Raw genomic sequence first — 288,358 nt, forward strand, 5'->3', positions numbered from 1 at the left:
TGCTGTCACTGCATCCTGCTACCACACACTGGAAATTCTGAGGAAGATCTTCAAATAGTTTCCAAGCAACACTAGCAAATCTGTCACCCAAGTCCTAGTCACCAGGAAGTTGGACTATGGGGACATCCCCGATGTAGCGATCTCTAAGCAACTCACTAGAAGACTACAAACCCTCCAGGACTCAGCAGCCAGACTCATCCTCAACCTCCCACACAGAACTCACATCAGACCACACCTCAGGGAGCACCCATGGCTCCCGATACAGAAACACTCTTGTTTCAAACTCCTCGCACACGTATTAAAGGCACTGCACAGCTTGGGGCCCACCTACCTGAATAGTCACATCCCCTTCCATCAACCACCGAGACCCTCAGCTCCACAGGACTCCTACTCGCACACATCCCATGCATTTACGGAACCCGATCATGTAGACGGGTAATCTCTCACACCGCTCCTACAGCATTAAATTAACAACCACTCGACATCAGAGCCTCCTCCTCGCTTCTTGAATTCTGGTAGAAGCTGAAGGCCTGGCTTTTCAATAAACCAACATACCATATGGAGGACTTGCCACACACACAAACCCAGCACCAGGATGCCCTCACAGGTGGTAGAGTGCTTTACTAATACACATAACATAACATTACACTACATTACATAACATAAACAGGGATGAAAATGAGGGTGAAATGCCCTTAGCCAGTAATCTCTTAAGGTAGCTATTGCACCAGTTCTAGATCTTAAGATTATGATTTTTCTTAGCAGCGGGGGAGGGGGTGACCAGAAAAGAATTAGATAAGGCATGGGCCTCATTCCAGGACTAGGTACTGAATGTGGTGCCAATATGCCAAAATGCTGTGCTTGGTAGAGCAATGAAAACTTCGAATGATGCCCTGGATTTAGATGTGAAGCATGGTTGGGCTCAGGCAGCGATTTGCTTTTCAGATAATGTTAACGCAGGGTTATCCTGTGAAAGAAGTAAGCATCTACTCTTACCCATATTCCCAAAATTGGGGGATCCAGTGAGTACTCATTTGGGATTCCGGTTGGGGGATGAGCTAGTATGGAAATTGGATGGATGTGCCGATCTTCATGTCTTAGGACATGAACTATTCTTGTGTAGAAATGATTTTTGGGAGGGTCTCTCCCAGGGCTAGCATATTCTGGAGTCACTTTGCCTGCTATGATTCTGCTTACAGTTCCTATTACCTCAGACAGCAATTCAGATACTCCAGGCTCACTGTCTTCCTACAAGAAAGTGAGAACACTTCTACACCATAAGTACTCAAACAAGGGGTAGGTTAGTGCAAGTTAAGAATGGTTTCCTCTCTCAGTATCAAGGCAGGAGGCAGAATGGTTCAATTTGCACATGCTGGGGATATGATTGCAAGTGATTGATGGATATGTCAGACTTTTTGGAGATTTCAGATAGAATTTTATGCTACTCCTGTTTAGCACACAGCCCACTGCCATGAGGTTTTCTCAGAAGGGTAAGTATTTGATTGCAGTCAAAAAGAACAAAAAATTCAGGCCAATAATAAACTTGAGGAATGTAAATGAGTATGTTCTATATCAGCGTTTCAAGATGGCGAGAGTGATCAGTCTAATGGATATTCTGCTTCCTGGAGATTGGGCGGTATGTCTGGATTTAAAAGATGATAACTTGATGGAGCGTATATTCCAGAACCACAGGAAGTACCAGCAGTTCCTTTGGCAGGCACAAACCTTGACATCGGCGTGTTTTTCTTTCAGTCTCTCCACTCTTTGGTGTTTCACCAAGTTACTAAAACCAGAGCACGAAGGTCAGCAGCAGCGTAGGACAATTGTACTCTTGCATCACCAAAGCCATAGTAAACTTGTGAGAGCCCTACAAAATAGATCTGTCATGTACAGATTGCCAACCCATTTGAGCAAATACTACAGTTGGCGGCCAGATCATGAAGTATTGGCTATGAATGCTTTTCTGCAGAATTGGTCTGTGGGAAACCATTATGCTTTTCCATCATCCTCATGAGTCGCAAGCGTGTTTTTCAGGTTTGCAAACATTTCGCTCGGCTGACAATTCGCACTCCCCTATGGAGCGCATAATCATGGTTTCAATCTGTTCCAGAGTTTTTGGAGCATTGTCTAAATATAATCCAAGTATTTCCCCTGTTCCTAACGAATCCAGGTGGACACTATCACAATCTAATGCTGGAGGACAAGTTAGTGTTGGCGGTCTGGAACATCTCAGGAAATTTGCAGCAATGTCGGCCTGTTCAGAGTCAGCTTCCCACTATGTCCGAGCATCTTGGGCACATGGAACAACTAGAGACTGAGATGTCTGCATAGCTGGTGTGTGGAAAGGGGCGCTGATCCCAATAGTATGGTTGTCACATGAGTTCTAAACTTTGTGGGATCCTTGTCAGCAGGGCAAATATCCTACAGTATGTTTAGCACCTACAGATCTGCAATTTCAGAAGAGCATCAGAAAGTAGAGTGTAAGCCGGTGGGCGAGCATCCTAGGGTGCCTGCACTGTTGAAAAGGACCAGGTAGGAGAATTCCACTAAACCTAGATATTCTAAGGTGTGTGGTGGTACTTTAGTTAAACAACTCTCCCAGGTTTGGGTAGGCAATTAGAAGATGTCACTCAAGTTCCTGAGAGCTAAGGTGGTGACACTGTTCTCATTGCCCTCTTTTAGAAGGAAAGGTTTTTGGATGTATGCGGTATGTTGTTTTACCATTTGGGGTGCACTTTACATTCACAAGATGTACAAACAATTATTCTAATTCTATTGAGTTTCTTTCCCCTACACCGTCACAACTGTAGACGCAGGTTACAGAGGGGAAAAGGTCGACAGCCCTGCATTTACTTATAGCATTGCAAACATCTGTTGCACCAGTCTCCTCTTCTACTTTGAGTTGATGAGTGAAGGTGGTACTGGCTTAGAAGGGGGTGGACACAGGTTCATTGCAAGGGCTTTGGCTTCTAAGGCCTGAAAGATATTCTGAAATCAACAGATTGGTCAAAGGTTTCTGCATTCAAAACCTTTTATTGTAAGCCTATTCAGCAAAATGCAATGAACATGGTGGGGGTGCTTTAAACTTGCCTTCTCTTTTGTACTAAAATTGCAGATTGTCCAAGCTAACCTTGAGGGAGAGTCCTGACAGTATGAAAAAAAGGATGATAATAACTGCAACAATATATGTGAATATTTCCTTCCTGCACTAGGGGGCCTGGTTTTATGAGCTTTTTCGATTGTTTACAGTTCTGTATGAACCAATCAATCATCCGCCTGAGGGGCCAGGCCTGACTGGAGTGAAGAGGGATACACATTGCAATACAGACTTTTATACTGAGGGCTGCAGTCAAGGGAAGGATGAGTGACTCTGGCTTTTGCTTTCTTTTGTTGTTGTTGTTATATTTAGGTTACTCCAGGGTATGCAATCTAGGCACATCAATGAAAAAGAGGAAGCTTGTTTGGGACCACGCCTATTTATAGGCTTTGTTATTTGTCTTTTATGTTAATGTTTCCTCATTGAGAATGCAGGATTGTGGGAAATGTAGTGGTTCTGTGAATGCACTGTGTAATAAAAGCAGAAAAAGTAATTGCATAGTTGCCTCCTTTGTAAGAAAATCAGGGCTCCCTTTCAATAATAGCTAGGAGAATCTACAACCTTTTATAACTACTTGATGTTGCTCCATTAATAAAAAAAAAAATCAATAAAATTATAATGATGCACTTTATATTATTTTTGGGAGGCAGTAGGGTAAATGTGCAGTCAAAGTATAAGTTTGCAATCAGCGTTACAAATTGAACAAGGGCCATCAGAAACACACTGACCAAGCAGGGAAGAAAACATCTGGAGCCCCACCGCTGAGCGCAGGCGCCGGGTCCCTGGTGATGCTGCTGGAGGGTATAGCCTGGTATATTATGTGGAAGGAGAAACTCAAACTCAAACGTTAGAAATGTTTGTACTTATTTGTGGCCTTAAGTGCTCATATAATGATTTTCTACATGTTTCTTTAGCACATCCCTTATTTAAATGTGTGCTTATTAATTCTGAATTTGAATATTGTAGATTAATGTAGAATTTGTTGACAGTGTGCCCCATCTGTTCCAGGTTTTCACAGTCACCCGTCTATGAACCCCACTTTTACCCCAAGGAATATTTTAAAATCAGTTTTTTCTGTATGCTTTCATTAACGAAATGCCCTTTAAAATACAATCCCGTTTCTTTTGCACATACAACTACAATAGAGTACAATAGTCTGCCTGCTCCAGTCCTGGCATACTGTGGTGCAACTACCGCTGGCCACCGTTTGGTACTTGCACAGGTCATGCAGACCAATGTGGCACGCTGGCATTGATGTTGGTACGTATTCAAGAGATGTCCCCCAGAACTGCAGGGATGGGATCTCAAATTCCCATGTTAGAAATGCCCAGTGGCCTGCAGTCCTAACCAGCAGCGACCCGTGCAGGTAGGAGCAGTGGGGCGGGGGGCAGGGAGGGGGAGGATTTTCGACAGATGACCACGAGGGCCACTCCTAGTCCTAACACAAACCCACCAAGCTATTATTTTTGCACATAGGTGCATATGTACAATGAAGTGACGGAGCGCGGTGTTAGCCTCCTTGGCTTAACGCCTTGCTCCACCACTTCTGAAACACAGGGCTGCACCATATTTCCGACAATATGGGGAAGCCCTGCGTTTTCCCCCTGCGCTGCGCTAAATTTAGCTGCCTAGCGCCAACGGAGGCACCATTGCACCATAGTAAAGAGTGTCTGCATTGAGGGAAAGATTGTTTATGTGAAGGAAGGTCACCTCTCATAAATAATCTTTAAATGGTGTTTTGTAACTTTTATGTGTGCTGCTTAATGCAGCAGACATAGAAGTTACAGAATGATTTTTTTTAAAGATTGTTTATGTGCAAGAAGGGTCACCTTCCTGTACATAAGCCACCTCTGCCCTTTTACTGTTTCTATGTGTGCTGCACAATGCAGCACACATAGAAACAGCAAAAACGAGGAGAAATAAAGCATTTCTCCTCATTTCGCCTGTTTACAACCAGGTTTTCCCTGGTCTTAATTTTGGCACTGCCTCCTATTTACGCTGCCCTTGTAAATAGGGGGCAGCGTCCAATTGCCTTCAAGTTAAGCCTGACTGCTCTGTTTCAAGCTACCAGAGAGTTAAGCACAGGTCAGTTTGGGGTTTTCTTGTGCCTCCACCTGTTAAGGATTGTTGTTGCTGCTTGAGTAGGGTTTGACCCCCCTCAACGAGTAACCCAATTTGTCACACTGGACTTCTTATACCCTACCTGTAATCTCCTTGGTAGTAACCGGGTCCACACAGAGTTGTGTATATGGCGACCATTCTTAAGTGAATCCCTTTTCATTGTTTTTATCTATTCTATGACTGTATTCTGCACAGAGCCACACCCATCTAAAAGGATTCTCAATAAACCCAGCTCTTGTAGGTACACTGAAACTCAATCATTACAGGCTTATATTTTATATGTCTTGTCATGGCATTACAGCAGCGACCTAATTGCTTTCTTGACAAATTCTAGTCTAGCTGCACACAAGGTCTCCCCACTGTAGATTTGTCACAACACCACACCTACCTCATCTACTTGGTGCTGATCCGTATACATTGAAGGAAAGGAATGGAAGGTATCTATAATTCATCACTTTCTGATTATTATATAACTTCATTCATCAGGATGCTTTGTACCATTGATTCGTTCACTGTCTCCACTCTCATTCTTGGCTTGATACCCATAATGAATGAAATTTATAATGCGCTCAGCTTACCCAGGGGCGTCCCGGCGCAACAGACCAGAAGGGGAGACTCAGCTAATCACTACTGTGGAAACAAGTGGGTCTTAAGAAGTTTCCTAAATGGTAGGATCTTGGGCTCTGAGCGAATTCTAAGGGGCAGAGAGTTCCAAAGAGACGCCACCTGCACCGAGAAACGCCTACCCCCAGAACGAGCTTTTCTTACTCTGGCTGACTGCAGAAGGTGTTTTTGGTCCGAGCGCAGCAGACGTGGGGGTTTATAGGGACGGGCCATATTAGCAAGGATAGGGGGGCCTTTGCCATGTAGAATACCCACAGTGGAACCTCATATGCTAAGGGTGTGCCTTAGTCTTTCAAGTCACGCTCCATTCTCTTTAAGCAGTTTTTATAAATTCCCTAGTATCAATAAATCAGAACCTGCCTCAGTGCTGTGACCAGTCACAGATAGCAGTCAGCCATGGATCCCATATTCACCAAGGCCTAGTTTTTGAGGGATCCTTTGGTGGACCATGTTAGCATCTATCTAGGACTTCATGGGGGGCACGTAGAGTCTCATAGGGTGTTAGGCAGAGGCCTAGAGTGTCCAGTCTAGATCCATTTGAAATTGATCTATTGGGTACTTCCAGGAAAAGGGCTCTTGTATCTTGTTGTATCACCATAACCTGAACAGGAGGTCACCCTTATGACCCTTGTAGTTCACTTGTATGTCCTGCGTACAAGAGGGAGCAGGTCCGGTCCTTCAAAGCTCTTCTCAGGTCACAGAAAGCACGTCCAATCCTCTTCTGTAGGTACAGGAACTGTGGGGCATATTATCAAGAAACAGAGTTAAAATTATCGCCGCTTTAGCGGCAGAAAACTGCCACTAAAGCGGCGATAATGGGCTTGATATTATGCCGCAGAGAATTCCAATAGAAGCCCATGTTTTGGTGACAATATGGGCTTCTATTGGAATTCTCAAGTGCATATTATCAAGCCCATTATCGCCGCTTTAGCAGCAGTTTTCTGCCGCTAAAGCGGCGATAATTTTAGCTCCATGCTTATTAATATGTCCCTGTATTCTCAAAAGGGGTGCCTGAGGTGCCACATTTATGCCTGGCACTAGCTAGTGGGTGGGTATGACTCCTTGCTACACCCTAACCAATGGGGTAAATGTTCTTGGGGCCAAACCTACCTAATTTGTGCTTTCATTAATATGTTCAAAGTCTTCAGTCACACTAACATTCAGCTCTGATGGCTAGCTATGTTAATCATTATATCCTCCCGCATCTTACACTAAAAAACCAGTTTGAGACAGCCACTGTACCCACAATAATAACTCAGAGACTGAAGTCTGGTAGGTCAAAAGCAGAGTCCTTCAGCAACCAGACAGTGGATCCAGAAGAATGTTTTAGTATCCAATTCTCTCCCCTTTCAAGTGTGCTCCAAGGATTATATGTAAGCCTAAGGACAGAGGTCTGGTAGGTCAAAAGCAGAGCTCTTTACTAACCAGATAGTGGATCCAGAGGAACTGCTTGGCATCCGGTTATCTACTTTCAAGTGTGCCCTGTGTGTTAGTTGTGATTCCACCATACTTGTCAAGCAGGATTTGACACTCAAGAAGGAGTTGACATTGACATCAGAAACGATTACCACAGCTACGACCCCATCTCTTCTGTAGTGTTTGGAGGAGCCATCTCTGCCCATTTATGTCAACCTATTGTTTGCTCCTAAAAGGCATTTTAGAACTACTCACACACACTTAAGGCTAATTACTGGCTGAGAAAAACTGGTGAGCCAATGCAAATTAGCCTCCGGGAACTTCAGGCATGGAAAAGGTAATTTTCTAAAGGTTATTTTTCCTTAATATTTAACAAAACTCTTACTTCACAATTAAATTGGATTTAAACCTATTAAAAATAGTTGTTTAATTATTTGTCTAGCTGGTCCCATGTTGCGGATGGCATAATAGATACTGCAGTCCTCTAGTGACATTTAACTGACAGGCTGTGGCTACAAGTTGTACCATATACTAGATACTTATAGATAAGTTAAATTAGGACTAGGCCAATTCAACAATGTATAAAAGGGTGAGCACGGGCACTTGACTACTGTTTAGCGGGTGTAAAGTGTACAGGGAAAAGGGCACGGAGTTATAAGCCATCAAAAATATAGGGTCCAGCCAAGGGCGAAAAATCCAGGGTGACCATGCAGATAAGGCAAATTTCCTACCTGATTATTCTGAGTCCAGTCTTCTTATCATCCCCACTCCCCTTTCGTTTGGACACAGCGTTGGCTAACCTGAGGCTTGGGGACTGAACAGAATGTCTTCTGGTTGTGTCTGGCCCTTATATAAAACTACTATGAGATGTAGGAGCTGCTAACATTTTAGAAGGAGAAGAAAGGGGAACAGAGAGCCTGTTTGGGATTGTGGACTCACATCATTAGCCAGGGGAATGGAGACAGAGTAATGGAATTACTGGCAAGTAATTAAAACAATAAGCAATTATGTAGGTCTTAGAGCTGAGAAACAGCGTTTACAATGCTGTCTCCACAACACGGTTCCTATACAACGCAGTCGTTACAACGGCCGCGTTGTTACCACACGTACCATTACATCGCAAGTCGTTTCAAAGACTTGCTATAGGGGGCGTGCTGGTGTTGTATTTAGAATCCAACACCTTCCCTGCTGTTGCACAAACTGTAGTAGGAATAGTAAATAATAATATTCCTAAGTCCAGTGCGCCCCCTAGAGCAAGTCATTGAAATGACCTGGGATGTAATAGTTTGCGTAGAAACAACACAGTCGTTATAACAACTGCGTTGTAATTGAATGCATGAACAACGCATTCGTTGAAAAGGGACATATTCCTTAGAGCCCTATGAAAATGGTTGGGTTATGCTAAAATCACATCAAAAATGTGTTTAATCTTGAAAAAACATGGGGTTGTGCTTATGCTGCCTCGCCTGTTGAGGTGTAGGAACAAATTGTGTGATGTAAAAGTTTATTGAACAGACATGTGAGTGAGAGTAACAAATGTGGAAATAATGCTTCAGTAGTTACTAGCAACTCTCGCTTGTTATCTGTAGCGAACTACAGAAAACAACTAATTATCATCTAATTAGACATAAGCCAATGGAGTTCTTGTAGTGGTCCTATGTTTGCCTTTTAATTGATGTATTTTGTATTCCGCTGGTGTGCAGCACTCTGTGTGCCTTGAGCTTTGGAATTTCCCTTGCCCTTGCTTTCAACAAGTGTTCCTAACTTGCATTTGTGCCATGTGCACTGCCAAGAACAAGGGCCTTGTGTATTTTCCTCATTCAATGGGGCTGAAGGCAATACACGGCTCGAATATCAATGTAATATCCTGAGGTAACGTACTACATGGCTTTGTAAAGACTTTAGAATTCTCTCTCTGAAGCAAACATCCCACTTTGAACCATAAAACTGTCATCACTGCTTTACCATTGACTCTATGGGAAAACACATTTTTTCACTACACTTATTCAGCTAAATGAATTATTCGCTAAGTACTACCACTCAATTACCCACACACCACTTTTTCACTTCTTTTGCTTTGAAGCATTAGCTCTAGACATGAACATCTAATCTAATAAATATAAAATACTAGGGGGCAAATTTACAAGCCCTTACGCCAGATTTGTGCCGCCGTTGCGTCACTTTTGTGATGCAGCGGCGGCGCAAAGCCAGCGCCATGCTGCTGGCTATTTACAACGTGACGCATCTAGGCAGATGCGTCACGTTGTAAAGCCCTGTGCCACATGTGGGCGTTCCTGCATAGGGAGGGCGTTCCAGCGCAGGAACGCCTCCGAAGACGGCCATGCTGCGTCAAAACCCTGCGTCTGCTTGAAGCAGGCGTAAGGATTGATGCAGCATGTTAGGGATAGGGGCACCCCGAGCCTTGCTGGAGCTGCGTCGCGCTTCCGACGCAACTCCAGCAATGCACCGCCTTTCCGCGGGGGGGATGCGACACGCATCTGCCCATCTGTGCGCCACGGTGCGCCGCGGCGCATCAGTGGTGGTGTACGGGTGGGCAGATGCGTCGCAACTCTTCTGGCACATCCCTGCTGATTAGCAGAGATCCGCCAGAAGTAGTAAATCTGCCCCTAGGAGTACAGATAGAATCTAGTTATCAACGTCAGCAGGTTCTTTCTCTCTCTGGGGCCTTGCTGCACTGCACTGTGTAACAGGGAAAGAAAAGGAATGCATACAAAAAGGGGTTTTTTCGTCACCAGGAAGAAAATGGCGCTCAGCCTATATACACGTATATTATATTAGAAAGGAAACAATTAGGTATGGTGCTAACAGGGAGGGGAAGACCCTAAAACCCCTCAATCTGTGGAGGCAAATCCCCACACATAAACAACTGACAGTAATCCTGTGCACTCATACAATATTACACTACACAATATTAGTGTGTCTTAAATTTGACATGGAAACACTCCAGCGTAGGATTCTTTGGTTTCTTTAATAGGTCATCACAAGAATAACCAAACAGCCAGCCGACACGTGTTTCATCAGAGAAAACATTAATCTCTGACTGTTCAGGGCCAAAGCAAAACGGTCATACTTCCACCCCCATGGGGTATGCAAAATCGACAACTGCGGATGGCAAAGTCAGATGTTCAACTAACAGTCTTGTCACTAAACAAACTTGAGCTGCGGTTCGATCAAACAGTCTATTCCAATTACTGGTTACAGTCTACCACGCCAGTACACATCCAAACGGAAAAAATCCTCCCAATCATCGCAATTACGTATCTAGTAATCAGTGTTCTATATTAATCTTGTCGAAACACGTGTACATGCTTCCCGAGACTCGACTCCAATGAAAGCAAGCATCCTAGTCTCACAGTCCAAACGGAAGTGGATAGGCAAAAGGAACCCGGAAGTATATAGAGAGCAATGTGTCCAGATTTAAGGCAATGCAGTGCTTAATTTGTGCCGGTGCTTTCCAGTGCTTAGCACCGGCACTTATTTCCCATAGTTGTCTATGACAATTATAGACGCATGAGTTCATATTTTTCATTTAATTGCACATATGTTAGTTAAGGAGCCTTCTGAACCCCGTTGTAACTCTACCAGGTTCTGTGGCATTGAATTTATATTCTATGTGTAGTATTGTTTTTGAAGAAGAGTCACTACGCATCAAGAGGCATGTTTCTGTTTTGTTCCTGTTATTTTTGTCTTTTGGGATTCTGTTCGCACTCACGATTAATTAGCTATTTCTCACAAATGGAATCTGTCTTTCATCTTCATCATGTTCACATTACGCAATCTGATGTTTTAAAAACCATGAATGGCTCCCGATATGCGATATCTCTTCTCTCTCTGCTCTAGTTCCTTTTCCCTGTCCCTCTCTGTGCTTTCTCTGACCCATACGAGGACAGTGGGTGGGGGGGCAGCCAAAATAGGCAAACTGTACCACAACTAACACAGTCAATGTGGGCTGCCCTGTAACAACAAGCGATGCAGAGTACATGTTATATGTTACATGTATGTGATATGTTATATGTTAAATGTCATATGCTGTGAGGAAAAACCAAAATAATAATAAAAATCTATTGAAATTAAAAAAAAAAACATGGATGGCACTTACGCCCAGTTTTTCACTTTTGCACAGCAGCATTTGTGTTACGGCCCGTATCGAAAAAGTACAAGTAACTTGATATTCTATTGGGGTCATCGCCTTGGTCAGCTATAAAACGAGATGTGTTCACGTCATAGGTCTGACCAGCTTATTATTTTTATTTGACTAGGCAGTTTACGTGGTTCCCCTTCATTCCTTCGCGCGTGCGGATGTGCATTGGAATTCCGTAGCAGTGTATTTCACACTTTGTCCACGTTGTTCTAATTCGAGCGAAGGAACCTCCTAATTAAATCCACCATTTATTGTTTGAGGCATGTCCTTAGTCTAAACACACTGTCAGGCAACTTTGTCCTAAAGGATTTCCTGACCCTTTTCTACTTTGGTGAACAATAGTTGATAGTTGTGGTCTGCTTTGCAGGTCGAAAAAATATTTGTTTATTCCAAACGTTTGAAAGAATAGGCAATTGGGTGTGTACAGTCAGAAGACTACTTATAAAACGAGAACAGTTGACATCGCACTTTTATTCTTTTTTAATTTTGTTCATCAGCGGAAGCATACAGAGAAAACAGAAACTTTAGGACTTTTCTAAATAGTCAAGCTACTGTTCTCCAAGAAGGAGTTCCATATATGGTTACTTCTGTTCTAATGTCTCACTCGTTGTACATTCCGAGCACACTTTACCTTACTTGTCAGCATCTTTCGGATGTTGTAAAATAGTTAAGTAGGTTAATTGCCTTGCAGAGTTCAGTGTTTAATCTGCTTGCCACATGTTCAGAGCTTATAAAGTGGTCCTATTGATTGGTGAGACAGGCTTTCATGTATGACTGTTAGAGCAAAGCTATTTGCATATGGAATTCATGCAAACGTCATGCAGTTCGCCCAACTTTGGAGTAGCACAAACTTTCACTACTTGGTCAAAATGCAGAGTGGGCTAAAAAACATTGTGGCTGGCACGAGCTGTGTTGAAGGTGCATCTGCCTATGTGGGGGATACGCTTATCCTAGAGGTCTCCACCAGGTGGCTAGTGACCACTAAATGTGGCCGACATCCTCTCTTGACCCGACAGGCTGCCAGGCCTCCTGTCAGGCTCTAGACGAGCACATACGTTTCCACTGTGCTTGTCAGGCAATTTGACTATTCTTAGCATGGTGCTTCTTGCTCTGTGCGCATGACTCCAAGAAAGCAGACAAACATAGTGCCCGTAATGTGAGGTGCACTATTTAAAATAAAGCTACCCATCACAATGTAAACTGTTGTTGAACCTATGTTTCATGCAGCAAATGTCAGTTCTGCATCCTGGAGGTGGCAACACACAAAAGTGAGTGACAAACCGCACTGCAGCTGGGGACAGCAGTCTGTCAACTTTCTTGCAATTTCATCTGTTGGGTTGTTAGAATGCTTCCTGTGCTGACAATTACTGGTAATTTTGCTACATCTTTCAGTGCTGAAAGAGGATCTTGTTTCCAGCGCTGAGATTTGATTTAGAAATGTATTGTTATATGTGGATTACTTAACTGAAAACAAGGAGTGATGCACCAACTTCATTATCAGTTACTGAGGAAAAACCTCTTTTAAACCTTCATTTAAAAACAACTTGCACCATTATAGTTATTCTCTTGACAGGGTTCTGGACATAGATTATCTGGGCATTAAGCTCACATCCCATACTAAATGGCATGAACAGTTTGCACAATCCAAATGCCATTTAACCCAGTAGCCTAGAGCAACTCCCCTTTACAGTGCTTAATTTGCACCGGTGGTTTCCAGTGCTTACCAACGGCACGTATTTCTCTGGTCTGGTTCTATTGACATCCCTGCCTGCCAAGTGCCAACTCACATGGTTGCAATGTGTGTCACACGCGATATCAGCCCACTTCACATGGTCTTCAGACTCCCAGTGAAGAGTTGATACCACACACATGGTAAATCCATACCTGTGTTCAGTGTTGTCACATTATGCATTTTCCCACAAAAATGGGTGACATTTTTCTCATTTGTGGGGGAAAAAGCACCACTGGGTCAGTCATTGAGTTGGTTTTGGTGCTGTGAGCCGAACAGTGTGTAAACGTTTTTAAATTTGACACCACGACTGCCCGCCTTATCATGATGAGGCACATAGAACCAGAAACTGCCTGGGGGGTCCCTGCCTCAGCGACCATAACAGGCCGATCCATCATTAATCATAGTAGCACTAGTGCATTACCAATGACTGCTTGCAAAGAGTTAGTAGCCTGTCTCTCCTTGGAGTTGAAAAGTCCAGTGTCCTGAGTTGATCAATGTGATCAGTGTCCCTTCTTTGCTTTAACGCACCCCAGCAGGCCTCAGAATAATTAAAAGTCAGTAAGTAATGATGTCATAATTTAGGAAAGGCAGAGGCACCTTGGATCAGTGCCTTAACCTCTATCTCTTCATGGGAAAATATACAATAGCCAAGAAGGGACACTTCACCTCACTTTCATGGATCTATCCTCGGCGTTTGACCGAGTGAATAGATCCAAGCTCTGGGACTTGTTGCTTGCAATGGGTATGGATAAAAACATCGTGTGTTTCTTGTCTGATCTGCATAGGGATCTTTCGGCAGCAGTAAGGTTCGATCAAAAGGGTAATTTAACGCAGAAGATAGATATTATAAGAGGAGTCAGACAGGGCTGTATTCTGGCTCCTTTGTTATTTACCCTTTATATTAATAACCTAGATTCGGTCCTGTGCGGAGCCGCCAAGGACATTCCCTGTGTGGGGAATCGATTGATCCCTGCTTTACTTTATGCTGATGACGCCGCGCTATTGGCACGCACAGCGGTGGGGCTCCAGCACCTGTTGATCTCCTTTGCCGACTTCATGGGCTCACTGGATCTAAATGTAAATTTTTCCAAATCACACACAATGAGTATAGCAGTGAAGCCCCAAAAAAAAACCGTACTGTTGTGACGGCAATGAAATAACTAGGGTCACTACATTCCCGTATTTAGGTGTTTTATTTGATGACAGGTGCTAATGGGTCCCGCAAAGGAGGGCGAAGAGAAATGCTATGGCAAGATCCACAGGTGAGGTACTCGATTGTGCCCGGAGGCTGGGTGCTAAGCCCGTGCAGGCAATGTTAAATATATATAAAGCTAAGAGCATTGCTATTGCGAACTACGGTTCTGAAATTTGGGGTTATAAAAATTACACAGAACTCCAAAAAGTGGAATTCTTTTTTTTAAGAAGTTTGCTCTCGGACCCCTAATCTATACTTTCGTACATAATCCATCAAGAAGTGGGTATTGGTTATGTGGCTGATTTGATTAGAATGTCCCCTCTTCTTAAATGGATCTCGATCTGGTCTAATCCAGAATTAATGTTAAACCAAGAGATCATACAAGACTGTATTGCACTAGATAGGAACAGCAGTATCCCATGGCTGAGACACCTGAAAAGCACAGCAAAGCTGTTAGGTCACCTAGAATTATTTGATAACCCAGAAATAATATGCAGAAAAGATCTGGTGTGGGCTAAGACCTCATTTTTATGCGTAGCGTCCGTAGAAAGAGAGGCCATGGAACTACTGAAAGCTACTGTCCGTGCCCATCAGATCTTAAAATCCTCCTCTTTTATTAGAGCCCTATTTGGATATAGTTACTAAGCCTCAACATTGCATTCTTCTGACGAGATTGAGGTTTATCTGTTTACATTTTTTATTGGCTGAACCCCTGGGCTGGAGTAAGACAGAGGATCTGGGACCCTGCTCTTGCAATAGTTTTTCGAGGCAGAATACCTTGCACTTTGCCCTGTTTTGTGACAATTATTTACTTATTCGCAGGCTTTTTTTTCCAAATCTTAAAGGACAAAGGTTTCCTGCAGGTTAGACCGGCCCTAACATATCTGCAGATGCTGAGTAGCCCTTGGGAAATTTTTAATATCCAATGGTAATTTTTAATATCGTCAGCTTTTTAGTAGCAGCAGTCAGAGCAAGGAAAAAAAGAAAATAATAATAGTGGGCCTATGTAATTGACTTTTTCAAATGTATACCTTTTCTCTCAACTGTGAAATGTTTTTCTTTCATCCTATATGCACTTTATATCACATCGCTTGAATCTTTTAGAGAGCTTTTCCATATTGGGTGTAGGTCTCCTCTTTTTTTAGACTAATTGATTTTACCCCCTTCAATATGTATTCTATATCTCACTGTTTTAATTTTTATAGAAGTATTTTGTATGTGTATTTTGATATGGAATTGTATTTTAACTATGATTGATTTTGTGTAATATTCGTTTTTTAAGTGATGGGTATTTTTAACATGCTTTTATGGTTTTCAATAACCGAATAAAGTGATTTCGACCGATATCGTAATCGTAACAATACATGAAGTAATGGAACTTCATAAGATTATATCTCATGATTTAAGCAATCATGTGCCACCGTCACGGATACAAGATGCTGAGGCAGGGAGACAGGCAAAGAGATAAATGCAGGTATTAAGCGATGCATAAATGAAATGGCGTCAACTGAACATACTGTGATCCTGGGCAAATCACTTAATCTGCCGGTGCCTACCAAAAATGAATGTCTCCTTGTGTAATGTATCTGGTTCTCATTGGGCACTCCAAAACCTTCAGCTCGAGTTTGTGTGTAAAACAAACTGCAAAACCAAGGATGGTCGCATTCCATTAAATAAATGTAGCCGGTGAAGTGAGGGATCTCAGATCTGCAAATTGAGTTCCTCATAGTTCATTTAAACTTTGCCTTCACAAGGCTGCAGCATAGTTTTATGAGCAGTTATCCAATAATGTGTTATGTGGTGTTTTATAGATATCGCCACCACATGCAACTCTCGGCCTGCCCCAGAGCGCTAGAATCTAAAAAAGACAACTATAAATGTAGACAAACAGGTACAAAAACAGAAATAACACTGAACGTAACTATTAAACCATGTTAACATATGTATTTTCCGAAATGTAATGCGGTTCCAAGTGTTATCTAACTAACCCTAGTATGTGTGACCGGGTTTGAACATGTACAGAGGGGCGGAGCAACTGGATTGTAAGGGGTTAGTTACCCTGTTCCATTGGTGATTGGGAGGCTGCTTTTAGGAAGGGTCTGCCTTTCCAGCCCTAAATGCAACTCACTCAGCCCTCCCTCTCTCACGGCACAATGCGCCTCAGTCAGAGCAGGAGTCCCTCTGTTCCCTTTTGCCTATCATAACCACTTAAGAGGAACCCTATTATTAAAGCAATGGCGCATCCGCACCACTATCCCGCCTTCAGCACGGTGAAAAACACCACCTACTACCGTACACTACCTGGTGTTGCAGGATAGATTATTTCACACTATTACATCTGGCTTTCAGCAGTGCCAGTTGAGGATGTGGGTGAAGCCGAAGGAGTAGGTAGGTGGAGCCAGTGGAAGAAGTGGGTGGAGCCGGGTAAGTGGGTGTGGCCTCTTAAAGAAATTTGAGCACCTGCACTTCATATTTTACAAATTAAGCACTGAGGCAATGCGGTGAATTCCTCCCTTTTCCTCTGCCCTGGCACACTTTTGGTAGCCTAGCGCCAATGCAGGAACCCTTGCACCATGGTGCAAGGGTGCCTGCGTTGCATGCAGGATTGCTTTTGTGCAGGAAGGGACACCTTCCTGCACAAACTCAATTCTGAGAGGCATATTCCTCTTTCTATGTGTGCTGCAGCAGCACACATAGAAAGAAACAAGGCAAAATAAAGATGTTTCTCCTCGTTAGACCTCTCCTGGGACGGTGTATCTTTTTGGCACATTCCCAGGTTTACCAGTTCTGGTAAATCGGGGAATACATTAAAAAACCATGAGAGTTATGTGGGAACACCCATTCAAGGCCCATGGAATGCCTTTCCAGGGTTATGGAGCCACTCAGGGACATGCAAAGTGGCCTTGCGCGGCTTCATAAATCTGACTTAACGTTTACGTGCAAGAGCAACACAAACCAGCTTGTAAATAGGTCCCTCTGTCTCTCTTTCTCTTCATCTCTTTTGCAGTATTCCACTGTCTCTTACATAAAAGCATGAACTTGGGATAGTAAAATAGGACCCAATTTACAAAGCCATTTTCTGCCGCAAAACCAACATTTAGTTCCATCACAGCTCTCTATACACCTGACGGCTATCCATAAGACCAACCACAGCTGTAAAAACGAGTGTGTGGGATTTAATGCAGAGGTGCAATCCCTTTAGTGCTCTCCTTATTGATCAGAGACATCAAAAAATATTAGGAGACACCTCACTCACGGTCTGATAACGGCATGCTTCATCATTGGTGCCTTCTCTCCATCCGAGTAAGACAATACCAAGCAGATGGACACAACCTTTGTTTGGAGTTCAATATAAATGATCTTTCTCTGGATAGAAACAGGGGTCCAGCTGCTTTAAAGATATCTTAGGGTAGAACCAAAAGATTTCTCCTTTATTCTACACTGGGTATGCTTAAAAGAAATGACTCTGGGTGGCTATAGAAAAATGATGTTTCATACCCCCATTGTGGTATTGTCTACGTGTTGTCTACATCTTACATGACTTTGGGGGTCGCTGGATTCCCTCAAGGCTAGGGGGAGCTCCATCTCTACCCAGCATAACACTTCATGCAGAATAAAGGTAACATTTTATTCCCTCATGTCTCCCTCCTTAGACTCATCTGAGACCTCATTTTACTGCGAGGACCTCCCTAATCTATTTCTATAGACTCTTCCCTCCTCCATCTCTGCTTTTCTCATCCAAACCGCCTCGTACTTCTATGATCTCCCAATAAACACGTTCTAGACTCTTTCCCTCTTCTGTAGCTCCATTATCCTTTCCAATCAAACTAACAGACTTGGATTAGCATGCTCTTCATCGACAAGCTCTTTTACGCCTCGTCAGGGGTAGTAAGAGATAAATATAATTACAGAACAATACAATAAGGAATTTCTACATGTACATGCATATATAATTACCCTCTGTCAAGATTTGTTCCTAATTCATCTGCATGGTCGGGTGCTGGCTATCTTGTACTCACACATTGCTCGAGGGTGCTATCGACCCCTTGCCACCACGATGTTGGGTGGACACACCATCGCGGATATGGATCTGACCGACCGACCTCCGGTCGGCGGTCCCGACTGCTTAATTATGATGCGCCCGCACATGGTGCAGTCGCATATTCACATTTCTCTATGGGAGCATGTGCTATGGCTGTAAACCGGCCCTAGCACAAGCTCCCATAGGGAAATGGGAGGTTGTGTTTATCCCTGCACCGCGTGGCAGGCACCTCAGGGTGCCTGCCACACGGTGCAGGGATCAGTGGTACCCCCTCAGCCCTCAACCGAAGGCCGAAAACAGAAGGAACCCTGATAGGGGCCTCCAAATTTGCTTTACATGTCAGAAAGCCTGGCATGGAAAGCCTGCCGGAAACTGTGTATCATAATCCGGACGGCATCAAACGCAGTTCATATGAATTACGGGCCGGTCTCCAACTGGCCGACGGACTCCTTGAGCCCGTCGGAATCCAGACGGAATGACCTACCCGTTTCACTTCCGACCCCCTAAATTGTAATTAGGTGGTCGGTAGTGAAACCGACAATCTCGGTGCGGAAAGCCTCTGACCTAAGGTTGGAGGCTTACCGATAATAATCAGCCCCACAGTAGTGACAGGGTGAGTTAGGTGTACTGGAGGCACTTCACCCCATCTGTCTGTGCCAGTGTGTGACTATGGCCCTCATTACGATGTTGGTTGGAGTTGCCTCCGACTGACACTGTTGCGAATTGGGAACCGACCAACGTCAGGTCTGTGGTTCCGGCCGCAGTCTTTGGATGCGACAGCACATGGTGCAGTCGGAAACTCCTATTTCTCAATGGGAGCTTGTGCGGTGGGTGGAAAACTGCCCACAGCACAAGCTTCTTTCGAGAGATGTGAACATCTCTACACCGTGTGGTAGGCACCTCAATGTGCCTGCCACACAGTGCAGAGATGTTCGGGATGGCACCATAGGTGCCACCCAAGCCCTGATGCAGAGGGCCAGGGCGAAACGGGCCCCTGCTGGGGGCCGCCAATGTTGCTTTCCAACAGCCTTTCCATGTCGGAAAGACTGACATGATTAGGCTGTTGGAAACCGGTATCATAATCCCGACTGCTGAAACACCGTCCTTAAGGGATTATGAGACCTTTCCAAATGACCAACAGGCTCCATGAGCCCGTCGGATTGTGTAAGTCGGTCCCTCCGACTGCTGCCTCCCACCGCACTCATCGTAATGCGTCAGTCAGACCGCAGCAGTAGATGCGACATGCCATCGATTGCAGTCCGAACCGCATCATAATCAGGCCCACAGTATGTAGTAGAACATTGGTTGCGGAATTTGCAAGTGCAGTTGTGATGCATTTTGGATTGAAGGAAGGTATAATGAGCCTTGGGGTTCACTAACAAAATATCGACTACCAAAATATCTTCATACCAAATTGCTGTGCTCCACACAGCCTCCTCATTGCTGTGCTCTACGTTGTCCCCCTCATTGCGGAGCACCACGCAGCCCCCTCCTTGCTGTGCTCCACATTGTCCTCCTCATTGCAGTGCTCCACGCTGCCACCCTATTGCGGTGCTCCACGCAGGCTGCTCATTGCGGTTTACCATGCACACCCCTCATTACGGTGCACAACGCAGCCCCTTCATCGCGGTGATCCACACCCACCCCCCTTAGTGCTTTCCTCCACGTTGTCCCCCTCATTGCTGTGCTCACGCAGCCTCCTCAATGCTGTGCTCCACGTTGTCCCCTTCATTGCTGAGCTCCACGCAGCCCACTCACTGCTGTGCTCCACGCTTCCCCCTCATTGCTGTGCTCCATGCAGCCCCCTCATTGCTGTGCACCACGCAACTGCCTCATTGCAGGCTCCATGCTGTCCCCTCGTTGTGCTCCACACAGCCCCCTCATTGCTGTGCTCCACGTGGCCCTTTCATTTCTGTGCTCCATGCTGCCCCCTCATTGCGGTGCTCCATGCAGCCCCCTCATTGCTGTGCTCCACGTGGCCCCCTCCTTTATGTGCTCCATGCAGCCTCCTCATTGCTGAGCTCCACGCTGCTCCCTCATTGCAGTACTCCATGCAGCCCCCTCTTTGCTGCACTCCACGCTCCCCCCTCATTTCTGTGCCCCATGCTCCCTCCTAATTTCTGTGCTCCATGCAGCCCCCTCATTGCTGTGCTCCACGTTGTCTCCCTCTTTGCTTTGCTCCACTCAGCCACCTGAATGCTGTGCTCCACGTTGTCCTCCTCATTGCTGTGCTCCATGATGCCTCCTCATTGCGGGGCTGCACACTGCCACCCCATTGCGGTGCACCACGCAGCCCACTCATTGCTGTGCTCCATGCAGCCCACTCATTGCTGTGCTCCATGCAACCCCCTCTTTGCTGCACTCCACGCTCCCCCCTCATTTCTGTGCTCCATGTAGCCCCCTCATTGCTGTGCTCCACGTTGTCTCCCTCATTGCTTTGCTCCACTCAGCCACCTGAATGCTGTGCTCCATGTTGTCCTCCTCATTGCTGTGCTCCATGCTGCCTCCTCATTGCGGGGTTGCACACTGCCACCCCCATTGTGGTGCTCCACGCAGCCCGCTCATTGCTGTGCTCCACTCAGCCCCCTCATTGCTGTGCTCCACGTTGTCTCCCTCATTGCTTTGCTCCACTCAGCCACCTGAATGCTGTGCTCCAGGTTGTCCTCCTCATTGCTGTGCTCCATGCTGCGTCCTCATTGCGGGGCTACATACTGCCACCCCATTGCGGTGCTCCACGCAGCCCACTCATTGCTGTGCTCCACGCAGCCCACTCATTGCGGTGCTCCATGCAGCCCCTCATTGCTGTGCTCCACTTTGCCCCCACTGCTGTGCTCCATGCTGCCTGCTCATTGCTGTGCCCCACGCCGCCCCCTCGTTGCTGTGCTCCACGCAGCCCCCTCATTGCTGTGCTTCACACATACTCCACAATGGCCACTCCTAAGGGCACCCATATGCTGCAGCATGCTATGCCAAGCACCTGGGGAAATATGAGATCACGCCTACACTAATGGACCTCCACTCATTCCCCTTGGCATTCTGGACCATCTTTAAAACCAGCTGTCAGCAAGTCATTATGACTGGTACCCCAGCCTACCTGGCTGACAACCTCATCACATCCTGTGGCTCTCAGCATATCCTCAGTCAGGACACCACTAGGCTGGTAATGAAGACATGCAAAAATGAAACAACCTCCTGAAGCTCACATCTTTCCTGGCACAGGAGTAAAGGCGGAGATGCAGGGGTGCTTGTGGTGAGCTCAGACCTCCTGCTCCTCACACATCTCCTGGCACAGGAGTGAAAGCAGTGATGCAGGAGGGCTTATAGTGAGCTCTGCCTCCTGCAGCTCATACTGCTTCTGGCATAGGAGTGAAGGCAGTGATGCAGGAGTGCTTTCTGTGGGCAGCTCTGGAACTCCTGCAGCTCACACCGCTCCTGGCATAGGAGTGAAGGCTGTGATGCAGGTGTGCTTGTGGGGAGCTCAGACCTTCCGCAGCTCATACTGCTCCTGGCATAGGAGTGAAGGCTGTGATGCAGGTGTGTTTGTGGGGAGCTCAGACCTCCCGCAGCTCACACATCTCCTGGCACAGGAGTGAGAGAAGTGATGCAGGAGTGCTTGTAGTGACCTCTTCCTCCTGCAGCTCATACTGCTCCTGGCATAGGAGTGAAGGCTGTGATGCAGGTGTGTTTGTGGGGAGCTCAGACCTCCCGCAGCTCACACATCTCCTGGCACAGGAGTGAGAGAAGTGATGCAGGGGTGCTTGTAGTGAGCTCTTCCTCCTGCAGCTCACGCCGCTCCTGGCATAGGAGTGAAAGCAGTGATGCAGGAGCGCTTGTAGTGAGCTCTTCCTCCTGCAGCTCACGCCGCTCCTGGCACAGGAGTGAAGGCTGTGATGCAGGTGTGCTTGTGGGGAGCTCAGACCTCCCGCAGCTCACACATCTCCTGGCACAGGAGTGAGAGAAGTGATGCAGGTGAGCTTGTTATAGGAAGCTCAGAACCCCTGCTGGTCACACCTCTGCGGGCACAGGAGTGAAAGCTGTGATGCAGGAGCGCTTGTAGTGAGCTCTTCCTCCTGCAGCTCACGCCGCTCCTGGCATAGGAGTGAAGGCTGTGATGCAGGTGTGCTTGTGGGGAGCTCAGACCTCCCGCAGCTCACACATCTCCTGGCACAGGAGTGAAAGCTGTGATGCAGGAGTGCTTGTAGTGAGCTCTTCCTCCTGCAGCTCACGCCGCTCCTGGCATAGGAGTGAAGGCTGTGATGCAGGTGTGCTTGTGGGGAGCTCAGACCTCCCGCAGCTCACACATCTCCTGGCACAGGAGTGAGAGAAGTGATGCAGGTGAGCTTATTATAGGAAGCTCAGAACCCCTGCTGGTCACACCTCTGCGGGCACAGGTGTGAAAGCAGTGATGCAGGAGCGCTTGTAGTGAGCTCTTCCTCCTGCAGCTCACGCCGCTCCTGGCATAGGAGTGAAGGCTGTGATGCAGGTGTGCTTGTGGGGAGCTCAGACCTCCCGCAGCTCACACATCTCCTGGCACAGGAGTGAGAGAAGTGATGCAGGTGAGCTTGTTATAGGAAGCTCAGAACCCCTGCTGGTCACACCTCTGCGGGCACAGGAGTGAAAGCTGTGATGCAGGAGCGCTTGTAGTGAGCTCTTCCTCCTGCAGCTCACGCCGCTCCTGGCATAGGAGTGAAGGCTGTGATGCAGGTGTGCTTGTGGGGAGCTCAGACCTCCCGCAGCTCACACATCTCCTGGCACAGGAGTGAGAGAAGTGATGCAGGTGAGCTTATTATAGGAAGCTCAGAACCCCTGCTGGTCACACCTCTGCGGGCACAGGTGTGAAAGCAGTGATGCAGGAGTGCTTGTAGTGAGCTCTTCCTCCTGCAGCTCATACTGCTCCTGGCATAGGAGTGAAGGCTTTGATGCAGGAGTGCTTGCTATGGGAAGCGCAGAAACTCTGCTGGTCACACCTCTCCTGGCACAGGATTTAAGGCAGTGATGCAGGAGTGCTTGCTGTGGGGAGCTAGGTACCCCTGTAGGGCACGCCTCTCCTGGCACAGGAGTAAAGGCAGTGATGCAGGAGTGCTTACGGTGACTCAGACCTCCTGCAGCTCACACTTCTCCTGGCACAGCAGTGAAGGTAGTGATGCAGGAGAGCTTGTTATAAGAAAGCTCAGAACCCCTGCTGGTCACACCTCTGCGGGCACAGGAGTGAAAGCAGTGATGATGCAGGAGTGATTATGGCAAAGGAATGAAGGCTGTGATGCAGGGGTGCTTGTTCTAGGAAGTTCAGAACCCCGGCTTGTCACACATCTCCTGGCACAGGAGTGAAAGCAGTGATGCAGGAGTGCTTGTAGTGAGCTCTTCCTCCTGCAGCTCATACTGCTCCTTGCATAGGAGTGAAGGCTGTGATGCAGGAGTGCTTGTGGGGAGCTCAGACCTCCCGCAGCTCACACATCTCCTGGCACAGGTGTGAAAGCAGTGATGCAGGAGTGCTTGTAGTGAGCTCTTCCTCCTGCAGCTCACGCCGCTCCTGGCATAGGAGTGAAGGCTGTGATGCAGGTGTGCTTGTGGGGAGCTCAGACCTCCCGCAGCTCACACATCTCCTGGCACAGGAGTGAGAGAAGTGATGCAGGTGAGCTTATTATAGGAAGCTCGGAACCCCTGCTGGTCACACCTCTCCTGGCGCAGTAGGGAAGGCAGGAGTGCTTGTGGGGAGCTCAGACCTCCTGCAGCTCACACCTCTGCTGGCACTGCAGTGAAGTCAGTGATACAGGAGTGCCTGTTGTAGGAAGTTCAGAGCTCCAGCAGCTAACACCTCCCCTGGCACAGGAGTGACGGCAGGGAATTTAGAGTGCTTGTGGAGAGCTCAGCACCCTTGCTGGTCACACCTCTGCTGGCACAACAGTAAAGGCAGTGATGCAGGAGTGCTTGTGGGGAGCTCAGCCCTCCTGCAGCTCACACCCCTGCTGGCACTGCAGTGAAGGCAGTGATACAGGAGTGCCTGTTGTAGGACGTTCAGAGCTCCAGCAGCTAACACCTCCCCTGGCACAGGAGTGACGGCAGGGAATTTAGAGTGCTTGTGGAGAGATCAGCACCCTTGCTGGTCACACCTCTTGTGGCACAGGAGTGAAGGCAGTGATGCCTGACTGCCTTCACTCCTACACCTCACACCTCTCCTGACATAGTGAAAAGAGTTATGAGGCATGCTTGTTGTAGGAAGGTTAGACCCTCTCTGGCACATGCCTCCCCTGGCACAGGAGTGAAGGCAGTGATGCAGGAGTGCTTGCTGGAGGATGCTCAGACAGTTGCTCCCGCCTCCCCTGCAAGTGAGTGAGGGCATTAATGCAGGAGTGCTTGTTGTAGGGGGCTCCTAACTAATACAGTTGACACCCCTCCTGCACAATGGTGAAGGGAGTAATATGGTGTACTTGTTATAGGAACTCAGACCTCCAGCAGGTCCAGTCTCCCCTTGATTTATGGGGCTGTGTGTGATGATGAGTGGAGTCAGAGCTCCACAACCCTGGGGTTAATAGAGGAGTGCTAGGTATGTGAGGGTAAGAGCACAAGTCTCTCTCTCTCTCTCTCTCTCTCTCTCTCTCTCTCTCTCATATTGGGCCTCCAAAACTTCAGAAATAGAAGCAGTTTGCTTCTACTTCACTTGGTACAATTGAGCTGCTGTCAAGCATATTTCCAGGACTAGTTTGAGTTACTAGTCCAGGCCATACAAATACATACTTATGCTACAGAAAGACATACACTAACTTTGGTGCCCCACCTATCTTCCCTACCATCAGAAACACAGGCTTACATAGCTACACATAGACAGATCGTATTACTCAACATTGAATCGCACTGTTTAATGGCCTGGTACGTGGATCGTATATTATAAACTAATGTGGATACCAAACCCAAACAACATATATGTGGAGTTCCACACTAAGACCATTCTTAGATGTTTCCTGTGTTGGGGTAGTAGGAATGCAATATATGTTGCTATAGGAGTAGGCAATATATGTGAAAGGCCCCTTGGCCATCCCATTAGAGTGGGACCACTGACACACGTATACGTATTAATTATGGTGCAGCCTTTACACAAAAACATGAAACTTTGTTATTTTTGCCCAGATAGTTACGGCTATTTTCTGCCACCAATGAGTAGGGAATGATAAGGGTTATTTTGCAAGAATGCGTTGTTGTATACGTTTCTTGTTCAGGTCTGAGGCATTCCTATCGCAGGGACGCAGCTGATTGGATGGATACATATCCTGTGAGATGAAGGAGAGAGACATGTTTTCACTGAGGTCTCCTGTCTTGCCTATCACAGAAGAGGCCTGCCAAGAGGCACTTTATTTGAAATCTTTTTAGATTCTTCGATGAACCAAATAAATACTTCCCAAGGACACAGTGCATTTAAAATGCCACTTCCCAGAGTGGAGCCTCGAAGGATTGTTAAACTGGCTGGCATCCATTTTGTTCTTGTTAGCGACTCCACCATCTGCGCACAGATTGGGATTCCTACAGATCTGATTGGCTACACGCCTTCACCTCATCGGACTCGTCTAACTTGTGACTTCCATCTGTTTTGTCGCGGAATCCATTTACTGACAAGTTTCAAGCATGTGATGGACTTCCAAACAGAACAAAAGTTACTTACCTGTAACTGAAGCTTTCTTATCTTTTATAGATTCATACCCTTGAATTATTCCCCATCCTCAGACGTCTCTCCCTGTAGAGAAAGAGCAATAACAAAAGCGTGTGAATCTATGAAAGATCCAATAATGAAGAATACAGAATGGCTTTGAGATGTTTAGGCATTCCTTTTTTTATCGAAGCGACTTACAAAAAGCTACATAAACTGCTTCTGCCACCCATGCAGACTTTCTTTTGGGATTGGAAACAGCAATCTTGTGTTTTGTATCAACAAAGACTCCAGTGAGGGTTGTGCTCCTCTGTTTATGTTGGTCATGTTGCAAAAATGTTTGTACCTCAGCAGTAACCATAACCCCTCTAGCAATATACCCATAATTTGCATTTTTAGAATCACGAACCCATGGTCTTCAGTTGACTATCATAGGAGGCACAGTGAATCAGCGAGCAGCAGACCTTGTTCTAAATGTCTTGGCATGTCCCTCTCTGATGTAGTTATTGAATAAGTAAAAAGAGGGGTGGCTGCTCCCCCAGATATACATAGTAAGAAGGTACAGGACAGACACCGGCTGGCAGAGGAAGAAAACGCGTTGTGAGACGATAGGAATACATCTTGCCACCATGGAGATTGCAAAAACCATGGCATTATGGGGGTATGTTTATGTATCAGTCTAATGAAAAAGCATGCCCATAGCCATAAAAGCGCCACCATTGTGTTTAAGTCATAGTAATCTATCTTTAACCGCATTTTAAGAGCTCAACGATAACTACTCAATATTCTTCAATATGTTTCGAACTGAACATATACTGCCATTTAATAATGAAGCACCATAGTCCGGATAAGGTGGGTTTGAAAAAACCATTGACTTAAGTTAACCCCTTTCTAGTCGATGGTGGCAAAGCTCCCAATCACAACACATCAGACCACATATTTTGTTCAATATTTTTTGGTTTTATTGTGAAAAATATTTGCCATTTTCTCTTAGCTGAAATTCCTCAGATTTTTGACATTATGACATAGTTCGTAATTTCCTATAAAGTAAGTTTCAATGTTACAGGGGCATTTTGTCCACTTGTCATAGCTCAGGGTATTCGGAGCGAGGGCAGCATTCGGGCAGCATCTACTTACATATCCAGACTTTGGTGATGCCAGATGTATATCTATCGATTGTCACCCACGTTGCTACCCAGGAACCGAAGAAGAAAAACAAGCGGCACACCTTAGAACTGCACAATACTTTATGGTGCTCAAAGACGACACGTTTCGGCGAAAGCCTTTTTCGAGTGAGTTCATGCGCGTAACAGCCCACAGAAATTGACATACAATTCACAGGCAGAGAAGAAATACTGTGTACATAACTCAATTGTTCCAGACTACAATGAAATTCATCTCAAGTGAGTTTTGAAACTGCAAAGGTACCATCATTTGGCTATATTTAAAGTCCAAATTTAACAATTCGAAAGTTTTTTTTACTGTGACATGGTCATTTTGTCAGGGTGCGAACATCACATTGATTGAGTATAGTACATTACCAATAATAACAATGACAATGAGGCAAGGACAGATATCACACTTATATATATATATATATATAAAAAAAATTGATATGCGCACCCTGACAAAATTGACGATGTCACAGTAAAAAACTTTCGAATTGTTAAATTTTGACTACATATATATAGCCAACCGATGGTACCTTTGCAGTTTCAAAACTCACTTGAGATAAATGTCATTGCAGTCCGGAACAATTGAAATATGTAAACAGTATTTCTTCTCTGCCTATGAATTGTATGTCTATTTCTGTGGGAGGTTGTGCGCATGAACTCACTTGAAAAAGGCTTACGCCAAAACGCGTCGTCTTTGTGCACAATAAAGTATTGCGCAGTCTTAAGGTGTGCCGCTTGTTTTTCTTCTCGGGTTCCTGGGAAGCAACGTGGGTGACAACACATGGATGGCAGCTGCCGCCGCCGCAGGCACCAGCACCGCAGGAGGGAGAAATTTTGGTAGTCGATAGTTTGTCTGTAATATTTTTGCACGACGTTATTAAATTAGCAGCGGCCGCTGCAGGTAAGAGCGGTGGGGCCAGATGAGGGGGGAGTTTAAGAGACGACCACAAGGGAAAATGAATTATTTATTTAAGTTTTCCTCATGATCATCTCTCAAAATATCACCTCATCTGGCCACACTGTCCCACCGCTCTTACCTACAGCGTCTGCGGCTGTATTAAATTCACAATATTCTGGTACTATAGCTACACTGAGCATTCTCTAGATGATCTGCAGCCTCTCTATATACAACTTTTTTGTAAATTAGCCTTACAGAGATCTATTATTCCCTGAACAAGTGACAGATGAATTGTGAACTTATCTCTCCACACACAGTTGGGTGTCACTCACTATCGGGTACATGTCCAAATAACTTTTACAGAAATATTGTCCAAACTCAATATCGCGTCTTAAATAGAGTTGACAAAAATATCATCCCTTTGGTTGTAGATTAAAAACTGCCATTGGGTGGTATTTTGTCAACAATATTTTGGACACAACATATCTGTACTGACAAAAATATTATGGTACCCCATTGTCATGGTCAGTATGCCAGCTAGCCATCACATATGCTGTTTGCTTTCTGTTAAAGACTACAACACACCTTCACACGGGCTATTATCAGAAATATTGATTGTAAGCGCTACACCACCAATACTTAGCCCTATCAAATAATGCCTAGCTAAACAAATGACTGCTGGAGTCCCAAATATATAACTTACAATATAAGAAATATGTAGTATACATTATGGAAGCTATTTACTAAGGCTTGTGTGGGGCAAAGTAACACATCAATTTACTTATCCTCATAAAAGCCTAGAGGGTAGCATAACATTTAGCATCCCTTAATAATCCCCCCAGCCCCATATATCTTCTAGTAACAGTGGACTCTGAATTAGACTACAATTGAATACCAAACCCCCGGCTTTCTTCTCTAATAACTGTGAAGCGGACTCTAAAATGCAGTTTCAGTGGTTTTGAAGAAGTTACGAAAACTTTACTATAGGGTAGGTGGGTTCTTCTGTAGCTAGTCATGGTCCCAATGATTGTAGGACCACTTTAGCACTTTTCACTGAATAAATATATACACTTCAAACCCACATGGGCTTAGGTAGACAAGAAAAAAGTCAAACTTTACCGCAACTTCCTTTTAAATGACATTTACAAATATTGTGTGCCCAATTAAAAATGATGCACTTGACTTCTTTTGATGGTGATGGTCCCAAGATGCAGGATCTGGCATATTACGCGCAGTGAATAGATTCTGACATAATAAAATATATATTTACATAGCTGGATTTGAAATTTGACTCATGTAATTACCATTAAAGTCCGGGTTTGTAGGGCTCATCACATAAAAAAGAAATTGAAAAGTGAATATCTTGTAGTCAATTCTCTAGGTAATTGAAGTGCCTTAAAACATAGCACACGCCAAAGTTATATCGGGCCACCATGATCATAAATATTTCGGGTGTAGACTTTAAGGCATAACTGAGGCCTTTTAGAATGAAAAGGAATATCAGTTGACAATGGTGAAGACATGATTCAGTGACACTGGCAGTGATGTTGAGGGGATTCAGTGACTTCAGCAATATTTGGCCAGGGACTGGGGGGAGGTGAAGGGCTTTTGAAATGCCATGGGTGATGTTCAATGACACTGGCGTGTTGGGGATTCAATGATGATGTCATTGAGTTTGGCAGTGCTCTAGGTAGCCTACAGTCAGCACCAGTAATGCTATAGCTGGGATTCAGTGATGTTATTGACGGGGCACAGTGACATTGCCAATACTAAGGGCATGGATCAGTAACATTTATAATAGAATGGGTGGTGTCCAGTGACACTGTGGGTTGAGCTCAGTTATATTACAATAGTATGGGCAGGGTTCAATGACATTGACTACTATGGAATTCAGTGATGTCAACAGGAAGTGTCTCATATAGTGTTACCCAAAAAATGGATATGAATGTATGCAAGCATCAAGAGATAGTGGAGGAAATGGGAACATCTTTTGGTGGATGTCTATGGAGTTTCTGGTTCAGTTTTTGGATCCTGAGATGGAGTGGGAAGCACTGGTGGGAATATTACGGAATGGTGGAAGAAATTACAAGCTGCTGTGGATATTGCATAAAACTGAAAAACTAGCATTGAATGTTAAAGAAAATGTAAAGGGAATGTATGTGGGATTGTGAAAGAGATGCAGATAAACAATTGCAAGACAAAGGTAACAATATGAAAAAATATAAGAAACTCCTGAGAATCTCACGGGGTAACCGAAGAGTAGGGAAAGTAAAAAACATTTGGAAAAGGAAAGTAGGGCAGAGTACAGTTGTTGTGGGAAGAGTAGATCAAGGGAATTATCAACCAGTCCAAACAATGCTTCCACAAATGGTCAAACAACATAGTCTGCTGTATTTGACACAAGGCACTACAATGCATTACCCTTGGCACTGATATGGCTACAACAGCCTCACACATTTGCAACCAATGTCTGAGCCACATGCTGACTGTCATAAGATATTATGGTAATTACAAATTTGTTCTGATATAATTACAGTTCCATCACTGTGCTGAGCTCTTCAAACAATGGACTCTTATCCTGTACAGATGTCCTGAGAAGCTCAGTCCTTGTAGACCAGTGAGCTCAGAGGCACACATTTCTACTCCTTCTCATAACAACTGGCAGGTCCATAGAGTGTCATCAGTGGTTGTAAGGCATGCAGAGACATTGGGACCAAAACCCTTAACAGTAGAGAGTTTGCTCTTTACATTCAGGAGTACTGTAAGGAAGGGGGTGGTATAGAAGTCATGAAGTCTTGCATGTTCTATACCACTGCTTGGAAAGGACACCTGAGAGCATATCAGGATGTAAGGTTACCATCTGATGTACATATCTGCGCATGCAGTAGCCTCCTTAATTGGGTAGAATCCCCAGCACTTAGGTGAAATCTTCTCCACCGGGTGAGAAGCACAATGTTTTCATTGTCAAGTTACTACAAAGCAGAATCCTTTGCCAGTGTTGATCCTTTTTCCTCTGAACCTTTGAGCAGTCCAGAATTCTGAAACTATGAATTGATTTTGAAAAGGGAAAACTCATTTTGGCTGCATCGCTGATATAATTCGTTGTTTGGTGGCAAGGATGTAGCAGTCAATATCTTGCGAAAAATATAAGTATGATATCACGGAGGCAAGATGGGCTATTTGAGTTTCTGATATGGACGGTCCATTTTTGTAATAATTTTTAGACTACTTTGAAATTTCACTAACTGTAGGCAGGAAAGCGGCCAGAAGAATACATTTTCGTACCATAGCGCAAAAGTTTTAAACTGAGGGGATGCTGCAAAAATGAATAAAGCTGTCAATAAGCGAGTATTCCCAAATGAAGGCCAAACAAGGAGCAAGACATTAAACTTCCTCCACTAAACTCCATCCATTACAGAATGCATGGGAAACTGGCGGAACAAATGAATGTGGTGGTGTGTATGTGCCGTAGTTGCTTATGTATATTAATGACAAGCAAGTCCTTTGAGGACTAATGACACCCAATGTGTCAGCTTGCATGCTTAGTGCTTGAATTCCAATTCCCTGAGTTGCTCATCCAGTCCACAATTTTCTTTGCATTCTGGGAATTTTTTGTCCATCTGGAAGGATGATATGAAAAGACTGCCAACAGAATGGAAAGAAAACTCCTGGACAGGAAGTGCCACTTGCGCATTGAATCAGAAACCTTGCAAGCTTTGTGCACAGGTTAGGATTTTATTACACCCAGATGACAACAGCAGCTGGTAGACCTAGAACACCATTGTCAACTGGAATTCAACAAGCCAATGTGTATCACCTTGTACTCCTGGCCGGCCACTTATTGCCTTTGAACGGCGAGTATTACAAAGTCATAGTCAAGTCACACACCCAACACAAGTATGGACATGTTACTAGCAAGCCTATCCCTACCACCTTCCAAAGACATCATTGTGTTGCCAAGTATCCCAGTTTCCCAATAGCTCTGTCCAGGTCCACAGCCTTTACTACAGCTATTCATTACCCACCCTAGTGTGGGATTAGTTCTTTGAGCAAAAGCTTTGCCACAATCATAGCATCACATCGGTGTGTTGGATAGGCTTCAACCCATTTTGAAACAATGCACACCACCACCAGAACTGACTCCTTTCTCAAAAAGAACGTGAATGGCCATTTAGGAGTCATCTTGATGGCTTAAGCTTGGACCAAAGTTACACACTTTCAGTTATCGTGTTAGCAAAGGTGTTCCTGCTGAAAAACAAGCTATATTTTCAAGTTTGGGTGCACGTGCATTTTCATCCTGGGTTCACATAAAAAGCAGGTGTCCCCAGCCGGTGATGACAATTGTCAGTCTTGGATTATCTGCCTTGCCTTTGCCTTGGCGAAAGCAGAGGGGTTTCTTCTGCAAGTCTGAAGATGCTTGGATGCTGGGACTCAATCATGATTGAAAGCAGACAAGGGAATGCAAGGATGGGCATCAGTAGCACATTGCATCTCTGTTAAGTTCCAGTCCCAGTTCTTGTACTGGACAGGGGAAGGAGGAAAGTGCAGGGAGCTGCAAATCCCTCACAGATGAAGTGGGTTAAGCCCCAATATTCATGTCACGTTTCTGTTGGCTTTGCATGTCCTCTGGAGGGACCAGTTGGTCCTTGGGGTCACTGGCGTCACCCTGTGGTTCCTTGGGCATTAAGTTGACCATTTCTTGGGACTTGCTAGGATCGCCGTTCATCCCGCCAGCCTGGCCTCCTTCCGCAGCACCACCACTGCCATTTATCACCAACTTCTTCTTGTGCCCACATCTGTTTCGGGAAAAAAATCACAAAAATTACTCATAATGTTCTGAATATTCACATTTTTACAGCGGGGATAAAGTTATAAGCAACACCTAATTCTGTCAGTTTTTTGTTGGTGCTATCAACAAACTACAGATAGAATTTGGAAACATTGGGCTAATGCACACTCAGTGGAGTTTCAAAGCTGGGCTTAATTGTCGATACAGAGAACCACCCCTAATGTCCCACAAATGAAAGGGAAACTTAAACCCTTCCTGTTTTAACAACCTTCGATACAGGGATGTCTGCTATGTAACTTCCTCATAACTTCTGCAGGGAAAATACATTGAAAATTGTCATAAGTTTCATTTTTCACACAGAGGAATGAAATAGGTTTAGGAAAATACACTGGACAAGGAGTGTCGGCCTGCTGCTTGGCTTGATTCCGCTGTGCCAAGATTTAGGCGGTTCTAAGTAACCTCCTGCATCCTTTTGAGATAACTCTGGCCACTTACTATCTACCAGCCTCATTCTCAGACAACAGACAGGCTGACACACCACCCACCTCCCCATGCCATTCCGACCAACTCTATCTGGAGGCACGCCCACTTCTCAGGCGCATCCTCAGAGGCCTTTGCAGATCCAAACATAATTCTATCAATGACATTTTTATTAAAATATTTCAATTGAACTGAATTCTGTGAAATGATTTGACTGGCCCCTGTAATTTGCAGTGCCCCCTATATCAGCTTTCAATGTAATCTATTAATAGAATCTGAACCCTGTTAATGAATTTGAGAATCAATTATTTATTATAGATTGGTACATCTTTGGGTACCTTAAGGTGCTTTCTAATGAAATTCTAGTGTGCATGAGTCAAGTTAACTATTGAAACCTATTTTGCCTTGAGTATGTTTATTATCAATTCTACAAGTCTAAGTGAGTACAGGCCTTCTATTCCACTGGGCAATTCCATAGCAGGCTGGAGTCACTGGAGGCCAGTTTAGAAAGTCCAGGACCACTTCTGGAGCATCTAAACAGCAGAAGGAACAGGAGTGCTTCAAGGGAGAGAGAAAGGGAGGAAGGAGGAAGTTAGAGAGAAAGTTCAGAGAAGAAGAAGAGAGATTTCAGAGAAGGAGACAGAGAGAACGAGCAGGGGAGGAGAGCTAGGCCAGTCTGGACATTTTTGCCTGGGCTGCTTTTGGTCACCAAGCCCGGCTTTGAGTAAATCAATAAACTGAAATAGAAGAACATGTGCCTCAGATGGTGATTTTATATGATCTCTAAAGGGTCCCATCATTTGAAATCATTTTTGTAAAGATAGCCTTCCACTATTTAGAAGCCAATACACTCCAAATGAGTTCAAACAGGGCAACACGTGAATGGAAGGAGACAAGCTATCAATCGTTGAGGGGGCTCAGGTTTGCCACCATTCAGGGCATGAAATGCATCTCCTTATTGAGGGCAACCAAAGATTTCCCAGTCATAGACAACAATATTTGTTTTAGTAAAGACTGTATGATAAAAATCAAATCCTGAACCTTCCTAATAGACATCAGTCATACGTACACCCGCTTGAGCACAACACTGCATCCCAGCCACTGTGTGTCAAGCAGATCCTTTTCAGGCTACACGATTTGTTGCAGCAAGTAATACTCCTGTGTATTGGAGCAGACCACATGTCAGCCTACATGCGTGTGCGTGCAGCATTTCCACTGCGTGCCTGGCCCTTGAGTGCTTTTGGCGCCGGACACTCTATTCACCGCAGGGGTTCTGGACTGAGGCATTGAGAGCAGCCCAGATTGAGACTGTTTAATATGTGAGGCTCACATCAGAGATCTAATGTCACATTGCCGAGTTCAGTTAAACCTCAGGGTTCTGCATATCCCAGATAGAATCTTTGTGGTCGCAGCACCCCACTATATTTCATACCTGTCATCTACGTTTGGCGAGTTCCTCAATTTTTAGGGAACCTACATTTCCTCTGGCCTTGTTTGTGCAATCTGTTCCAGATGTCCAACTGTTAGATCCACTGTTTAAGTTATGTTGGAGTTCAGCATTTTAACAAGAAATCACTCTAGGCTTCTGCACACCACTGAATAAAACTAAGCCTTGGACTCCGCCAGGGGTGCAGGGGCCTGTGTTACGTCCCTGACTGTGACAGCCTACACATCCAAAGATTGTGGACATTTTCTAAGGGACCTAAGAACGCTCACCCTCCAGTTTGTAGAACTCTATGAAAGTTCATCATTAATGTGTGAATATATCTCTTTACAACGCATTCCATTACAACGACTTGCTGTAGGGGGCGCGCTGGAATTAGGAATAGTATAATTTACTATTCCTACTCCAGTTTGTGCAACAGCAGGGAAGGTGTTGGATTGTAAATCCAACACCTTCTGCCCCCTACAGCAAGTCGTTGTAACGACTTGTGATGTAATGGCTCGTGTTGTAACAATGCGGTCATTGGCACAACCCTGTTGTAATGGAATGCGTTGTAGCGCATTTGTTGTAATCATTGTCTCCCAAATGGGTGTGTGTGCGGGAGGGCGCACCAGGTTTACTGTTCCTTATAATTCTAAGGTGTTACTAACATTGACACACCCTCTGGTATTTCCCTGAGAGACAGGTCTCAATTTTGAAGACTCATTTCCAATACAACTCCATAGCAGAGTCTTTTTAGAGTCTGTGTGACCACTGGGTAAAGTTTGTAACGACAGCCTTGAAGGCAGTGCTTCTGCAGGCTATGGAAGTAATGTAGTGTCTCCCGGTGACAACAATGTAATCAAAATAAAATAGCACACTTTTATCATGACAATGTAAGTTACAGCAACATGTCTAACCTTAGGGAAAGCTCTATGTCTGAGTGGCAGTCATATCAGATGTTCTAAAGTTCTCAGGCCTGGCTCTCTATAAGGGCCCACCAAGACAATCCGACGCTTGACTCTAATAGTCATCGATGAACAGACATGCTCTGGTGCCACCAGAAGAAAAACGACTCAATTATATATTTATAACTTTATTTGAATAGCACAAACCTAACAGAAGCACTAAAGCCTATGCCTCGGAGCAAACAACACCGGTGTCTCAGCTGCTGTTTAATGAACCACTTTGGAAAGAGGCCTGGGAAACCGAGAGACAACCTATTCAAGTATTACCTGCCGTCTCAATCTTCCCTTTCTGGCTTTGTGAACTCAGCTTAAGAGGCCACCTTGGTGGTGAACTATGGTGCATTACAAATGTTATGATAAATGTAATGATTATAATTCTACTGCTATTACTACTATGATTACTAATCATATTAATAATAATAACAACAGAGGAAGTAAATGTACTCCAAATTCTAGATATAGCACGAAAACCATGCTATGTGTGAGTAAATGTATCATTTTACTGTGATCAGCCTTTCAAGCACATGATTCCACCCAAGCTACACAGCGACACACCCCTTTAACAACATAGATGGTGGGTTGCTGTCACAAGAACGGACATCAAACACCTAAATCAGTCTCCACGATGGTAACCGCTCGCTGACGCGAAACCCAGAGCTCCTTTCCACAGGCCTCTCAGTCCACCCACCGCTCAGTGCTCAGTCCTTCGCTTCTTTGAGTACCGCTTTGCACTCAATCATAACAGTTATCATTGTCTGCACAGCATGTGATCATACACACTGGAGCACAGCAGGTGTTGATGGGGGTATGGAGTAGGTGAGCGCATAATATGCTCCACTGATGAGCTCAGACTATAGAAAAGGAGTCTTCAGAGAGAGTATTTACAAATTGGAAAGGATCATCAGGGACTGTGCTCCAATGAAGAGTTCCTGAGCTTCGATTTTGCGTCTTACCACAAGTGTGGACCAAAGAGATTATGATTTGAGGCTCAAAAAGAGTACCAGAATAATGGAACCAGAGAGGCTCACAAGGTACTTTAGATGATCAAGTCACCTAAAAATATAGGATCAGAGATGAGTAGAGGAACCTCTTTTATCAGTTCACCAAAAGAAAATCATTACAGCTTGAAGATGTGGGTGCCTGCCTAGGGAACAGAAGATGGTGCAGACCAAAGATAATTATCTTGTCCAGGTGGGTGAGGGAATTATGGGCACAGATGGTTATCCCAGTACTTTAACTTGCTCTTTACTAGCATACTCATTAGTGATTTGGATATGCGAAATAGAAGGTGAGAATTATGCAGTCTGTCTTCTATGTTTATGGATTGATCCGTACTTTAACTATTTCTTTCATGTTTATGGGTTCCTTTTGGTCGGATCTAGGCAGTAAAAGTACCATTATACACCAGTTAATGGGATTTTAAAATAAACAGCCACTGCGACTTGCACAAGGCGCATATGCCACACTGACCCCGCCTATTTTCCTAAGCAATGAAATGCTTTACAAGGTTTATGCTATTATGCTACTGAAATGCCACTGAGGGACTGGGCCGTATGCAGCTCGTGAGAAAGCACACGAGGTCAGTAGTGTGTGGCTGTGACACACTTGCAAAGTAGAGAGAAAGGACTGGGTTCTTCAAAATTGAGTTTTAGAGTTTGAGTCGCCTTGCCATTAGGACTGAAAGGATAATGTGGACATGAAATGAAAGAATGAAGATGTAAATATTCCTTTGCGGAGTCTATTCCTGCAGAGGAAGGCCAGCTTCTGATCACTTACCACCGGAAAGCCCCAAACCCTCTCTACAAAAGGGAGCAATTTGGGGTATGTTTCCTCAAGATTAAGATCGCTCTATTTGTATAAACTAATATACCTGCTTTTGATGGTATCACTGCTCTCAAACAAATCACCCACAACGGATTTAGTCAACACAATAATTCAATAAATATTAAAAAATTAAAATACTTCCACTGTATACTGAAATAAAGCATTTTTAGTGCATTGGATTGCTACTGGCTTTTTTTGAGAAACTAAAACAGGTCACTTTTTAATGTAATTTTCTCTTTAATAATTAAACTTCCCGAGTAACTAAATCCGTTTATATTTTCCATATGTCTTTCTTCTCTGAATGCATTCTTCAGAGGCCCCAGTAAAACAAACATCTTTAGGCACTGCAAGGTCATCCATCACTCAAGAACTCAGCTTAACAACAACTCTGGGGGTAACCCAAAAAAATAAACAGCCAATGGTAGAGGAGAGAATGTCTCCCTGCCTCCTAAAAGGGGACTTTGGAACCCCGGGTCAAATATTTTTCGTGCGAATTAAATCCTTTGGAAAAAAGGCAAATACTTTAAAGGCTTCTGAGACTGCTTGATTTAGTGACACCAGACGAGGAGAGCTGAAAATGAAAAGCTTCAAATAAAGTGCCTTTGGAAAAAAGTAAAAGTTATGCACTGTGTGTAACTTCCAGCCAAGGATATGGTTCCAATTTAGTAAACTATGTGCTCCGCAGTCAACCGCTTCCAGATGCCCCGCTTCCTGATCAGCACTGCAGTAGCCGAGTCTGGAAGGCGGCCATGTTTGCCTGTTGCCAGGGCAACCGGGAGACTAAGGCCCATCTTCCAGTACTAACCAAACTGACAGGCGGCTCAACCAACCATAACATCAGATCCCAGCTGCCCCATATGAAGTGACAACTGGCTTGTAAGCTTTTTATTTGATTAGACCATGTGGAAGACATTTGTGCGCAGAGGTTTCAATGGTGAAAGGATATAATGTTTATGAAACTAGATACAGCTCGTAGTCTGCCGCGGCTACCGACAGAGCGGTGAAAATGCATTTTCCAATTCCTCCCACACATCTGAGCGGCTACACTAGACTGCTGCCGCGCCGCGTCCATCGTGCAGAGTTAATCCTTAAGAGGGACAAAAAAAGGGGAAAAAATGTACTCGAAAGTTATCTATCTCTACTTCTTAAAATTGAGACAATGGGGACTCCAAATGTGTGAAGAGTAGGGGATTGCTGCTAAAAGATGTGATAAGTTGTGTTTCTAAAGTATTTGCTATTGTCTTATTTCTGATCTCAGTAATTACAGATACCTAAAGTCTAACTCCTTAGACGTGACATTCACTCGTTTTGAGGTCTCTTTGAGCTCCTGCTCAGACCGGGCTGAATCTCTACTGGGGAATTTACTATGCATCTGACATCCACAAGAGCACCTGACAACTCCCACGCATTTGGCGTGGGTCGCCCTCTTTTTAGGTCTATTCACCAGCCTGGCAAACAAAATGGGATTGCTGGAGCGGGTAATACAAACATTTTGTATACCCACCCCATTTTGCATGTTTACTAATTAGATTAATTAATTAATTATAATCGAATTAATGGATTGCGGTGGAAATAACTAATCAACCTTATTAATGACTGAAATACACGTGGGATTGCTTTGCATGACTTTATTAAATCGTATACTAAATTCTGTACGCATACTAATGATAGACATTTAGAATATTGCATGATATATGTCGCTTTTGTGATGTATTCGTGATTTGTGCTTTATTTTGTAAGTATAAACCCGCTTGAGTGTTGCTTATTGCTAGATAAATACACACACATATGGGTATTAGTGAGGGAATGACAATTATTTTGTCATTTCTATGTATTAATTACATTTTGTGTCTCTTTTGCTTAAGTTGACCATTTGGGCCTGCCACAAAATGGCTGCCTCTGGTACCTAATCCGACTGTCGATGCTGAACGAGGCTTGGGTGAAGTGTGCCTGCGCTGACGCCAGCTACAGTGGCCTCGTCATGACCCTAACCAGACTGTACCCTTCAAGGTTATCCCGGGAAGCAAGGCAGCTTTTCAAAAAGAACAATAATGTGCTTCTAAAAACCGGAACAAGCAAGAATAATGACCTCAGAGACATTAATTTTGTGGGAATCCTGTCAGACGATTTCGATTGACCAATCAGAACATTTGAAGACCCGTTTTTGCTACAATTTGTCAATGATTTTACTATAAATTATGGTAGAATAGAGAGGTTGGAGCGGCGTCGTTTCTGGCTTTTCTCGATTTCCTGACGTTATGCTGACTGAGAGGACGGTGACACTGCAGGACAGCTGTTTCCCTGAATCTTTGACGGACTGAATTAATGCCCAAACTCCTGATGAACTGAATTTCCTAAATTTGATGGGCATAGATTTGCGAGACTGCCAGATTTGACATAGAGGACGACAATTAGCCAGAATGGGTAAATATGAATGGCAACTTGATTAAATGAACAATTTAATTTGCATTATTTAGATAAAGATTGAAATTGAATAACTACAGAAATGAGTTGGGTTGTTTATTCATTGAAAATGTGTTAACGAAAAGGTTAATTAAGGAATTAGAAATCAATCTAAACCTGCAACTAACTGATCCATCCCGATTTATGAGAGGAATACTAAAGGTGAAGTTCAGGGCCTAATGAGTATCAGAAGGTTGTATAGATTTGTCACTCATTAGGGTAAGAAGTGGTATTTCCTTTCATGACCAGCATTTGGAGGATAATCGTCTCCCAAGAAACACAGATTGATGGTGAGTGAATGTTGGTGTTATGGGCCCCACCAGCGAACGTATGGATAGTGTGTGTATGTGAGATCTTTGGTCTGTGACGGAGGGAGGGATTTTGCACTCCACGCTGGAGCAGGATCACTTTATTTTCAAAAGTATATCACCCAATAAAAAAAGTGTTAATTATTAATTATTCACCTTAATGGGACCACTCTCAAACACCCATCCTCAAGTCCATTTTTGAGTCAAGAGGTCGACTGGTGTGCACCTGTGGTTCTATCTTAGTGCAGAGCAGCTCTTGATTGCCAAAGAAGTTACATAAAGTGTGCGAGTCGCCGAAAAAGCGCTTTGACGCCTCGTCAGGGGTAGTTAGCACTATGTAAACGCAATTGCAATACAATACAACACAATAGCTGAAATGGCTCCCTGGTCCATGCGTGATGAGCTGCTCCATTCTAGGTTTTTTCATTGAATTCTGGGACTTGTAGTCTTGTTTAGTCGATTATAAAATAGGGCTACACGTCCCAGAATTTAAAAGAAAAAATTCTGAACTGGAGCATCACAGCGTGCATGGACCTGGGAAACTTGCCAGCTATGGTTTCAGGAAGCCCGCCCACAACATGGGGATTCTCTTCAGCTGAAGGGTGGGGCCCCTCTGAACATAGAGCTCTGCTCACTTACAAGGGGGGAAATATTTGCATCATTTAACCTGGGCCACTACTCTTGTTGTTCATTCAGGTGTTCAAGGAGGCCAAATCTTTCTTTTGGTCAGGCTTTTGGTACTAATCAATTGTTATTCATTCTTCCAATATTTTGGGCTTTTTCATCACTTTACTACAAACATCTGGTGACATCCCTGCCTGGGATTTCTTCAAATATGCTAATTAGCATTTGATTCCAAGATGTTTCAAAATCTGTGAGCTGCACATTAGAGAAGGAAATCAACCAGGCGGCTCGTCGCATCCCACCACAGGCCCTCGTCCTCGCTGGCACTGCCTGGACCCACGTGAAAACAACTTCTATGTCCTGCAGAGAGGCCACAGTGTCGCGGCCATCACCATTGCGAATCGTGCCCTAAACGTATATATTTTACCACGCCATAGGTAGAAATTGAAAGTGCTAATAGCTTTAAGGGACAGTGGGTGGGACAGGGATGCTCGATCAGGCCATCACAGGGGCCATTAGAGTCAAATAGCAGGGGGGGGTCATTTTATTAGAGGGCTGGGAAAGGTTATATACACCACTATACATTGGTTAGTTATGCACAGAAAATTGGCCGAAGGTGCAACATGTTGCTGTTTATTCAGCCTCCGAAATAAGGAATCTTTTTTTTTTTTTTATCACTTTATTTTTCAAAGAAAAATTTACAACCAATAAAAACATGGCATAGACACAGTCCAACCATGCACAGCCTTCTGCAGTAAATCCTATAGAAACATACCAATAAGGAATCTTTTTATAAATTTGAACCTGAGCCAGTCGGATTCCCGCCCAGGAACCAGTCCATTTTTTTGCCACCAGTGCATAAACTACGGAAAACCTGAGGATTATTGTCGAGGATTTGAAGGATGCGGAATCGGGCATTCTAAAGATTCGGAATCCTAACCTTATCATTGGATTTTAACTTGACTGGACACTTCATCCTTAAAAAGACGGGACGTTCACTCGCTACCTATCGACATTAGACCGTTATTCTATTCAACATATTCATTATACTATTTATCCCTGAAGAAGTCCCAAGAGGACGAAACGCGTCGGCTGCTCTGGCTGTTCTTAAATGTCATTTTAACTTATGAAAAATAAAGAAGATCATTTTGGAAAAGAAAAATTGGATGTACATGGACTAATTTTGATTTAAATTTGAGATTGTGGTGCGCCTTTTGCTGTTTATGTTCCTATCTTGCCCCAGTGGTTGGGGAGGTATTGTGTTAGCGGGTACCAGTCGAGAGCGCACACATAGGGTGAATTTGAACTTATCACCTATCAAAACAAAGGGTAATTGATAATCCGGTGCTGTCCCAGAGGGTTACCGCTAGCTCCGTTCCTTCTGAGTGCATAAACTACTCCCTGTGAAAACAGTCAAGTTATCTGTGATATTTGGTGATGGATAACTGAATGCACGGAGGGGGAAAAATACTAGAGTTGACGGAAATGATCGGAGTCTCTATAAACCCATGATAGGTGTTTAATATAGGGGGTGAGAGGCCAAGCAGATTGTGGGGAGGCATAAAAGTAGCGCTTCGATACCTGTGGTTAATTTGTAAAATAAAAAATAAGTGCTGAGGCTCTCGTCATAAGGCAGCTTGCACCCGCCCATTTCTCCTGCTAGCACCTAAAACAGAACCAACTACTCGCTAAGAAAGTGGGGAGAGGATGTGGTGTAATGGTCAGAGCTGCAGACTCTGGTGCTGGGGAACCAGGTCGAATCTTGGTGTCAGCTCAACATCCTGTGATTCTGGTAAAATTACTCAATCTCCTCGTAAATGAAGGTGTCCTTATTTGGTACTCATGAAAAGCTACAGTGTTGATGATTCAGTGCTGGTACTGAGCACTGGAAACCACTGCCTCAAATTAAGCACTGTTCTGTACGTTCTTGTTTGTCATTAGGTGAAGTCAGTCTTTTGAGAATCCAAGTTTAGATTGTAATTCTGTTCTCTTTAACCCTGCTGATGAGACCGGAGGTTTCATAGGTTAGAAAGATGCCGAATCCATTCAAAACTAACATAAACATGTCCTGGCCTTATTGAAGGCCTCATCGCCGCCTTTGTTAAGATGCCGGAGAACTTCCTAATATCTACTGTCTGAGTATCACCACAGAGCCTGAGCCAAGGAGTTATAGTTCAGGAATGCCCTTATCCCTTTCTCATCACATTGTTGAGTTTTTCTTATATTAATGCGCCCTATTTCGAAATTCTATGGAGTATCTCTTGTCACCTTGCAGGTGCTTGCCAGTACGATCCTTTCTTCGGGCCTGCGTGGTTGACGGAGAGGATCTTCCATCTACAGCAAGAGGAGTGGTGGAAGTCTGATTTATTATGATTTTTAATAGGGTCTCGTGCCGGCCAGTGCACTATGATGTGGCTAAAGAAGCCTGCAATGGAGCAATCGATTCTGGAGATGCTAAAGTGATGTGCACGAGCCAGGGCTGAACACGAGGCATGAGGCCTGTTGCTTCATTCCAGAATGCAGCGGAAATTGAACAGGGATTTCAGAGCAGCTTTTCTGCTCCTATTTTTCAAGCTTAAACGGATCTTGCTTTTTATTGTAAAGTCTCAGCTACTTTCAAATGTGTCCTTTGGGGATACCCCTATATAACCCCTGTTGTTTTAAACAGTACCAAAGACCTGTTTAGTTTCCCCAGGGAGTTGGTTTGGTGGTGAGGACATAATTCTGCTGAGCATCATCACTTGTAAGTTAGCGTTTGTGGCTACTTGCTAGATCAGAGGGACAAAGCAGAAATCTGCATGGCACATCACTGTCTGGGCTGGTGTCAACACTGCCCCACGTGATAGGTCAATTTTGTCCTGTTGTAACAAGTATAGTTTTCTGTAACTCAGCATTCTATATGCTACAGACATTAAGAGATATTTCTGCTCCATGAATGCAAAAACCTGTAGCTGATCCAAAGATGCTCTTGAAATAATGGCCATTTCAAACCCGCTGTAATAGCAGAAGTGTGTAACGGGGTCATCTCAAACAGGTCCGTCTCTTCATGCAGTCCCATCCCCACAGACCCACCAGGGTCCCACAGACTTCTCTGTTCAATACTAAAGAGAACACCTCAAAGCGCTAGATGATGACTAGATGTATTGGTGATTCTCATTACTTCTGGATGTTCAGGGTGGGCTCCTGGGTGGGCATAAGAGGGGTGGTCCTGAGGTGGGTTTGCATCCTCATTCCTGATTGTAACTAATAAATCAGGATTAGCCCGATCGAGTCCTCCGCCAAGCAGATGGAGAGCACCGAGGCTTTGATCTATATCCACCCAGGAGCAATGCACACACGCGTTCCTTGTCAAAGGTTGTCTCCCGACTATTGAAATGGCCGTTATTTCAAGAGCATCTTTGGATCAGCTACAGGTTTATTCCATCAACTAGTTTACAAATCATATTTGAAAGCTGTAATTATTTGTTTTAATTATTTTGTACGAATCATCCAATAATTAAACGTTATTGGTGTGCTGCACAGGAGAACGAACAATACTTCATTCTAAAATGTATAGATATTAGGGGGTAGATTTAAAACTTCTGGCGCATCTCCGCAAATCAGCAGGGATGCGCCAGAAAAGATGCATCATGTAATCCCCCCCTTGCGCCACCACGGATGCGTCGCATTTACAATGCGGCGCACCATGGTGCAAGGAGGGAAAGATGCGTGACACATCATGTGGCGTTCGGGTGGCGCATTGCTGGAGTCGCGTCGCAAGCGCGACGCAACTCCTACAATGCACAGGGGCCGAACATACTTAACATGGTGCGTCACTCCTTACGCCTGCTTCAAGCAGGCTTAAGGATTTGACGCAGCAGCGTCGTAAAACTTACTCAGTGAAATCTTGTAGATTTCACTGCGTCAGTTTTACGGGCTTTCCTGCGAGGGAACGCCCACCCTGCAACAGAACGCCCACATGAAACCTAACGCAGGTTTCATGTGGCGCAGGACTTTACAACGTTTCGCATCTGCCTAGATGCGCCATGTTGTAAATAAGTCGCAACGTGGCGCATGGTTTACGCTGTCGCTGCGTCACAAAACTGATGCAACGGAGGTGTAAAAGTGTCGCAAGGGGCTTGTAAATCTGCCCCTAGGTTGGTATGCTATAGTTACATCAGCGGCATTACAGGAGATATTACATCTCTAGCCTTTCAACAGGAATCATTTAATTACAGGAAATTTATACTATCTTGACATCACAGTCAAGAATTTTTTAGAGGATTAAAATGTATGTAATCCTATAGATAGATAGATAGATAGATAGATAGATAGATAGATAGATAGATAGATAGATAGATAGATAGATAGATAGATAGATAGATAGACAGACAGATAATAGACAAACCTGTTACAAAACAGTAACGTTTTTAATTTGTAATGTATTAATTGTTTTGATTAAAATTGATATTCATTTTAGTATTAGTTATTTAGTCGAACGTGTATCTTTGATGTCATTATTTATACGGAGCCCCAATGCCCCCCCCCCACCCGTATCCAGATGAAGTAATTCCACCAGTGCCATTTCCTGGCCGTGTTCTTCCTCCTGGGACCTACAGCAGAGCTGGGCCCCTTCTTCATGGAACACCACCAAAGGCTTTGCTGCAGTCTAAGCCCACAGAGCTGGTAAGACCCAGGAAACAAGAGACAAGATGCGTGTACTTACGAATGCCTACTGTTGACTGCGATGCACACGGCTAGAACTACCGCCAGGCACACAAGGGACACCACGATTATCACCCAATCTGGAGAAGGGAAGAGAGACAGGGGGATACCATTAGAAAGAGTCAACGATTTTAAATGATGATGTCTTAATACAATATTGCCCTGCATAGAAAAAGATGACCAACCAATAGGGCCATCAGGATGGTTCCAAGGAGGTCAGTGCCTCGACAGACCGGCCAGGCCTGGAAAAAGTCAGATACAGCCAAGCCAACAATCACTCTCAAGTCCATCTCTACTTCATCGTGTCTCTATACGGCACACTTGGTGTGAGGGGCTTGCTGTTAGTTGATTAAGGACCAGTACAAAGGTGTGTCAGGTGGCCCCCCTGGAAGATTTTCAGAGCTCCAGGTAACATGAAAGTCTGCCCCTTGGGTCCTCGCCCTCCCAGAACATCATGGCTTTCTTGGAGCCACTGTTCCATTCTAGCACCCTCTTGTGACTTCTAGTGGTTGAAACCAGAAAGCATCTGCTTGCTGCAGCCTTTATGTGGCACCAGCCCTGGTGCTAGTGGCGGGGCCCGCTTAAGATGAACCGGGTCTTTGCCTACAGATTCAGGCAGCAGAGGGGTTTCGTCAGGAGCAGACGCTTCACCTGATGCTCTTGAGAGTGGAGTGTACCTGTGATCAGAGTAAGGTCGTGGTCCAATGACCAGAAACATAAACTTCTGAAGGTCTTGGTTCAGGCAACTTGAACTGGCACAAGGACATGTTTCAGGGCTATCACCCCACAGCTATTATACCTCAAGCAAGAAACTCTGTCCTACACACAACACACAGCATACATAAGATAAAGGCAACCAAGCTGTGTAATGTGATCATATCACAAAGATTCACAAACCAACCTGGAATGCGCGCCTGCCTTTTAAATCCAGGTCCTTTGGTGGTCTCGGGGCCTCCGGATGCAGCGCTGTCGCCTTCCTCTCCTGACCATTCGCCATTAGGGCTCAGCCCTGAGGCGCGAGGGTCCCCATCTGAAGACAAAACCAAGGCAGTGTCACGGTCACGCATCTCTTAATGTGACATTCTTTTTCACACGCTACGCACCATAGTACCACAACTTGACTAAACACTTAACAAACAAGAGCTGGCAAAGCTAATAGGGCTGGCCTTGGCAAGCTGGCGCAAAGATTAACTTTATTCTTATTATTTTATTGCAAGAATAATCCACACATCTAAAAATAAGAAAACAAAAAGAAGACACGCCCCCACCTAAACGTTGAGGCCATGTGCTTGCAGTATAGTTTTTCAGTAATAACCATTGCTATATAATTTTTGGAGAACAGTGGAACTGCTTCCTAGCAGGAATGGGTACTTACAAAACGTATAGAAACTCTCCTTAATTTTAATGGCTATGACAGGAAAATGTAATATTTTTATTAAGGCAGAGAAAACGAAATGTACTATTGAATTAGAATTATTGTAACTTGAAGACTTATTTTAGGCACACGAGGATAACTAAAAGAAAAATGATGAATAGAAATAAAATAAAAAAACACTTCTTTTTAGGCACATGTGCAAATATGATCAGAAAAATGGTGTCCCACACACAGTGTAAGAGAGCAGTCCAGTGAGGGCTGACCAAATGCCTTAATAAAAGACCAATGAATACAGAGGGCAGCGCCAGAGCGCCTTCATGTATTTATATAAAACTGTATTTTTATGTATGATTTATTTTGCATGCATGAGGCTGGTGAGCCAGCTGAAAATGTCTCAAGGCCAGAACTAATAGATGCAATGAAAATCATATAGATATATTTTTATATATCACATGCTCTGTTAGCTTAACTTGGGGAACAACCTTTACAACGCAGCTTTTACAACGCACTACCATTACAACGAAACTGTTACAACGCAAGTGGATTTACAACGCATGCCATTACAACGCAAGTCTTTACATCGACTTGCGCTAGATGGCGTGCTAACATTACAAATAGTGTAGTTTACTATCCCAACACCTTCCCTACTGTTAAGTGGACTGGAGTTGGAATAGTAAATTACACTTTTCTAATGTTAGCACGCCATCTAGCGCAAGTCGATGTAAAGACTTGCGTTGTAATGGCATGCGTTGTAAATCCACTTGCGTTGTTACAGTTTTGTTGTAACAGCATGCGTTGTAACAGCACGCGTTGTAACGTCATACATCCGCTTAACTTTAGCCAGATGAGCCATACCAACAACCTGTCACCCTCTTCATGGCTTCAGGCTGGCATCTCCCTGTACGGGGATGACTAATTTTTATAAACGACTGATTTAGTTCACTGAGGGGAATTAAAATAGGAGCGTGAGGAGTTGGAAGTATTTCTCTTCACAAACGTTTTTAAGTTTTGCAATAGTTGGAAAGTTGTTTTGTAGAACATTTTTAATCTCTAGCAAAATAATCTTTCACGTGACAGTTCGTCAGCAAAATCTTTTTTTGCAGATATTTTCACCAGCAGAGTTTAATAAAGTTAGGTAACTTTGCAATCTTTACAATATTTTGAGGGCAAACTTCACTAGCCCTATATGAGGTCACTCTGTTTTAAGGTCACAGGACTATCGTCTCCCTGATTGCTACTATGAGAGTCATCAAGAGACCAGGTGCAGCTGTTGCTGGGTGCCCCGTGGGACACCAATTCCAAGACAATGGGTGGCACCTGCAATTCACTCACGTGAAAGGGCGGGTAACACACCCTCCCACTAATTCAATGCCTTATCATAAACCTATTCACTGCTATGTGTGCCTTCCTCCTGTGACAGTCAGTCATGCGCTGTTTCACTGTCCAACAGGAGAGTCAACACCCAAAAGAGCACCGGACAGAGTATTTCACCTTTATCCAGAAAAGCACAGATATGCGTTTAAATGGCTCTGGTGACGCCCTCAATACCACCTAACTTCAACCTAAGGTCTTACAGGCCAGACTAGACAGAACAATGAACAACTATCCGTGTAGCATAGACATACTCCGCAGTTACGTACCAAGATGTTGACAATATCCCTTTTCCACCAAGAAATAACACACACATGAAAAAATACAACACACTATGGGGCATATTATCAAGCACGGCGTTAAAATTATCGCCTGAAAACTGCCACTAAAGCGGCGATAATGGGCTTGATAATATGCCGCAGGGAATTCTAATAGAAGCCCATGTTGACACCACAACATGGGCTTCTAAGGGAATTCTCTGCGGCATACTATAAAGCCCATTATCGCCGCTTTAGCAGCAGTTTTCTGCCGCTAAAGCGGTGATAATTGTAACGCTGTTTCTTGATAATATGCCCCCAAATCACACACTTACAACGTAGCACATATAAAGCAGATTGTGCTCGCAAACAGCAGTTTTCATTAATAAACAAAACACCCAGAAGTATCCAGCACTGTATATTAGAGAGACCCCCAGACTCATAACAATGCTGGATCTGTTATATTGTTGGGTATTATAGTAATCACAACAGTGTATACTTTGCCAGACAGAAAGTTCAAAATGCCACAGCCAGATTGGTCCTCACCATCCCCCACCGCAGCCACATCACTGAACAGCTTCGAGAACTCCACTGGCTCTCAGTCAACAAAAGAATCACTTTCAAGCTCCTCACACATGCCTAGAAAGCCCTCCATGACGCAGGACCAGCATATCTTAACCACCGCCTCTCACTCCATGTACCCGCCAGACACCTCCGCTCAGCCCAACTGGCCCTCCCCACCGTCCCACAAGATTAATGCCGGAGGAAGATCCTTCTCAAACCTCGCCACCAAGACCGGGAACACCCTGCCCCTCTACCTCAGGCAATCCACGTCACTGACCCAATTCAGGAAGGATCTCAAGACCCGGCTCTTTGACTGCACCCCATCTCCCAGACGGATCAGCACCCTCCTCCTTCCCCCCTCAGTGCTTTGAGCCCCTCATTGGTGAGTAGCAGTGCTTTAAATAACCCTGATTGATAGATTGGTTGACAAAGGACATGCCAACCAGTAACAGGACACCTTAAACAGGACTTCTTCCACCCACCCTGGGAACCCTTGATAGACAAGGCATTTGGGCATCACAGCTCTCTACAACCCTACTTATTTCACTTACTCCATGTCATCACACAACATATCAACAAGGGACAAACCAAATCACCCAGACAGCATGCAAACATTTTCTGAGACCTCCAGCGATATCTACTAAACTTCATCACCTATGGAAGAGTTCAAGACAAAGATTTCAGATGTACATTCAACAAGGGAAAGAATCTGCAGGCACCTGGTCAATCAGTGTCGGCTCACATGGTCGGTATGATGGCCAGGAAATGGAGGAAGGAAAGCTGACCTTGGCTGAAATGGGATATCGGCAAAGGAGAGGGATGGCAGAGACCATGGTGATCCTTAAACCATCATGTGGCCAATCAGCTTCTACCCCCGACACAGGAGCACACTGTAAGAACGATGCAGGATGAACTTTAAAGGAGGTGGGCTCCAAAAGAGGATTACCCGTGCCAATAGGAGGTCCACAGGAGAAAGGGGGGGAGTGGGCTTGCTTCCAATGCCTGCAGGAATTCAGGATGGCCTCAAGAGATGAAGGGTTATTCGCCCCAAGAAATAAATAAAGGCCACAGGTCACAGGCTGCTTGTTGAGAGGAATGGTACCTGATACCCTGCATATATACTTCACAGGTAAGTGAGGGCCAATATTAGGAAGAGAGGTATTGGGGGGTACTGCTGGAAGAACGTAAGGATCTCTTCAGCGTCAAAGGACCCTTTGGCTTGTCAGAACTCTGACCGTTTGGAAAAAGAAGGGGCAACTGAACCTCACTGGTTGGAAGGGAGGCCTTCAGAAACAGACGGTGCAAATCCAGAGTGAGAGAGAATTCCAAGACTCTCATACACACCCAGGAGTGAGAAACTTTGGGGGAGACTTGACACCCTGGCAGGAGGGTTCACATAAAGAAGTCTAGAATTATAATAAAGTTCTACATCAAAACCATGGAAATGATGTCAGTGTCTACATGACCAGTGTCAAACTTACTCCTCCCCTATTTTTAAAAGCCCCAGGACCACCACTGACGGAACCACACTCCAGTGGAGGTTGTGAACCTTGAAATCAGATCAGGGCAGAAGGTACCAAACCATCAAACCCCATAGTGCAATGGGACCATACTAAGTGAGAATTTACACTATATAAAAATGTGTAAGGTAGCGTACCCTAATACCGTAGATGTTTTGACGCATGCTAATAAGGTTACATTTATTGCTTCCCTCTGGTCACCATCCGCTGGATGCAGCCTTAGTAAGTACGTACAATAACTTCATGTGTTACCAGCTCTGCACATGTGACTACAATAATGCTAGGTACACCCTGAACAGTGGTGCTCCTAGGCCGCAGAACATGTGAGGTCGAAATAAGTAGCTAAGCGAGTTCAGCGAATTTTCTTAACCCCCTTTCAAAATACTATTTTTGACATAGTTTTTTTTACAGTTCTAGTACCTCTCACTTTTCACTTAAATCATTTTATTTTTGCAATTGTTTTGGTATGCTTGTCAAGGTTGAATAATTCATTTATGTAGCTCATGGTCAGGAATGTATCTACACAGTGATCCGTTTGACCTAAAAAGAACAAAATAAACTCATTCTGCCTGCTCATGTCTAAACCTTTTCCAGACAACTATCTGCACGCTCCTCAACCAACACCCTAACCTGGCACGTCACAGATCCTATTTTCTCTGTTCCTTTGTTACATTCAGTACTTTATTTGAGCTGGTCTCTGCCAGTGGGGCCACCGGCACTCATTTTTGAGAACTACAATTATTTTGCCACGTCAGACAATTCCCAAGAGCAAAAGAGGGGAAAATACATAAAGTGGAAGGACGGAGAATGAGAAACATAGAAAAAATTTACAAAAGGAGAAAGACGGTACCCGCAAGTGTGGGATAAAAGGGCAGAAAGTGTCTGGTAGTGGATTAATAGGCCTGGGGTGGATTCACACTAGCAGCTCATTGGGCTACGACTATTGGGCGTGCCAACATTAATTGCACCAACCGCTGGCTTCTGAACAGGACTTTAGGCACCAGCACTCCTTCATTTCCAAATTAGGCACCAGTTACATTTAACCCCTGCAGCACCGTGAGCACCAGTGCTAGATGCCAACCCGCTTTTTTAATGATTTCTCCACAAGGGGCATCAAGAGGTAATGGCAAGGAAAACTTAAACAAATATGAATTTATGGGAGTTTATTTATTTATAAAGTTTTATATAGCGCAAACTTGATCCCGAAGGATATCAGAGCGCTTTACAGTTTGAGGGAAACAAATCAGTACATGAGTCAATAAGGGAATAGACATTGGCATTGAAACAAATAGTGCAAAATAAAAGAACAATTATAAACCTGGGATATGCGAGGAAGGGCGCTTCACTGACATATAGTGACAAGGGGAGTAACTACAATAGTAAAATACAAGATTGACCACCAATATTGTAGTATGTCCGGAGCCCTTAGAGCTGACAATCGTTCCTTTTGTTAAGGTAAGAACTTATTCATGAGGAATCTTTTTACTTCCCGTTTGAAAGCAACATTGGAGGAGATTTCTGGTGGAAGAGAGTTGCAAATTTTTGGTGCAGATACCGAGAAGGCTCGTTGGCATGTTCTCTTTTTGCGGAAGATCTGGGGTTTTAAGAGGAGGGACTTCGAACTCCTCGACGGTCTACCCCCTCCGGATAGATCTAGCTTTTGCGCAAGGTAGATGGGGGTTTTGAAGTGGAGGGCTTTGTGCACTAAGCAGGCAATCTTTAGTTGAATTCTAGCTGCGTAGGGCAGCCAGTTTAGAGATTTTAGGACCGGGGAGATGTGGGCATTTCGCTTGGTGCCCGTTATCAATCTGGCCGCAGCGTTCAATGATGCCTTTAGAGGGGCCAAAGTGTATTTGGGGAGGCCACAAAGTGTGGCACTGCCATAGTCAAGCCTCGGTAATACAAGCGCTTGGACCACTTGCTTGAAATCTGCTTGAGGTAGGAAAGGTATGAGATTCCTGAGTGTTCTTAGAAGATGGTTAGCTCCCTTGCACACATTGCTAATATGAGTCTTCATATTTAGATGTTTGTCCAGGGTGATTCCTAAAGATTTAGTTGAGTCAATAGTGTGGGGGGAGCGTTTGAAATCTGTGAGTTGGTTCAACCAGAGGTCAATATTCATAGTGTGTTTCGGGGGAGAAATGAGGAGGAATTCTGTTTTGGAGGTGTTTAGCAGGAGGTGGTTCTCAGTTAACCAATTTTGAGTAGTCAGCAGGGTGGAATTGAGTGAAGTGATGTTATCGTGGGAGGAGATTTTCAGGTAGAGTTGGGTGTTGTCTGCATACATATGGAAGCGAATGTCCATGGATTTCAGTACATTAGCTAATAGTTCCAGGAACAAATTGAAGAGAATGGGTGATAAGGAGGACCCTTGGGGAACCCCCATGGTAACTGGGGATGGCTGGGAGAGAGAGTGGTTCGCCTTAACTCTTTGGTACCTGTGTTGGAGGAAGGACGAGAACCATTGCAGCACCTGACCAGAGAGGCCCATCCTTTGCTCCAGGACGACTAGGAGGTTGTCGTGATTAACAGTGTCAAAAGCTGAGGAGAGGTCGAGTAGGATAAGGAGGCAGGATTCATTTCGATCTAGAATTAGTAAGATGTCATCCATCACGTGAGTGAGAGCCGATTCATTGCTGTGCCCACTACGAAAGCCAGATTGGTGTTGGTCCAGGAGATGGAATTTTTCGATGTGTGCACATAGTTGTGACTGGACGCATTTTTTTTCCAACAGTTTGGCTAGTGTGGGGATGCTTGAGATAGGGCGGAAGTTGTTAAGATCTGTACTGTCTGCTGTAGGTTTTTTTAATATCGGTGTTACCTGGGCCTCTTTTAGGCATTTTGGGATCGTACCTTGTGACAGAGATGCATTGACGATCTTTGTCCAGATGGGGGAGATTGTATCCTTAATTGCTTTGAAGATGGTGGGTGGTAAAGGGTCACTGAAATGATTAGATGGGTTGATACTCCGAAGAACTTTTTTGATATCATTTTCATTTAGGGTGGTAAAGGTGTTCCAGGAAGCGTTGTGCTTGATACCCCCTCTACAAGGAGCAGCCTTGTCTGGTAAGGCCATGGGAAGTGTCGGACCATTGGGTGTTATTAGAGTCTTCCTGGTTTCTAGATCAATGTTAATAAGTCTAGTTTTCTCGGTAAAAAAGTCTGCCAGGTCATCAAATGAGGGAGGATTGACATCTGAGGCTGGTTGGTTCGTGGCTACCACAGATTGTTGTTTAACCAGTTCAAACAATTTCTTGGGTCGATTAGCCGCTTGGTTAAGTTGGGATCTGAAATATTCTGCCTTGGCTGCCTTGATTTGTTTGTTATAAGAGCTTCTAGCTGATCTAAGGATTTTTAGATGGTCCGTGGATGGAGTGGATCTCCAGGAACGTTCGATGGCCCTTAGCTTGCGGCGTTCCAAGTTTAGGTTGCCATTGAACCAGGGTTTAGATATTTTTGTGGGTGCATTTTTTTTTGTAGTGGAGCCAAATCGTCCATGATACTAGAAATGGAAGAGTTATAGAGTTGGTGCTGAACCTCGATGCTACCATCTGGCTCACAACCATTTTTGGTATTGCTAATTTAAAAATAAAAATGTGTTGATATAGCACCCCTGTCCTGGAACAGGAGAAGTATGCATATACATTAAAATAACGGTGCTGGTTTCATGTGAGATTTGGCTTGCCTGTTAGTGTGATTATGGCTCGTTCATGGGCCTGTGCCACTTTTTAGAAGATTCATTTTTTGTCCCTGTCACAAGACAATGGTCCTTACTAAATCAAAATTGAGTGATAATCAGGCTTATCTATAAATACATTCAGTGACTGATTAGATTAGTAGTTATTCATGTTGCCAGAAACATTATGGGGCTGATTACAATGTCGGTGGGTTTTTGTTTCATTTTCTTGAGGGCAGGCAGTGGTCCCTGGGACCACTAAGGGCAGGCAGTGGTCCCTGGGACCACTGCCTGCCCTTATAAAATAATTTTGCATGCATTTGCAAAGGAGATGGGGTCCCCTGGGGACCCATTCCCATTTGCGAATGCATTACCACCTAGTAATTTGTGAGTGTTTTGTGACTGCAATTGTGGTCGCAAAACATTGGTACATAGCTTTGCGGTCGCTATTAGGAAGGGAACGTCCCTTCCTAATAGCGAGTCGCAAAACAGTATTTTGTGAGTCGCAATTTATTGTTTGTACATGGGCCATGCTTTTTAGCATGCGCAAACGGGTCTAAGACCCGTTTGCGCACGCTAAAAAGCGCCGTACATCTCGCCCTTGGTTTTAGGCTTCTTTGTTTTAGTTATAAGTTCTTAAACACATACAGGATAGGTTCCATTTTAGCTGCGGTTTCCATTTTAGTTGGCCTGTCCGCACTTCGGTCCAGATTCAGCATGTCATTATAATTCACCGAACTCATGAGAGAGACATCTTATTTATGCATTGACTTTGCTAACACATAAGGTAACACAAGTCTACTACAAGCTGCATGATATGTACGTTTGAAGGTCTATCAGAGATGTTGTAAAATGAACATGTAGTCCGAGTTCACAAATTTTTCTCATGCTTGTTTATACTGGTTATGTGTCGGATTAAATGGGAAGTCCCCCAAAGGTGGTTAAGAGTCAGTGGCCAGCCCTCTATAAACTCCATGAATTGGTCACTGAATTAGCAAGAAACTTCACCCAGAGTGCGGATCCAAATGCAGACACAGATGGTCACAGCACCAGATTCCTCCTTCATCAAAGAAAGCTCTAGCAAGTCTCTTCGAGGCACTGTGAAGCATTTTGCCTTCACTGGCTGGTGCCAGGATAGTGCTCTCACACAGACACAATCTTCTTGCCCCTGTGCTCGAAATAGCTGGACAGCTGATCCAAACAAACCACAAATGGTGTTGTCCCCGGTATGCGCACCACTTCTGAAACTCAAGATATAGGCTTATTATTTATTATTTATTCATCTGCTAGAACTAGCATAGCGCCTAGAGATAGCACTGTCTGGGTGTTATGGGCTAAAAATTGTGATGTAACAATTGTTCCTTGATGTTTTCACTGTTCGGGAAAGGGGTAACTTCTTTCAATTTTTATCTTCCGTGATGTTATCAAACAATATAGTGCGCCCTAGAACCAGGAGTTTTAAAATAACTATTTTATTAGGAATATTTTGAAATGCATATTCCGTTTCTAGTGATCCTTGAATGTGTAATTCATTAATGAATGATAGTTTGGATTACCACTGCTTCCCTGAACCCTTTAAGAGACTGTCAGTATTCCAGAAAGCATGGGTCCACTAAAGCAGGTATGCCCAGTGGGTTGTATTGGGCTATATAACCTGCATTTCCCTGCTCAAACAATGGAGCATTGGACGTAGCATTCCTGCCTCCGTGGGTTGGGAATGCAAACCTTGTAGACCTGTGCAAAACCTCAGTATGAGCAGCAGTAGGACACAGTACTTTTGCAAACAGAATGAAACAAAACACTAAGGGGTAGAGTTTTGAAATGATGACGTAGCACAGGAAGTCACCTTGCTGTTCTGCACTGCATAACAGAGAATGGGCAGGAATGCGCCCTATTTAAGTCAATACAGTGTATTCCTGCACTTTCCCCTGTCCTGGCGCCTTTTGGCAGCCTAGCGCCAATACAGGAACCCTTGCACCATAGAACAAGGGTGCTTGTTTTTCATGCAGCATAGTTTTTGTGCAGGAAGGGGCACCTTCCTGCACAAAAACAATCCTGAGAGGCATAGTCCTCTTTCTATGTGTGCTGCAGAATGCAGCACACATAGAAAGAGGAAGCAACGAGGAGAAATAAAGCTATTTCTCCTCATTATGCCTCTCCTGGGAAGGCGTATCCTTTTGGCTCATTCCCAGGTTTACCATTTCTGGTAGATATGAGAATGTGTCGGAATCCATGGGAGTTGCATGGCAACACACATACAATACCCATGGAACGCCTTCTCAAAGCAGAGTAAGGCAACACAGATTTGAGCTGCGTTGCTTTACTCCAAATTGATGGTGCCACACAGGGCCCGCCAAGTGGTCTTGTGTGGCTTCATAAACCTCACTTAAGGTTTGCGTCGTGCATATACCACGTTGTGTGGAGCAAACGTGACGCAAAATGGGTCATAAATATGCCCCTAACCTACCATCTCACCCCTGGTTCCAATATGGCACCAAATACCAATATAGTACACTTACAATACGTGTAACCTCCCTATGTTATAACTTATGAAGGAGGAGATATCCATACAATTAAGCATACCTTGATAAAGTAGATATGAAAAACACTAATGTAGCAGCCATCTTAGACTGGTTTACAAAATCATCAATTGCCTTATGGCACATAAACAAATTTGATCATTGGCACCCATTTTGATTTACACCGCAGACAGTTTCCTTAAACAGTAGGAGGGTCCAGAGAGGCATTATAGGGATATGGAGCATTGCCTGTGACAAAGCAAAAGAAAATCCAAAATCCACTTAAGGTCTTTTAGAATCCATCAGGAAAGGTAACAATCATCTTTAGTGGGTTTTGTGTACCAAAAAACCATATCTTCCAAATATTCAAATGGATCCTTGGGCATCAGTAGTTTGTGACTACTTAAAAAAATGCTTAATATTATCATATTAATAAAGCATATATATAGAAAGAAGAAAAATCTTCAATTTAAAAATTTAAGTTGTTTTGTAAATGTGAAAGAATTTAAAAATGGATTAAAAATTAAGGTCGTATCCTCAGATTGATTTGTGGGAGCAGAGCGAGGGCATCAAGCAGAACATAGTATGGATTAATGAAGTTAGAAAAGCTCCAACCTTCCCATTAAAGTTTAGATTTTTTAAATAATTGTTTGTGTATTAAATCAAATAATTAATTTGTTTATTTGTCTGAGGAATGCTTGGTTCTGCATTTTTTATGTATTGTTCTGCGGTTTAAATAATTGTGAAATGCTCAGACCAGGGGTACCTGGTTTCCAGTAATGATTCTGTGGGGATTCCACTAAGAACTAAATATGGGTCCACAGAGGTCAAAAGGTTAAAAAAACACTGGTCTATGTGCTTCTGATCATGTTTCTGAGAAGTGGTTTCAAATTGTGCCCTCTTCCATATGCATCATAGTGGTGGAGGAGTCACCTACAATGGAGGGCACCATTCCAATTTCACTGCCAGCGCGTTGTAAGAAGAATACGGTAGACATTCAGTTGCTTCATGCATAGCAAGCACTCTTGGCTATTAGATCACATGGAACATGCACATATTGGTTGAATGGAAGAAGGATGGGGTGAGGGGTGATGTCTTCCCTGTGCTAACAGAGCTGGGTTTGATGTCTCCAGTGCAGCTCAAGGTTTACTGAGGCTAAAGCTGGGCCTGGTGAGTTTGGTGGCCACCAGTAATAAAAAGGGGCGTGTTCCTGAGAACGGGAAGTTTCTTTCCTGCATCAGTGGATTCCTCCAAGGATGGAGTGTGGTCCTTTGAAGAGTGCACCTTGAGGGGCAGTGATCCTTCTGTTGATTTGGATCCACCAAAGTGGAGGGTGCGGGATGTTCTAATCCTATATGCGGGGGAGCGAGTATGATTTTATATTAATTTCACTCTGTGTATGCACTATATTGCCACATTCCTATTTATTTTAGAAATGTTTTCTGGGGCGAACTGAGTGCCAGTTCCCAGGCTAACCATTTTGTGGTCTGTTGAGAATGTTCTTCGCACTAGACTTTCCGCATCCGATCTGTGATTTGTTCTGACTCTTCGTCTGCCTTTCTTCTTTTTCTGTTTTTGCTGCACTTCTTTCCCTCCATGTATTTGCCTTTCCTTTTCCTCACATTTAACTTCCTGATTGGCTCCACCTCGCCAAAAACAGCAAATGAGTCCACCAGGTGCTTACACACTTTTGACCAATGTAGTCTTATAACACTGATGTATTGTACCTCGCAGAAAGCACTGAGCTCAACGGTACCCGTTAAATACTGTTTTTGGCAGCATCTGGCCTGTAGAACGGTAGAAAACAGCATCATCTGTAAACAGTCACCGTGGTCTGCTAGCTAGAAAATAAGCAACATCTGCTGAGCTCAGAAACTGACTTTGCCAAGAACATCCAGCCCATTGGCTCCACACTTGCCATGTCCAAAGAATTCTTATTCAGGACGTTCCCAGGTGTTTCTCATATTTATGCATAAATTTCCCTCTACAAAATAAAAATCCTGCTTAAATGAAATGGCATCTGTTGCACAAGGCCTTCCTGCTTCTCCAGTCACTCTTTGCAACCCTTGACTTGGGATCTAGACTGCCACACTCGTTTAAAGAGGGCGTCTGAAGAGATGGTGACCATGAAGGTGGTGGCTCAATGGTTCAGTGAGATCACAAGCTACAAAAATGAAGCAGAAAATATTGCCACGCCTCTAACTTATGCAGGGAATGATGACCCTGAGAGATAGCTTCTGTGAGATAAACTAGTTATGGAAATTAGGCAGAACGCGTACTGATTGGCCCGGTGCATAAACAGGTCCAGATGCCTGCACAGATGCTAACCAGGACTCGGTATCATTCGATATTCTTGAAGCGAGCACCACCAGGGCTCTCAAGGTTCAGACGAGGTCGGTCCAAGGCGTGTTAGATGTCAAAGCGGCACTCAGTTCTAGAGTGGGTCTAGATGTAGAAATGTCGAGAGCTCCTGCGATGTTGAGATCAGCTCATGCTCAGGAGAACCAGATGTGGTGGGTGTTGATGTAAGAAGAGCCTGCCCTGTGGAAGATATGATAAAGCGAGTTCTGATGTCCGAATGTCTTGTGCTCTGGCCGAAAATAGGGGGTTATGTTTATGTGACAAATGGCTTGTGATTTAGTGGAGCTAAAGAGCTGGGTAATGATGTCAAAAATGTATTTCTAGTGCTCTGAAGGAGTTGAGTAGGCACTAGGGAGGCAGTGGTCCGATGAAGCAAAGTCTCAAGGAGTGGTGTTGCCAGTGATGGCTTGTATTTTGAAGACGCATGGGAGCCAGGAAATTATGTCAGTATGGACGTCAATTAGGGGTCGCCAGGGGTCGCAGGTGCAATCTCTACTCTAGACTGCCCCTTACGAGCCTTAGTACTGCTTTTGAGACCCTTGGCTTCAGGGGTGGCAAAATCAATGCCAAGAACAGTAATGCGACGCGCTCTTGTAGGTGTTGGTTTTACCCTCCTTTAAGGCACATTGTTTATTAGTACGAATAAGTGTTTCATTCACTCTTCGCTTAATAAGAAAATAAAACATCGGGAGCTAGAACAGGACAAGAAATGCTTCTAAATGGATGGTGTGTGGTTGCAGTGAGAGAGAGCGTGCCTATGTGTGTGAGTCTGTATGTGTGAGCAGTGTCTGTGTGTGCTAAAACTGAGTGAGAATGAGTGACGCGTAGTGAGCATGACTGAGGTTGAGGGCAGAGTTCTCAAGACTGTCTACTGGTGCAAAGTCATGTAAACAGATGCAAAGTCTTGATAAACTATTTACTTTCGGTTATATGACGTTACCCCGTATGCATTTACCCCGCATGCTTTTCCCCCGCAGTTTTTACTCCGTGAAATCTTTTACGTCGCAGTGCTTTACAATGCAATTTGTTATAACGCATTCCCCATTTTAACACAATTACTATTCTAACTCCAGAGGGGCGTTACTTTGGGGAATGTGCTGTAACAGTTTTGTGGTGCAAAGCCTTACATTGTAAAAGTTATTGCGGAGTAAAAAATGCGGGGTAAAACCATCCGGAGTAAATAATGCGGGGTAAACGACGTTTCCCTTTACTTTCCATAGCAAACCTTTTTTTCCAACTGAAAGGTTGCTTTAAAGTAGCGCAAATCATGCTTTGTGTTGCTTTGCACTAAGGGGCCTTCCCTTTGGTATTATGTTTTCATGCTATAACATCAGTTTTTTAATTCAAACCTATCTACTAAAAATATTAGCTAGGGCTTTGCACCAAAAAATACCACCTTGAGGCAGGCGTTAAGTTGTCGAAATGTCTTATTGTCTTTTAACTTTTTACACATTGCATGTGTGCTGCACTATACAACACATATGCAATGAGTGAAAAGCTTTAAAGTTTGCCTAAGCATAGTATTTTGTACTGAACAGTTAACCTTCAAGTACAAAACCTATACAGGACATCATGCGAATACCTTTGCACCGTGGTGCAAAGTAATATGTGTGGTGCTTGGCTGTCCTATGTGTGCCAGCCCTGGGAAAGAGAGCTGTGGTCCCACATTGTAGTAGATATGACTCTGCAATGCTCTCTTGCCCAGTGCAATGCAGAGTAGCAACTTTGGTTGCTGCACTGCATGGCACATTTTTTTTTTTTTTTACGAAGGGCTACTCTAAGTGTCAGTATGTATGAGTTAGTCGGTGAGTGAGAATAAGTGAGTGAGAGAAAAAGTCACTGCAAAAAAGAGAGAGTATGTGGGTTTGAAAGAATGAATGCGAGAGAGTGTGAGGAAGAATGAGCGAGTGGCACTGAGCATACATAATTCTCATCATTCTGTGAGTGAGAATGATTGAGGGAGCACAAGTATATTATGAGTAAGAGTGTGAATGAATAAATGTAAGAGAGCCTGAGTGAGAATGTGGTGTAATGCTTACAAGGGTGCCCTTGACCCTGGCATACTGAAGGTGATTCTTGCCATAAAGACGTACTCCTGGGGAAATTCTGGTGCTGGCCTTCTGAAGGCAGTTCTTCACAAAATGTTAGCAAACGAGGTCACACTAGATGTTTTACTTGGCATATGGGTATTTACTTGCTTTCTCATGCCTACAACCCTTCCTGGACTATTGGTCATAAACCAGGACTCTCCAGCCATCCCTGTCCTCGGCTTTTCTTTCAATCTGACTCCAGGTGTAACTCATCTCCTAGCAGTCAGCCTTCAGGCATCGGGACCAGGTGTTTCTTGGCTATGTCTCTTTTCCTTTTCCCTTGAGGGTTCCAGGTCAGGGCTTGCCTGGTGGAGTTTTATGTGGGTTTGCGAAGGGTGTGAACTATCCAGTTTCATGATTTCTCCATGGGCAGGGAGATGAAATTATTGCTGTATAGGTCGTTGTTGCTGATGGTGTTTGGCCAGCGGATTTAAAGGATTTTCCTCAGATAGGTGTTGATCAAAGTCCATAGTTTGTTGGTGGTGGTCTCTGTTGTCCTCCAAGTTTCTGCTCCATACAGAAGGACTGATTTCACACTGGTGTTAAAAAGCCTGATCTTGGTTTGCAAGGTTAGGTCTTTGGACCTCCAGATCTTCTTTAGTTGAATGAAGGAAACCCTTGCTTTGCCAATTCTTGCCTTGATGCCGGTGTCTGTGCCGCCTTGCTTGACGTTGCCATGGCCCAGGTAGTTGATCTTGGTTTTTCCCCTGTGGATGTTGAGTCCAAGTTGTCCACTTGATCGCATTCCTTCTGCTTGCTATGGATGTCTTTATGATCCAGTCTATGGCCAGCAGTAATAAAAAAGGCGAGAGTAAACAACCCTGGCGGACTCTAGTCCACACGTTGTGGAAATTTAGTTCGTATCTGAACATTATCTGCGCCATCTTGTCTCTCCCCAAGCACCACACGCAGAAAACGCGTGACGGCCATTTTAGGCACCATGGTCTCATTGCCGATCGCCAGCGCGTCCCTCAGGCGCTGCAAACATCCCCCGCGCGCCGGCCACCCCCGCTCTCTCATACATGGGCCATAAACCCTCTCCTTCTGCGCGACCCTGCCATGGAACCACATCCCGCGCCTGACCAACACCTCCTTTCATCCCATACATGGTCATACATCCTTTTGATAACCCCCCTTCCTCTGCGCCTGATTGTCCGAACCGATCCCAGGCCATCACCTAGCCCTGCGGATGCAGTTTATTGCCCCTACTGTAAGGGAAACACCTCACATCAAAGGGATTGCAGCAGATCAAGGCCCCCACCCCCTGAGACCCGACCAGTCGCACACACCCCCGGGAATTGGCGGAATGTCCAGCTGTGTGATAGCCATCTCCTACTGTGGGTGGGGTGGGGACTTCCACTGTAGTTATGTGTGGGAACGAGCTTGAAGTGGGGATTCCAAGGATGTCTTTCCGTACATCAAAGTCTCAACAAGAATGTGTCACGTGTAATAAAGCAATAAACCTGTGTATAAGAGGCCAGGCCTCAGAGATGTGGTTAGAGCACCTCGAGACGATACCTTGCTGTCCGATCTGACGTGTTCTGCTCCGACGGAATAAAACTTTGTTTTCTGCCTTCCAGTCTCCGGCGCCTGCCTCTTTTGTTGGTTAATCATCGAATGGTATAAGAGGCGATTACCGCCGGGCAATACTTGAAAGGTTATCGACTGAAACTGCCGCTACCATTTAACAATTGGCGTCCCAAACGTGGGGCCCATCAGCGACACGTGGATCCAACGGGAGAGGTCCCGACGACAGAGTGAACGACTGCAACGATCGGGAAGAGCTCCTGCCCGATAGACCCTCGTCTGGCAGCCGATCATCCGAACTTCACTGGTTCCGAGCAGACCTCTCTCGAGTGATCTACGGTCCTGACTGGGAACCATCAGGAGTGCCGCGGCAAATACGGAGAGTAGAGGACGATCGGGCGCTGGAGGCGGAAGACGAGAAACTGTCCATGCGGTCCGGGTAAGGTCGTGCAACACGACAAATTGCGAAACGATTGATTGATTGATTGAAAATACTAGTATTGCTTATTTGATTGTTCTTTTTGAGATACTCGCTGCCTACAAATGGGGAAGAGTAGAAATACTCTCTCTCCCTTTGCAGATAGTGAAGGGTAGGTAACGCAGACTTTTGTCCCCCTTTGTAACCTGTCGTGCCTATTTTTCTCCCCACTGATTGATTGTCCGAATATTGATTGTCTTTGACGAATAGTGCTTTTTGAGATATTCTCTGTTTGCAAATAACGTAGAATAGAAATATTCTGTCTAGTCTTTGCAGATAGTGAAGGATAGGTAACGCGGACTTTTGTCCCCCGTTGTAACCCGTCGTGCCTATCTCTTTCTCACCATTTGATTGTTTGATTGTCCGAACACTGGTTGTTCGATATTGGTTCTCTGGAGGTATTCTCTGCTTACAAATAACGTGGAATAGAGATATTCTGTCTAGTCTTTGCAAGTAGTGAAAAGATATGTAGTGCAGACTTTTGTCCCCATTGTAACCCGTCATGCCTATCTTCTCCCCACTGATTGGTAGTTGGTTCTGCCCGGACCGCTTATTAGAGATGAACCATCCGGCTCCACTGGAAGGCACCCCTAATAAGGACATGTTTACTAAATATGGACTAGTCGCTGTAGCTTATAGCAAACTATGGCATAAATATACAAATAAGGACTCCGAAAGTCAGTGGCCACTGATGGGATCCTTTGATGACCATAAAATAGAAACGCTAGAAATAGCTCTACGTAGCAATAAAACGACGCCCGCTATGCTCGACAGTTTCGGCATGTGGCGCAAAGAAACAACGCAACGGAAAAAGAGAGAAGAAGTAAAGGCAGAAAAAGAACTACGAAAGGCAGCTCACCTTGTCGCTAGAAAGTTAGAGGAAGAAATAAAGGAGAGAAAGGAAGCTAAACAAAAACAAGAATCTGAAACGTCAGGCCAGTGCCCTGTTAGGACCCCCTCTACGCTCTACCCTGAGTTGCCTTCCAAGCAACGGGCGAACAATGAATTGCTATTAGGTCCTCTGATCATCTACATGCCCCCTCCATACGCTCCCTCCCAACCCATATGTACAACACTCCAACAAAGTAGTATGATTAAAACGCTTTAAAAACTTGTAGGTATATGCAACACTCCAACAGGGTAAACACGTTAAAACACTCTTTTTAAACAACTATATACATGGCAGCCTGCTGCAACATCCATCCCAAAGCATTCACCGTCCGCTTGACACAGTCCATGCCCCTCCTTCCTCGGAGTAGCAACATTGGGCTGCTTTGGTCTGTCTCTTAGTCGGCTTTGGGCTATAAACACGCCTACAAAATCCATCGGCCTGTGAGGCGGCATCAGTAGCGGACTGTTGTGCGAATAGGCCGGAGGCAACACGGCGCGCCGAGATCCGGACGGCACCGAGGTGGTGTCCAGCAAGTTGTTGCGCTGGTCTGGCCATCCTACAATGCTGCGCCGAAAGACGGCGTGGGGTGCCCTGGGGGGAGGCGACGCGAACAGGCCTCCCCCGCCTCCCCAGGTGGAGGCTCCTCAGTTGCAGTAGGGCACCCCTTAGCGTTGCACTCGCCGACCAGCTGAAAGAAGCACCCCTTAGCGTTTAACTCGCCGACCAGCTGAAAGAAGCACCCCTTAGCGTTTCACTCGCCGACCAGCTGAAAGAAGCACCCCTTAGCGTTTTACTCACCGACCAGCTGAGAGAGCACCCCTTAGCGTTTCACTCGCCGACCAGCTGAGAGAGCACCCCTTAGCGTTTCACTCGCCGGCCAGCTGCAGCAGGACAGCCATTAACATTTCACCTGCCGGACGACCACCCAGGCGGAGGTTCCTTTCTGCACCAAGTTTCCATTTAGCGTTCCACCCAAGAAGTGGGCCCCCGCAGTTGGTTGGTCGGGGGACCCACTCCGGTGGCTGTGGTGGAGAACTGCTGCTGCCACAGGACTCTCAAAATGGCGGCCGGCTCCTCGGATTCGGGCCTGGTCCACTAAGATGGCTCTGGGCTACCTTGGAACTCGGAAGCTTGCCTGCTCGGGCATGGGCCCCACCCTTGAAGACGTCCTCTCAGCTTTGCAGATTCTACGGGAGTCATTGGCCCTCGACTCCCGTGGACTTCCGGTGGGGGCAACCGCCACTATTGCTCGATCATTCCACATTAACTTGTCTTTGTCCCGGGCGACAGCCATTTTGTCCCCATTTGGTGCCGTGAGAGAGAGACTGATTCAGGGCGTTGGCAGAGAGACACGCCTGCTGTCCCGCTCTCCGAAAGGACCACGGCGTTGCTGCGAGATGGTGGTGCCCTCATGCTGATGCCAGCTTCTGTTTGAATTACCAGGAGACACTGTAGACTACCAACTCGAATCAGTTCCGGTGGAACCTCAGCATGACCCGGTAGGAAAAAACTTTGCTTTCCCCACCTTCGAGTCACGGTTCATGCTGTCTGTTCTTTCCGTTGGCGTTAATGAAAATTTTTTGAACTGACGAACGGGATTCTGGTCCGGCCGCTAGTTAGTGGAAACATTTAGACTGTACCCTGGACCCACCCGACCTCACCCCAAAATGGCGCCGATGTAGGAGGGACCTACAACTCCTTATGGCGTTCCGGTTACTTGGCATTGATGTTAAGGGATATGTATACGGTCTTTTTGCACATGGCGGGCGGGGGACGGGGAGGGTACTGACTGGGCATGCGAACAACCTTATTGATGCTGGTCTTCTCATTATTTTTATTTTTATTTTCGCGTTAAGGTAGTGTTGCTCATGATACTCGACGCCTCTTGCACCGTGGCCGGCCTATACGGTTGTAGGCCCGTATTTGTATACTGACATTTTCACAATAAAGGGTTTTCGAAGGAATTATGGAATCAGCGTCATAACAATCGCCTAGGTTGGTAAGGTTTTGAATAACGGCTGTCATTCCCAAACAATAGAAGACAGATAATGCAGACCCTTTGCCTGAATTTTGGATTGATGAAAATTTGTATCCATCACACCTGTCTTTTTCCAGAGTTGTTAGAAAATGGTTGACTGTAGCTTAAGGTATCTGCCGAATGTAAGGTATGGTATTTTGTCCCATAATATACGACTAATTGAGAAACAAATGCACGGAGAGAGAACTCGAATTTAGGGACAAATAAAATGAAGCATTTTTGGTATAGTAGAAAGGAAGGATATAGTACACAGAAAAAAAAATGCGAAAAGGATAGTCAAGATCTGTGGTATTATACGTTCCTGCAGCTAGTCTGGTACGTGGTAAGTAGAACTTTTTCGTGTTTATGCGCGCTGATGTGCTTTGAATGCTGCCCCCCCCTTCTTTTCTTCTCTGTAGGTTACATCGGAGTTCCGACTGAAGAATGGAGTGGACATGGACCGCACCGTGCTCCATGTAGGGAAAGACATAGACAAGCGCTGTGAGATGGTGCGTGGAGTGCAGACCATCACTGGGAACGTGAAAAACTGTATGGTATGACTGTGCGTACGTGCCCTGATTGTACGGTATGAATGTGTATGTATTGCATATGCCTGGGTCGCTGGAGAGAACGTCTTTGTATGACTGAAATGCTTGTCTATCGATCAAGGGGATGGGAAAATAAGCCCGAATATGGTAACTCCTCGTTTGACGAAACGACTCTCCCTCTCCCGGAAGCTAGTAAATTGGAGGGTGACTTACACCAGAAACTTGAAGGGTCATTTCAGTACGACGAACCCGACTCCAACTGATAACCCAAATGTACCACCAGTGAGTCGATTTGTGTGCTGACTAAATGAGAGAAGTTAAGAATACCCCAGGTCGGGGTTCATCCAAAACCCCCCCCTCAGCCCAGAAGTTAGGGATACTGGCATGTTTTAGATTCACCACTTCTTCTTCCATCCACTTAGAAAATAAGAGTTGTACCATTGAACGTCCGACCGATACCCCTCCTCTGCCTCAGTTTGGATCACCGCCTGCCTGCCCAGGGGTTGGAAGGCTCCACCGTGAGTATAAACACGACTGGACTAATGTCCGACCGGAAAAAGACGAGTAAGTATTTTTTTAAAATGAGGCCTCCAACAAAATTGCCCAGAAAGGGAGGGGAGTAAAACGTCCGACCCCCCCCCCCCCCCCAAAATGAATTACGGAAAATACTGAAAATACGCAGCACACATGGAAAAAGGACAAAAATAGCTCTGTGTCTTCGTCTTAGGTTTCTGTGCTTGATGTATGTACTGTTACACCCTATCCGGTATGTGTGTGTACGTGAACGTTGAATTTATGTTTTCCCCCAGCTTGTGTTTTTGTACGTAAAACTGACCCGTACTGCTCTATGTTGTGTGTACACCAAGTAGCCTATTATCGTACACGTTTGTCTCTCTCTCTCTTTCTCGTTTTATGTCGTACGTGTACCAAATAGCCTACTTGATGCGCACGTCTCTCTCTCTCTCCCTCTCTCTCTCTCTCTCTCTCTCTCTCTCTCTCTCTCTCTCTCACTCTCTCTCTCTCTCTCTCTCTCTCTCTCCCTCTCTCTCTCTCCCTCGCTGAAGGCTCCCTTGCCCTCTTTTTGAATAGATGACGACACTGTACCTCCTCAGTATATGTATAATTGGCCTACCTAAACACGACAGTGTTCGAACAAATTGACAGAAGCAAAACGACCGTATTTTGCCACACTACTACCTCTCCTTTCTGTAAAATGATGGAACTTAATTGGCTGAGAAAGAAAGGACAGGTAAGACGACTGATGTCTCCCAATCTGGCCCTTACAACGGGAACTATATGTCAGTGGTTTTCGTTGTTTTAGGGCTCTAACGACTCCACCTCCATCGCTCAGAATCGCCCCGCCCATTGCACAGAAATAGAGCGTCTAAGCACCCCATCCTTCCAGAATAGTCCCAGTTCTGTACTAGCCGTCCCTGGATATTTTAAGCAATACAGCTGATGACCTTGTTTTTAAAGATACATCGCCTAAAACTGATAAAGGTTAACTATTGTCTCCAGCAAGAAAAATGTTTAGCTTGTGTTCCTTCCCGAAACAGATATTTGTGAGCCCATGACAGTAGCACCTCGCACTTTTTCATAAACTTAGCAGTCCCTGGAGAAAAATATGAATCAACAGGGCTTGTGTTAGAGAGACGAGTCTCTACCGGAGAAGCCGGTTCGAATTTTGATAAGACCAGGAAGTTGATAGATGTCAGACTTCTTGCCACGTTTATAAGGTAGAGGAATCAACACCTAGCAGACCTGGTGATGGAAATTTGCAGGAACACTCGCAAACCTGCACCACATCAATGATTAATGAGTTAGTAGCATACACCGACATAAGAGTTAATAGACATCCACCATAGAGTGACCGATAAACGTTTCCCCGACTACTTGGGGTTGGGAGAGAGAATGAAGTGTGTAAACGTCTTCCCTACCAGTTCTCTAAGATTTTGTTTCTTGTACTCATTCAAAGATAACATGCGGCCATCGGAGGAGAGGGGTCGGACGTGACGCACAGCCTGGCTGCGGATCATGGAACATCTATGGCCTCGACCAAGGGGGAGCCACGGAGCAAAAAAGATGGGACGAGGCACCATTCTCAGCATGGAAAGCGATAGAAAGAAGGGCTATCCCGAAGCCCCCCTGCTCACTTATCATCTCGTGCCTGAAGTCCCAGCCTGTCGAGCCCGATTGATGGGCTCAGTGCTAAAAGATTCTGCTCTCCTTGGTCTGCTTTTTGATCCGATCCCACTCCACCCCCTCTTCCCTCGGCCTCCCAAAGCACGCCCCTATCCCCCCCCCCTTTTTCATATGGGATTTTGACTTGACAAAAGAAGAACGAAATGCGGGTACCCCGTCTCAAGGTACCTATGATAAGATCAGTAAGGGAACAGGACAGTAAGGGAACAGGACAAAACAGGACTGTGATCCGAGAGCAAAGAATGGTCACACCCTGCAACGTGAAAACCTGGATTTGAGCTGGACCTTAGCTCCACCGCCGGTGCTCAACAGTGCCAACGAAAGAAGAAGAACAATGAGAGCTTACCAGTGATGGCTCGCTGTAATAGGACACTGGAAAGAAGAACTCCCTTTTGGACATTGCCCCCCCCCTCTGACTGTAACTCATGTTGAGTTGAATTCCTCTCCCAACCACTTTCGTATTGACTATCTTCCAATCGAGTTTTCAGGATATTACATTGGTCACTTCCAACTGTACACTGATAGTTAAGGAACATTAACTTTGTATAATGACAATTGTATAACATCAGCCGTGCACATGACTATGCTGTCTAGTTTGATCCACACGAAGTCTAGGCCTTAAGTAATGTACGTAATATTCCTTGTTTTGCCAGAACATTTTTTTTACGGTATCATGTTTGTGTTCAAGCGAGCTTCCCTCCTCCTATCTCCGGGTCTGACATATGACGCAGCTGATGTAATTTTGTATGCGCTACCTCCTCGCCTATCACATCAACTACATGTAATTATGCACAATTGTGTCAGATTATTCCTGTCTGTCCTAAGACTCTGAACTTTGAAGCAGAACGAATGAAAGCCCTGTACGAAGTAGAAGTACGTGGTATTATGGGGATAGATCCGAACTAAACAAGCTGGCGAGATATGTTAAAAGGGAGGACTGTGGAAATTTAGTTCGTATCTGAACATTATCTGCGCCATCTTGTCTCTCCCCAAGCGCCACACGCAGAAAACGCGCGACGGCCATTTTAGGCACCATGGTCTCATTGCCGATCGCCAGCGCGTCCCTCAGGCGCTGCAAACATCCCCCGCGCGCCGGCCACCCCCGCTCTCTCATACATGGGCCATAAACCCTCTCCTTCAGCGCGACCCTGACATGGAACCACATCCCGCGCCTGACCAACACCGCCTTTCATCCCATACATGGTCATACATCCTTTTGATAACCCCCCTTCCTCTGCGCCCGATTGTCCGAACCGATCCCAGGCCATCACCTAGCCCTGCGGATGCAGTTTATTGCCCCTACTGTAAGGGAAACACCTCACATCAAAGGGATTGCAGCAGATCAAGGCCCCCACCCCCTGAGACCCGACCAGTCGCACACACCCCCGGGAATTGGCGGAATGTCCAGCTGTGTGATAGCCATCTCCTACTGTGGGTGGGGTGGGGACTTCCACTGTAGTTATGTGTGGGAACGAGCTTGAAGTGGGGATTCCAAGGATGTCTTTCCGTACATCAAAGTCTCAACAAGAATGTGTCACGTGTAATAAAGCAATAAACCTGTGTATAAGAGGCCAGGCCTCAGAGATGTGGTTAGAGCACCTCGAGACGATACCTTGCTGTCCGATCTGACGTGTTCTGCTCCGACGGAATAAAACTTTGTTTCCTGCCTTCCAGTCTCCGGCGCCTGCCTCTTTTGTTGGTTAATCATCAAATGGTATAAGAGGCGATTACCGCCGGGCAATACTTGAAAGGTTATCGACTGAAACTGCCGCTACCATTTAACAACGTGAGATGTCCTCCATAGACTGCCTTGCATGCCCATGACAAAATGCTGGCCCTGGCAAACTGAATGTAATTATTGGCATAGGGAACAACCAAGGCAAAATGCTAGTGCTGCCACAAGGGTCACCCATGGTTCATGGACAGAACTAATGGCAAAAGTCTGCCAGTGGCATACTGTATGGAATTTTGGACTGAAAGTGAACTCATGGGATATGGGGAGCACCCATGACAATATACTGGACCTGGTATAATTGAGGTGGCACCCCTAGAAAAGTTTGGAAAAATGGGATCAACTCTTGGGGAGAGTCAGGCTAAACTGACCCTGCACACCATGACACTCTTGTATATTTATTGAGTGCTTATCAGAGCCTGGGGCTTTTTAGCACAATTCAAATGCACTATCTTGTCCCATTTTCTCAAGGTTTTCTTGGGGAGAGAGGTCTTAAAACTCTGCCTAGAAGAAGTCAGGCTCACTCTCTACAATTTAGGGCAAGTATTATGTCCCATCACTTTAAAAAATAACCAACGCCCAATCCAAGCACAGAAGATAAACAGTACCCTGATGAGCACTGTTTACGTTCTGTAGCTCCTGCTTAGACCGAGACTGGGACATTACATGTTAGGTTTTGTGAAATTAATAAATTCAGCAGTGTAATCTGTATTCTTCTGGTTAAAAAAATGAATGAAAACAAGCATTTTTAAATAACAGTTGCCATGTTTCATTATTGTGAATACATGTAAAAAGTTTCTGAATAAAAGATTCAACTCTGTAGTTCACAAGAGTCACATAGCCTTTGAAACAATCTTAAATCAAAATATACTAACAGTAAGAGATAAGTTAGGTCAATATTCTAGTTCACATACAATGTGTGGTCCAATTCAATTAATGTAGACATAGGTACTATTTTTTTTATTTAAATCTCGTTTTTTCTCTCCCTATGATATTTCAACACATTTCTCAACGCAATATACAGTAGGGGAACTATTGAATCATGATAGTTTGTGATACAAACAATTTAAGTTCCTTGTGCTGTTATACTAAGAGAAATAAGTAATGATCCCATTGCATATCATGTCAGCACCCTAATACAAGTGGTATTTGAAACAGATACTGGTCTTGTTGTGTTATCACCTCAACCATGCTTTTATTAGGGAATTTCAACTATGTAAATTATTATGATGTCATCGGGGTTACGTTCTTGTGACATCACTTCCTAGTAAGATTGCAGTTCAAAGGTAATATCGTGTCACTTCCTGGAATGTCATTAAGGACAAGAATGGGTGATGTCACTTCCACTAACCCTGGCATTTTGGTAAATCGAAGTCCATGGAATGTATAGTAATGAAAGAACTAAAGAAGAACAGGCAGGTGTTGATGGAACAATGCCCTGTTCTCTGAAAAAGCAGAGAAGCCGTGTGGTGATGTCAGCAATAGCTAGTATTTCGAAGAAGCAGAGATGCCAGGTGGTATCGTTGGCAATGAATTGTATACTTTAGACGCAGACAAGCCAGGAAGTGATGTCAGCAAGTTTTGAAGTATGAAGAAGAAGCTTGTGTTGATAAGGCAATAGCCTGAGCTCTGAAGAAGCAGAGACACCAGACAGTGATGTCAGCAATGACTTGTAGCCTGAAGAAGGAGAGGTGGCAACTACTGGTCACAAGAATGGTCAGCCCACTGAAAGATCAGAGGCAGTGGGTGTGCGTAAATTCACATTTCAAAGGGTTATTTATATAAATACAATGCACAAGTTTTATTATGCGATGTAATAAATGAATTGGAAATTCCTCAATGCCATGAGTATATTTAATTTATTGAATTGTGCGATAAATGTTATGATCCTGAATTATTTTTTTGACTTTCAAATTGAAAACTGACAACTTTGGAGGGAATAGAATTAGAGGGATTACCGGAAGTAAAGGAATATAGTTTAACTACAAGTAGCCTTAAAGAGCCTTCGATTACTCTTTCACTATATGCAAGACGTATAGGGATCTTGGAAAAATTGAGAAGTAATTGGGGGATGAATCCTGTCTCTACTGTATATAACATTTGAATGGACATCTTATTCTACATTCATGCACCACAGGCACGAGTAGGATGGGAATCACTACTATGAAACCAACATTAATACGTTGCATCCGTATGCTATACAATATTGCATCATAATTACCTATCTGGCGTTTTACCTGGCAAAGCAATGGACAACTAACCATCTAATCTAAAGAAAAAATAAGAAGGTCTTCGCCACACTAACCATACACATGCAACATCACCTTCAGAGACCTAACATGTTATATTCATTCTCATCTACACAAACCACTTCTAAGCTAGACATTAAACATACTCTCTAACCGCAAAACAATAACAACCAAGGGATGCCATTGAGTCATAGAACACCCAGGTTCACAGAAAAGACCCGCTGCTTAAGAATGCACTATAGTTTCTAATTGTAGTATATGGTGTATGAATACCAATAACATAACAATAGCATAAGAAATGCTACTTTTATGTGGATATATAGGCTGATTCACAAACTAAATTTTGAGGTGTGTAAACTAATATTACAGTTGTACAAAATGCAAATCACAGACCTACAGCAGGAGGCCACCTCCTATGCCTCTCCTATCTTTTTGTGTGGTAATCTCTGCTCCCGTAAGTATACTACTAGTAATAGTAAATGTTGGAGTGACCGGTGGAGTGCTGGAAAAATGGGGAATTATTACTCAAAATGTGTGGGGTTATGGGAAATTTAAGGAGAGTTTTGGGGGGAACTTGCTAATACAAAATACACATCCACAGAGTAAGACATCTCTAAGGATGTCGAAACAGGCTTAAATGAACTTCAGCCCAGCTTTGTTGTAAGTCAAGCACCACACATGTTCAACACGTTGTCCTGCAACACACACACACGGAAGACAATGAAGGCTGGTAATTAATTAGTAGACTTAAGTAAAACAAAAATAACCTTTTCTAAAGAAAATCAAACTTATTTACAATAAATTAATACATAACTTTTAATCAGGTTTACTAAAACTAAACAAATATAAAAATGTTAGTGAGGGTTGAGGGTGGGTAATTTTTAAATATTGTTAAAAAATGAATATTTTAAATTAAATTAATAGATTTCAATTATTGTATTAGTTAATAAACTTTTCATTTGATGATTGAATGGGTGGTAATATTAAATTTGATTAATTCCTGGTTAGTATTAAATATTTAAAATTAGTTTACATATACATTATACATATATTTTACATTGATATCACATATTAAAATATGTTTAGTTAAAAAAAAGAAAATTAACCTCATTAAATTTCCCTACACTGTCTTATCAGGACCTCTTCACTATGTGGTGGAGATCTCCACCAGCAGGTAAAAGGTTAGTGTGAGTAACTTTACATTAATACATTCTGTTGTAGGAGGGCGTAGAGCCATGCAAGTTTACACCTAATTATAAATCTCTATTGAAAAATGGTGAACTGGAAACAGTAGAGAGTTACACTTAGGTGTGGGAGTCGATCTAGACGTTATTAAATATACACATGTATATTTACCTTTCAGCATCGGCCCCCATAGCATTTTTTTTATATGTAGTACTTTCATCTCCCCGTCTTGGTGATTTGTACACCAGTACACAAATAATTTGGCAGGTATAAAGGCGGACAGGATGAGTGAACAAAAATAGAGAGACAGATGGCAAGACGGACAGACAGACCAGTGGATGGGTAGAAGTGACATAACCCCCAAATGGGCTCTTAAATCTACATTCAACAATTCTTTCATTAACCTATTCAATAACAAAGATGCCATTTAATAATGCCATTCATTCATCTCACTGACAATTATTCATAAACTAAAAAAATTATTCATCTTATTGCTCAGATTCTCAACAGCTCAGCCTTGTATTCAGCTACTTAGTCATTCAGTAATTCAGGCTATTGCTCACTCCTTCATCTATTATCTCTTTCAGACACATTGTGGCTTTTTTGCATGTACTGAGCCACTCAATGATTTAATTATTCATTACCTCATTCAAATATTTATTTAGTTGCTCATTCCTCCACTAGCATTTTCCCCCTTTTGAAGATGTGTTTTTGTTTTGTTTATTATGGGCCTGATACAAACATGACAGAGCATCCTGTCTGCCAAACTCCTGGTCTATCCACCCTTTTTAGGGTCGGCCAGACTGTCAGCTGTCCATCAGTGATGCCCCTGTAGACAGAAAGCTTACTTCAACAACCTGACAGAGTGCTGACCGTCGGAGTAAGGTCACTAGACCAACCACCCTGATAACTTTCCTTTTTTTACTGTCTCTCACCACCAGTAAAAACCTGGAGGTGCTGAATGGAAAAATAATAATAATGACACAAATCAAGGATAAAACTTCCTGGATGTGACAGTCATTAGTTATTTGTTTTTCAAAATCAAACTTCCACGTTGTAAGCTTGTTTTTGAAAAAGATCAAGTTTAGTGGATGGCGATCAAAACTGACGACATCGTCCCCAGACTTTTAGTACCTTTAAAGGATTGTGATGGTGGTACTTCCAAAGATATAGAGATCACCGCTGGACTGTAAATGATCTCTAAATATGTCGGTCTTTAACCCGTCAGGGGGTCAAACGTAATGTAGTGCTCCGACCTGATGGACGGAGTAAATGCCACTAAAGTCTATGTAAAACACTTCTTGTTTGACTTCTCCACAGCCTCTCATTCATAGTCATTAGTCATTCATCCACCCATCCTTATGCATCCTGATATGAATTCACTTTCTAAGTTACTTTGCCATCAGATAACCATTCTATTTTTTAGCTTAATAATATATCCATTTTTTTCTGATTGTTTTTTTCCGCACATTTAGTAAAATATTCCTACAATGAATTTCAATCTGAACTCTTCAGTGCACACACTACGGGCCTGATTCACAAACTGCACTTTGTAGTACATTTTGTAGTTCTACAAAATGTACTAAAAATGCTATTCACAAACTACATGCGGAGTTTACGCCTCCACATCACCTATACTAATGTATGTGGACTTCTCTGCCCCAACTGTGGGGTCTCCGCACACATAAGTATATGTTTAGGTTGTAAATGTAAAAGGGACTTGGGGGGTGGGTGGAAAAAGGGGCAGACTTACCGCAAAAGGGGATGGGATTATGGAGGACTAGGAGAGACTTAGGGAAGGAAAGGGAGGAGTTTAAGGGGGACATCACCCAAATTGCTTCACACAGGGGATGGAGACACGTAACATACACTTTTGCAATAAATTTACACACGCAGTTTGCAACTACATAAAGTAGTAAACTTACTCCGAAGGGTAAATTACTCGAAAGTGTAAGTTACCTTTGTGAATCAGGCCCTACAAGTATAAAGAAGAATACAAAATTGACAATGTTCTTCTTACTGCTTGTGGACGCCGGGTCATCTTCTCCAGCAGGCTGGGCTCCATCTGGACGAACAACAGCACCTTCTGGGTCTCCGGTGGGTTTGGAATATAGTAAGTCTCCCTCTGTAGTTGCAAAATTATCATCTAACTTGCTATCATGTGGGGAATTACCATCCACATAACTTTCTGAATCCCCAACTCCGGCAGCATGGTCCTCATGACTGCCTGGAGTCTCATCAGTGTACGTGACACTGTTACCTGAATGACTGTCATCTTTGTCAAAAGGATGCCAGGCATTAGGCTTAGTTTGATGAGGCCGACCGTGATATTTGTCCGTTCCGGCGTTTGAATCTACAAAATTTGACATGTCCGAACCCTCTGATTCTGTGACACTGAGTACATTCACATAAGGATGTCCAGCAGCATTCGATAAATCTGTAACAGCAGCATCAATGCTTGGGTGGAATCTAGGTTTTTTGGGTTTATCTGTGGCACTAGTGGATGCAGAGTGATCAGAACCTTCAGGCAAGGGCTCATCTGTCGTATCACTGGGTTCTTGGTCAAATGATCCAATAGGATGGTGTCCATGATGAGAATGGCCAGGATGAGTGGCATCTGTTGTGTCACTGGAACCACGAGATCCACCACCATGGGATCCGTGATTTGAATCTCCAGGTTGAGGAGTATCTGTTGTGTCGTCATAATAATGTGTATCACCAGGATGGCGGTCATCGGTCAAATCAATGCTGGGATGGAATCCAGGTCCTTTGGGTTCATCCATGGCAGGAGTGGATGCTGAGAGGTGGGAACCATCAGGAAAGGGCTCATCTGTAACATAGTCTGGTTCCTCATCAGGTGATTCATTAGGATGGTGCTCATGATGGGGATGGCCAGGGTGAGTGGCATCAGTGGTGTCATCGGATCCACGGTGAGAAGATCCACCAGGTTGACCATCTTGACCTGAATCCCTAGGAGGGGGAGCATCTGTTGCATCATCATAATCATCATCTAATCCAGGGTGAGTGGCATCAGTGGTGTCATCAGATCCACGGTGAGAAGATCCACCAGGATGACCATCTTGACCTGAATCCCTAGGAGGAGGAGCATCTGTTGCATCATCATAATCATCATCTAATCCATGTCCATGAGAACCATGATGAGGGTCCTCAGGATGGGGCCCATCTGTTGAGTCATCATGCGATCCATGGTCAATAAATCCACCAGGATGATATCCCTCATGTGGATCTCCAGTGTGAGGGGTGTCTGTTGTGACTTCTTCTCCAGGACCCGGAATCCCACCAGGATGAAGCCCAGGCTGAGGGGAATGTGTTACTTCCTTCTCTGCTCCTTGGTCAGAAGAACCCTCGGGGTGCTGTTCATGATGTGAGCCGTCGATAGGAGGGTCACCTGTTCCATCTTCAGATGCATCCTCACCAGACTGCTGCCCTTTTTCTGTGTCTGTTCTGTGCGGCTGCTTTGGGTCTGTAATGACATATTGTAAGATTTTACACTGTTCAAGCATTTTCAAATCCCTTTCAAATACAGATGTAAAAAGTCTGAACAGGAAAACGAAGAACTGCTGTCATAGGATACTTGGTCTTTTCAGTATAGTTGACTTGCCTTAGGATCATGTAATATATCAAGCTGCACCAAGACAGCCATCTTGACCTTCTGCCTTGTAAATGACAGGCAGTAGGGAAGGGAATGGGGCAAGACGCATTAATAAGAAATGGCATAAGGCACAGTGATGAGATAAGGGGTGGGGCACGATTTAAAGGCGCACGTTGTGAGCGGGGCAGTGAGGGTCAGAATGGTAACACAAAAAGGTCAGGTCAGTGATGAGGGGTTGTATGACGTTACAATGCATGCCTTTACTACCCATGCCTTTACTCCGTAGCCTTTAGCAGCCTTTATCATGCATGCCTTTACCATGCATGCCTTTACCACACATGTAATTATATTTAAGCTAAGTAAAACCCATATCTATATATCTATATCTATATATATATATATATATAAATATATATATATATATGTGTGTGTATGTGTGTGTATATATATGTATATATCTATATATACATTTTTATTTAATACTAATTTATTTTCATTTTTGGGGGTACCTTCTTTATTTTACACTACTACAAACCTTCCATTACCGCTACCGACACCTAAATCCCTAACATTACCCATACTTCAATTTACCACTACCTGCAACCCTAATTGTAATATTTTGTTTAATTACTTTCTTTTTTGGGGTAAACACCACCCCCGGCCACCCACTCTTTTTGTCATTTACACCTAACCTTCCTTTACCACTACCCACCTCTAAACCCACCTCTATTACCAAAATTACCCATTCTTTCCTTTACCACTACCTACCCCTTTACCCTAAATTTAATATTACATTTAATTACTCTCTTTTTAAGAGGAAAACACCCCCAATCTCCCACTTTTTTTATCTACTCCTAACCTTCCTTTACCACTACCCACCTATAAACCCTAAGATTACTGATATTTTCAGTTACCACTACCCGCCATTACACCCTATAATTATCCTAAAACCCTAAAATTACCCTTACCTCTATTTACCACTACCACCCCCTAAGCCCTAAATTTGACATTTATTTCAATTACTTTCTTTTTTAGGAGAATACACCCCAGAGCCCCCACCTTTTTTTAATTTACTCGTAACCTTCCTTTACCTCTACCCACCCCTAAACCCTAAAATTACCCATAACTCCATTTACCACTACCTACACCTAAACCCTAAATGTAACATTTATTTTCATTACTTTTTTTTAAGAGACAACAGCCCCAAGACTCCCACTTTTGAAAATCTACTCAAAACCATGCTTTATCACTACCCACCTCCAAATCTTACATTTACCCTTACCTCCCTCTACCCCACAACTCTTAAGCTTACTTTACCCCCTTTACCGCTACCCACCCCTAAATATTAACTATACTCTTACCTCAATTTACAACTACCGACACCTAAATCCTAAAACTACTCATATCTCCCTTTAACACTACCTACCCCCAAAATCCTAGTTATTTTTACCTCCCTTTACCACTACCCACCCCAAAACCCTATATTTACCCGCACCTCTCTTTACCGCTACCCACCCTATAACCCTAATTTTACCCTTACCTCCCATTACTACTAGCCACCACTAAATCCTAAAATTATCCTTACCACCCTTTTCTACTATGCACCCAATAACCCTAAAATTACCCTAACTGCCCTTTACCACTACCCACCCCTAAACCCTAAAACTAACTTTACCTCCCTTTATCACTGCCCACCTCTAAACCATAAAATTAACCAACCCCCCCTTGACCACTATCCACCCCAAGATCTAAAATGAACCTTACTTTCTTTACCACTGCTCATCCCAAATTCCTAAAATTGTCCTTATCACCCTTTACCATTATTCACCCCTAAACACTAAAATTACCCTACCCTACCTTTACCACTACCCACCCTAAAATTAACTTTACCTCCCTTTATCACTACGGACACCTAAACCATAAAAATTACCCATACATCCCTTTACCACTATCCACCCACAAAGTCTAAAATTACCCTGAATTCCTTTACCATCGCTCACCCCAAAATCCTAAAATTATGCTTACCATCCTTCACCACTACTCACCCCTAAACCCTAAAATTACCCTAACCACCCTTCACTAGTATTCGCCCCATAACACTAAAATTACCCTAACCACCCTTTACCACTACCCACCCCTAAACTCTAACATTACGCTACCATCCCTTTACCGGTATTCATTCCTAAACAAAAAAATTACCCTACCCTCCCTTTAACACTACCCACCCCTAAACCCTAAAATTACCCTAACCACCCTTTGGAAGTCTTAATCCCGAAACCCTAAAATTACCCTACCCTTCCTTTACTACTACCCACCCGAATACCCTATATTTTCCCTTACCTCTCTTTATCCCTTGCCATCCCATAACCCTAAATGTACCCTTACCTCCCATTTCTACTACCCACAACTAAATCCTAAACTTATCTTTAGCACCCTTTCCCACTACGCACCCCTAAACCCTAAAATTACCCATACCTCCCTTGACCACTATCCACCCCAAAGTCTAAAATTACCCTTACTTCCTTTAACCACTGCTCACGCCAAAATCCTAGAATTGTACTTACCACCGTTTACCACTACTCACCCCTAAAAACGAAATTTTCCCTAGCCACCCTAACCAGTATTCACCCCAAACACTAAAATTACCCTAACCACCCTTTACCAGTATTCACCACCAAACACTAAGATTACCCTATCCTCCCGTCACCACTTCCCACCCCTAAACCCTAATATCGCTTTACCGCTACCCACCGGTAAACCCTTAAGTTACCCTTACAGTTATTTTTAACATATATACTTACCTTAAATATACTTACCTTGCATGGTAAAAGAATGCGTGGTAAAGGCAACTGAATTTAAAAGTCATGCGTGGTAAAGGCATTTGGGTGGTAATGGCGGCGTGGTAAAGGCGTTTTGGGCATTCGAGGGAAGTGGTGGAGTGATGATGAGAAGGGATGAGCAGTATGGGTTTATTGGTGGGTGGAGGATAAAACTGATGGTGATGGATTATAAGTCATAGTTGGTGTTGATGCATAGAAAGCAAGAAGTTGTAGGTGTTCCCAACATGCCACACGATCTCATTCTATGGCAGCTTTCGTGGGGCCGATTTGCATTTTCAAAACCAACGGTAGCAAAGAGACTCTGAATCCGGAGTCAACATCATCTGTATGTTTATTGTTGCAAAGCCCGACACATGGCCGCTTTCTCTGTAATGGACACTTGAATGGGTCTCTCTACTCGACCGCCTTATCAGTGTGAGAAAATGCAAAAGGTTGAGCGCCGCCCTACAGGCCATTAAAGGCACTGCCCTGTCAGGATAACTTCTTGTGCAGCTAAATATCTCTGTGTGAAAAGTGTTTGTAAAACATTAAAAACAAACTACATCATGGAAAATAGGTCATATGAGTCCTCACTCCATCACAAACATTTTCAAACCTTATTATAAAAAAATGTGTTTTTGTGTTTGTTGGCTAAGTGTTACCACATTTTGGAGGTTGTATATGATGTCATTCACACAAAAATTAGCAACTGTAAGAGTCACAGATGTTGCAAAGCTTCTCATCTTTTGGGATTCTCAAAACTTCAATGGCCAACTCACAGAGACTCATGAAATGCATGGGTTTCCATGTGGGGTACCCTAAATAAGTAGCTTTTCCTTACGGTGAAAACAGCAACAAGTTTGAAATGAACATGAACTATTTTTCTTTTTCTTACAAATGAAAACTGTTAGACATTTGCCTCAAGTTTTAAAAATGTAAAACGTCAAACTAGCTGGATAATATTGCCACATAATGGTTTGCATAATTATTTTTTATCAGAAAATATGCAACATAATTTGCCTTATCCTGCCGTGTACATTACTTTTCCTTGCAGCATCATGCACAAGGGGCATTCTGCCAGGCCGCCCGAGGCATCCGCCGGGCCTTTCGAGGCTGCCCAGTCCACCGCCTACCTGGAACATTGTGCCCTCCCAAGTTGAACTAGTGTGTGAGAAAATGTGTTACAATTGTTCCTTAATTTGCACTCACTTTGCTTAACTTGCACATTACCTTGTAGGCTGGAGTCAATGGGCACATGGAATTGATAGTTTTCTGGCAAAATAATCTTCTCACACACCTTTTCACGAGTTTCTGTAGTAAACAAAAAAAGAAATAGAATTGTGTACGCTGTATTTGTATCTACAGATGACACAGAATTGACTAAAGGATAAACATTGTGAGTGAAATGATTGACTTTGTTGTTTAGAGCATCCAGAACCTGTTTGTAAAAACATGCAGCTTCCATTCTGAGATGTTATCACTGAGTTGCAGGAGAAATGTGTTGTGGGGAATATAAAGGAGTCATTATAAGTGTAATTGCTTGTATCCAATTTGTTGATGACGGATTTCCTTTAAGAGTATGTGAGTTTATGAAACCGATGAACTTGCCTACGCGAATTTTAAATAGATAGCAGCTTTATATGGAAAAAAACTAATAAAACAACTTTATGGCAGTAGGTTTCCTTGCAAAAAATCAATCACAAAACAATGTGTGTGGGAAATTTCTCTCATAGCTGAAGGGTTACCAAAAAGATTAACTACACCCCAGAAGTAGGATATAAAATTCTGTATTCTCGCCTCTGTAGGCCAACGCCTCAGGTGACCTTGACACCTAGTTACAATAGCATACCTGTCAACCTCAGAAATGCAGGTGAAACCAGGTGCTCACGAGGGTGATCCCATTAACATCAATAGAGAATAAAAAAAAAAATTGAGGGTGATATAGGTTTGAAAAATGGATGACCCCAATAAAGTCTGTTGAGGCATTTTGTTTATCAGGCGGGAGAACGGAAGTAAAATTTGGCTGGTGGCACCCACCAAATGTGGGTGCGATGACAAGTATGCAATTGAAAATTCAGCTCCACCCTTTGCTGCCAGGAAGAAAGAGACCGGAAGTGCTTCAGCAATGCCATGAAGTAAAACAGCAAAACCCTTCGCTGCCATTGGTAAACAGAGGCCTGCATGGGCCTCGAATTTCTAAACTGGTTCCAGGATGATGGGTGGCGTCCTCATAGAGAGACAAAGCATAAAGTGGGAAACTTGGTGAGGCTTGACAAACTGCAGCAAAGGAAGACGCATCTCTTGGCTGTTGCTACTGTCTCGGTACCGAAATGGAAGAAGGACAAACAGTTTCTTGACCCGGAAACATATTTTTTTTCTCACTCTTCATCAGGGCTCTAAGTGGGATGAAAAAACTTGAGGCATCTCAAAAGGGCGTGGCCAAAGAAATTAAGGGCGTGGCATAAAAACACGTAAGCTAAAAATCTGTGTTTAGCATAGTGTGCAGCCCGACTTGTATTTTGCTGTTTCTGTCATTACTTCCGGATATGATACAATAAGTCACATGATACCTACAACACTATTGGCTTTTTCAATGGCTGTCAGTTGCATAAGATAGATAAGCAGCAACTATGGCTTGTATATAATATTGAAAAACCTTCCACATAAAGCCCTGGTGATGCCACGAAAATGTTGCTGCTCCTGAGTTTCAAAAAGAGAAGGGAAATCCGCAGAGAGAATGACTCTCTTTAAAGGATTTCCCTTCCCCTACAACGCTCACCTAACATGACGTCATGCTGTAACTGCCACTAGTGAGAAGTGAGCAGTGTGAGCAACGCACATCGATGTGCCTGCTATAACTGCAGACTGGAAAAAAATGGACCGCCTGTGCCAGGGCACAAAACAGAGCCCGATAGAGACCCGCTTCGAGGCCCCCTTTCAAAAAATGCCGGTGCTCAGACCCGGTGAGATCCGGCCCACTTAAAGCCCTGCTCTTCATAGAACAGAGGGAGCTAGTTACAGGTCTCTGCAGAGGAAGCATCAGTCCACCGAACCGCTGACCAAGCAAAACTCTGGCACAGTGCTGCGTTTGCAGTACAAAGAGATCCTGGTCTCCGGCCCTGTACATTGGCCTGACTGTGCAAGAGACGCAGGAAATGACGAGATGAAATATAGGTGTCATCCCAAGTCATAGTACAGTCCAGCCCGTGCCCGTATAAGCACCCCATGCCCACATGGCCAAGTGATGAGTGCCTTGTTGTAAGAAAATGAATTAAGTTCCATCTGACCAAAGGGATTACTTTTATGCTCAAGCTTGGAGCGTACACATGTATATTATCAGGAAGTCCATTGTGGTATATTTCAAAGCAACCACTCATATAGCAAGGGCGCCGGGCGCTGGAGGGGCTTATGAGAATATTGAGAATGCTATCTCCTTCCAACCCCACCCTTACTGGGTGAGTGTGGGACGATCCTTTCAGAATAAGCAGCAAGAGTTTCTGTCCCACAAAAGGAGCAGCATCGTTTTTAAGGACTAGTACTGGGAGGACCGGCGATAAGGTAACTCAATTCACAACAAGTTCTTGCAGTCTCATGTTGGTTATCACTCAGAGAGCCAACCTTATATGTGACTGACCTTAAACCAGCCCTATCAGCTTTTTGGGAAAAGTGGATTGGTTGGCAGGGTAATCAGCGGATTCCTCAGCATGCCAAAGCCTTAAAAAGTCTAGACGACAGACAGCTACACATCCTTACATCCTTCCAGAGATGGGGTCATGTGTCTGACTTGGATACACCAGGGTGACAGAAATGGCAAAGGAAGGACCCTCTTCTTGGAGGTGAGGACACTAGGTTCCAGGAGGGTATCATTTACCCTCAAGGGCCCATGGGCAGTGGAATGAGTTATTGGTATGCTTGTGTGTTCCGCCAAAGTGCTGGACTCAAGCAAGCATCTGACCCTCACCAGTCAGCAGGGCAAGCTCAGCAACAAGTGGCTGGTTTCCTGTTTGAGGACGTCCCTGAGAGGCAGATAGCCGCACTCATCACCAATGGCTGTGGAAGGCATCTCCATTCTCTGCCACTCCAACAAGAAAGAATTCCGTAGCAGCATCCTTGATCCTCTCTACATCCTCCCATCGATGGACTTGGTATCTCTGTGGACTGTCTCCCACCTTTCAATCCCTTGCAGGCGCATCCTTGTGTGTGAGACCATTTTGGTGCCTCTCTGCTGAAACGAGGAATCCATTTCATTTTGTGTTTCGGGCTCCCGTCATGAAGCTGTGTATTTAACATTCTTCCTAGGTCTCCAATTTTACTTGGGGTCATCTCATATATGGTAATGGGGATGAGGTTTTTTGCTTATAGTGAATCTATGGTGCTAAACCAACACTCCCAGCCACTTGGCACCCCCCAGCGGCGCACTACCTCTCAAAGGCACCACTTGGAGCTTGGATGGAGACCCAGCCTTCCCATACTCTGACCCTTGTTGGCAGGCCATTTCTGACCTGCTGTGCCTTGCTGATACTAGGGTCTCTAAGCCGTGGTCTGCCTTCTACAGTCTGCCGGCTACAAGGGTCTACTGACAAAGATTCATTCCCAGGACATCAGGAGAAGGTCATGTGTCTTCTGGTGAAGGATAACTGGTGTGTCCGAAGGGTACAGTCAATCATAGCTGAATAGGAATGCAGATGTTGCAGAGTTCCTCAAATACTTGCCCTATAGCAACACTCCCTGCCAGCGGCCATGACAACTCTGTGAATTTATGGCAGCAGCACAAGTGTAGTTTTGGGGAGTGTGCACCCTTTATTGCGGTGCATAGTTAATGCCAAGATAATAAAGTAAACACCATCAGACTGCATCCCCTGCATTTCATCTCCATTAGTTCTAAACTCTTAGGGTGGGAGGCCTAGAAGCAGCCTAGCTTAGTTCCGTCCCCATGATTGCCCTTGCACTTATGCATTTCACAATATAAGAATCCCTCAAGTTGGCAACCAGGGGGTGGGGCGTCAAATGAAATTGGGTAATCTTACTTTTCGTCATGGTTCCAATGCTAAGGTTCATCAACAAACAGGGAAACAAATGACAAATGTACTGTTTTACTCCACACGACTCCAGTTCCGTCTTTGTGAATTCAAGAAGTCCTGAATTTCCAGCTCCCCATTAACTTTGCTTTCTCATCCCCATAAAGGTAATGTGAAGCCCCCTGAGCATATCAACAGTGCTCAACAGAGCAGCGCTGCCTCTTATTAATCCTACTTAGGCCATACCTCAATTGTAGGACTGATCATTGTGCAAACGAGTATTACGAGTTGTATAACTGTCACACCCTCACAGTTTTCCCCTGTTAGAATCATGTACGTCAAAATGTATCTAGGAAAAGCCCTGGACAAAAGAAAAAGCATGTGCGATTCAGCGTTTAATACTGATTCACCATGTTATGCCTCATTCTAAGTTGAGAAACGTGAATAGGAGGTATTTGCTACACCCAGTAAATACCTCATCTGGAGGTAATGATGCTTATAATGTGTGGTGATTAGAGGTGGGCGGTAAACTGCGCTCCTCCCAACCGCCATGTGTCACGTGCGGCTCACCAAAGCAAGTTAGCGAGTGGGAATATTGAGCGCTAGACCGCCTCCCTGCGAGATTTCTCAATGTGGGTGATCGCAGCAGGTTGCTATCACTTGGGTTGTGAACGTTGCCACTTGAGTAGAAAATCTACTTGAACAGCAGAAAGAAGCAATGCTTTCTGACGCAACGCGTGGTGCTGTTCGTGTTGACTTTACATAGCGGGACAAGCTCCCAGTGCTAAAAATCAGTAAAAGCAATGTGACGTACCGAACTCTGCCACTCGTGGATCTCCGCAAAATTTCACTGAGTTTTTAGGTGACTCCGCGAGTTTGACCCACCCATAGTGGCAATACAGCACACTATTCCACACTACTTGTAATGATGGCCTTAGTAATGGGTTACTGTGCTTCTCTCAGCAGTCAACCCTCTCACATCCCCACGTGGTGCACCATGTGGTCAATGGGGCAGCACCATTTCACCAGCCATCGATGTTATATGTTTCCCAATATGAAAATTCAAATTGCTTGCTTGTTCGGAAGTGGGTTCTTCTACATCTCCAGTTGCGTGGATGTCTGAAATGTCTCCAAACAGGGTCAGCTTTGCAAGGCGAAGTGTCTGTGTTCTTTTTCTAACTTGAGAGGAAAACTCCAATTTTCTCTTGTTTGATATGTAAAGTTATAATTTCTGCACCAAAACAATGAATCTTAAAATCCCATCATCTGAACCACGAAAAGCTTAAAACATCGAGTCTAGGGACCCAATGATGGACAGTCTCATTAAGTACGATATGTGCAGTAACTCCTGTTAAGACTCTTGCACGTACGAGTTTTGTATGATATACACTGCACCCCACACATTTTTCCCTCTGTAAATTTCAGCAGGTCAAACCTGTTATGGAAATTCTCGGATGATGACAACCTGGGTGCCAGTCTATAAGAGATAAGTGCAGTCTATCCGTTAAATATAGTTTGAGGCAGGTTGTAGTTGGAGTTGAAGGCTCTTGTTAGAGGTGGTCTAGTGTTTTTTGTATCTCACGTGCCAGAGATTCTGCTCTGTACTCATCAGTAAATAAGCAGACCAGGGTGAAGTTTCAGCAATGGTTCCATAAGAAACTATAGACTGCCAAAACATTGGGCCTGACTTAGATCTCGGCGGATGGCTTACTCTGTCACAACGGTGATGGATATCTAGTCTGCCGGATTATAAGTCCCATAGGATATATTGAGATTTATATTTGGGCGGACAGGATATTTGTCACTATTTTGACGGAGTAACCCATCCGCCGAGATCTAAATGAGTCCCATAGACTCCAAAACATACATTGCTAAAATATTATCCTCGCAGAAATATCTCCATGCAAACATCCGACCTGTAGGTAATTCCTGATCCAGCCAAGCTTACTTCCCACACATTTTAAGAGACGGGTGATTTACTATTCCAACTCCATCCCAGCATATTTGGGAAGAAGTGCTTCATGGTGGGATGAGGAGCGGCCAGAACCCCTGCAGGGAGATATTCATGCAAGGTCGAGGTTTGGCAGTCCATGTTGTTTCAGAAGATGTTTTCACAGTCTTAGTTTTCACATGCTGCTGTGAGCTGCACCCCTGGGGGCTGCATGTTTCTCTCTTCTTCAGCGACAAGGATAGCCTTGGATGCTTCGCGTGGGCATGGGGTGCTGGCTGCGACACGTCTCGGAAAACAGATCTGACAAGGCGGACTATTAATAACTGCCTCCTTAGATGGTGGGAAGCTGTTCACGGCCAGCACTTACATGTAAATTTAACCAAGTACACAACACATTATTACAGCTATTGTTTCTGCGGCTCACGCCCACACTGTCTTCAATGTTTTTGTAATGCTGCTGCACTTGTCGTAAACATATCACCTACCTGAAGCATTGTAGCAGTAGGCGTCGTACTTGTCGGTTATATTTGATACAAGGATATACACCCCCGTGTTATTGGCTGCACATATGGGGTTTTCGGTGATACGCGGGATCACGATGTTTCCATCGATCCATCCGTATCTGCAGAGGGAAACATACACAGCCTGCTGATTACGACTTCCGGGAGGGAGGCAACAATCAAAGGCACTGATTGGTCAGGTTAAATCACGTGGCCTGGCTACTTAGGAGACATGCAGTAGCACTGGGCTACGTTGGTCACCAGTGCCATTTTGTGCTTGCCTAGAGCGGAATGCCACTGGGAGCTGAAAACAAGCCTTGTAATTAGCAGTTTGCGGTAACCAATGGAAGGAAGTTTTTACCACATACGAGGTCAGTTATGATGTGTGAAAATTGAAATTGCATTTATATAGTGTTTACTACCCTTGTACGCTAGGCATTCAGATAAAACACATAGAGGATAAATGGATACTGAATATTTCAAAAGTGAGCCTTTGTCCCTCCCACTAAGTGAGCCTTTGTCCCTCCCGCTAAGTGAGCCTTTGTCCCTCCTTCTAAGTGAGCCTTTGTCCCTCCCGCTAAGTGAGCCTTTGTCCTTCCCGCTAACTGAGCCTTTGTCCCTCCCACTAAGTGAGCCTTTGTCCCTCCCACTAAGTGAGCCCTTGTCCCTCCCACTAAGTGAGCCCTTGTCCCTCCCACTAAGTGAGCCCTTGTCCCTCCCACTAAGCGGCTCATGAGATTTAATAAATATAAAGGTAGTATGTGAGCTTTTTCTTATTTATTTGAGCCACTGCTCGCTTCAGAAATAGTCATTCTCTTTTTAGTGCCTTCCCTACTTGCATTCCAGAAAGAACTTTCAATGGAATAATGTTGATTTATTTGCTTAAATCACTTGATTAACACAGGGACTGCATAGTCTGTTACGTTTTCCAACCATCCAAACATTCTATTTCATGCACTTTACTTGTTCACATTTCTTGTACTTTATGCTCTTGTTTTTCTAATTTAGGTATTTTTGTAATTATATTTATGGTGTATAGCACCCTGCTGATCTTCAGAGATATTGGAGCTTTTATGAAAACATTTTAATTACAAAGGTAAAAAAATGGAAACAGAGTTAGGGTCCAGCTTACTTCGGGACACTAGATGGAAATTAGATTTATAGGATTTAAATTCGAAAGGCTACCTTCTGGTTGGGGCTCATGCAAATGTTAATAACAAAAAATATTTTAAAAGTTAAAGCGTGTTGGTGTGTATAGACCCATACAGGAGGTAAGGAAAGAAGGAATTAAAAGGGCCATTGGGGTGGGAGTCCTGCACTGTGAAGAGAGATGTAAGCAGGGGCACTGCTGGGAGGAGCCATTCCCAAATTGGACACAAAGCGCTGAAGAGGTGGGGCTAAAATCCTGAACCGCTGCCTCTTGACACGTGTGGGACAAGCGTGCAGTCTAGAGGCGCCTCCTGTGCTTCCTGTCTAGTCAGCGGGACACCAGACACATCAGTGTAAATAGCATATATTGATGCTACTGCTGTAAGATTTACAGAGAGGTTCTCCATGTAGGTACTGAAGATCCAGGGCGCTTCTAAGGGCTCATAGGACATTTGAGCCCAGTACTAAAGCATGCCTGCAGCTCTGCCCCCTCTAACATGTTACTTGTAACAGTCTCCTACTCTCTGTAAAAGAATGGCCAAGTGGCTGTGTACAAATCTTGTTGTCCGCTATGGAAAGGAACCCCAAACATGATTGGATAATTCAACTGCGCTGCTATTGGTGGACTTCTGTCCACTGGCGTCTGGAGCAGCCCTCCTCTAATTTATAATCATTTCTCCTAGGCTTCGCTGCTTCTAGCAGGGATACCGGCTGTACCCAGATTTTACACCTGGGAGTTGCTCAACAAGGAGGGAGTGAAGGGATGGCCCAACTTTAGATTGCATTAGTTGCTTCTCCTACAGTTCGGTCACCACCCGGTCATTCCACAGCACTATGACAACACTCAGAAGGCCTTTCTATAGATGTGTGTCATAAAGGGCACTCCTAGGGTACTTATGAAACATCGCACTAAGGCAAGGAGCTGTAAATTGTGTTTGTACTCAATTCGGAGCGGCGAATGCGCCGTGTATGTTTAAGGGCTCAGCTGACATGCAATGAAAACACGATTTTATGGTTGGTGGATGGCAACATGCATGAATAACGTGAGAGTACGTCTCTTTGTATGTATCTATAAAACTCAATAAAACAGATTTGAACAAAAAAAATAAAGGGCACTCCTAGGGTACTCTCTATTATGGCAATCAACTCACCTAGGCGAAATGTTTCCAAACCAGTGCCTTACCCTCACCTTAAACTTTGCATATATCCAAGGATTGGTTATTCTTCATACCTCATTTGTTAAGGGTACATTGTTTCAATACATTGGTCGGGTATTTGCTGAATGTTTGTAATGTTGTGTAATCATCTCTCTTCCAGATACATATGTTTAGCCTCCCAAACATTCTCCCGGAGGTGTCAGCGACAGTCCCTCACCCAAGGTTTTCCGGAGTGTCTGAGGCAAGGCTGGGCTTGGATTGTCCCCTGTATTGGTTTGTGTGGTACAGTCCTTTATAATTGTGTCACCATCATCCCAAATACTGCTTTGTTGACTTACATTTCTTTCAATTACATATTAGAGACTGTCCCTCAGAATCTTCAACTGTGTTTCAAGAAACCTTAAAAAGTGGGGAACTCTAGATTATAAACTACTCTCTAGCTGGGGAGCAGTTTCACCTCCTGTGAACAGTACTTAATTTGAGCTGGTGTTTGCCACCGGCACTCATTTGTTGGTAGCAGCCCTCAGTTTTATGCATCAGACATTTACTGAGTGCAAGAGAGGGAAAGAATACGCAAAGAGGAAAGATGGAGCAAGAGAAAGATGCAAAAAACTCAGAAAGTGAGAAAGCAGGGACCGTCAACAGTAAGATAAAGGGGCCAGGAGCGCCTAGTAGTAACTTAAAGAGGCATAAGGTGAATTTAAGACTACAGAACCTTGGTATTCAGTGAACCAACATTTAATTGCACCGGCCATGAGCATCCGAGCAGAGCTTTGGGCAATGTCTTACCGGCAAGTTTCAAACCCGATGTCCCACGCGTTGCGCATTTGCAACATGGTGGCCAAGGAGCTGTTGAGTGCTTCGCACAGTTGCATGGCCTCTTCCAGCAAGAGGTTGTAACGCGCATTCCTTTCCACGTGGAAGACACCGCGGTACCTACAGCTTATGTGTAAAGCTAGGAAGGGAGAAGAAAAAAAAGAAATCAGGTGATCTGGCACACTCAAAAATATTTATATCAGCTAAAGGTAAGACATCAATCTGCAGAAAATATTGAAACAAAGTGATGAGAAAGTTGGAATATAGTAGATATGTATGTTGCATCAATATTAACACATTTATATTTTTTTCTAAAATTATAATAAGGTAAAAAGGTCAGAGGTAAAAATGTAAATCTTTGACTGTGGGAAAACAGAATACATAGATTTACTATCATTACCTCCACATTTACGTTCCTTTATGATCAATACATTTTCAAAGTTGGATTTGAAGTTACGAATTGTTAATCTATACTTACCTATTTGCAGTGGCGTAGCAAGATGGGGTGGGGAGGGCAATCCGCCCCGAGCGGCACGAGTTTTTGAGGCAGTGGCCTCACCCGCCCCCCCCCCCCCTTGCTCTTACATGCGGACGTCGCGGGAGGCAAATGCCAGGGCCGCCGCAGGCGGCATAAATCCTAGCTACGTCACTGTCTATATATACTTATTTTCATGATACTTTGGTATTTAATATTATGGTTACAATATGTTTGTAGCACAATATCTAAAATTTGATATTCTATCATCCAACCGCCTTCTTGACCGCAGAGTGCCCCTTTCAAATGTTTTTAAGGGTACATATAAAACTGATCAGTGAGGGGGAAGGCGAGCTGCCATCCCCTGCATGGAGGGGGTTTCCAGCTCGTCTTTTAAGGCTCAGAGAAGCCAATGGACATTTAGGAGCTGATTTATGAGAGGCTTATGCCGCTGGAGCATCGCTATGTTTGACGCTCCGGTGGCGCAGGCCTCTCTATCATCTCTATGAGGCCGTGCACAGCCACTCTGAGCGGCTTTGCACGGCCTCATAGATATGGATTGCGACAAAGAAGCACAACCTCCCGTTACTCTGCATCAAGGCGGCATTCCATGGTGGTTGCGGTGGGTTTTCCCACGCAGCACCCATGGATTTTGATGCTGCCCCAGATTTACTTAATCACGTAAACCTGGGGCAGTGCCCAAAGCAGGTATAGTGAAGAGAAATATTTTTATTTCTCCGTGCTTTTTCCTCTCTCTAAGTGTGCTGCATTCTGCATAGTGAGAGGAAATCGCCTCTCGGGATTGGTGCCTCTTCCTGCACAGAAGCAATCCTGCCTGCAACGGAGGCTCCCTTGCACCATGGTTCGCCAGCGCATTCGGACCCGGACAGGAATGCACCATCCGAAGTCTGGTGCATTCCTGCCCTTTCCCATTGGCGTAGGGCAGCGCAGCAAGAAGACTGGCGGCCCTGCCCCAATTCCTCATAGAGGAGGCCCTAAGGGCCCGATTCACAGAACTAACTTAAGACAAAATCCTAAACTTACTACCATTTTCGTATTCACAGAAGGCACTTACTCATTTTGGTATTCACAGAAGACACTTACTCACTTCGGTATTCACAGAAGTTAGGAGTCCTAACTTTAGGACTCCTAAATGCCTTCTGTGAATACCGAAAGTCATAAAATTAGGATTTTTCTCAGTTTAGGAGTCCTAAAGCTAGGACTCCTAACTTTACTACTACTAAACTGAAAAGAATCCTAATTTTAAGGCTTTTGGTATTCACAGAAGGCATTTAGGAGTCCTAAAGTTAGGAGTCCTAACTTCTGTGAATACCGAAATGAGTAAGTGCCTTCTGTGAATACCAAAATGAGTAAGTGCCTTTTGTGAATTCCAAAATGGTAGTAAGTTTAGGATTTTGTCTTAAGTTAGTTCTGCGAATCGGGCCCTAAGGGTTTTGAACAGACCGCAGGGCATTGGTCGTCAGCATCCTCAGACAGCTATTTTTTTCAGGAGGGGCAATGGGTGTGATGGGAGATGGGTGCAGAAGTGCCTCTGGGGCAGATCTCAGCATGACGCCCCATCCCCCCTTCAAACCCTCCCTCCCGCCTCACAAGGTGATTTGTTTTGGTGCTGACAGGTCTGCCTGGGGTTGCCTCAGCCTGTGTCTGGGTCAGTTCCGTCTTCAATGAAGTGAGTGTCAGCGGTGTTTTGCCGCCCATCCTGTTTACTAATGGTATCAGCGTCGCCAGCTACATTCCCACCGCCCGCTCGGCCTGTCAGCCAGGCGGGCCTTGCAAAGACACACAACAGCCTTTTGCGACAGTTTGTGGCGGTACCAGGTTGTTGTTTGTCTTTCCAGATCCCGACCTTTATTTAACGTCGCACCGACCTTTAATCTCAAATTGACACCGCCTGTGTGTGCATTAAGGCGTGATTTCCGGAGTCCATTCTCGAGGGAAATGTCCAACAGTTCCTGGTGGCGCGTCCCTGGCAACGTGTGAGGTTCAATCGGATGAGCGTCAATGCCCACCAGTCTGAGGAGGTTTGAAAAGCTTCGGCGGGTTTGTTTCCCGGAGCTGTTTGTTGTAGATGAATAGTGATTTGGCGGTGCGGTGTTTCTTTATTGCAGAAGTGGGTGACATTTAAAAATGAAAAAGTTTGGCATAGCTAGCAATTTTTGCACTTTACCAAGTTTTCGAAGTTTGTTGGAATTTTCCTCTGTAAAAATGTTGTTGTAAAATAATGTATTCTCTCTCGAAAAGTAACTTTTCTGATAATCTTTACCCTACTTTAGTTGCGGTTTTCTCCATCTGGATGATTTATATTACATTTACAGAAGCACGACAAGATTGCAAACTTTTGAAAAAACCTTTTGAATTTAAGGATAAAAAATCTTGCAAAATGCGCACAGCTCTACTTTCAAGTAGTGCGATTCTGTGAATCTCATTCGTGTGGGGCTCCCGCTTCTTCTCCTTTCCATTCCTGGTCACTCCTCTGGAACCATGTAGAAGGTTTTTCCTTCTAAGATGTAGAAGGTTCCAGAGCTCAGCACGGGGAGCACCGGCAAAGCCCGATTAAAATGGAGGCCACCCTGGTGGCAATAGGTTGGCACAAACTAAATCAGCGTCATCTAGGCTTCAAAATGTGTATCGTCCCTGTAGGAGCGGGATGGTGAAGTCATAGGGACAGAGTTCTGTATCCCAATATGAATGGAAGTAGGATGTGCCCACAGCCATGGAATGGCTGTAAGACAAGGCTGACTGGATTCAAGACTGCCTCCCTGTCACTATCCAGAAGAGGCTCAAAATATTGGTGTCCACACGTTCCTGATGCTTCCATAATTAAGGATAAGCATTTTGGGAGAAAACCTCTCCTGTCCCAAGGTTTTGGAACATCTACCCACCCAACATGGAGGACGCTTGATGAAGTTCCATCGAGGCCAAAAGACAAACTTCCTCCACCTGTCTCCGACCAGAAGTGGTCTGAGGAGACTGCTGGAGCTCTGAATCTCACTCCTTCCCGATGACTTCTCCCATCATTTTGCTACAGTGCTCAGAAGCAGGTGCCAGATAGCATGAACAAGGTGCCAGAGATACCTAAATCAATAACTGCATGATGGGATCAAACAATGACTTGTTTCTGGAAAATGAAGTCCGTTGTTGTTTGCGAGTAGGTGACCTTGGGCAATAGTTGGGGTAATAGTTCAAATGCACGAAATTTTAAAATCAACTTCCTTAGTTTCCTCCTTCATGGAAAATAGTGGATTGTGTATCAGCCCTTGTGGACACATGAGAGGAGATTTACAAGCACTCTGGGCCTTCCCATGAGTTCCGCGTGATCGGGGGGCGTGAAACTTAAAGCATTCCTTCACAATGTGCAATGGTTTCCAGAGGACCCTTCGACTCACCGAGGCTCTATGACCAATGCAGGCCTGACAAGTTCTGGGAAAGTGTCACCATCTCTGCAGAGTGAGTAGCCTTGGAGGAGGGGGGCTTTGTGCCGTGCACATCAGCTTGAGGCTCTTTAACTGACTGCCTCGCCCCTCCCAGGCCAAAATCAACAAGGCTTCTGAGGAGTCGTCAGTGTCCGGACTACAAACGTGCTACACAAATATAAGGTACTGTAAAAGTGCATAATGTGACTACTGAAAAGTAGTGAACTTGCTTGAAGTGTAAACTTACTAAAAAGTGTAGGTTACCTGTGTGACTCGGTCCCTATATGTCTATCCTGCTGGAGAGAGTCCCTGTGGAAGATTTCAAAGGCTTGTACGTGTGAATAAAACATTGATATCCCCAAGGCACTGAAGAAACAGAGAGTTTGTATCGCAATGGAGCTGTGCTCAGGCTAATAACAAACATGGCCTCCTTCAGGAGCACACAGATTAACTATTTAATCACAGCAGCTGGTACCCAGATCACTGAGCAGTCAAGGATCTATGCAAAGTGATCTGCTGAAAAACTGAAACCACCCACAACAAACTAGAAACAACAAAGAAGAAAGCTATTAGGAGAGTCAATGGGAAAGCTACTGCAAGGGATAGCAGAAAGAATGTGAATCCTACTAGTAACGAAGGCGATAAAAAGTGTGAGTGATGAGGAGACTGAAATACAGGGATATAAAGGAGCATGTGCAGGATCACACAATAGATTAAGTCTGAACAACTTGTGGCACGTAGCTTCATATTCGTCTCCTTCTCCTCATCTGACAGCATCAGTCTAGCAAAGTTGGTGCAAGGGTTTGTAATCCATTAGTCCAAATGACATCTGGTCCCCATCCCATAAAGGGGACACAGCTAGTGCTTTACTGAGCAATCTAGCCCCTTCACCAGATGTCTTGTATTGCCTTTAGGGTGACCACTTCCTTCCATGTCATTACGGAGAGTGTTTCCAATCCTGGTCTTCTGTGCAATAGCCCAAAGCATTCTGGGTTTTGTAGTTCTGTTTCGCTTTGAATGAATTATTAGACTCTTATTCCTGAAATCCATGATTTGCAGGGGAAAATGTCATGACTCAAGACAGTCTGTAATGGCAAGGCGTGAGGAGGTCACACTGATCGCCTTAATGTAGCACCACTCCTGAAGGCAAGTGTTCTAGAATGTAGTTGAGTTTTATTCTATGAGATAACTTATCTGTAAAATAACTTAGTCAGTATAATTTCACATGTTTGGGATCCACTTGCTTCTGCTATTTTCACACTTACAATCTCTCCAAGTTTGTGAATGTCCTCAACTGATCGTGAGATTAAACTCGCTCAGAACACAAATGAGTTCCACGGACTCGCATGGTTTCCATGTCATGACCGAGCCTTTTTGGAATATATTTCAAGTCCCAGCGTACTACCATCAAAAGCGAGGTCTCTTTTGTGATGTTGTAATGCACGCATGTGCACATTGACAACAGTGAATGAGTGTTATCCTTTCTGAATTGTGATATTATGCACCTCTGCACTTTAAGTGCAATTTAACATGTGACGGAAATCTACCAAGCATTCCTAGAAGACGGCGAAAGTTACCTGAATAGATTCAATCTGAAGAATCCATGAACCAGATGGTGATCTGATTGGGGGTGAGTTGTGCTATCATTGTAATTAAGGTTTACAGTTTATACCGACGATCAACCATTCATGCGCTTGTGTGGCCGGTAATCGTAGAAGGAAAGAGAGAGCGACGAAACATGTGTTCTCCATTTGGTGCTGAATAACAAACTAACAAAAAGTCCCTCTCACTTCTGCTGTGGAAGGGCACAACTCATACAATCAGAACACAGCGAGACCGGGATACTCCTGGGAGAGACAAACAGAAGAACAGGGATGAGTAGACTATTGACATCGACAACAAAGAGAACCAATCATGGGGACGGGGCGGACCCAAAGCTGACTCTAAGTATATGCTATGTATTGGGAACCATTGGTCTGCCTATAGACAGGCAGCTATCTGTAGCTGAGACCTAAAACAGGGAGTTTTCCTGGCTAACATTTGCCTCAGAAGACTAGCTGTCACGTGACCGACCCCATCACTTCCCTTATCGCCCTTCCCAGGCACCCGCCCAGTGGGTGTGTTCCGCTGCGATCCTCTGAGTGCAAGCAGCTTACCTAGAAATGCACAGAGCTGTTGGCAATCAGTTAAATCATTGTTGGGCGAGATAGGGAAAAAATTCCAAATAAAATACCAATTTCCTATTAGTAGTTTTATCTCCCTTGGCAGATGCCTGGAATGTCCCCGATTCCTTGGATTGGATTGACTCGACAGCTCCTCCGTGTAATCCGAGACCGCCTATTATTTTAGGAAACAGCATGGTTGTGGCTAGTGAGTCTTGATAAAAGACTCATCCCAGGGCTTGGCCTTGAAGCCAAGAGAAGCAAGACTGCTCCTCTCCACCTTTCCTAGAGATCTGTGTGGGGGAGATGAGGTGCCCAATTCCCAGAATTAAAGGTGCTTGACTGTTCTTTAGGGAGAGATTTATTTCGGGTCAGCTCATTGACGACTTAACTTGAAAGCCAATGAGGAAACCTCTCCCAATTGAGAGGAATTAGCAACGCTCCATTCCTTGATAAGTCTATGTTGGTGCCATGTAGTTAATCCTCATTTCTGAGTCTTTTTAGATAGATTTGAACTGTTCCCACAACAACACTGGCAATCAGTTTGGAGATCGTGAGGCGGTCTCGTCACGCGGCCTGTCCCCGCCGAGGTAGCTCTCTCAGAGCAGGTGTGAGGCTAGTTCTATGAACCCAAGTGGTGATGACTGATAGGCGCTTCCTACCTGCGCCTCTTGTGAGAAACTGCATGCGGTTGTGACCTCCTCTGCAGAAGGTGGCTGAGACCTCAGACCACCGCAGTGTGGTTTAGAGTAAGCACCTCACATGCAGAACCAGGGCCCGCCTGGTTAGAACATCCTTGCACGGATGTATGAGATGCCAGTTCCTCTCACTTCATGACATTGATATCAGTTCTAAGCCAGAGTGCTTTCATTATGGCAGACTGTAGGATTTTAGAGTCTAAATAATTCAGGATATTGCATTATGAAGTGGGTTTTAGAGCGAAATATCAGTAAGGAGCATGATAGAGGGGGTTTCTCGATTCATGGCCATGAAGAGTAAAAAGAGGGTCGCGGGTGGGATAAGAACAGTTTTTTTAACTGGTGGCGTGCTTCATTTATTTACAGTTTCTTGATCCAGCACAAGCCGTGCCAAAAATGTCTCAAGGATCGCTTTTCAATAATTACAAAATAAAAGTACTAAAATATATAACAGCAATGAAACTATTCAATAGCATTATTTAAAGCTGTAGAAACAAAGCCTACTGTTAGAAGAAAACTACAGGCCCGATTCACAAAAGTAATCTGAGACAAGATCCTACACTTACTACTTTTTGTATTCACAAAAGGCTTTTAGTAGTAGTAAAGTTAGGAATCCTAACTTTACTCCTACTAAATCCCATTTGTGAATACTGAAAGTCGTAAAGTTAGGATTTTGTCTCAGTTTAGTAGTGGTAAAGTTAGGAATACTAACTTTACTACTACTAAATCCCTTTTGTGAATACCGAAAGTTGTAAAATTAGGGTTTTGTCTCAGTTTAGTAGTAGTAAAGTTAGGAATCCTAACTTTGCTACTTGTAAATGCCTTCTGTGAATACCAAAAGTAGTAAGTTTAGGATTTAGTCTCAGATTAGTTCTGTAAATCGGCCCCAATAATCGAAAACCAAGGCAACAAAAACAGAGTTAAAGACACAGTATGAGGTTGGGATGCAGAAGTATGTATGTCTGATTTCTTTTGGTCGATGAGGAGTGAAAGGGACTCGATACTGGGACTGGCTCGTAATTTGTTACTGAAAAGAGCCATTAAATGTATAAGGAGCTTGTATAGCGTAAAGACTTCAGCAAGAGGCATCTAGGCGCATTGCTATACTTATTCTGGAAGAAGTCTCACACATTGGGAGTGAGCCTCACTCTGTGGCAGATGGTCTAACTCATGGACTCACTCAATGTGCCAGGAGACTTTTACTGATCCTCATACATAGAGCTGGTACACACCTCACACATCTGTGGTCATGAGGGCATGAGATGTCCAGATCTGCAGCTGCCTTCCAATATGGGATTCGAGTTTCATATAGGCACAGAGGGATGAAAGGAGTCCCTGAAAGTGCCCTTTTTAACATGCTTGCAGCTCAAATTCTAGGCCCTCCTTCCGAATCCCCCTAACCCGCTCCATCCTTCCTAATTCACCACAGTGTAGTCTCAGTTCATAGAGGCCTGATATCAAAGAGGCGATTGGACAGCAGCCTACATCACAGACTCCCAGTTTGTTGTTCCAAGTTAAGGGTGTGCCCCTATGGCACATCACCAAGGGTGCTGGTAATCCTTATATCAAACCCTGCAGAAAAGCAGCGCAAGAGATCAGTGACATTGTAAATCTATCCCACCCCCAACCCTAGCAGCTGATGGGAAAACAATGTCACTGGTCCTGATGTCTCGGGAACAATGTCACTGGTCCTGATGTCTCGGGAACAATGTCACTGGTCCTGATGTCTCGGGAACAATGCCACTGGTCCTGATGTCTCGGGAACAATGCCACTGGTCCTGATGTCTCGGGAACAATGCCACTGGTCCTGATGTCTCGGAAACAATGTCACTGGTCCTGATGTCTCGGGAACAATGCCACTGGTCGTGATGTCTCGGGAACAATGCCACTGGTCCTAATGTCTCGAAAACATTGTCACTGGTCCTGATGTCTCGGGAACAATGCCACTGGTCGTGATGTCTCGGGAACAATGCCACTGGTCCTGATGTCTCGGGAACAATGTCACTGGTCCTGATGTCTCGGGAACAATGCCACTGGTCGTGATGTCTCGGGAACAATGCCACTGGTCGTGATGTCTCGGGAACAATGCCACTGGTCCTGATGTCTCGGGAACAATGTCACTGGTCCTGATGTCTCAGGAACAATGCCACTGGTCCTGATGTCTCGGGAACAATGCCACTGGTCCTGATGTCTCGGGAACAATACCACTGGTCCTGATGTCTCGGGAACAATGCCACTGGTCCTGATGTCTCGGGAACATTGTCACTGGTCCTGATGTCTTGGGAACAATGCCACTGGTCGTGATGTCTCAGGAACAATGCCACTGGTCCTGATGTCTCGGGAACAATGCCACTGGTCCTGATGTCTCGGGAACAATGCCACTGGTCCTGATGTCTCGGGAACAATGTCACTGGTCCTGATGTCTCGGGAACAATGCCACTGCTCCTGATGTCTCGGGAACAATGCCACTGGTCCTGATGTCTCGGGAACAATGCCACTGGTCCTGATGTCTCGGAAACAATGTCACTGGTCCTGATGTCTCGGGAACAATGCCACTGGTCGTGATGTCTCGGGAACAATGCCACTGGTCCTAATGTCTCGGAAACATTGTCACTGGTCCTGATGTCTCGGGAACAATGCCACTGGTCGTGATGTCTCGGGAACAATGCCACTGGTCCTGATGTCTCGGGAACAATGTCACTGGTCCTGATGGCTCGGAAACAATGCCACTGGTCGTGATGTCTCGGGAACAATACCACTGGTCCTGATGTCTCGGGAACAATGCCACTGGTCCTGATGTCTCGGGAACATTGTCACTGGTCCTGATGTCTCGGGAACAATGCCACTGGTCGTTATGTCTCGGGAACAATGCCACTGGTCGTGATGTCTCGGGAACAATGCCACTGGTCCTGATGTCTCGGGAACAATGCCACTGGTCCTGATGTCTCGGGAACAATGCCACTGGTCCTGATGTCTCGGGAACAATGTCACTGGTCCTGATGTCTCGGGAACAATGCCACTGGTCCTGATGTCTCGGGAACAATGCCACTGGTCCTGATGTCTCGGGAACAATACCACTGGTCCTGATGTCTCGGGAACAATGCCACTGGTCCTGATGTCTCGGGAACATTGTCACTGGTCCTGATGTCTCGGGAACAATGCCACTGGTCCTGATGTCTCGGGAACAATGCCACTGGTCGTGATGTCTCGGGAACAATGCCACTGGTCCTGATGTCTCGGGAACAATGCCACTGGTCCTGATGTCTCGGGAACAATGCCACTGGTCCTGATGTCTCGGGAACAATGTCACTGGTCCTGATGTCTCGGGAACAATGCCACTGGTCCTGATGTGTTGGGAACAATGTCACTGGTCCTGATGTCTCGGGAACAATGCCACTGGTCCTGATGTCTCGGGGACATTGTCACTGGTCCTGATGTCTCAGGAACAATGCCACTGGTCCTGATGTCTCGGGAACAATGCCACTGGTCCTGATGTCTCGGGAACAATGCCACTGGTCCTGATGTCTCGGGAACAATGTCACTGGTCCTGATGTCTCGGGAACAATGTCACTGGTCCTGATGTCTCGGGAACAATGCCACTGGTCCTGATGTCTCAGGAACAATGTCACTGGTCCTGATGGCTCGGAAACAATGCCACTGGTCGTGATGTCAAGAGAACAATACCACTGGTCCTAATGTCTCGGGAACAATGCCACTGGTCCTGATGTCTCGGCAACAATGCCACTGGTCCTGATGTCTCGGGAACATTGTCACTGGTCCTGATGTCTCGGGAACAATGTCACTGGTCCTGATGTCTCGGGAACAATGCCACTGGTCCTGATGTCTCAGGAACAATGTCACTGGTCCTGATTTCTTGGGAACAATGCCACTGGTCCTGATGTCCGCCACTGGTCCTGATGTCTCGGGAACAATGCCACTGGTCCTGATGTCTCGGGAACAATGCCACTGGTCCTGATGTCTCGGGAACAATGCCACTGGTCCTGATGTCTCGGGAACAATGCCACTGGTCCTGATGTCTCGGGAACAATGCCACTGCTCCTGATGTCTCAGGAACAATGTCACTGGTCCTGATTTCTTGGGAACAATGTCACTGGTCCTGATGTCTCGGGAACAATGCCACTGGTCCTGATGTCTCGGAAACAATGTCACTGGTCCTGATGTCTCGGGAACAATGCCACTGGTCGTGATGTCTCGGGAACAATGCCACTGGTCCTAATGTCTCGGAAACATTGTCACTGGTCGTGATGTCTCGGGAACAATGTCACTGGTCCTGATGTCTCGGGAACAATGCCACTGGTCCTGATGTCTCGGGAACAATGCCACTGGTCCTGATGTCTCAGGAACAATGTCACTGGTCCTGATTTCTTGGGAACAATGCCACTGGTCCTGATGTCCGCCACTGGTCCTGATGTCTCTGGAACAATGCCACTGGTCCTGATGTCTCGGGAACAATGCCACTGGTCCTGATGTCTCGGGAACAATGCCACTGGTCCTGATGTCTCGGGAACAATGCCACTGCTCCTGATGTCTCAGGAACAATGTCACTGGTCCTGATTTCTTGGGAACAATGCCACTGGAAGACGGGGAAACTGTCATAGAGAGGAGGAAACATGAAAGCGAGGAAAAGAAAGAAGAACCGAAGGGCACAAAGGTTAAATGATCGGTGGTATGATGGACGGCTAGATACATGAAAGGGACAAAGCATAAACAATAGGTTGATGGGAAACAGACAGAAGGAATGGCAGAAGAATATACGGATGAACAGAAGGACGGTTAAGTATTCTTATTTTCTGGTTCCTCCCATGATCAACTTCCCGCGAGAATCCTTCCTTAAAATAGATTCTGTGGAAAATGATGCATTTGACCTCAGAACACTTTTGGTTCAGTCCGCAGCCACCAGCTCAGTCTGCAAAAATGTAACTCCAGAGAGTATCTGGAAGTGAAGCATCCGTCTGAAGGGCCCACTGCCAGCTGCGAACATCTGGCCCCAGCCTCGCTGGCGTCCCCCACCCGGGATGGGACGCACGTGCTCTGCCGAGAGTGGGATAGTCAGGAGCTCGTGAGATTTAATCTCCGTCGGCTGGACTTACTTGCCTACGGCGTCGGGCCGTGATTGCTGTTGTTAAACTCTCCTTCAGAATGACCCCTTTCCAGCTCAATCGTGAACCAACATGGCCTCCGTCATACCACCCACGCCCCACGTAACCGACATTATTCTGCCAAACCAGTCTTCTTTTTCCGGGGATCAGGGAGAGCATGGGCAGTCCCGATCGAACACCCCCAGGGATTTGGATAGGGTGGTACAGTCCAAGACTGCTCCCACGATACATTGTGTCCAGTTCCCCAGGGGGTAAAGTTTGGTGGAGGTTAGAAAGACTATGTGGACCTTCAGGTTGCACGTAGATCTCTCTAATAGCTGCATTAACCCTCTGAGCTATGTTTCCAGGTCTTTCAATTTTCTAACAACGTTATTAGCATCTGAAGATGGCCAGTAGGCAGGTACATAGTATTACGGAAGTTTAGCTGTCTCCAGGCACCTACACCACACTGCCCCAAGAAACGACAGAACCTCAGTTCTTCATGTGCGTCCTTCTTCTATGTCACTGCACTGATGCTCTCAAACATTCACATGAAGCCCATGCGATGCTCAGCGGTTCCTGAAAATGTAGCTGTCCCAACTATAAGGCCAGGGCTATCTGTACATCTCACGCCTACCAGGTTTTTTTTTTTTTTTTTTAATTTGATGTTTTACATGGCCCAAACAGGACCCAGTGATACAACCTGATGTTTCGCCGTCATGGACCGCTCTCTTAGCTCTTCCCCAGGCACATCAGAATATGCACAATTCTTCTCTTCGTTATCATCTTTGAGCGCATCCTGAGTCGGAATTGGCGACGAATTCCGCTCCACAGGCGGAGTTCACAGAGTTTTACCCACTCGCCCCTTGGCGTACAGCATGAAGAACCGAAAACCTCCGCAAAGCCGAGCAGATTTCTTCCTCTTGCATGGCTGGCTAACGTTAAGCTGGCTAGCGCCAGTGACCTCCCGCTGAGATTTCTCAAAGCAGGCAGGTGCGGCAGGTCGCTACCGCTCGTGCTGAGAAACCTGCGGCTTGCGTAGAGGAAGCTGCTGCTCGAGTAGAACATCTAGTCGAGCAGCAGAAAGAAGCAGCGCACGTGGTGCCATTCGTGCTGATTTTACAGCGTGGGAAAAACTCCTGTCGCTAAAAATCAGCGCAAGCAGTGCAACTTACTGCACTCTGCCTTTTACTGAAGTACGCAGAGCGCAGCAGAGTTTTTTCGGCAGTTAGCTGAGTCCCGCGTAGCAGAACTCTACAAACTCCGCCCAGACCTAACCCTGAGCACCTGGGTGAGTTATCATGAGTTCCGTCCGCAGAGATGCAGGAGCTGCAGTGAGTGAGATTGGGGCAGGAGAACAGTGGCAAGTAGAGAGGGTAGAGCCATGTGGGAAGAAATAGGGTTCTTTAACTGTGCAGTGGGACTAGTCCGGAGGGAGACGTGCACAGCCTTCCTCTCTGGAGCCTAGTGGCAGAAGAGAACAGTGCACTTTGAATAAAGCAGATCACCCTGATCACCAGTAGATAAGATGGGCACCCTCTATGGACGTCGGTCAAGGGCCATGGGCACCTGTCATGCAAACAATGCACATTTATCCCCTTTTGAGGCAACACTCAAGCAAGACTATGACACGTTTCGGGGACAAGCCGACCAAAGCCATAACATGTTTTGAGAGCCCTGCCCTGAATTAAAGTTATAAAAAAGTGCTGGGTTTTAAAACCCACTACTCAGTCACGTGCCAAAATCTACAAAGGTCAAGGTTTATGGTCAAGGTCCAAGGACAATATCATGCAGGGTGAGTCACTGCGGCCCCTCTTTCAACTATCCCTAAACTTCAGAGCCATCAGGGGCCACCACCCCACAGCCAGTTCTGAAAATTAATTCGGAGGAAAGTTTCCCACCTAGCATTGATGTAACTGGTAAACTACCCACCTAGTACTGATATAGCTGGTAAACTACCTGAAAGGCCCTCTTAAATTCCCAATACCCTTGACACAACATCTCACCCATGAGTCATGACAACTCGAGAGCCCCCTAGCGCTTGACGCCAGCAGGTCTGAGACCCTCAATTGTAATCAGTACAGGGTAGGGTAGGACAGAGTTCATAAGGCGATTCTTGCTTGCACCAACCACTGCTTTCCGCCTATGGCCTGTGAGCAGTGGAGGGTTTAGATGTGTTCGAGGCTCCGCATCCATACATGGTGCAGAATTCCTGCCCATGGTACTGGGTGCTGATGGGACTGCCCCCATACCTCTCACTGAAGATGCCCTGACAGCTTCATACTTCAAGCTCTTGCACCCCCAGATGTTTTGAGCCCCAAGTGTTCAGAACCCGTACAACCATTACTAGGGTAGTGAGCGCTTTACAAATTCCCCTAGAGTTATCGTTTTTCTCCACCTGTACCACTGATTCCACCATCCAAGTCAATGGATCAGGCACTTTCAACAAGGCTGGTGAACCCTTGTCCCACCAAGCACCAAAAACTGTTCTGAATATAATGCTGTCTGAAAAATGTCCAGGTTTGCTTTAGGCTATGTGATAGGACAATACAACAGATGAAAGGTGCAGAAGGTGAAGCAAAAAAGCTTGATCTAAGGATAATCAGCATCCCATCATTACACTCTTATAGTGCCCAGTGTCATCATCTGGGTTACCAAACAACTCTTCACAGGGTCCTCTTAATGTATCGAGGTTAGATGAATGAGTTGTATCCTCTTCTCAAGAAACATCCAAAAGAGGAGGAAAAAGCAAGAGTATATGAAAGAGTGTAAAGAAAACAAATGAATGTTTTTGTATTTTAGCGCTCATAAAACAGAATACACAATTGATATGTACTAGATATACGTAAGTACTAGACTGTGCCTCATCAATCGTGTTTCTATCTAAAAAAGTGGAAAAAAGGAAAAAGGAGGCAGGTAACCAACGTTTACTGCCCACCGTGTGGTCTAATCAGCATCCCATCATTACACTCTTATAGTGCCCAGTGTCATCATCTGGGTTACCAAACAACTCTTCACAGGGTCCTCTTAATGTATCGAGGTTAGATGAATGAGTTGTATCCTCTTCTCAAGAAACATCCAAAAGAGGAGGAAAAAGCAAGAGTATATGAAAGAGTGTAAAGAAAACAAATGAATGTTTTTGTATTTTAGCGCTCATAAAACAGAATACACAATTGATATGTACTAGATATACGTAAGTACTAGACTGTGCCTCATCAATCGTGTTTCTATCTAAAAAAGTGGAAAAAAGGAAAAAGGAGGCAGGTAACCAACGTTTACTGCCCACCGTGTGGTCGACATGTTTCAGCCATCCGGAGAAACTCTCCTTGGCTTTCTTCAGGACCTCATAAACAAAGTCCCTAATATTTGGACTTTGAGAAAAGCAACTGGGTTACTACCATACCCTTCACTATGTCTTCAATTCCTCTATGTGATTTGCTGATGTTCGTTGACATCTACAAGGCAAGAGAAACAACAGTGTAATAAATTAAATGAACAAAAAAACAAAAAAACACATGAGACATTTTGCTTCTGGGCGTCTGTAACCTCATTCTGCTGAAGTGTGTTTAAAAAATAGAAGAGTCATGCTTACCAAACAATATCTGAGGAAAAAGCCCCACCTCACTCGGCACCAGCTTGAGTCAAGGAAGAGGCCCCGCTCTGCAAATAAACGTGAGCCAATAAATCTGTCTCTACCACTAGAGAACAGTACATACGTCAAAACGATATGTTTTAACAAAAGAGGGAATATTCGTCAATGCTGGACGATGTCTCGCACTCTTAATAGTGACCAGGACATGTCAGCCGATTATTTGAGAAAAAAACATTTAATAGTAAAGCTGAATTCGGCAAAAGGACGAAATGCAAAACTCCAATTTTAAAGAGACAAGGTAGTCCAACAAACTACCCGATCAAAGAAGACCCATATCGTCTTTTAAAGATGTGAAAAATGAAATACTCTTATTTTTAGGAATCGAAATGCATCGTTTTTGAACGGAAAAAACTTCGCACGAAAAAAGAGATGCGAGGCTGTGCGAATGGAACTGGATCTACATGCAAGGGTAAAGGTAAATCTCCTGAATAATTACCTGTCCGTCGGTACCTCCGACTGTACCGACGAGGCTGTGCGAATGGAACTGGATCTACATGCAAGGGTAAAGGTAAATCTCCTGAATAATTACCTGTCCGTCGGTACCTCCGGCTGGGACTCGTACTGGGATGGAGGTACCCGACGTGACAGGATCAGCTGTTTTTATCTAGGAGACGGGAAAGAGGACGCACCTGTCTACGATCAGTGAACGCTACGGTGAATCTCAAGAAGTCATTTCTCGTGTTCAGCCACTCTTTGAATGCCATGATAGATTCCAAATTGCCACGCCACACTGTTAAAATATCATCTATATACCGCTTCCAGAAGCGGATAGATGTAAAGAATGGATTGGAAGTGGTCAGAATGTGCTGTTGACATTGGGGATTATAGTACTTTCTATTTTTTCAATTCAGCCTATTTTTTCCGCTTGCTGGGCACAAAATTAATTTTCCCTACACAGCACAAGTGTTTCTATTGTTTACTACACCTGCATTATTTCTCCTGTCCGCCTTTTATTATTATTTAGCACCATAAAACATGTCTAAATAAAGCTTTCCAAAACAACGCAGTCCAAAGATAGTACTAGATTAACTAGCTTGTGAGATTCCTCCTGTAGTCCTAGAGACGTCATACACTGTTATCTAGCGTCTGAATAAAGTTTTTATTAATGAAACAACACAGCCTTAGTCGAGGACTACATAGACCAGCTCGTGAATTTCCTCTGCTAGTTCTTAGAGACGTCACACTCAGCGCGCTATAAATTTGTCAGATGAGCGGTACTGTTTGTAGACAAATGCGTCTGTCCCAGACTCTACAATAAAGTTTTTTTTTTATAAAAACAATCCAACCTTAGCCAAAAAACTACATAGACCAGTTCGTGAGACTTCTCTTGTAGTTCTAGAGACGTCACAATCAGCGCGCCAGATTACGTCAGATGGGCGTTCACTGATCGTAGACAGGTGCGTCCTCTTTCCCGTCTCCTAGATAAAAACAGCTGATCCTGTCACGTCGGGTACCTCCATCCCAGTACGAGTCCCAGCCGGAGGTACCGACGGACAGGTAATTATTCAGGAGATTTACCTTTACCCTTGCATGTAGATCCAGTTCCATTCGCACAGCCTCGCATCTCTTTTTTCGTGCGAAGTTTTTTCCGTTCAAAAACGATGCATTTCGATTCCTAAAAATAAGAGTATTTCATTTTTCACATCTTTAAAAGACGATATGGGTCTTCTTTGATCGGGTAGTTTGTTGGACTACCTTGTCTCTTTAAAATTGGAGTTTTGCATTTCGTCCTTTTGCCGAATTCAGCTTTACTATTAAATGTTTTTTTCTCAAATAATCGGCTGACATGTCCTGGTCACTATTAAGAGTGCGAGACATCGTCCAGCATTGACGAATATTCCCTCTTTTGTTAAAACATATCGTTTTGACGTATGTACTGTTCTCTAGTGGTAGAGACAGATTTATTGGCTCACGTTTATTTGCAGAGCGGGGCCTCTTCCTTGACTCAAGCTGGTGCCGAGTGAGGTGGGGCTTTTTCCTCAGATATTGTTTGGTAAGCATGACTCTTCTATTTTTTAAACACACTTCAGCAGAATGAGGTTACAGACGCCCAGAAGCAAAATGTCTCATGTGTTTTTTTGTTTTTTTGTTCATTTAATTTATTACACTGTTGTTTCTCTTGCCTTGTAGATGTCAACGAACATCAGCAAATCACATAGAGGAATTGAAGACATAGTGAAGGGTATGGTAGTAACCCAGTTGCTTTTCTCAAAGTCCAAATATTAGGGACTTTGTTTATGAGGTCCTGAAGAAAGCCAAGGAGAGTTTCTCCGGATGGCTGAAACATGTCGACCACACGGTGGGCAGTAAACGTTGGTTACCTGCCTCCTTTTTCCTTTTTTCCACTTTTTTAGATAGAAACACGATTGATGAGGCACAGTCTAGTACTTACGTATATCTAGTACATATCAATTGTGTATTCTGTTTTATGAGCGCTAAAATACAAAAACATTCATTTGTTTTCTTTACACTCTTTCATATACTCTTGCTTTTTCCTCCTCTTTTGGATGTTTCTTGAGAAGAGGATACAACTCATTCATCTAACCTCGATACATTAAGAGGACCCTGTGAAGAGTTGTTTGGTAACCCAGATGATGACACTGGGCACTATAAGAGTGTAATGATGGGATGCTGATTAGACCACACGGTGGGCAGTAAACGTTGGTTACCTGCCTCCTTTTTCCTTTTTTCCACTTTTTTAGATAGAAACACGATTGATGAGGCACAGTCTAGTACTTACGTATATCTAGTACATATCAATTGTGTATTCTGTTTTATGAGCGCTAAAATACAAAAACATTCATTTGTTTTCTTTACACTCTTTCATATACTCTTGCTTTTTCCTCCTCTTTTGGATGCTTCTTGAGAAGAGGATACAACTCATTCATCTAACCTCGATACATTAAGAGGACCCTGTGAAGAGTTGTTTGGTAACCCAGATGATGACACTGGGCACTATAAGAGTGTAATGATGGGATGCTGATTATCCTTAGATCAAGCTTTTTTGCTTCACCTTCTGCACCTTTCATCTGTTGTATTGTCCTATCACATGTTTACCTTTTTCTATTGGCATAAAATTTGCTATTAGCCAACTCTCTTGAATCACTGATCAAGATTGGTAGAATTAGACCTCGGATTCCTCTCTTGGTTTTTGAAGTATTTAGGAAGGGGGCTTTGGTATCCTTGTAGGTCTTTAAATATTTGCCCTCAGACCCTACCTGTTTTGATTGCTTTAGGCTATCCCAAGTGTCTAGGCGCTACGGGGCAAGTACGGATGTGAAGGAACAAATCGACATTTTGGGAAAAACAGGGTAGAAACTGCTACACACGTAGTGCTCTCCTGTCCTCTGTACGGTGATGAGCCCAGATGAATTTATAGAGCTAGGTAAGGGGAATCTCGGGCATCTAGGCCTGGCTAACTAGTGCAAACGCTATCACCATTGTCTTCTGCAAACCAAACTGTTGCGTGCAATTTTCAGGACTTGTGGTATTTCTTAAAAACATGTATTCTATTGCCCATGAAGCTCTTTTATGCCACGGTAATGTCTGTGTTTCAGAAATACTTGTATACATACATAAATGTATGTGGCCCTTCTTTTTGTGGCACCTACTGTTAACCTACTGTTAATCTGTAGCTCTAGTGTGTTATTGGACTCTCTAAAGCTCTCCGATGCCTCTCGGTTAGGTTTGCTCTAGAAAATTACTCTTCTAAATAAATAATTAGAGAGATAGATATTTTATTTTATTTTTTTATTTTATTTTACGGAGTTTTATATAGCGCAAACTTGACCCGAAGGTATCAGAGCGCTTTACATAGCACCAGTTGCGTTATATGAGGACACATTCATTTTTACACGAGGAGATTTAGTGATTTGCCCAGAATCACAGGATGTTCAGCGTCATTGCCGAGACTGAAACCCATTTCAAGGTCGACCGCCCTGGCCGTTAGGCCGACTCCTCTCATAGATAGATAGATAGATAGATAGATAGATAGATAGATAGATAGATAGATAGATAGATAGATAGATAGATAGATAGATAGATAGATAGATAGATAGATAGATAGATAGATAGATAGATAGATAGATAGATAGATAGATAGATAGATAGATAGATAGATAGATAGATAGATAGATAGATAGATAGATAGATAGATAGATAGATAGATAGATAGACAGACAGACAGACAGACAGATAGATAATGGCTGGCGAGGTGAGCTCTGAATGGCTCAATGTAAACGTTAAAGCTCACTGGACGTAGGATGGATCGCAGGGGTGCTCTACAAGCCACAGGTAGCATTCTGGACCAGAGGGTGTTAGTCCTGTTTCAAAGGTAAAAGGTAATCCAGTGTGCTAGAGCACCATCAAATGCCATTCACATCGAAGGATACTAAGAAGGATATACATTAAAAAGAAAGCAATAGTGTGAGTACACTATGAAGGGACACAAATGAATGCTTCAAAAGAGCGTCATCATCAAGTGTGAATTACTCTGTAGTGCCTTGAAGGCACCAAATGGGGCCATACAGAACTCACATACATATGCACAGGACGCAGCTTTCTTCATCCTCCGAAAGTAAAGTACATTTTGTTACTCAGGCGGGAGGAAGCAAAGCTGCTTTCACAGTACCATGCCAAGTTGATAAATATTCCTGCACTGCATGTAGGTGTTGTGGGCACGCATGTGCCGCCCTACCTCCAGGCGATCCTCGCCCCCCACACCCCGGTGGTGACGCTGAGCCAGCCCTGGGTAGTGCAGTGTAACCCTCCTTTACACTGATACTGCAGGGGACTGCCCTGGTGTGCCTGCACACTGTACCGCAAGCATTCTGGTTACAAACACACTATGGGTCTGATTTAGATCTCGGTGGATGGGTTACTCTGTCATCGTAAGGTAAAAACCTGCCAGCGCCTGCATGGTCTTCCGTCTCAGAGGTTTTGGAAAATTCTGTTGCAACCACTAAAGTTTGAGTCACTTCCTTTGTGGGTTTTTGACACCTACCACAGTAGCTAAAAAGAACCATCCCTGGTGGAAACTATAGTTCACCATTTACAAAAGGTGCATACTGGTTGCAGCTGCGGCAAATGGGGTTTCGTACAATATGCAAGTTCAGTGGAAAATTAAAGAGGAGCCTAGCTACTAGTCAGAGAATAATCTGAACTGTAACAACTAGAGGTGTATAGACACCGAAAACCAGCTCCAAGAAGCGACTGCAGTCAAAAGGAATGTCCTACACAGCAGTTCATTCACTAGGAAGCAAGAGAAAACCCTACGAGCAGTGAAAGTTGGTCTTTAATGGTAGGTAACCATTTTTACAGACGTGGAAAGCATTCATTTCATACCGCAGTATTCCACTAACTCTCAAATTCAAGTGCTTTCAAACTTTAAATTCTCTCTAGCCAGAATCCGCTAACCAATGGCCGTGTACAAGGCATGCCTCTTTTTATAAACGAAGTAAGGCCCTTGCATGTAATCAGTCCAGTATCCAGTAGTGTAGATTATGTACGTTTATTCAGTTACAAGTAAGATGGTACAGCCTCACCGGGAACAGCATCCTGCTGCTCAGCCCCACTCATTCCATCTGGCCACTCATACTAACTATGTACTCATGAACATTCTATTGTATCACACTCACACAGGCTTAGCAGCAAGCAGGTGCGGTGCGTCGATTGGGGCGCTGGGGCCTTGCCCCACCTGGCCAAGTCGCACCGCACGCAACGCAACGCAAAATACTAGTAGCAAACTTAACTGACAAACTTGAATGTACTCGCGAGTCGCTCGGCTCCGCTTAGGCAGGTAATCGGTGCTGAAGGGGGGTGGGGGCGGTGCTGGCTGCGGCAGCAAGGAGGGTGACTGACAGCAGCGCTTACTAAAGCGCAGCTGCAATAGTGCGCATGCTCGATTTTGGGTTGGCCATTTTTATGACCAGCCCGAACATGCGCACTACAGCCACCTCCTAAGGACCAGGAGAGAGCGAGGGGGAGTCGGGAACCGAGAGGCCGTGGGTTGCTTCATGCAGAAATCCCCTGTCTCTAATGGGCGGGGCGTCTCCGTGCCCTATCCAATCCTGGCGCTGCTAATGCAGCGCCAGGATTGGCTGCCTGAGACACCGCACAGCCTGAGGGCTGTTGTTCAGATGACCGGCCCAGGACACAGCAGAACAGAAGGCGCCAAGCAGCCCCCAACGCAGGACCCCGGCCAGGTTTCACCAGAGGCGGCGCGGATCAGGTAAGTTGTGTTTTTATTTTAAACCCACCCCCCCCACTCCTCCCCCTCTTGTGACCTCGACTGAAGACATGTGTAGGTTTTATCGCGCCAGTGGGGCTTTAATCTGACAATATGAGCCTGGGTCTAATCAGCCCTGTGGGCAGGGCTTTAAGTGGGCCGGGTCTGTCCGGGTCTGAGCACCGGCAGTTTTTTTTGGGGGCCCTCGAAACGGGTCTCTATCGGGCTCTATTTTCGTGGCTACTAAAGGTAGTCCGTTCTTTACTTATTTTTTTCGGACCCGTTTTGAGGGCCCAAAAAAAAACTGCCGGTGCTCAGACTCTGTAAGCGCATAAGACCTTACATCGTGTGCCGCCAGAGACCGAAGTTAATATGCAACCCGTAACAGGCGCGCAACACCCATTGGACTCACAGGGCTTCAGCCCTCCCCCCCCCCCCCCCCCCGTCGTGTGTGGCAGCCCGGGATGAGACACCTTCCCGGGCAAAAAAGCAGCCGCACCCGAGCACTTCACAGGTCTTTAAAAGACCATTTGCATGTTAATGAGGCCTCGCTGTTGTTTCACCCCTTCTAAGAGCCCCTGCAGCTCCACTCTGCCTATTGCTTAAAGTTCAGCCCCCCCCCCGAAACTTTTGCTCAGCCCCCCCCGAAATTTGGCTCTAGTTGCGCCTCTGACCCGTAATCGCCCTAGTTGCATCACAAATTGTTTGTTTCCAGACGATCCGACGACACTGGGCGCCTCTGCCCTTAGAGTGGCAGCACCGAATACTAGCATTCTGTATGTCTGGGGCTTGCGGTAGACAAGAAAAGGCATATCCCTCTGCAAACACGACCTTACCTTCCAAATGATGCACGTAGGAGCTCTGTGCGGCCCACTCATGCATCAGACTGACAGACCAGTCACTCCAAGCCTGAAGTCTGCACAGTTGGCTAAGAAAAAACGCCCAGGAGCACCTAACTCCGATCAATACAATGCAACATCTCTATCACTGTCTGTGCACCCTCAGACGGACATTGCCTTCCATTCCTCCATAACGAGTGGAAGTACTTGGACTCAGGCCTTTAAGTTGGACGGGTCCTCTCGGTCTCATACCCATTAGTAATAAAAAACTGACTTGAAGCCGTTCCCTACCGGACCCCATATTCGTGTCCTTACATTTACAGGCAACCACACGCCTTGCTTATTCAACAATAACTGTAAAAACCCAAAGGTAATCCATATCAATATTGCAGTCTCTGATTACATTTCACATATATTAGTTCATCTCTCTTTTCGTAAGTGTTTGTTTTTGCTGATGCTGTGTTTCTGTAGTTTTTGTCATGCAGCTCTTGTATAGAGCACAGTGAACTGAGTTGCCTCCATATGTCTGGGTGTGAATTCATGTTGTAGTTGGGTCTTTATGGCAGGCCACTATTGAGAGCTCTGTAGTAGGAGTTGAGTGCAATGCGAGCTGCTCACGGTGACCATCAGTGACTCATGTAAAAGTGTTCAGAAAACATGCACATCTGATCCTTTGCCTATTTGCAGAGCACAAAGAGTGACAGTCACTTATGCACCAGTTGTCCCGGTACTCAATGGGAGAACACGGAGAAGTGCCGGTACTCATGATTTTCTTAAGCACACAGTGCTAGTTATTTTGATTTAGACCACGCCCCTACTCGGATAGGCCACGCCCCTTCAAGACATTAACCACGCCCCTTTTAGAGCACCCCCAGGTTTTTTTTCCCACTTAAAGCACTGCCTGTGGGGCAGTGAAAAGACGGGGTTCTGCGCCCCTCAAGAGTAGCACCATGAGGTTGGTACAGTGAGCCTCCGCTTTGGAGGTCTGTGGGCGCAGTGCTAGGACCAAGGCACGGCACACGCGACCCGTTATCCTTCGAGGTAGAAAACTCGAAGCCTGTCCAAATGGGTAATACCACACACCCTGACATGTTCACAAGGGGCAGATGCCATCCAGGAACTTTAGGTGCTTTAAATGTACAGCGCCTACTTTTCAGTAACACGGAAACCACAACCCATTAGTCACAAAGCACCTGGAGGTCAGCAGCGAGCGCTACTCGAGAAATCTAAGCCGCCACTCAGTCCCCGGCTTACTCATTGCCTCATGTGTTAACTCTTTCAGTCAGAGTGAATCGCTCACCCAATCTCTGAAAGGGCCACTCAGTTCACGGAATCCGGTTCAGCAGCGCTCCACTTATTTAGCCATTCAACCTTTTCACTTATGCACACAGTCACTCCAGACTATTAACACACACCTTCACTCACCCAGATTCACTCATAGAGCGTCAGTCGCATGTTGTCGCAGCCAGTTATACTCCCGACTATAATATGAGTTACCGACTCATATTAAAATATATTTTAGTGACCTGACTTGATTTTGAAGTTTACAGCTTGGTCATATGTTTTTTAATTGCATCTTGTTGTGGCGCCTGGAAGCCGCACTCACGGCGCTAACTCTGTGATGTGTGTGCTACAGTCACTGGGTCTGAAGCTGCCCTTAGGCACTCTGTGCCACACTGAAACAAACTAATACACATATACATGCACGTGCGCGCGTCAACAGCTAGCATATAGGAGTCATAATCATATACACGCACGATACATTAATGAACTCATAAATAAATTACTTTATAAAATCATATAGCCTCTAACACACGTCATACATAGGTACAACCAGAAATGTATCATACACACACACACAGTTACCTACAGACAGGCCCCATATATACACATTCACACATTGGCGCGCGCACACACGAGTAGTAAACTCATACAATGACTGGGACAGACACACATACAGCACAGCAGTCCGCACGTTTGGCACAGGGTTCCTCTGCTAGGGACAGACGGACACAGACGTTCTGCTAAAGTATTAGATTTAGTTGGTGAATAAAAAGCAGTAATTACAAACAATGCAGGTTTCTGCATTTATGTGTGGGGTACTTCATTTTACCGCCACTTTCTGTTGGTGGTAACATTGATATTTTTGCTATGTGATGGATAAAATGTGTGTTACTACGATTACCGCATGTTTAGCGCATTTTTGTTCTAATCTACAGTGAGTGCATTGCTGTAACAAGCTAGGTGACACGTCCCTGGTCTCATGGCTGACATCCATGTTTTGTGTGTTTGGGGGTGCTGGTGGTGGCGGGGTAGGGGTTGCACAAGTTCTGATTCACAGCCAGCACAGAATACTGAAACACAAAAGGAACTGGTGGCAAAATCACAAATGCAAATTTATTTACTTCCCATAACGTTTATTTGTAGAGCGCTATGTTGCCCCCAATGTACCCCGTAGCGCTATGGCCACATTACAAATGATTAGTGTTTCCTAAGTCAAGTCTAGGCATTCACTCACAACAGAATCGGACAGCTCGATTTTTAGCCCGCCTTCCAGATTATGCGCATACAGGCCCTTACCACGGCGGCCCCCAGCGCGGAATACTTTCCATCTCACTGCTCTGATCTACCAAGAATACTTACACATGCCCTGAAGAAGTTCATTTCATGAACGAAACGCGTTGGCTGTCAACCTCTTTTTGGAAAATAAAGAATTACTAAAGACTTACTAAACATCAAGGCTCATTGGCTAATTGACCACCACTGTCACAATAAGGAGCAGTGCACCACTCCACCAACCCATTCTCTCATTTTTCTGCACAGCAGTTGGCACTCAACGACGGCGAGTGCTGGAGTTGGTTTGTGCACGCTCACCCTACATTTGACTACCGGTTTACAATAAGGGAACAACACAGGGAAGTGCAGTCATTGTGTCCGCCGTCGCCTGGAACCACAATTTTGTATTTGTTACACACATAATGTGTATTTGTAGAAGGAGTGCTATATTGAACCCAGTTAGGCCTCTTAGCGCTATTAACACATTGCAGGTGTTTGGTATTTCCTAACTTAAAGCTATGCGTGTTATCAACCTCGTAAGGATGAAAGGCTGAGTGGGCCCACCGGACTCAAAACTGTGACTATGAGGTCAGACATAGTTCTATTGAGACCACATTATTCCAGCCAGCCGCCAGGTTGAGGGGTCAGTATGACACGATACACTCTAAGGTCAGGTGTGGTGTCACATAGTGACAACCCAGGTACAGAACTCCCAGCAACATGGTCTGCTAGGGGCTTTTTGAAAAGGCCGCCTGAGGTTTTCTTTTCTCTTTTTTTCCTGAACAATCAAAGTTCTGTTCCCTTTAAGTAGTGCGCCGCACCGTCATTGGCTAATTCCACGCAATTCTATTTCTAAGCCTGTTGTTGAAAATACTCCAAGCTGCGAGCGAAGCACAATCGTCTAATGACAGGCTCTGTGGTCTTTATTGTGAGTGTTTTCAACAAAACAGGTTTCTTTTCAGAGTTTTTGGCTGTGCGCATCTTAAAAAAGAGATTCCACACCTCCAGTGCATGTCACTCCAGCATCTAGTATCTTTTAGGTCACTTGAATGTGTGAGAATGTCTCATTGGAGTGTGAGAGTGTGGGTCACCAGAATGTGAGAGCCTGGAGTTACTCCAATGAGATAGCATGGGTCATTGGAGAAGCAGTAAACCAATGAAACCCGCTTCCACTTTTTGGCTACTTTCTGTTCATTCCTTATGCAAATGAAAGGTTGGTTAAATACTTAATGTTTTCTTATGGCGGGAACGTTTTCACTCGTAAAAGGTTTTCAGTCTGCAATCATTGTTGTGACAAGTTAACTATGTCCAGGAGTGCTTACCTCCAGCTGTAAAATACTTGCAAGATGCATACTTATCGTAGCTTGCACTGCTGTGCATTTTTGTGTTCTTTGTGGGACAAATTACCCACTAGTTAGGCTGTGAGATCCGTGAAATAATTGCCAAAACACAAGTAAATCAGATTTTTAAACAAGAAAATATTCTGCCACTCAGAAATGCAGATGAAGCTTGTAGTATTTGCATTTATAATATATTTTATTGGATTTTCTTTCTGTTCTCTAATCTTCTACAAATAGATGATCAAGGAAATTCTTTATTTTCAAAGTGAGCTTTCAAAGACCTCATGTGGATACAGTAGGCTGTGTATTGTGTAACCATCGAAGTACTTGGTTGTGTGTGTGTCCCTCATAAAAGGCACACCGTTGAGCAGCAGAAATGTAAACTGGAGGTTTTTTTTATGACCGAGGATGTGGTAAATACATGAGGGACTGCGTATTACAAGAGGCTGATTCTTGTTGCGAGCTCGATAATTAGTAAGTCATTTACCCAGGCCTTTAAGTGACATTGTATTTCTCCTCTCTAGTGTATTTTTGATAGGAATTATAAAAATATTTATAGAATGAAAGCATGTTACAGCATTTGATGATTTAAATGTTCAGTAGTCATCTGCAGTAATGTTTTATGCATCCCAGTTACATTCTGTGCATTCAAACCACGTACAAAACTTTCTTTGCCCTTAAAGGATTCTGCAACCCTGTCGTATGCTATGCATTCAAGAGACTTACAGCGCTTTGATTCTGCACCCCCGTCATAACGTTTGTATCCAAGTCATTTACAGCGCTTTCTAGTAAAGTATTGTGCATTTCTGTCATATGCGATGCATCCAAGTCATTTATACTCTGAAGCTACAGGCCCTGCCACACGTGATGCACCTCTGAGTAGCATACACACCGAGTGCCAGCACTGGGCCGAGCTTCAAAAACATAATGATAGAAATGTTTCTGACGCTAAGCCCTGCTGGCACACAGCGTGTATATGGCTCAGAGGTGCGTGGCACTGGCATGGCCTAGCTTCAGAAACATTTCTATCTACATGTTGTTATATGACATCCCTTTATTAAAGTAATAACTGCACTTTCACAATTGCTTTATTAACCTTCTTGCTTCTCAAATTTGCTTGAAAATGAACCACTGACCTACTCTTTTTTCAAAATGTTCCCCCCTTAAGATGTTCAGGCTCGCTCGCTCCGCTCGCTCACCACGGTGCACTCCAACAGAAAGTTTACGCCTCATCACTTTCAAAAGTCACCAGCCGCCCCTGACAGCACGGAACTAGGAGACACAGGATATAACACAACTCCTATCTTCAGGAAACAAAAGAAACAACAGGACGCTGGGTGGAAGAAAACACACATTCCACACCTCCTGTAACTATAAGTGGCCAATCCTAATCACAAAGAAAGGTCACATTACATTAATTATTCCGATCCTTAGGTTGTAAGATAAAATCACGCTACATAAGACCACATTACATGACTCATTACATTTCTTGAATTGTACAGGAAGATGACATAGGATTAAGTTACATTAAGATCACATACTATATGATCGCATACTATATATCTTTAGCTCCCACATAGATATATATGTATTTATACATATAAATCTATAAACTGCAGGATACAACTTGTACATACATCACTTCAAACCTTGCACGACAGAGGAACTCATGCCCCCTACTACTGCGCACCGCAGATCACAGGCACACTCATGTTCCCACCAATGTACCACTGCAGGACAAAGGAACCCTCGTGTTCCCACTACTGCACACACTGCAGGACAAAGGAACCCTCGTGTTCCCACTACTGCACACACTGCAGGACAAAGGAACACTTTTGTTCCCACAACTGCACACACTGCAGGACAAAGGAACCCTTGTGTTCTCACTACTGCACACACTGCAGGACGAAGGAACCCTCGTGTTCCCACTACTGCACACACTGCAGGACAAAGGAACCCTTGTGTTCCCACTACTGCACACACTGCAGGACAAAGGAACACTTTTGTTCCCACAACTGCACACACTGCAGGACGAAGGAACCCTCGTGTTCCCACTACTGCACACACTGCAGGACGAAGGAACCTTCGTGTTCCCACTACTGCACACACTGCAGGACGAAGGAACCCTCGTGTTCCCACTACTACACACACTGCAGGACGAAGGAACCCTCGTGTTCCCACTACTGCACACACTGCAGGACAAAGGAACACTTTTGTTCCCACAACTGCACACACTGCAGGACGAAGGAACCCTCGTGTTCCCACTACTGCACACACTGCAGGACGAAGGAACCCTCGAGTTCCCACTACTGCACAACTTTAGGACAAAGGAGCCATCATGTTCCCACTACTGCACACACTGCAGGACAAATGAATACTCATGTTCCATTTACCACACACACTGCAGGACAAAGGAACCCTCATGTTCCCACTACTGCAAACTATGATATCTTTCAACCATAGACATTCCTACAAAAGGAAAACATTGATCAGGATATTATCCAAACGATAAGGGCATTATCCTACCCAAACCATCCCCACAGACAGGCAATCATGCAATGGGTATTTTCCAACCCACTAGTCACACAAAGTTACCACACGGTTACACAATAAGAGCTACACCCCTACACCTAAACAAAATTCACAGTGCAATTCACAACGCAGTGCGCACTCGTACTGCAAAAAAAGACAAACATTCATTCAAAAGTGAAAGTACATCCACATACTGCCCACCTTATTCACTCACCACAGCAGACAACAGCCCTTGAGCATGATAAACCATCAATACGAACAAATCTTAATGACAATATGTACCGGCATAGTTGTAGAAAAATACATTGGGTCACTAAACGGTAGCTACCAAAACAAAATGACCGGTGAGCGACTACTCAACTGAGGTCACCCTCAAAACAGCAAGAGTAAGAGTCTTCTTATGACCACAGATCAGCTCTTGAGCAACAACTCCACCTGCAGACAGACTCAGAGCACCCCTGTGAAGCTGTATGATAGACACCATACACAAACGTCTAGCACCGCCTAAAACCAATGCACTGTAAATTGCAGAAGGCGCAAAGCGCCCTGACGCGCAGCGACCGGTAAGTGAGTACAGGCATAATATGACATAACTTCTCGTAGAATATAGAGCTGTGCGCACCATCGCTTGTGACGATGCCACTTCCATTTGACAAATGACGACACTCATTTAATTTATAAACCCTCAAAATATCCGTGGCATAGACTGTATGCGATAAGCTCTCCCTCATGTTGACTTCCCAGCAGCCCAGGCCAACACAATCAGCTTTGCTGCGACATGGCAAAGGGATGACTACACAGGGAATGTCAGCGTCGCCTTAACACCAATGAACTGCTGCATAGAAGGTGCCCTGACGTCAGAGCTGGGCCACGCCCACAAAGCTGCAACAGTCCAAATGCTGATGACGGTGCTGAGCCAAGGTACCCGTTGCCCAAGTTACGGCTCCCTTCATCAGATCTCCCCAGCTAGAGTTCCTACACAACTGTGTTGTTGGTATATGAGCATTGCTGGTTGACTGTAACTGCACATCCTATTCAAAGATGTAGTTGGTTATACATGCTGCTAGATTACTCACAACACGATACTACCAAATGACTATTCCAAACATCAGATGACAGCAGGCTTCAGTGTAGGCTTTCTGTAGGCCGGCTGGTTTCAAGCCACACAAGGTCCAATTCCCCAAAACGTCCAAAGCGTAGGCTGTCTGTTGTGGAAGACCTGGTGGGGCAGTCAAGGCATCGCTCAGGCTTCATTTCAGATTCAGTTGGCTTCTCCCAGGCTCTTTTGTAATTTCTAGGCTTCTCACACATCGTTCTTTTGTAAGTAAATAAGGCCCTTGTAGGTAATCAGTCCAGTAGCCAGTTGTACAAATCATTTAAGTAGGTTTATTCAGTTACAAGTAAGATGGTAAGAAAGTTGCCCCACCGGGAGCAGCTTCCTGCTGCTCAGCCCTACTCATTCCGACTGACCACTCATACAAACCATGCACACATGAACATTCTATTTCATCACACTCATACAGGCTGAGCAGCAAGGAGCTAAGAGACAACAGGGAATAACCCCTCTCTGTTGCAGAACTATAAAAGTGGCCCAGGAGCACCAGTAACGGAGATTCGCCTCCCAGCATGCAATCAGATGGGTGTGAAATGGAAACTAACTCTGATTTAGTCAAAGGATAGCCACTCAGGTTGGATAAAATACGAGATTATTTCAGCCATTCCAACTGGCTGCAGTGCGCCCAAACCCAATTGGTCCGTGTTTTCAGAAAGTTCTGATTGGCTGCTGAAAAAGGCCCAGCAAGAGTGGGCTGTCCAACAGGGGATTGCATGATGGGCACTGAGACACCAACAATGCAGCAGTAAACGGTGTCCTGCTGTGATACTCTGCCCGCCATTTTCTGTGGTGGGACGGGATCCTAGAAATGGCGGAACTCTAGGTGGCCCACATCCAAGGAACGATCTGCTTCCACGATTGGCAGCTGATCTTCAAGGCACAAAAAAAAGATTTTGCTTTCTTCTTTCATGAAACACCAGCAGCTGCCTGAGGACTACAGATCGTTATGATATTAAAAGTAATCATCTCTTTTGCAGGGTACACGCCTCCAGCCCACCCCTCTCTAGTCGGCGGCGGCGCCGTGCCTGTGTATCGGTGCAGCGCATCTCTGGGCGCGGAAAGCAATAAACTCAGAATCTCCTGGTGGTGGGGTGCCTGGCAGGTGTTTGCTTCAGTATAATCTCAAGTTATTAACTTCCCGGATTTATGACTCGAAAAGTGACCTTTGCAGAGGCTTTACCAACATCTGAACATGAACAGAGATGATGATTGAATGTCACTGGTGTTTATCTTCTGGTGCCTGCCCTGGCACCCTCGCTGCTCACAGAGGGCGCATTGTCTGAAGCTAATCTGCTGGCTGGTCCTCTGTGCCAAAGTGGCTTCCATGAGCCTTTGGGTACTCACAGAGGTCCATTGAGGACTCTACCTAGCCAGCTTTTCAGCTTCAGTGACGAATATGCAAATTACCGCTCATTCAGATCCATCCCATCTATCCCTAGTTTTTTAGTTTAATCTATAAATATGTAAATGATAGCTCTCTCATATCTATTGTATGTCAATGTATCTCCACACAAATACAGCGTTCCAGTATAATTCATAGATATGTAAACAGCAGCCCTTTCAGAGGCATTGCATGTAGCTTTACCTCTACAACACGTCATATTTGTCAGTATAACCAGTATGTATGCAAATAGCAGTCCATGCAGATCTCTTGTGTGTAAATGCACCTCTGCAAAAGGTCAGCTTTTCCATATATCTAATAAATATGCAATATATTTAATAAATATGCCAAGGACAGTCCATGCAGATCTCTTGTGTGTAAATGCACCTCAGCAAAAGGTCAGCTTTTCCATATATCTAATGGATGTATGACGTTACAACGCACACTTTTACAACGCATGCACTTACAACGCATTTTTTACAACGCATAATCCATTACAACGCACTACACTTACAACGCATGACACTACAACGCATTTTTAAAAACTACCTTTACAACGCATACCATTACAACGCATAATATTAAATTGCATTTAAGGTAAGTATTAGATAGTATAGGGGTAAAAACTACTTTTCTAACTCCAGGGGGTGCAACAGTAGGGTAAATGTTGGATAGTATAGGGGTAAAAATTACTATTCTAACTCCAGGGGGTGCAACAGTAGGGTAAGTGTTGGATAGTATAGGGGTAAAAATTACTATTCTAACTCCAGGGGGTGCAACAGTAGGGTAAGTGTTGGATAGTATAGGGGTAAAAATTGCTATTCTAACTCCAGGGGGTGCAACAGTAGGGTAAGTGTTGGATAGTATAGGGGTAAAAATTGCTATTCTAACTCCAGGGGGTGCAACAGTAGGGTAAGTGGTGGATAGTATAGGGGTAAAAATTACTATTCTAACTCCAGGGGGTGCAACAGTAGGGTAAGTGTTGGATAGTATAGGGGTAAAAATTACTATTCTAACTCCAGGGGGTGCAACAGTAGGGTAAGTGTTGGATAGTATAGGGGTAAAAATTACTATTCTAACTCCAGGGGGTGCAACAGTAGGGTAAGTGTTGGATAGTATAGGGGTAAAAATTACTATTCTAACTCCAGGGGGTGCAACAGTAGGGTAAGTGTTGGATAGTATAGAGGTAAAAATTACTATTCTAACTCCAGGGGGTGCAACAGTAGGGTAAGTGTTGGATAGTATAGGGGTAAAAATTACTATTCTAACTCCAGGGGGTGCAACAGTAGGGTAAGTGTTGGATAGTATAGGGGTAAAAATTACTATTCTAACTCCAGGGGGTGCAACAGTAGGGTAAGTGTTGGATAGTATAGGGGTAAAAATTACTATTCTAACTCCAGGGAGTGCAACAGTAGAGTAAGTGTTGGATAGTGTAGGGGTAAAAATTACTATTCTAACTCCAGGGGGTGCAACAGTAGAGTAAGTGTTGGATAGTGTAGTGTAATATTATGCGTTGTAATGGTAGGCGTTGTAATGGAATGCGTTGTAAAGGTAGTTTTTAAAAATGCGTTGTAGTGTCATGTGTTGTAAGTGTAGTGCGTTGTACTGGATTATGCGTTGTAAAAAATGCGTTGTAAGTGTAGTGCGTTGTAACAGTTGCGTTGTAAAGGTTGTTCCCCATATCTAATAAATATGCAATATATTTAATAAATATGCCAAGGACAGGCCATGCAGATCTCTTGTGTGTAAATGTACCTCAAGAAAAGGTCAGCTTTTCCATATATCTAATAAATATGCAATATATTTAATAAATATGCCAAGGACAGGCCATGCAGATCTCTTGTGTGTAAATGTACCTCAAGAAAAGGTCAGCTTTTCCATATATCTAATAAATATGCAATATATTTAATAAATATGCCAAGGACAGGCCATGCAGATCTCTTGTGTGTCAATGCACCTCTGCAAAAGGTCAGCTATTCCATATATCTAATAAATATGCAATATATTTAATAAATATGCCAAGGACAGTCCATGCAGATCTCTTGTGTGTACATGCACCTCTACAAAAGGTCAGCTTTTCCATATATCTAATAAGTATGCAATATATTTAATAAATATGTCAAGGACAGGCCATGCAGATCTCTTGTGTGTAAATGTACCTCTACAAAAGGTCAGCTTTTCCATATAATAAATATGCAAATGACAGCCCGTGCAGATCTATTCTGTGTAAATGTACCTCTACAAAAGGTCAGCTTTTCCATATAATAAATATGCAAATGACAGCCCGTGCAGATCTATTCTGTGTAAATGTACCTCTACAAAAGGTCAGCTTTTCCATATAATAAATATGCAAATGACAGCCCGTGCAGATCTATTCTGTGTAAATGTACCTCTACAAAAGGTCAGCTTTTCCATATAATAAATATGCAAATGACAGCCCGTGCAGATCTATTGTGTGTAAATTTACCTCTAAAAAAGGTCAGTTTTTTAATATATCTAATAAATATGCAATATACTTAATAAATATGCAACTGACAGCCCGTGCAGATCTATTGTGTGTAAATGTACCTCTAAAAATGGTCAGCTTTTCAATATATCTAATAAATATGCAAAGGACAGCCCAATTTATGAACTTTTGTATCTAAATGTACACCTTAAAAAGGTCAGTCTTCAATTTAAGCAATAAATATGCAAAAGACAGCCCATTTGGATCTATTGTGTGTAAATCAAGGGTCTCCGGCCTTTATTGTAATAAGAGCTACAGTTGTTCAATTAAATCAGAGGCGTAGCTAGAGCTTGTGGCGCCCGGGGCTATCCCTCAGATTGCCGCCCCTGGAGAGGGGGATGAGGGGTGCTGGGGAAAAAGGACCGAGAGACACATAGTATCGCCGCTAATAGTTACCTCGATCATGCAAGTTACATGCACATACATGACACCGTCCAAGGCTACACAGTTAAATACACCGGTGACCGGCAGTACAAAGGAGAACACACAGACTGCCACCCTGCAGGATTTCAGGAAAGGCCTAAAAACATGGTTATTCGATTAACGTCCCTAATCAGCAGCACCGCCCCCACCCTCCAGCGCCTAGATACCCTCACAAGTGATAAGTAGCGCTATGCAAATCCTGTGTGTTTGATTGATTGACACCCGATTTCCACACATCGTTTGTGCGCTACATTAGTTTTATCTGTAAAATTGTATGTCTTTGCAAGTTAAGTGACCACTTCAATGGAGATTGTGCTGTCTATAAATGACACTGCGCGAACACACCATGCTTTAATGATATATGTTCAACATTGTGAGTTCAGTGATGAAGCACTGATGGCAGCGACGCCACTCTGAAAATTGTTCGAGCACCACTGGGTGTTCCCAATCCTGTTTCTCTTGGTTATTACCTTCTCTGACTCAACGAAATTCTAGTCCCCCTCCCATATGAATTTGTCACAAGCCCTCTGGACATTATTAAGGCAGGTATTGGCCTGATAATGTGGTAACCAGATATTTTACTCATTTGCATTTTTAAAGAGGGGCGCATGTTGTGTGTGTTTTTAGTGTCTCACCAGAGTGACCAAAAAAAGAAGCCTGCTGTGGTCGGCCCTTTATAGTTTTCAGAGCTTGATACAGTCTCTGACAATTCTATGTTTATTTGTAAATTGCTGGCCTTTGTGCTAAGGCTGGGTGTTAAGCAGTCTGGATTCCTCCTTGCACAATTGTTGGCTCAATTACTTTAACTGTAACTCTAAACCTAGAACACAAACCCTAACCACAAACATGCGGTACCCGCAATCTAAGCATAATCATACATGTATCTCTAAACCTATTGTTAATCCAAGCGATGCTAATAACTCCAGTTCTCGTTCCACCCCTATCCCATTCATCTAACCATCACCCTCATCCTAGTTGTAACCTAATTCTTTCTAATACTAATATTGGCTGTCACTCCAACTCAAACACTAATACCAGCTTTAAGGCAACCCCTATCTCGTGCCCTAACTCGAGAATAGCAGATCTTGTTTCAGTGCAAGATTTGTGCATGCGTTGGTGCCTTATGTTAAAAACAAGATCTGCAAACTTTAGTCCATTCTCTAGATGTCATCAGGTAGGTATGTGAAACTGCCCTACTCACTGGCCTATCGAGCCTGGCTTCCCCAACATTATTATTAATCTCAGCAGCAAGGCTTACTGCAAACATGGAAAAGGGCAGACCACAGCTCATCAGTTAGAGAATGTCTGAGCTCGCTCCCAGTAGAGAAACACTGCATACTCAGGACAGTGTGCATAACCTTCAAAGCCCTTCACCAACCTACCTAGCATAAGCAATTACACGTCACTGTGCAAAACAGAAACCCCAGAATCAAAGAAGCACTGATGCTTGTAGCTCTGAAATTCAACATAAAAAAATCGTATGGCCTTATTTAGAGATTGGCGAGTGGAATACTCTGCCACACAGTGGCACATATCCTGTGCTCTGTATACTCCATCTCAATAACAGCACCCAGAATATGGATTTTCTATTTATCCAATACAACTCCATATTCATGCCTCATAATACCTAACACTTACGTTTGTGACATTTAATTGCAGCTCTCTCCAGCACCTGCACCGCCACATATGCAGTGTCATTCTTAAATCAAATATTGTAGCGTGAAGAACAAACTGACTACTTAACGTTCACTATAAGACAACACGTCTTTGCTAACATGGATTTATATGACTTGGATGCATTTCTCAAAATATGTATCTACAAATTGCAAAATGCTCTGACATCATCCTGAACATTTCTTTGTAAATATGTATGTTTATTATTTTGAATCATTTCTCACATTTTTTTGTAAAAATAAAAAGCTGTAGAGTACTTTAACATCGTCTGCGTGTGGTATAAAATTTCAAATAAAGAAATAAAAACGTAGAAATTACCAGCATTCGCAGGGTTCTATACTTTAAGGAATGCTCTCCGACACCCCACTGTACAACCGGCGGCCATGTCTATGTTTCTACAGGGCAATGCCTGCAATGTTCAGCTCATGGTTTGTGCACGTGGAGGGGCGCAGCTGGCACCGGAAGTACAGCTAACAGTAGCAGGCCGGACATAAAGGAAGCATAGCTGCCAAGGTTTCAGATTGCTAAGTGTGACATTTTTATAATGTCAGCGTAATTATGAGTGACATTTCAACAACTATGAGTGACACTTTTTTCGCAAGGAAAATCAAGCAATAGAAACAAAGGCAACATAAATATCAGAAATTACACCCATTTGAGTAATGAGAAACTCCTTTTGCATGCGTAAAACTAAGCAATGTAGTCCACAGAAAGACATTAATATCAGAAATTACACCCTATTGAGCAATGAAAAGCTCTAAAAAAAAGACCTTTTAAACTATTGCAAAATCCTTGAAATAGAAGATCACTAAAGTACAGCTGTTTTTTAAGACGACTATTGCATTTTCACACAGTGCTTTATTTGCTGGTTAGGACCTCATGGCACTATGAATAAAGAAATCAGTAATTCCCAAAGCACAAAACAGGGCACAAATCTGTCTCTCTCTAGTTACACACACAACCTACATTTGATTGTATTAATCAGTTGAAGTTTCATAAGGTAAACGTAAAAGAAAAAATAATTCATTTTCCCATCAATTTAAATTTGCATGATCTATGAGCATCTTTAAATTAAAGCATATCATGTTTGTATATATGGTTACCTGAAGAACAAAGACCAGAATAGGTTTAGAACATTCAATAGCCATATGATGTCTTTTACACCCACAAACACACTCTGAAAGACATGATTATTACCCCATGATTATCCAGCACTTCACCTTCTGTGCTCTGCTGGACTCTCACCTCTTGTGCCACCAGAAGCCCAGCGAGCGTCTTTTCTTCGGCCAGGTTGTTGGTCAGGGTGGGCAAGTAAGCTTCACACAGTGCTGAGAGATAAGTAGCAGGTTGTAGGTGGCTGCATGCCTCTCTCCTCTAGGACCGTCGGCCAGGGTCCCTCGATGTAAATAACTAGTCAAGCACCTGAGTAGGTGAGGGCTGGCAGGCCTCGATACGCAGGCAGACTGCAGGGAAAACAACATCCTGCCAACACAACTCTCCTTCACAAGCTTGCTGAGCTCCTGAACTGGCCTCTAATTTAGCAACCAGGGAGATGTAACAGCTGCCAGCAGTGGTCTTAAACTGCAACACACATCTGCTCTGCCAACTGCATTTCACTGTAGTACAGTTTATTAGAAATGTTTGCACTGTGCACAATCCATAACTCACAAGTTTGAATGTGCTCTCATATGTAACAATAAATAGAAGTAGGCCCAGTGAAATTAAGTATTTGCCCAGGATCACAGCACTTGGTCAAACCGGAAAGAGCGGGTGGGAGGCAAAACCACGTTGAAAAGTGGCCTTTTTTTACTGCAAAGCAGATCGGAAAGGTAGATATGATTCTCTGTCTTCCTGCTACCCGGTGTCCCTCTTCAGACTCTCCAAAAGTGCATGTGTGCATGCAGGTGATAATTACTGCTGCAGTGCTGAACGCACACATTTAAGGCGCAACAGGACTCAAATCACTAACCTAAGAGCAGAATGCATTCTTCCAAATAGGTTTGTCTTTTTAACCATAAAATTCAGGTATGCCCAATACGGAACACCCTCAATTTAGGGCTTTGAGACAAACATTGGGAAAAGTGAACTAAGTGTAACCAGGGCTTTAAGTGGGATGAAGAAACTGGGGGGTCTCTCAAAGGGGCTAGATCATTGTAATTAAGGGCATGGCTTAAAAACATATCAGCTAGGCGTGCCGCACGACTTGTATTTTGCTGTTCCTGTCATTGCATCCAGATATATGATACAACAAGTCACATCATACCTACAAGTCAGGACTATTGGCTTTGTCAATGGTAGTTGCATAAGATAAATAAGCAGCAATTATGGCTTGTATTTAATATTGAAAAAACTTCCACTTAAAGCCCTGGTGACACCACGGCAATGTTGCTTCTCCTGAGATTAAAAAAAAGGGAAATCCAGAGAGAAAATGACTCTTTTTAAAGGATTTCCCTTCACCTACAACCCTCACCACACGCACATCGATGTGCCTGCGGTCACTGGAGTCCGGAAAAAAAATGGACCGCCTGTGCCAGGGCACAAAACAGAGCCCGATAGAGACCCGTTTTGATGCCTCCTTAAAAAAAACTGCTGGTGCTCAGACCCGGTGAGACCTGGCCCACTTAAAGCCCTGCCTAACTGGATAGAGCTGCAGAATTTGGAAATGGGGAACCAAATTAGAGTCCCGGCATCGGCTCAACAATATTGTAACCCTGGGCATATCACTTCATCCTCATCTCCCCTTCCTTTAAAAAATACATTTTAACTTAAGGCATTCATGTGGAATGCCTGGTTCTCGTGTATAGCGCTATTGCCTTGGGTAAAGTTTGCGCTGTATAAACTGCAATTATAAATACAAATAATGAAATACCCCTACCAATAGTCTTGGCACCTGGAAGTTTCCATTTGTGTGGAGTTTCAATCTGCCAAGCCGGGGACAGAACCTGCAACACCGAGATCTAAGAACAGCTATAGAGGGCAAAGGGCTGGCTGTTGGAGAAAAGGAGGCCACAGGACTGCGTCACAATTCAACTTTCATTCTGGTAAATGTGCTGGGGTGGCCCAGTTGGAGACTGGATCCCTCCCTTTGGAAGAAGTTAATCTGTCCTTGAAATGTGGCGTTTGGAGAGGGCTGGCGGCTGAATTACAAGGTATTGTTTGGGAAAAGGGGGTGACAGGCGATGTTCAGAAGGGGTGGCAGCAGGCACAGGTAAAAGCTTCTTGGGTCTAATTGAGTCACCCCCTCCCTCTGTCCATGGCATGTCTGTCCCATCAGAATGGACCCCTCTACAGCAGCAGCGTTACCGGGATGGTGTTTCTCTGAAATGGCCCTTTAACCTTAGCTTTGATCTACACTCACGACCCCTCTGACCACCAGCCGATGCATCTGAAAGGCCATCACCAACCAATTACCGCTGTGACTTTCGGGCATAGACCTAATTCTCTTTTCGCCTGCTCAGCGTCACGGGATTTCAGCTTACTTTGGCACCTGGGTGAGTGTATGCAGAGCCATCAGCAGGAGTTGCAGCCTCGAGGGAGACCCTACACAGACAACACTGACCCAGCCTTGCCCCACCCTATGCCTCCCCCTGAAGCGGAAAACCACGCCGCTGCGTGCTGCGCATAATGTATGTCATCACGTACGCGCCGGTTTATTTATGAGGCGCGGCGGCGGGAATAACTTTAAAAGTACCCTACTGTCGGCAAATGTACTGTGTGCCGAGGGAGCCCCTGTAGCTCGAGGGCCCCCCCCGCAACGCGGGGGATGCGGGGCCTGTGTTACGCCCCTGGTCCCCACATAAATTATAAACGCCGCCGCAAAAACAGTGCCGCCTGGGGCGGTCCGCCCCCCTCGCCCCCCCCTAGCTACGCCACTGAATTAAATCATCCCACGCTGCTAATATTATTGATGTAAGTGTGACCATCCCATCCAGGGTTGAAAGCAGTGATTGCATCAGTGCATTAGGCAGGGTTGGAGCAGTATTTAAAAAAAGCTTTGCCAAATTGAATGGAAATATTACACAGATAATACATTAACACCATTGCTGCAGTAAAAATATGAGTAAGAAATCTTTTCAACTCAATTTCAATATAGTTTTAAATTTCGACCATTTTTCTCTCAACATCAGTTTATGAGTTCTGAAAAGACATGCATTTTTGTCTTGAATACATTCTTTTTAATTGAGGCATACATATGATAATTCAACTTAGCACAAGCTTCTATGTCAGAAGGCTGAGCTGCACACAGGAGATATCAGAAGGCTGAGCTGCACACAGGAGAGCTACTCTTAGCACAAGCTTCTATATCGGAAGGCTGAGCTGCACACAGGAGAGCGACTCTTAGCACAAGCTTCTATATCGGAAGGCCGAGCTGCACACATGAGAGCTACTCTTAGCACAAGCTTCTATATCGGAAGGCCGAGCTGCACACAGGAGAGCTACTCTTAGCACAAGCTTCTATATCGGAAGGCTGAGCTGCACACAGGAGAGCGACTATTAGCACAAGCTTCTATATCGGAAGGCTGAGCTGCACACAGGAGAGCTACTCTTAGCGCAAGCTTCTATATCGGAAGGCTGAGCTGCACACAGGAGAGCGACTCTTAGCACAAGCTTCTATATCGGAAGGCTGAGCTGCACACAGGAGAGCTACTCTTAGCACAAACTTCTATATCAGAAGGCTGGGCTGCACACAGGAGAGCTACTCTTAGCGCAAGCTTCTATATCGGAAGGCTGAGCTGCACACAGGAGAGCGACTCTTAGCACAAGCTTCTATATCGGAAGGCTGAGCTGCACACAGGAGAGCTACTCTTAGCACAAGCTTCTATATCGGAAGGCTGAGCTGCACACAGGAGAGCTACTCTTAGCACAAACTTCTATATCAGAAGGCTGGGCTGCACACAGGAGAGCGACTCTTAGCACAAGCTTCTATATCAGAAGGCTGGGCTGCACACAGGAGAGCGACTCTTAGCACAAGCTTCTATATCAGAAGGCCGAGCTGCACACAGGAGAGCGACTCTTAGCACAAGCTTCTATATCAGAACGCTGGGCTGCACACAGGAGAGCGACTCTTAGCACAAACTTCTATATCAGAAGGCTGAGCTGCACACAGGAGAGCGACTCTTAGCACAAGCTTCTATATCAGAACGCTGGGCTGCACACAGGAGAGCGACTCTTAGCACAAGCTTCTATATCAGAAGGCTGAGCTGCACACAGGAGAGCGACTCTTAGCACAAGCTTCTATATCAGATGCTGGGGTGCACACAAGAGAGCGACTCTCAGCACAAGCTTCTATATCGGAAGGCTGAGCTGCACACAGGAGAGCTACTCTTAGCACAAGCTTCTATATCAGAAGGCTGGGCTGCACACAGGAGAGCGACTCTTAGCACAAGCTTCTATATCAGAAGGCTGGGCTGCACACAGGAGAGCGACTCTTAGCACAAGCTTCTATATCAGAAGGCCGGGCTGCACACAGGAGAGCGACTCTTAGCACAAGCTTCTATATCAGAAGGCTGGGCTGCACACAGGAGAGCGACTCTTAGCACAAGCTTCTATATCAGAAGGCTGGGCTGCACACAGGAGAGCTACTCTTAGCACAAGCTTCTATATCAGAAGGCTGGGCTGCACACAGGAGAGCGACTCTTAGCACAAGCTTCTATATCAGAAGGCTGGGCTGCACACAGGAGAGCTACTCTTAGCACAAGCTTCTATATCAGAAGGCTGGGCTGCACACAGGAGAGCGACTCTTAGCACAAGCTTCTATATCAGAAGGCTGGGCTGCACACAGGAGAGCGACTCTTAGCACAAGCTTCTATATCAGAAGGCTGAGCTGCACACAGGAGAGCGACTCTTAGCACAAGCTTCTATATCAGAAGGCTGGGCTGCACACAGGAGAGCTACTCTTAGCACAAGCTTCTATATCAGAAGGCTGGGCTGCACACAGGAGAGCGACTCTTAGCACAAGCTTCTATATCAGAAGGCTGGGCTGCACACAGGAGAGCGACTCTTAGCACAAGCTTCTATCTCAGAAGGCTGGGCTGCACACAGGAGAGCTACTCTTAGCACAAGCTTCTATATCAGAAGGCTGGGCTGCACACAGGAGAGCTACTCTTAGCACAAGCTTCTATATCAGAAGGCCGAGCTGCACACAGGAGACTTACTCTTAGCACAAACTTCTATATCAGAAGGCTGAACTGCACACAGGAGAGCGCCTCTTAGCACAAGCTTCTATATCAGAAGGCTGGGCTGCACACAGGAGAGCGACTCTTAGCACAAGCTTCTATATCAGAAGGCTGAGCTGCACACAGGAGAGCGACTCTTAGCACAAGCTTCTATATCAGAAGGCTGGGCTGCACACAGGAGAGCTACTCTTAGCACAAGCTTCTATATCAGAAGGCTGGGCTGCACACAGGAGAGCGACTCTTAGCACAAGCTTCTATATCAGAAGGCTGGGCTGCACACAGGAGAGCGACTCTTAGCACAAGCTTCTATCTCAGAAGGCTGAGCTGCACACAGGAGAGCTACTCTTAGCACAAGCTTCTATATCGGAAGGCTGAGCTGCACACAGGAGAGCTACTCTTAGCACAAGCTTCTATATCGGAAGGCTGGGCTGCACACAGGAGAGCTACTCTTAGCACAAGCTTCTATATCGGAAGGCTGAGCTGCACACAGGAGAGCTACTCTTAGCACAAGCTTCTATATCGGAAGGCTGAGCTGCACACAGGAGAGCTACTCTTAGCACAAGCTTCTATATCAGAAGGCTGGGCTGCACACAGGAGAGCGACTCTTAGCACAAGCTTCTATATCAGAAGGCTGGGCTGCACACAGGAGAGCGACTCTTAGCACAAGCTTCTATATCAGAACGCTGGGCTGCACACAGGAGAGCGACTCTTAGCACAAGCTTCTATATCAGAAGGCTGGGCTGTACACAGGAGAGCGACTCTTAGCACAAGCTTCTATATCAGAAGGCTGGGCTGCACACAGGAGAGCGACTCTTAGCACAAGCTTCTATATCAGAAGGCTGGGCTGCACACAGGAGAGCGACTCTTAGCACAAGCTTCTATATCAGAAGGCTGAGCTGCACACAGGAGAGCTACTCTTAGCACAAGCTTCTATATCAGAAGGCTGGGCTGCACACAGGAGAGCTACTCTTAGCACAAGCTTCTGTATCAGAAGGCTGGGCTGCACACAGGAGAGCTACTCTTAGCACAAGCTTCTGTATCAGAAGGCTGAGCTGCACACAGGAGAGCTACTCTTAGCACAAGCTTCTGTATCAGAAGGCTGAGCTGCACACAGGAGAGCTACTCTTAGCACAAGCTTCTATATCAGAAGGCTGAGCTGCACACAGGAGAGCGACTCTCAGCACAAGCTTCTATATCAGAAGGCTGGGCTGCACACAGGAGAGCTACTCTTAGCGCAAGCTTCTATATCAGAAGGCTGAGCTGCACACAGGAGAGCTACTCTTAGCGCAAGCTTCTATATCAGAAGGCTGGGCTGCACACAGTAGAGCTACTCTTAGCACAAGCTTCTATATCAGAAGGCTGGGCTGCACACAGGAGAGCTACTCTTAGCACAAGCTTCTATATCAGAAGGCTGAGCTGCACACAGGAGAGCTACTCTTAGCACAAGCTTCTATATCGGAAGGCTGAGCTGCACACAGGAGAGCGACTCTTAGCACAAGCTTCTATATCAGAAGGCCGGGCTGCACACAGGAGAGCGACTCTTAGCACAAGCTTCTATATCAGAAGGCTGAGCTGCACACAGGAGAGCTACTCTTAGCACAAGCTTCTATATCAGAAGGCTGAGCTGCACACAGGAGAGCTACTCTTAGCACAAGCTTCTATATCAGAAGGCTGAGCTGCACACAGGAGAGCTACTCTTAGCACAAGCTTCTATATCAGAAGGCTGAGCTGCACACAGGAGAGCTACTCTTAGCACAAGCTTCTATATCAGAAGGCTGAGCTGCACACAGGAGAGCTACTCTTAGCACAAGCTTCTCTATCAGAAGGCCGAGCTGCACACAGGAGAGCCACTCACAGTTAGCTGGAGAGCTACTGGTAGCTCACAAGATACTTGCTGGAGAGACCTGGTGCGAATGTACCTCTACAAAAGGTCAGATTTTCGATATAATAAATATGGAAATAGCAGCCCATGCAGTTCTATTGTATGTATATATAATTCTACATAAAGTCAGGTTTTCAGAACAATCAATGAATATGCAAATTGTATTATTTTAGTTTAATTTTATGTAGATGTAACTGGACACCACGGCTCTCTTTTAGAGGATGGCTGTCAGTCCCTCTGGTCAGCAAGTCAGCGCCCGCGATGATCCCTGCCACCCTAGCGGACGACCACCTCCCAGAGTGAGAGATGCCCGCCTGCCGGGAAGCTCAAAGTCTTCAGGGCTGCTGACAGTGTAGAGGGTTTCTGAAGATTTGAAAGTTTGCCAAGCAGGCACCTTGACTGACGCAAGATTTTTCGTTTTTGAAGAATAAACTCCCAAATAGAGATACTCTGTACATAAAAAAAACTAAAAAAACAGCAGACCAAACGAGCAACAAGTTGTATGCCTGCATGTGGGGGCTATGAGTCATTTTCCTTTTTGCGGATTGTCTTGCTTGCTGATTAGGCCTGGGCAAAAATTTCGTTCCGTTCGCGGAAATTGCGATAATTTGACATTTTTGCGTTCCGCGGAGAGCGCGAAAATGTCAAAAATTCCGGTTTCCGCAGCTTGGCGATAATTTGTTTCTTGCTCGCGCTGTAAAATGATACATTCTCGCGCGCGCGCGATCGCCTTACCTGAATCCCTGCGTTCGCCGACAAGTTTTCTTGATCCGGTCGCGTTCTCCATGAGATGTTGTATTGTTTTTAGCCATTTGCGCTGTCTCGCGACAGTTCGCGCCCGCAGTGACGTCATGCGTCGCGCGATCACGTCTTTCTTCTCGCGATCATGCACCGCGAGAACAACTCAAAACAAGATGGCCGCGCCCGCAAGCAACCACATGGGTAAGTTGGCGACCCGCAACCATGCAGAAAATCTCGCGAACATGCCGGAAAAAAACTTCCGCATCTTCGCGATATTTCTGCTTGTTTGCGATAATTTTAAACATTCTCGCGATAATTTGCGAAGGTTAATTCCGCAAATTCCGCCCACCCCTATTGCTGATCCCAGGAACAGAAATCTAGCGATAGTTGCCCAGCCCTAAAGGAAGTGGGTGAGTGCCACTGGATGGCCCTGTGGTACATGGACCATCATGTCAAAGATTTCTGAGAGCCGAGCCAGCTGAGATCCAACAACAGAAACAGTGGCGTAGCATGAGCCCCCGCATCCCCAGTGGTGCAGGGGTAACCAAGCTCAACGGTGTCTCCATTAGTACAGTACACTGGGTTGGGACCAAAGTCGTAGGTGGTGGGCGGGTGGGGGTACTTCCCCTTGCTCAGCACTGCTGCTCCCTTATAACTGTTCCAGGTCTTTTTAGCACACCCATCTGTTTGTCTCCTCTGCCTCCCCTGGAGATTGGTCTATTCTGTCCATTAACATGTTTTTCTAGTGTTAGACTTTAGCCTCCCCCAGCAGTGACCAACTTTGGCCTCTAGGTGTAGAATAAGCCTTCCTCTGCCCCAAGCTGTGGTGCTGTATTTAATCCATGTATGCACTTAGGTTCCCCCACATTGATCTCCATTCCCATTGGCCCTCATTTAACGCAGCGCACATTTTTAGATTCCTGAGAATCTCCTGTAGCACTTGTGGCTAAATTGTCAGCCGCGGCCCGTGCAGGTAAGAGCGGTAGGACGGGGGGAGGAGGGGCGGGTGGAGGGTATTTCGACAGACGAGCAAAAATGCATTATTTATTTAATTTTCTCTCAACGTCGTCTGTCGAACCCACCCCCCCCCCCAACTAAGCCCCAACTCCCCACCACTCTTACCTGCACGGGCCGCGGCTGTCTATTGGTCCACCATTTGGGTCGCTCATCTCTTGCCCGTTTCTCGGCGTAGTTTAGTCAGTAATGCCCCTATAGAGAAATTACTAAAATCTTAGATTCTACATATGATGTAGCTTAAAAGAACTCCAGAGAGTACCGCACCGACTGATCCCGTGGTTCATCTCCTTTGTACTGGTCTATGTCCTCAACCTGAGGCCAGGGAGCCTCTTGCAGTGTCCCACCTGGTTATCTGCTGCTCAGTCTCCTTTGGTTTTCCGTGGGATAACACAATAAGTACATCATCTCCGGACCCTACCCAACAGCGATCAGCAGTGTCATCTTATCTTCTCTACACACCCCTTTCCCGCACGTACTGTAAAAGAAGAAACTTTTCCATGGTGTTGCTCAGAAGCAGTGACCGCCAAACGCACATACAATAAGAACATGGCTACTGCCCTGTGCCACTGCCCATTTCTTAAGGTCCAGAGTAGAAGTAGAATGACATGTTTTGCTGCTCTCTGACCACTGTTGGTGCGCACTACCACAGCACCCTCAGGACGCTCGCCGCTGGATGGACACGGTTACGAATGCACTATGTCCTCTACCTCTGCTGTCAGTGTGATCCATGTGCTGGTTGAAACAGGACCACAAGATCTTGTTCCTCTTACTTTGGGTGGTCCTGCTGGGGTATGTGGATCAAGCAATCAATCAGGAGTTTGTGGAGCACCCGTGAGGGTCTCAAGGCGCTAAGTGGTGGTGGTGGGGTGTTACCAACCAGGAGACCCAACGGTGCAGGTGTCTTTGAAGGCATGCACACAGTGGGTTATGAGGGGACTGAAGTTTCACATCCCACTTGAGGGGATAGCAGACCAACCCCATCTGCTGGGCACAGTCATCAGTAGTCTTCTGTGGTACCAGCAGAGCCCTACCACTACAATGTCCTTAATGTAACACCCACCCTCCAGTAGTTACTTTCAATAATATTTCTTGCGGGCGCATACAGTTTTGGCCGAAGACAATACCGCCAGCACATGTGAATTGATATTTTTTGTAATGAGAACCACAGAAGACGTGAATAAATACAAAGGCCATTCAGATATTCTTTTAGGATGGGGCACCAGGATATGGATCTGAATCCTACCATCTTCTTACTACTTTTGTACAACCTCACCCTTCTACTTTCTGCGATTGCTAAAAATCTATTTGTCTCCATGCGTCCCTTTCTGCTCTTTCCCATATAGGCCTTAGCTCTCCTGATGGGTTCCTGCCCTACCCTGCGCCTTCGTGTACTCCCGCCCTTCTCCAGCGAAGTACTTTTGTACTACCTGGAAGTACATTTGTTTCGGTTTTCCAGTTTGATCTTTGCATAAAGATTTAGTTCACCAATACCAATCAACATAAAATTACCATCACATGAAGGACAAAAAGCATGAGGAAAAGCGAGACGCATATTCAATTGTATGATGACAAACCTGAAGGACATAGATGCCTGCCCTGAGGATGTAATAACACATGTACATACACCGAAAGCGAGTATTTTTAAAGCTGATGTCTGCAAGGAACAATGGGCCCTGATTAAAATTAGAATGTTCACGTTTTGTTTGCTTTTTATGGAAAGCTGTCTGCAAGGAACAATGGGACCTGACTGCAATTAGAATGTTCAGGTTTTGCTTGCTTTTTATGAAAAGCTGCAGGCTGCAAGGAACAATGGGCCCTGACTGCAATTAGAATGTTCAGGTTTTGCTTGCTTTTTATGAAAAGCTGCAGGCTGCAAGGAACAATGGGCCCTGACTGCAATTGGAATGTTCAGGTTTTGCTTGCTTTTTATGAAAAGCTGCTCTCTGCAAGGAACAATGGGACCTGACTGCAATTAAAATGTTCAGGTTGTGCTTGCTTTTTATGAAAAGCTACAGGCTGCAAGCAACAATGGGACCTGACTGCAATTAGAATGTTCAGGTTTTGCTTGCTTTTTATGAAAAGCTACAGGCTGCAAGGAACAATGGGCCCGGCCCTGACTGCAATTAGAATGTTCAGGTTTTGCTTGCTTTTTATGAAAAGCTGCAAACTGCAAGGAACAATGGGCCCTGACTGCAATTAGAATGTTCAGGTTTTGCTTGCTTTTTATGAAAAGCTACAGGCTGCAAGGAACAATGGGCCCGGCCCTGACTGCAATTAGAATGTTCAGGTTTTGCTTGCTTTTTATGAAAAGCTGCAAACTGCAAGGAACAATGGGCCCTGACTGCAATTAGAATGTTCAGGTTTTGCTTGCTTTTTATGAAAAGCTGCTCTCTGCAAGGAACAATGGGACCTGACTGCAATTAGAATGTTCAGGTTTTGCTTGCTTTTTATGAAAAGCTACAGGCTTCAAGCAACAATGGGACCTGACTGCAATTAGAATGTTCAGGTTTTGCTTGCTTTTTATGAAAATCTGCTCTCTGCAAGGAACAATGCACCCTGACTGCAATTAGAATATTCAGGTTTTGCTTGCTTTTTATGAAAACCTGCTCTCTGCAAGGAACAATGCACCCTGACGGCAATAAGAATGTTCAGGTTTTGTTTGCTTTTTATGAAAACCTGCTCTCTGCAAGGAGCAATGCACCCTGACTGCAATTAGAATGTTCAGGTTTTGTTTCCTTTTTATGAAAACCTGATCTCTGCAAGGAGCAATGCACCCTGACTGCATTTAGGATGTTCAGGTTTTGCCTGCTCTCTGCAAGAAACAATGCACCCTGGGTGCAATTAGAATGTTCTGGTTTCGATTGCATTTTATGAAAAGCTTCTCTCTGCAAGGAAGAGTGGACCCTGACTGCAATTAGAATGTTCAGGTTTTGCCTGCTCTCTGCAAGAAACAATGCACCCTCGGTACAATTAGAATGTTCTGGTTTCGATTGTATTTTATGCAAAGCTGCTCTCTGCAAGGAACAATGGAGCCTGACTGCAATTAGAATGTTCAGGTTTTGTTTGCTTTTTATGAAGCTATGCTCATGAAATGAAGGGCAGTAAGTCTTGTGAAGGAACACTTATTCTCACCACTGATGACAACATCTTGACTGTTCAAATGTTCCCCTGCAAATGTTTGCTTGCAAACACTTCTTAACATAAGATGCTGTCAACAGGTGCCCTCTGAACTCTCTAGCCTCTTGTCCCAGGATGCTGTTCGCTTCTTCTCCATCTGTGGCACACAGCCCTGACCACTTGGCTACTCTCTGATTCTGCCGTGCTCAGTGGCTCTCTAGCTAAGTTTGTGTTACAGAAATCCTCCCTACATATATACATATAGGTTAATATATAGGTGCTGTGTTGTTGTAGTTGAAGTTGGAGCCCCAGGGAAGGATGACAAATCTGAAAACCACAACGTTTATCACAGCTTGTCACCAAGACAACAAGGAAGCCTTGTAGAAAGTTTTTATCTTCGCGGATGTTTGCAGTTCCTGATTTTTTTGGCTTCGGCAAAGGATGTGGTAGCGTAGCACAGGACCAACTGAGCTAAGAGCTGACAGTAAAGTTTCCAGAGTCAAAATATGCTTGTTATTTAGATTAAGAATGAAGATGAAGATTTCCTCTGGAGTAAGATGGGTGATATGAGTGATGATCACAAATTTACACCGGCCATCTTGTTGCGCGGTCACTCAGAATGCAAGTGGAGCCCTCTGCGGATGCCGGACGCGCTTGTGATGCTCATGTGCCGCTGAACTTCACACGGATTCAAAGAGCATCTCATGGTCCTGGTATCTCCAGCTTTGATCCTGTGCAGATATTTGTGTCTATGGGATAGGGTGGCTGCTGGGAATCTGAATGCTTTTGGGATTCAGAGGAAATCCATGTGAATCAGGGTCAGGGCCACTTTCAGTGCAGTTTGCAGTCCTGGTATCCTTACGTTCATCAACAAACATTGGCAAAGCTGTAGCCAATTGGTCTGCCTTTTGCTGCCAGCCTTTCGGCTCTGTCCATGCTTGTTTTCTTTTGTTATGGTTCCTGTTTCCAACTTTATTGTTGTGGGTGGAATATTATTGGGTCTCAAAGCACACACATTCACCTAGAACTTCTTGGCCTAGAAGAGAACCACCTTGTGAAGGAGCAGACTAGCGTCACTCGCTTTAAATTTCATCAAAAAGTCTTGACTAACTCCGGACCTAAAACCAAGAATAGCCACTGTCATACTGTCCCGTAACCTGGAGCCTATTTACCTAATGGTTTCATGTACACTTTGACGCCCATCGACACCCTGACATGCTTGATGCCGTTGAGGAGTATTCTAAACTTTGTGCATTAACCTAGCTCAAGCAAAGAAACCCAAATCGTCCAAAGCCCGGGTCCCCAAGTGTATTACCAAGACACTGCCGAGACGAGGACTCATCTTGCAAAGCCAACCTGACCACAGAACACAGTGTATCCTCACCGCAGCTACAAACAGGCATTTCTCAGAGCTAAAAAGATTGACCTTGAGACATGCGTATCTAAAACTCACAAATCTTTTGATAAGCTCTTCAGAATCTCCCAAGCAGTGACAGACTCTACGGTGTGAGGAACCACCAAGGCACTGGTAGAACAATATTCAAGACCAGGCGCCCTGCTTCCTATCAAAACTGGGAGCCAAAATGCCAATACCCATCTAGATACGCTCTCCAACCATGCTAGGGTGCACACCTCAAGCAGTGGACCTCTGCGAATTCTCTTCGTTCTTTAAGGAGGAGGTCTACAAACTCATAAAAGCCCTTCTCTCATCACCTGTCGGCAGTGCTACAGTGACAGAACTAAGGTTCTGTACAGTAACCCCATTGGGGCCATCGTGAGGCAAGGAGGTCCATTGTCAGAACTGAAGAATGTTCTACTCACAACAAACAAAAACACAGGCACCTGAGATCCACCCATCAAGAACAGATACAATCTCAGTCCAGTGAATGCCACTTACTACAAGAGCCTGACCCATTGTTTCTCCAACAAGTCAAAGCAGTTACGATGAAGGCTGCGTATCACCTTCGCCTCCTCTGAGGAATCCTCTCAATGCTACTCCTGCCATAGAGGATGGCATTTGTCCTGCTGGTTGTAATGTTCCACATTAACATTTGCAATGAAATGTATATGGGGTTCCCCAAATAAACATTGCAAAGTGCAGGGTGACCAAAGCTATTCCACTTCTCTTTGACTTGAAATGAGGTCATCCTGACCATATCTACAACCATGATGCCATACACTGAAGGTCAGAGTGCAAAGTGTAATGTAAGGCCATGAAAGGGCACAGAACATATGCTGCAGACTAAGATGTCCTCTGGACTTTTAATTAGTACAAAGTACAGTACAACCGGTAGGCTCTGTAGGAAGGTCACAAATACCAGCATTCCCCTAGCCAGGGTCCCTCGAACCAACTCGTAACACACAGCAGGTATCCTATAAGCATGACTTTTGAGAGCATCACCAGGTGTAGTCAAGACATGCATAGGAATAGAATTTAGCCTAGTTGACTCCAAGGCATGGTTTCAACCTGGAAAGCCAGTGTCATAACAAGGAGTATTTTACCAACAATCACGTATCCGGTGTGGGTCAAGGGTTAATGGTTCCACTGCAATAGCACCAACCAAGGTGTACCGAGAATCACTCAGGTGTGCCTCGTGGCTGAATGGTTCCAATTCAGCACCAACCGCCATAGTCTACTCAGAGTCAAGCATAGTGGGTGCCTCACAGGCGAATGGTTCCACCACAGCGGCACCAGCCATGGTATACTGAGAATCACGTACCCGGTGTGCCTCACAGGTTAATGGTTCCACTGCAGCTCCACCAGCCATGGTCCACTGAGAATCACGGATCAGTTGTGCCTCACGAGTTTATGGTTACACTGTATTGACAGCAGCCATGGTGTATCAAGAATCACGTATCAGGTGTGCCTCATGGGTGAATGGGTCCAATGCAGCTCAATGAGCAATAGTCTATCGAGCATCGCTTATCAGGTATGACTGGTTCAACTGCAGCACCACCGGCCATGATCTACCCAGAATCACTTATACGGTGTGGCCAATGGGTGAATGGTTCAACTAGAGAGTCAATTGCCATCGTCTATTGAGAATCACATGTGAGGTGTGCCTACGGGTGAATGTTTCAACTACAGAGCGTCTTGCCATCATCTATTCAGAATCACATGTAAGGTGTGCCTAGGGGAGAATGGTTCAATACAGAGTCTCTTGCCATCGTCTATTGAGAATCACATGTAAGGTGTGCCTACGGGTGAATGTTTCAACTACAGAGCCTCTTGCCATCATCTATTCAGAATCACATGTAAGGTGTGCCTAAGGGAGAATGGTTCAATACAGAGTCTCTTGCCATCGTCTATTAAGAATCACATGTAAGGTGTGCCTACGGGTGAATGGTTCAATACAGAGCCTCTTGCCATCGTCTATTGAGAATCACATGTAAGGTGTGCCTACGGGTGAATGGTTCAATACAGAGCCTCTTGCCATTGTTTATTGAGAAACACATTTAGGCGTGCCTAAGGGAGAATGGTTCAATACAGAGCCTCTTGCCATCGTCTATAGAGAATCACATGTAAGGTGTGCCTACGGGTGAATGTTTAAACTACAGAGCCTCTTGCCATTGTCTATTGAGAATCACATGCAAGGTGAATGGTTCAATACAGAGCCTCTTGCCATCGTTTATTGAGAAACACATTTAAGGTGTGCCTAGGGGAGAATGGTTCAATACAGAGCCTCTTGCCATCGTCTATTGAGAATCACATGTAAGGTGTGCCTACGGGTGAATGTTTCAACTACAGAGCCTCTTGCCATCGTCTATTGAGAATCACATGTATGGTGTGCCTATGGGTGAATGGTTGATCCCCAGAGGGCATCTTGCCATCGTCTATTGAGAATCACATGAAGGTGTGCCCACGGGTGAATGGTTCAACTACAGAGCCTCTTTCATCGTCTATCGAGAATCACATGTGAGGTGTGCCCACGGGTAAATGTTTCAACTACAGAGCCTCTTGCCATCGTCTATTGAGAATCACATGTAAGGTGTGTGTTAGACCTGTCAGCCCTTTGGGTGGTCCCTCCTCATCATTATTTATTTTGTCCCACTTTTGCCTCAAACCCTGTTAGAATTTTTCCTTTTTGGGAACCACCAGACTTTTTAATGTTGCTGCAGATTCAGGGAGCCATTTTATCTACCCCTGGAACTTCTGTCTGAGGGCCTGGAGCACAAAATGGTGGCCACCTGTGACATCACCAGCACCCACTGGAACCTACTAGCACCTTCCAGAACATTCCAGAACCCTGTGACAGTTGGAGGCGGTTTAGAATGTTGGGAAGCTAAGACAGAGAGTTGGCAGTTGGAGCTGGCAGTTGGCACCTGACTGGTGAAAAGTGAGCAGCAGAAACCTGAAGGAGGAAAGAGTGAGGCAGCAGGGGTGGAAACTTGTGCCTGGAGTGGGGTCCATAAACCCACCCTTGATACTAGTCCCTACTGACTGATCCCAGCCTGGAGCCCTGTGTGGGAAGAAGCAAGAAAAACCATCTTAAGGACCTGGACAGCAGGAACAGGCCTTAGAACCCAAGAACAGCAAGATCCTGACCTGGATACTGGTTTCCCTGGAGTCCGACGTCGAGAAGCCTGAGACCCTGAGCCCGAGGTGGAGAAGCGTGCTGACTGGAAAAGCAGACGTCGTACCCGGAGCCGCCAGAGGTCGAGAGAGGGCGCCGACGGAGGTCGTGAGGAGTCCCAGAGGTCGAGGAGGAAGTCACCCGAGGTCGAGTGAGCGGCGTCGACGGGGGAGTGAAGTCCGCCCTCCGGAGTCGCCGGAGACCGAGGTGAAGCGTGCCGGAGGTCGGGAGTGGAGATCGCACTCCGGAGTCGCCGGAACCTGAAGGGAATCGTGCCGGAGGTCGGGAGTGGAGGTCGCACTCCGGAGTCGCAGGAAACCTGAGGAGAGGAGCACCGGAGGTCGGGAGTGGGGATCGCACTCCGGAGCCGCCGGAAGTCGACATCGAGCCAAGGCCGGCCGACGTCATCGAAACTGAGGTCGCCATCGGACCGGAGCCGCCCGAAGTCGACATCGAGCCAAGACTGCCCGACGCCATCGAATCGGAGGTCGAGATCGAGCCGAGGCCGCCGACATCGAACCGGAACCGCCTACCGGCGTCGTCAAGAACTGACATTGTGCCGAGGCCGCCGACATCGAACCGGAACCGCCTCACGGCGTCGACACGACTCCAGCGGCGTCGGAGCTTCAGAAAAAGGGCAGTAAGTGGAATAGAGGGCGCCAAAGGCCCTGTGGAATCCTAAGAGACTACTCTAGGGGTTAGAGAGGTGCTGGAACCAGCTGGACTGTGCCAGGGGTGAGCTGAGACTAATCCAGAGGGGTTGTGTAGAGTGAGAGAGCCAGGTCTCTAGTATTTCCCCCTTGATCTACCTCAGTTTAGGCCTTAGCCTTGTCCAAGCCAGGGAGTAGACACCCTCAAGCCTTCCACATCCCCACAAGCTGTGCCTGGGCCAAATCAGCCCATAGAAATTTAAATGTGATCTGATTCTATAAGTGTCACTGTCAGCTTTTAATTATTTATTAAGGGCACTGTATTTATTGTATTTAACCTATTTATTGCTTCACTGTATTTATTGTTCCACAGTATTTATTGTCGCACAATATTTATTGGTTTGCAGTATTTATTGCCTCAGAATATTTAATTGCCTGTATGTATTGCACTTATATTTATGCCTTTATTATTTATGATCACCCCTATTTATTGAATCATTAAGACAGTATTTATTTGACCTGCACTATTTAAAAAGCCTTGTATATTGTGATTGTGTTATTATTTATCTAATCAGCAACTAAGAGAAAAAGAAGATGAACAGAGATATTTTCATAATTTTTACGGTGTAGTGTCGTTTTTGGAACGGATGCACGCATGGTTATTGTATGGGTATGTCGTATGCTTAGCACGGTGCCTGATTCCTGACCACTCGAGCCAAGCTACCACTGTATGTCCTGGAAAGACCCCGTTACCACCAACCTCGTCAGGCGTGGGAGTGGAGTATTTCCAACAGTGTGCCTACGGGTGAATGTTTCAACTACAGAGCCTCTTGCCATCGTCTATTGAGAATCACATGTGAGGTGTGCCTAAGGGAGAATGGTTCAATACAGAGCCTCTTTGCATCGTCTATTGAGAATCACATGTAAGGTGTGCCTACGGGTGAGTGTTTCAACTACAGAGCCTCTTGCCATCGTCAAGTGAAAATCACATGTAAGGTGTGCCTACGGGTGAATGGTTCAACTACAGAGCCTCTTGCCATCGTCTATTGAGCATCACATGTGAGGTGTGCCTACGGGTGAGTGTTTCAACTACAGAGCCTCTTGCCATCGTCTATTGAGCATCACATGTGAGGTGTGCCTACGGGTGAGTGTTTCAACTACAGAACCTCTTGCCATCATCTATTGAGCATCACATGTGAGGTGTGCCTACGGGTGAGTGTTTCAAATACAGAGCCTTGCCATTGTCTATTGAGCAGCACATGTGAGGTGTGCCTACGGGTGAGTGTTTCAACTACAGAGCCTCTTGCCATCATCTATTCAGAATCACATGTAAGGTGTGCCTAAGGGAGAATGGTTCAATACAGAGTCTCTTGCCATCGTCTATTAAGAATCACATGTAAGGTGTGCCTACGGGTGAATAGTTCAATACAGAGCCTCTTGCCGTCGTCTATTGAGAATCACATGTAAGGTGTGCCTACGGGTGAATGGTTCAATACAGAGCCTCTTGCCATCGTTTATTGAGAAACACATTTAAGGTGTGCCTAAGGGAGAATGGTTCAATACAGAGCCTCTTGCCATCGTCTATTGAGAATCACATGTAAGGTGTGCCTACGGGTGAATGTTTCAACTACAGAGCCTCTTGCCATCGTCTATTGAGAATCACATGCAAGGTGAATGGTTCAACACAGAGCCTCTTGCCATCGTTTATTGAGAAACACATTTAAGGTGTGCCTAAGGGAGAATGGTTCAATACAGAGCGTCTTGCCATCGTCTATTGAGAATCACATGTAAGGTGTGCCTACGGGTGAATGTTTCAACTACAGAGCCTCTTGCCATCGTCTATTGAGAATCACATGTAAGGTGTGCCTACGGGTGAATGGTTGATCCCCAGAGGGCATCTTGCCATCGTCTATTGAGAATCACATGTAAGGTGTGCCCACGGGTGAATGGTTCAACTACAGAGCCTCTTGTCATCGTCTATCGAGAATCACATGTGAGGTGTGCCCACGGGTGAATGTTTCAACTACAGAGCCTCTTGCCATCCTCTATTGAGAATCACATGTAAGGTGTGCCCACGGGTGAATGTTTCAACTACAGAGCCTCTTGCCATCGTCTATTGAGAATCACATGTGAGGTGTGCCTAAGGGAGAATGGTTCAATACAGAGCCTCTTGCCATCGTCTATTGAGAATCACATGTAAGGTGTGCCTACGGGTGAGTGTTTCAACTACAGAGCCTCTTGCCCTCGTCTATTGAGAATCACATGTAAGGTGTGCCTGCGGGTGAATGGTTCAACTACAGAGCCTCTTGCCATTGTCTATTGAGCATCACATGTGAGGTGTGTCTACGGGTGAGTGTTTCAACATCAGAGCCTCTTGCCATCGTCTATTGAGAATCACATGTAAGGTGTGCCTACGGGTGAATGGTTGATCCCCAGAGGGCATCTTGCCATCGTCTATTGAGAATCACATGTAAGGTGTGCCCACGGGTGAATGGTTCAACTACAGAGCCTCTTGCCATTGTCTATTGAGAATCACATGTGAGGTGTGCCTAAGGGAGAATGATTCAATACAGAGCCTCTTGCCATTGTCTATTGAGAATCACATGTGAGGTGTGCCTAAGGGAGAATGATTCAATACAGAGCCTCTTGCCATCGTCTATTGAGAATCACATGTAAGGTGTGCCTACGGGTGAATGGTTCAACTATAGAGCCTCTTGCCATCATCTATTCAGAATCACATGTAAGGTGTGCCTACGGGTGAATGGTTCAACTATAGAGCCTCTTGCCATTGTCTATTGAGAAACACATATAATGTGTGCCTACAGGTGAATGGTTCAACTACAGAGCCTCTTGCCATCGTCTATTGAGCATCACATGTGAGGTGTGCCTACGGGTGAGTGTTTCAACTACAGAACCTCTTGCCATCATCTATTGAGCATCACATGTGAGGTGTGCCTACGGGTGAGTGTTTCAACTACAGAGCCTCTTGCGATGGTCTATTGAGCATCACATATGAGGTGTGCCTACGGGTGAATGGTGCCACTCATGCCCCACTACTAGCTATTCTCTACACCAGAATCACTTATCAGGTGTGGTCCATGGGTGAATGGTCCCACTGCAGAGTCACTTGCCATCGTCTATCGATAATCAGTTATCAATTGCACCTCAAAGAATAGCTCTATTGCAGTGACATCAGTCTAGCGAGAAATCTCTACCACGGAACTAGGGCGAGTGATCCTGGTTGCAGAGTCCATCAGATAATGCAGGAATGCAGCCGGGCCCTGTGGGTTGAGTCGACTTCCTCGATAGCCATCATTAATAGTTAATAACTGAATACCTGGTGCACAAGGAAGAACTTATCAAATCAATCAATAATTCAGGAACACTGCGGCCACATATTCAAGCAACTTTTTGGCGCCTACTTATGTCTCAGAACATTTTATTTGTTGACTATCTGATCCGCTGGATAAATACAACTAAAACACAAGTAACACAACCCTGGTGTAACACGAGTGCCATGGATCTTTAATGGGCCCCTTTCATGCCCAGATGAGTACTAAAAAACTTCAGTAACAGAGCCACTTCCTAGCCACCATGCATGAAGATGTAACAGGGAGAGTTAGATATGGAGCAGCTGGTGAACTCAAGGCCCCAATAAAAATAAATCGCGGGGTTCGCCAGGGCTGCGTACTCGCACCTTTTTTATTCTGCTTGTACATAAATGACTTAGAAAATCACAATAAATATGGGAATCTGGATGCCCCCGATAGGCTGTAGGTTGTTACCGGCATTACTTTATGCAGATGACTGTGTTTCAATGTCTAGAACTAGGGTGGAGTTGCAGAGGCTTTTGACTAGGTTTAATGATTTTATGAATGACCTTGGATTAAAGACTAATGTAGGGAATTCCTATACTTTGGTGGTGTGTAAATCCCCAACCATTTTAAAATCTTGTTTTATACTAAATGAAAAGTTGTCTTATGTCCCTACTTTTTCCTACCTGGGATTTCTTTTCGATCAAAAAAGTACCTGGCATCACTTAGTAGAATCAAGGATTAGTAGTCTTAATCAAAACCTGGAGGCGATTTTTAGATTTACGAAGAAGCTAGGCTCGAAACCAATTAATGCAATTATTAATATTTATAAGGCACGCTCCTGCTGCACTACTTTATATGGTGCCGGAGTATGGGGCTTTGGTAATGTAGGGGGCCTACAAAGAGCAGAGATTACTTTTATGAGACGCTTGTTGATAGTTCCTAAAAGTCTTGATGACACTGTGTGTCACAGTGAACTTGGTCTGATACCTTTATCCTTAAACTGGATCATATGACAAAAATACCTTGGTTCAGTTATATCCAAAAAAGTTAGAGACCGTGGGGCTGGCGGACTGTTTTTATAACCCAGGTAGTATTGCCATATTACCAAAAGGGAAATTGAAAAGGGATTTCTTAACTGATCTATACTCAATTAGAGGAAATTTAGAGATGGCTAAAAAGAGTGTCAGCTTTTTTACATTTGCAGATTCCCAGCAGGCTGCCTCGTCGTTTTATGCCCTTCTGTTAGCCGTCCACGTAGGTCTCAATAGGTCTATTATTTATAATAATCAAATGCAGCTCTCACCAGTAGACAGACTTCTACTAACTTTCTCTGTATAATTGTATGACAAGGTGACCTCGGAAGGTGGCTTTGTCAGGGACATATATATTGGTCGCAGAGTAGAATAAACTATACGTCCTCCTGCGAAGCTAAAGAAGTGACAGTTTCTAAAGTTACAAAGATTGTTACTTTTGTAAAACTTATAGTGAAAATGCACAGTTTCCACAGCCTGATGGAAGGAGAATCTAAACTCTTTCTTAGAGATACAGAGGTTAATGTGATGCGCGTCCTCTTTTATTTTTCCAATCTTTTTTGGAAAAACTACTTTTCCGCTATTTATTAAGGTTGCCAATATTAGAATAGTTGGTTAACTTTTTTTGAGAAAAAAAAATAGAAAGCTTTGCGATATTAGCAAAGACAAATTTGGAAATTTCTCACACTTCTAACTGGTAGCTTGCCGTATTCACATTTGGTCCCATACTCCTTTTTGAGCACTCCCTTGCCCCGGAGTGTGGATTGCTTTTTCTAAAAAAGCAAATGTAATTTGTGCTCTCAGTGGGTGCCACTCTGCCCTGTGTTAATCCACCTCTTCTGGACACATGATCACATAAGGGCAGCAGTATCAGCTTCCATGCCGCTATATGGATTGGGGCCTTGCTGCAGTCGATTGGCGAACACGTGTCCATGTGAAAGTAGGCGCAATGTTGGGAGCATGGCGACACCAGGTTGTTGAACTGTAGGAGGTATTGAAAAGTGGATTTCCTGGGAAGGATTAGCATAATACCGGCTCTTAGGGTTGTAGAGGAGGAAGCTGGTGTAGAGGATCCTATTAGAATGGAGAACTTTCATTGCCCATTGCAATGGCCAATCAGGAACCACCCTGTCACAGCCAGTTAGCAGCTCTTTACAAAGACTACAGTGGCCAATCAGGAACCACCCTGTCACAGCCAGTTACAAGCTCTTTGCAAAGACTACAGTGGCCAATCAGGAACCACACTGTCACAGCCAGTTAGAAGCTCTTTACAAAGACTACAGTGGCCAAACAGGAACCACTCTGTCACAGCCAGATAGAAGCTCTTTAAGAAGACTGCAATGGCCAATCAGGAGCAAGCCAAGGTGAGCCCATGTCAGATACAGCCAGTTAGCAGCACAGTACAGAGACATCCTTCTTAGCTAGGATACTCCAGAACACTAAAGAAATCTGGGATTTCTTGAGTGACTTTCAGTGAGTGATTGAGCAGGGAAAGAAGGTACAAAGATTCTCAATAACTGAAAGAGAGACATGTGTTGTCATTGTCAAACAGGGGGAAGCCTAACACTTAGTGACAATAATTCCATCAGCTGCATCCACCGCCATGGATTGTGGAATGTGAGCGCTGTACGTGGACCTTTCCGTTTGGATGAAATGGACTCAGTGACTGAGCTGAAGATCTAAGGTGGTTTCAGCAGTTAATGCCGTCAAATATAACCCGTCGGATCGCACAGCATCCCGACTCTCATCCTCCTGCTGAATATAGCTAAGGAGAGAGTTAGGGAATTCAGCGCTCAGGACACAAGACACAAAAATTATGGCAGCATTGTATTGATGCGGTGTTCATAAGAGTAGAGATGTCATCCCTGCGTCCCTTAGCAAGGGAAGATAATGGAGACAAATCTCTAAGCACACGCAATTATGTACAAACAGAAAATGAGAGTCATCCATTCGTCCATATATTCTCCAATTCTGTCTACAATTCAATTTAGATTCCTCTGCCAGCCACCACGTGTTTCATCAATGGGCAGGTCACCCTATGAGTATCTCAGGGCTGTTATCGGCAATTTTATTCTCAAGTCGGTAAATTCCATCCCCAACTTTGCAGGAGTAGCAGTAATACGTACTAATTCCGAAATAAACATGCAGGCGTACTTGCACCTTATGAAGCTTGCGAACCCGGGACAAAGTCTCTGCAACTTCTTCCTTGGCATGTACATTTGCTTCCGTGTTCTAATATTTGCCCAACCCACTGCGTGACCTCCAAGTGGACATTGATTTAGGGTGCTACAAGTATGTTGATCATACTCAGCAATGTTTCCCTCATAGTTAATTTGCCTTTCCTAGCTTATCAAGACATAACTATGATCTGTGATTAATTTGAGCCGGTGGTTGTAGGTGGGGCCCATCGGCACTCATTTCTGGGAACCGGCACTTATTTTTCCTTAGTAGACTTTGATCCAGAGCAAGAGAGAGAAAAACACAAAAGGTGGAAGAAGGAGGACAAGAAACACATAAAAACAGAGCCATACAACGATAGCAGAGATTTAACATACTCTGAACAAGTGGGATAAAGAGACAGGGGTGTCTGGTGGCAGATTAAAGAGGCATGAGGTGGAATCAAGACTACATAGCCTTGGTTTTTGGATCCCTGACCTTAGATGGCAAACTTTGGGCCACTGCACGTATTCTGTTACAACTTAAGCCTGGACAATGATGCAGCCAGCACTTTCCCAAAATTTGAGTCCAAGCTTGGAATTGTCTTTGAAATTATACAAGTCGCTTTCATCATCATCAAAACACACTGAGCAGAAAAAGGAGAGATTCTGATTCATGAATTTTGCCCACAGAAGACAATAGGGAGTATCTTTTGAGTTGATGGTTTAACAATTGTGGTCAATGTTGGAAAGGAAAAGGAAAACATTGATGTTGTCTGTTTCTGAACCCTACTTTTGGCCACAAGACACCTGGAAAGAGCAGGATTGCACCCCAGAGATGATCATACGCACGGAGTTTCCTTTGAATATGTCCACTCTTGAAGACACAAATTTAAATCCCAATTCTTTCTGAGAATGGAAATCCTCCTAGAAAGCTGGACCCGCCATGAATAAAGCTGCGTTTTGCGTCAGCACGCGGCAACGCCTCAATTAGGATGTTGGAGGCAGAGCTGCTGTTGATGTTTGCTTCATTTTTCCCTCACTGCACCGGCAGCTTGACAGATCGGCGCCTTCTGCTGTTCTTAGAGATTAATTAAAAGTGACTGTTCATATGGACAGCTCTAATGAGCCCAGCCGGCACCGCTCTGAATACATTACCAGGCCCTCCCCGCGACTTTACCACGAACTGCCCAGGCGCTTGTTCAGCCCTCCTGAGCAATTGCCAAAAAATGACATTTCGTATTAAAATTGAAGAATTTGCTGGACTTTACCCCTCTTAAAATGGTTTCATGTGCTGCTTGGTTGTTTATTTTTTATTGTTTTTACATAAAATTTTAATAAAAAGAATACAAAAAAATTAAAGAATCTAACTCAAATGTAAACCAACTCCTACAGAAATATAGCCACCATGAAGGACAGTGTAGAAAACCGGACAGGGATCTCCTCACAGTTCAACATTGAAGGAACAATTGACTATCTCCACCAGCTGAGGACTCCAAATGATGGGGTCTGATGGCGTAAACACTCTGAGGAAGACACCCAAAGATCCAACGACACCCACAAAGATAAATTCTTTAGGCCACTCCCGCCTCTGTAGCCGGATCACCAGCAGACTGAGCACTCTTACTGGACCACTCAGAAACTCTACACCAGCAGGACCACACCCATGTCAGGCCACGCCCACAAAAGGCAAGTTGTGGTCCGTTTAAAGACCCTGGCTTTCCAAAAAGACCAAATCTTAAGCCTCTTCTTCTCTGTTGTCCCTTGAAACTAAAACTGTGTCATGAAAAAACAAACATTGCCTGGCTCTCTCATTCCAAAGTGCTAACAACCTCTCTTTCTTCTTTCATTATTTAAATACTTTGAGAAAGACTTATTCCAAAAATACTAAAACAGATCAGCTATTTCAGGTGCAAAAAACAACACAATAACAAATATACTATAATTTCTGGGCAAGTTTAAACGGAATGTTTAGAATTTGAGCCAACTTTATCACAGCGTTGTCACACGATTGACAATTTCTTCAGACAAAAAATAAACCTTGTGTGTGTGAGGAAAACTCCCTCTAAATGTTACAAAGTTTTGAAAAAGTGTTAATGAAATTTACAGAAGAAACTATTACAACGTCACATCCCCCTGGAGTATACCTGCTCCTACACAGTTCGGATTCTTGCATTAATTTCACGAGGTCTTTGTACTCTCAGGAGGCAAGAGAAGGTGATAGAAGGTTAAACCTGCAACATAGCTACCCCTCATTCAGAGAGTGAAGTTAGTCTTCCACTGTACGTCATCAATCCGTGACTCTATGCTAAGAACACCTGGACAAGCGCTTAAAGGAACCCAAGGTCACAGGGATGTATTTGCACGAATGGCACAGGAACTCAACTTCTGGGTGCAATGTGTGGACCAGGGCTCTGCAGACCATGAACAACAAAACTTACTGCGCAGGGGTCAAGTGTCAAAGCTATCTAGTGTGCAGTGGACAGAGGGCTCAGGGCACTGGGCTGTGGGTGATCTGATCTCTTTGGGCCTTCTTAATGGCATGTTGGTGTAGGGCAGTGCAGCAAGGCACCTTGCTGCACTGCCCTACGCCAAAGTGAAAGGCCAGGAATGCACCATATTTATGAAATACGGTGCATTCCTTTCCTTTCAGCCTGAGCTGGCACAGTTTTGGCAGCCTAGCACCAACATAGGCCCCCTTGAAAGGGTGCATCGATTGCAGGCAGAAATGGTTTTGGGCACCTCCCTGCACAAAATCAATCCTAAGAGGTGTTTTCCTCTTTCTATGTGTGCTGCAAAATGCAGCATACGTAGAAAGAGGAATAAACGAGGAGAAAATAACATATTTCTCCTCGTTACACCTCACCTCATGAAACGTACAGATTTTACGCTTTCCCAGGTTTAAAGCACTTTGTAAATCTGGAGCAGCATCAAATCCCATGGGTGTTGCGTGGGAAAAGCCACCGCTGCTTCACCATACTCATGATTTATGAGGCCACTAAAAGCCGCATAGGGTTGATTTGCATGGCTGTACTCACCATAATGTATCCTAACCCAAAATTGCCTCAAATATTCTTTGCAACTCCTTAGATAGTGTTCTCCGCAATGGCGGGAAGAACAAAAATTCCTTTTGTTATTTAACCCTCACACACCCTATTGGTGTCATGCTTCATGATCGGGTTCACCATGACTCCTAAAGGTCATGGTGGGCTCGACCGTATTTCAGGGAGCTCGTAGGATATGTAGGCCAGGGGGACTTAAAGATAAAACTCCTACTGCACCGCCAGGTATCCCTTTATTAATGGTGGTGTAGTGGATATTAAAAAAGGTAAAAACAGGTCTGGATAGGAGGTTATGGTCCTAAGACCCTAAGAGACTGCCAACATGTTTCAGCCCAAAGAAGTCTGCCAAAATTGGTCAGGGTAAATTCAAGATTCCCTCCCTGGTGTGGGTCATAAACAATATTAGCTGACCTATATTTAAATTTTGAAGGTGCAGGAAGCTGAAACCTTCGTGAAAATTGTTATGCAGTGAAAAACAATTGTAATAGGGAGAATACTTATCTCCCCCTTATTTTTCTTTTTTGTGTGAAAAAATTCTGCCTGGACGGAGAAAGAAAGAGAAAAAAAGACAAACAAACATGTATTGTATTTCAATACTCTCATACTTTGAGGTGCATATACGTCCATCATGCATGAGTGCACACATTCTTATCATGCATGGTCTATGCTCTTGTGATCGCACAAATAAGAGCCAAAGGAAATCACTGTTTCAAAACTGCCAGCGCGGCAGCGTGCGTTATAACCATAAAGTACTACTAAAAAACCGCCTGTCCCAGATACTTCACTTTCATGACCCGCGAGGACAACCCGTGTCAATAATTGTTAATAGACGTCCTTTAGTTATCTCATCTTAACAATAAGCCGATCATAGAGATACTTCAGGTATTCAAAATAAGATTTAAATATCGTCGTTACATACAGCCAACACTTCTCACTCAGCAGAGCGTTGCTTCAATCTGCGTATTCAAACCCGATCCATGAGCGTTTCAATGTGCCGTACGTGCTCAGTTTAACCACACACACACTCCCGATCATCATCACCCAACTTGAGGGAACTATAAGTATCAACGGGGTCCCGATGGGGTAGCCAGGTAGTAATATGCTACATGAGGAAAAGACAAACACAAGAACTGCTACATAAGCGTTCATTTTAAAGTTTACGTGACAGAATAGCTCATTAATAGTGCCCGCATTCATCACTTACTACTCCTCCTTGCTTTGCCTGTCTTCATAAATCTTTATGAGAGCACTGCATCACACATGTACCACTTTACATGGTGCAAAAGTGACGCAGGGCTCTCATAAATAAACCTCCCTGAGTCTGTGTGCATGAGGGCATCCCTCCTCTAAGCTCTCCAAATGGCACCCACCATTGGCATTTAAGGTCTTCTTCAATGCTTAGATGGGTACCTCTTCTAAGTTAGTCACAGCACATCTCCGGCCACACTGTCAGTGTTCACCTGTTGCAACTCTGAGCTCTGAGATTCTAGGTGTGGCCCTCCAGAAGGACGGCAGTGGCAAGGAGGTGGCTTACTGGCAATGCCAAACACGCTCTGCATGCCCGGGTCCCTGGATCTCATCGTTTGTATGCATGCTTTGAAAATACCAATATGCTAAAACCAACAAGGTGGTTAAAGTCTCCAAATTGTGTTTGGAAGAGATCTAAAGCAGTGAAAGGATGTGGGCAAAGGCCGTAAGAGCCAGAATAATTGCACTAAGGAACCTCCATGTAAATAGTGGTACAGTCACATCTCGGCTCCCCTTTCCAGGCAAACGAGCACTGAGAGAATCTGTTGCCACGGCGTCTGAATCGATCGACCGACTGTATCTATAGAAGAGATCATCTATTAGCCTCTCGATTGCTACATTGGGCCGGGATAGTGTTCTCTCTTATTGATCACTGTTACCAGACCCAGGATTGAGGAATGAAATATTAAGGGCTAGGGTGGGATGCAATCCAATCTACTCATCCCAGCCACCCACACAGAATTAGGGTACAGGATAATAGTGGGCTCTGCCCCTGCCCCGTGAAAGTTAAATGGAGCCTTACCCATATTCTTATGGACGGCGTCTTTTACTTTGCACATCGAATCAAGTTTTTAAGACCTCTGTATTTTAAATATGATGCTCTCCATAGGAATAAGGCTGTGGAGCTATTGTCCAAAATGCGTCATCTCAATGTGGCAGTTGGAATTGCTCGGTTATTACGATCTGTCAAACATAATTTTAATTATAAAATGTAGTGGGTTGGAGGGTAGGGTAGCCAGGAGGGGACCCTTTTAAATGTTTTAATTGTTAAGTGTTCTTTTTTTTTGGAATGTTTTATGGACAAATGTCTAAATAAACTTGTTTCTGAACTTAAAACCAACAAGGATTGTTTAATGTGGTCTATTATGAATGTGGGAATGCCTCTAAAACAGGGGGGCATTCTGAATTACCCAAGGGACATTGTGACTCTTCCATAATATGAAACTGTGCTCACTGCTGGACACAGCTGGGGCTATTAAAACGTTAAAAACAGTGCCAAAAATACAGAGATAAGTACACATCAAATAAATACACATATTATGGAATATTTTAATTAATCACACCTAAAATGTACAATTCTTTGACCTTTTTTAAGCATTTTAAACTCTATAATTTAAGATTTTGCTATTTTATGTATATATGGTTTATTAATCTTTTTATGAATTCATTTCTTAAACTGTAGTCCCAAAGGGGTTCACGAACCTTTGGTGAAGTACCGCTGCTTTAAGCAGTTTATGACCGAGGAAAGTAAACATACCGGGATTGGTTAAGCAGACCAAACACGTCATATGGAAATTCAGCCAGTGCTCCAGGGGTGGTTCTTCCTAAAGGGCACAGGAGTGTCATCCTGCCTTCTGCGAGCGCAGGAGGTAAACACAAATAAATAAAATGGCAAGGCAATGCCATTTTATTTAGCTGTAAGATCTCGCTGTTGACCGCACGAGTGTGAGGGCAGGGGGCAGGGCTGAATCCTGCGATTGCAGGATGAAGGCTGCCCCTGCCAGTGCGCATGTTAGATTTGCGTGTCATCTTGCGACGGCCAGACCGACATATGCACTTTAGACCCAGCAATCCCAGCGCAGTGAAACAGCGGGGGGATCACTGGCACACGCCCCCAGGTTCAAAATGAGCGCTGGGTTAGCCTGCTCCAACCAATCCTGGAGCTGCTCTCATGCTAAAAACAGCATGAGAGCAGCTCCAGGATTGGTTGAATTTATGTTCCCGTGCTCAGGATGAAGTCTTTCCCATTCCTGCACACTAGAATCCCGCCGGGTGAGAAGTGCCGCACCGGACAGGACGTAGCATTTATGGTGAGTTTTGCAGCATCTAATATAATGGGTCAGACCAATCTAGCCACTGGCTAACTTCACTGTGGGTGACTGGATTCTGGGCAAATCACTTAATCTCCCTGTGCTTAACATGTAAAGCACTCTGATACCCGATATCTTCGGGTCTAGTTTGTGCTATAACTCTAAAACAAAAAAAATGTAAAGGATCTCCCCTGCAACAGAGATTTACAAAATCAAAAGTAAAAAGGCTGGCAGCCAGCACAAGACCTTTTGACTTTGCCAATGCATGTTTTAATTGCTATTCTGAAGGGGTTCTGCCCCAAACGTCTCTTTCTTCTTTCCACGGTTTTCCAATCCCTTATTCTCTCTCGCCTCCTTTTCTTTTTTCCCCCCTCTTGCTCTTTTGTTTGAGGGGGGATGCCCCCAAACCGCACTCTTTTTCTTCATTTCTAAAATCCCTTTATTTCTGCTGTTCCCATGCTCCCCTGGTTTTCCTTTATGCAGGGTACTCAGTCCGACCCTCATTCCTTCTCTTAACTTTTTTTCTACCCTTCCTCCCTCCACATTATTTTTTGTAACTATTGTTAAGGACGTTTTTATTTTAACCAAACATTATTTCTATATTGTGTTTTTATCTAGCTGTGTTTTTCATTATGTTATTTAAGAAATGGAGCTAGTGTTGTTTTTATATTAATGTATAATTTAGAACTCAGCATAGATATATATTTACCACCCTCTGTACTTTCAGGACCCGTCTTGAACATCCCACTGATGCGCCCCACGCAGAACCAGACATGCCCGTGATTGTTGCAGAAGTTTGAGAGCGCCCAACTCTGGTGCATCTCATAGGAGCAGGGGGCTGACGTGCATGAAGAACAGAGGGTTCATATATGAGCGCTCTGACGATGGAACCGATGGTTGTCGCACTGTCAGCGATGACTAAGCATGTTTAGCACTGCCTTTAAAGATAGAGAAAAGAAAGCAAACGACAGCCGAAATCCTCTTCCTCAGTTACAACTAACAGCACAAATATTCCCAGCGATAAAAGCATTACCGCCGAAGCTACCTGCATGGAATCTAGACCACAGACAATGATATTCCCTGATAGTTTTGGAATTCACTGCCTACAAACTGGCCAGTTCTGAGCTGCTCTTAAACAGGAAAGAGCCCTAACCGGCCTCGCCCGTGTGATGCGCGAGTGAAGTGCGGTCTGTAAACACTTGAGTAGCGATGCCGACGTGTGCTGCCCTGCAGGGCCATCCCCCTCTCTCGCGATTACAGTGTAGTGTTGGTGTGTCCTGCCCAGGCATCGATTTTACTGCCAGATATGACAATTTTACTTCCAGCAGTATAGGCCATGTTTCCAAATACACTAAGACACATGTCCCAAAAGCTAAACTGTTTACCATGCGGTGTTACCGGCGGTGTTTACTCCCTGAAGCCATACCCGTGGCGCATTACCGATGAAACACGAATACCCACACGGTGATGGAGAGGTAATCTCGGTACAGCCCTAGTACGGAGCATGCAATAATACTACCGCCGGCGCGCGAGCAGTGACATGACGCAAAATGATGACCCCCCCCCCTCAGAGAGTGAAAAGGGCCCCTGAGGCTCCCATATCTCACAGACGTTTATTAGCCTTATCATGAACTGGAACCCCTTGAAGGATTGGGGGTCCTGAAAGCTTGGGAGCCCCCTGCGGCGCACAGGCTGCAGGGGTCAGCGTTAAACCCTTTCACTCTGGCCTTTCCTAAAATCATTTGCCGGAGAGGGTGCGGAAGATAGCGGGCTGTCATGAGTTCTTAATACTTTGCGGCTTCCACCCGCAGGGGGGGGGGGTTCGGGGGGCGGGGGTCATCGTCATCAAAATTAAATCATAATCAGTTCGTTTACCAAGCATTAAGAAAGAACATTTCATTTCTTGCTGGCTGCCCCCGTGTCTAGGGGTATTTGGGGTGTCTAGGCACAATTTCCTACCTGCTCCCACCGCTGCACCCCCATGGCCCCTACAGATGCCGCAGCCCCCCGCCGCTGGTGGCCCTCCCCTTGCGTCGTCACTGCTTTTGAAGCTTTGCCCCCTTCCTGGGTTGTTTCAGACCTTTTGCCCCACCTGCCAGAGGCGTGATGGGAACAGGGGTGGAACGCAGACCCCTGCATCCGTGTGGCGCAGAGGGGCCACATCCTTCAGGGGGCTCCAAACCCTTCAGGGTACCCCATTCAGCCCATGGCCAATGAATAGCTCAGAGAATTAGAACGGCTCGAGAGCCCTTCAGCAATTCTACAGGGGGCACTGTTTGCGTCTACGCCACTGGATGGGCGCCATATGCGGACAAAAAGGGGAAGCCGGACTCATGGCTGCCTCACCCCCTAACATAAAATGTGTAGTTGTGAAGCGCAGTATCACCCAAGAATACCGGATAAGAGTTGTTTATTGTTACCCAACTGAATGGTACTCGTTTTATTGACCTCATAAGGAAGAAAGGGACCCATCAGGATTTGAACCTGTGACCATGGGTCAAACACAGGCCCATACAGTGGATGCATTAGTCCTCTGAGCAACCAGACCCAGCATGCTAGAAGGGCCGGCGCTCTTAGGGTGATTGCGTTGTTACACCTACTCGTAGCATTCCTTTTCCACTCTCTCTGTCTCCTCCCATTCTGAAGCTAATAGAATGTTAGCAGTCAGAGGCGAACAAGGGTTTTTTTTCCCATTGGGATCTCTTTCAGTAAAAATCCCTTCCTGGCATCTGTTCGTGAGCAGGCCAGCCACCAAATTTGGTCAAAAGAACGCTGTACATGGCAAATGTTGAAAAAAGAGCTTTCTGCTCGATGTGTGACGGAACCCCGCATGCCTTTACAATGCAGTCACCATCTCAACTGAGACGTTACCATGCGTTACGCTAGCACGCACGTCGTTGCAGCGACTTGCTTTAGGGGGCGCTGGACTCTGGAATAGTATAAATTACTATTCCAACTTCAGTCTAAGCAACAGTAGGGAACGTGTCGGACTTACAAATCCAACACCAGCCCGACAGCGAGTCATTGTGACGACATGCGTGGTAAAGTAACGCATCTAAAGGTAGGTCGTTGTTGTGAATGCGGGGTAAGAGATGTCCCCTTTCTGCTCAGGTGCTTTCTGTCTTTCATCCACAAACTCTGCATCTATTCTGCTGCCATAGGTTTGTCTACAACAGATCACGCTAAAGCAGAAAGGCTGTAGGAAATGAACGCAGCTCTACCTCACCTACACCCCACCCTCACTTTCCGTCACCTCCAGGTCATGATTTTGTGTCTTTAGTAGGCCCAGGTGAAATCTGCATAATTTTTGTAGCGTCATTTCTTAGCAGAAATTACGGAAAATCTCCCACAATTTACATATTATGACGCAAAATGCCTGGCTGATGGTTGTTTTTTAGCGCTGTTTCGATTGCCACATTTAATGCTAAAAAAATAGCCCAAAAGCGCGTGTGACCCCAGGAACAACCGCTCACGTTCAGTTCAATTACATTGCTGCACACCCAGGATGGGATTTTTAAACAGAACAAAAATCTCAACTCTTCGATCGAGCATAAAGGTGTAATCTTGGCCATTTCGCGTAAAAAACATAGCTTGAAATGCTAGAAATTATGCGAGATTGTGCCAGGTAAATAAAATGTCTCCTGCCCCAGTCTTTAGCTGTATATTGCAGGTTTCTGGTAAGTTTCTAGACCAAAGGCGTCTTGAAGTGATAAAATCTGTTTTCATTGAGAATTTGGGGGCATATCATCAAGGGACGGCGATAAATAACACAAAGCGCGCTTAGCGCTTTTTTATTTATCGCCGTCTCTCTCTGGAATCTATCGCCCTAGTAGCGCGTTATTCACAACGCGTTTCTACAGGGCGATAAAAATTCCAGCGATAGCAGGGAAATCGCCGTTTTGTAGAGAACATCGCTGGTTTTCCGGCGCTGTTCCCTGCAAAACGGCAATAACCTTGCTGATACGACCCTGTGGTCATATCCGCATAATCCACCACCAATGTTAGGGATAGGTAAGTCTACATTTTAGCAGATGTTAGTTTTTGGTGAAAACAGCGGTTTTCTCCAAAAACTAACATCTGCTTAAATGCGTGGGCAGCCTTGTAACTATTGCGATGTGCACATCAGCGATATTTACAAGGTTGTCCTGCCCAGTGACGCCCACTTTGCATCGCATTAGAGATGCAAAGGAGGCGTCGGGTAAAAGGGTGCTAACATGCGCTAATGCATGTTATCACCCTCTTGTAAATAGGGCGAAAAGATTATTTCCGCTTTTTTGGCTTTTGAAGCCAAAAAAGCGGAGATAATGCCCTTGTTAATATGCCCCCAAGACACTGATTATAGCCGCACCTCATGTGGCAAGAGTATCTCAGTCTACTGCGAAGCAGGCAGGTGTATTTATCTTGGGAGAGTTGCAGAAGGTGTTTCTGTGGCCAGATTAGGTAATTACGTGTGGGTGAACTACGATCTACCACGCTATGACCTCAAATGTAAGAAAGTCATGTTTTCTCTATTATATTATGAAAGGTAGACTCAGAGCTAAACAGTCTTTCTATAATCGTTATTTTGCTAAAAGATTTCATTTATTGAATCCTACTGTGAAGGAAAGAAAGTCCTTAAGAAATCTCAAAGACAGTACAAAGTGTTGGTTGGCAAGCAGGTTCTTTGCAGTATTAAGGCCAAACATAGAGACCTAAAAAGGAGGACAGAATATCTGTAGCACTAGGAAGTATCATAGTATTTCTATTATGTTTATAACGATATAGACATTATGGAAAGACTGCCCTTTTCAGTGCAAAAGATAGTCTTTCTGTTATGTCCATAATACTCTTATGTAGAACTAATAGAAGGAATTTTCTATAATGATTATGAAAGATCTCTTGTTATGCATAGAACGATGTGGTGCAATGCAGGTGGCCGGGTCGCCGCAGGGCAGGGGTTGAAGTGGGGTTGGGACGGGGTCTACCGCTCAAGTGGAAGCGGGAGTCTATGTCCAACCCTCACCATTTCAAACTCAGAATTTACCCTAACTATATGGCAAGCATCTGCTCCTCCTGGACCAAGGCTGGACGTCCCGGTCTGTGAATACTGCCAGGTTCTTCTCTTCGCATGTGCTTTCCTGACCTTATTTCCCAGAGGCTAGTCAGAGTGCTTTTCTGACCTTATTTCCCAGAGGCTAGTCAGTGATCCTAGTGTGCCAGAAGAATTTGTTCAATAAATGGCCCGTTCGGTACAACATCTCATATGTTGCTATCTGGATATGTCACAGAAAGAATAAAGCATCACTGTCATGGGGGTCAACACCCTCTTACACTTGCAGTCTCTCCTGCTGCTTGAGACCTCTCCAGACAGTTGGAGATTGTCAATCCCATGTACCGTGCTGTCAGACTCTTTACTGTCCCATTCTAAAGCCTGCCACGCTCACTCACACATTAGAAAGAAACCTACAAACACTTTACGCAGTTAATTTGGGATTACCCAGATCGCACCCAATTACAGTCTAAACAAGCATTGGTAAAGCCAAGAGGTCTGGCCCTAAGAATTTAATTGGTATGTGTGTTTAATTATATTTGTAGGCTACTAAAGCAATTTAGCTGACAATGCATTACATCAGATGGTGAAGGCATGAAGTAAGCGGTGGTACATGACAGTGATTATACACACGCCGGCTTGATGTGGTCCGTGCTAACAACTGCGAAAGACCGAGGCGACTGCTTTAAAAGCCAGCAGCACACTGCGAGAACACATGTTTGGGTCTCACTGGTGCCTTTTAAAAAACCTAATTGATGGCCCCTGCAGTGGACCTGCTATTTAAAGTAAATGTGCACTTATTTTATGTTTATAAAGTTACATTTCTGCGCTCGAAAGAATCGGTGGTAACATGTAAGGTACAGCTGAGCCAACTATGCTCTTATTTCATGAGTTTGCACACCACGCCTCTGCATGTGAATGTGCATGTGCCTAGAGGGAAGAGGAACCATGCAGGCACTAAGCACCATAGGAGACAATGCATTAGCTAAAGCGGCTGCATGATGAGCACAACCTGTACATACATTCTGTGCACAGCACTTTCACCTACGGTGCACAGTGGCCCTACAGATGGAAGCAGGGAGAGGTGCTGTGCACGCACCCCGCAGGAGCACTTCAAGAGTGGCTGGTGTGGGCAAAACAGCGCCGCGCGCACCTCTGTACAGTGTTTGTACAGACTTCGCATAGCAGGATGGAGAGAAAAAACAGTGCAGCTGTTGGATTCATGAAACAAGAAATACGTTTTACAAAAATACAAATTAGCCACACAGTTTCCTGTTCCAACGAAACATGTTCACTTTCTTGAGAGATACAAATGTTTGGTATATTTCAGTCCAAGGCAGACAGAAGATGTCCCTGCTCGCCACACACTGCTTACAATTCAATTCCATTATTTGTATATTTCCCTTCTCGTTCTGCCATTAACATATATGTGAAGCACAGTACAGATGTAATAGTTAGTTCCTGTCATGCATTTCCAGCTCTGCCAGGCTCAGTGGATTCGTTTGGGCCTCAGTGTGTAGATCCTTTGGTGGGTTTGCAGCTCTGCCAGGCTCTGTGGATTCGTTTGGGCCTCAGTGTGTAGATCCTTTGGTGGGTTTGCAGCTCTGCCAGGCTCTGTGGATTCCTTTGGGCCTCAGTGTGTAGATCCTTTGGTGTGTTTGCAGCTCTGCCAGTCTCTGTGGGTTCGTTTGGGCCTCAGTGTGTAGATCCGTTGGTGGGTTTGAAGCTCTGCCAGTCTCTGTGGATTCGTTTGGGCCTCAGTGTGTAGATCCTTTGGTGGGTTTGAAGCTCTGCCAGTCTCTGTGGATTCCTTTGGGCCTCAGTGTGTAGATCCGTTGGTGGGTTTGCAGCTCTGCCAGGCTCTGTGGATTCGTTTGGGCCTCAGTGTGTAGATCCTTTGGTGGGTTTGCAGCTCTGCCAGTCTCTGTGTATTCGTTTGGGCCTCAGTGTGTAGATCCGTTGGTGGGTTTGCAGCTCTGCCAGGCTCAGTGGATTCCTTTGGGCCTCAGTGTGTAGATCCTTTGATGGGTTTGCAGCTCTGCCAATCTCTGTGGATTCGTTTGGGCCTCAGTGTGTAGATCCTTTGGTGGGTTTGCAGCTCTGCCAGTCTCTTTGGATTCGTTTGGGCCTCAGTGTGTAGATCCTTTGGTGGGTGTGCAGCTCTGCCAGTCTCTGTGGATTCCTTTGGGCCTCAGTGCGTAGATCCTTTGGTGGGTTTGCAGCTCTGCCAGGCTCTGTGGATTCGTTTGGGCCTCAGTGTGTAGATCCTTTGGTGGGTTTGCAGCTCTGCCAGGCTCTGTGGATTCCTTTGGACCTCAGTGTGTAGATCCGTTGGTGGGTTTGCAGCTCTGCCAGTCTCTGTGGATTCCTTTGGGTCTCAGTGTGTAGATCCTTTGGTGGGTTTGCAGCTCTGCCAGTCTCTGTGGATTCCTTTGGGCCTCAGTGTGTAGATCCTTTGGTGGGTTTGCAGCTCTGCCAGTCTCTGTGGATTCCTTTGGGCCTCAGTGTGTAGATCCTTTGGTGGGTTTGCAGCTCTGCCAGTCTCTGTGGATTCCTTTGGGCCTCAGTGTGTAGATCCTTTTGTGGGTTTGCAGCTCTGCCAGGCTCTGTGGATTCGTTTGGGCCTCAGTGTGTAGATCCTTTGGTGGGTTTACAGCTCTGCCAGGCTCTGTGGATTCGTTTGGGCCTCAGTGTGGAGATCCGTTGGTGGGTTTGCAGCTCTGCCAGGCTCTGTGGTTGCCTTTGGGCCTCAGTGTGTAGATCCTTTGGTGGGTTTGCAGCTCTGCCAGGCTCTGTGGATTCGTTTGGGCCTCAGTGTGTAGATCCTTTGGTGGGTTTGCAGCTCTGCCAGGCTCTGTGGATTCCTTTGGGCCTCAGTGTGTAGATCCGTTGGTGGGTTTGCAGCTCTACCAGGCTCAGTGGATTCGTTTGGGCCTCAGTGTGTAGATCCTTTGGTGGGTTTGCAGCTCTGCCAGGCTCTGTGGATTCGTTTGGGCCTCAGTGTGTAGATCCGTTGGTGGGTTTGCAGCTCTGCCAGGCTCTGTGGATTCGTTTGGGCCTCAGTGTATAGATCCTTTGGTGGGTTTGCAGCTCTACCAGGCTCAGTGGATTTGTTTGGGCCTCAGTGTGTAGATCCGTTGGTGGGTTTGCAGCTCTGCCAGTCTCTGTGGGTTCGTTTGGGCCTCAGTGTGTAGATCCGTTGGTGGGTTTGCAGCTCTGCCAGTCTCTGTGTATTCGTTTGGGCCTCAGTGTATAGATCCTTTGGTGGGTTTGCAGCTCTGCCAGTCTCTGTGGATTCGTTTGGGCCTCAGTGTGTAGATTTTTTGGTGGGTTTGCAGCTCTGCCAGTCTCTGTGGATTCGTTTGGGCCTCAGTGTGTAGATCCTTTGGTGGGTTTGAAGCTCTGCCACTCTCTGTGGATTCGTTTGGGCCTCAGTGTGTAGATCCGTTGGTGGGTTTGCAGCTCTGCCAGTCTCTGTGGATTCCTTTGGGCCTCAGTGTGGAGATCTTTTGGTGGGTTTGCAGCTCTGCCAGTCTCTGTGGATTCGTTTGGGCCTCAGTGTGTAGATCCTTTGGTGGGTTTGCAGCTCTGCCAGGCTCTGTGGATTGGTTTGGGCCTCAGTGTGTAGATCCTTTGGTGGGTTTGCAGCTCTACCAGGCTCTGTGTATCGTTTGGGCCTCAGTGTGTAGATCCTTTGGTGGGTTTGCAGCTCTGCCAGTCTCTGTGGATTCCTTTGGGCCTCAGTGTGTAGATCCTTTGGTGGGTTTGAAGCTCTGCCAGTCTCTGTGGATTCCTTTGGGCCTCAGTGTGTAGATCCTTTGGTGGGTTTGAAGCTCTGCCACTCTCTGTGGATTCCTTTGGGCCTCAGTGTGTAGATCCGTTGGTGGGTTTGAAGCTCTGCCAGTCTCTGTGGATTCGTTTGGGCCTCAGTGTGTAGATCCTTTGGTGTGTTTGCAGCTCTGCCAGTCTCTGTGGGTTCGTTTGGGCCTCAGTGTGTAGATCCGTTGGTGGGTTTGAAGCTCTGCCAGTCTCTGTGGGTTCGTTTGGGCCTCAGTGTGTAGATCCGTTGGTGGGTTTGCAGCTCTGCCAGTCTCTGTGGATTCGTTTGGGCCTCAGTGTATAGATCCTTTGGTGGGTTTGCAGCTCTGCCAGTCTCTGTGGATTCGTTTGGGCCTCAGTGTGTAGATTTTTTGGTGGGTTTGCAGCTCTGCCAGTCTCTGTGGATTCCTTTGGGCCTCAGTGTGTAGATACTTTGGTGGGTTTGCAGCTCTGCCAGTCTCTGTGGATTCGTTTGGGCCTCAGTGTGTAGATCCTTTGGTGGGTTTGAAGCTCTGCCAGTCTCTGTGGATTCCTTTGGGCCTCAGTGTGTAGATACTTTGTTGGGTTTGCAGCTCTGCCAGTCTCTGTGGATTCGTTTGGGCCTCAGTGTGTAGATTTTTTGTTGGGTTTGCAGCTCTGCCAGGCTCTGTGGATTCGTTTGGGCCTCAGTGTGTAGATCCGTTGGTGGGTTTGCAGCTCTGCCAGGCTCTGTGGATTCGTTTGGGCCTCAGTGTGTAGATCCTTTGATGGGTTTGCAGCTCTGCCAGTCTCTGTGGATTCGTTTGGGCCTCAGTGTGTAGATCCTTTGGTGGGTTTGCAGCTCTGCCAGTCTCTGTGTATCGTTTGGGCCTCAGTGTGTAGAACCGTTGGTGTGTTTGCAGCTCTGCCAGTCTCTGTGTATCGTTTGGGCCTCAGTGTGTAGATCCTTTGGTGGGTTTGCAGCTCTGCCAGTCTCTGTGGATTCCTTTGGGCCTCAGTGTGTAGATCCTTTGGTGGGTTTGAAGCTCTGCCAGGCTCTGTGGATTCCTTTGGGCCTCAGTGTGTAGATCCGTTGGTGGGTTTGCAGCTCTGCCAGTCTCTGTGTATTCGTTTGGGCCTCAGTGTGTAGATCCGTTGGTGGGTTTGCAGCTCTGCCAGGCTCAGTGGATTTGTTTGGGCCTCAGTGTGTAGATCCTTTGGTGGGTTTGCAGCTCTGCCAGGCCCTGTGGTTTCGTTTGGGCCTCAGTGTGTAGATCCTTTGATGGGTTTGCAGCTCTGCCAGTCTCTGTGGATTCGTTTGGGCCTCAGTGTGTAGATCCTTTGGTGGGTTTGCAGCTCTGCCAGGCTCTGTGGATTCCTTTGAGCCTCAGTGTGTAGATCCTTTGGTGGGTGTGCAGCTCTGCCAGTCTCTGTGGATTCCTTTGGGCCTCAGTGTGTAGATCCTTTGGTGGGTTTGCAGCTCTGCCAGTCTCTGTGGATTCCTTTGGGCCTCAGTGTGTAGATCCTTTGGTGGGTTTGAAGCTCTGCCAGGCTCTGTGGATTCCTTTGGGCCTCAGTGTGTAGATCCGTTGGTGGGTTTGCAGCTCTGCCAGTCTCTGTGTATTCGTTTGGGCCTCAGTGTGTAGATCCGTTGGTGGGTTTGCAGCTCTGCCAGGCCCTGTGGTTTCGTTTGGGCCTCAGTGTGTAGATCCAAGGTTTGCAGCTCTACCAGGCTCAGTGGATTCGTTTGGGCCTCAGTGTGCAGATACTTTGGTGGGTTTGCAGCTCTGCCAGTCTCTGTGGATTCGTTTGGGCCTCAGTGTGTAGATCCGTTGGTGGGTTTGCAGCTCTGCCAGGCCCTGTGGTTTCGTTTGGGCCTCAGTGTGTAGATCCAAGGTTTGCAGCTCTACCAGGCTCAGTGGATTCGTTTGGGCCTCAGTGTGCAGATACTTTGGTGGGTTTGCAGCTCTGCCAGTCTCTGTGGATTCGTTTGGGCCTCAGTGTGTAGATCCGTTGGTGGGTTTGCAGCTCTGCCAGGCCCTGTGGTTTCGTTTGGGCCTCAGTGTGTAGATCCAAGGTTTGCAGCTCTACCAGGCTCAGTGGATTCGTTTGGGCCTCAGTGTGCAGATACTTTGGTGGGTTTGCAGCTCTGCCAGTCTCTGTGGATTCGTTTGGGCCTCAGTGTGTAGATCCGTTGGTGGGTTTGCAGCTCTGCCAGGCCCTGTGGTTTCGTTTGGGCCTCAGTGTGTAGATCCAAGGTTTGCAGCTCTGCCAGTCTCTGTGGATTCCTTTGGGCCTCAGTGTGTAGATCCGTTGGTGGGTTTGCAGCTCTGCCAGGCCCTGTGGTTTCGTTTGGGCCTCAGTGTGTAGATCCTTTGGTGGGTTTGCAGCTCTGCCAGTCTCTGCGGATTCGTTTGGGCCTCAGTGTGTAGATCCTTTGGTGGGTTTGCAGCTCTGCCAGACCCTGTGGATTCCTTTGGGCCTCAGTGTGTAGATCCTTTGGTGGGTTTGCAGCTCTGCCAGTCTCTGTGGATTTCTTTGGGCCTCAGTGTGTAGATCCTTTGGTGGGTTTGCAGCTCTGCCAGTCTCTGTGGATTTCTTTGGGCCTCAGTGTGTAGATCCTTTGGTGGTTTTGCAGCTCGTTCAGTCTCTGTGGATTCGTTTGGGTCTCAGTGTGTAGATCCTTTAGTGGGACTCACACAGAGACTTGAAGCCACAGGACAATGACAGCCATACATCTTGCCAGGCTGCCCTCTGCTGACCAGCAGTAAAGGCAGGGTTTCGAGTCTGCCTTAACTGCAAACGCAAAGACGGCTTTTGAACATGCACTCAATGAAAGTGAATCTCGCCTTCTTCAAGTGGGAGAAATACACTTTACTAGAATTAAAAAAAAGCTATCAATGTCTTGAGATTGACTCAAGCCGCCCTGCAGGCCCAGATGAAGCGTCTCCACAGGGCACGCAATTCCATGTAATTATAATGCAAATGATGAAACATCTCCATGTTTGAGCTTCAAATGTTGCCTTTCTCAACGGATGTTTATCTTGCAGTAAAAGGGCTAAAAGGCGCCACAGCTAAGCGTGGTTTTATTCTCTTCTCTCTCCTTCTGCACAGAAGATGAAGCCATAGAAACAAACAAACAAACAAACAAACAAACCTTCCATCAAGAGCAGCAGGGCCAAGCCACACCCCAGAACAAATACATGTACCCCAAAATCAAGAGCAGCAGGGCCAAGCCACACCCCAGAACAAATACATGTACCCCAAAATCAAGAGCAGCAGGGCCAAGCCACACCCCAGAACAAATACATGTACCCCAAAATCAAGAGCAGCAGGGCCAAGCCACACCCCAGAACAAATACATGTACCCCAAAATACAGTAAGACAAAATAAGATCCGGCTGCTACAGGCAAGCACAAGGCAAACACTACTTTGAAGTGCACCGGGGAGAATGCAGCCAACATAACAGTCAGATAAAGATACAGCGAATGCAAGTGAAAGTAAATAGCTAAAAACACACCCACCCTCAGACTAAAGATGTAGTCAATGTAGGCCGACCCAGTGTTTGATTGACAATAAAAATAACAATTGACAAACAAAGGCTGTCCCAAAGCCGCTTTTCTCTAATGCATTACTTTTTCGGAAAACATGAGTCTGGCAGGCAGCTAAAGATGTAACCATGCCAGACTTAAAAATTGAGAACACTACATGGACTATCTGTATAGGACGCTGGGACAAGATTTGAGAACAAGCAAGTAAATCAATATATCTAGATGTGTGTCATTAGCAAACAGGGAAACTGATTCCTCAACTGATCTCAAGATCTTGTGTGGGAAAAAATTAGGAAACATTGAACATAGTGTTAAACCTTCAGCTCTCCACCCCTCAACCTCACACATCTTAGAAAGTCTGCCATTGGTTACTCCTCTGTGAACCCTGGTCTTCCACCTCGGCTCACTGCAGTTTCTAGTGGCGGCTGGCAACCGTTGAAAGTGGTGAGGCATAATACCTGCCAGGAGTTCACACGAGTTTTCAAATATTTGCCTCACTCATTCTCACATGTTCTCACATTTACTATCTTCCCCCCATTCACTCTAACTTACATTCTCACCCTTTCACGCTCAATGACTCTTGACCCTGGTGCATCTGCACCTGCTGCACCATTGATAGCTACACCCAGACTTACTTCCACTCCCTCTCACAATCTGCAGTCACTCACTCCTAATGCACTCACACTCCTTTACTCACTCCTCACTCCTTCATACTCACTTTCACTTATTCATACAAAATCAAACTCAGATTCTGACTAGTTTCACACTCATTGGCACTCACAAACACACTCAAACACACTTTCACTCAATCCCATCCACTCTCAATCACTCACAAACACACACACACACATGGAGAGAGAAACATTTATGTTACTGGCCTTGGCTCCTGGACATTGGAACCAGCAAGCCATGATTACCAGCGACCAGCCAGCCACAGAAGCTAAGGAAGTTTGAAAATGGAAATACCCACCCCAATCCCTCTCCCAGTTTACTGGTAGGACTGGAAGTACAGCCCCGTAAGAAGCTAGGACAGAGCTGGGGATCTTGGTCCTGCTGCTCTGTGTTTCTTCTCATTGGCCTCAGGGATGCACTGATGTGTGCCTTGACAGCCACATTTGAGCAGATGTACTATGAGGCTTGAGGCATGCACATTATGGCTGCTAAATAAAATGGATTGTACCTGTATGAGGGGACTATAGTTGAACCACGCCCCTGAGACATGCGCAATCCAGACATCCTCCTAGAGAGTTGTGTTTTACCAGCCGTCTGTGACTGGACGTTGCCTCAGCCCTTCCGGCCCCCTTCCTCGTCCTCCAGACATCGGAAGCTAGGAGACGAGGCAGAGAGGGCTGGCCTGCATGCTGGCAGTGTTCATACAAACACAAAAGTAGTGTTTTCTCAAACACTGCTACATTAAATAATGCACGGTGTCAGGACTCCTGTGACGTCCCTGTACATTGTAGGGCCTCACAGGGCGTGGGGGAGGGAGGGAGGGCAGTGCTCTAAAGCCAGGGCTCGAGTCGGGGTACCACGCGGGTGGACGGCGTCCCCCCACTTATTTTACCAGGTTTTTCCGGGTGGACGCCGTCCCCCCTGCCCAAAAGCTGGACAGCATTGTGTGAGCAGAGAGCCCGGGTGGGAGGGAAGTTTCCCGTAAATTACCAAAGATATGCTAATATTTGTAATTGGAGACTTTAAGAGGCACCGGTGGTGTGTGCAGGCTGGAGTGATTGGGAGGCGGAGCGAGCAGGCGTTGGCGGTTAAGCTTGGAATGTGTGTCCTTCTGTATCTTGTGCACTTCGTTGTGCAACTGGGGCACCCCCTCGGGGGAGTGGGGGGGAGGGGGGGGGGTTGCAAAGGACATCGAGGAACAGACCAGGGGTAGCAGTGCTGTGAAATGCCCCGTCATCTAAAGGCATATGAATACTCATGAGATTCCTGTTGTGACGTCACTTCCGGTGACAGCGTCCCCCCACTTCTTTTCATGAGATTCCTGTTGTGACGTCACTTCCGGTGACAGCGTCCCCCCACTTCTTTTTTTCGGACTTGTGCCCTGTCTAAAGCCCTTAACAAGGAGCCGCCACCTTGACTTCTGATGTTCTTTCTATGCCACTTAAACTCTAATATTGAATTTTGTACTGCATTAAGGGCTTTTCAAAAGTACAAGAATGTAACACCCACCTTTCTTATTTAAGTTACACGTCATTGATTACCACCTAAAACACACTTTGCAAGGAAACTATTTAACAGAGGCAGGGCTTAAAATAGTTGAGTAAAACAAAGAAGTGATGAGTGGAATACTTTACTTTATCCCAGCCAATGCAGAATACTACAGTCCAATGTATTTTTCCCACTGTGCTACTACGGATAGAAACCAGCCATATACAAACTGGACGGAGCAGATAAGCAAATATTGGGGTGGAATATAACGAATTTGTATATGGTTGGCTACAGTTTGTACTGTATCGTACACTGCAGACTCTGTGAAATTGATTCTTGCATGGTATCCACCATTTGAGTGCTATCTATAAGAAGTTGTATCAGTGATGGCATTGATTTAATTGTCATTTGCGTAAAAAATACGAATTATTCAAAATACTAAATAAGTTTGATTCTTGTCAGGTTGCTGGCTGCCTGAGTACGAACACTGGCATGAGGCGGTTCACTGGCACAGATGCCACAAGCGCTGCCCATTGTTTGAGCAGCACCAGAAGCAATGTTTATTGTGCATCTAAATGTGTTTGTGTATCATTTGAATTGCAAAACTCAGTAAATGACGAAACAGCAACTATATAGGCTGCAGAGGGATGCAAGGCGTATTGTTCTGAATCTCTCTCCGGCGCTACCAAAACCGGTACCAGGATGTTGGGTTTCCCAGAAAGAGTGGCATTCATCCGAGCATGACACCCTCTTTCCCCAAGCATAGATGCTCTTTTCAATTCCTCTAGAGGAAATCTGGCACCCCCCCCCAGTTGCTAGTACCCTTGGAGAATGCCTAGAACTGGAATCGCCTTGATGCAGGCCAGGCCCAGGGTGGAACCAACTTTTCTTAAACTAAATTGAAATTAACTCATAAAATATTCTCGGGCTGCAAGGACTAGACTTGCAGTAACGTAGGCACAGTGGCCTTCTCTCTTTAGACCTGGTGCTGGGAGGCAACTGGATGGAAATGGGGCACTAACGGCCTATAAACATAGGGCATATTATCAAGAAACGGCGTTAAAATTATCGCCGCTTTAGCGGCAGAAAACTGCTGCTGAAACGGCGATAATGAGCTTGATAATATGCCCTTGAGAATTCCCGTAGAGGCCCATGTTCTCGTGTCAACATGGGCTTCTATGGGAATTCTCACGGCAGTTTTCTGCCACTAAAGCGGCGATAATTTTAACGCCCTGCTTGATAATATGCCCCATAATTCTTCTGAACATCTCAGATAGGGTACCCCACTCACATTGACACACCGTTGAAAGCCAGCGTGCATCGTGGATGGTGTCAGCTATTTGCATGTGCACCAACTTCTTGGGGTGCTTTTTGGTGATGAGCGAGTCGCTGAAACGCAGAGCGGTTGAAAAGACTTGGGTCACTTGGGGAGAGGCTGGTGGCATTGACAATTCATGTGTAGCCCTCGTGGGGTTGTGTGTACGTGGCACTATCTGTGTTCAGCCACCAACCCAACCTGTGGCATGATTGGCACTGCGTGATCTGGGGAGCAAGTAGGGAGCAGGTAAGAGGACGTCTTCGGTAACTATTGTTCACTGCTAGAACTCACTAAATACATTTATAAAAAGAGAATTCTGGACCAAGAGCCTCCCCAGAGACAGCCACAAAGGAGGCCACCCTCTCATGCATCATCAGCCCTTCGCTGCTTTCTTTGCAGATCCTCTTCCGAGGCACAGCTGCTTGGATACGGTTGCTAAGCTAAACACTGGCATCATTAATTACAGGGTTTAGAGTGTTTTTGCTTTCTTTCTGAATTCTCATAGAGTTATCAGAGGCCTTTGTAAGCACACAAGATAAAACGCACCCCTCCCCTCCACACTCAAAAACACACACTGACTCTGCAGCTCTGCACAGGAGAATCCTAGAAATGGGGGTTCAGAGACATTGTGACAATGATGCAAAATGTGCTAACCCGTCAGTTGCCACCAGCTATTGCTACCAGCACTCCAGGCCTCACCAAGACAAGCTGGTTCTGCCTCACGGGTCCAACATGCGTGGCGGCTTTCACCGCCACACTGCTCCACCTCATCGCTCTAGGAGTCCAGGGAAGGACTCAAACCTCGCTGTTCGACTGAGCCGTCTACCCCTAAGCTAACAGCAACCTCAGCGCCTTGAGACCCTCACAGGTGATTGTCATGCTACATAAGTAACTCTGATTGATTGATTGACACTCCACCAGTGGATGGTTGACTGCCCACTTCACCCCCTGGACTCCTCATCCCTCTTCCGTTCCCGTGTATCAGTATTCCGACCCCAAAGCACCCTGAGGCTACTGCGAGGTGTTGTGACCCTCTTACAAAAAAGATGAAACTCCCCCACACCCACATGACTCCAGCAACCACACTGGAGCTCTTCTGCACATACCTTACATTGGTGGTCTGATGGGCCAGGGACGGTGCCCCTGACTTGCCCTTTGGTACTCCTGGCACATCCTTTGCTGACCCTGGCATAAAGAGTTATGAAAGCAGCTCCAGGACCAAAACAAGACTTTGCAAAACCAGCAGGTGTTGCCTTTGTGACCTATTGGCCTTGTCAATGCCGTTTGGCGATGCCGCACAAGTTAGATCAGTAAATCAAAATAAATGAGATTGAAGTAGTGTAAAAGTGCTGTTTTTAAGGAAGGGGTGGCAGCAATTTGCTTCCTGGCATTCCCCAAAAAATGAATGATGCTCCACCAAGACAGGGGTGATGGGGTTTTATTTCTTTCAGCCCTTGATGAGAAATGCTGCATCGTGCAGGACGCCCTAAAGCGAGGGGGTCGGCGTAGAGTCCAGGAGGCCATGGAGCCGGCCCTGGACAGCAGTTTTAAAGTCCGTTTCTGGGACAAACACTGAGCTAGTACCAGGCAGTCTTTGTGGTTTTTAACATTGTGTCTTTGAGGGTGAGCCTGGTGTCCAAAGTGAACCCACATGACTTGGCATTCGTCGGGAGTTGGGGTTCAAAGCCCTCAAAGTTCATGTCACTGATTGAGGTTTGTACTGTTCATTCCAAAATAAAGGGTGCCCTTTCAGCAGAACGAATAACCTAATCACCACGAAAGGGCGTGCCAGGCGCTGGCATTCTCCTACCTAGAAACCACTTAATAAACTCTTTGATACAACGCAGGGGCCAAGATTAACTGCGGACTCCATCAAAAATTAAAACAAGAATGCAGAATTCCACGTGGGATTACCAGCAATGGATTAGCGTGGGCTGCCCCATGGAGAGGGCACTGCCATTATAGGCCTGGCCATAAATAAACATGCTGCGAATTTAAGCAGATCACAGCGATGAGGCTTACTACCGTTGTACACACTAACACACGACTCTAAGAGAAGAGAAACAAAGAAATCTTATTAGAAAATGAGAGACAGCAAGGACAAAGAACTGGGGCGAATCTCGGAGGTGGTGAATAGAACTTAAAAATGAATGACAAAAGTGCAGATAAATAATAAAAGTAGAAAATAAATATAGCAAGAAACATGAAGGAGTAAATAATTCAGGGAGAAAAAAGGTAAAAAGCGGCAAGAAAGAAAGAAATAGACAAGCAAGAGAAAGTAAAGTGTAGCAGGGTACGAAAGATTTAAGGGCACCTACTGCAGAAGTGCAGGCAACTTGAACAGAGGCGTGGCTCCCACTGGTGCAGCGGCACCGGAGCCCAGAGGATTTAGAGGCCCAGAAAAACCTGATTATTGTTATGTTTTATAATTCAAACAGCAGCCTGGGGCCCATTTCCTTACTTACAGTGGGGCCCATGACAAACTGGCTACGCTACTGACTTGAAGGGCCCAAGATGGAAGTGTGGTAGGTGCCGGGGACCTATTTGGAAGTGAGACCTGCTCTTCCAACTCAGAGTAGAAGCCTGCCTCTTTGCAGGTGGCTTGCAGGGAGCTCTCTATAAGTCTTCATATCCGTAGAAGACTCCTTGGGCATGGTTGCACCAGCTCTACTCATTGTGGAGATCTGTGAGAAGTTCGACTGGCTCTGGCCACCCTTCATGGAATCTGTGGGCAGCGGGTTGCTTAGTCCCACTTGTGGTGGAGGCATGTGGTGTGATTGGATCAGCTATGATCAGTCGTGGTGGAGGTGAGGAGTGAGGTTGGACCAGTTCTATGAACTCAAGATGGAGACCTGTGAGAAGTGTGACTGACTCTGGCCGCCCTTCAGGAAACCCGTGGGCAGCGGGTTGGCTCGTCTCATTTGTGATGAGGGTCTGTGAGGTGTTTGGAACGCTCTGCTTAGCTTTTGGTGGAGGTATGCTATGCAGCTCAGACTAGCTTCTGTTCAGGATTATTGGAATTGGTGCCTTACAAGTATTGACAAACTGCAGATGCCCTCAATATCCACTGCTTGTGAGGTAGAGGCTGCAATAGGAGATGGAGTGCTGGTGTCACACACACACACACCTATGGTGACACATGCTGGCCTCCCCATCAAAGACACCTTCCTGTGCATTCCAGCACTTGAGTATTTAAAATCGCAGTCAAGCTACAGAATCCATCCTCCAACCCTAAACGACTGCACTGGTGGTTGCAGCTAGCAGAGTAGGCTATGCCAGTTTGTTACCTGGTGGCACCCCTGATATATGGACCAGCAGTGGTCTGTATCATCCACAGTCTGAGACAAGGGCCTTAAGTCTAAGCAGAGGAGGGACACATCTCAAGAGTAACTGGCCAGGCTTACTTCAAAGTGAGTTACCCAGTGACTTCATATCATCAGGGACCTGGTATGGGGTAGTGGCGTCACCAGATACTCTTACTCACAGGGACCTGGTCAGGTGGCATGGAGTCACCTGGTACCCTTACTCCCAAGGTTCTGGTCAGGCGACCTGGAGTCACCTGGTACCCTTACTCACAGGGACCTGGTCAGGTGGCATGGAGTCACCTGGAACCCTTACTCCCAGGGTTCTGGTCAGGTGACCTGGAGTCACCTGGTACCCTTACTCACAGGGACCTGGTCAGGTGGCATGGAGTCACCTGGTACCCTTACTCCCAGGGTTCTGGTCAGGTGGCATGGAGTGTCCTGGTACCCTTACTCACAGGGACCTGGTCAGGTGACATGGAGTCACCTGGTACCCTTACTCCCAGGGTTCTTGTCAGGGGTAGTGGCGTCACCAGATACTCTTACTCACAGGGACCTGACCAGGTGGCATGGAGTCACCTGGTACCCTTACTCCCAGGGTTCTGGTCAGGTGACCTGGAGTCACCTGGTACCCTTACTCACAGGGACCTGGTCAGGTGACATGGGGTCACCTAGTAACGTTACTCGCAGTGACCTGGGCTGTCCTTTAACAGCTCAATGTTATCCTGTTCCATTCCAAACAACCAGGTGAACTAACGTGTGAAAGCAATGATCTAAAACAGGAATGCCAAAGCCGAGATCGTGGTGCCCCCGATGACCAGCAGTCAGAGGTAACCTTAACGGGCAGGGAGGGTGGAGTTTTAAAACAGCAGTACGATAAACCCGCCAGTCACCTGATTGTTCTGGGAGTGGCTGCACAACTCTCTACTCAATAAAAAGACTGTGGTTGTCCTCGGAGTTCACTCCTCTAGGTGTGTAATCGATTCAGATCGTGCCTGGCTGCTTTGGCCTATGCCCTATGACATGCTTTTAAACAATTCTTAATTAATAAAAACACATTTGTGGACATTAAAGTCAAGGCTATTTATGGAGCGCTCTATCTGCAGACTGATATGTTGTGTATTGTATAATTAAATAGCGCAATAGAGTCATTGAGGCGCTCTGCAGAGAGGTACCAAGCGGCTCTGTGGAGCACAGAGTCAGTGTCTAGCGCCGGTTGTGAGTGCTGCAGTAAAACGTTCATCATGCATTATTAGTACAGGTGATGCACTGATCAGATGGATAGCTCTAGTCTAGAAGAAAATTAGGGGCATATTATCAAGAAACGGCGTTAAAATTATTGCCGCTTTAGCGGCAGAAAACTGCAGCTAATGCGGCGATAATGGGCTTGATAATATGCCCTGGAGAATTCCCATAGAAGCCCATGTTCTGGTGTCAACATGGGCTTCCATTGGAATTCTCTGCGACATATTATCAAGCTCATTATCTGCGCTTTAGCGGCAGTTTTCTGCCGCTAAAGCGGCGATCATTTTAACGCCCTTTCTTGATAATATGCCCCCAAGTCGTTAATGGTTGCTATGTTAGGCAGCGTGGAGTGGGTCTGCTGTAGGGTCCGGCGGGGAGAGTAGCCAGGCACCCGCCACGGTTGCACAGACAACCGCCTCCGTCACAATTAACACCCTAAACCAGGAGAACTCTATTTGGAACAGCACTGGAGCCAATGATTGTATTCACGGATGTCATTCACTCTCAAAAAAGGTAAGCGTGGAATATTGAGACTTTGGAAAACAGTAAAAAAAAAGACCTCCAATATTTAAAGCATAACATTTTACTGGATTGGAGGTGGTTACTCCAGCTCCCTGTCCCATTGGCCGGGCACGCTCACAACTAGGGGTCCGCAGCTCCTGCCTCTCGTAGTAACAATCAGAGGCTTCCAATTCCCCGCCAGAAGCAACGCATCAAAGGATGGACAAGGCAGGCATTGTGTCTTCAGAACACCGCTGGCCCATTGAGAAGAGCGCGAAGGACGCGCACGTGACACTCGGCCTGGCCGTCACGTGACATGCATGCGCCACGTGACAAGCAAGCGCCACGTGACAAGCAAGCGCGCTGCTTGGGGAAAGTTTCTCGGTAGATTTATGTTTTTCCTTTAATTGAAGTATTTTGTGTGGTGTTTTTAGGGGTCATTTCCGTTCGAATATAGTCTTAATAGGTTTCTAAAATAGTCTTGTTTTTGGCAGTACTCGTGTAGTACAAGAAGAAACACTTTGCAGTCCGCACACGAAGGTACTTTAGAGCTGCGCTTCTGTGGTACAAGAAGAAACACTTTGCAGCATGTGCATAAATGTACTTTGGAGTAGCAAACCATTAGTACTCTTTTTAGGTGGGCTTACACTTATTAAACTGGCCCCAAAACATCTTAACTGGGAATAAAATACAATTCACAAGTACAACATGGTTTCTGAATTTGGAATTTGTTTCCATAGTGGGAACTTATATGTAACACCCCTAACTACAGGAAAATGCTTGTAAAATTATTTCTAGATGGAAAAAAAACCGATATAATGCAGGAATATGTATGGGGGCCCAAGAGCGGACATGGAAATCGATGACGCCTCTTCCTGTGGACACTTTCACAGGCTTCTAGGCTGACATTAGAGTATTATCTGATTTCATTGTAGAGGACCGCACCATTGAGCGACCACTGTAGAGATGTTAAGGAGAAATGGCGAAATCATGGTTTGTCTTAAGCACAATGACCCATGGAAGCTTCCAGACAGCAGATATAAGGCATTACTGCACCACACCTTTTAAAACTTTAATTATTAAAATGAAACTGGTCGAGGGCACAGATTTATATCTGAAAATGTTATCCAATTTGCCAAAATGCTCTTATCTAAAATCCGATTTAAATGATCGTTTTTAAGTCACATTTGATGAGAATGTAACTTTTTCTTACATAATCAGCCCATAGATTGTTATTGCTATATCACACACCTGGGATAGGTAGAGAAACTAAAGTATATATGCAGCGTGGTCTCTCAGGACCTCCTGATGTGCAGATCCGAAAGCCGTCCTACACAGTCGAGACATTAACTGTTTCCTCGCTGGGGTATTTCCACGCCCGAGGGCAACACCCTTTTTTCCAAAAAGTTGGTATGAAATCGAACAACCATAGGGATATCAGTTATCCACCAAATTGGACATACTACACTCATATCTATATACACACACAGAGACAACAAAACCCACTTCACCAGGGCATATAAAAAGAGCCAAAAGGCAACTTTTTCTGGATTTTGCCTGGTATTGTCAGGTTAGTGTAACTGTGAATTTTCTGGTCCCTCGTCTTGGTCACTGGGGTACTCTAGAACCCAGAAGAAACCTCGCCTGTCGCCAATGAGGCGATGAATTAGAAGCCAGGGCTGGGTTCAAGGGTCAAGCAGAACCCTAACAGAGACCGGATCATTCTAGTGAGGCAGCAGCCATCTTGGATTTGCAGGTTGTACTCTGTGAGATTTATATAAATAGAATGCCTGGTCTCACGGACCTTATGTGACGTCGCTCTGTAGGATGCTGGAGTGGAGTGCGTGTGCTCGAATTGGTTTAGGGCAATTTATCAACAGTTTACTACACTGCCCACTTTAAGAACCCATATAGGAACCACTGCATCAGTTTCTGTCTGAAAGGGGTGGGGGACGAATGGGGAAAGAATCCTTGATTTGAGTGAAAAACTATTTCTTCCGTTATTTGGAGCATATAACTGGACTCAAATGCTGACGTATTAGTGGTTTAGCACAAATTCAGTGTACTTGGTCACAGACTACAAATATGCGGCCTGATACCCCAGGGAGTGCTCCAAAGATGAAATATCATCCTTTGGGGATCTTCGTTTACAGGGGCTACATGTCTATGAGTGTTAGGAACTTTATCTATGACAAAGTCACAAAAGCAGTTGTTTTACATAGATTGTCTGTGTCCTGGATACGACTGTGAGACAACCAGTACCTCAGCTACCAAGTGCATGGCCATCTTTCATTCAGAGAGATGGACTTTCCACCAGGCATGACTAGAGGAACAAGCCTTCTCCGTGAATAACGAACATCATATACACTTCCTTGTACCAACTACCTCTTGACTCATATTGTCAAATGTCACGGTGGCAGCCAGGAATTTAACCACAATATAGTCTCCACACTACTAATCCTTCCCTAGAACTCAAGGGCTCATGGGTATGAATGTAATCACTCACTCTTGTTGCATAATGTAAAAAACTGAAAGAAAAGCTCTAATCCTCACCTTGGGTCCAGCATTAGCGAATGTCACCATTTTAAAAATAATTAAAAGAGCAATAATAATAGTAGCTAAACTGCACAGCCACCGCTGACCCCACCACCCCCATCATGGAACACCTCAACTTTCAGTTCAACACAGCCTGCAAAAAAAAGGAACCCTCGCCCACAGACCCCCTGGACCACGCCCAACTTCTGCGAGACCATCTCCGATCTCATCACCCCACTGGCCATAAAAACTAAGGACTTCCTCTTCCTAGGTGACCTCAACTTTCGTTTAGAAGATTACAACTATAAGAACACAATCAATCTACTCGAAAGCATGGAAATCATTGGCCTCATCCAACTGGTCACGGATCCCACACACATCGCTGAACTCACCCTGGACCCCATATTGTCAGCCAGCGACAGATTGAGATAGAAGCATGTCACTGAGATCCCTTGCTCAGACCACTCCAATGTCCTTTCCCATATAACGATACCCCCACCCACTGCCCCAACCAAAGCCCAACACCGCCTACAGAAGCTGAAGCAGGGTAACAGAAGACCTCTAGACTAGCTCCCTAAATACTCTCCCATGCCTCCACTTCGCTCCCCTACACCGCCCAAATCCAGCAGAACCTCCAAACACCACAGTTGGTTCGCAAACAAGTTCAAATCCCTCAAGCGCATCTACAAGTGACTCAAGAGGAATTGGATCACCAAGAAAACTACCAAAAACTGCTCCAACTTCAAACTATCCCTCAACAAGTACCACCAACAACTCAAAATAGCCAGTAAAATTTAAGCCTGGGCGAAGCACTACGCTACGCTCGCGTAGTTTGCGAACTTCGCGCTACTTCGCACTACGTGAACTGCACGTAGCACAGTGCGAACACGCGTAGCGTAGTGCTGCGGTCATTTTTTGCTTACTCGCGGTCCTCAACGTCAAGTTGGCGACCGCGAGCAAGCAAAATGACATCCCGGCGAGACTTTGTCCTTGTTCGCGATCAGCAACATCAAGTTGGCGATCGCGAGCATGGAAAATAAACCTCCCGGCGAGATTCCCAACGCGAGGAAGTCAGGTTTCTCATTTGCGAGGGGTCGCGTATGCTCGCGACCGCTCGCGATAAGAAACTACCAGTTCGCGTTGAGAAAGCTGCCGCTCGAGTAAAAATCTACTCGAGCAGCAGAAAACTACAGCTCGCACTGTGCAAGATGCCATTTTTAATGATTGCACAGTGCCGGTTGCTTGTCCGCACTGTGCAATCATTGAAAACAACATCTTGCACAGTGCGAACATGTTACTACGCAGTTCGCGAAGTGCTACGCGTAGCTCGCGTAGTGCGAACTTCACTTTGCGCAGCTTCGCGAAGTGCTACTTCGCGAACTACGCCCACCCTTAGTAAAATTGCCCTGGCCTCCTACCTGGACATCAGCTCCAATCACAGTAAAGAACTATTCCGCATAATCAGAGAATTTTTCAACCCCCACGGCCACCGAGAACACCGTCACCCCTTCCCAAGAGTTCCGAGACACCCATGCCGACGTCTTCTACAACAAAATCACCACCATCTATCAAAACTTCGACTCCCAACCCCCTACAACTGAGCTAAACAGAGTCCTCAACACAACCGACCATTTAATGTGAGTGCAACCCTTCAACACCTACACGGCCCCTCTGGCCACCCTAGTCACATCTCACGGCATGAACATAATTTATATAATTTCCTATGCATATAACACTCAGCTCATCCTCTCACTCTACTCAGACCCGCCCAACAACAAATCCAACTTCCACAGGTGCCTGATCAGCGTCGCCAGCTGGATGCAAAACAGATGCCTTAAACTCAACACAGACAAAACTGAAACAATCATCTTTAGTAACATAAACTCCTTGTGGGACGACTCCTGGTGGGATTGCCCTGTAAATAGTCCTTCCTTTTGCCAGTTATTAATGGACCTTGAGGGTCTTGGCCTTAATGCTAATCATGATATATTGGCTCTATTTAAAAATAGTAGGAACTGCTTGGGTTCATGATTCTTATGAAACTAAACACAATTGTCCCATGATCTTCTAATCATGATCACTCTCTACTTTTAAATGTTTCTTCTCCCTTTCACTAGACACACTTAAACTTTCTATGTTGTCAAATATATGAATTTATTCAATTTCAAGAACTTTTAAAGCATTTTACAAAATGTAACTACGTTTCAATAGCAGATTATTATACTTTTAAACAAGTAAAAAGTAATAGCAGGCAAACAGACCAACGTGAGAGTCCATGCTAAGAAGAAAGTAGGAAATCAAATAGATCTACCCTCCAAAGTGAGCACATACTAGGGGTAGCTAGAATGGGGATGATCTCATATAAGATCATAACTTCTCATTAACTGGGGGAGGAGAGATAGCCCAACGTGTGAAGAACTGGTTCTCGTCATCACAAAGCCTTTCAATGGTGCCATTTTCCTTGTCATCATTTCGACCTAATTTTTTATATAATCATTCTCCTTATATCAATTTTCAGAACAAATTACTATGCAAAAAAAACTTGATTTCTCTTCTAACACATGCATGTTTTATTCCTTTTTCAATCAATAATCTCACATCCCCAAAATAACGACCTTATTTAGATTGTGATGTTTAATAAAATATTAGCAAGAAAAATAATGTATTCTTAAAAAGATTAAGTGGTTGCCCACAGTTAACAATTTATATATATATATGGAGAATTCCTGGATTAGACCTTTGATCTCCAGTAGCCATCAAGTCACACCCTGGACAGATTCTGAACGGCCATCGTTCACTAATATCGGCACTTAAACAGCAGTTATGTTATGTTGTTATGTTATTCATATTTTTAGACGCACACTCACCATCGGTTTCTTGGCGCTAGGAGCCCTCGAGCAGTTGCAGCCTATTTCAGCGCAATTTAATGCAATAATAAACCCATTTAAATAATGATGTTTTTTTACAATTTGCAAAACATTGCGAAGGCCTTTTCCAGGCGTATTCTGGCTGGCAACGCGTTCCAAGTAGAGAGGGTCACCACAGAAAAGCTTCGACATCCTGTCCTTAGCTTACGAAATCTAGGAACCACCAGCCGATTGGCCTCGCTGGATCTCAGATTGCGAACAGGTCTGTGCTTTATCACTCTCTCCGCCGGAAAGTTTCGCCAGTATGGCTCAGGCCAGGGCCGTTTCTACCATTAGGCAGCTCTAGGCGGCCGCCTAGGGCGGCAAAAGGCGGAGGGTGGCAAAAAACATGAGTTCTCCCCATGCCCCAACAGTAAGCACGCCGTGCTGTCCTCTCTCTTCTGGGCCCCAGCAGTTCAAGAAGCCCCCAGAACTCGACCGTTCAAGAGTTTTGAATGTTAGTTTCTCCAGTACATCCTGTCCTAGGGCCTGTGGGTCCTCACACCCTCTTCCTTTCCTATCTCCTTTTCCTGTCCCTCTGTACCTTTCACATCTCTCCCCCCCTTACTATTCATTCTTTTAACATTTGTGACTCAGGCGCCCGGTGAGCACGTTTATTGTGTCGGAGTTTTGAGTTCCTGTGGGTGACTTCGGCACCAGGGATTGTGTGCTGCGGCCGGGAAGTAACGCAGCCTTCTGCGGCGCAGGGGGTGGGGCAACCTTCTAGGGGCACCCCCATTTACCACAAGGCCAGTGAATACCTGTGACAGATGGACTCGGGCCTCTCGCTATATTCTGCAGAAGGCCCCCCCATAAAAATAATTTTGTCTTGCGCCCCTGGTGTGCCCTGTGTATAGATCCTGTTGATCAGCAAACTCTGTATTAGGGAGCTGGTACTAGAGGTGTTTTTATTCTGTGGAAAATGCAAAGCAAGACAAGTTTATTTCTAAAGCCCAAATTGTGCCCCTTAAAACGAGACGCCAGGTATTATATTTGGGGGGGGGGGGGGAAGGCACCTTTTACAGAATCCCAAGTGAAGACAATGAATGAGTTTAAAGCAACTCCTTATAGAATACGCTGCTGTGATTTAAAAAAATTAGGATAAATAATCTGCCAGCTAAAATGAAGTGAAACTTTTGAACGTTCCACGATAATCTTTCTGCTCACCTAGGCAAACATTGCATTTCGTGTGGATTCCTGTTTTGTACACTCACCGGTGCATCTGCACGGAAGGTTGAGGCGCGTCTAGATTTATCCGGAAATGTGTATCTTTATTGGGTTTGCTGCAGAACTGCTTATTTAAAGTTTCCCTCTGCATCTCGCCTTGTCATTTGTACTATGGTGATAGTCGGTAGTGTGAGCTTTTGAATAAGTGATGTGACCAGCATTTAATGTGCCCCGGTTCACACAATGTGCTCAAGTGGCGAAGCTGGGATTACAAGACACGTCTTGTAGTTTGGGTTCGTCAGCAATCCAGGTGAGAATTGAAATCGTCAAGAATACTAAAACTGGGACTTTGAATTATAAAAGGTGCCAGCAAGGAGCACATGAAGTGGGTAAAACCTGATCTGAGGCCTGGGGGAGGCAGCTGTGCCTGAAATGGCATTTATTTCACATTTATAGCACAACTCTACCCAGCTAAGGTGTCGATGCTCTTACACAACAGCAGAATTTGGGCAGGTTTGGACAGTGGGCAGTGGGGAGAGTAAGGTGCCACTAATGAGAGCAAGGGAGGGGGCGGCATTTTTGAATTCTCGCCTAAGGCGGCAAAACACCTAGAAACGGCCCTGCCGAGAGCGCATCAAGTCTTAGATCCAGGTATCACAGCATGAACCAGGCTGCTGTGTTAGGGTGACCAGACGTCTCTGATTTCCCCGGACAGTCCCAGTTTTCAGAGGACTGCCCCGGTGTCCCGACCTTTTTGTTATTTAGCTTCATGTCCCGGTTTTTGGGACCAAGGTCAGGTCATCCCCTGAAGCAGAATTGAAAGATATCTTCCCCTTTCCCAGAGGCCTCTGCAGTCTAAAATAAAGTTTTGTTTTCTGCCAGGCAGCCCAGGAGGGGGCTCCTGTCTGCACCCAGCAGAGAGACAGAGAGGGGAGGAGGGGCCAGGGATTTGCAGGGTGGAGGTCCCGCCATTGCCACGGGTATGTAGCCACGTACATGTATGTATATTTATTTATATCGGATCAATACATTGATGTGTTTGGGACTTTTATGAATCCAGCGGATTGCGCGTCACAGAAGTACCTGGACAGGATCTTCCTGCACGAAAGACACAGAGGCAGACTCGGCCTCCTTTAGCCTCTGAAACTCCACTAAACTCTTTCGAGTTGGACAGATTGTTATTAATTTAATACAGAACAAGATTACGATACGAAATTAGTATAACGTAAGTTTGAAATATAAAAGTTTTGGAGGGCAGTTTCATGGACGTCCATTCACCCACATGCCAGGGGTAGCGGAAGTGACTTCACACGCACCGTGACCTTCACTTACACTCACACATACATATGCGTATACATGCACACGAATTCACACACACACACACACATACACACACTCTGCCTACACACACACTCTGCCTACCCATACTCTCTCTTACATAAACATACTCAAAACTGCAAGCGCGCGCACAATATACATACTTTAAAAAGCATTTTTGTTTACTTACCTCGGCTTCCAGGGAAAGTCATATTCAACTATTTGTATCCATTTTTTGTATTAAACGAATAGCGATAATGTGATAGTATTCACTATTACTATAATAAACATGGACAAGAAAGTAACAAGGGGAGTAAAGCCCCCACCGACGTCCATAAGGACGAGCGGCTTCTGTTCCTGCCACTGCTGACGCTAGGGGTCGCAAAGGCAGTGCCAGGGGTCACAGGGAACATGCCAGGGGTCGCAGCTGCGACCCCTGACGACCCCTAAATGACGTCCATGGGCAATGTAAAGGTGTATACGGGGTGGAGGGGGGGAGGGGAAGCGAAAAGGAAGAAATGGGAAGCAGGTAGAAGAAAGAAAGGCAGGACCCCGCTATATTTACACACGTGTTACTTGTTGTAACACTCCTCATGTTAATGTGAAGGCGCTTTCTTGAATCGGTATGTGGGATTTATGTTCTTAACAAGCTCGATAAGGCTGGTGTAGACCACTGCTCGCGGTAGTAAGGAGCTCCAGGGACTAAAAGCAGCACCCAACTAAGACATAGTACGTTCATGCTAAAATGGACATATTTGGGCAGGGCCTAGGTTTAGGAGGGGTTCGGCCCCCTCACAGGGGCACCTCCAGGGGCCGTAGCTGGGCGCCCATTGCCCAGCCAGGTAAGTTGCTCTTTGCAGCTTCTGCTCTCACACCCCAGCTCAAATAATGACGTGAACGAACAAAAAGCCAAGCGCATATATATAATTATATGACTAACCGTAGCAGGACTCTTCTATTACATCAGGACACCAAACTGTATTCAGCTCATAACAAGGGTTGAGAGGCGTGCCGGGGAATCAGTTGGCCAGGGCATAATTTAAATTACGCCAGCGTAATTAGCATTTCTTTGAAGGTTTTGCATTACACTAAATTCCAGAAATTACGCCATTAGTCTGTTACCACAGACACAGTGGTAAAAATGTACTGCAAAAACACGGGAACAACACTATGAGAGCGGGTATTGTTTGCTGTGTGTTTTTTTACCCATAATAAATTCTCACATTAAAATTTTTACTTAAAGTCACATCTAGCTCTACAAAACAGCGCCAAATAATGGATTTGCATTTCACGAAATGACCAGTAATTCCACGTAATGTTTCTGAAATTTCACTTAATTACATGGAAGCAAATTATGCAAATTTCACACACTCCAAGGGATCAGATATCGCTATCGAGTGCCTGAGTGGCGGTATGGGAGGATCGGAGCAGAGTCCATCACTGGTCAGACATACCTGCGACTGACTCCGCCACATCTAGAGGCATAGACGGCCGAGCACCCCTACTGATTACTCAGTGACCCATTCTACTATGGATACAAATTGGCATATACTATGACTTGCCCAATGTCCAATTACTGCTTTGTTACCATGACAGAAAAAGATTGGTCCAAGACCTTCAGGGAGCTCTTCTCACCTGTTCTGGCGATGGAAAACAGGTGAGATGAAGGCAAGGCACCTCCACTGGGCCCCTGGGTGTGGGGCCGCATCGCCCAGTAGCCTCCTTTCTGGCTCATGCCCAGGTTCACAACCTGTCCCATCAGGATTACTGTTGTGGATAAGACACAGGAAAACGTTCATTATCCTGATGTACACAGGGAAGTGACTGAGGGCACTGCAACTCCTCCCCCTTGGTAGCCTCACACGACCTTTGTATATCTGAGCCTTTAATGAGACACACACAGACATGGGTTTAGGGTGGCTGGAGGGTGCCAAGCAGCCTCTTCAGCCCAGCCTCTGTGCGCTATTGTCAGTGTACCTGTTTCTGAGAGAAAGAACATGTAAACCCCAAAGGTGACAGTTATTTGACTGGACAATATATCTTTTAAACAACTTTCTGTTTGGCAGGGCGAGCAGGGGCATTTTTATCTAGGGTGGTAATAACTCCATGTCCAGGTTCTGAAGGGCATCCAGCCTCAACGACGTGTGAAAAACTTACCCTATTTTATATGAAGAACATATATATTCCCATGTATTACAGATCTAATAGTTACGCATCTGACCAAGCATATGCTAATGCTTATTCTCAATCAAATATGGATGTCGTTTTACAGTGGTTTGGAGCTGCCAGTAGTTGTACTTTTGCTTCCTAAGTTTCATTGGTTAGTTTCCCTGTTATTTGAAGGCATCTGGCGGGGCTTTGTGTCCCAGGTAGGTCCTCTATTGGAAGACTGTAGTTGTGTTTTTTATTCCAGATTGTCCCTTTACTGGAAGCTTTCTGGTTGGGTTTTGGATTCAAGATTGTTCCTTTACTAGAAGACGGCTAGTTGAGTTTTGGGTTCCATGCTGTCCCTCTATCAGAAGACGTGTAGTTATGTTGTGGGTTCCAGATTGTCCCTTTACTCTAAGACAACTGGTTGTGTTTTGGATGCTATATTTTCCCTTTGTTGGACGACATCTAGTTGTGCTTTGGACTCCAGTTTGTCCCTTTGTTAGAATACATCTGGTTGGATTTTGGATGCCATATTTCCCTTTTATGGAAGACGTGTATTTCATTTTCGATTCTATATTGTCTCTTTCTTGGAAGACGTCTGGTTTGGTTTTGGATGCCATATTTCACTTTGATGGAAGACGTGTATTTCATTTTTGATTCTATATTGTCTCTTTCTTGGAAGACGTCTGGTTTGGTTTTGGATTCCATATTTCCTTTTGATGGAAGACGTGTATTTCATTTTCGATTCTATATTGTCACTTCGTTGGAAGACGTCTGGTTAGGTTTTTGATGTCATATTTCCCTTTGATGGAAGAAGTATATTTCTGTTTTGGCTCTAGATTGTCTTTTTGTTGGAAGACACCTGGTTGTGCTTTAGATTTCAGTTTGTCCTTTGTTGGAAGCCGTCCCATTGGGTTTTGGATGGAAGAAGTGTATTTCGTTTTCGAATCTGTATTGTCTCTTTCTTGGAAGACATGTAGTTGTGTTTTTGATTCTATATTGTCACTTTGAGGGAAGATGTCTGGTTTGGTTTCGGATACCACATTTCCCTTTGATGGAAGACGCGTATTTCATTTTCGATTCTATATTGTCTCAGCATTTAGTCCCTTTCAGTGATAATGTCTGGTTGGCTCTGGTTTACATCACAAACCTTTGCTGTATGATGTCTGGTTTAGTTTTTGATTGTAGAATGGTCCCTTATTTAATAACATCTTTATGGGGTTTATATTTTAGCATGGCTCTTTATTCAAAGATGTCTCATTGAGTCTTAATTCCAGAATGTTTTATTGTTTGCTTTTAGGGAGTGGTTGTAGTGGGCAGGATCTGAGGGGCACAACATGCCCATATTTTTTTCATTTAAGAAAAAAATGTCCCCTTATTCTTGAGAAAAAGGCAACCGCTTGGTAATTCCGACAGTTGAAATGCTACTATTGAAGTTTAAGGCAGGGAGTCTCCTGTGCTGTGAAATTGAGGGAGGGGCAGATAGCTAAACAAGCCATTCCTGCCAGGGTGCTTGCTTCCCTGAAAAAAAATGTAAATGTGCACAACTGGTTAATGTGCAATTGTAAAGGGTGTTTGGAAGTCGGTACTGGTTTAAAAATGGAATCACTTGAACCTTCCTGATAACACAGATTTATTATTTTTGAGTGGCATTGCAAGAGAGTACCCAGCTGATCTGTGAAGTGTGTGCCTTTTAAGAACAGTTATAAAAAAGTGCTCTACATACAGAAATCTATATTTTAGAAGCGCTTTTTAATCTTAAACCTTTTTGCACATTTTATAGCAGCCTATCTTCCACTGTGTATAATACAACCTTGAAATAATGACCTACATATTGACAGCACTTTCTGTCACAGACAAGGACCTTGTAGCACTAAACATACACAAGTCACTGTTCTCCACTGCTCCAACCATGTTTCAATTCTGCGGTCCTCAGGTTCCAGACACAGACCTCTGCAGTGCATTAATTAATAGAGGTTTCATAATGTGTGACAAAACATTTCGCACTGATTAACTTAAAATGCATTTATTTTTGATTTAAGCTGTGCATTATTTTATATGTAGTCACCTGAAAATAAAAGACTGAAAAAACATACAGAATATTTTATTTTTTTAGCCACGCCTTTGACTCTTAGCCCACGCTCACTCGCCCTGATCCCAAATGCTCCCATACTGTTTTTTAACGCAGATTGACCGCTGGTTTAAGACCCATTGTGACGACATTCAGTGAGTGCGCTGGGTATGCCCAGATGTGGATCCCTTGCTCGCTGTGCCACAGGATTCAAGCTAGCCTGGCTGATGAGGGGTGATATCCCAAAACCGGTCCCAGGATGCTTGTTTCTGGTCCAAGAGGACCTGGCTTGGCAGTTCGGTTGGACTGTTCCCATGAGGAGTAGGGTCAAGACTGATTTGCATGTGGCTGGGTCTAAACTGGGGCGTTATAGTGAGAAGAAGAAAGATGGATTTAACTCAGATCTCTTGACTGGGGTTGAATGTTTAATTTGTTCAACATGCCGTCCATGATTTGTGTGTCTTTGTTGTCATTTGCTGACTGGCCATTTTAGAGTGATAAAAGGGAGGCATTCACAGCAGCCAGCTACTTCGGGCCCACTTGCGAAAGCCGCATTTTCCTCCCGTTTCCACATAGTAAAACAGCTGGTGAACACCACACGTTCTTTGTCATATGACCCCAGACCACAAACAGAACCCATCAGAGATACATGAAAAGAAATCCCTGCAAGTAAGACTGCTGCTCCTTGAACTCGTAGAGCAAGAAAACAACCATTGAGTGTGTGATCACCACCAAAGCAGCACCGCGAGCAGACGATGGATAAGCCGACAGTGGTACCCAGAGCCAGACGGGCCTCATTGGAGGACGGGAGATTTATCAACAAGCAGGCGGATCTGGAATCCAGGTTGTTGCATTTTACAGGCTGCGTCGTGTTTCGCCTTTTTGTTGTCAATATTATGCTTGGGTTGTGGCCTCAACGCCGCTTGCAACATATTTCTGTAGAGTGTGTTCTGTAGAGTGAGCTCCATACAGCACCATTGGCATTTCTAAACACTTGAAATAGAAGCTGTGACTATAACCCAATTTAACGGAACTTCAATTTACCAACATGAGAAAGATGTAAGACTGAGCTGGTCTTGCCAGAATTTGAATGTGTGGTCTTCGGGAGAACTTTAAGATAAACAGCGGGCATTAACTCACTGAGCCACCCAAACAGCTATGATAATACACAAGTCTATCAAAGGTACAAACTTCACCCTTTTAAAAAAAAATAATGTGAGTTCTGACCCCATTCCTCGTACATTGTTTCAGATTTGCATGCTTATATATATTTTTCATAGATTCTTACAGCGCCGCGATTATCCTTCTGGTCGCTTCAGAGCGTGAATAATATATTCAGCCAATAGAATTGCGGCGTGTCACCAGAGGGGTGAGGCAAAGTGTCATTTCAGTCTGAGGTCAGCAACTTTCATGAGCTGCAAAAACACCTCTAACATTTTCAGAGGTGCCTAAGAGTGATTCAGTTGGTCGTAGGCGCTAGCTCACCTCAAGAATTCATGAGTCAGACCTCGGAGCAGCAAGAGAGGTTTCCTCTGACGGCTAATGCGGTCGGTGGGGTTACTGCTGCTCCTGCAGAGGCTGCTTGTGGCACCAACCACTTCTCCTTTCGCTCTGGCCGTGTGTTTTTTCCTGTTTCTAGAGCATGCCTGCAGTTGGAGTGTGGTTTTGTGGCACTGGCCACCATGGGGCTGGTTTAACTCTTTCAAGGCCATGAGCTTTATCAGCGTATGAATGTATGCCAATCAACTGAAACTAAATCCTGATAAAACTGAGTTGATTGTCACAGGAGGAACTGCTAACCTGTGGAACTCTAATTTTTGGCCTCCACCTTTGGGCAGTCCTACATGCCCAGCAAGCTCCGTTAAAAGTTTAGGGATTATAATTAGCAACGACCTGTCCATGAAAGCCCAGATCAGCTCAGTGGTCTCTGCTTGTTTTTTCCATCTACGTAGAATCCGGAAGATCAGTAGATTCTTGACCACTGAGGCCTTGACCCTGGTTACTTTAGCCTTGGCAATCTCCTGAATTGATTATGCCAACTCACTATATGTTGGCATTCCAGCATATCAACTACATCGCTGCAGTTGGTACAAAACCAAGCGGCCAGGTTAATCTATCATCAACCCAGACACCATCATGTCAGTCCTCTGATGAAGAGTCTCCATTGGCTTCCGGTGGCTAAACGCTGTGCAATTGAGCTGGGTTGTACCATCTTTAAAGCCCTTGCCGGGAATGGCCCAGCATTTATTTCTTCAAGGATCCAGCGCTATATCCCTTCTTGGCAACTGCGTTCTTCCTATCTGAATTTACTGACTACTCCCGCATTAAAACGTTAAAAACATGGAGGGACTCAGATTCGCGGTCTTGGCCCCACAATTTTGGAACTCTCTTCCTGTGGAACTGAGGTCTGCGACTTCCTATGCTCAGTTTATTTATTTATTTATTTCTTGTGACTTGTATAGCGCACTATAACCCAGGGGTCTCTAAGCGCTTTGTTAGGATCAGCTATACAATAAAAAGATGCATCAGATTAAAATTTAGCGGCCACCCCACGCTTGCTGGAAAAGCACAGTTTTTAATTGCTTGCGGAAGGGCATTAGTTTCTTTTCATTGCGGAGTTTCAGCGGTAGTTTATTCCACATAGCTGGCAAAGTATGTGAGAAAGCACGCCCACCCACAGTGGTCAGTCTACAGCGTGGCTGAACCAGACATATGGAATCAGCAGATCTAAGCACCCTCCCTGGTTTGTAAAGGGACAGGCGAGATTTCAGATAGGTGGGTGCTCTGCCATGAAGCGCTTTGTGTACAATGCAGAGCCCCTTGAACATTAGCCTCTGCCTAACTGGCAACCAATGGAGTTCCCACAGGAGGGGGGATGCCTGGGTACTCCTTGGTTTCTTGAAGATGAGCCTGGCAGCATCATTCATGACCGTCTGCATTCTGTTTAAGAGGCCCTGTGGGAGTCCTATATACAATGAATTGCCATAGTCCAGCCTAGCCAAAATCATTGCAGAAACCGCGCTCCTTAGGATGGAAAAAGAGAGCAGCGGGGAAACTTTCCTGAGTTGGCGAAGGAGACCGACGCAGCAGCCCACCACAGCTGTGACTTGCTTTTTCATGGACAGCTTGCTGTCCACCTGGATGCCCAGGCTTTTAACCACCTCAGCCGGTTCTGGAGGCGTGCCCAACTCCCCAGGCCAGAAACGGTCACACCAAGGGTTGCCAGCGATGGTAATCGGCAACACCTCGGTTTTGTCCGGGTTGATTTTTAGGGAGTTGCCGGACATCCAGTTAGCTGTACTTCTCAAAATGTTTTGCAGTCTGGTAAAGGCATTCTGGCTATCCTCCAGCTGGATAATGATCTGGGTGTCGTCTGCGTAGTTATATACCTGACAGTCCATTTGATTAAGCATTCGAATCAAAGGCTGTAGGTATATGTTAAACAATAGGGGTGACAGAGCAGACCCTTGTGGGACTCCGCAAGTGATCGAGGTTGCGGTAGAGAGCATGTCACCTAATTGCACTTTCTGCGTCCTCCCTTGAAGGAAGGATGTGAACCATGCCAGTGCTATGCCCTGAATGCCGAAGTCCCTCATCCGCGACAGTAGTTGTGCATGACACACGGTATCAAATGCCGCGGAGAGGTCCAACAGCACCAGGGCCCCCGGGATTTTCTTGTCTGCTCTGTTCCTAAGTTCGTCTACGATTGACAACATAACCAGCTCCGTGCTGTGATTCGCACGGAAGCCTGCTTGATTCGGCTCTAGCAGCGTGTTGCTTTCCAGATGTTCTGAAAGGGTGATAAGGACATGCTGCTCCAGGACCTTCGCCAAGAATGGTAACTGGGAAATTGGTCTGAAGTTCTTCAGACATTTTGCGTCTGCCCCCAGTTCAGAAAACAACTCAAGGCCAGGCTGTTTTCTCAGGCATATAAGTAAGCTAACTGTCCTGTCGATGCCGCCTCCCCTTTTGTTTTCAGCGCCATGAAACCGCGCGCTGAATAAATACTTTTAACATAACATTTTAACATAACAAGGCTAGCACAGCAGCTTTAACACTCAACAGCTGACGGTGGAAGGCCTGGGCTGTCAAACAACGGCACCACCGCGCAGAGGATGATGGGAGAAGTAAACCCTGGATTGTATATAACGCTACCATTACAGAGAGAATGCAGGGTTATCGGCTGGCAGTGTCAACGGGCCTGGTTGGAGCTGGGTGGTAACGAGAAGTGCTCCGATATCTGGAGGTAGTGATGAATCCAAACAGAGTATGGTAGCATTTCCTTGAACATACTGTCATTTGTTGGGGGGAAATCCATCCAATTTCTTGGTGGAATTTGCCACTTTTCTCACAAAATCACGTGGTAAATCAAACCGTGAGCCTCCACCGATCACCATTCCTTGCCATGCAGTCTTAATCTAAGTAATCTCGCCCCCACTCCCAAATGCACTGTTTTGTGTATCTCCTGTTACAGTTATGGCCACTGGAATTATGCGGCAGGGAATATCACACAATTATGCAGCAGGGTTGACTAAATTATGCAAGAAAAGGCAAATTATGCTGCATAATGTAGCACATTGTTTGATTGTATTACTTCAATATTTTGTCATTTTTAACCACCGTAATACTGTCCGAGCTCAAATTTCACCTTATTAGTACCAGTGTAACAACCAAATGCAGAAATAAGGAACTGAAAGATGACTAGTTAACCTTCACGAAGGGCCTACTACTACGCACAAACCCACATGGTCAAGCTTTTAGTAACTTTTGATCTGTTTGAGCTAGAAAAACATTTTTTTTGTTATACTCTGACAATTGTGCAGCAAATGATGAATCTATCTCTTCATCCCGCAGTCTTTGTCCCCGCAGGGAATCACAACGCGGTCGTTACAACGACCGCATTGTGATTCCGCATACCATTACTCCGCAAGTAGGAACAACGACTTTCGGAGAGGGCACTGGATGTTGGAATAGTATAATTTACTATTCCAACTCCGGTCTGTGCGGACACTAGGGAAGGTGTTGGATTTTAAATCCAACACCTCCCCCACCCCTCCGCAAGTCATTGTTCCGACTTGCGGAGTAATGGTATGCGGAATCACAACGCGGTTGTTGTAATGACCGCGTTGTGATTACCTGCGGGGACAAAGTTTCACGGTAAACGTTGTTTACCGCAAATGATAGATTATGACGTAAATGTGGCAAATCTATACCTATGCAAAAAAAAAGCTGTAGCCACAGAATTGAACAATTCCAGTGGCCCAGATTTTAGTGTACTGCACTGCTGTTTCTAGGTCCGGGGGTGAAACAGAGCCCGATTAACCCATAGAATGGAGTGGGAGAATCACGGTCTCTTGTACACTTTCTATCATCCACCCATGGGCGAAGTACACCTATGCCCACCCAATGGCAGAGCTTTTCACCTGGTCCCATCAGCACATTCGATTTCAGTCATTCGGGTGTTCGGACAACCAGATTTTGAACCAATCAGGTTGGCCAAAAGGGTTTGTGCCTGCCGGGTTCTTGGAAGTAGGGTTTCGGACACTGCACGTGCCACAAAAGGGTGGGCCTAGTTCTTGTCTGGGCAGGTACTGTCCAGAACTGATTACCTGTATGTCTTTAATTTGAAAGGAAAAGCACTACTGCATTACATTTAATGAGAGGGTACAATCACTTCTCAGGAGCAAGCATGTACTCTGCAGAGGGAGCACATGCACTTCTATATTTCAATTGGGCCCTGGATTTTGTGCATTATGTGCCCACTCCTATGCTTGAATCCTTTAAAGTGCATTGTCTCGGCAATTATGACATGTGATTGACTCAGCCTACCAGAGACATCAGGCTGTATATATTCTGATTTTCCGACAGACATGTCGCTCTGAATTACAAATGACACAGAGGAGAGAAGGCTGATGCTTTCGGATTTCCTCATTCTATGCCACATCAAAGCAGCGTGAGCTGCTTCTCTCTGCCTGGCGGTGCCTGGTTGCATCATGGCGCCCAGCCCGTCCCTGCTCTTGTTAATTCGTCCAAATAAACCTGCCGACTGGAGATGTTTCTCAAGATATGATGGGAAGTTTCCAGGCTGCACCCAGTGCTGCGCCTGCTTGACTAACAAACTGAGCTCATCCCAGTTACAGCCCGGTCAGAACCAGGCAACGGATCTAAACAGGGCTAAAAAGCATCAGAACCGAGGCGCGCCGCCCAGTGACTAAGCAGAAGCGGTCTGAGAAAATCCCAGGCCTAGAATTGAGAGCGCTGTCACAGGGACAGGATTTGAAATGCAATCTTTATTTCTTAGATTTGGGAGGCAGGAACGCCTCCTCCACTGCCATTTTAAGTTTCTGCTTCTTCCACTGCGAGAAAGCAGAAGGGTTTGGTTGAGGTCGGGTGGGTGTGGCTGCTCTGCAAGCAGGGCTGGGCAGGGGAGGAGTGAGGTGCACACTCTTGAGTGCACAGGTCGGCCCTCTGGTACCGACCAAACCAGTCATGCACACTCTGCCCTTCGCCATGCAGGCTGCAATGCAGCCTACATGGAGAACATGGCTGGGACACTAGCCCCTAGCTGGGCGGCGTCCTGACCAATCACAACGCTGCTTGCAGCATTGTCATTGGCTAAGGGGTGGGGCTGCTTGCTTCCTGTTCCTGCCGGAGGCAGGAGAGCAGGAGAGGAGCAGAGACGATGCGTGACCCAGCCGGTGGGAAGGTAAGTTAATTATTTTTTTAAATGATTAAATTAAACCACCCCCGCTCGAACCCCCTCTCCACCCAACCCTTCGCCCCCCGCACCCGTGATTCATGCTGGCCGCGACTGATGTGACCCACTTGATACGCAGACATGAAACGCAAACACTGTCCAAATCTGTTATATACACAACTTCCCTCATACAAATAAAAGTGCATACTGTATGAGGCTACATATCTAAGTACAGAGCCATGCAGATCGACCTCCCTCTTACTTGCCCATACTCCCCGCATCTAACAAAGCAGAAGTGGAGGGTGCTCTTTCTCCCACATTATAGCAAAGACCTTCAACAGCGTCTCCACACACCTCCGGACCATCACCTCACTTCCGAAATTCCGAATGGCCCTCAAGAACTGCCTGTTCGAATAAGCCTCTGGGGCCTGTAAGCGCCTGGATACCCTATAGGGTGATTAGCCTTATTTATCCTGATTGATTGATTGATTGATTGACTGGGGATTAGATGTCGCTGTGCACTGAATAGCGCCTTCCATCCGGAATCAACACATAAGAACCAACAGGATACAGAGCACTAAGCACACGTGCAACACAGCTCATATATTCCATATAGTCAGGTATCTCCAATCTCACCAGAGTACCAACTTTGAAAGACAATGACTCACAACCACCTTCAGAGCACCTCAACCGGAACAACGGACACACACCCAATCAAGCACACAGGTATCATACTGTGGGCCTTCATCAAACTCAACATCACTCTTCATCAATCGCTATTCCACTCCATGACAACACCTAACACATTAAACCAACACCCACTCAAACATCCGACAGATAGTCTGGTTTAGGGTGGCACGGTGGGCCCTAACAGGGCACTAAACTGAGTTGCCATAAAAAACAAGACAATCCTCCCACATGGCATCTACCTCAGTGAGTCAAGTAGTCTCCCTGCGCACACACACCCAACAACAGTAGCCATTACAAGATCATTACAATCTCTAATTTACATTAAAGATGCTTATAAAACACACCCATGCTACAGATTACTCAACTCAGCCAGAAATATTACTGCGGTCCTTGCCAGAATCCCAAGACAAGCTTGAAGGCACCCAAACACTACAAGGCTTTACTTCAGGCAAGAGGATGTCAAGCAGCACTGCAAAATAACATCAAGTGCCTGATTACGAGTGGGTCGGTTAATTCCGACCCGTGCGTAAACCCATGTCTATGCTTGAATTATGAGGTAAAGGGTATTTAATGCATCTAATAATTCTCGGATGCATTACATACCTCAAGTGTCCTTAAATTTCGGCAGGTCCATCCTACCAAAATTTAACAGGAGAAATGTGTACGGTGTTTACAGTACCATGCGGATCCGTGCATTAAACACCAAAATCTGCATGTTATTCCCCACAAGCCTATAATAGGAGTTATTTACCGCACCCAATAAAAAAGTACCCTGGGGTTTCGTTATTTATCAGGTGTCTTACACTCCTAATCAGGGCCTAAAAGGGGAACAGAGTTTTGTTATAGGGTCTAATTATGATGTCAGGTGTATCGCCACTAACAGGCCGTCGGTTTGACATCTGAGGCAGCGGTCCGACTGCCGGATTAGAGAACTGGCAGTTGAAGCACATCAGGCAGGGGGAAAGACTGCCACCTACAACAGGCTTTAGAAGCCCGTTGGGGCGGCGGTTGGAGCCTAATCCCTACAATGGAGCCGGTGCCAGCAGAGGCACCGTCGTAGGGATTAAGATGTCAGTTTCCAACAACCTGGAAAGGCTTTCGGAAAGTGACTTTGGGGCCCCCTAGAAGTGACTCCGTCACTCATGGGCTTCCACTATGTGACTCAGAGGGCACATGTGGTGCACCAGAAACACCCATGCATCGTGTGCCAGGCACCACATGGTGCCTTGCACCACACAGTGCATGGATGTTTAAAACATGTCTTTATCTACTGCACCTTTCTGACCCGCAGCACAAGCCGCAATAGAAAATTGCATTTTTCCGACCATCTACATGGCAGTCGTATTATAATTAGGTGGGTGGGGCTGCTGAATGAGGACGGTGAGGATGGTGAGGCTGGCAGTTGAACGGTTGACCGACCACCATTATGACGATGGCCATAGTGTTGTCTTCAGTCACCCATGCCTTGTCTTGGCGATGGAGGGCTAATTTGCACTTTCTCTGAAAGCCATACACACTTTCTAGCTATATGGGTCAATGGGTTCAGCTTCTGCCTGTGAGATCTGCTGACTTCTTGAAATATCTTCTGCATGGATTTCAATTGATCAAAATGTTAGATGCTTCAGAATGCCATCACAGACCGTCAGACCCGTGGTAATACTGCAGCGTGCCAGCAGTGGCGTAGCATGGGAGTAGCGGGGGGGAGGGCGGTCTGCCCCGGGCGTCACAAGTTTTGGGTGGGACGGCATCCCCCGCTCTTACCTGCTGTCTCAGAGCGGCAATCACCAGCACCCCCGCTCTTCAGTGAGGCAGCAGGGACCGCCACGGGTAGCCAAAGGGCTAGCTACGCCACTGCGTGGCAGGTGTACCATGGAGTACCAAAGACAGTACTAATGGTACTAGAGACACAAAGACAGTATCAAGGGTACCAAAGAGACACAAAGACAATGTTAAGGGTAACAAAAGCATCAAAGACAGTCTCAGGGGTACCAAAGACAGTGTCACGGGTACCAAAGAGAATCACATACAGTCAAGGGTAAGAAATGTTACCAAAGACAGTACCAACCGTACCAAAGATACACAAAGACAGAGTCAAGGGTACCAAAGAGACACAAAGACAGTGTCAAGGGTACCAAAGAGAATCACATACAGTCAAGGGTAACAAATGTTACCAAAGACAATACCAACCGTACCAAAGATACACAAAGACAGAGTCAAGGGTACCAAACAGACACAAAGACAGTGTCAAGGGTACCATAGAGACACAAAGACAATGTTAAGGGTAACAAAAGCATCAAAGACAGTCTCAGGGGTTCCAAAGACAGTGTCACGGGTACCAAAGAGAATCACATACAGTCAAGGGTAAGAAATGTTACCAAAGACAGTACCAACCATACCAAAGAGACACAAAGACAGAGTCAAGGGTACCAAAGGGTGCTGAAGAGAGTGCCAAGGGTACCAAAGAGACACAAAGACAGAGTCAAGGGTTCCAAAGGGTGCCGAAGAGAGTGCCAAGGGTACCAAAGAGACACAAAGACAGAGTCAAGGGTTCCAAAGGATGCCGAATAGAGTTCCAAGGGTACCAAAGAGACACAAAGACAATACCAAGGGTACCAAAGGGTGCCAAAAAGACTGCCAAGGGTACCAAAGAGACACAAAGACAGTACCAAGGGTACCAAAGAGTCCACAGGGTAGCAGCTGCTGCTGACAGCTCCTCGTTAGTGTCCATGACCTGCAGGCCGTGAATTTCAATCCTTTCAGTTCCAATGCAAATATTTTTGATGCTGCGGCCAAAATGGTACTTTCTCCTTTGTGGGATCCCTCTCTCCAATTTGTAACTATTTCTGTAGCTATTACAGTAGCCTGAATGTAGCACCAACAATGAGTTACAGCAGGGCAAATTCAGTTGTTCATCCTTCCTAGTTCAGTAAATGTAGTCCTAATATATTTAGTAATAGTAACACCTGTTATTTACGGTCCTCAGAAATGGCAGAAGTGCAATATGAAACACACAACAACAACAGCAACAACAACAAACCACAATAATCATAATAATAACATCATAACAGATGTCTTCATTTATAAAAGGAGAACAAACTTGATGCCAGGGAGACAAAGTGGAGCTGCCTGGAGCCCTGCACTGGTCCTAGGCAGGAGTACATTTTCAAACTTTTTCCGAGTCCAGATTGGCTAACAAAAAGTTTGTAAATACCCACATCTAAGTACGGGGCATATTATCAAGAAACGGTGTTAAAATTATCACCACTTTAGAGGCAGAAAACTGCCTCTAAAGCGGCGATATTGGGCTTGATAATATGCCGCAGAGAATTCCCGTAGAAGCCCATGTTCTGGTGTCAACATGGGCTTCTATTGGAATTCTCTGCGGCATATTATCAAGCCCATTATCGCCGCTTTAGCGGCAGTTTTCTGCCTCTAAAGCAGTGATCATTTTAAAGCTGTTTCTTGATAATATGCCCCGTAGTTAGATGCGGGTATTTACAAACTTTTTGTCAGCCAATCTGGACTCGGAAAAAGTTTAATTTTAACGCCGGGCTTGATAATATGCCCCTACCTTTATAGGTGTTGCTAAACTTTCAAGTCATTTTCACCCTGCAGCCCCCACTCCACACCCACAAGACAAAAATCATGTGAGCAAATCTTTTTATGAATACAAAAGAATAAAACTAAGGGCCATATTATCAAGGAACGGCGATAACATTATCGCCGCTTTAGCGGCAAAGTGGCAAACTGCCGCTAAAGCGGCGATAATGGGCTTGATAATATGCCCTTGTGAATTCCCATAGAAGCCCAGGTTCACACCACAACCTGCTAAAGCGGCGATAATGTTATCACCGTTCCTTGATAATATGGCCCCAAATTTTGTGAATCACAAACTTGACTTTGCACTCTTAAAACGCTTTTGCTCGTGTAAATGAAACTAACGACTAATTCGATAGTCCACAATTCCACTTTATGAACACACATAGAACCGTGCACAAAAATGGTGCAGTGCTCAAACTCTAACACAGTGTTTGGGAAGATGCATAAAGTCAGATTAACTGGTTCCATATACAGAGAAGAAGACACTTAGGTCTGTGCCAGGCCAAAGCCATTTCACGAGAGAGGGCAATCTTACATCAACCTTAATACAAATTGAGCACAACTTGGTTGGTAGAAACACGATTGTCCTTTTAATGTGCTGAGGCCTGTGGTACATCGGAATAATATTAATTGACTCTTGGGACACGCAATTAAATACTTTCTACGTGAATTCATTTGATCACAAACCTAAACAGACCTTTCTAGTCGATGACCAGGGACACTGCAATTATGTATTTTTAGAAAACCGAATTATGCGCGGGGTAGGCAATTATGCGGTAAGGAAAAGCAAATTCGGAGGCATATTATGCAACTGAAGGGAGTTTATTTGACAAATGTTACCCCTAACTACTCTTTATTATTGTCCATGGAAACCCACTATTTGAGGATCCATAAGGCACTGGTTAATCACGCCGTGAAGTTAGACACTGTTCTTCAAATTCTGCCGCGCGCTCTGTCTTGTGGAAACAGTGCTGCACGACTCTGCACAATGATTGCCGCAGTAGCTTTCCCTTCGGTCACTTCTCTTTTCTACTTGTACACAGCCTCTTAACCATAGTACCCCCAGGGGCACCCCGCTTACCCCCCTCCCCCAAATTAGGTTACCCCAAAGAAGACACAAGAAACAGTTGTAGTTGGGTAACAAATGCTGCAGGATTTATTACATAATTCCAGGATATGTAATAGGTGGGTTATCTTACGGGCGATCCAAGGGCAGGCGGCCATCTACTTCACCTGCCCCGCCTGATGAGCCGGGCAGCACGGGAACGACCCGCAAGTGCTGCCCCCCAAGTGATTCTTTTGCGATCACGTGCCGTTGTCATTCTACTCACGCCCCCCCTCTCGGGGCGGAGCGTCGCATAGCAAGCCCCCGGTTGTTCAGGCCCACAACCGCCCGCAGGCCTAGCGGGGCGCCGACCGGCTTCCGGGACCTCTCTGGAGGCTCCTCGTTTTGGCTCAGGCACCACGTGGTGCCGCGCAGAGGTACCCTTTGTACCGGCCTGCTTCCAGATCGCCCTGTAACTCCGCCTGCAACGAAAAGAAAACATTAAAACGTTCAGCCAAAAACCCCACCCCACCACACCACGCCGGGTAAGCGGTAGGGAGGGAAAAGGCGAGGTGGGCGACAAAGAGGTCGCCAGTGAGGGTGGGGGAAGGCTAAATAGCCTTCCCCTCACACCTGGGCCCGGAAGTGACGCGCCTTTCGCGTCACTTCCGGCCCCTGACACGGAGGGGGGCACAATCAGAATCCCTGCCCCCGCCCCCCCCCCGAAGTAGGGAGTGGGGAGGGGTGACCGGGGCCCCGGGGCCACTAAGGCGCCGACCGCCGATTGGCCCCCTGCGGGGGCCGCGGTCAGCGGCATAGTACCCCCAGGGGCACCCCGCTTACCCCCCTCCCCCAAATTAGGTTACCCCAAAGAAGACACAAGAAACAGTTGTAGTTGGGTAACAAATGCTGCAGGATTTATTACATAATTCCAGGATATGTAATAGGTGGGTTATCTTACGGGCGATCCAAGGGCAGGCGGCCATCTACTTCACCTGCCCCGCCTGATGAGCCGGGCAGCACGGGAACGACCCGCAAGTGCTGCCCCCCAAGTGATTCTTTTGCGATCACGTGCCGTTGTCATTCTACTCACGCCCCCCCTCTCGGGGCGGAGCGTCGCATAGCAAGCCCCCGGTTGTTCAGGCCCACAACCGCCCGCAGGCCTAGCGGGGCGCCGACCGGCTTCCGGGACCTCTCTGGAGGCTCCTCGTTTTGGCTCAGGCACCACGTGGTGCCGCGCAGAGGTACCCTTTGTACCGGCCTGCTTCCAGATCGCCCTGTAACTCCGCCACAGCCCTGGAGGCGGCTAACCGTCGCAACCAGGGCCCCCCACCAACCTAGATCTTTACCTGCACCCGCTATTCACCAATGCTTCGCCTAAATCCAATAAAAACAGGTCCATGCCTATTTGGGAGAGGTGTACTCCATCCAAGTCGAAGTACCCCTTCACATTCCCCCGAATCATTTCATGGCGAATAAAGCCCAAACCCCTTTGGGCTGTGAACTTACGCATTGCTCCATTAATGCGCCTCCTGGAGTGCTCTACCGCCTCTAATGATTTAGCTCCCCGCCAGGACCTGCGGGGGATGATCTCTGACCACACGATCTCACACTCGCCCAGACGTTTGCATATTTCCCCTAAGTCTCTTTTCATGGCTAATAACAGCAATCGTCTCCCCAGGGTAACAAGGTCGTTACCGCCCAGGTGTATCACCAACAGGTGGGGCAAGGTGGACCCGTGTGCTCTTAGTCTCTGCTCGATCTTATTCCTGAGTTCGAACCATCTCATCCCCGGCACCCCCATCCATTCCACTTTGGTCTGAGGGAAGTGTCGCATCCACTTTCGGTGCAATGCCCATTGGGCCGCCCGGGCGACAAATGAGTGCCCGATCACCCACACCACTCGTCCTAATAAAAGAGGAGACATGGTGTACACACAAGTTATTTAATCGGAAAGGGTGATTTCAACGATACACACCATAAATCACAAACACTTTACTAAAAAGCTGCCTCACGGGCGAACATATAACTTATAGCAATCAGATTCCCAACGCCCCAGTTTCTTCACCTGAGCGGCCTCTAATCCCGCCAGGTGAGCGGCGGTGGCAGCGCCAATTCGGAAGGAGTGGCTGGAATACCTTCTGTCCGGCCGTGCGAGCCCCGCCCTGGCTAAACTAGCCCTGATTACCTGCTCGAACTGGTATCTAGTTACAGGGGTACCATTTGAATGCAACAGGAGATAACCCGGGCCAGGCGGTCTGTGCTCCAAAAATGCCTTTACCCATTGTACTGGGCAGAACCTGGAGTCACCTAGAGGCTGGAGAACCACCCTGATCCCCCGCCCCGCCTGATCGGTCTTGGACTTGCGTAAAAGAATGGTCAGTGACCCGGAGATAGACACATCTGAAATTCCCAGCGCATCCCCAGAACAGTCGACCTTGGACCTAGCCACTAACTCACTGACTCGGAAAGCCCCGAAGAACGCTAAGCAGAATGTGGCTGAAAACAGCGTGGCTTCGTAATGAGAGTAGGTGACTGACTCGAGGGCCCCTAGCATGCCTTTCAGGATTTCAAAATCAATGGGCGCTCGATTATCAGGGGCCCTGGGCTCCTCCCTAGCCCAACCCTTCAAGGCGGCCCGGATGGGATAGGAGTTAGTGGGGTCCGCCCCACCAGACAACCTAGTGTCGTGGCTTACGGCTGCCAAGTGACTGCCCACCCATGAACGGCTCTTCCCTTGTCCCCTCGCCCACACCAGAAATGCTCGGACCTGGGACACCATCGCAGCCCCTGAAGTACCCAGTGCTACAGAAGTTGCTCTGAATGTTGCCATGTGGGCGCTGTAACGCCTCCTGGTACCTGGGGCCAGAGCTCTTTCTCCCATCGCTTTCAGGCTCAGTCCCACTGCAGGATCCTCCATAGATGGTCCGGGAATGGGGTCATCTGCGCTCTCGCCCACGGCCAGGCCTCCCTGAATCGGAGCCACTGAAAACGAGAAAGAGCGTCAGCTGCCACATTTTGAATCCCCTCAATGTGCCTGGCTTTAAACTCCACATTGATGCGCAGGCAAGCCCGGACCAACTCCCTTAGTAAGCACAGCACCAGCCGGCACCTGGCGGACTGGTTGTTAATTGCCTGAACGACCGCCAGGTTGTCAGACCAGAACACCACCTTTCTGTTAGACAATGCCGCCGGCCAGAGGTGTAATGCAACAACAATCGGGAAAAGCTCCAACACAGTAATGTTTTTGGTGATCCTACGCCTGCGCCAAACATTGGGCCATCCCTGCGCGCACCATTCTTCGCCCAGGATAGCCCCAAAACCTTCCCTGCCTGAGGCATCTGTGAAAAGGCAAAGTTCCTGACTATCAATCCAGGGCTGCTTCCAAATAACCGTCCCGTTAAAGCAGGCGAGGAATTCGCTCCAGACCACCAGATCCTGCTTCAGCCCTGTCCCCAGCTTAACCCAGTGATGTTTCTTTTTTACACCAGCAGTCGCCCTAGCTAGCCGGCGTGCAAAGACCCTCCCCATGGGTATGACCTTTAGCGCAAAATTCAGGGTCCCTAGCAGGCATTGGACTTCACCTAGAGTAGCCTTGTCCCTACCCAGTAGATCGCAGATCTCCTGACGCAGGGCCTGTACCTTATCCGCAGGGAGTCGGGACACGCCGTTTACCGTGTCCAACTCGATGCCCAAGAATACCAAAACCTGCGCCGGACCCTCGGTCTTACCAGGAGCTAAAGGTACGCCCAAGTGTCCTGCCAATTCCTTGAAACATTGCAGCGCCCGTGCACAATCTTGCGAGTCAGCTCCCCCGATGAACAGGAAATCATCCAGGTAGTGGGTCACACCCTCAATGCCATACCTGTTTGTTAAGGCCCACTGTAGGAAGGAGCTGAACGCCTCAAAGTACGCACAAGACACCGAGCATCCCATGGGCATACACCTATCATAAAAGACCTGGTCCCCCCACCTGAAGCCCAGAAGGTGTTGGCTGTCCGGGTGTACTGGCAGGAGCCTGAAGGCCGATTCGATATCAGACTTAGCCAACCAGGCTCCCTTCCCTGCCCTCCTGATCATGTCGACTGCCAGGTCTAGGGAGCAGTAAGACACTGAGCATTTACCTTCGTCCAACCAGGAATTCACGGAGTCCCCTTCTGGGTGTGAAAGGTTGTGGATGAGTCGGAAAGCCCCCGGCTCCTTTTTAGGTACCACCCCCAGTGGGGAAATCACAAAGTGGGGCATAGGGGGTGAGGAAAATGGGCCCGCCACCCTGCCCAAAGACACCTCCTTTGCTATTTTATCCCGCACTACCTCCGGGTGTTCCCTAGCTGATTTCTGATTTTCCGCATCCCTGCTCACTAAGGGGCCTTGATAAGGAATGCGGAAACCGTCTAAGAAACCCTCAGAAATGAGGGACCCTTCCTTGCTAGTGTAACCGCGGAGTGCGCTGAGGAGGTTCTTTACGCAGATGGGAGAGGGCCCTTTCACATGATCGTGCGGGGCTAGGTCATGCGCGCTGGCAGCTGAGTACGCAGGGGGCCAAAGCGCAGGAGGGGGGGAACCCCCCGGGCTACTTGCTCGATGAAGGCTTGTCGGGGGTGTCGCGCTTGGAGCATGCGGTAGCGGCGTGGGGTGCCCCGCACACGCTGCAGTTGTGGGCGAAACGGCATGATTTGTCCCAGGAGCAGAACCCTGCATTGAAGAGCCTGCAAGTTCCAGGAGACCGTGCCCGAAAGCCAGGCCTGCGACCCCCCCCACGCCCACCCCGAAAGGACTTCCTGCCCTCCCATTTCTTCTCTTTTTTATCCTCTTTCTCCTTGCTCTTTACACCGCTCTCTGTACCAGACTTCGTCGTAGACCCCTCAGTATGCTTGCCCATGTGTTTTACCCATAAACGGACCTCCAACTGGTCCCATTCAAGATCTGGGCAGATTGCTCTCTGTCTGCGGAAGTCACAATCGTAGTGGTACCATCCCATGCCCCCACCCTTAGCAGCCTCTTCAGTAATCACACTTGCATAGTGGAAGAGGCCAGGCCCTTCATCTGGGAATTTCTCCACTATCACTGCTGCAAAAATGGCAAAGGCCTGACCCCAAGTCACAATATTTTTGGTGGGATATACATGGTACCACACCCGCTTGTCCTCTTCCTTGTTGCCCATCCTCCTAGTATCTACCCCCTCCGCCCCATGCATCAGAAGGGTGAAGATATCAATAAATTCCCTGCGCCAAATCCCTTCTTTGGCCACTAGGGGGACCATCCAAGCGAGAGAACAGCGGCCCGATACTAGCGGGGCCGTGGTAACTAGAGGCTTAGGTGCTACTGCTGGCGTTGGTGCCGGCGACGGTACCACTGGGGGAACCACTACTGCAGAGTCAACCGCACTTGCCGCGCTCTCGGCCACCGCAGCAGCTGGGGGTGTGGGCCGCGGAGGAGGTACCAACGCAGCCTGCGGTGGACACCACACCTGCGTGAAGCCCCCCGGCGCCGGGAGGACAGTCGGCGGCGGTGGGGCGGGCGGACCAACCCCTAGGGGTGACCTGGCAAGCAGCAGACCGGATCTGACCTCAGCCATGAAGTCTTTTAGTGTGTCTGAAAGCTTACCCAAATCCTCTGCCGAGGCAAATGTCGCCTGGGGCGGACCAGGCAGTCCGTTGTGCGCCCCCGTCCCCAAGCTAACCGTCGCCTGGTGGGGGGCAGGGGCTTTGTGAGGAGGGGCCGCTCTATTCCGAGCCGGTGGTTGTTCCACCGGAAAGTCTTTGCTCGTGGGGCGGCGGATTCTTTTTGACCGTGACGGGCCCGCAACCTCCCCTACATCCTTGTCCGTAGCCGGACCGTCCATCGCTATCCCAGAATCTGGGGGGGTACTGGCTTTCAATAGTTCCGTCGCCCAAGCTAAACCCTTGGACCTCGTCAGTTCCAAGAAAGCGGCAATCCGAGATTCCTCCGAAGTGTCCGGCATGGACTCCTCAACCTGTGTCCCTGGTGTGAAAAGGGGGGGGGATAATCCTTGGCTGTCCATCACTTAGCAGTTGTTCTCTCTTATTCCCGTCTGAGCCCCGAATGCGGATGGTGTTTGTCTCGCGTCTCTCGGTCGCCGATTAACAAGCCTCCGGCCAGTGAAAGCAGACGAATGTACTGCAAGAGAAACCAGCATAAGCGCAAGAGAAGCATACACGAAAAGGCGTGCTGTACCGCCAGAAAAAGGGGGGGGGGGAGAGAGGGGGGGGGGGGAGAGGACACAGGTGCTCATACACATCACGTTTAACCATGTAAAACCTGGTCGCGTCTGCCCTCATCCCCACCTTGAACCTGGCAAGCATCCCACCCCCATACTACCTTCCTTGGGGCCATTTGCCCCAGAATCACAGTCTCGCGTGAACGAACACAACCAAATCTCCGTTCATTTGCCTTCATTGTAGCGTGCCCGCAATATTACTGACGCGCTTTACATTACATATTCAGGCACGGGGCCACCACACTGTCCTCACACTAAAATTGTACAGTACCCGCGCTGCCTCTCGGACGCCATGCATTGGCCCCCAGGCTCGGCCCCTTGCTACTAACTACCCGCACACTCGCGGGCAAAGCGGAGGGAGGGCGGCTACCCGCTCCCAACTGGGACACCCGAACCGGCCTACTGTGGGACCGGACCTTCGCTATGCATGCTGGTGCCGTCCCCCACCGCGACCCCAACAGACCACCAACAAGGCAGAGCCAAGCCACAAAACAATACATTGCCCATTCATGTAGCGCGAATTCGCCCCGTGTATATTCGGTGCTTAAGCGTGGGCCCCGTATTTACATAGCACAGTCAGGCACGGGGGGTAGTCGCTGATTAGACAGGAAAACCACACCCTGCACAGTCAGGCCCGGGGAGATAATTAATTCAGCACGAAACCCCCGGAGCGGGCGCAAAACCTTGTACGTTCTAGCCCAACTAAATAATCCTCGTTTAGCCCCAATTCACCGAGGCCGGCGCGACACCTCGCACATTCAAGTCCCGGGAGATAAGACGTTTGCCCAGAGACGCCGGTGCAGACGCGACCCAGAGGGTCAGAGGTAATGATGTCCTGTCCCTAGACGGCAAACCTGCCTGCACCAAAAACCCCCGAAACCATGTACGGATCTCAAGCCCGGCCCCCCTGCCTGAAACCCGGGGCGGACCGCAAGCCCCCTGTGACCCGGTAACACCCTGCCAGGCTATGTTCAATAACGGCTTACGCATATTAACTGCGGATTTGTCTAGCGAAGCTATTAGAGCGCTTTAAATTCGTACCGATGACATGTGTTACATATTTATAAGGCGCAAGGAGCGCGTAGCACCGCATTTACCTACATACATCGGCCCGGGGAGATTAAGTGATTTACCCCGAATGCGCACCGCCTTTACATACCGATCGGCACTGGGGGATTAAATGCTATACCCCGCGACGCAAAAGCGATCGCGGCCCCGAGACTTGCTGACGGACCACCCAGGAGACACCAAAACCCTTTTGGGGGTGAGGACCTGTGCCCCGGTCCATATACTTTGCGCTTACGCATAAACCTTCTCCTAGTGCGAGACTCGACCCGAAGGTATCAGATTGCATCACACCTTAGTCATAAACATATAAGCCCAGGGGAGATTCAGCGAACAGAACGGGGCCGGACAGGGGCTCTCGCTGACCCCCGCGCCGAAGGAGAAACGCTAAACCCCACACCCAAGATGGCGGCCAGTATGCCGATGGACGCCGGGTTGCAGGCGCGGTTGCGTCCCCCCCTGCACTAGCAAACAGTGGCAGCGGGTAACGCGACGAATACAGTACTTCCTCTACGATCGCACGCGCATTAAAAGAAATCAAACACGAGTAGCGTCCCGCGATCGACTCCTCGCGCCCACCCACGCTAGCCATCGTGGCCGGGAAACCAACAAAACACAGCTTCCCCGACGAACGCACGCCCCGTTCCACGTAAATAAATACGAGCCTTGCTCCGAACACGGTCCCCCCCCGCCCGTGGCACTCCGACCACAGGGCCCCGTCTCCTGGTACTGCCCAGGGACAGGGCCGGGGCGAGGGGGCAATCCGGCAACTCACCGCAACTATAGGAGTTCCACAGCAAGGCAACGACGACGACCCCCGCGAAGCGACGCTGCGTCCGATTCGTCGTCACAAAAGGCGAGGTGGGCGACAAAGAGGTCGCCAGTGAGGGTGGGGGAAGGCTAAATAGCCTTCCCCTCACACCTGGGCCCGGAAGTGACGCGCCTTTCGCGTCACTTCCGGCCCCTGACACGGAGGGGGGCACAATCAGAATCCCTGCCCCCGCCCCCCCCCCGAAGTAGGGAGTGGGGAGGGGTGACCGGGGCCCCGGGGCCACTAAGGCGCCGACCGCCGATTGGCCCCCTGCGGGGGCCGCGGTCAGCGGCAAAGTGAAACCGTTTGAAGACGCTATGGTTTAGGTAGTGGTAGGGTTGTAACCACCAGTAGCCTCAAGTTCAAATCTTAAAGGGCCGGGATCTGTATGTAACCTGTAATTTGCAGGTTATTAACGGTGGTCGGTCTGAATCAGTCTTTTATTCTTCAGAGGTGGATGACGGAATCCTTTAGTGACGTAGACGTTTAATAGTAGTAAGCGATAATCAAAGCGCGACAAAACATTAAAATCCAAGGCACTAAATGCTACGTAAAGCAACCTATTATTAACAATTAATATACTAGAACAGTGTCTTTGCGTTGGCCGATGACGTCATAGACATGAGCTGGTGTGAGTCACAATCTGCGCCTAGGCATGCGCTTATGTTTAGCCGCATACTTCGTATTTATGGTGACACTCTGCATACGTATTATCTAGTCATTCATAACAAGCAGCACGTTGCAGGGTCACCCAATACAATAAGGTGATTGTCTGAGACTGTGAAATTACTGCACCGGCGGGGATACAGGCATGCAGGCGGGAAAAGTGAAGTCACAAGCAGATGTGTGTTTTGAGGGCCTAGTCACAGTTACGCGGTGCACGACGTCAGATACCTCAATATTTTCCCTGCTTGTTGTCGCATAATATGATGTTACAGGATAGGTCTGAGCGCAGGGTGTTACAGGTTCAATGAAAAGTCAGTACCTCGCCTGTAGACACATCAAATGGCCCATCATGCCTAGGCCAGGAGTCTGAGAGGAACAAGCATTGGCATAACCAATAGGTCTCGCCTTTGGGACCTTATAAGTGTTTAGCCATGCAACAGTTGCATAACTAAATACTTATAAGGTCCCAAAAACGAGACCTATTGGCTATGCCAAGCGGCCGCACGGCCGCGAATGTGATCACGATCGCGATCAAACATCAAAGCGGCCGTGCAGTCGCGAAAGTAAAAGTAATTGCGGTCAAGCGCGGGGCGCGCGCCCACGCACATGTACTGTAGCTCTAGGTTGGCCTGGTAGCACTTTTTGGAGCCCTCTCAAAAAGTCTCGCCAGACCAGCGCATTAGGTCAGGCGAGACCTAAAAAAGGAAAGTGTCCTCCATTGTTTGAGAGCCAAATGGGAAATCTGATCGTATGATCTTCCTTCCCTTACGTTTTACACATGTAAACATCAGGTGGTCACCCCTTGCCCCCGCAACTCTTCTCCCTGTGCCTCCATCCCTTGTGTCTAACACCCGTAACATCTCATGGTCCCTCCTTGATCCCGCAACCCTTCTCCCTACGCCTCCATCCCTTGTGTCTAACATTTGTAACATCACATGGTCCCCCCTTGACCCTGCAACCCTTCTCCCTGTGCCTCCATCCCTTGTTTCTAACACCCGTAACATCTCATGGTCCCCCATTGATCTCGCAACCCTTCTCCCCGTGCCTCCATCCCTTGTTTCTAACACCCGTAACATCTCATGGTCCCCCATTGATCCCGCAACCCTTCTCCCTGTGCCTCCATCCCGTGTGTCTAACATCTGTCACATCTCATAGTCCCACCTTGCCCCCGCAACCCTTCTCCCTGTGCCTCCATCCCTTGTGTCTAACACCCGTAACATCTTATGGTCCCCTCATGATCCCACAACCCTTCTCCCTGTGCCTCCATCCCTTGTGTCTAACACCCGTAACATCTTATGGTCCCCTCTTGCCCCTGCAACTCTTCTCCCTGTGCCTCCATCCCTTGTGTCTAACACCTGTAACATCTCATGGACCCCGCAACCATTCTGCCAGTCTACCTGTCACTTGTGTCTTACAGCTGTAACATCTGGTAGGCACCTTTGCCACCCCAACCCTTCTCCTCGTCTCCCCTTCTCTGCTGTTTTACAACTGTAACATCTGATGGTCACCCCCAACACTTCCCATTTTCCCCTCTTGACTTCTGTCTTACACCTGTAAAATATGGTGGTCTCCTTCAGGAGCTCTACGGTCGGAGTACTGTGCTGAGGGGCCCCCCTGGAGCTTGGGAGACCCCCGCACCGCAGGAGCTGCAGAGGCCTGTGTTATGCTACTGTTGTTGAAGCTGCCCATTGTTTAACCTGCCCATTGTCGAATCTGCCCATTGTTTTAGGCTGCCCATTGTTTACGCTGAGCATTGTCCCGTCAGCCCATAGTTTCCAGCCCGAGAGGACCTCAGTGGTCTGAATCCCCTTAATTAAGCTGTCCAGTGTTTTAACATAATATTCAAAGTGCTTTTCTTAAAGCATTTCATTTTTTAAATCCTCCATTGTTTAAGCTGGCGATTGTTTGAAATGGAGGTGTCCAATGTGGAAAGTGACTATTGTTTAAACTGCCACTTGTATACATGGTATTTGATAAAAGCTGCCCATTTTGAACTGCAAATTACTTACATACACCTATTTAATATGCTGATTCTGTAACACGCCCGTTTTTTAAATCGTGTTTTTTGCTTAAACTGTGCATTGTTCTTGGCTATTGTTTAATTTCACTCCAGGATCTTTTTACGTTTCCAGTCTGCGCTGCTGGCTTGATGCCAAGACGCTAGAGGTGGGAAAAGTCATAATGAATCCACGTAGGTGGGCGAATTCTGTAAACGTCGTCCCCCGAGGTTGCCCATGGGTTCGGCGCATCTTTACTCTGCATTCGGATGCCCCCTCCCCCACCCCCGCATGGAGGGGACACCAGGCTGCAGAGATCTGCCATCTGAGTGGCGGTTGAAACACAGTACTTGCTTCATGGCCTCCACCGGAAGCCACTTAGCGAAGCTGGCGAGCATTTTAACAGAAGTGCGAGGCTGTGACACTGTAGGTTATCCGACTCCGCAGCCCTAAAAGAAACCCGTTTTAGTGAAAGGCTCCCTAGAAAAAAGATAAATACATTGCATAGGTTTTATTATCTTTTTTATTTCCATGTTTATTCACAAATTTACTGTGTTTTTTTAGAGCCTGCATCTAAACAAGCATTGGCAAAGCCATCAAGTCTCACCTACACAAAAGCTATTGACTTTGCTAATAGGTTTTAGCCATGTTGTACACCAGCATGGCTACTGTTGAGCATGGCTAAAAGTTAGGGCACATTATCAAGCCCCAGCGATAATTACCGATTTGCGCGCTTTAAATTATAGCCGGCTATCGCTGGAATATATCGCCAAGCTAGCGCTGTATTATCAACGCTTAGCACTATGGCGATAAATATTCCAGCAATAGCAGGGTTTTCCATGGAACATCGCTGGTTTTCCAGCTGGTTTGGAAAACGGCTATATGTCTTGATGATAAGGCCCTGTGGCCTTAGCCCCACAATCTACCTCCCATGTTAGGTATGCCTTAGTTAGGAATTTAGCAGACGTTAAATACCTGCTTTAAGGCATAGTTAACGCAATTTCAACTATCGCTACCCCTCGTTGATAATATATAAGTTGGGTTAGTGATATTTTCCCATGGAGTTTTGTCAGGCACGCCACCTTTACATCTCATTACTGATGCGATGGGAGCCGTGCTGACAACGGGCACTAAGGCAAGGAAACACGCGCTAGCGTGTCCTTGTTGATAATGCGATAATATTATCGCCGCTTTTCGCCCAAAAATGGACGCTAAAGCGGCGATAATATTATCGCCATGCCTTGATAATATGCCCCTTAGTGGTGTAAAGGAGAGTGCCGTGGAGTGGAGTGTCATAAAGTGGAGTGTCATACAGTAGAGCAGAGTGTTATGTAGGGGCGTAGAGTGGCACAGAGTGGACTTGGGGTGGTGTAGTGTTGTGGAATGTAAGTGGGGGAGAAGAGTGGAAGGGTGAAGAGTAGAGTAGAGTGTCGTAGAGTTGAGTGGCATAGAGTGGAGAGGCATAGAGCAGATTGGAGCAGTGTAGAGGGTGTTGAGTGGAGTAGGGTGTTGTAGAGTAGAGTACAGTCGAGTAGAGTAGAGCAGTTGCTTCCACATCCTGCAAACTCTTCAGATGGATCCCAGTCGGCACCAGGAAAACCGTCACTCAGGCCCCCCGTCACCAGCCGCCTCGACTACAGCAACGCTCTCTACGCTGGCATCTCTGCCCAGCTCCTCCGAAGACCCCAGACTATACAGAATGTGGCAAATAATCTCATCCCCAAATGAACCCACATCACCCCCACCTCAGGAACCTCCACTGGCTCCCCATCCAGAAGAGATGCCAATTCAAGATCCTCACGCACGCCTGCAAAGCTTTTCACGATCAAGGACCGGCCTACATCAGCCACCAACAACTTCCATCTACCCGCAAGCCACGTGTTCTCCTCCTCACTAGCCCGTACGCACCCCGCACCCCCCACATCTGTCGCAGTGGGGGGCACTCCTTCATTGCTGCCAAGACCTGGAATGGCCTGTCCTTCCAATCTACGAACAGCACCCTCACTGGTGCACTTCAGAAAGAAACTCAGGACCTGGCTTTTCGACTTAGACGACACACCTAGAGAGCCAAGATGCCCCTCGGTTGACAGTGCTGTGCTATCCAAATTGATTAATTGATTGATAGAATGGCAGAGAGAAGAGTGGACTGTCGTAGAGTGGAGTAATGTTGCAGAGTGGCATAGAGTGGCATAGAGTGTTGTGGAGTGGCATAGAGTGGAGTAGAGAGTCATGGAGTAGAGTATCATGGAGTGCAGTGTCATAGAGTGGAGTGTCATAGAGTGGAGGTCGTAGAATGGAGTGATGTGTCGTAGAGTGGCCTAGAGTGTAGTGGCATAAAGTAAAGAGTAGATTAGCATAGAGTGCAGTGGCATAGAATGCATTGATTTTGAGTAAAGTGGGGGTTGAGCACATTGGCGTAGAGTGAAGTGACGTAGAATAGGGTGACACAGTCCTGTGGAGTAGAGTAGAGTGATGTAGAGTAGAGCGTAGTAGAGTGGAATGCCACAGCACAGCATGCAGTGACGCAGAGTGGAGTGGCGCAGAGTAAAGTAGAGTGCAGTGGCGTAGAGCAGATTGTTTCAGAGTAGAGTGAAGTGGTGTTGAGTGGAGTGATGGAGGACAGAATGGAGTGGTGCAGGGTAGAGTGCAGAGGTGAAGAGGTGTAGAGTAGAGTGGCATAGAGGTGAGTGGTGTAGAGTGAAATCGTGTAGTAGAGATTAGAGTAAGTGGAGTGTTACAGAGTAGAGTGTAGTGTGTAGAGTGCATTGACATAGAGTGGTGCAGAGTAGAGTGTAGTGGCATAGAGTGCAGTGGTGCAGAGTAGAGTGTCGTAGAATGCAGTGGTGTGGTGTAGAGTGCATTGGCATAGAGTGCAGTGGTAGAACAGAGTGGTGCAGAGTAGAGTGAAGTGGCACACAGTAGAGTGGAATAGAGTTCAGTAGTGGAGAGCGCAGTGTTACAGAGTGGAGTGCAGTAGTGTAGAGTGCTGCAGAGTAAAGTGGTGTAGAGAGTAGTGGAACAAAGTACAGTGGTGCAGAGTATTTTACACTGGCGTAGAGTGCAGTGATGTAGAGTACAGTGGATTGGCATGGAGTAGAGTGTATTAGGACAAAGTAGAGTCTTGCAGAGTAGAGTATAGTAGTGCAGAGTAGACTGGCGTAGAGTCCAATGGCGTAGAGTGCATTGGATTTGAGTAAAGTGGTGTAGAGTGCATTGGCATGGAACACAGTGGCATAGAGTGCAGTAGTTAGAGTTAAGTGTAGTGGCAGAGAATAGAGTGGTGTAGAGCAGAGTCGAGTAGAGTAAAGTGGCACAGAGTGGAGTGGTACAGAGTAGATTGCAGTGGAGTAGAGTGGAGTGGCGCAGAGTAGATTGTTTCAGAGTAGAGTGAAATGGTTTAGAGTGAAGTGGTGCAGGGTAGAGTGCAGTGTGGTAAAGTGCAGTATGCATGGTGTGGTAGCACACTGCCATAACAGACAACACATCTTCAACTGAAATGGCCATTACATTTGAACAGACATACGGATTTACTGATAAAAGTAAAAAGCACACAAACTATAATGGGTGGAACTGTCATTACCTAGAGTATTGGAGTTTTGTATTGTGTTAAAATAATTGATTTCACCACATTTCTGAAATACCAAAAAATATGTTTCATTTGTGCTTTACCAGTTCTGAAATATTTGCACAGTTTATTTACAGGCATTTATTTTTTATTGTTTGCTAGAAACAAACAACAACGTACAGCCTAACTCAAGCACTCCCCCAGTAGCCAGCATGATTGTCACATAAATCATCTCACTTTCAAGTCAGAGAAAGAAAAAAGTAAACACCAAGCTCCCTCAGAAGAAAGAGCCTTACATTGGACCTCTGTCTTTGAATGCACAGTAAATGAGACAAGATAAGAACAAGATTAACAGGCATGTTTACAGAAATCGAGCACTCCTGGAAGGATATAGTAAATGGGAACAGTAAATAACATTTTAGCCGTAGAAGGGATGAACTCAAGCTGGGCAGCTTAAAGCAAATAGAGCCAGCAAATAGAAAGCAAGCAAATGCGAGTGACAAACTACAAAGCCAATGATAAGCAATGGGCGGAATACATTCCCAGGGAAGCTTTCTGAATGTCCCCAAGATGTTGTCACCAAACCAGACAGCGCAGTGTCTGGTTGGCCTCGACCTAAAAATGGCGCTCAGTGGCATTGCTAGACCTACTTCCACCCGGAGCAGACCCAAAGTATGCCGCCCGCTGCAGCTAAGACTTGTTCTCGGGGGAGGGGGGATGGTAGTAGTTGACAAACACGATCTGCTCACCTCCACCGTCCCCAAAAACAGTGCCCCCCCCCCCTATATGCCACTGCTCAGTGCTTCTGTGTAAATGGGAAGTGAAAAGCATCACTTCAGGTTAGGTCAGATCTCATTTCGTGTCAACACTGGTGCCAAGGAAAAGACACACCTGATGCTTGTGGCTTGATGCTGGGCTGAAAACATCTGATGTGTAGTCCAACTTAGAGCCAGAAAGGATGTCCGCAGGAAATCAATGTACATGCAGGGATCTAGGTGAGATCATCTGGAAAACTCAGGCGTTCCACCGATAATTATTCATTGATCCGCCTCTCCTGTACCTACATTGGACACCCCCGAATGAAGAGAGATAATGTACCATGGATATGGACTGTCGGGGTGGGGGGACTGTCGCATGGCTACTGCACATTACTTTCAGTGGTGCCTTATCCCGATCTTTTTCCGTCTTCACATTGACACATGAAGTTGCCTTCAGCGCTTCATTGTGCCAACCCGTGCCCTCCACAGAAAAGGAAGGCTTTTCAACGGGGCCTAGCAGAGATTGTTAACGACGAAAAGGAAGTCTTTCATGTCCCTGGGCGTTTAAAGAGTGGGCAAGGAGGGTGCTACTGGCCATCTGCCTTCTGTTGATGCCAGAGACCGCATTCCTCGCTTAATCACACGGTGTGATCTTAGGCAAATCACATGATTTCCCTGTGACCCGATTCCCTTCTCTGTTCATGCAAACCGAGTACAGTTACGAGCAGCGTAAACACATGCCAGCTGCCCTACACTCTAAATATGATGATTGTCATAACAAAATTTAGGGGCATATTATCAAGCCAGGCAATAAAATTATCGCCGCTTTAGCGGCAGAAAACTGCCGCTAAAACGGCGATTATGGGCTTGATAATATGCTCTATGGAATTCCAATTGAAGCCCATGTTAAATGTGAAGGACGTCTAACATGGGCTTCAATTGGAATTCCATAGGGCATATTATGAAGCCCATTATCGCCGTTTTAGCGGCAGTTTTCTGCCGCTAAAGCGGCGATAATTTTATCGCCTGGCTTGATAATATGCCCCTTAGAGATTCAAGGTGCGATGTGGTGCAATTAATGCGGTCCTGCTGAGATCATCAAAGTCCCTGCCACGCTGTGGTCCATACAGCCTTGGACAAGACCACTGCAGCCTTCACAGGCTGGTACATAAAACTGTCAGTGGTCTGTGGAGTTCTGGACCAGCTACTGAAGCCCTCACCGGCCGGTACATAAAACTGCGGTCCGTAGAGCCCAGGAGCAGGCCACTGACGTCCTCACAGGCGGGTACATAAAACTGTCTGTGGTTCGTAGAGCCCTGGAGCAGCCACTGAAGTACTCACAGGCTGCTACATAAAACTGTCTGTGGTCTGTGGAGCCCTGGTACAGACCACTGAAGTCCTCACGGGCTGGTACATAAAACTGTCTGTGGCCTGTGGAGTTCTGGACCAGCTACTGAAGCCCTCGCCGGCTGGTACATAAAACTGCGGTCCTTAGAGGCCACTGACGTCCTCACAGGCAGGTACAAAAACTGCCTGTGGTCTGTAGAGTTCTGGACCAGCTACTGAAGCCGTCATAGGCTGCTACATAAAACTGTCTGTGGTTTGTAGAGCCCTGGGACTGAGTCCAGAACACTGAAGTCCTCACGAGCTGGTACACAAAACTGTCTGCGGTCCTTGGAGCCGTAGACCAGACCACTGCAGTCCTCACAGACTGGTACATAAAACTGTCTGTGGTCTGTGGAGTTCTGGACCTGGTACTGAAGCCCTCGCCGTCTGGTACATAAAACTGCGGTCCGTAGAGCCCAGAAGCAGGCCACTGACGTCCTCACAGGCGGGTACATAAAACTGTCTGTGGCCTGTGGAGTTCTGGACCAGCTACTGAAGCCCTCGCCGGCTGGTACATAAAACTGCGGTCCGTAGAGCCCAGGAGCAGGCCACTGACGTCCTCACAGACTGGTACATAAAACTGTCTGTGGTCTGTGGAGTTCTGGACCTGGTACTGAAGCCCTCGCCAGCTGGTACATAAAATTGTCTGTGGTCTGTGGAGTTCTGGACCTGGTACTGAAGCCCTCGCCAGCTGGTACATAAAACTGTCTGTGGTATGTGGAGTTCTGGACCTGGTACTGAAGCCCTCGCCGGCTGGTACATAAAACTGCGGTCCGTAGAGCCCAGGAGCAGGCCACTGACGTCCTCACAGGCGGGTACATAAAACTGTCTGTGGCCTGTAGAGCCCTGGAACTGAGTCCAGAACACTGATGTCATCACAGACTGGTACATAAAACTGTCTGTGGTCTGTGGAGTTCTGGACCTGGTACTGAAGCCCTCGCCAGCTGGTACATAAAACTGTCTGTGGTCTGTGGAGTTCTGGACCTGGTACTGAAGCCCTCGCCAGCTGGTACATAAAACTGTCTGTGGTCTGTGGAGTTCTGGACCTGGTACTGAAGCCCTCGCCAGCTGGTACATAAAACTGTCTGTGGTCTGTGGAGTTCTGGACCTGATACTGAAGCCCTCGCCGGCTGGTACATAAAACTGCGGTCCGTAGAGCCCACGAGCAGGCCACTGACGTCCTCACAGTTGGGTGCATAAAACTGTCTGTGGTCTGTAGAGCCCAGGAGCAGGCCACTGACGTCCTCACTGGCTGGTACATAAGACTGTCTTTGGTCTGTAGAGCCATAGGCCAGACCACTGACGTCCTCACAGGCTGCTATATAAAACTGTCTGTGGTCTGTAGAGCCCTGGGACAGACCACTGAAGTCCTCACGGGCTGGTACATAAAACTGTCTGTGGTCTGTAGAGGCCTGGGACAGACCACTGAAGTCCTCACAGGCTGATACATAAAACTGTCAGTGGTCTGTAGAGCCGTGGGACAGACCACTGAAGTCCTCACGGGCTAGTACATAAAACTGTCTGTGGTCTGTAGAGCCCTGGGACAGACCACTGGCGTCCTCACAGGCTGGTACATAAAAGTGTCTGAGGTCCATTACTTTTGACAGTGGTCTCAGGGAAACGCCCTGCAGGGGGTTCGAGCGAAGGTGTTTTGCTTTCCTTCCACTATAGGTCCCTTTACATGTGCACCAAAGAACCAGGCAGGATCTTATCCTGAGGTTAATTGTGTTCCAAATACTGAATGAATCGCTTCATCAAACTTCTAAAATACCTACACTGTCCTCGCCTTGGTGTGGACAGGGCCCGGGTACGGATGTCTCTATCAATAGGAAAGTTTCTACAAAATAGACTCCAACGAGACTTCATTGGCGACAACAGTCACATTTCTTGGTGATCGTAGCAGAGAATCGATGCCTGTCATCACCTCAGACCTCTGTGACTATCTTTAGTACCTCTCTAACTGCCTTGAGGCAGCATGGCACGTCACTCAAAGAACTACAAATAAATAGATCTATGCTGGTTAATCATTGGGATGCCCTTACAGAGGTTCCATATACGACAGGTAGGACAGGCAGCCATGCTTTTTATCTCCCAGGAGGGCCTGGCAGACATTTCCTGTAAATACACATTACACACTTTATTTACCATTGACATTTACAGTCCGCTGGGGTGGGGCTCGTGGCGTGTTCCACCCCAGATTTTCAGGATAACCATTCAATATGTAAATGATCCCTATTTAAATTCATGGGACTGGTTTCACACATATATCGGCACACCTAAGCAACACTTGGAGAGGTGCAATTAGTGTTAATTACAAAAGCATATTCCAGTGTGGGATTCATTCACAAAGCACGAGGTTGCACGGGTAAAGGTGTAATTGCACGGGTAGGGTGCAGTTGTAAACCTCTCGAGGTTGCACGGGTCAAGGTGTAATTGCACGGGTAGGGTGCAGTTGTAAACCTCTCGGTGGTCGATGGTGCGCATTTCACGTGTAATAAGACAGCGATGCTCACAATCTCACAAGTGTCTTTGAATTCACAAACATTTTCCAGGTTGTTTCCCACCCAGAAACCAGTTTCAGATGTATTCCCATCAACGCGAAAGGAACTTGGGCAATAGAGAGCATGTTGGAATGCAGGGGGAGAGTAGTACACAAGGGAAACAGCTGGGAAACACATGCCCCACCATGGACTCTTGAGTGTTTAACCCACAAGAAAAAAAACACAGTGCCTAAAAGGCGAGAAGTGGAAAAATATAAGCCAGCCGATCAAAAGAGATCGTAAAGAGGCTATGCTCTCACAAACACAAGATTGCCAAACGGGGACACAGATTCGGAGACAGTGACGGGTATCTACCCAAAGGTAAGTAGTGGCATACAAAGAGTGGAGACAAACTACCCGCTATACTGAGTCATGAAGTAGAAGCATTCCTCAGACATTACTCATAACACGTCAGCTGCATCTCTCGAGGGACTCCGGGTTGTGGTGTTTGGGGGCCCTAGGCCCTCATGCTAGTAATCACTGACGCAGACACATAGTTAGATGGTGGGTTAACTGGCCACGAGCACGTGCGCTCGGCCCTTTTATTAGCCTAGTCACCTGACCCAGTGACGTAGGTGGTGGGTGGGTGTAAAGTGTAGAGCATACACTTCTGAACACTAGAACGTGTCCATGCTAGGACACTACATTCCTCCCAATCTTTAATAACAAAAACCCGGAGTCAAATGTCCAACCTAGGGGAGAAAAGACATATATATACAGATGTAATACAGTGACTAAACTTCTGCAGAGTCGCTCACGCTTCAGCAGCCTGGAGTCACAGACGATGTTCTTCCTGTCGCGGACGATGTTCTTCCTGTCGCGGACAATTACCAGTTCACTGTGGCACCAGTCATGGGTGCTCGATGGAGTTAGTCTGTTTGACGGCTCTGCCTTGAAGTTGCTCTCACAGTCTTTCTTCGCTTTACTTTCTTGGCGACAAACGCAGTTGTTGAGTTCTTTTGGTTCAGCGCTAGATGTTGCCATTTATCTTTTTAGTCCAGTCCTTTTCGTTATCGGTGGCGTGTGTTCTGTTTTGCAGAAAGACGGGTTATTCGCAAGACACCCCTCTCACCAGGATGCCCCTCTCACAGGTGTTCCCCTGCCACGGGATATCCTTGAGGCCCTCTTCCTCAGATCTGGCCTGGGTTCAGTGTCCTGTATCGTGTTACTCCCATGCCGATAAGTACGGGTGCGGAGGAGACGGCAGGTCTCACCTCAGATGCCGCAGTCAGACCTGGAGGGTGGCTGTTGGCTCCTGTCTTTAGCACGCGAAGTCTTCATCCTCCTGAGACCTTTGCTGAAGGGCGGCTGATGACCATCTCTCGTCGCGGGGATACTCTCTCTCACCGGCATCCCTGAGGCCTTTGCCCCTGAGTCACCACGGCTGGCATTGACCAGTGTCCGTGTAACCCCAAAGGTGGGTGTTTCGAATGGTCCGGCCTGCTCACCTCTGCAGATCCCAGGTGTGCTGAAAGCATCATCAAACAGATGGTCTTTTCTCCGTGCCACGGGTGTTCTTCAGGACTTGCGCACTGTGTTCTGACGCTTGTCACCTTCCTTGTCTTTGAGGTGTGAGTAGTCTTGCCACACTCTTCTCTCTGTCCTTGTCTTTGAGGTGTGAGTAGTCTTGCCACACTCTTCTCCTTCCTCTATTTCTTTCTCCGTGATGATGTCCATGTCACTCTGACTTCTTCTCCTTCTTACAGTGGCAACCGTACCACTCAGATCTTTCTTTCCCCTTTTCCTTTAAGTGGCAGACGTGCCACTCTGATATCATCCTCCTTCTTGTAGTGGCAGGGGGCACAGGCATTGCAGAGAGGATGAGGCATCTTTCTATGGGCACTTGTTTAGTGAGGTGCAGGGGGCACAGGCACTTCAGTGGGCGAGGCAGTTCTCTGTGTGTGAGATAGGCGGTGGGGGGTCACTTCCTCCGGGTGCACAGGTAATCCCTTCTACCCCTGGCAGTCCCCTCGATTCCAGAGCACTTGGTTGCTCTCGCCTGGGGCACCTTGCGCTTCACCGCGCTGCCCTGCATCTGCGCTTTCAGGCGCCTAATCGTCGGTTGTCGGGCATCGATCAGGGCACCTGTCTGCAGGCACCACCGGGGCTCGATGTCCTTGTCCCTTCGCTCGGGAGTGCTCCCCGGGTGCCGGCGCTGTTCTCCGCCTGCTCTTCCCGCCCACGGCAGCTCCTTCATTCGCTCGCTGGCCGGGGCGGGGGAGAGTGGTGCTGCTGCTATTCCGGGCGGTGCATTAGAATAGGGGAGGCAGGTACCTGCTCATCCTGCGGGTGGGCTCCGCTTTCCATTTTCTCTTCGTCCCGCCCCCGCAGCCGGTCACCTAGCATCACGGACCGCGCGGGGGGGGGGGGGGTGCTGCTTGTGCCGCTCCTGTTCACCGTCGTGGGTGGGCTCCGCTATTACTTTCTGGTCGTCCCGCCCCCGCAGCAGGTCTCATATCGTCACGGACCGCGCGGGGGGGGGGGCTGCTGGTGGCGCTTTGCTATCGCGGCGGGGTAGGCTCCCGTCCGCTTCACTTGGTCCGGCGCTCCATCCAGGGCTCACCTTATGCCCGGCTGGGCTTTTCACGCGGGTGGGCTCCGCTTTTACTTGCAGTTGGCGGGCCTCCTTCTTTCCGCGGGTGGGCACCGCGTGTTACACGCCTCTTGCGGGGGTCGCAGCCGATGCGGGTGGGCACCGCTCGGCTTGCCATTACTCCCGGGCACCTCCAGGCACAGCAGCAGGTTCGGGGTGGGCACCCGGCCTCCGCCTGCAGAACGACGGCGTCGCGGCCGATGCGGGTGGGCTCCGCACGGCTCGCACTTCTCCTTCTGGGCGCTTCTCAGCACAGCGGCAGGTCGGTGTGGGCACCCGACTGCCACGCTTCCACTCAGGGGCACTGTGCACGCCCGCGGCGGTGCTGTGGGCTCCGACTCGCCCGGCTGGCTTCTCGGCGCGTCGCGCCCTCTTGTAGAGGGGGGGTGACCTTAGTGGGAGCACTCCTCTCCCCCTCACGAACGGAAGGGCTGCTGCGGCACGCTGGGGCTCGCAACCCTCGTCGCCATTGTGGTGTTTGGGGGCCCTAGGCCCTCATGCTAGTAATCACTGACGCAGACACATAGTTAGATGGTGGGTTAACTGGCCACGAGCACGTGCGCTCGGCCCTTTTATTAGCCTAGTCACCTGACCCAGTGACGTAGGTGGTGGGTGGGTGTAAAGTGTAGAGCATACACTTCTGAACACTAGAACGTGTCCATGCTAGGACACTACACGGGTCTACAAACTTCCGCCGCGAGCTCCTTGCAGGCTCTGAAGAGCCCGCGCTTTCCACCCTGTATGTGCGAGGAGGGTCCCACGCCCCTCTGTGCAGCGCACGTGAGGTACGTTCCTCGACGTCATTATCTGTTCGGCGGTGAGTACAGTTGCCCACATACTCCTAAGCTCGGCTCCCATTAATGGCTGTACTCTCGCGGCCTCTGCTCACTTGTCGATAGAACAAGTTATTTTTTCCCATAACTGCGCACACATCCATCACTGCTCACACACTTCCTATACCTGGGTACCACTGAGCTCGCGCCCTGAGCCACTGAGCTCACACCCAGGTAACACTGAGCTCGCGCCCTGAGCCACTAAGCTCACACCCAGGTACCACTGAGCTCACACCCACGAGCCACTGAGCTCACACCCAGGTACCACTGTGCTCGCACCCAAGAGCCTCTAAGCTCACACCCAAGTACCACTGAGCTCACACCCACGAGCCATTGAGCTCACACCCAGGTACCACTGAACTCACACCCACGAGCCACTGAGCTCACACCCAGGTACCACTGCGCTCGCACCCAAGAGCCACTAAGCTCACACCCAGGTACCACTGAGCTCGCACCAGTATGCTCCTTCTTTGACACATCATATTTCACATGGGTGCCCTGCCCTCCAACAGCACACATTGGACAAATCATTATACAACACATGCACCACAGCTTAGATACTGCATACACTCGTGTACCACTGAGCTCACACCCAGGTACCACTGTGCTCGCACCCAAGAGCCTCTAAGCTCACACCCAAGTACCACTGAGCTCACACCCAGAGACACTGAGCTCACACCCAGGTAACACTGAGCTCGCGCCCTGAGCCACTGAGCTCACACCCAGGTACCACTGAGCTCGCACCAGTATGCTCCTTCTTTGACACATCATATTTCACGTGGGTGCCCTGCCCTCCAACAGCACACATTGGACAAATCATTATACACACATGCACCACAGCTCAGATACTGCATACACGTGTGTACCACTGAGCTCACACCCACGAGCCATTGAGCTCACACCCAGGTACCACTGAGCTCACACCCACGAGCCACTAAGCTCACACCCAGGTACCACTGAGCTCGCACCAGTATGCTCCTTCTTTGACACATCATATTTCACATGGGTGCCCTGCCCTCCAACAGCACACATTGGACAAATCATTATACAACACATGCACCACAGCTTAGATACTGCATACACTCGTGTACCACTGAGCTCACACCCAGGTACCACTGTGCTCGCACCCAAGAGCCTCTAAGCTCACACCCAAGTACCACTGAGCTCACACCCAGAGACACTGAGCTCACACCCAGGTAACACTGAGCTCGCGCCCTGAGCCACTGAGCTCACACCCAGGTACCACTGAGCTCGCACCAGTATGCTCCTTCTTTGACACATCATATTTCACGTGGGTGCCCTGCCCTCCAACAGCACACATTGGACAAATCATTATACACACATGCACCACAGCTCAGATACTGCATACACGTGTGTACCACTGAGCTCACACCCACGAGCCATTGAGCTCACACCCAGGTACCACTGAGCTCACACCCACGAGCCACTAAGCTCACACCCAGGTACCACTGAGCTCGCACCAGTATGCTCCTTCTTTGACACATCATATTTCACATGGGTGCCCTGCCCTCCAACAGCACACATTGGACAAATCATTATACAACACATGCACCACAGCTTAGATACTGCATACACTCGTGTACCACTGAGCTCACACCCACGAGCCACTGAGCTCACACCCAGGTACCACTGTGCTCGCACCCAAGAGCCTCTAAGCTCACACCCAAGTACCACTGAGCTCACACCCAGAGACACTGAGCTCACACCCAGGTAACACTGAGCTCGCACCAGTATGCTCCTTCTCTGACACATCATATTTCACGTGGGTGCCCTGCCCTCCAACAGCACACATTGGACAAATCATTATACAACACATGCACCACAGCCCAGATACTGCATACACTCATGTACCACTGAGCTCACACCCACGAGCCACTGAGCTCACACCCAGGTACCACTGCGCTCGCACCCAAGAGCCACTAAGCTCACACCCAGGTACCACTGAGCTCGCACCAGTATGCTCCTTCTTTGACACATCATATTTCACATGGGTGCCCTGCCCTCCAACAGCACACATTGGACAAATCATTATACAACACATGCACCACAGCTCAGATACTGCATACACTCGTGTACCACCGAGCTCACACCCACGTGCCACTGAGCTCACACACAGGTACCACTGTGCTTGCACCCAAGTGCCACTAAGCTCACACCCAGGTACCACTGAGCTCGCACCCAGAGACACTGAGCTCACACCCAGGTAACACTGAGCTCGCACCCAAGAGCCACTAAGCTCACACCCAGGTAACACTGAGCTCGCACCAGTATGCTCCTTATTTGACACATCATATTTCACGTGGGTGCCCTGCCCTCCAACAGCACACATTGGACAAATCATTATACACACCTGCACCACAGCTCAGATACTGCAAACACTCGTGTACCACCGAGCTCACACCCACGAGCCACTGAGCTCACACCCAGGTACCACTGCGCTCGCACCCAAGTGCCACAAAACTCACACCCAGGTACCACTGAGCTCGCACCCAGAGACACTGAGCTCACACCCAGGTAACACTGACCTCGCACCCAGAGCCACTGAGCGCACTCCCAGGTAACACTGACCTCGCACCCAGAGCCACTGAGTGCACACCCAGGTGACACTGACCTTGCACCCAGAGCCACTGAGCGCACACCCAGGTAACACTGACCTCGCACCCAGAAACACTGAGCTCACACCCAGGTAACACTGACCTCGCACCCAGAGCCACTGAGCGCACACCCAGGTGACACTGACCTCGCACCCAGAGCCACTGAGCGCACACCCAGGTAACACTGACCTCGCACCCAGAAACACTGAGCTCACACCCAGGTAACACTGAACTCGCACCCAGAGCCACTGAGCACACACCCAGGTGACACTGACCTCGCACCCAGAGCCACTGAGCGCACACCCAGGTAACACTGACCTCGCACCCAGAAACACTGAGCTCACACCCAGGTAACACTGACCTCGCACCCAGAGCCACTGAGCGCACACCCAGGTAACACTGACCTCGCACCCAGAAACACTGAGCTCACACCCAGGTAACACTGACCTTGCACCCAGAGCCACTGAGCGCACTCCCAGGTAACACTGACCTCGCACCCAGAGACACTGAGCTCACACCCAGGTAACACTGGCCTCGCACCCAGAGCCACTGAGCTCACACCCAGGTACCACTGACCTTGCACCCAGAGCCACTGAGCGCACTCCCAGGTAACACAGACCTCGCACTCAGAGTCACTAAGCGCACTCCCAGGTAACACTGAGCTCGCACCAAGAGCCACTGAGCGCACACCCAGGTAACACTGAGCTCGCACCCAGAGACACTGAGCGCACTCCCAGGTACCACTGTGCTCGCACCCAAGAGCCTCTAAGCTCGCACCCAAGAGCCACTAAGCTCACACCCAGGTACCACTGAGCTCGCACCAGTATGCTCCTTCTTTGACACATCATATTTCACATGGGTGCCCTGCCCTCCAACAGCACACATTGGACAAATCATTATACACACATGCACCACAGCTCAGAAACTGCATACACTTGTGTACCACTGAGCTCACACCCACGAGCCATTGAGCTCACACCCAGGTACCACTGCGCTCGCACCCAAGAGCCACTAAGCTCACACCCAGGTACCACTGAGCTTGCACCCAGAGACACCGAGCTCACACCCAGGTAACACTGACCTCGCACCAGTATGCTCCTTCTTTGACACATCATATTTCACGTAGGTGCCCTGCCCTCCAACAGCACACATTGGACAAATCATTATACAACACATGCACCACAGCTCAGATACTGCATACACTCGTGTACCACTGAGCTCACACCCACGAGCCACTGAGCTCACACCCAGGTACCACTATGCTCGCACCCAAGAGCCACTAAGCTCACACCCAGGTACCACTGAGCTCGCACCCAGAGACACTGAGCTCACACCCAGGTAACACTGAGCTCGCACCCAAGAGCCACTAAGCTCACACCCAGGTAACACTGAGCTCGCACCAGTATGCTCCTTATTTGACACATCATATTTCACGTGGGTGCCCTGCCCTCCAACAGCACACATTGGACAAATCATTATACACACCTGCACCACAGCTCAGATACTGCATACACTCGTGTACCACCGAGCTCACACCCACGAGCCACTGAGCTCACACCCAGGTACCACTGCGCTCGCACCCAAGTGCCACAAAACTCACACCCAGGTACCACTGAGCTCGCACCCAGAGACACTGAGCTCACACCCAGGTAACACTGACCTCGCACCCAGAGCCACTGAGCGCACTCCCAGGTAACACTGACCTCGCACCCAGAGCCACTGAGTGCACACCCAGGTGACACTGATCTTGCACCCAGAGCCACTGAGCGCACACCCAGGTAACACTGACCTCGCACCCAGAAACACTGAGCTCACACCCAGGTAACACTGACCTCGCACCCAGAGCCACTGAGCGCACACCCAGGTGACACTGACCTCGCACCCAGAGCCACTGAGCGCACACCCAGGTAACACTGACCTCGCACCCAGAAACACTGAGCTCACACCCAGGTAACACTGAACTCGCACCCAGAGCCACTGAGCACACACCCAGGTGACACTGACCTCGCACCCAGAGCCACTGAGCGCACACCCAGGTAACACTGACCTCGCACCCAGAAACACTGAGCTCACACCCAGGTAACACTGACCTCGCACCCAGAGCCACTGAGCGCACACCCAGGTAACACTGACCTCGCACCCAGAAACACTGAGCTCACACCCAGGTAACACTGACCTTGCACCCAGAGCCACTGAGCGCACTCCCAGGTAACACTGACCTCGCACCCAGAGACACTGAGCTCACACCCAGGTAACACTGGCCTCGCACCCAGAGCCACTGAGCTCACACCCAGGTACCACTGACCTTGCACCCAGAGCCACTGAGCGCACTCCCAGGTAACACAGACCTCGCACTCAGAGTCACTAAGCGCACTCCCAGGTAACACTGAGCTCGCACCAAGAGCCACTGAGCGCACACCCAGGTAACACTGAGCTCGCACCCAGAGACACTGAGCGCACTCCCAGGTACCACTGTGCTCGCACCCAAGAGCCTCTAAGCTCGCACCCAAGAGCCACTAAGCTCACACCCAGGTACCACTGAGCTCGCACCAGTATGCTCCTTCTTTGACACATCATATTTCACATGGGTGCCCTGCCCTCCAACAGCACACATTGGACAAATCATTATACACACATGCACCACAGCTCAGAAACTGCATACACTTGTGTACCACTGAGCTCACACCCACGAGCCATTGAGCTCACACCCAGGTACCACTGCGCTCGCACCCAAGAGCCACTAAGCTCACACCCAGGTACCACTGAGCTTGCACCCAGAGACACCGAGCTCACACCCAGGTAACACTGACCTCGCACCAGTATGCTCCTTCTTTGACACATCATATTTCACGTAGGTGCCCTGCCCTCCAACAGCACACATTGGACAAATCATTATACAACACATGCACCACAGCTTAGATACTGCATACACTCGTGTACCACTGAGCTCACACCCACGAGCCACTGAGCTCACACCCAGGTACCACTATGCTCGCACCCAAGAGCCACTAAGCTCACACCCAGGTACCACTGAGCTTGCACCCAGAGACACTGAGCTCACACCCAGGTAACACTGACCTCGCACCAGTATGCTCCTTCTCTGACACATCATATTTCACGTGGGTGCCCTGCCCTCCAACAGCACACATTGGACAAATCATTATACAACACATGCACCACAGCTTAGATACTGCATATACTCGCGTACCACTGAGCTCACACCCACGAGCCACTGAGCTCACACCCAGGTACCACTGCGCTCGCACCCAAGAGCCACTAAGCTCACACCCAGGTACCACTGAGCTTGCACCCAGAGACACTGAGCTCACACCCAGGTAACACTGACCTCGCACCAGTATGCTCCTTCTCTGACACATCATATTTCACATGGGTGCCCTGCCCTCCAACAGCACACATTGGACAAATCATTATATAACACATGCACCACAGCCCAGATACTGCATACACTCGTGTACCACTGAGCTCACACCCACGAGCCACTGAGCTCACACCCAGGTACCACTGAGCTCGCACCCAGAGACACTGAGCTCACACCCAGGTAACACTGACCTCGCACCCAGAGCCACTGAGTGCACACCCAGGTGACACTGACCTCGCACCCAGAGCCACTGAGCGCACACCCAGGTAACACTGACCTCGCACCCAGAAACACTGAGCTCACACCCAGGTAACACTGAACTCGCACCCAGAGCCACTGAGCACACACCCAGGTGACACTGACCTCGCACCCAGAGCCACTGAGCGCACACCCAGGTAACACTGACCTCGCACCCAGAAACACTGAGCTCACACCCAGGTAACACTGTTCTCGCACCCAGAGCCACTGAGCGCTCTCCCAGGTAACACTGACCTCGCACCCAGAGCCACTGAGCTCACACCCAGGTACCACTGCGCGCACACCCAAGAGCCACTAAGCTCACACCCAGGTACCACTGAGCTTGCACCCAGAGACACTAAGCTCACACCCAGGTAACACTGACCTCGCACCAGTATGCTCCTTCTCTGACACATCATATTTCACGTGGGTGCCCTGCCCTCCAACAGCACACATTGGACAAATCATTATACAACACATGCACCACAGCCCAGATACTGCATACACTCGTGTACTACTGAGCTCACACCCACGAGCCACCGACCTCACACCCAGGTACCACTTAGCTCGCACCCAGAGCCACTGAGTTCACACCCAGGTACCACTGAGCTCACATCCACGAGCCACCGACCTCACACCCAGGTACCACTGAGCTCGCACCCAGAGCCACTGAGTTCACACCCAGGTACCACTGAGCTCACATCCACGAGCCACCGACCTCACACCCAGGTACCACTGAGCTCTCACCCCCTAGCCACTGAGCTCACTGCATCCAGTTATGTGTCACGAAGCTCACAAGAGCACTCTCTACCACGTCACAGTGCACACTCTTGTGCAAGAGTGCATATTAGGATGGAACTCTGAACCTCAAACAGGTCCAACACAAAGCGAATATGAAATGACATCTCTATTAAGGGACCTGGGAGTACTTGCTACTTCCAGCTGGGTACCACACATGTGATGGGCAACGGGCCCGCAAACCAACCGAGAGACGGCCACCTGACTTCGCCGATACACCTCACAATGCGTCAGAGATGACACAGCCGTCAAAGAGACAGCCTCGGGCACTCACTAACATGCATCACCACAAACCGACTCAAAGTTGATATAAGTCACTCTGGGCTGTCGGAAAGCTGCACAACGTCATAGTAAGGGCATCTTTGTACTATACAAATGCAAAAATAGCAATACAAGAAACATACAGATGTTCAAATGTCAGCACCTGTCGGTGTGTTCGGTATTCACACTCCTCACCAGTAAACAGCCGGACTACTGATGATCTGAAAACAGAGATTTCTCACAGTCCACAGCTTTAAAGACCATTAGTCTGATCGACAAGCTCACATCTCAGCAGGACCTAGAAGGCCTTCTGTCCTTGCCCAGTCTGTAAGTTGAGTTCCTTGAGATTGTTCGTATTGGCAGGGTTAAGAAACGTCACAAGTGTGGTACCAGGGCGTACTACAAAAAAAGCTAATAATGACTAAAGGGGCCCTCCAGTGTGGTGAAAATACAGTTCTCTGAACCCCAGCCCCACCCAGCCAACAATCCCCAACAAGGGGCCTTCTAGAATGCTTGTTTGATGGTGTCACCTGGGGTTTGGGACATAGTGTGGTGTCATTCACCAGATAGACCCTTTCATGCACACGTCATCCAGCCTAGTTATGGGCGAGTTGCATCACGGGCGGTACAATTCATAAACTTTCTAAGCCCTGAAAACTTTCCCACTGGACTGACTAGCCCAAAAACTTCTCTTGGCTCATTATTGTTATGCAATAAATGAGGGTTTATTCGTCAATACATTTATAGGTCCAGCGAGTGAAAAAGAAAGCAATCTAGATATCTGTCTCCTATCTGGAATAACCATCAACCATGAAGGTTCCGGAATGTTTCTTTGTTTGTGGTCTTTTGATCTGGTTTTTGGATTTCAGGAGGCCCCCTTGTTTGATTGGAGCTGTTGATTATGCAGTCCGGAAAGCCCCCTGGTTTCGTCCTGATTGGTTGTGGTTTGTGCTCCAAAACGGCGATTTGGTTGACGATGACCCATATTGTTGCGGATTTCATAATATGCCATACGTGGTGGAGTTCCGTGTTCCAGACGTTCATTTGTTGGATCCTGTCCACTTGTGTTCTGGATTCCATAAAGTCTTTTTGATTGATGATAAGTGATGGAGTTCCATGTTCCAGAACGTCCATTTGTTTGATCACAGCCGGTTGTGTTGCATAATCCATAATGTTACATAAGTGGTGGAGTTCCATGCTCCAGAACGTCCATTTGTTTGATCACGGCCCGTTGTGTTGCATTATCCATAATGTTCCATAAGTGGTGGAGTTCCGTACTCCAGAACGTCCATTTGTTTGATCACGGACGGTTGTGTTGCATAATCCATAATGTTCCGTAAGTGGTGGAGTTCCATGCTCCAGAACGTCCATTTGTTTGATCACGGCCCGTTGTGTTGCATAATCCATATGTTCCATAAGTGGTGGAGTTCCGTACTCCAGAACGTCCATTTGTTTGATCACGGACGGTTGTGTTGCATAATCCATAATGTTCCATAAGTGGTGGAGTTCCATGCTCCAGAACGTCCATTTGTTTGATAACGGCCCGTTGTGTTGCATAATCCATAATGTTCCATAAGTGGTGGAGTTCCATGCTCCAGAACGTCCTTTTGTTTGATCGCGGACGGTTGTGTTGCATTATCCATAATGTTCCATAAGTGTTGGAGTTCCATGCTCCAGAACGTCCTTTTGTTTGATCACGGACGGTTGTGTTGCATTATCCATAATGTTCCATAAGTGTTGGAGTTCCATGCTCCAGAATGTCCTTTTGTTTGATCACGGACGGTTGTGTTGCATTATCCATAATGTTCCATAAGTGGTGGAGTTCAGTGCTCCAGAAAGTCCATTTGTTTGATCACAGCCAGTTGTGTTGCATAATCCATAATGTTCCATTAGTAATGGAGTTCCGTGTTCCATAATGTCCATTTGTGTGATCACGGCCGGTTGTGTTGCATACTACATAATGTTCCATAAGTGGTGGAGTTCCGTGCTCCAGAATGTCCTTTTGTTTGATCACGGCCGGTTGTGTTGCATAATCCATAATGTTCCATAAGTGGTGGAGTTCCGTGCTCCAGAACGTCCTTTTGTTTGATCATGGACGGTTGTGTTGAATTATCCATAATGTTCCATAAGTGGTGGAGTTCCATGCTCCAGAACATCTTTTTGTTTGATCACGGACGGTTGTGTTGCATTATCCATAATGTTGCATAAGTGGTGGAGTTCAGTGCTCCAGAAAGTCCATTTGTTTGATCACAGCCAGTTGTGTTGCATAATCCATAATGTTCCATTAGTAATGGAGTTCCGTGTTCCATAATGTCCATTTGTGTGATCACGGTCGGTTGTGTTGCATACTACATAATGTTCCATAAGTGGTGGAGTTCCGTGCTCTAGAACGTCCGTTTTTTTATCACAGACAGTTGTGGTGCACACTCCATAATGTTCCATAAGTTGTGGCGTTCCATGTTCCAGAACATCCGTTTGTTTAATCACGTCCGGTTGTGGTGCATACTCCATAATGTTCCATTAGTGGTGGCGTTTCGTGGTCCAGACATGCATGTGTTTGATCATGTCCATTTGTGTTGTGGAATCCATATTGTCTCTTTGGTTGATGATAAGTGGTGGAGTTTTGTGTTCCCGCATGACCATTTGTTGGAAGATGTCCAATTGTGTTGCATAATCCATAATGTTCCATAAGTGTTGGAATTCCGTGTTCCATAATGTCCATTTGAGTGATCACGGACGGTTGTGTTGCGGATTCCAGAAAGTCTCTTTGATTGATGATAAGTGGTGGAGTTCAGTGTTCCAGACATCTGTCTATTTGTTTGATCATGTCCGGTTGTGTTGCGGATTCCAGAATGTCTCCTTGGTCGATGATAAGTGCTGGAGTTTCGTCCATTTGTATGAAGTTGACCCATTTGGTTGCAAATTCCATAATGTTCCATTAGTGGTGGAGTTCCGTGGTCCAGACATCCATGTGTTTGACCAGGTCCATTTGTGCTGTGTATTCCAAAATATCTTTTTGGTCGATGATAAGTGGTGGAGTTTCGTGTTCCAGCATGACCATTTGTTGGACGATGTCCAGTTGTGTTGCATAATCCATAATGTTCCATAAGTGGTAGAGTTCCGTGTTCCACAACGTCCACTTGTTGATCACGGCCGGTTGCGTTGTGGATTCCAGAACGTGCCTTGGGTTGATGATAAGTGGTGGAGTTTCTTCCATTTGTGCGAAGATGTCCGGTTGGGTTTACGGACTCCGTAATGTTCTATTAGTGGCAGAGTTCTGTGTGCAGAACGTCCATTTGTGTGACCACGGCCGGTTGTGTTGCATACTCCATAATGTTCCATAAGTGTTGGAGTTCCGTGTTCCAGAACGTCCACTTATTGATCACGGCCGGTTGCGTTGTAGATTCCAGAACGTCCCTTGTGTTGATGATAAGTGGTGGAGTTTCGTCCATTTGTGCGAAGATGTTGGGTTTACGGACTTCAGAATATTCCATTAGTGGTGGAGTTCCGTGTCCAGAAAGTCCATACATGAGGAAGTCCTGTAAAGTTGTGGATTCGAGCATGCCCCTCTGCTTTCTAATCTTTCGCTGGGTATCTGGAATCCAGGATGCCCCTTTGGTTCATGATGCCTGGTTGGGTCTTTGATTCAAGAATGCCCCCTACGTTCTATGACATCTGATCGGGTGTCGGGACCTAGCGTGGCAGCACTTACTGGGAGGCCCCTTTAAGTAAAACCCGTTATTGGTGGTCCCTGCCAGCCCTGGAGCTCGGCCACGCCCCTCGCACTCATTCACAATTTCTTCTCATCTCTTTCAGAAGTTGTATCCAAGAGCTCGCTCGAACCATTGTCCGGAAAAGAAGGGGGGAAACGTCGAGAGCTGTGCGGTAGTATGCAGAACCTCCCCATAACAGCGTGCGCTCCTCGCGTACAACAGGGTGCTGCGGTATTTCATCTGAATAAAGATAGCAACAGATGTTGCGTAGAATTCCTTGAGCCACATCCGCTTTTTTGCCTCAGTCTTTCTGAGGCTCGTAAAGTGGCCATAGTGTAGAAGCGACATCACTTGATTGATGCACAGAGAATCAGAGACACGAGTGGGTGGCGTGGCACAGGGGCAGGGCATTACTTCACATAGGTCCAAGGGCGCTGGTGAGAGAGAGGGAAATTGCACAAGCCCTGTCCCCACCCAAACATGAGAATCTAGGAAGAGGGGTGGGGTGGCCGCATTAATAGACACCTTCTTCACATAGTACTGATTATAGGTGCACCCTGCGCCTGTGCAGCTCACTGGTAAAGCCTGCTAAAGTGGTTCACATAGGGCGCTGTGAGAGCCTCAGACTTCGCCTCTCGGCACCCAGAGAAGGCTCGCGCCCAAGTTCAGAGGCCAGGTAGCATTTAATGGTTCCCAGCACGAGCCTGCGGGCAGCTTGCATCACAATAGGCCTCTGTTCTAGGGATCAACCTGATTCAGGATGCACGGCATGCTGCAGCCGCGTGCTGTGCTACTCTGCACCGGGTGTGCACGGGTGTGTGTGCGCGGGCGCAAATGTATGCCTGTACATAAATGGGCAAGAGTCCGTGTAACGCATGTCCGTGCATATCTATGTACCTGCGTGAACATGTGTGTATGCGCCGACACAAGTGTGTGTGCTTGTGTTCACCTATGTGTACATGTACGTTCGCGCCTGGATGTACGCATGTTCACGCGTGTGCACATCTGTGAGTGTTTGCGCGCATGCACTTGAGATTCCTGTTCATGTCTGCGCGCACACAGGTTGGAGTGAGAGAGCGTGTGTGGGGTTAACCAGTGTACTCATGACGGATATTTCTTCTGACAACACAGTCTACGATGTCACTGTCCCAAACTGCACAAGACACCACCGCCATAGGGAATGTGCTGTGCGTCCCCCGTGTGCAGTGAAGCAACTCCCACCGAAGCCTGCGCTGCACACTTCAGCTGCTGCAAGGCACTACGCCAGGAGTGGACCCCTCTTCTGCTGGCACATGAACTATCCCTAAAGTTCAGATTTCACGCCCCTCCCCCCTTCCCCGGAGAGAGGGGGCGAATGTTTGTTTTGATGCACAACTAAATCCTCATTCTGTAGCCATCCAAAAGCTCTCGCAGAAGAACCAGGGGCGCTTTCTGACCTTGGACGGGAAGCAGCGACCCTACAAGAGAACCCCTGATCCCCCTTGTCTATTCACCCTGGGTGGCCACACATCGAGCTCGACAACCAGCAACTTCTGTGTACTTTGCTCCAGACACGACTTTTTGTTAGTGCCACGTGCCCCCAACTGTGCGTAAAAACGCCACGCTTTTCAACTTTCTGTGCAGGTCCCGCGCCATAGCATCCTGTTAAAGCATATATGACTGCACCCCCCACCCCACCGTGACATTCTCTATCCTCTTGTATTTTTACCCAAGAGGGGGGGGGGGCTGCTGCTGTGTTACACACTGGCATAGTTGCAAAGCTTGAAGTACTTGCACAGTTATTCGGAAACACAAAATGCGCTTAACATAAAATTACACGCGACCTGCGTATTCTATGCCATTTCTAATAGCGTATTTCACATATGTAATTAGAGCACGGGCACACACGCGTGCAAACCACGCCACGAAGCGTGGCCGAATCGCACATCCCACGGAGTCCGCAAACTCCACGCGCAAGGATCCTGCCAAAAGTCCCACAACTTACTTGTGTGAGCCTCGCACAACGCCAGCAGGCACAATCCGAAAGTGAGGGACAGCACGAGGCGGGCCATTGCGGTTGTGGGCTGCGTCCCCCCTTTTCACCCCAAGGCGCAATCCGGGACGCAGGAAAGGAATCCGGGCGCTAGAGCTGCGTCCGCGAGCGCACACGGCTGGCAATGGTTTTATTCAAAGGAACTAGAGGCAGTGACATAAGTTAGAGAGGCTGAGTCAAAGTCACACCCAGGCTGGGGAGAGAGAGAGAGAGAGACAGGGAGGAGGGAGGGCGGGAGAGAAAGGCTCGTCCTTCGAAGTAGATGGGTAGCTGACTGTGAGAGTTTACTCAGCGTGCCAGTCTTGGCTGACGAAGGGTGTGTGGCTACAAAGGCACAAACTTCACCATCCTAATGGCACGTGTCTCCACAACGAAATATAGCTCCCTACGAATTGTACCCACTCAATCACCTCTGCGCACTCGCCGTTTTAGGAATAGAAGGAAATTGAGGCGCGCGGGGATAAAGTTACATGCCCAGGGTCACACCAGTTGGTCAAGTAGCCAAACAGGGATTGGAATCCCAGTCTCCCGGAGCCACAGTCCTACATCTCAGTCACTGAACCGCTCCTCTTTCCCACAACCAAAGCGGACTGAAAGTTCGGTGGGTCCAACGGTTGGTCCAGGGAGGTCGGCATTCGGGGGAGGGGGGTGCAGCCTCCCGTCACACGATAACTTGTTGTATTAATGGCGGTTCGTACCAAACGCCTGCCGTTTCTAGCACTGACGATAATATATATTACTATTACCGACTGCACCCGATGTATATATCGAACTCAGAAGACATTAGGGGCTGTTCTAACTAGCCGGAACTCAAACTCGCGATGGTCAGATCACCCCTGAAGTCAGCGGTGAGCGTTCACTCACACTCGAGCTGCATACAAGATTGTTTTTTTACAGTAGTTATTGTATTTATGGCGTCGGGAGAATAAGAGGTGTACGCTCGCCGTTGCAGTTGCTCAACCATCTACTTTGCCTGTCAGTGCAGGCACCCTCCCTTCCGAATTATCCCTTGAAACGAGAAGTGCAGGTACTCGGAGCTCACCAGTGCCTGCCCCTCCAGTGTGTGTGTGTGGGGAGGGGAGGGAGGAGCGGGCTGGGGGAAGCATGTGTTTTATATTACGATCACCGACAGCCCACGGACTCCTGGGTAAAGCTGAAGTATTTCAGCGTGGCTCCTTTACAATTCCTCCATTGTAATCCAAGCCCCGGCCCCTAATGCAAGCTGCTTCTGAACGGAAGGGTCTGCGCGTGCGGCCAGAGTGCACTCACTAACTGTGCACTGGTGCACACGTGCATGGACGGCTCGTTGGCGCCCGGTGTGCGGCTTGCAGTAGGAAGTGAATAAAATAGATTTGCCCCCGTGCCAAATACAAAAACAATTTTGCATCAGTACACAGATAGAGAAAAGAGACGGTGAAAGAATTGCGGAAAGAAATTCGAGGCATATGTTCCATATGTTTTATGCGCGCAGTAGCGTTTTTTTTATTAATAAAAACATTTGTTTTGTTAAATTAATGACGCCCATTAATCTTTGCAATGTTGATGCTGCTGTGGTCAGAAGAAACGGAACAAAGAGATTTTGCCTTAATCTCTGTTTCATCTTTCACGTTTTGAAAGTTATATTTGTCCCATATGTCAGTTTTCGACAGCAAAACACAGAGAAGCCAGTTTGTGACAGTTTCCCTGGTGCAAACATCTTTATGAATACACAGAGCGGCAAACCCTGTTTGCTCTGCTCCTCACCAGGCAGCCAGTGAAATGGTGCAAGGAAGCACGTGACGCATTTCTGCACTAGTGTAAAGTTGATTGAATTTGGCCCATGGTTTGATATGGTGTGGTCGAATCTCGTTCAAAGATTCACAACTGCTGACATTTTAGGTTTATAAAGTACATTTTCGCATGTGGCAATCACACCACAATTGCAATGGGCTTTTAGGTGGGTGCCTCGGTGCCTACCTTGGACATCTGCCAAAAACTACATTGAGGGCCGCGAGAGGAGCCCCGGGCCCCAGTGGCCTCAGCCGCTGGTTCCAGCCCCACTCTGGGTGCATCAAAAGCCGGCATTGCTCCCGCCTGGTGGAAGCAGCTGTTTTTGTTTGCTCCCACCAGATGAAAATCAAAAGTCTGCTTTAACCTGGTGGGGGCATTTTCTAAGCTCTCGCCAGGTGGTAGATGACTTACTTGCCCTGCCCACGCTGCTGCTTGCAGGGAAATTACTGTGTCGCCAGAGGTGGGCTGCCCGGGACACAGTATATGAGCCGGCCCCAGAAGTGAGGTCCCCAGGGGCTATTAAGGTTCAGAGAGGGAGTTGGAACTAGCCCCTCTTCCCTATATTTAGGGAATGGCCCTGGGAGATTAGGGTCCCTGAAGGGGCTTGGGGAGTGTGGCTGCGTATTCCCTTTCCCTAATAATTATTTTGGCCCCCAAAGTGGCTTGGAGAGTGTGACTGCGGGCCCCATCCCTTAACAATTATTTTTGCCCCCGGGGTGGGTACCTCTGGGCATATCCTGGCTCATAGAGGGGAGCCGCACGTACTTTCCCTTTTTAATAATGAATTGTCCCCGGGAGATTGGGCCCCTGGGGATGGCCTCAGTCTAGGGAGGGGGGTGCGCACGCTCGTAGGACTCACATGAAATTGCAGCTTTTTTGAATTTAAAAAGAATTGTGGCCCCAGTGGTGGTCCTATTGGGAGAGACCTCCCCCCCCCCCACCCTATAGGCCCTAGGTGGGCAGGGTATCTCTACCTTGCCTTCTATATTATTTTTTAAGTTTAACTTCAGGACAGGAGACTAGGTCCCTGAGTCCTGTAATGGCTTCCTTCAACAATTTTCTTCATGTTGTAGACAGCCAATCAGAGCACTCAGTCCAGCAGGAGTGTATCTCCAGTGGGAGCGAATTGGCTCAAGGGAAAAAACTCCACTGGGCCAATCAAAACGATCTATTTTTCAAAATTGGGTTCAAAGGACTCTTGCGTGAGTGTCTCAATCGCATCGTACAGCTATGCAAATATTTATGATCCCTAAGTTAAAAAAAACTATGGAACGGACTTACACCCAATCACAAAAAGTGCACGTTCTGGATCAAGACTGTTTCCAATAAAGTCTATGGACAATGCATGAGTATGTTGTGTTCTCGGCCCCGGCTGGACGGATCACCCCAAAACCTTCCAGGAAGGAGCTGAGGGGGGAAACTTTTTTTGTTTAAGTGTCAAACAACATCAAAGGTATAAGCATGCCAAAAAAATAGAAATGCAGACCCAACTATAACTACCCAGTGGGGACTGCCAACTAAATTAACCTGTGCTTGAAACTCTGGTAGGTTGACACAAAAGCAGCCAGGCTTAACTTAGAGGCAGAGTGTAAAGCACTTATGCAGCACATAAATAGAAATAAAGTGGAAACACAACACAAGAAAAATCCCTCACCAATTTAGAAAAATAGAGTAAAATGTAATACATTATTGGACTCCTAAACAACAAAAATCCAATCAGTAGAACCAGAATTATAATTAAAAAAAAAAAGTGCCTAAAAGATCAAAGCTTCAATTGTGGACATCTAGTTGCACAAGTCCAGAGTAAAGTTCAAAGTTCTGGCCAACTTCAATGGAGGGTAGTTGGGCTACAAGAAGTCAGTTGGACCCAGGAAGGCTTACCTTCGGGGTTAGCTGAAATTTAAAAGAAAAGTGTCTGAAAGGGTGTCTAAAGATGAAGCGTCATCATTAGAAGTAGCGGTGAAGATTTTTTGTTTGGCCTTAGTCTTTGTTTTGAAGTCACAGATCTGCAGCATGATGAAGCTGCAGGGTGTATCTGACGAGGGCCCCAGGTGGCCGGATACCCTTCCAGAGATAAGACGCTAAACAGGATTGGCAGGAGCTAACGCCAAGTCAGGCCAACAAGAGATAAACGTTGGGCAGATTGGTGAGCAGGTAAGTCCTGGTCTCCTTTCATCTCTCAGATAACGTTTTGGTAGAAACATTTTGGATTCCGGCTTGTTGGGCATCTTTAGCACCACTTCCAAGGGTCCAGGGATGAGGAGAACCTATTGGGGGAAGAGGGGTCAGGAGTCACTTCAGGCTGGTTCAAGATGCACTTTAAATGTTGTTAAAGCTTATTTTTTGGTCGCTGTAGCTCTGAAAGGGAAGCCGGCAAACTAGCACTTTGAGTCACTCTGGTGGTCCTGGGTCTAAGCAGGTCTCAAGCAGCAGGGCAGTCCTTATATTACCAAACACAAGTTATCACTTATTAAATGTAATAAGGTAATCCACTCCTATCCTATGGGAAAGGTAGGCTCAACAGTGAAAAAGTGAAAAACAAATATGTGAGTTATTCCCTACAAAAACAAGTAAAACTTGAAGTACATGTTCAACTTTTCAAATACAATGCACGCTGCTTTTAGGACTTTTTAGTGCCTACCCTAGGAGTGACTTGTATGTATTCCAAAGGGAGTTTTTGGCAAAGGGTTTATCAAATCGAATTTGCAATTTAAAACTGAGCACAGGCTCAAATGGGAGGCCAAGGGCATATTTTAGGGGCAACTTAAGTATGTAGTACAATAAGCTCTACAAGTCCACTAGAAGAATTTAATTTACCGGTCTTGGGTATATGGTATACCACTTTACTCTGGGCTTCTAAGTAAATCAAGGGGCATATTAATAAGGGGCAGCGATAATTATCGCTGGCCCCACATAGCGATAGAAATATTATCGCCGGCTATCGCTGAAAATTATCGCCATGATAACGCTATATTAACAATACATAGCGCTATGGCGATAATATTTCAGTGATAGCGGTGTTTACCATGGAACATCGCTGGTTTTCCAGCGATGTTCCATGGGAAACAACGATAACATTGCTGATACGACCCTGTGGTCATATCAGCATAATCCACCTACCATTATTAGTATGCCTTAGTCTGGAATTTAACATACGTTAAATTACAGCGTTAAGGCCGAGGTAGCGCGATTTTTAAAATCGCTACACCTCCTTGTTAATATCGCAAAGCTGCCTTCGCAATATTTTCATGTGTTGTTTTCACAGCCACGCCTTCTTTCCATCTCATTAGCGATGCGAGTCGAGGCTGTAAAAAAACGGGCTCTACATCAAAGAAACACGCGCTAGTGGGTCCTTGATGATATTGCGATATAATTATCGCCGCTTATCTCCCGAAAACAGACGCTAAAGCGGCGATAATTATATCGCCAGTTGTTGCTAATATGCCCCCAAATATGGCAATTAGGTATAAGCCAATCTTACAACATTTTATGGTGTGAGCACAAACACTTTAGCACTGGATAGAAGTGGTAGAGTGTACCGGGTCCTAAGTTTAACTGGAAGTGGAGAAGGCAAACATTTTTGGAAGACCACCCTAAGGGTGACAGGTATAATAAAAGTGTAACACTAAATTTCCCAAATTATCCGAATTACATTAGCAAAATTAACATTTCACCCAGGTCTATTTAGGGTCTCAATTTGACAGCCCCTTCTGCGCTTTGAAGTGACAAAACACCACACGCCAGCACACTACTAAATAGGTAAATAAACAAATAAAACATGTAGTCAAATCCTACAGTCATGTATGCGATTACCCAGCTCCCACAATGCTGACATAAAGCTCATACTTGCTCAGTGTCTACAGTACAGCAGACATTTGCATTAGCAATGATAGTGACACTGAGATGAATAGAACCTGGCTTCCTCGTGGCAAACACGGAGGTCATAGACACACGAATCCCACATTGTATTCTTTCAGGCACACAGGAACATACAGACAAAATATCACGTACATAGGTACACACAAAATACACAGTCATCCAACAGTGACGCATTATCAGATAAGTAGGCACACAGATAAGGACATGAACACACACACACCACACACATGTACACACACTCAGACACATGCAGCATATAAGCAGAGAGTGTTTAAAATGGAGTCAATGTGAGAAGGACAATGGAAACTAATCGATTCCGAGCTTTTAAAAGCGCTTTGAAGCCTGGAAAGTATTTTATATATTTCTGTTAAATTTATGGAAGCTCACTTTTTCTTGTGTGAAGTGAAAATGACCAGAGATGCCTTCAGTCTTGGCAGCAGGAAGCAGAACAGAATATCCCTGGGTGTTTGAACACTAAAAGGAAATAAATACACAGACACTTACCGGGTCCATCTAAAGAATCAAGTTGTTTTTCTGTGTTTCAGGAAGGTCAAGACAAGTTTAGCAAAGTGGCATAAACATCACCCACCACGTTGTTAATCCTGGCCTGCCTCTCCATCTCCTGAACCTGAATTATGAGTAAGCCCATAAACTACCACTGTGATGAGAATTGCGTCTAAAGGCTGCTGGAGTTAGAACACTAGGCCCCGAGTTCTCCCCTGCAGTGAAGGTTACCCCAAAGCTGACCACTAGGATGCAGCAACAAAGCCCCAAGGGTCGTGGGTGTGAGGATGGAGGTGGACAAAGCAGCCCAGACATCATTATTCAGCATTCTTAGGGTTTTGTGCTGAAACTGGCATACAAAGCCTCCAGTGCTGGACTGATCACTTGAGCCGCTTGGATCGCCCACTGTAGGCTGACAGGCGGACAGTTCTATAGCAGGGCTAAGGCTTGAAGGAGAAGCCTGAACATTCGCTGGTCTTCAAGTCCTGAACCCTGACCTGACCTTATGATAATGTATTTAGTTTGGTGGTTGGATCTACCGCCTGAGGCTGGTGACCTTCAGATCAGTATCTGAGGGTGATGGGTAACTTGCTCCACCACTATGACGCGCTGAACCTTTGCAAGCCTGGGCAAACTAAGCATGTCCCTAGCATAACGAATAGGCCAACAGCGACGAGCATCAGTGACCATCCTTTATAGGATGCCATACTGGACAACATACACATTTTTCAACAGCACCCATGGCAAGCTTGAATTCATGGGACCATCCTAAAATAGTAAAGCTACAGCCTGATCTAACCGGCTGGACACTGGACTATTGTAGCAACACTATACATATGATAGCCACCTTCTTGTGTGACAACAGCAGCCTAGAGCATCACTCCAGATGGCACTTTTTTCTCTGTCTCAGAAATATCAGAGGCTAATACCTGGTACTGAAGGAATTGTGGGTATTATTTCCAGCACATTATTTAAAACTGGTGTCATATCACCTGATATAGGGTCTTTGAAGGACATTTTTAAAGCGGGCCATGTGATATCATGCAGAGAACTTTTTTGGCCAATGTTTTGAATCCTGATTGTTTCGAAGGTCGCTCATTCCTCCACTAAGAGTCCCTCACTAATTCTTTGTTTTTGACAACTTCCTCCCTATTGTTTATCTAATCTAGAAATTGTGTTTAATTCACCCCTTGATTTTCATTCCAGATCTCCTGCTTGCAGCTTTGTATGGAGGAGTGTGGCTCAATGGTTAGAGCGGCAGACCCTGAAGCAGAGTTCTGGCCAGGGACCAGGGTTTGATTCCCGCCTCCGCGGGGCTCGGGTTCAATTTCCTCGGACCTGTCTATTCTCGCCTCGGTGCCTATTCTAATCACGGGCCAAACGCTGCAACTCTGGGCAATAGCTTGCTTATCCTCCACACTGGCCCCAACAGCGCTAAGGATGCCTGGCTTCACCCTGGGGGCGCCCAGGAGTGGACACTTCACAGGGAAAGCCAGGAGGGGTTCCACAGCGGTGTGAGTATCAGCGCCAGGAAACCGCAAAAGGCGACACCGCAAGGTGGCCGTCTGGTGACAGTGCGCTCTATAAGTACCTTGACATTTACATTTATTTATTTAATTTCTTTAGCATCTGGAAGCTTAAGACTTTAATCCTTTCCCATCTTCAAAGCGTCTGCAAACATTAGTTCTGCCATGCCTCAGCAATTGTCCTCACACACTACTGACATTCCTATGTACTTGATCGGCCCACTTGAAATGATTCCAATTACCTGTGTTTGTCTGCTCCTCTTCCTCTCTCTTTGCTTACATGTCACTTCTGGTGGGAGGACAATGTTCCCTGTATGGTATATAGGTGTGTTCCGCCACCCTGCGTATGCAACTGCATGTGACTCTGGTATCCTCTTTTTAGGTCTCGCCTGATCCAGCGCTTGCGCTGATCTGGCCGAGACATTTTGTATACAGGCTTTTCAAAGTGCTGCCGTGGCCTAAAGCTTCAGTGCACGTCAACGTGCACGCGCGCAGCGCCATGTGTCTTTCCTCCGTATCACTTTCACTTTCGCGGCCACGGCCGCCTTGCCAAAGCTTGTTTAGTCTGCCTCTGGTTGTACACAGAATGCATTAAATATAGATGGTGAACATTTTGTTTCTATATGGGTCACTGAAATGATATTGCTGCCAGCCGCATTTCCTAATTAATTTGGCAAATGGTAGAAAGTGAAAAAGACGCCATTTTAATTATAATAAAATTGCCCTTATAGCAAGATCGGATTTCAAAATGTACGCTTGTCACGTTGACGTTTTTTTGAAAAACGACGCGGCGCAGATATTCAATTTACACCAGTTCAATGGTTAATTCACATTAAAGTGAAAACCTCCAAATTTGCAGGGCCTTTCACTCCCGCATCTCCGAAGATACAGAAAAGGAATTTCGCAAATTAGCATATTGTCCGTTCGTTAAAAATGGGAACAGTTGGTGAGGGTGGTGGAGTGGGAAGACACATTGATGCTTGCAAATCATGGCTGCAGTGGTGACGTTACATGTCTTTTTGAATAAATCATAGTATAACATTAGTATAACAGCTAAGTAAGGCCATTATCCCTGTCTCATAATTAAAAAACATCAGGTATAAAGGCGTGCTGCTATTAGCAGACCATCCACCTGTGTTTGATGACGTCACTTGTCAATCAGTGCTCATAGCATGTTAAATACTCACAAGTATTAGTTGCAATCAATGCAAACCACCTTTCAAGTTGTAGTGCATGCATTCCAAAAGTATAGAATGTCTCCTTGCATTAATGATGGGTCAGATTGACCCGAATGCGGACTGCACGCGCAGCTCAACGCAACAATAGGCTCGGGTTGCAGGCAAGCATTGTTTGGTGACGTGACATGTCTTACCTTTCTGCTCTGTGGCATAAACACGTGATAACATAACATAGTATAACATGACATGGTATAACATAACAAAAGATAGTATAACATAACAAAACATACCAAACCATAACTTAACAAAACAACACAACACAACATAGGAAAACACAACACAACCTAGCCTAACACAACATAACACAGCCTAGCCTAACACAACATAATACAGCCTAACCTAACACAACATAACATAGCCTAGCCTAGCCTAACACAACATAACAGAGCCTAGCCTAACACAACATAACATAAATTATAGCATAGCATCACAAAACAAAACCTAGCATAGCATAACAAAACATAGCATAACACAACAAAACAAAACATAGCATAGCATAGCAAAGCACAATAAAACATAGCATAGCATAACAAAACACGACAAAACATAGCATAACAAAAAACAACAAAACATAGCATAACAAAGCATAGCATAGCATAGCATAACAAAACATACCATAGCATGATAAAACACAACTTTCAAGTTGTAGCGCGTGCATTCCAAAAGTATGGAATGTCTCCTTGCATTAATTATGGCTTAGATTGACCCGAATGCGGACTGCACGTGCAGCTCAATGCGACAATAGGCTTGGGTTGCAGGCAAGCATTGTGTGGTGATGTGACATGTCTTACCATTCTGCTCTGTGGCATAAACACTTGATAACAAAATATAGTATAACATAACAAAACATAACAAACCATAACCAAACAAAACAAAACAAAAACATAATAAAACAAAACACAGCACAACACAGCACAGCACAGCACAACACAACAAAACCTAGCCCAACACAACATAACACAGCCTAGCCTAACACAACATAACACAGCCTAGCATAACCTAATACAACATAACGTAGCCTAGCCTAACACAACATAACATAGCCTAGCCTAACACAACATAACAAAACAAAACATAGCGTAGCATAACAAAACACAGCATAACACATCAAAACAAAACCTAGCATAGCATAGCAAAGCACAACAAAGCATACCATAGCTTAACAAAACACAACAAAATATAGCATAGCAAAACAAAGCATAGCATAACACAGCAGAACAAAACATAGCATAGAGTAACAAAACACAACAAAACATAGCATAGCATAACAAAATATAGCATAGCATAACAAAACAAAGCATAACATAACAAAGCATAGCATAGCAAAACATACCATAGCATAACCAAATAAAGCATAGCATAACAAAAAATAACAAAACATAGCATAGCAAAACAAAACATAGCATGGCATAACAAAACAAAGCATAGCATAGCATACCATAATACAACACAGCATCACAAAACATAGCATAGCATAACAAAACAAAGATTAGCATAACAAAACACAACAAAGCATAGCATAGCATAGCAAAACATAGCATAGCATAACAAAACATAACAGAACATTGCATAGCATAGCATAACAAAACAAAACATAGCATAGCAAAACACAACAAAACATAGCATAACAGCATAGCATAGCATAGCATAGCATAGCAAAACAAAACATAGCATAGCATAACAAAACATATCATAGCATAACAAAACACGAACAAAACAGCATAGCATAACAAAACACAGCAAACCATAGCAAAGCATAACAAAACAAAGCATAGCATAGCATAACAACACAACAAAACATAGCATAGCATAACAAAATATAGCATAGCATAACACAAAGCATAGCATAGCAAAACACAACAAAACATAGTTTAGCATAACAAAACATAGCGTAACACAGCATAACATAACAAAACACAAAAAACATAGCATAACAAAACAAAACATAGCATAGCAAAAGACAACAAAACATAGCATAGCATAAAAAAGCATAGCATAGCAAAACAAAACATAGCATAGCATAACAAAACATATCATAGCATAACCAAACACGAACAAAACAGTATAGCATAACAAAACATAGCGTAGCATAACAAAACACAACAAAACATAGTATAACAAAACATAGCATAGCAAAAAAACATAGCATAGTATAGCATAACAAAACAAAACATAGCACAGCATAACAAAACATAGCATAGCATAACAAAACACAACAAAACATAGCATAGCATAGCATAACAAAACATATCATAGCATAACAAAACAAAGCATAGCATCACAAAGCATAGCATAACAAAACAAAACATAGCATAACTAAACATAGCATATCATAGCATAGCAAAACAAAACATAGCTTAGCATAACAAAACATAGCATAGCATAACAAAACACAACAAAAAATAGCATAGCGTAACAAAACATAGCATAGCATAACAAAACATGACAAAACATAGCATAGCATCACAAAACATAGCATAGTATAACAAAACAAAGCATAGCATAGCAAAACACACCAAAACATAGCATAGCATAACAAAACCAAACATAGCATAGCAAAACACACCAAAACATAGCATAGCATAACAAAACCAAACATAGCATAGCAAAACATAGCATAGCATAAGAAAACATAGCGTAACACAGCATAACATAACAAAACTCAACAAAACATAGCATAGCATAACAAAACATAGCATAGGAAAACACAACAAAACATGGCATAGCATAACAAAACACAACAAAACAGAGTATAGCATAGCATAACAAAACACAACAAAACATAGCATAGTATAACAAAACAAAACAAAATATAGCATAGCATAACAAAACACAACAAAACATAGCATAGCAGAACAAAGCATAGCATAGCAAAACAAAACATAGCAAAGCATAACAAATCATAGCATAGCATAACAAAACACAAAAAACATAGCATAACAAAACAAAACATAGCATAGCAAAACACAACAAAACATAGCATAGCATAACAAAGCATAGCATAGCATAGCAAAACAAAACATGGCATAGTATAACAAAACATATCATAGCATAACAAAACACGAACAAAACAGCATAGCATAACAAAACACAGCAAAACATAGCAAAGCATAACAAAACAAAGCATAGCATAACACAACACAACAAAACATAGCATAGCATCACAAAACATAGCATAGCATAACAAAACAAAGATTAGCATAACAAAACACAACAAAGCATAGCATAGCAAAACATAGCATAGCATAACAAAACATAACAGAACATTGCATAGCATAGCATAACAAAACATAGCATAGCATGACAAAACATAGCGTAACACAGCATAACATAACAAAACACAAAAAACATAGCATAGCATAACAAAACAAAACATAGCATAGCAAAACACAACAAAACATAGCATAGCATAACAGCATAGCATAGCATAACAAAACATAGCATAGCATAACAAAACATATCATAGCATAACAAAACATGAACAAAACAGCATAGCATAACAAAACACAGCAAAACATAGCAAAGCATAACAAAACAAAGCATAGCATAACACAACACAACAAAACATAGCATAGCATAACAAAATATAGCATAGCATAACACAAAGCATAGCATAGCAAAACACAACAAAACATAGTTTAGCATAACAAAACATAGCGTAACACAGCATAACATAACAAAACACAAAAAACATAGCATAGCATAACAAAACAAAACATAGCATAGCAAAAGACAACAAAACATAGCACAGCATAACAAAGCATAGCATAGCAAAACAAAACATGGCATAGCATAACAAAACATATCATAGCATAACCAAACACGAACAAAACAGTATAGCATAACAAAACATAGCGTAGCATAACAAAACACAACAAAACATAGTATAACAAAACATAGCATAGCAAAAAAAACATAGCATAGCATAGCAAAACAAAACATAGCACAGCATAACAAAACATAGCATAGCATAACAAAACACGACAAAACATAGCATAGCATAGCATAGCATAACAAAACTTATCATAGCATAACAAAACAAAGCATAGCATAACAAAACAAAACATAGCATAGCATAACTAAACATAGCATATCATAGCATAGCATAGCAAAACAAAACATAGCTTAGCATAACAAAACATAGCATAGCATAACAAAACACAACAAAAAATAGCATAGCGTAACAAAACATAGCATAGCATAACAAAACATGACAAAACATAGCATAGCATCACAAAACATAGCATAGTATAACAAAACAAAGCATAGCATAGCAAAACACACCAAAACATAGCATAGCATAACAAAACCAAACATAGCATAGCAAAACATAGCATAGCATAAGAAAACATAGCATAGGAAAACACAACAAAACATGGCATAGCATAACAAAACACAACAAAACAGAGTATAGCATAGCATAACAAAACACAACAAAACATAGCATAGTATAACAAAACAAAACAAAACATAGCATAACAAAACACAACAAAACATAGCATAGCAGAACAAAGCATAGCATAGCAAAACAAAACATAGCAAAGCATAACAAATCATAGCATAGCATAACAAAACACAAAAAACATAGCATAACAAAACAAAACATAGCATAGCAAAACACAACAAAACATAGCATAGCATAACAAAGCATAGCATAGCATAGCAAAACAAAACATGGTATAGCATAACAAAACATATCATAGCATAACAAAACACGAACAAAACAGCATAGCATAACAAAACACAGCAAAGCATAACAAAACAAAGCATAGCATAACACAACACAACAAAACATAGCATAGCATAACAAAATATAGTATAGCATAACACAAAGCATAGCATAGCAAAACACAGCAAAACATAGTATAGCATAACAAAACATAGCGTAGCATAACAAAACACAACAAAACATAGTATAACAAAACATAGCATAGCAAAAAAAACATAGCAAAGCATAGCATAACAAAGCATAGCATAACAAAACATAGCATAGCATAACAAAACACGACAAAACATAGCATAGCATAACAAAACATATAGCATAACAAAACAAAGCATAGCATCACATAGCATAACAAAACATAGCATAGCATAACTAAACATAGCATATCATAGCATAACAAAGCATAGCATAGCAAAACAAAACATAGCTTAGCATAACAAAACATAGCATAGCATAACAAAACACAACAAAAAATATCATAGCATAACAAAACAAAACATAGCATAGCATAACAAAACAAAGCATAGCATAACAAAACATAGCATAGCATCACAAAACATAGCATAGTATAACAAAACAAAGCATAGCATAGCAAAACACACCAAAACATAGCATAGCATAACAAAACCAAACATAGCATAGCAAAACATAGCATAGCATAGCAAAACATAGCATAGCATAAGAAAACATAGCGTAACACAGCATAACATAACAAAACACAACAAAACATAGCATAGCATAACAAAACATAGCCTAGCAAAACACAACAAAACATGGCATAACAAAACAGAGTATAGCATAGCATAACAAAACACAACAAAACATAGCATAGTATAACAAAACAAAACAAAACATAGCATAACAAAACATAGCATAGCAGAACAAAGCATAGCATAGCAAAACAAAACATAGCAAAGCATAACAAAACATAGCATAGCATAACAAAACACAAACAGAACATAGCAGAACAACACACAGCAAAACATAGCAAAGCATAACGAAACAAAGCATAGCATAACATAACAAAACACAACACAACAAAACATAGCATAGCATAACAAAACATAGCATAGCATAACAAAACACAACAAAACATAGCATAACAAAACATAGCATAGCAAAAAATAACATAGCAAAGCATAGCATAACAAAGCATAGCATAGCATAACAAAACAAAACATAGCACAGCATAACAAAACATAGCATAGCATAGCAAAACATGACAAAACGTAGGCCTGAGACATGTTTTAAATGGCTACTTTAATTGGTGGCACAATGAGTGCAGCGGGCCCACTAGTAGCATTTAATTTACAGACCCTGTGCTCAGATACTACCATGTACTAGGTACTTACAAGTAAATTAAATGCACCAATCAGGTGTAGGACACTTTTGGCATTCTTTATTCAGTGAACACAAACAGTTTTGTACTGGTTAGCAGTGGTAACGTGCACAAAGTATTAATTCCAACAAAAACTAATTGACAGAACAGGAGGGGTGAAGGCAAAAAGGTTGGATAAGACCACGCCATGGATGTCTGCTAATAACATAATATTACAATCACCTGTCCAAATTAAAAAGAATAATATGCTAGCTAATCTCGCTTGCAGGTCTGAAGTTAGGGAAGCAAATAAGCATTTTTACGTCACTCCACTTTGGAAAAATGCTAGAAATATCCACTACTGTTTTTTACAAAGTTTAGTGCACATAAATATTTAAAAGTTGACAATGTATTTCTAACAGCAATACTCTGTTCTATAGTACTATTATTTCGCCACCATTTTCTCTTTGAATTCCTACATCACTTTATAGATGGTTCCTGCTGCTAAACTTGTTTTCATATCCCCAGGGCCGGACTGGCCGTAGCGGGCACCCAGGAATCCCCTGGGGCAGGGGCCGGGCCGTTTTTAGGTCTCGCCTGAGCCAGCGCTTTAGCGCTGCTCTTGCGAGAGCTTTTGTAAAAGGGGGATCTGGAAGTGCAAACTAGTGCTTTTCAGGCCTCCAAATACAGTGCATGTGCGCCGGGCGCGAGCAGCATTTGGCAGCCTGAAAAGCACTGCCTGAATACTTTCGCGGCTGATTTGATGTCCTCAGTGAGCCGCGCGGCCAATGAGGACATCAAAGCGGCCGCAAAAGTGCACACCATTTGGCACCCCCTTCCTGCTTGTTTACTTTTGCCACCATTTATCGCAACACAGGTGAGGAAAAAAGCATTTTCATTTGACTTTCGACGTCCCTCGTCAGTGCTTGTTTTAATTTGCTTTCACTACGTTCTTTAACTTTATTCTGCCACACTTGCACCTTTCTGTTGTGCACTCGGCACCCAAACATTGTTTTTTTATTTAAATTAACAACCCAGCACGCTATTTAAATTAATAACACCGGGCACTCGACAATGGCGCCTGGCCCTGCAGCTCCTCCCACCCCCGGGTGCCACGCTTTACAAGTACAATTAAACATTTTAGTATTTTGCTTTGACACCTAAAAGTAGTCTTTTTATTTATTTAAATTAACACGGCGCATGCTCAACAATGGTGCCTGCCGCCCGCAGACTGCCTCCGCCCCCTCTCGTCCCCTCTCGCCCCCAGGCACCAAACTTTAGGTTACATATTCAGTATTAAAAAAAACTCTGCTCCCGAAGAGTTTGAGATCAAGGAGAAAGCCAATAGTAAAGGTGTGTTGGTTTTCTTTGTAATCGTTCCAAACCAGACGAGATCTCTATTTAATGGTAGTTCAGCTGGGCTTACGTAGCAGCCTGCAAAGTCTGCTTGTATCCTGCTAATATCATGTTATAATATTGTGAAAATAGCTTAACTGGTTAAATACTTGCTACGGATGGCTGTGGTTAAACTCTGCTCACAGGTCAAAATAATAATGACCCAGAACGTTTAAGTGTTTTCTGCAGAGCATCACTTGTTGTATAGCGCGAACTTTACCCGAAGGTGTCAGAGCGCTTCACAACAGGAACAGCAGTGTTACATGAAGAGAAAATTACAAGTGGGCATGTTACAAAAGTGTTGATCGTTAAAACAGCCTGTTTAGAATATAAAGTTAAATAGTAGATTAGTTCATGCTCCTGGGGCGAATTGTTTTTTTGTGCATTGATCTTTTTGCAGACTCCGCTTTGTTTTTACATCCAGGACTACCAGTACGCGAATTCTTTTTTAAAATAAACTGGTTAGAATTAGCTAGTTGCGCTTGGAATAGCGAAGGGTGAACGATATATTACTAGATAATCTGCTCACTGATGTCGCATTCATTGGCAATACCATGTTATCCTTTGATTAGTATTGGACTGGCGTTTTGGTCAAACGTGTACTGCAGGTTGAAAGGGTGGTATAGGCGGGGCCGGGTCACAGCGCAGCGCGCGCGGTTGTAGTCAAACCAGAATTTGATTTGCAACTGCCTACCTCCTCCCACCATCGGGCTCCTTTTAATCATATGGCCAAGCCAACACAGAGAACCATCAGTTCTCCCCGCGCTGTGGTGCACTGCACCGCCGCTAAATCTCCCATTATTACATTGATCCTTAACTACCGTCAACTTGAAACTTATTCACAATACAACTCAGAGCATACTATATCGTCTTCCAATCCCCGGAGCATGCAGGTGAAGTACACTATTCAGGAGCTGTAGTCAGAGCTTTAAGTGGGATGAAAAAACTGGGGGGGCGGTTCTCAAAGGGGCGTGGCTCAGAAACACCTACGCCCAAAAATCTGTGCTTGGCATAGTGTGCCGCCCGACCTGTATTTTGCTGTTTCTGTCATTGCATTCAGATATATGACACAAGTAACATCAAACCTACAAAAAGTCACGACTATTGACTTGGTTGTTGCATAAGAAAAATTAAGCTGCAAGTATGGCTGGTACATAATATAGAACAAGCATTTGCAATGCAATAGGTCTCGCATTTATACGAGTTTGAGCTATTGGCATTGTAAATGACAATGCCTTTTATCTAAGTTTTTTTTTTTAAAAACATAAATAAAAGGCACTGTCATTTACAATGCTAATAGCTCAAACTCACGCAAATGCGAGACCTATTGCATTGCAAATGCTTGTTTATTTTTGCCCACACGTCGTGTTAACATGTATGGAGAGGGCTAGGCCTGTCACTGCCCTTTGGAGTTTCTGGACATGTCCTGTGACCAGAAGGAGTGGACTGACTGTGCCTCACAGTTGGCAGAGGATTACTGTCCGTCTTGGGTGTGGCACATAAATCCAACAATAGCAATATTCAACGTGCTCACAGATTGGGCCTCATCCCTGGTGGTCAGTGGGAGAGCACTCTGCTCTTTTGCTGTTCTGCTTCTACCGCTCTTGCCTCTTTTTTGTGTGTCCTACACTTCTCTCTTGCCTCTTTCGTCTGTGCCCTCTTTTTTCTGTTCTTTCTCTGTCTTTTTTACCGTGTTTGTCCTTTCCTTTGACCCCATTTTTATCCCCTGCTACCGCTGCCACCTAGACCCCTCCTCCTTCCAGTCTGTTCTTCCCACCTCCCAGCTAACCGGTCCACCTCTGATCCCTACTTAATGGCGGCTGCGCCTCTGGCGCGCCAAAGGCAGGTCCATCTGTACCCATCCACGACCAGACTGCGACCAGCGCCAGGGACCCTGGCACTCTGACCCGCCTCCGCTACAACTCCAGCACCCTCCACGACCTCAACCTCTGACACAACAACAACTGCCAGCTCTTGTCGCCGCACAATAACCAAGGCCCTCTCTCCTGTCTACCCTGCCACTGCACCTTCACCCACCTCCGTACCCCAGCAGCACCCCAGCCTACCGGACATCACGATTCACAAACCACTCAACTGCATCCTCCTCAACGTACGTTCCCTACATAAGCGTGCCATATAAATTTAGAACCTCAACACCTACTTGCCCAAGGTCGCCTTCCTCACAGAAACCCGGACGAACGCCAGCTCTTTACCAAACATTACCACCACCATTCCCGATGGATACAAGATCCTGTGCAATGACCGCGCCATCAGCCCAGGAGGAGGCAACGCCATTGTTTACAAAAGCACCCTCCGCATGATGACCACCATCCTGGACGACACAACTTCACTCATGGAGCACCTCCACTTCCAGATCCAGACCAACCCTAAAACAGCTCTCTGCGGAATCTACGTCTACAGGCCGCCTGGCCCCCGCGCTCCATTTAGCGACACCATCACTGACCTCAATGCAGCCCATGCCCTCTCCTCCACAGACTATATCCTACTCGTAGACCTAAACTTACACCTGGATAACCACGACTACTCAAACACAGCCTACCTCCTAGAGAACCACGCCAACATAGGACTGATGCAACTTGTCACTGAACCCATGCACACTGCGGGACCCACACTTGACCCCGTCTTTGCCGAAGGAAACAGCGTCTTCTACAGTCACACAACAGAACTTCTATGGACAGATGACCACTGCATCCACTTCTTCAATAAACCCACCTCCTCCCCCACAGAAACTGGAACAAAGTCACAGAAGACCAGCTTACCTCCGCCCTCATCAGCACCCCATCACCGACTACGCCAGACGCAAACACTGCAGCAAATAACCTCCACAGCTGGATCACAAACTGCACTGACACACTCACCCCCCTCAAGAGAGCCACAGGAAGACACATCAAGAAAGCAAGCTGGTTCACCCCTGCACTCCAAGAATCCAGACGCTCCTGCAGACGACTCCAAAAGACATGGAGGAACAGCATATATATCTGAACAACCGCCTCTCCTTCCATGCACCCAAAAGACACCTCCGAGAAACCGATCTCTCCCTGGCCACCGTCCCATGCATCTACAAGACCTGAACAGGAGGAAATTCCTTCTCCTACCTTGCAGCCAAGGCCTGGAACGACCTCCCCTTCCACCACCGGCAAGCTCCCACATTGCCCCAGTTCAGGGAGGACCTCAAGAGCTGACACTTCAGCAGACCCCTGCACTCAACGGAGCCACCCCCTTTGCCCAACGGCACATTGAGACCCTCACGGGTGAGTATATGCACTGTACCAACCCTGATTGATTAATTAATACATCACTTAGAACTCCAACATACTATACAGATATATCATAGATGCCCCAATATCCATATGTGTTGGAAATGCTCAAACAGGGCTATGCAAGTGTCTCACAGATGAAAGAATGAATGAATGTCGTTTCACACAGCTACTCGGAGAGTGTCCCGGCGCTCAGCATAGAAGAACAGGTGAGAAGGGGCAGGGACCCCAAAGTGTACCCAGTCCTAAATCATAAAAGATGTGTCTTCAGGACCTTCTTGAAGGGTTACTTCCTCGGTTATTAATCTCACATGATCAGGCAGCTGGGTCCACATGCTTGCTGCTCTGGTCATAAAGGAGGATCCCTCTCGCTGCAGTTTCCAGAAACGGAGGATTGTTAACAGGCCAGAGCTACTATATCGACGTAGTCTCCTGGTCTGTACTCCTTGATCCTCTTATTTAAGTAAGCCAGACCCCTATTATAGTGGGCTTGGTGGTCCAGAGTCATAGTTTTGAACATTATACACTTGCCCACTGGAAGCCAATGTAGTTTCTCACGGAAATGAGATATCAAAGTATATTTGGGTATCCTGAAAATAAGGTGAATTGCCATGTTCTGTATTACTTGTACATGACTAAGTAGTCAAGAAGACCCAGATACAGGACGTTGGCATAATCCAATTGAGGCAAGATCAACGCACTGACTACAGTTACTTGAGATTTGTGAGGTAGAAGATACAGAAATTTCCTGAGATGCTCCTACGGGTGCTGGGAGATGTGTCATGGATGCCTGAGCTGTCCAAGTGTGTTGTATATGTTCATAGTTCAGGCAGAGCTATGCAGATGCGTCATATATGCTCAGATAAAGCTATGCATTTCTGTCATGTATGTTCAGCTAGAGCTATGTGTCTTATATGCTCAGACAAATCTATGTAAATGACTTGTATAGGTTCACATAGAGCTCTGCAGATGTGTTGTACATGCTCAGATATTCAGACCTGTCTTGTGTGCCCAAATACAGCTAAACAAGTAAGTTACAGATGCTCAGCTATAGCAATGCATATGTGATGTGTTGTGTCATAGATGCTCAGATATAGGAATACAGATGTGACCTATTGTATGTCATAGATGCTCAGCTATAGCAATGCATATGTGATGTGTTGTGTCATAGATGCTCAGATATAGCACTGCAGATGTGACATCGTGTATGTCATAGATGCAGATGTGACGTATTGTATGTCACAGATGCTCAGCCATATCAATGCAGATGTGTTGTGTTGCATGTCAACGATGCTCAGCTATAGCAATGCAGATGTGATGTGATATGTTGTATGTCACAGATGCTCAGGTATAGCAATGCAGATGTGATGTGTTGTATGTCACAGATTCTCAGCTTCGGCTATGGAGATTTGTATCATAGATGTCCAGAGCAATGCAGATATGTCATCTATGCTCAGTTTGAGCTATGCAGACGTTTCTTATATGCTTATAGAGATATACAGATGTGCCACATATGCTCATATAGAAGTACACAGATGTGTCATATGAGCTCAGATAGAGCTATGTAGATATGCGTTATATGCTCACATATAAGTATGCAGACGTGTCACAGATGCCTAGATAGAGCTATAGAGATGTGTCTGAGATGCTCAGCTATAGCAATGCAGAAGTATCGTTCTCAGATAGAGGTATGTAGATATGTTTTAAATGCTCAAATATAGCTATGCAGGTGTATTGCAGATGTTAACATAGAGCTATGCAGGTGTGACATAGATGGGCAAATTGAGCTAAGAAGGTGTGTCATATGTGCTCAGATAGAGACAAGCAGATGTGCTGTATATGTAGATAGAGCTACACCTATGTGTCTAGATGCTGAGACTGAGCTAAGTAGAAATGCCATATATTCAGACAGACCTATTCAGCTGTGTAGTAGATGTACATAATTGTAATTGTAATTGTAACTGGGTTTTATATCGCGCCAACTCACCGACAGGTCTCAAAGCGCTACTGACCAAGTACAGAACAAAGATGGAAGAGGATGTATAGGTCTCAGGTCTAACCGTCGCCTATAGAAGCGGGAAAGCGTCTTTGAAGAGTAAAGTCTTCAAAGACTTCCGAAAGCGGAGAAGATTGGGCTCTCTACGAAGCACCTCTGGTAGCTTATTCCAACTAATAGGGGCCTGCACTGAAAAAGATCTGCCTCCTTTGGTTGTAAGCTTGAAGCGGGGTTGAGACAGTAAGAAAGATCCAGATGAACGCAGGATACGTTTTGGTTCGTAAAGTTCAAGCCTTTCTTTTATATAGGCTGGCGCCTGTCCGTGGATTGCTTTGTGGCAGATGCACATGCTTTTAAACTCCACTCTCTGTACCGCGGGCAGCCAATGTAATCGGTGGAGCAGGGGGGAAGCATGGGTCCTCCTCGGCACTCCAAAGATCAGGCGTGCTGCGTCGTTTAGAATAACCTGAAGACGGTTGATGGAATTCTTTGGAAGGCCGAGATACAGCGCGTTTCCATAGTCTATTCGAGACACTATTGTGGCTGAGACAATGGTTTGCAGCATGTTCCTCGAGAGCAGGGGGGCGAGTTTACGTAATTGCCTGAGCAGGTTAGTACAGCAGCTGACTACAGCGGAGACTTGATTGGCCATTGAAAGTTCCTGATCGATTTTCATCCCAAGACTCTTGACATTGGGGCGTGGTTTTGGGGTAGGGCCTAGTTCTTGTGGCCAGAACAAGTCGCTCCAGGGGGAAACAGAGGTCGAGATGACAAGGACTTCCGTTTTATCCGGATTAATCTTCAGCAGGTTAGATGACATCCAGTTCACTGTGAAGCGTAGGATATCTTGAGCCACTGATTGCGCCGATGGTGTATTTTCGATACTCAACAATAGCTGAGTGTCGTCGGCATAATTAAATACTTTACACTTCATGTTTGCCAGTGACTCTATCAGTGGTTGCAAGTAGAGGTTGAATAAAAGTGGCGAAAGTGCTGACCCCTGCGGAACCCCACAGACTAACATGCCCACCTCTGAGACCTGGTCTGCCAACTGGATCTTCTGTGTTCTTCTTGTTAAGAAGGCTGTGAGCCATTTAAGAGCCTGCCCTCCTATCCCGAACCCAGCCAGCCTGTCCAAGAGCAGTGCATGGCTGACAGTATCAAACGCTGCCGAAAGATCTAATAATATCAGCGCGCTTGGCCTTTTACTGTCAGCCATGCCTCTTAGCTCATCCAGTACCGACAGCATTACTAGTTCCGTGCTATGGTGGGCACGGAAACCAGCTTGCCGTTCCTGGAGAAGATGGTGAGATTCCAGGAGGGCTGACAGGGACTTAAGTACATGCTGTTCCAGTACTTTTGACAGGAATGGCAGCTGGGAAATTGGCCTATAGTTCTTCAGGCTAGTTGGGTCGGCTCCAGGCTTTTTTATCAAAGGTCTGACACATGCCTCTTTGAAGGTAGATGGTAAAGATCCAGTGACTAATGAGATGTTTAAAAGGTCTAGGATCTGGTCTTCTAGAAGCGGTATTGCCATCCGATAGATGTCAGGCGGGCAGGGGTCGGCGGGGGAACCAGATTTGGTAGATGCTGCGAGTTTCCTCAGGGTACTAGAGTCAATGTGGGGAAAACTGGTAAAAGTTGAGGTGGGAGAGTCTGGGAGGGGCGGTTGTTCGATATAGGGGACTGGGTTGTTCTTCTTGATGTCGGACAAGATAGTCGCTACCTTTCCCAGGAAATATCCTTGAAAGGTGTCGCAATCGATCGTAATGTCTGCCCTATCCTCTTTCTTACTTAACTCTTTCCATATTTGAAAGGTCTCTCTCTGTATGTTTGTGGCGTTATTAATGCGCACCTCATAATACTCCTTTTTGGCTGATGTAATAAGCTTTTTATATGCTTGAAACGACGTTCGATATAATTCCCTATCGGTAGCCCTTTTAGATTTCCTCCAGCATCTTTCGAGGTAGCGGAGCTTTCTTTTTTGTTCGCGTAGACCTTCAGTGAACCAGGGGGCTCCTTTCTCTATACCCTTTATTTTTTGTGTCTTTTCGGGGGCTAACTCATCAATAGATTGCCTAAGGATGGTTGTTATCAAGTTGTGCTTGGAGTCTAGATCAGTACTATCAGCAAGGGGTATAGAGTTCTGTATGTACTTAGGCATGGTTTTGGTTAGGGTCTCAACATTCACCTTTTTCCATTGGCGCACTTTTTTGGTTTTTAACGGTCGTTTAGCCTGGCAGATGTCTTGCCGTAGGTCGTATGAGATAAGGTAGTGGTCTGACCAGAGACAAGGTGAGATGCTGGTAATGACCGCTGTTGGAGTTGAAGACCAAATAAGATCTAGAATATGGCCTTTCATGTGGGTTGGAACTTCCACAAGTTGTGTTAGTCCAAGAGTGGTCATGATGGTCTGTAATTTCTGGGCTGACGGGTCTTGATTACTTTTATCCCAGTGGATGTTAAAATCGCCAGTTACCAGGATGTTCTTGTAGCGTGTGCAAAGATCTGATATGATAGGATGAAAGAGGTCGTTGAACCCAGGAGTACTTTGGGGTGGACAATATACTGTTAGGATAATGAGGCAGGAGTTGCTCATGGTAATTTTGACACCCAATAGATCAACAGTATTCGTGGTCTCGGCTAGGATCTTTGTTACCATAAATTGCTTTTTGAAGATCGTCGCTACCCCACCGCCCCGAGTTCCTTCTGGTCGATTGTGCCAGACCATATCATACCCACTGGGAAGGGCGGCGATGATATCCGGGGAGGAGGCGTCGCTCAGCCACGTTTCGGTGAGTGTCAGGATATCAATGGTCTCATCCTGTAACAGGGTAAAGATCTCTAAATGGTGTTTCTGCAGAGACCTAGTATTAAGGGTGGCCAGTTTCACAGGAGAAAAAAGGCTTTGGTCCTTACAACTAGAGCTGTGCAGGATATTGAGTTCCTTGAGTGTAACACCTAAGCTAGAGGGTAGGGTATACCTTTCGGAATTCAGCCCTAGGAGGTCCGCTGAAGTATAGCAGGAGCGTGTGCCAGAGTCCCTGATCCCTGAGCCCGGTCGTGCGCGGACGGGCGCAGACGGGCAGGACTCTGGCACGACTCCGGCGCAGGTCCGGCGCGTCCGCTGAACGCGTCCGCTGCGCGGAACCATCCTTGTCCGTTTATATAGCGCTGCCGAAGTTCTCACTCACCCAGCCCGACCCAAGATGGCCGCCAAACTCGACGCCCAGCGCTCTCGGCGTCGATACTCAGCCGAGAGCGGGACTGGAGCTGGAGGGAGGGGGTAGGGGTGGATTCCAGGCGCTGGTTGAGCGCTAAGGAGTTTCCACACACCAAGTGCACGCCAACTGCAATTGGAGTATAAGAATTCACGGGACCAAAGAGTATCCCAGGTAAAAAGATGCTCTGTGCATCTGTGTTGCATAGGTATCCATCTGTGTTGCAGAGCTATCCACCTGCCTCATAGATGTTCAGACAGAGCTATGCAGCTGTATTATAGATGTTTAGGTAGACATATGCAGATGTGTCATATCAGCTATGCAGTAGTGTTATATATTCAGACAGAGATATTATACTGTGTTGTAGAAGATTCAGACAGACCTTGATGTGTCTTGGATGTTCAAGCTGTGCAGCTGTGTTGTAGATGTTCATAAAGAGCTATCCATCTGTCTCATAGAAGTTCAGACACAGCTATGATGCTGTCTCATAGATGTTTAGTTAGAGCTACGCAGATGTGTCATAGATGTTCAGACAGAGCTATGCAGATGTGTTGCAGATGTTCAAAAAGAGCTAAACAGTGGTATCATTGATGTTTAGACAGAGCTATGCAGCTGTGTCATAGATGCTTAGGTAGAGCTATGCAGATGTTTCATAGATGTTCAGACAGACCTATGCAGATGTGTTGCAGATGTTCAAAAAGAGCTAAGCAGTGGTGTAATCGATGTTTAGACAGAGCTATGCAGCTGTGTCATAGATGCTTAGGTAGAGCTATGCAGATGTGTCATAGATGTTCAGACAGAGCTATGCAGATGTGTTGCAGATGTTCAAAAAGAGCTATGCAGGGGTGTCACCGATGTTTAGACAGAGCTATGTAGCTGTGTCATAGATGCTTAGGTAGAGCTATGCAGATGTGTCATAGATGTTCGGACAAAGCTATGTAGATGTGTTGCAGAAAAGGCTATGCAGCTGTGGTGTTGATGTTTAGACAGAGCTATGCAGCTGTGCGGTAAATGTACAGACTTAGCTATGAAGATGTCTCAAGATGGTCATATAGAGGTTTGCAGATGTGACTGGATCCTCAGATAGAACTGTGCAGATGTGTTCTTCTTACACTGATAGAGCTATGCAGATGTGTCATATCCGCTGATGGAGCTGTGCGGACACATAGTCAGAAAGAGCTATGTAGCAGTATTGATGGCGTTGAGGCAGAGCTATGTGGATGTGTCTAGATGCTCAGATAGAGCTGTGCAGATGTGTTATACGTCTGCTTATAGAGCTACGCAGACGTATCATATATGCAGAAAGAGCTATGCAGCTGTGTCATTGATGTTCACGCAGCTATGCAGATTTATCTAGATGCTCAGATCTGCGTAGATGAGTTGTACTCACACTGATGGAGCAATGCAGATGTGTCATATCTGCTGATAGAGATATGCAGACATATATTCAGAAAGAGCTATGCAGCTGTGCCGTAGATGTTCAGACAGAGCTATGTAGATGTGTCATATATGTTCAGATAGATCGGTACAGATGTGTTGTGCTTACACAGATAGAGCTATACAGTTGTGTCATATCTGCTGATATAGCTATGCAGAAATATATTCAGAAAGAGCTATACAGCTGTGCTGTAGATGTTCAGACACAGCCAAGTAGATGTGTTGTAGATGTTCAGGCAGATCTATGTAGATGTGTGTAGATGCTCAGATAGAGCTGTGCATGCGTTGTACTAACAAACATGAGCTATGCAGATGTGTCATATCTGCTGATAGAGCTATGTAGAAATATATTCAGAAAGAGCTATGTAGATATGTCATATATGTTCAGGCAGATCTATGCAGATGTGTGTAGATGCTCAGATAGAGCTGTGCATGTGTTGTACTTACACAAATGAACTATGCAGATGTGTCAAATCTGCTGATAGACCTATGCAGAAATATATTCAGAAAGAGCTATACAGCTGTGTCGTAGATGTTCAGACACAGCCATGTAGATGTGTCGTAGATGTTCAGGCAGATCAATGCAGATGTGTGTAGCTGCTCAGATAGAGGTGTGCATGTGTTGTACTTACATAAATGAACTATTTAGCTGTGTCATATCTGCTGATAGAGCTATGCAGAAATATATTCAGAAAGAGCTATACAGCTGTGCCGTAGATGTTCAGACACAGCTATGTATATGTGTCGTAGATGTTCAGGCATATCTATACAGATGTGTGTAGATGCTCAGATACAGCTGTGCATGTGTTGTACTTACACAAATGAACTATGCAGATGTGTCATATCTGCTGATAGAGCTATGTAGAAATATATTCAGAAAGAGCTAGACAGCTGTGCCGTAGATGTTCAAACACAGCCAAGTAGATGTGTCGTAGATGTTCAGGCAGATCTATGCAGATGTGTCTAGATGCTCAGATAGAGCTGTGCATGTGTTGTGCAAACACAAATTAACTATGCAGATGTGTCATATCTGCTGATAGAGCTATGCAGAAATATATTCAGAAAGAGCTATACAGCTGTGCCATAGATGTTCAAACACAGCTATGTAGATGTGTCGTAGATGTTCAGGCAGATCAATGCAGATGTGTATAGATGCTCAGATAGAGCTGTGCATGTGTTGTGCAAACACAAATGAACAATGCAGATGTGTCATATCTGCTGATAGAGCAATGCAGAAATATATTCAGAAAGAGCTATACAGCTGTGCCGTAGATGTTCAGACACAGGTATGTAGACAAAGCGCGATGAGGATATCAGCGATAAGCAGTGCCAGGCCTGCAACACACACCTGGCAGGTCGGATGACCAGCCTGGGACCACAGGGACAGGGAAGGGCAAGGACAAGAAAACGAGGAAGACGAAGTTCAGTCCGCAGGCGAACAGGATCATAGTCACGGAGGTGATGGAACACAATTAACAACTCTTCGTCACCTTCAATGTGTCACTGGGCAGCAAAACTGGAATATGGCGGGACATCGTCGACAAGGGGAATGCCATTGGAGAGCACAAGCAGACAATGGACGAGGTCAAGAGGCAATGGAATGACATCAAGCGGAACACCAAGGAGAAACTCTCCGCCAACCAGAAGGCAGCAATGCAGACTGGAGGTGGGGGCCCAGCGCAACAGCTGGAGCTGGATGACATGGAGGAGCTGGTGTCGACAGTCATCAACGGGGAGACTGTGGCCGGAGTCGGGGGACCGGACACTGCTCTACAAGACACAACACAACCGCAGCAGGTTGAGTGACCACCAGGTACTGGGGGGATGAGTGGAGATGGCCACGATGGCACACATGCACAATCAAGCAGAGCACAGTGCACACTCACAATGACTCAGGGTCATAGCCCCGATCTACAGACTGTCACAGTGTACAATGCCATGCTGTCTGAATGTCAACCTGTACCCTTCGTCTACACAAGTGGATACATAGTAATACACCATCTCCCCTTCACATCGCAGGGGCTCAGTCAACACCTCCTGCAGAGCAGTCTCAGCCACTCTTCACGGATGACGAGGAGGACAACGCCAGCATCGACACCCAAATCATCCAAGACATCATTGACCTCATCCGCCACTCACCTCCAGGCTCAGGGCAGCCCAGCTATATCGATGAGACCCCACCCACCACCCAAACCACCCAGCAGGAGGCACCCACAGCTCCAGCACCCTCCCAAGACCTCCAGGAACAACACATGGCCTTCCAACGCCTTCTGCTGGAGGGGCAGATGGAGACGGCTGAGCAGGTGCGGGTGGGCTTTGGTATCATGGCTGCTAAATTGGACACCATCCTTGGGTGTCTATGTCCGCCCCATGGTCTCCAACGAGCCCTGACTGACATCGCTGGAGTCATGATGTGGAGAGTAGAACAGCTGTCTGCTCAGAGTGGCTCCAGCGATACCAGCAGTGAGCTGGCACACATACAGAGGGTCATGGAGGACATGGTGCGGATGGATGCGGAAAGGATGGCAGCCACCGCTGCACATCACCGAAATGTAGCTGGGATTTATCATGCCCTACAGACCTCCACCATGCCATTGCTGCCACAAGGTGTGGCGCTGATGAATGCTGCTGCTTCCACACCATCCACATCCCCGCCCCCTTGTGTGTCAGTGCCTCCCAGTGCGGCATGCGTATTCACTCAGGCCCCTGATGTGTCAGTGGCACACAGTGCAGCAGCCGGTTGTGCAACACCCACAGGTGGGGCAGGGCACACACCCAGGGAAAAGGATGTGGATGGGACTGTGGTCAGAAGGACCAGGGACTAGCATTCATTATCGCCACCTGGCCTATGACTGCTTGGTCCCGCACATGGCCTCATGACCTTCCACTGACCCACGATACACTCCGCTGCACTCACCTTGGACAGCCACATGGACTGCCACTTCCGGATTGGTGACCAGTGACACGTCGACCAGGCTGCGGACTGTACCCTTCCCTTCAACAGGACTTGTCATCCCCGGATGGACTCTGGCTGGCCCTCCATGGGCCCATAGTGTGTAGTGTGCTGGGCATTGCCCTGAACAGCTCCGGATGCATAACTGCACTGGATGTGCCGTAAAGATCAATTGACGCACTGCTGTGTCATGTCCATCATCAGTCATGTATGCGTGTGTGGATGAATGTAGGGACAGTGATTTCCCTCGCGTCAATGATGGTCATCCTGTGGGATGCCAGTCAGAGGGTGCTACATTGCATTTTGTGTACCGGATTCCGTGGACACTACATCTGAGACACACGCTTCACTCATTTCCTTGTCCGGACATGGATTGAACCACGCCCAGAGCCAATGTGTCATTGTGGCAAGCCCTGCACTGGTCTGGAATACGGCAGGCCAGACAACTCCGCTTACGCTCCGAGGGGGGCCCTCATTGCTCCCCGTCGCAGGCGAACTCGCTTGTGGTGTGCAGGGATCTGGTTTAGTTATCAGCATGTCACAGCCACTCCCCGAGAGCAGGTTTGCACGCACACCACACCCATCCGGCACAGGCATCACAGGCCATGTGACTCCGCATACATAAGGGGCCGGCGATGTCACATGCTCCTCTGCCCATGCTGACTGGAAGATGGACGTCACGGTTCCCAATCGTGAAGGGCACATGAGTTTTGTTGCACACAGGGTTAGTGGCAACCCAGGCCTGCGTACAGCACAGGTCGACCACCACGTGGCGCTGACTGGGGTTGCACAGGGTTAGTGGCAACCCAGGGCTGCGTACGGCATGGGCCGACCACCAGGTGGCGCTGACTGGGGTTACACAGGATTAGTTGCACCCGGTGCACTGCGGCAGGCACAGGCACCCCGCAACGGGACGGTGACTTTGGGTACACTGAGTCAGTGGCATCTTAAGCTGCTAAGCAGGTGGGCACCCTGCAATGATGCCCCGTCCCGGCTGTCCGGGCAACTCAGGTTTTGTGTGCCCTACTGGATCGCAGTGTAGGCCATAGCCAGCGGGCAGTGCGGGTCTACCGCCACGTGGCCTCACTTCCGGGTCACAGACTTAGTGGCACCCATTGGGCTGATAGGGTGTGCAAAAGACACACAATTGATGTATGTAATGCTGAACAAATCAAAACTGAGCGGGTGTGCAGCCTGCGATGTTGTCGGGTGCACTGGTATGTCCTCAGCCATGAATTATTCCAGACCCAGCAACACATGTGAGACCTGGTGGCCTGCGGAGCGTGGCTGCATAGTGTGAAAGGTACCATGTCCGCGAGCCCCGGACTTGTGGCTGGCAGGGGCACGTGGTGGGACATCCAGTCTACACGCCGGTGGCAGAAGGTGAGCAGTGAGGCCTGGGTGTGCATGGGCGGGCATGCTCCTTTGTGATGCCTCTGCCTGGGTGTGCATGGACAGGCAGGTGCTGTTGTCTTGTGTGAGTGTGTGTACTGTGCCAGTCATGTATCTGGACTCTGTTTCAGATGACAGCTCTGACTGATGTGTGACTTAATGGGCTGCACTACATGCCGGCAAGTGGTTGGAAACACACCAGTGGCAGCAGGTGAGCAGTGTGGCCTGGGTGCGCAGGGGCGGCTACCTCTCTTCTCTCTCTCCCCCCCTCTCTTCTTTTCTCTCTCTCTCTCCCTCTCTTCTTCTCTCTCTCTCTCTCTCCCTCTCATCTTCTCTCTCTCTCTCTCCCTCTCTTCCTCTCTCTCTCGCTCCTTCGCTCTCTCTGTTCTTTGATGTGCGCAGGACACACTTTCTCATCATGTTTTTTGTCTTGCAGGCGGTGACCTACGGACTGTCCCGCGGGATGCCGCCATGTGTCTTCATTTAATTTCGGTGTTCATTTTAATAAAGTTTTATTTGTTGCTTCGAAAGTGAATGTATGATGCTCATTTCTGTGACGACACATGCATTTCAAGTGTTGTGATTGTGCGACGTTATGCAGAATATTTTGTACATGTTTCTGTGTAGCTGATATGTCATGTCTTTGTGGGGGGGGCCAGGGAGGGGTGGTCCGGGGGGATGGTGTCGGGGGGTGTTGTGGCCCTCTTGTGTGTCTAGACCGAATGATGTGTGGCTTCATGGCATCTGTTGCCCTTCCGATGTGGCTGGTCTCCCTTTTGTGGTGCTGGCTTCCGTCCGACTTAACACCAGGTCAGAGCAGGTGAAGATTTCCTGGTGCTAATACACCTTATCGCCTGTTTTGTGTTTTTATCGCAGATCTGTTTGGTCGTTGAGAATGTTGAGGAGTGGTGTGGTCGCGGCTTTTAGCACGAGAACGCTCACTCTGCATCTCATTAGCGATAGTTGCGGGGCCCTCGGTGGCGATGTTTTTTGCAGCTGCTATCGCGGGTAACCTGGTGCTGTGGGCTGTTAACACCAGCTTGTGAATGGGGAAGTAAATTTATCACGACTTTGGCTGTGATAAAGTGCCGTTAATTCGGCGATAGCTCCTTGTGAATATGGCCTTGAGTTTTAGGCATACTCTTGGGAATAGTGACTAGGAAAAATATACTTTGAAACATTTAGCACGAAAAAAGATTAGTTTCAAAACATTTAAGGGGTAATTTTAGTCCCCGACAGGTGGTCCGCAATGGCTGCTCTGGGAAACCCATCAGACCAAGTTACACATTCTAAGTTATCTGTGCATTGCTGGAGCCTCTGCGACGAGTGACTCAGCTGGGGCGATTTCGTCAGAAATGTTACGCCACGTGGGCCGCCACGTCATGCATTGTGTTCAACAACATCCCAAAGCAGAAGTTTGTTTCTGAAAAATAAAAAATGGTGTGCAGGTAGTTTTCTATTTGCACGTGGAGGGCATCCATGACTTTGTGGGCCATACATCGCATGGCCAACCTGGGCAGAGAAAGTGTCGGTCAGGAGCCCACCTTAAATAGGGCGGTCCTTCCCACGCAGTAGTGGGGGCAGGCCTGTGGTGGGCGGGCCACTGAATGCTTTGAACGTAGCATCCACCGGAGTGAAATCAGCAGTCGTCCATCTTAATGAGGGGAGAACGTCCCGGTTGTGGCTGGGACAGAATGCTGCTGCTGTTTTGCAGGACACTTACTCCTACCAATCAGAAATGACCCCACCCACTTCATTAGTTTGAAGCATAAACATTTGAAATTTCGAATTTGACCGTTACCACCGTTTACCATTACGAGTTGACGCAATACCCAAAATGTAATAAATTAACATACACAAATAGGAATACCTTAACTATAATATTAATGCTTGCTCATAAAATAATTTTTATTTAATTACATTTGTAAAGAGTAACTAAAAGTATCCCTAAATGCTAACCCAATTCTTAAATTAAATTACAACAAATTGAATAAGAAACCTTCAAAAATCCTAAACTAAATAAAAAAATCCTAAACTTAATATGTATTTTACTAAGCCTAATTAAGTAATCTTGACCATGCTAATTCTTAACCTGAAACGTACCACATTTGATGTAAATGTATCCCCTGTAGAGGTAATGGCACCATGATATAGCGGGTATGCAACAGTGGTGTTGCACGTTTGAAATTTTCACAGCTGGCGGAGTCAACTGCCTTGACCATTACCCACTGTGCAGTGAGGCACATGCAGTGCATAACCTGCCAACTGATCTCCATGGCCGCTGGTATTAATGGCATGCACTACTAACTCTCTTATTACATTTGCAGTCAGAGGCAGCATTGCTCTATGACACAACAGTGGATGTGAGCACAGCTCAGTACTTTACATTTGGGACAAAAGAGCTGCACACATTCATTGAAGATTTCTCCTTCCTGGGAGGAAGTTAAGTTCTAAAAATGGGCTTTTTGGTGATTTTGGCCCCATGTCATTTGTGGGAAGAGTCCTTATACTGACATCTTTTGACCCATGTCATTGGATGCTGTGCACATGGGCTGGTGACGCCACCCAATGATTGCGATAGCAGAGGTGACATCTCTACGCTGCCTTGAGGCTGTTCGTGCACACACTCTAGGCCGTGGTGGACCATGACCCCTGGACATGGTCTGCCAGCCATCTCATCATGAACACCCTCTCCACCCACAGAAGACGCAACAGCCTCCTGACCTTCAGGCCTGTCTTGAAGAGCGGCCATTGTATTATCATGTTTGATGGACAGCTGACTTCATTGGCCCCTCTGGAGCGCTGTGTGCCTGTCTTCCCGTGGCACCCAGGTGTCTTACAGAGCATGTACACTGAAAAGGAACCTTCAATTTCATGGAGAAGAAAATAAAAGCCCCACCGACAGTTTGGTGAAGGTGGGGAGCGAAGCCTGGGGATCTAAGGCTTTCCACCTGCTCTCTATTGCTCATTTGTTCATTTATCGAGCATCCATAACATTTCCAAGAGTACATCAGAGGAAGGTGTTGGCACATAGATCAATGGACATGGGTGCGGTTGACATGTAGATGAAAGATATAAGCACCAATTGTAAGGCTAACTTTGGCACAGACATGGAGTGACACATCCCTATGCAATGATATAGCACGGGAAGAATTTGTCCGTCTTTATACATAGTGTGGATGAGAGGGAGCATGCAATCTAGCCCTCCTTGAACCAAGAGATGATATTTCACGCTTGGTGGTTGAGTACCATGGAGGAAAAATTCATCATAAGGTATCGGTGAGAATTTGTTAGCGAGCTTGCAATGGGGCAAAATATTTTTCTGGATTTTTTCCGCCTCATTTGGAAGGACCAGGATATGGAAAATGCACATAGAGATGTTGCTCTGTTCTTCACTGGTGAACTTCATTAGATATTCCTTTCGCTTCACTGCCTCCTGCCCTGTACTTGGGCACCAAAACTTGTCTCATCTGATGAGGATTCTGAGGAGGTGAGGGCAATCCTGACTCTGAGGCGAAGGAGCCAATGCCATGAGATTTAGCAAAAGGGGCTCCTACAGAAATGGCCGCCTAGGAAACATCATGGAGGGTTCAGGGCGTTTGCTCAAGGAGATGGGGCAGGAAATAGAGGCTGGAGAGGCGCCAATGGGAGTTGAACCATCTTGTATACAACACTGGACTGTAGCCACAAAATTGTTTTTTAAATGTTTGTATTTTTTGCTTGTTGCAGTGGCAGGACGCTCATGAGACAGAGCTCTCTCACTACACACCAAAGCCAGAAAGTGCCTGTATCCGCACACTGATTTGCACCTATGGCCATCGGGCTACATGCAGCTCTCTGAGGTGGGCGCTTAAGGCTCAGAAACCTACATATGGGTGTTTGTACATGAATTAAGAGCCCAGTGTGAGTGAATATTACAAGTCTTCGAGCTGTTCACACAGTTTTCCCTGGACCTCGTTTCTAGGGAGAACTGCACAAACTGAGAGAAATCCCGATATGTCCAGTCTCTCAGATCAGTTTGTGAGAGAGGTGAGAGGTGTGGCACAGTGGCTGAAGCAGCTCACTCCAGAGAGCGGTTCGATCCCCGGCGGCAGCTCAGCTCAGCACCATGTGACTCTAGGCAATAGCTCACTTAGGGGCATATCAGCGCTCTTAGCGTGAGGATAATTATCGCCGGGTAACGTGGATTTTTGTCGCTGAGATAGCGTGCTATTAGCAACGCTTATCTCCTCATACAAATCCTCACGCTAACTGCCTAACGTGAGATTATCGCTGGAAACCCAGCGATAATCTCACGCAATGTGGCGTTAGCTTGCTGATAGGGGCTCATAAACTTAGCCATGATATCCTATAGAAGGTGGATATCATGGCTAAGTCAGTCCTGAAGCAGGCGTAAGGAAAGTAGCGATAACAGGGGTTATTGCTACTTTTCCTGACGCTATGCTTCATAGCGTGGGGCTTGATGATAGGAGAAATGTCGCTTAGCAACATTTCTCCTGTCATGTTAGGTCAGGAACGCCCACTTTGCATCTCATTAGAGATGCAAAGCTCGGCGTTAGGAATCCTGACGCTAAAGCAAGGTTTCACGCGTTAGCGTGGCCTTGCTAATTAGGCGATAAAATTATCGCTGCTTTTCGGCCGAAAACGGCCGCAAAAGCGGCGATAATTTTTTATCGCCTGCTTGTAAATATTCCCCCTAATCTCCCCGACGGACCCCAGCACCTTGAGACTCTCAGGAGTGATTAGTACGCTCTTTACAAATATCGGATTTACAGTTTTTACTATTTTAACAAACTTTCGGTGTTTTCCTAGCTCTGTTCTGTTTTCCCAGCTCTGTTCTGTTTTCTCAATCCATAAATAAGATCTTGAGTAGGGCCCAAGGCTGGTCCATGGAGCTGAACCCGAGACCCCAGGAGGGGTTGAGCAGAGGGACAAAACCTGGCTCCAGCCCTGGCCCCCTCTCTGTATGTGCCCACACCGTCTCTTACATTGAAACCTCCTCAGTTAGAAGGAACATGAGTGGGGAATATAGGACACGGTATGAGGAGGAGGACTTAAATCAACTAGGGGCACATGCATCAAGCAAAATACTGGTCACAAACAGGACGATTCACAGAATCGGCCCCTTTGCAACCAGTATTTTACCTTTTGGGATGCATCAAGCCAAAACCCAATCGCAAAATAGGTAATCGCAAAATTAGCGATTACCGATTTTGCGAATGCATTTAGGGAATCGCAATTAGTGATTCTTTAAATGCAATGCAAGAAGCAATCTGGGATTGCGACTTTGCATTAAGGAATCACAATTTACCACCAACTTCAAGTTGGTGGTAAGTTGCAAATCCTTAAGGCTGGGTCTGGTGGTTCAGTGGACTAAAGCAGCCGCTGCAGGAGCCTGTGTTCGGCCACAGGGTCACAGGTTCCAATCCTGGTGGGTCCACTCAGCCTTTCAGCCATCTGAAGTCAATAAAATGAGTTCCATTGAGTTGGGTAACAACAACCATCTGTTATTCAGTGCCAGGACACCTACGGGTAACTGTGCGCTTTACAACTACACATGTTATGCTAAAAATGCAATTTTTCTAAGTGCCATGTGACGCACACACATGCCCTTAGGGCATGTGTGTGTGCCCCATGCGCACACATTCCAGTTTTGGGGGTGCATCAGGGTGACCCTTTGGCCCCCTATCACCATTAAAATTACATTCGCCATTTGCGATTACCTTCTTGGTAATCGCAAATTGCGAATATTTTCCCATTCATTCCAACGGGCCTTTAGGCCCATAGGAATAAATGGGAAAGCATTTCATAATAGTATCACAATTTACGATTAGCTATTAGGATATGTGTAGGAATGGCAATTTTTTTAGCGAGACCTTCATGCAACGGTAATTGTGATTCTTTAGAAGCGATTCCATAATAATTGTTATTAAGGAATCGTAATTGCCTAGCTTGATTGCATGTGCCCCCTAGAGAAGTTAGGACTCGTACTGCCACATGCATCAAAAGTAGGATTCACGATTTTTAAGGAATCTCTATTTGGTAATTGTAAATCTTTATGCATGTAGAAATCACAATACATTTTGCGATTCCTAAACATTACCTAAAAGCGATTCGGTAATTGTGAATCGCTATTAGCTAATGTGACTCCATTCATTCCTATGGGCCTACGGGCCCATGGGAATAAATGGGAATGCATTCGCAAATTGCAATTACCAAACTGGTAATCGCAAATTGCAAATGCAATTCCAAAGCTGCCTGTGGGCCTAAGGCTTCCCTGACGTGCCCCCCAAAAAGGTAAGTGTGCAAATGTGGTGCACCCACATGCCCTTAGAGCATGTGGGTGCACCACATGTCACTTTGAAAAATGCACTTACGGCATGTGTGTGTGGTAGAAATGGGATATATGGTTGGCTAGGGCTTGCGCCAAAGCCAGGCAGAGACCACCACTCTTGTCAGGGCAAGGAAGTTACACGCCAAAGATAACCCCTGCTCACCCCCTTGGTAGCTTGGCACGAGCAGTCAGGCTTATCCCGGAGGCAATGTGTAAAGCGTTTGTGCGCGCACCCAGCAACAACACCCAAGACCCACCACAAAAGAAACTCCACACAAGGTTATATATAAAAATAGCCTTTGTATTATAATTAACACATTAGATAATATTCATACAATTTACACTGTGCCACTGGCACTGGGCGGAATTTACAGGGGACTATTTACACAAGACAGGGCCACATGGACCACTGTCAGAATAATCACAAATCACCAGATTGTAAATGTAGCAATGTAGAACAAATAATAAATGTAGCGCACAACCAGTAACCACTGGTAACAGATAAGTACACCCTACGCAATCCTAAACACCTTAGGCATATATCACGCAGGGAACCATGAACACACTAGCATAACCTATACTAGGAAAACAGTCTCCTACGCAAGGCATAGTTAGAAATAAAAATAGCATCAAGGCAATACACATGGCGCAAAAGTACACATGTAAAAATTATCATGCACCGTAGGTGAGGGCACAACACAGGAGAACTGTCCCTAGGCCAACATGGCCTCTCAGGGGCTCAAACGCCCTTTGTCCAAAGTGTCAGGGCTGAACTGCGCACGCAGTCAAGGCAGAAGGCGCAAAGATCAGGCCTAAACGTTGCAGTGCCCAATAAGTGCGGGGCAGCTGGGAATCAGATAAGGCACCACTGTGCCTTTAGATCAAATATGCAGCGCGTTGGGGCCACACGGGGCTCCGTAAATAATCATGCCCCCACGGAGCGCACTGGCTCCTGAAATACTCCTGCGACAATTAGGAGGGACAACGAAAAGAAAGAACTTGTCTCAAACGTTGGAGCCTCACAGGCTCTGGAATAATAATGCCCCAGACGTTGGAGCCTCTCAGGCTCTGGAATAATGATCCCAACAATGGAGCATGCAAGCTCCAAAACAATACTATGCCACGCTGGGGCCACCTAGGCTCTGGGAATCAGTATGCCCCAAAAAGAATGACAAGGGCACTGACTGTGCCACTGAAGCCCCACTGGGACTTCTTCCTGAAAGGTGCCCCACTCGTTGCAGCGGCCCGCAACTGCGGCGCCGCTGTGCATCCAAGGAAGGAGGGGCATAACTGTGCTTGGGAGCCCCTCTCGGGGGACTCTCGAGAACCAATGCCCCCAACGTTGGAGTCCTGCTCTGGGACTCGGGGACACGAGAATGCCAGACGTTGGAGCGCATTGGTGCTCTAGATTAGTAATGCCCCCTTCGCTGGAGTCCCGCTCAGGGGACTCATGAGCCTCAAAGTACCCTGGGCCCCAACCGTTGGAGTCCCGCTCGGGGGCTCTGAAGCAGGGAAAGCGCTGCGCGGAGCCGAGGAGTGACTCGCGGGAACGCCCACACTCACCGTTTGTTTGGGCGGCGGCGTCTCCTCTCTGCGGTGTCTCCTCTCTCCGCGGTGGGGGGAAGCGCTCTCCCCTCGGCTTCCTCAGTCACGGCGTCTCCCGGGGAATAGGCAGGAGCGCGGGGTAGGCTCCCGCCTGCTTCCTGCTTCCGGGCACGGCTTCCGTCTCGCGGCCCGCCCCCAGAGGGTGCCTGACTTCCGGTCCGGACCGGGCTGCAGCGGTGATTTTTCCTCCTCTTTTCACCGAATCACGGGGTGGGCTCCCACCTTCGGTTTAAAGTTAGATACGATAAAATAAGCGGGGTGGGCACCCACCAACGAGCACCACAATGCGGGGTGGGCACCCGCTATAAAACACAGCAGAAAGCGGGGGAATCCCTACGTCGGGGTTCCCTCGTAAATTATTGCAGCTCAGCGCTGCTGGCCACAATGAAGGCGCTCCTTAGTCCAAACCACAGCGCTCCTCCAGATAAGGCAAGGTTTTAGGAATAAAGGCTTTCAGGAGGCAGGGGGGGCAAGGGCTGGGCCCAGGGGCCAGCTCACAGGGCCCTCCAGGCAGGGAGGCAGTCCCCAGTGGCGGTCTCTCCTGGCGCCCAGCAGCAGCAGCAGGCCCCCCCTCCAATTAGGATCAGAAGAAGAACAACTTTACTTGGGGTCACAGCCCCTTTTTATACACAGGTTACCTTTGTTTCAAGGTGCAGGGAAGGGGCGAACCAGATGCAACTGGTTCTTGAGCACTTAGTTTTGCTCAGCCCCTCTCCCTATTCACAGAACAGGCCTGGGTCATCAGACGCACCACAGGGGGCGGAGCCAGCATTGTGTGGGGGAAAGCCCAGCCCTATTCAGGTCCCAGGTGTACACCTCCCACTCATCAACATGCAGATCTCTCCACTCACCACTGGGGCAGACCCATCCTGACTCCTGGAGCCAGGCACACCAGCCAATCACACGTCAGACAGTCACTTCACATTTATGCCAGCGTCTAGAAGTGGCACTTCTATACTAGACACAGCAACGCCGCACACATCATCGCGCAGCATTCACTCTCACGAGTTCGCACCTACCAAGCTCGACCCTGCACTCCCCACGCATCAGGAACTATCATGGACACACACATTCCCCATGCATTCCTATGGGAGGGCAGGTCAGTCTCATTCAATGTAACCCAGAGCGCACGCACTTTACACTGGGACACAGTGTTAAAGCGCCTAGAGGCCAAAAACCACTTACACGACATAGGGAAAAAGCTAAGATAATCGCAAAAAGTTTTGGGGTGAACCTGCCAGAAGGCCCAAATCAAACAGTGTGCAACACATGTCACTTTGAAAAATGCACTTTTGAGCATTTTTCAAAGAATGCACAAATAACCATCAACTTGAAGTTGATGGTAATTAGCGTTTCCTTAAATGCACAGTTTGCATTTAGGAAAGGATTGTTGCATCAGCTTTAGGGAATCGCAAATTGCGATTCCGTAAATGCATTCGCATTTAGGCAATTGCAAAAAATTGCGATTACCTAACTGGTGAATGGAAATGGGTTCATGCATCAGAAAAGGCCTTTTTCCATTCGCAAACGGGCGGACTTGATGCATATGGCCCTTAGACTCCAGAAAAGACGCATTTGCTGTGATACCGCAGCATCTTTCGAAAGAGACACCTGTTTGGGAGACTATATTTAACTACCAAATGCTAACTACATCCTAAATACATTTTACACAAGGTGACTCTTCAAGGGAGTACTGCACATACGTAATTACAGCTTTGTGTTGTCTTTCGTACTGTATTAGCTCTTGGAGGTGAACAGAATAGGGTATTTTCACTGTAGCTTTCAGACACACTGCAGTCACCTACGTATGCAGTCATTATATATGTACAGGATGTCAGACATACCATACAGGATGCTTTGGTGAACTTCGTCAACACCCATCCTAAGCATGTGGCCTCTTTGCTGACACTGTACGGAAGACAGGTGCGTGACCTGGGGTGTTTTGATGTTTCCCACAGAAAAGACCCGCACCTGTGTGGGATGAGGCGGCGGAGAGGAAACTGAACAACTTTTGATATCTACCATTTGTAGTCCGTGAAAGAAAGAGATGCGGTGATGAATAAAGTCAGATAATGTAGCCCCGCTTGAAAGGTACGGCACCGGGCTACCTCATTAAAAATAAATATACTTTGCGCCCCCTTTATTCCTCGCGCATCCTCTGTATTTAGAGCTCTCCGCCGCTGACGGACATGGCTTCTGTTTCTACAGCGGTTCCCTTCATTTGAAGTGTTTCTGTGAATACACGAGCAGAGGTTTTCAACAGTAAATGGGAAATTGCTGCTCTGTGCGTCTTGACTTCATGTTCACAAATGGGAACTGTAACACAAACCAAAAAACATCTTTGCCTGGAGTCGTGTCTCCCCCTGAAATCTTCAGGCCCTTTTTTTAGGTCAGGACTCCCAGACTGTTTCAGCTGTTAGGTCAGACTGTTGGTTTTTATTTTTTTTTTTAAAAAGCATAGCTGTTATACATACTTGAAGGGGCTGTTGGTCAACGGGCTTCATTCATTGGTCTGTTAAACTGTCATTCACATTTTGTTTTCACCCACCAAAGCAAGCAACAGGGACAATGGATCCGCCCTCTTTATGCACTGGCTCACATTATTCTGACTGCACATAACCTGATTTCATCTTTAGGTCGAGCCAGCTTGCACTATCTGGTTACAAAAGACTTATTGTGGGGTTAGCAAGTACGTACGGCGCATCCAATGCCCACCACTGGCTGGCTTTCTTGTCACTCTCATTTGCTTGCATCTTATTCAGCTGCTTTCCTTTTTCCACCTTCCCCATCTTATGTTTGTCCCTCCCCTGGAGCATAGCCTCTTTACAGCCTCCCTAACTGTCTGGCTTCTGTACTTCCATTGCTCACTTTTAGGAAGCTTTTGTTTCTTTTTAGTTAAGCACCCTAAGAGAGTGCATGTGTTTTACAGATCACACCTTTTGCACCCTGTGTCCTCCCTCCAAATGCTCAGCAGCACTCCATGTCTATCTCTCGTCCTCTCATACTTCTCCCAATGGCTCCCCACACGCTCCCTGGTGTTTGATCCTTGTGTTCTTCTCTCAAGTTCCCTATGTAGCTATCACTTTTGCGTGTCTCTCACTTTCTTGTGTGATTCACCCCGGCACTGCATGTTCTCTGCTCCGACCCCCGCTCTCTGTGTTCTCTCCATGTGTGCTTCTCTGCCTGCCCGTGTGGTGCTATCTTCCTTGTGCAGTGCCCATCCCCTCCTTGCCCCCACCAGTTCCCCATTCACTCCGACATTATTGCCCTGCAGGCCTATATTTTTTTTAAGGGATGCTTTCACACAAAATTAAAAAGGTTAGACTTTTTTTATGTACCTATTCAAGTGCCATCTTTTTAAATCGGTAAATGAAAAGTTGAAGTAAATGACAGCTGGGTCATCAAGCATGTGTGCCCCAATGGCATGACATGAAGGTCAGCAGCGGTTATGTCATCGTATCTTTTTTTTTTTGTTTTTTTGTTATGATGCTGCATAGCACTGGGGCAAATCTTAACGCTAAGAGTCTCTCCAGATGACAATGAAAAAGCCAAATGATACATTTCATATGATCCAGCTGCACAGGTAGTGACATCATTAGATGTAAAATTATTCATCTGCACAGGAAGTGACACCACTGACTTCCTGTCAAAACCAACTTTCAAAGAAGAGGCCAAGCAAGAGGACTGCATCTCCCATCAAACATCGCAACAGGAAATCGCATCACTGATTTTGTGCCAAAACCTCCTTTATAGAAGACACCAAGTAAAAAGACTTTGGGGGATATGTACAAGGAAGTGGCAGAGCGTGTCGTTAGCCTCGTTGGCTAATCAACACGCTCCGCCACTTCTGAAATGCAAGGCTGCACCATATTTACAAGAGTGTTGTGAAGCCTTGTGTTTCCCCCTGCACTGGCGCTAAGTTTAGCAAACTTAGCTTCAACACAGGCACCCTTGCACCAGAGTGCAAGGCTGTCTGCGTGCAGAAGAGGATTGTTTCTGTGTAGGAAGGTGTCCCTTCCTGCACATGAACAATCCTAAAGTGCCAGTCTGTCACTTTCATGTGTGCTGCTTCATGCAGCACACATGAAAGTAAGGAAATGGAATATTTTTACAGGTCTGTTTATGTACAGGAGGGGGACCTTCCTGCACATTAACAAACCATGGCATTTTGTTTTTTTCATGTGTGCTGCACAAGGCAGCACACATGGAAAAAGCAAAAATGAGGAGAAATAATGCATTTCTACTCATTTCGCCTGTTTAAGACCAGGTTTGCCCTGGTCTTAATTTCGGCACTGCCTCCTATGTACGCCACCCTTATACATAGGGAGCAGCGTCAAATACAATGGGAGTTGCGGTGGCGCGCCCACCACAACACCCACTGCACGCCCATTTCAGGCTAACCATAGCATGAAAGGGGGCCTTATGTACAAGGCAGCGTTAACCCACGTTAAGTGGCTTAACGCTGCCTTGTACATAAGGCGCAGCCCCTATTGCCACTGGAACATTTGTAAAAGTGATGCTCCCGTGACGATAGTGGCTTGTACATATGCCTCTCCTTTTCTTTTTTTTCTTTATGTCAAAATGCTCAGGGGATACAAATCTTTTTTTGTATCAAATGTAATTTAATACTTTTTTAACCTTGTGACTGTTTTTTTTACCTATTTATTCAAAACATTTTTAGATGTCATGTGTTAGGTTGAGGGGGGAGTGGAAAAATGATGTAGTAATGTATCTTTATCCAGTATTCCGTCTATTGACATTTGTATCACTCTCTCGCCTTCATTGAATTTTGCTCTGATTTTTATTGCATTTTTATGTTTGTTTGTATGCTTTTATGATATAATTTTATCGAAATAAATCTTTTGCTGATGATATGCCCTCTTGTTTCCCATCATCCATCTGCACAGGTAATAACATCACTGCATTTGCCATCAATTTAGTCCTTGTACTTCCTTGGAGACATTTTAATTCTATCGGTGGTTTCATTGATAGTTATGTTATAGTACTTTGCTTTGGCTGGCATGATGAGCCGTCTTTGTGTTGCCTGAAAGTCCTTCAGGAGCGAGAAGTGCTCAGCAGTTCTGTTTTTCTTCCATTTTCTTTCCTGTCTGTGGATGGATCGTTTATTGTCAGGAAGCTCTTTAGAATGCAATGATGTGGAATGCTTGGGCTTACACTTTCATGTTGTAATTGGGGTCTGAACGTTCACATAGCTTTCCACAAAATGGAGGCAAATTCAGACCTGCTGTTCAAGCCCTTTTACTCTCGCTCTACTCCATGGCTTCCCAGACTCCACATTTGCACGTCTCATGGGCATCTATACACTGAAGCATCCAAGGCCTAAAGAAATATGATCACATTCCCTAATCTTGCTGGAACTCCATTGGCTTGCACTTGCCAGCCTACACCATCTTCAAAACCAGCTGCACCGTTTACAGAGCCACTACACCTAGCGCCCCTCACTTATCTAGCAGACAACCTCACAATCACTCGGCACACCCGCAGCCAGGACACCAGCAGACTGCAGACTAAATGTAAAAAGAAAAAAAAACAAGACAACAGACCTTTTCTGTCTATGCACCCAGTATCTGGGAGAACATCCCGACTCTATCCAGTACTGCTTAATGATAGGAAAGAGTTGAAGACTCACCTATTTACAAACACTACATCACAAATCATAAACTATTCACAACTCAGGTTCGTCTTCTATTACTCAGTGACTTTAAGCTTATCTTTGCCCATGTGTAGGTTTGCTCTAAAGAAATAACATGCGTACACACATACACTAGGCCCCAAAGGCAAGACCTAATGACTTTGCCAATGCCTGTTTTTATATACATTTTAAATACTGCCTATTTATTTTGCCTACATTCCAGGTTGCCAGTTAGATAGTTATTTATTTTCTGTTTCCATTTTTGGTCTGGTGTTAGACAATAGCTATTGATTGTAATAAAAGTATATGTATAATAAACTTGTAGGCACTGAAAGTCAGCCCTCGTCATCCATTAGTTATTGTGTCACTCACATCTTTCTTTCGCCCACTGCAGCCTGGGGCACAGGTCATCCCACTGCAGCCTGGGGCACAGGTCATCCCACTGCAGCCTGGGGCACAGGTCATCCCACTGCAGCCTGGGGCACAGGTCAGCCCACTGCAGCATGGGGCACAGGTCAGCCCACTGCAGCCTGGGGCGCAGGTCAGCCCCCTGCAGCCTGGGGCGCAGGTCAGCCCACTGCAGCCTGGGGCACAGGTCAGCCCATTGCAGCCTGGGGCACAGGTCAGCCCACTGCAGCATGGGGCACAGGTCAGCCCACTGCAGCCTGGGGCGCAGGTCAGCCCACTGCAGCCTGGGGCGCAGGTCAGCCCACTGCAGCATGGGGCACAGGTCAGCCCACTGCAGCCTGGGGCGCAGGTCAACCCACTGCAGCCTGGGACGCAGGTCAGCCCACTGCAGCCTGGGGCGCAGGTCAGCCCACTGCAGCATGGGGCACAGGTCAGCCCACTGCAGCATGGGGCACAGGTCAGCCCACTGCAGCCTGGGGCACAGGTCAGCCCCCTGCAGCATGGGGCACAGGTCAGCCTACTGCAGCATGGGGCACAGGTCAGCCCACTGCAGCCTGGGGCACAGGTCAGCCCACTGCAGCCTGGGGCACAGGTCAGCCCACTGCAGCATGGGGCACAGGTCAGCGCACTGCAGCCTGGGGCACAGGTCAGCCCACTGCAGCCTGGGGCACAGGTCAGCCCACTGCAGCCTGGGGCACAGGTCAGCCCACTGCAGCCTGGGGCACAGGTCAGCCCACTGCAGCCTGGGGCACAGGTCAGCCCACTGCAGCCTGGGGCACAGGTCAGCCCACTGCAGCCTGGGGCACAGGTCAGCCCACTGCAGCATGGGGCACAGGTCAGCCCACTGCAGCATGGGGCACAGGTCAGCGCACTGCAGCCTGGGGCACAGGTCAGCCCAATGCAGCCTGGGGCACAGGTCAGCCCCCTGCAGCATGGGGCACAGGTCAGCCCACTGCAGCATGGGGCACAGGTCAGCCCACTGCAGCATGGGGCACAGGTCAGCCCACTGCAGCCTGGGGCACAGGTCAGCCCACTGCAGCCTGGGGCACAGATCAGCCCACTGCAGCCTGGGTCACAGGTCAGCCCACTGCAGCCTGGGGCACAGGTCAGCCCACTGCAGCATGGGGCACAGGTCAGCCCACTGCAGCATGGGGCACAGGTCAGCGCACTGCAGCATGGGGCACAGGTCAGCCCACTGCAGCATGGGGCACAGGTCAGCCCACTGCAGCATGGGGCACAGGTCAGCCCACTGCAGCCTGGGGCACAGGTCAGCTCACTGCAGCATGGGGCACAGGTCAGCCCACTGCAGCATGGGGCACAGGTCAGCGCACTGCAGCCTGGGGCACAGGTCAGCCCACTGCAGCCTGGGGCACAGGTCAGCCCACTGCAGCATGGGGCACAGGTCAGCCCACTGTAGCCTGGGGGACAGGTCAGCCCACTGCAGTAACTGACTAACTTAGCTGTGAGTTACTGCATTCTGGTCTGTCATAAGGAGAAAATCCGTACCCAAGACAGTTCCATTCAGTTTCAGGGACTACTACGGCAATCTGTGAGTTTGTGGCCAAATTTTGTTTTTGCTTTTAGCCACTTTTTAAAATTCTGGTGATGGCTTGGTAGCTCCCACAACAATAACAAACAACATTGATGAAGCCATAAGGCTGGCACCTAACACTAGAACTATTCGCTTTTCCAAGCTTGTTGTCAATCTCAAAATTCTAACCTTAACGCTGCCATAATTAGGTGGTCACAACTTTCTCTTCCGAAGGTGGCTCTTTCAGGTATGCAGGATCAAATGTCCCAATTACTCTGTATGCTGGTCGAATACCATTGTACAAAGAGCAGTCCCAGACACAATCTGTAATGTGGGAAATATTCAGACATACTTTTCTTAGATTTACTACTGAATACATGAATCCAAAGACAAAGTGGCAAGGTATTGTTACTCAAGCACCTAAACCGTTTAGGTATTTTCAACTCATAAAAGATATTTAAATTTTTGTTTCATAAAATCTCTCACAGGGTGGGGAGTGGCTGGAAGGCCATGTGAGTTTGTGCAAAGATACAACATTGCAAGTCGGAGGAGCTAGAGATATATACATCTGTATGCTGTGAAACTGGCTGGTATTTATTGTGTGGATACAACCTTTATTTGTCTCACGCTATAGGTTAGTGGACCAGGAACGGGGGGGGGGGGGGGGGGGGGTAGTTCTAAGTTTTCATTTTAGTTTGTAAAAAATAGTGACTTAGATACTTATGGGTCCGCTAATACTCGGATATCTCGCTCTGTAAATGGCATGTCAGTTCCTTCTTATTTGCTCCTTTGATAACGTGACACTGTCTTGATATGTGTTCTTGGATACGAATGTCCACATTGTCATTAACATCTTTGAAATACTCTGTATGTTCATGTTTGATACTTTTTAACTATTAGCGGCGAATTGTTTGGAAGATGTATTGCATTTATTATGCTGCTAGAAAACTCAATAAAATTATGTTTAAAAAAATAAAAGATGCAATCTTACAAGAAAATGGGTATTCTCAAGCCATACGCTGACTTTCCTCATCCTTACAGTGGTAGATGTCAATCCCTTTCAAGAATGGAAAGGGGAATGGAACAACTCCAAACAGGTGGTGGTATGGGAGACCAACAATTTTCTCATGGGATAAAAGAAAAAAAATCATGCAATTGTATGGTACTGGGGCATACCTGTACCATCAGAGCCCAAAAAGGTTTGGGGCTGGCTGAGTGAGTATTTACTCAGTTTGGCGTGCATGGTTAGTGCCGGTTCAGGTGTGTCCACTGAATACAAGGTTTTGTTCTCATGCAGGAGGTCCAGAAATGAGTTCTAGACTTATTGCAGTGCCTGCAGCAGTGCAGTGGCTTGTAGTGGTATGTGAAGGACTGTGACGGACAGCTTTACAGGTTGCATATTGAAACCAAGATGTCTTGCAGCCAAAAGTCTGGATACAACTAGATTTAATAAAAGTTCTGAATTCATATTTTATGGTTTCACATATTTTATTAGTTTTTTTAGTATAACATTCAAAATATAAGTTTAGCACGAATAGACTGAAATACATATATTCGGGATAGAAACAGTACTATATTGCATATGATATACAGACAGCAACAAATTCAAACCAGGAAGTAAGTCAGCTAGTTGGAATCCCATGTAGTACGATGTGAATATATGACGTTACAACGCATACATTTACAACGCATGCCTTTACAATGCACTTTTTACATCGGAACTTACTTTACAACGCATACATTTACACCGCATGCCATTACAACATTTTTTTTTAAACTTAATTTACAACGCATTCCATTACATCGCATTATACCTTTCAACGCATACCATTACAATGCATACCATTACATTGCATTTAAGGTAAGTGTTGGATAGTGTAGGGGTACAAATTACTATTCTAACTCCAGGGGGTTCAACAGTAGGGTAAGTGTTGGATAGTGTAGGGGTAAAAATTACTATTCTAACTCCAGGGGGTTCAACAGTAGGGTAAGTGTTGGATAGTGTAGGGGTAAAAATTACTATTCTAACTCCAGGGGGTGCAACAGTAGGGTAAGTGTTGGATAGCGTAGGGGTACTATGCGTTGTAATGGTATGGATTTTAATGAAATGCAATGTAATGCCTGCCTTGTAGTGACATGCGTTGTAGTGTCATGCGTTGTAGTGACATGCAATGTAATGGCTGCATTGTAGTGACATGTGTTGTAAAGGATGTTGCAATGTAATGACTGCGTTGTAAATGTAGTGCGATGTAATGACTGCGCTGTAAAGGTTGTTTCCCGTACGATGTAAGTAAGTGATTTCTACATAGGTATAGGGATAAACTAGGAGTGGGTATGCCTTTAATATGTATCCGGCGTGTGGGTTCAATATAAAGTATATCATATGGGTGTATCGCCTCTGAACTTTATAGCTGGGCGTGGGGTGATTTTCTCAATTCGAAAAGGCTGTTGATAAACCTTATTATCTTTGGGAGCAGGTTCCAAAACTTTGCGTCTGTACGGAAAAGCAGCTCCCACAAACTTACATGTTTTTAAAAAAGGATGGATGATAATGACTGGTGCCATTTTTAATCTGAGGTTTCAAATTTTACTGTACAACTTGAGTTTAGATTGTCTGAAGATCAAATTACTGATGACGTTCTTGTCCTGGGGAGGCTTTTGCTGAAGTTGATGATTGCCTGTGGCAGAAATAGAGTCAAATATATTTATAAGACTGTGTGTAGTATCTTGACAAGGAAACGAGGAACCGATTTCATAGAAGCAAGTCGTTTTATTCCGATCAGTAAAATAAGTTGTAACTCTCCGAGCTCCTTGTAGAATACGAGCTGCCAGGTTCTACTCGCTAATACAAGAATGCGGAACATAGAATGTACACTTGAAGGTTTGTGTTTCCAAGTTAACTAAACATAACCAAACATACACTGTGTGATAAGCATAACTTTAACACAATACTACACATCCTTCCCCTTCAAAATAAACAAAACAAAATATAATTAATCACAAACAAAATCATTGAAGCGAGATGGTTTCTTAATAACTCTTCCACAAGCGGTCTTTAGATCATCAGATGTGGAACAGCCTTCCACAGGTAAAGAAGTTCTAATAGACTCAGGTTGAGACAAATCATTAGAGACCACCTGAGCATCAGGAGAAACTCCACCATTAGAAGAAGGCTGAGAAACAACTCAAGCAGATGTGAAAGT

The 288,358-nt window shown here is 46.2% G+C and overlaps 1 protein-coding gene across 1 annotated transcript; it reads right to left on the reverse strand.

Moving 5' to 3' along the window:
• Positions 1 to 30,472: 30,472 nt before the first annotated feature.
• On the reverse strand, positions 30,473 to 239,272 carry CD44 (CD44 molecule (IN blood group)). The gene is made up of 8 exons (XM_085643495.1): positions 238,947 to 239,272; positions 91,244 to 91,409; positions 88,134 to 88,270; positions 81,910 to 81,990; positions 76,268 to 77,731; positions 46,586 to 46,714; positions 45,686 to 45,764; positions 30,473 to 32,897 (listed from the first exon to the last, which is right to left on the reverse strand). The coding sequence occupies exons 1-8, from the start codon at positions 239,011 to 239,013 to the stop codon at positions 32,681 to 32,683; spliced, it is 2,340 nt and encodes a 779-aa protein (XP_085499621.1). The 5' UTR covers positions 239,014 to 239,272; the 3' UTR covers positions 30,473 to 32,680.
• Between the last annotated feature and the right edge of the window lie 49,086 nt (positions 239,273 to 288,358).

The sequence above is a fragment of the Triturus cristatus genome, chromosome 3_1, assembly GCF_964204655.1.
Source record: "Triturus cristatus chromosome 3_1, aTriCri1.1, whole genome shotgun sequence".
NCBI classification, from domain to species: Eukaryota; Metazoa; Chordata; class Amphibia; order Caudata; family Salamandridae; genus Triturus; species Triturus cristatus.

Excerpts from the sequence above, each read along its gene's own strand:
- CD44 (XM_085643495.1), bottom strand. The coding sequence starts at position 239,013 with ATGGCCCGCCTCGTGCTGTCCCTCACTTTCGGATTGTGCCTGCTGGCG. Across the intron at positions 91,410-238,946 it reads GTTGTGCGAGGCTCACACAA|CTTTACACATAAGCTGTAGG; the intron begins GTAAGTTGTGGG and ends CTCCCTTCCTAG. Across the intron at positions 88,271-91,243 it reads ATCGGGTTTGAAACTTGCCG|ATACGGATGGATCGATGGAA; the intron begins GTAAGACATTGC and ends TTCCCTCTGCAG.